A 288,358-nucleotide genomic window follows, 5' to 3' on the forward strand; every position below is an offset into this window, starting at 1 on the left:
GGTGTTGCCAATGCAGAAGACAGGAAGATTTAGATAATCTGGTGGAATAGAAGATAAGAAATAGAATTACATTTAACAGTATTAGGTGCAAAGTCATGCGCTTAGGAACCAACAGCAAGGACTTCAGCTATGAGAAAAGGGTATATTGACTGGAGACACCTGAGGAATAGAGACTTGGGTACACTGGTTAATGAAAAGATGACCATGAGCCACTAGTACAATGCAGCTGTGAAAAAAGCTAAAGCAGTTTTAGAGTGTATGAGAGGGGATATATGCAGCAGAGACAAGGAGAAACTTAGATCTATTGTACAAGACACTCCTTTACATTACTGCGTGCAGTTTGGCTCATCCATGTTCAGAAAAGATTAACTTAAATTGGAATGAGTTCAAAGAAAGGTCATTAAGATGTTTAACAGCATGGAGAGTTTTCTTATGAAAGGAGTTTAAACAAGTTTGGTTTGTTTAACAAAACAGACTTGAGAGGGGAGATGATCACTTCCCAAGTACATACATAGGACAAATAACAGGGAGGGTGGAGATTTTTAGGTTGAAAAACAACACCGGCACAAGTCAAAGGACTACAAATTGACTATCAGTACATTTAGGTAGGAAATCAGAAGAAAATTTCTACCTATCAGAGAAGTGAAGTTTGGAACGGTCTTCCAAGTGAAGTGGAGGGGGGCAAGCAACTTGCATCTCTAAGACTGAACTAGATAAGCTTATTGAAGAGCTAGTGTGATAGAACAAGGAGTTCTGGCACACCAGGTAGTGTGTGTGATGTTTAGTTACATATTTGTAGTCCCAGGTTGAGAATGAAGGTAATGTGGAAGTTGTTTGGAGAGTGGGGGCATTGCCTTCCTGAGTAGCACGGGAGGGACATCAGTATTTTCCTAGAATCTTCTGAGCATATACATAAAGCAACTGCATCCCTGTCATTGCAGTGGCAGGGCTTTGGCACTGACCTCTTTTCTGCTTTTACATATGTCATGTTATAAGGCTTCTTTTGGGCTTTGGATTGCACTTCTTGTAGTTGTTGATGACGGCTTGAAGTGGTGATCTGAGGGATTCCTTGGCTAATGAGTGCCTGCAAATGTGCGGGACTGGATTTGATGGCCCAGGAAGCCTCTCCCTGTCCTACGTTCCTATAAATGGGTCTGTAAAGCTTGATTCAATAAAAGATTTGGGTGCCTGAAAGGTAATTCACTGTGACTATCTTTTAGGCCCCTGGCATTGGGGTGGAGCCCAGAGGTCTGTTTTAGGTGCACGGAGAGAGTAAGGTGCCTTGGAATGAGAACTAAGGTGAACATGGGAAGGACTTGAAGTAACACTGGCTACAGCTAGCCAATTCATTACTGCTGAATGCAGGGATAAATTTTAAATTCCACCCCTGGACGCCTGAATCAGGACTGCAAGACGCCAACTCCATCCACTCAGGATCCATACCCTGCAACGCTCTCCTGAAGGTAGGCCCCTTAATCCTTTTAGGTCATTGAGCAAGACTCATTCTTATCTTTGGTGTTAATTGCTACTGCTATTATTATTATTATTATTATTATTATAATAATAGAATAGCAGTAGTTAGAATTGTTGGGACCCAGGGCAGCCGGCCAGCAGCTCTCCCTGACTCCCACCCGGGCAGTGGTCGGCAGAGGGTCGGTCCGGGGGCCTTAGAAGGCCGTCAGGTGGGTACTTGTGACGCTTGGAGTGAAATTAATTAGGCGGACGCTTATCGGTTGCAAAGCAAGATTATTTACTCATGCTGTCAAGGTGGTGAAAGACAGAGGTCAGAGACACTTGGTTATTTACAGCTTAGAGTTCATGAGGTCGATCTGCAAAGTAGGTCAGTTTGCAAAAGTGGTCGGGCAGAAGGTCGGGCCGGCGGTCGTCAATTACGTCTGAGATAAGGTCAAAGACGGGGGGGCGAACTGGCAAGTGATCAAATTGTCAGTTTAATACCTATGTTAGAGGTCTCCAGGTGTATACGAAGTCACTCTCTCCGACTACGTGGAAATGCAGCGGGGTTTTGTTTGTGTACTAGCCAATTGCTTTTCGCCACGTCATAAATTTAATTAGAATCGCCAATTAACTAGCAGTCTTCGCTAGGGTATTATCACAGGGTTACTCCTTGTTTTCTTTGACCAATTATAATGATTTATGTACAGCACAGAAGGCTAAGTTCTATTTCATGTTGGTGTCGCAGTTATAAATTTCTTTTTGACATGTGCAGCAAAAAAAAAGCTGTTATTATAATTTGTTAACCCTTAGTTAACCTAGTGCAGAAAAAAACTGTTTTGAATGGTTTTACTTGCTTGTGACATGGGCACTATTATAACTGGGTTGTGACATACCCCCTTGCCCATGGCACAGCAAGTCACATCATGTTTACGTACAGACCATTTTGTCCATCATTGTTAGTGTTTGGCAAGCGGGTGTATACAAAAGCAAAAAGCGTGGTTAACTTCGTTTTGAGATATTGTAAAATCTAACAACTAAAACACACAAATACAACAATGGCTATTATGATCAATGATAAACACAAGATAATCAAAGATGCCGACACTTGAATTAACTTAAACGCAGTAAACTGTTATCCTTGATTTTATGCAATCTTTTTAAATTCGATTTTCTAAGGTAACTGAGAGTGAGGTATCAGATTAATGCCCCTTATACGGAGGGTTTCTAAAATTGTGGCTTATTATACTTGAGTTAAATTGTAGCTCTGAAAACACCAATTTTCCGTGCCGTCATTAGCGGCCTTTCTTAATTTTTTCTACTGTCACCTCTCTTCCCAAATCGTTCCTTTTCCTCTTCTTTTAATGTACAGGTTTCTTTAGAACCCTGACTACTTGCCCCCTTCCATCATCATCTCCCTCATCTCTTTCCTCACGTTCCCTTAATCAATGCTTCTGTCTACACCCGACGTTTCTGCGACATCCCCCAAACCTTCAGACTATCAATGCTGTTCCCTCTCAATAATTCAGAGCTTTTTACTTAAAACATTATGACTTGGCTTCACTGCATAAAGTCTCGAACAGGCTTCAAAACAAAACAAAACAAGTATGTACAAGATCATTAACAGGAAAAGAAAAACCATAAAATGAGTTGTTAGTTATGTCTTTGGCCTAAAATGACAGAAGGTTTAGGACCGAGTTGGAGGTTTTGAAGTCAGCTCTGTTCGCCGAGGAACCTGTTAGTAACAGCAGGAACAGAGCGACGACCCTGCTTGCGACATATGAGCAGGCAGCCATTGTGGCGTTGACCCGGGTGTGCTGCAGGTTGGTGCTTTCTCTCTCTCTCTGGGCCAGGTCCCTGGTTGCTGCGCGTCTCAGGTTCTGGGCCTGCTAAAGCAAAGAAAACTAAAAAACAATAAAATTGTCTTTTGTACATCTACAAGCATAATGTCGTAGTGGTTGGAATAGTTCATAGATGCCCCCTTTGAGTAGTTGCTTGTTGGGGCAGGCTGCGGTGTTATCCAGAGTGCGCTGCTAGGCGTGGGTGCCTCCAGGGCCCAGACCAGTTGGTGGTATCGGTCGAGGTTGGTAGCCTAGTATATGTGCCAGTTGTCGTTGTCCCGCATCTCCTAGGATGTGTAGCTGTTGTTTGGTAAGCGTGAAGTGGTTTAGGAGGAACCCAAACATGGCTCTTTCCTCCGGCATCCTCTGGGGTGGCAGTCTTGATTCCTTTTGTGAGTTGAATTGGGAATGTCTTGGCCCTTGGTATTCGACTGGATATGCAGTAAGATAGCTTGATATGCCGGCTGGGTTTGCAGCTACTGACTTCACAAGGGCTTGCAGTCGTGGAAGTTCACTTAAAAGATTTTCTGCTGGCTGAGTAACGAGCAGGTTGAGGAGAAGGCGAAGGGTGATGGTGTTCTCTTCTCCATAAATCTTCGTGCATGCTTCGATGACGTCAAGGGTGGTGGTGGTGGTTGCACCCTCCGGGTTGGTTACTTGCTTGGTTATTGTTACAGGGTGAGCGGCAGCTGTAGTTGTTACTGTGTCTGGTGGGAGGATCGGATTCTCGATCATTGCCCCCTCCCTGTGGTGCAGAGGTGGGGCCGTTGGGAGCGATGTCATCTCGGGGCGGGCTTGCTGGGTGGAGTCCGGCTGTTCTTCTGTGGCTCCGCCCTTCTTTTCCGGGTCCTCCGGGCAGCTCATATTTTTCTCGGTGCCATTTTCTGGTAGCGACGGAGGGTTTTGGCACGCTGCCATCTCCGCAGCAGCTTTGCTGACCGTAGCTAACTGGGTTTTTAAGTTTGCATTTTCACGCAGCAGGAGTGACACTGCGCAGAGTGGCACGTTAATCATCTTCCCTTTGTCCCACTCGGAGGCTCCCCACTCCTTTCCTACTCCCTCCTCTCCTCTCAGCGAGAAGTAGCCGCTGACGCACCCTGTCTCCGCTCCGCTGTCTTGGTGATAAGTGATGTGGGCCCATAATTCATCTACGTTATCTACGCGGTGCCCCCCACTACACCAAGGGCAGTTCTTAATTAATTCCCACTCCATCACATTTCCCCTTGATCCTGTTTGTGACGCCATGTCGGGACCCAGGGCAGCCGGCCAGCAGCTCTCCCTGACTCCCACCCGGGCAGTGGTCGGCAGAGGGTCAGTCTGGGGGCCTTAGAAGCCTGTCAGGCGGGTACTTGTGACGCTTGGAGTGGAATTAATTAGGCGGACGCTTATCAGTTGCAAAGCAAGATTATTTACTCATGCTGTCAAGGTGGTGAAAGACAGAGGTCAGAGACACTTGGTTAGTTACAGCTTAGAGTTCATGAGGTCGGTCTGCAAAGTAGGTCAGTTCGCAAAAGTGGTCGGGCAGAAGGTCGGGCTGACGGTCGTCGATTATGTCTGAGATAAGGTCGAAGACGGGGGTGCGAACTGGCAAGTGATCAAATTGTCAGTTTACTCTAACACCTATGTTAGAGGTCTCCAGGTGTATACGAAGTCACTCTCTCCAACTACACGGAAATGCAGCAGGGTTTTGTTTGTGTACTAGCCAATTGCTTTTCGCCACGTCATAAATTTAATTAGAATCGTCAATTATCTAGTGGTCTTCGCTAGGGAATTATCACAGGGTTACTCTTTGTTTTCTTTGACCAATTATAATGATTTATGTACAGCACAGAAGGCTAAGTTCTATTTCATGTTGGTGTCGCAGTTATAAATTTCTTTTTGATATGCGCAGCAAAAAAAAGCTGTTATCATTTGTTAACCCTTAGTTAACCTAGTGCAGAAAAAAACTGTTTTGAATGGTTTTACTTGCTTGTGACATGGGCACTATTATAATTGGGTTGTGACAAGAATATTCTCCCAGGAAGAGTATGGCCCGGATTAGATTCCTTCCTCGACCTAAGGGAACAAGGTAATGAACAGGCAGCATGACTTCCTGATCTAATAGTTCGGACCTGGAAGCGGGAGGAGTTCAGGTTTCTGGTCTCTGCTCTGTCATTGGATAAAATAAATAAACAATGTAGGTCCCTCCAAGGGTAGGTAGCAGCTAAACTGGAATTTTTTCTAGACACTTAGGACTTTGTTTTGGATCTGGCCTCGCTAGATGTAAGGTAATTCTGGTAGACCAACATCCTTTACTGGTGAGTAACTATTTTAATTAATCCTTACATCATTGAGGACTCATTACATTCTTGAAGTAGCAACACTATATTCTGCTGTAAGACCACAGTATTTTAGATACAGAGCTTGTTTCACGCTTCATGAAATTTCTTGATCCCAGCTATATTTAGAGAGTGATTTTGAGGAATATTTATAAAAGACACATTTGACAGGAAAAGACAAATTACACCATCTAGTGGATTTAAAAGGATCTTTATAGTTTTGTAGAACCAAATCTTAGAAGTATAAACAAGAAACAAAGGTCTTTTGCTTCAGTTTGTGGTGCTCTCACCTGGAGGAAGCTGCTGAGTGATGAACACACCCTCTCTTTGTTCCTCTCCACTGTTATATCTTTAGTCCATTTATTGTGTACCTAGCTGGTGCTCATGCATTAGTGGTCTAGTCTGACGTACCTTGTCCAGCCAAATGGAGGATCTGTTCACATGTGTTTCCTGCACCAGGTGTCTGGCAAGCATGATCATATTGTTGGAAACTTTCCATTCCTAATTGGGACTTCTAGGTACCAGGACAGGTTAATCCCTGCAGCTGTGCTCTTATCTTTTGGCTACATGGGAGATGGAGCTGCTTCTCTTCTCAAGGCTCATTAGACACACTGTACTCCCAAAAGAAAAATATCTCTATCTCTGGAACATGTGAGAACTGCCTTGTTACAGAGCTGCTCCCCGATAAGACCATGAGAGACTGATTTTGCTTTCTAGCACACTAGTTAGCCACACTTGTATTGAATATATTGAATAATAAGCAATGCGCACTAAATAAGCCTTCAAATTCTAAAAGTTTTAAATTTTAGCCACTATAGGTGTTTAAGCAAGTGACTTTCCCACAGGTGGTCACAGAGGCATCTTCCTCCACGCAGGTTCCTTAGTTTTGATTCTTCCCCTAAAGTTAAATGCCTAGGTCTGGTTTTCTTGTGTTTGGAAAAGGATGAAAGGAGAGGGAGAGTCCTAGCACTGAATAGTCAACAGCCTAGTGGCTAGGACATAATCCTGTGATGTGAAAAACTGTGTTCAGGTCTCCAAGCTAACAGTGGAGATTTGAGCACTGACCCAGGTGAATGCCTTTGCTACTGGGCGTAGTGGGGTAGGAAACCTTTCTGATTTTTTATGAGAAGGCTTTATTTACCTAGATGCTTAACTCCCAGGGCTGCCTAGAGGGTTCATGGGGCCTGGGGCAGGTGTGATGTTGGGGGCCACACCACTGCCCCCTACAAGGACCCATGTGTGTATGTACAAAGCTGGGGGACCACGTGCAAGAATTCTTGCACACACACATCACATGTGAGAATTCTCACATGTGGCTCCTCCTTCCCTTGCCCTGGAAAGTGGGAACAAACAGGCTTTCCCTGCTTGTCCCCATGGCAAGGGGGGTTAGACAGAGAATTTACATTGGAGACAGGTTACTCAAGCAAAATAACATTAACAGTTTGCAAGTGAAACATTTATTAAATTTATGCTACAAAGTTAGGGACTTAAGAACAAAATAAGAAGAGGAAAGTTTAAGTGAAGTATTTCTTTCACGTCTTCATGGATGCAAAGTCATCAATTACATCATCATAATTTATTTGCTTTGCAAGTGCGTTCTCCACTGACAGCATGATCAAATGGTTCAGCCTATCCTCCCCAGTCACTGAACGCAGGTAGTTTTAAATAATCTTAAACTTACTAAAAGTGCATTCCCCGGATACAACAGAGACTGGCAAGGCAATAAGCATTCTCAAGGAAATCCATATCTGAGGGAACACAGATTCTACACCTTTGCCATAAATCCAGTTGAGAAGCTCAAGTGCAGTGCCCATGGCTCCTCCAGAGGCGCACAAATTTGAGTCTTTCCTGATTTTGTAAAACAGGCAAAGTTCTTCTCACAACTCATCCTTTTTCACATCTCGTGGGTATGCGGTGGACAGAGACTCCAAACTTCGCAATTTCTTCATCCTCTGCAACAGGTGGGTCAAGTATGGGTGAGAACAAAGCTTGAGAGTTTCCCCATGGTCTCAACTAGGCTTCAGAGATCTGAGAGGAGCATATCCATGGCTGTGATGAACACTTCAACCCTGAATTTATCTTCAGGGGAAGAGATTGTATGTTCTGTATTGGCTGGCTTATCATGGAAATGCTTCATTCTTTGGATTCTTCTTTGTGTTCTCTTGAATTCAATGGTGATACCTAGCCCCTCCGTGATGACCTTAGCTTCCATGAGAAGACTTGGCCAGGAATCATTCAACTGTTGAATTTCTTCCAGGAGGCTCTTGACATGTTGCACCCCTTCTTCCATGGTAAGCTTGGATCCTTGGGCAAGCTTGCTTTGGATATTGATGGACTGCAATATCTTGTACCACACTGTAGTCAGAAGGATGAACTCAAAGGATTGCATTCATTCAATGAGATCTTAAACATCAGCCTAGGTTTTTGCTGTCAAGTCCAATTCTTCCTCAATTTTGAAGAGAGAATCCAGCATCCCTTTAGGATTTTTCATGAGGGGGCAAACTGCATTGATTCTCAATGTATGTGCCTCCAAGGGTAGGTAGCAGCTAACCTAGACATTCAAAAAACGTATTATGCAATAAAAATGACAAATCCACTGCCAAGCTGAAACTGTTGTGATGCATAACTGTTATATAATAAATTGAGGTGTGGCATGTTACTGAGTTGTGGCCCTGCCCTATTTTCTGCCTTTTGGTACAGCAATTCCAGCTGGAAAGAGGGTCCAATGTACATATGTCCTGAAAGCAGTGATGATAACTGGTCAAACTGAATCACTTCTGTATTAGAAATCTGTGGAAACCGGAACTTTTTTACACATTGTATGTTCAATTTTCTGATTTAAAACTGCTTAAAATCATTTGAGATTCCAGAGTCTTGGAATCAGAACACTTGCTCTTTGAGTCCTGCATCACTGCATGAGACTCATGGTATATTGTCATTGAGATGACATTCTCCATTGAGAGATGGTGTACAAGTAAGCAACAAGCCCATGGGAACAAAGGAGTCACAAAAGCTAATCAAGGTAATGAGATAAGAATTCATAGTCCCCATTTAAACCATACTTAACACAGTCCTGTCCGCAGATGGTTTCTTGTTCCACAATTTCCTGTTCAAATAATTTTTAAAAAGTTTTCTGCCTAAACACAGCCACCTTCAGTTTAGTGATGGAGTGTCCACGGAGGTTAAAATGTTCTGCCACCAGCCTGCATTTCTTTCTGAAGCTGATATTGGATTGATATTCATTTGTACTTTCACATAGGGATTACTCCATCTGTCCGATGTAGCCAGCAGAGGGGCACTGCGAGCAGATGATGGCTTATCTGACATTGGTAGAGTTGCAAGTGAATGAACCTCGGATGTCATAAGCTGTATTATTTGGTCTACTGGTGATGTGCTCTGTATTGATGTTGGGGGCTAGAACACAAGGCCTGGCATCTCAGTGAGACTGGGGGTTAGGTATCCTTTTGCTTGAGAGATGCTGTTTGAGGTTGGTGGACTGATTGTAAGCCAGGACAAGTTCATCCCCACCATGACTACCTTACCTTGAGATGGTCATGGTCATCCTTTTGCAGAAGGAGTTTGGAGGTCATTAATGATGTGACTCAGGTGTTCAAGCTGGGGGCTGTAGATGACAACCAGAGGTACTCTGTTGTTCTTGTCCCAGGGTTGATTTTATAGCAGGTCAGAACAACTTTTGAGTCTGGCTTTGATGATTTTAGTGGCTACAGTTTTACAGGTGTGCATCCCAGTTGGTGGGATCAGAGCAGATCCAGTTGTAACATAGAACTTAGCTGTAGACAGTGGATCTAGTGGTATGATTAAAAAGAATCATACCACTGGTGGCATGAAGGTAGCTGTGATGATTGGTTAGTTTCCAATACAATGTGATGGCAATGTGGCCACTACAAACCGTCATTGTAGTACCCAGGAAATGAATTTGCTGGGTAGAGTATTCCAGAGTCAGTTTGTTGGAGGGATGGAAGTTGCTAAAGTCCTGGTGAATTTTTTCTAAAGATTTCTTCCCACAGGTCCTTACAATGAAGGTCATTGATGTACCTTAGGTAGATAAGAAGGATAAAAGGACTGCTGTGGAGGAAATGGCCTTACTTCAAGGTTTGTCATAAATATGTTGGCATATTGGGAGGTCATATATGTGTCCATAGCAGTGTCATTTTTTTGTAGGTATAGGGAGTCCCCACACCTGAAACAGTTGTATGCAAGGACAAAATGGGAAAGTGTAATAGAAAAAGAAGCATTTTTTTTCACCAGGTATAATGTTCTTTACTGCTTGTACTCCATTTTCATAGGGGATGTTGGTGTACAGAGATGCAACATCTGTGGCAGCTTAATATGGTGTTAACTGGAAGCTTGTCAATAGACGTCTGTTTCTTTAAGAACACTGTGGTGTATCTCAAATAGTTGGCAGCTCCAGTGGCATATACGAACAGGATAGAGTCAACTTAGCCAGAAAATCCCTTTGTAATGTTGCCAATGCCATAGACAATGGGGCATCTTTGGTTGCCAGATTTGTGGATCTTTGGTAATAAATAAGAGTTGCCTGGACTGGGCTCCTGAGAGGTGGAAGCAGTAATCCTCTCCTGAGTTTCCTAAGGTAGATCCTGTAAGAGTTTATCCAGTTACTCCTGGATTTGTGCCATGGGGTCCTCTGCCAGGAATCTGTAAAACACTGTGTCAGAAAGTTTTCTCTTGGTTTCCTATATGCACACTATTTTACCCATGACAACACTGTCTGGCACCCCTTCCCCCCCTCTCCTCTCCATCAGCGTGTTGTATGAATTTCTGGGTTGTTTTAAGGCTGAGCCTGGCTCTCTGTTCTTCAGGACTGAGGTTGTAATTTAAATGCTGGGGGGTTTTTTTGCAATCTTAAATTGGGCACAGAGGTGGAAACAGTTTGCATATAGGCCCAGAGTGGGACTATGGCCCTTATGTGGAGTGCAGGAGCTATCCTTCTTGTGCTATGCATATGTCTGGTCTGTGTCAGGTTGATCATTGCATAGCTCCTTTGTCATGGAAATATTCCCTCAGTCTTAGGCAACAGAAAAAAAAGCCTCAGTCTCTACAGAGCCACACCATAATGAGTTGTGTAGGAGAGCAGAAAGAAAGTCCACAGGTTAGTACAGATATCTCAGCTGGGCGGAGAGTGGTTGGATAGACTGATGATAATACTATTGATAGTAGGATTGTTGCTGCAGCGTACAAGTTTGGAAAGTTTTGCTTCCTTCTTCAAGGAGTGAAGCTGCTTGTGATAGATGGCTGGATGTAGATATCTCCTTGTGTATGGCTGTCTGGGTGGCTCTATTCTGTCTGTCAGCCTAGCACGGATCTCTGCCTGTTTGCTAGATAGGACATTGACAAGGGAGTTCCTCAATTTTGGTGAGAGAACAGAGCACATTTTGTCCGAATAAGCTTTGTGGTATGCAGAATGGAGTGGATTAGTCACCTGGAGTCTCTTGGGTTTGATATTCATTTGTTCGCACCTGGTCAGGAAGAAGATACCTGAGCAGGTTTCCTGGGTAGGTTGATTGCAGTCAATTTCATTTAGGTAAGCATAGTGCCAGACAGAAGCAATTAGCTTCCTTTAGTCTGAAGTCATTTTTTTTTCTGTTGTGCAAAAATTTCAAAATAAAAAATGTCTTCTTGCTCTTCATTGGATAAAACCAGGACTTGCTTTGCAAATTCCAGAATAGACCTGCTCCAAAAGAACCAATGGCATGACAGGCAGGGCTCTGATCTGCAATGTAGAGGAGCAGAGACTGGGTGAGCAAAGACCTCACTCTTCTTAGCAACGGGCTGTTAGCGTGTGTACAGGTGTGTGTGTGTTGCTCACTCACTCTTGCTATGACCAGAAATGCAGGCTTCCACCTGAGAAACTTTTCTTTTTCAAAAGTTGGCAATTTTCAGCCAAAAAATCCAATGATATCCCCCTCCTCTGCCCCCCCCTCCCTGAAAAATTCCCATCCAAGTTTATTGAAACACAGTAAAATCTGTCATTAGGTCTGCCCTATGTAAGTATACATTGTACTCAGCATAAATTTTGTTGGACCTTATAACTTTTGTGTCACCTCTGCTTATGGGCCAGATGCTAAGCTGTTTCAAACTGCTATGCCAAATTCACCTAGCTGAGAATCAGGTTTGGGATTTTCAAAAGCCTCCAAGTAATTTAGGAGCTGAGTCCAATTGCCAGTCAATAGGATCTGTGTCCTTAAGGAAAAGATTCTTGTGGATGTACAGCCCTTACACTTTCCTGATTCTGGGCTGCTCCAAAGCAATTTAGCCACACTTGGGAGAAGAGAGAAGGCTTTTTGGGTGATGGCAATGTTTTCTGAGCTACCTTATATGTAGCAGCTCTTTCCAGAATATAGCATTATGTGAAGAGACCCCACTTTAGAGTCTCCTCTAGATGTTCAGGTAAAGGCATAACAGGATCTAATGTGCAATCCACACAATTACACCTCCTGCCATGCCACACATGCATGGCAGGAGGTGTGACTGTGGGATCCAGCATCAGATCCTGTCACACCTTATTGCCAGTGTAGGGGGAGCCCATGATCATGATCCCGGATTCTCCCTGCACTGGCTCCCAGTGCGCAAATGGAAGACTTCTCAGCTGCTTGGCCTCCCATATATGTCTGTGTACTACATGCTGTCACGGATGGGGGTCTTGGCAGCTGACAGGGTTCCCAGCTGTGACAGCCTGTGGGACACTGCCATAGCTGGGATTACGCTCAGCTGTGGGACCCCCGAACTGCTATAGTGCCTAGTATACCTCCATACCTGGGAGCCCTGCTGGCTGACAGGGATCCTAGGTGCAGGGGCATAGCTATGCTACACATGCAAATTAAAGCTGGATAGAAACCAGCCATAAAATTAGTACACGTTTTGCAACTCTAATCTTCTAGCTGGATGGACCTTTTAAAAGTGCTAGTTAATTTGAAGCCAGTCTAAATTAATTATGCAATTAACTCCCAAATTGTGTGATATATGTAATGTGTAGAGGGGGCCTAGGATAATCTTTCCACCCTGTGTCCTGTTCTTATATGACCCCTATGTAAAGGAGTGTGGAGGATAGCATATAGTAATCTACCTCAATTTCCATTTAGAGGGAATCCTCTTTTCTGCTGATCTGGGATTTTAGAGCCCTTTTGTGCCACTCTGGTCCCTTCACACAGTGTAAAGGAAGCAAAGGAGAGGCTTCTCATCCTCAGGGACTTCTGAAAATTTCATCTTTGGCCTATTACTTCATTAAACAATTTCTGAAGTGCCTTCCCTTGCACACTAAAATGCTTCATATCCACAAAAGTTATCCATTTAAAATATTTTTCTATCCGTTGGAACTTTAAAACTTCAAGGAAAAAGATCTTGCCATTATGAGAATGTGTTAGCCCTGTGATCCACTGTGGTCTAGAATGCATTTCACCTAACGTCATCTGAATAAACGATGAGCTGCAAAGAGTTTGTTAACCCGTTCTCACAGAAAAAGAATGTGTTTTTTTTTAACTTTCTGTTTCCAACAGCTTTTGTGGCTCACTAACAAGATACGTTTCAAGTTGCTTGTCTGTTCTTAACAAAGTCTATGCTTTGTTTTAAGAAATTAATTGAAAGCATTAATTCAAAGCTTGATATTTCAGACAGACAGGCACAGGATTGTGCTTGAACAATTGCTTGTGTTCCGTGGAGGAGCTTTCTATAGTATTTTTGGTCTCTTTTTCCCCCCTGCTAAACTAGCAAATTGCTGCCAAGAGGTGTCAAGAAACCATAGCAACTATCTAGTGACAGGCCTAAGTAGTTTTTTGTTCTGTCGAGGACCCATTAATCACTTATATTTTCCCTATGTGTTTCTGGGAACTTTTAGCTTTCAGCTGAAAATTGTTGCTAAATATTTGCATGTGTTGAACACCCTCCTCAATGCAATCCCTGTGGAAAACTGGCAGTATTACTCAGATTATACATTGCAGAATAAAGCTTTTGGAATTCATAGGTTCCAACTGTTAGAACACAGAAGTTTTTGTCTCCTTTTCTCTTAAATCCTGGAAACAGAAGTTGGAGAAGGAGTTTTTTTCTGACTGGGCGGTCACATTTAATGTGCTCTTTAGGGCATGCATTCGGGCAGTGTTCCACCAGGCTGTGAACATAAGCTCTAAGACTCTTTTGCTGCTCTTTCCAAAAACACAAATCCCATAATTTGAGCATCTATTTGTTTGAATGGTCGCTACCAGTCTACTTTTAAATTTAGCTGAACTCTACCATAGCTTTCACCATTTTTTCTAGCTTCGTAAAAGACTTTCCATTTTCATCCAGCTCTCCCACATTTAAGATATTACTTGTTGGTTTTTTCACTGTATCAGTTCCAATAATAATAATGAATACTCTTCCATGTCCATACTACAGGAAGAGTTAAACTTTCCTGGAAAGCATTTAAGCAGTTTTATTGACTTTAAGCATCAGTTGACTTTAGACTACAATAAGACTACACACCCTTGGGGTCTTTGTTCTCAAACATACCCAGTGGCTGAGGAGGAACAGACAGGAAGTTTAAATTCATTTTTAAAAGTACAAAATATAGGGAATGTCTGAAGTAATGGGGAAAGTCTAATGCCTTTTCAATTTTAGCTTTCCTGATACCCTGATTTGCATAATTTACTTCACAGACAATAAATACTTTATATGAAAAAAAAGATATGTTGGTCATATCTTACAACCTGGCTACTAAAGGTGGACCTCTGTACTTAGAGAAGTCCAGCATGAATTCATTGTGGAAATAGGCTGGCCTCCGTTTACTCATAACCAGATATGAGCCCTTGATGGTTATTTTTATTTTATATTTATATTAATACATTTATATTAATTTATATTTGCCACTTTTATCATGATATACAAAACCAATCACTGGTGCTTAAATGAAAACACATTAACATACGTAAGCCTTGTTTCTTCAGGGAAGACAAGTTTGCTTTCAGCCCTGTCAGCTTGCTGAAGGGTCATGTGTGGATTTCTCAAAGAAATCCATTTCCAAGCACTTGGAGGAGAAGATGGTGATTAGGAACAGTCAGCATGGATTCACCAAAGGCAAGTCATGCCTGGTCAACCTGATTGTCTTCTATGATGAGATGATTTGCTCTGTGGTTGCAGGAAGAGCAGTGGACTTGGGTTTAGCAAGACTTTTGATACAGTCTTCCACAACATTTTTGCAAGCAAGCTAAGGAAGTACAGGTTGGATGAATGGACTATAAGGTGGATAGAAAACTAGCTGGATCATCAGGCTCAAAGGGTGTTGATCAATGGCTTGATGTCTAGTTGGCAGCTGATATCAAGTAGAGTGCCCCAGGGGTCAGTCCTGGGTCTGGTTTTGTTCAATATCTTTATCAATGACCTCAAAGATGGGAGGGGGTGCACCCTCAGCAAGTTTTCAGCTTATACTAAATTGTGGGGAGTAGTAAATATGCTGAAGGGTAGGACTAGGATTCAGGGACACTTCAACATTTGAAGGATTGGACCAAAAGAAATCTCATGGGCTAAGTGCAGATTGTCAAAAAGCCTGAGGCTGAATTGATTCAGTCCTTGCAGATTAGTCTAAACTGCAAAGGTTAAATCAATAAAGAAATGAACAGATATTCACTTTTGATTCAGCAAATGCAGCCACATTTCTGTGGCTCAAGTCAGAAGCCAGGGGGCACTAGAACATGGCTCTGGCATGTAGCCAGCATGGTCTGTGTGCTCACTTCCTCTTCCCGCTGCCCAGAGGTCTTTGGGATTTGCAGTCCAGAATTAAATCAGCAGGACTCTGCAGGGTTGCTCATCACTTCTGCCTCCTGCTTCCAAGTGTCTCTGGGATTTGTAGTCCACAGTCAAAGCCAGCACTAAGTAAGCAGGGCAGCTCCATACTTGGGGGAAGAGAAGTTTAACCTTCTCCCTGGCCCCAAACCCCAACCAGGGTATGCCTGTGAGCCAGCCAGTGAGGCCAGTGAGCCAGCCCCACTGCTTCAGCTAGGGACTAGATGGGCAGGACCAACCCTGCTGTCTGGAGCAGACAGCAGAGCCCAGCTCAAGGATGCAAAATGCTGGAATGCTGCAGGGCTCTAATTTAACTTGAACCAGAAGTTTCATAAGCCAGTTTGAACTAAATCAGTTAAGTCTGATACTACATTCAACCAGGTTTATCTTAAAAGGTTTCAGCCATTTTGAAACTGGCTTGTGTGAACTGAACTTATATTCTGTTACAGGTTTAAACCCGTTTCAGAACACTTAAACTGGTTTATGTGTAACTTCTGTTCTTAGCCATGAGGTTCAGTAAGGACAAGTGCAAAGTGTTGCACTTGGGATGGAACAAGTCCATGAGATGCCATATGTGTCCCACTGCTGAAATTCTGGTTAATAAAGTATCTGGTTAGTTAAATGCCGGATAACACAGCTTTTACTATATATATATATATATATATATATATATGTGTGTGTGTGTGTGTGTGTGTGTGTGTGTGTGTATTTTTAAATGTTGTTGTTTCTAAATGCTTCAAGAGGGCTGTTTTCCCACAGAAATCTGCACATCTGCTTTAATGCTGTCTTGATGCCATTACACATGGTAATATATTTCAGCTAGTTTTCTAGTGAGCCCAAACTAAATATTTTGCTCATCACAATGCATGATTTTGGTTGCAAATGCTTCCATCTCCATTTGAAGCCCCTAATGCATTCTATTTCTCTTTATGTTTTGTTCCTCCCCCAAGATGCCTGGCGATAGGAAAGGGAAGGTCTTGTCCTTTTTCTCTGAGCTGGGGGTGAGTTGGATCAGTTTTTTGGGAATTCACGACTTTTGTGCCTCATTTAGTTTACTGTGTTGCTACAAATTAAATATTCAGATATAGTGGTACAATACAGTGTCTCTGAATTCCCTTTGCTTAGGTGACCTCAGCTGAAAAATATTTTTTCAGTGAAAAATACCCACTTCAACATAAAGTGACAGTACAGACCCTGAGGGTATCCAGCTTTAACTCTTGTTTTGTGTTCAGCCTGGAGATTGAGCCCTAGACATTTTTCTACAGTCAGGTAAAAAAAAAAAAAAAAAAAAGAGTTTACATTTGTCTTTTTATGCTACAACATTACTTATGGATAGGGTTTTCTTGGAACTTAGCTGCATATACTGTTATATTTTGTTCACAGATAAACAAAATAAACTCCACCCACATGTACTCTTAAAAACACAACTTTCCAGGAAAACCATTCAAATAGCAAACATATAATCATTACAGAAACCAACTGCATGTCACTTCCTCAACTGATATAAATTGGTGCATTTCCAGGAGAGCAAAGCACTGAGGGTCTGTTCCTGCACATTTGAAATCATGGCTCTACAGATGGAACAGTGTACAGGTTAAATATTGCACAGGGGCCCAGGTATTTCTTATTGAAGCAAGGGAGGATGTCAAACACTAAACAAAATGTCATGTGCCACATGAAATGACAAGACACAGTTATTTTATTATCTTTATTTTCACTGCTGAAATAAACTAGCACCTTGACTGTGTAACTCCTTGTGTTTCTATGTTATGCTATGCTATACTATGATGTGCTCTGCTATGCTCTCCTGTACCTGTAGTTGGGATGGAGGGGTTGAGCTTTGGACAAAACCTCCCCCTTTTCCCCTGTGGGGTCAGGCCAACTCTCAGGATCTCAATATTGCGCTGTTAGACAGTAGGGTGTGACACAATTGCACATATACAAACACACAAATCAATTAGGTGCACACACACACACACACACACACACAACCAACTCAGGCACATACACATCCAAACCAGCCTACGCACATGCATACCTATCACCAATTCAAGCACATACACTATACACCCCAAAAGTTAGACAATAATCAATTGTCCATACCTGCACACTCAGTACACATACACAGATCACTAATTCATATATCATGCACACAATGACATATATATATATATATATACACACACACACACTTACTAGTTCACACACATACAACCCACCTACACATACACCACAGATAAGTTCCTAACTTGGATGGTACAATGTGTATGTGTGTGCTTGGGGTACCTGGGATACTTGGGGAAGGTTCAGGTGAGAGAGAGAGTTAAAGTGTAGGGAGTGAAAGTTGCCAGAACTGGGATTAGAACCAGTGGACTATAGAGAAGCTGGCTGAGGAACTGAGGCTTGGGTTTACTTAAGGTAGATTTGGGCTGGAAACCGAGGCAGACAGCTGAGATATTGGGGGGGGGCAGATAAGTGGTGGCAAGGAGGAGACAGCCAGGGAAGAAACTGAGGCAGAAACCTGGTTGCTCAGGGGAAAAGGAAAAGGCAGTGGGGATAAGACAGTGGCAAAGAAACGGGGGTTGGAGGCAGAGAGGAGCTCAGGACAGGTGTTGGAGGTGGTAGTGAGCCAGAAGCAGGAGAGGGAGAAATGAGACAGAAGTTAGAGGGGCAAGGAGCAGAGATTGGACCAGAGCTGAACCATAGTGAAGCAAAACCCAACTCAGGGGTCCAAATAACAAATAACACGCTACACAGCCTCATGAAGTTATTGGTATACACACACACACACACACACACACACAATGGCAGCAGGAGAAAGGGTTGGAGGTTCAGGTAGGGAAGAGAAGCAGAGTCTGAGTCCTTGGTTGAAGAGGGGGTCAGGGATGATAGCTACCTATCCAGGCTGGAAAGGGGTCTTTGTCCAGTAGGTGTTGTTCAGAGTGGGGTTGCCGGCAGGGCCTCTGGGTGGATAGGTGGCATGGCATGGTGCTGGTCCAGATGGAGAGGGCATCCCAAGGAGTCAGTCTTCACTACCCCTTTTTATGGGGCAGACCACCTCTGATCTTCTATGGGGAGGGCCTGTCAGGCAATGTCAGTCCTCTCCCAGAGGGCTCCAGGTTTTCTTACTGAGCATGTGCAGCCTGGCACAATGGTGGGTTGCCTCATCTTTTGTTTCTTGAATGCTGAGGGTGGTTCCAAGGGCTGGATCCTTGGTCCAGGTACTGGTGTTGATAGTTCGGTCATTCAGAGGGAGCTATTTTTAGACCTACTGCCATTGTCTCTCAAGCACCCTCATTCATCCCCATTCATTCAGGAGCCAAGTTACATAGGAGGGGTAGGTGTGAGTCATGGGTTACACAACTGGGCATGGGGATAGGATGGAGGGTTGACATTACAAGATGGACACTTGAAATGACTTATGCTAACTTATATATATAGGCCTAAAACAGTAATCACACAATATAAACGCAGTAAAAAAATCAATATAAACATAATAATTATCACTTATAAAACAGTAGATATCTATATCAAAATAGCAGGGCAGAGAGGAGAGAAATATTTGCAGGGGGGAGAGAAATAAAACTTACTACCTGAAATAAAATGTTAAAGCTTATCCTACATCTTAGTTTACTTATACTTATCTATAGGGAATAGAGAAGGGGAGTCAGAAATGGCTGGGGAAGGGAGGGAATGCATTTCAAAAGAAAAACAAACAAACAAACTGGAAGTTTTGCTACACCCCCACCCCCAGCTAAACAATGTTTTCATAATGTTTTTGTTTTAGACTATTTTAAAATCCATTATCTAAAGACTATTACATGCACAGACAATTATTATAAGCTAATTTAGCCAACTGATTTAAATAGGGGAATAATACAATACACTTCAACAACTCTAAAGAATGCCAGAACTTTTGAAGTTATATGGAGAACCATGTACACAATCATGAGAACCTCACTTTAAACCTTTGAAAAAAGACAGCTGCCAGATGTATGACACCAGTCCTGACAAATTCTACTGCCCATCTAACTTTTTACTCTTACTCTCTTCCCAGTAAATTCTGCTGGATTTAGGGATTATGAAGAGGGCAGCCCATTCATTTTATCATAAATTGCACAATATTGTATAAATAGATTCTGCCATTGTTGGCAGAAATCAATTCTATGAACAGCCCTTTGTTTGCTAAAAGCATAGTAACAAATGGATTATGTGTAATAGCCATCTACTGTGCTTTTAAAAAAAATCTCCATTCATTCTCTACATGTTTAGCATTGCTTTTAATGAGGCTGCCTGAACTAGAGTAACCCCATGGTACTTTTGTAAGGAAGAGCTCTTAGAGGGATCAGTCCCTTTTTAGGGGTATGTTGTGAGGTAATCAGCTTTCATTATAGGATTTATTTTGTAGGTGGTAGGTCTCAGCAAGAATATGCTGCAGGCATAGGGAGCACTTATTTGCTCCATATCACTAAATTCAGGTTCTGCATAAATGTAACACTGCTTTCCCACAGCCCCCCCTCAGTTTGTTACAAGTCTTGAAATACAACCTGTTTTGTGCATGACCTCTCCTTTGCTCTCTTTACAAACCAGTCACATACTGGAATGATTGATCATCCCTTCTAAAATAGTTCTTCTTTAAAGAACTATTTTTTCTTGCACGTTAGCTCCATGTGAGAGCATAGATCCATACAGACAAAACATGTTTGAAACCAAAAATCTCAAGTCAGAATGAAAAGCATCTTAATGCTGCCCTTTCTAAAGTCTGAACATTTCTCCTCAGGAGCTAGTGATTTCCATTTTTGTGTATATAAAATGCAAAAAGAAGCCAACTTTCTAAAAAGCAAACTGAAAAAAAAACATTTCTCTGTTTTTACTGAACAAAACAGAATGGAACAAAACACAACATAATGTCTGTGTTCTCTCTGAAGGAATATGTGGCTGTATATTTTTTACATTGTTTAAACACTTTATGAGCAGAAAAGAGGCTTCAGGTGCAGTTGTATATGCTGTTTAGATCTTTATTATGTTAATAGAACCACAAGATTTGCATCCTCTCTTGTTGCTTTTGGCCACTGTTTAGCCATTATGGGGAACCAAAAAATGTGCTTTTTCTCTGTGTGAAATTTTGTTGCAACTGCTTTATACCTAAAGAATATACTTAGAAAAAGACACCTGGCAGTCTTACAGGTCCTACTGTGTTCTTTTCAGTAGATATTTACTGCTCATTTCATGCACTCTTTTTCTTTTCTTCAGTCCTTTTAGTTTATTTGGTTCTTAAATGTCATGACTTTTTCACCTGTATCTAAAGGTTCATTAAAATCAATTATTGGAGTGATGGTCTGAAGTTCAGTTTACTGGGGGAAGGCAGAGAAGGCAAATACAATAACCTGCACAAAGTAAAATTTGGGCTGTGGTGATGGTGCAGCAAAGGATGCTTTGTAATGAGCAGTGTCCAAAGCAAGGGCAAAGCTTCAAACTCTACCGAGATGAAGTTTAGCATGGGGAGTGAGTTTTCAGACCTCACTGCTGAAGGGGAGGTTACAAGCTGAATTGTTTTCCCTTCTGCCTTGCAGTCAATGAGGTAAAATCAGGTCAGTCACATCTTTGCCAAGCCTGCATAGGATCCTCAAAAGCAAAGGGCTCCAAGTAGACACTCAAGTTACTTGTAACCTTTGGTTGCCAGCTGCAGTGATCTGAATGTTAGCACATTCAGCCATAAATTTGAAGGTGCCTTGGAAAGAAAAGGGGACAGGTCTGGGATGACAGGCAGTAAAATATAACAAAAAAGGGTCTGTAGATGGGAAGAAAAGTTAATTAGCAAGCTTTTTTTGTTCTCCTTTTCTCTCTTTTTGTGGGAAATGTTTTCCCTTTTCCAACCAGCTCTAACTTCAAGCTTGTTATTGCTGTTGTTGCTACTATCCTTGTTTTGGAAATCTTCCCGGACTGTTTTCCATGTTAATCCATATCAGGGTATTGAGAGATGAGAGAGAGCGTGTGTAGAGGTGTTGGAGATGTATGTCTGTGTTTATGTATGATGTGCTTATATAAAGATGGATGAACCCCAAAGGATGTGTCTGGGCTTTTAGTTTGCTCCAGATAGAAATCTACCAGACATAATGTTTATCCAATGTTTTGAGCATATTGAATCCTTTGACAATGAAGCCTAAAAAGGGCATTTTTTTAAAATAAAGAACCTCCCTTGGACCAAGAGGTAATGTGTGCAATTTTAAGAATACATGGGATCCTTATCCACTAAAATTACAGGACCTTCAAGAAACTTTGAGCACCCTAAATGGATTCTTCTACTGAACTATCTCTCTTTACCCCTTCATGGATATCGTTCCTGCACTCAGAAATAGTGTGACTATAGATCTATTAGCTTAGTAACGTGGTCAAACAGGGTGAGCTGCTAGTCCTATATTAGAGGCCAATGTTTTGCTCTTACATCCGTAGAGCCACTCTCCAAATCCCTGACCCAGATACTAGAGCTGCACGGATCCTGATTTAACCTACTGCTGACAGAAACTGAAGATCATCTAAACTCTGCTAACTCATACAAGAGAGGATTGTGGTGTTATGGATGTTTAGGTTGGAGAGACATAAGGAGGAGGAACAGTGGTGAGGGCAACCATTCAGGAGAGAGTTACTGTTTATAGACAAGAAAGAAGACCTATTATTTACTTGAGTAAATTCTGACCCCAAAAATGTTTTATATGTATGTGAATAGAAAGTCTGTGGTTCTGTCTTGATCATTAAAAAACCCCCAAAACCAGCCTCCAAATGCTAAATTCTGAAAGTAAGATACCTTATGGTAAGTGGCAGGGGATAAAGAGGTTCCTCCTGACACCCACAATGGAAATATTCTTATTTCTTTATATTTTGGAATCCAAATTAGTGCCATTGAAATGTAAGCAATGAGCTTTACCTGAGCAATGGGAGACAGAGAATTTCAGAAATCTAGCTTGGGTCTGACAAAGAACTCTGAGGACTTTTTGGAAAGTTGTTTTTATTAGTATTTGTGGTAGAGGCTATAATTATGATTCTCCGTAGTATGCTCTGCCTTTATTTTACTGGCTATTTATATTTTTATTAACTTTTTAACTGGAATGAAAAAATCCAGGCCAGGTAGCTGGATACTTATTGGCCAGCTACAGACATTACACTTTTACTGGTATAAGTGATTGGAAACCAGTCTATACCTGTAACAGAACAGAAGTTTGGCACATACAGACTGGTTTAAAAATGGCAGAAACTGGTCTGAGATTTGTGCCTCCCCACCACCAAAGGGTTAATGTGCGTTCTGTTCGCTTACTGATTTAAACTATACCACTTCAAGAAAACCACGCAACTTAGATTGATTCCACCTTGGGCTTTTTAAATGCTTGTACCTAGCTATTATTCTGCTCTAATGAGCAATTCATTAATTAATTTCTGTCTTTTAATGTGATTATGTTTAAATACAATAAGATTCAATATGGGCATATTTGTGACTCAGAAACCTAAACGGATTAAACTGCATTTTGCCAAATATCTATTTTTCATGACAAAAATGATGCTTTTCGATAATAAAGTAGTATGCAAATATTAACCATACCTGATAATGTAGAAGCTAAAATTCCAGCATTAAGGAGCAAAGTGTCACAAATAATATTCTGTGCAAGTCCCCTTCTTTGGATTAAGGTCTGATAACCTTTTATGGAAATGGAAATTTGATGGTCTTAGTCTCTTGCCTCTATAGAAATGAACTGTAGAGTTTCAGTTGATATGTCATGTCCAACAGGCCTGTTCAGGAGCTGCAATTATGACTATTTTGATCCGTAAGCATTTAACTTTAGATGCATCACAAATGAAGCCAGTTTTTAAAATTCTGGGAGGCAGAGGTGAAGTATTTAATCAGTACAACTCCTGAGAGAATGGTCAAAACATTTGTACTTACTATCTTTTGCTTTGAGGGGATTTCATTGTTTAATAAGGCCTTTCCCCCTGGAACCTCTATCAAAATTCTATATAGACATAGACAAATGTCTTTCCATGCTCAATTTTTACCTCCATTTATGAAAATGTAAATAATTTTCAAAACTATAACTAAAATCCCATTATGAAAAGTCACCAGCTTAGTGGAGAAATGGTATCAGAAGAAAGAATATTTGTGCTTTGGTATCTTGTAAATCATTATATTTATCTTAAAAACAAAGTTACAGTTCAAAAACGGTCATTAAAAAGGGCTATAAGCCAATTGTTAAAACACAGACTGTATAACAATCATTTAGCTAAGGGTGCGTTTTTTAGTATTGTACTTCTAGCTAGAAACTTCTTTTAGAGTCTTAAAAAGTTAGAAATTATATTTGAAAAATCTTGGAAGTCCTGTCTAGGTGAACATCTAAATTGTTAATTGTGTGGATTTATTTAACAGTTTGGGAGTTAAGTAGAATCCTTGGCAATCAGAGCGTGGGGCTCATTTGTGAGGTGAAATGAGTAAATACTACTTCACTAAATACCACTACTGAAGTCAGTCAAGCTACACTGATTTATGCCAGATGAGATTTGGTTTTCTATGTTACAATAAACACAGTTGTAGCTTAGTTTTTTTCTTACCCATTTAGGCTTTCTTCCCACATCACCCCCAATAAAAAAAGGCTATTTCTTTCAAACGGTAAACTCAGGAATCCTATCCTGAACGTACTGCAGGATCCATACAATCTCCAAGTAGATATTAGTATAAAAGCTGGAAACAATATCTTTGCTGAGAGCAAGATTCCCCTTAGTTTCATGCTTCACTGATGCTTTGTTAGCCGGTGAATGCTTTTCCTTTAGCTGTCTTTGTGAGGACAGCTTGGGTTCAGATGTGATTTAGTTGTAAGCCGATTGCTATTCCATGTGTGGACAGAACATGACCAGTTTGGCTGCAGCCAGTCACTGTGGCCCTTGTCCATTACATCACCATCAGACGATGGCTAAGCCAGACAGCACCAAACAGTCTCCTCGTTGTTTTTCTTCCCTTAATGGAAAAGAAGAAAGCCTGGGAAAAGAGCATAGATCCCAGACCTTCCTTGAGAACAGCTGAATATTGTCTGCATGGTAATGAAGAGAACAAAAAAAAAAGTCTAATTCAGAACTCACAAAAGCAGAGCGTAGAATCCAGAGGAAGAAGTGAAATGAGGCAGGGAAGTAAGGGAAGGAAGTAACCTATAACCTGACAGTACCCCAATACAGTTTTACAAGCAGAACCCGCTGAGATTGTCTGTTGGTATCAAGCAGCCCACATTTTTGTTTGTTTTTGTTGTAGCAACAGTGTAAGACTTCATGTGAGAAAATGTTCTTATGTATTATACTGCAGTGAATATAGTGAATATGGATACTATAAAAGGTTCATTTTTAAATTAGCTTATCAGCTGTTTTAATATACCACTGATATCAGTTTTCTATTTCCCACAGAGATTCAAGCCGAATAAATACCTGCTTCACTTTTATCATTCCAAGCTTCTGATAATACTTGAAAAGGAAGTTACACCTATTTTTTCTGCACAGACTTTTGAAATTCAAAATAACAGGAACTCCTTGCGGTTATAGACTATGTAGCTTTTTTGGGTGTTTTTTTCAGTTGTGTAAAATATATTAAGGTAAACCTAAGGAAAAAAGAAGAGTTTTCATTTATTTTTGAAAGTAGTAAACTCTATAAGTCCCAAAGTGCAAATTTGTTTCTACTGTACTCTATTGGCTGAAAGTTTCACTGTTTTGGTGAAACAGCTGTTATGAGAGACCATGATCAGGAAAGGAGAAACAATTAGTCATCTAGCTATAGCTACTGTTAAGCCACCCCCAGGTAGGTTTTGAATTTCAGGACAGAAATATATATTCCACCTAGGAGTCTCTGTCAACACAACCAATGCAGAGAAAAAAGCATGGGGTGCTGCACTCATAGTGCCCAGTAGGAACACTGCTGCATTGTGGGATGGCTGAACTCTTCTCAGAGTGTGTAGGCATGTGTAGACAAAACAAAATTTCCTGTTTACATTGATGCAACTGCATTTGTGTTTGCACAACCCAGGATTTCCTGCCACTTTAAAGTCCATTTAGCACCTTAAACTAACACTACTCAGAAATGTTTTAAATTGTGTTGCTTTTATGTTACGCCATTCCAAATGTAGATTTTGTTCCTGCAAATAGCCAGAAACTCCAAAGACTTGTAATTAATCCCCTTCACCACAAGGGGCAGCTGCATTCCAGCCTCTAGCTATTAGGTGGTGCTGTGTGTTCTTTTTAACCCTCCCCTCCCTCCTCCACAGTTAGGTTGTTTCAGGACATGTCTGGTTGTTTGTTTGCCTTTTTTATTACTTTAAAATAATGGGGGAAAGAAATATAATTTTCTACCCTCTCTTAATTGTTCCCCCCTATGTATTATCTATGTCCTCTCCCCTGTCCATGTACCCTCCTGTGCTCCAGCCCTGGCCCCCCTGGTACCCTCCACCTACTGCAACCCCTTCACACCCCGTCAGCTGCCAGTGCAGTGGCCATGGCTCCCAATGGCTCTGACAGTATCAGCGGAATGGTAGGTTTTCTGCGTGATTTTTTTCAGACAGAAGTAGAGAAAAAGGAATACTTCCTGGCCCTGGTAGTGATCAGATTTCTCTCTAGTGCCTATGACTTGATTTTAGCACATACAATTAAAAAAATTACAATTAGTTAAAAAATGATCCAGCCCTTTAAAATATCCAGCTACACTTAATGCAGAGCCAATATTCACATATGCTTTTACAAAGAAGAACGTGAGTTATTGTCTCCTGAAATGTAACAGTGCACCTCTCACAGGCAGAAAATGAAAAGAATTGTCTTAGCATTTTAAGAACACAGAGCTTACTCATCATTAATTATGTAAATGGATGCACATTGTTCATTTCTGTCAACAAAACCAGTACCATTTACACATGAAGAGGGATTGTTGCCTTCCAAAAGGAGCCAAGTTCTGGTTCTCTGGGAATTAAGAAAGTATTGTGAATTTGCTAATAACCTGGCAGTAGTCCGTCCCTCCCTCCTCCCTTTGGAAGTGCAATGAGATTTGAAATCTGTTACCTAAATGTTTCAATTCTTTAATAGTTTCAGTTCAGTTCTACAAAAACAAATAAATACATACATAAAGGATTATATTTATACTTTTAAAAACATTCTATTTCCACATTATAAATGACTTCTACTGAATTACCCACTCTAAAAAGTATAGTATAATTTAAGCAGCATGCCTTCAGGCTCCTTCTGTGTCTCTGTATTTCTTTTGGGCCTACTATTAGTTAACTTTTGACAGAGAGATATTTTTCTTTACTTGGTTGATACACAATTAAATCCAAAAGCAAAGCAAGGTTTTACAGGGGGTTTTTCCCCCCAGACATTAGGCAACCAGTTCAAACATCCAAGATAGGTTCTTCCTTGAGGTCTCTTTCTCAGTTTAATATCAGGAGAAAATATAATCAAAATAAATGTATGAGTGATGAATCTGAAATATCAATTTTAGTACCATTTTTACATTCTGGGGAAAACTTCAGATATGACAGATCAATGTATAACTCTTTAGTGCCCTCCCATGTTCTAGGTTGGAAATGCCTTTCCAATGCCTTCCCATGGAGTTAAATTATTCTGTCTTTAAGAATACAAAATTGTGATGTAAGGCCCCAAAATAAAATATTACTGTAGACATTTGCCAACCAAATTTCAATTCATTAGCTCTGGAAATATAGAAAACCTTTAATTAAACTGGAGAGAAAAAACCTACAACACTGTGATATCAAGAGAACAGACCTTTTTATTTTGTGGTGTCTGTATTGGCAAAGTTTTTCAAGCAAACACTTGAGTGATAAAAATGAAAAAAAAAATCAAAATAAAACTCACTAGTCTCCAGGGATTACTGAAAGACTTGATTCCTTTTGATTCATTATTTTATAGCAGTTCTTTGCAGATAAAAAGGTAAACCTATGTCCTGATAAGTTTGCTATCTGACAACTTATAAACAAAGGAAGGAGGTGTTCATTATTATTGTTGTTGTTGGAGATGGCAGGATTGTGGAGGAATGTAGGTAAGAGCTATTGTATCTATTAGAACAGAGATTCCTAAGCATTTTCTTATTGTGTACCCTCTTCCAGATTTACCAGCTGCCCCTGTACACCTACCAGCATATTTTAACCCCTTAAATGCCAATTATTATTATAATGAAAATTAAATCCATCATTACACAATTTCTCTTGCATAAACCCCAGAGATGTCTTGTGTACACCCCAGGGGTATGTGTAACACAGTTTGGGAATCCCTGTATTAGAAGATTCTTGGAAACTACTACTGCTGTTACTATTACCACTGCATGAAGCTGAAATTCAGGGAAAGAGTTGATGTCTGTAGATCAGAGGGCCAGACTAAGATCTCCATACAACATAGCACTTAAATAAAGGCTCTATGTCCCAACCTGCAGTGCAAAGATGACCGGATGTAAACCAATCTAGGAAGACGTAAAGAAGACAATATCTGTAGAATGACTCCAACAGCAGATATATATTTCATACTTGCTGGTTCTGAGTTGAATTCAGTGCTGTCTGTAAGTCAGACATTGTTTTGGTATGCCTAATGGCTGTGGCCACTCCAGGGCGGTACACAAAATTTGTGACCTTTCAATCAGCCATTTGAATCATGAGGGGACTTAAATGGAAGTGAGGTGTGTAAGTGTCGGCTCTTGATTAGTTCCAAATATGTGTAAGTCTGAGTGGAGATGCCAAATTCCAATGTAGAAGTGCATAACTAATTTAAGGATGTAATTAATGATTTTTAGATTGTGGTGCCAGGCCAATTTGAACCAGTCCTTAGGACTTAGGCCTCCAACTCCTTGGTAACTCTCAGTTATTTACCTACTGAGACAATTTGAATCTAGCCCCATGCACATATAATATTTATAGGCAGACAAGGTTCTTTGGGTGAATCTGATATCTTTTATTAGACCAACTTAAATAGTTGGAAAAAAATGTTCTTAGCAAGCTTTCAGGTTTAAAAACCCTTTGTTAGGCTGAGGAAGTCTCTGCAGTTGGTATGTGCTCTTCCTGGATGGAATGAATAGTAAAGAAGCCAGAGGTTAGTCTGCATGCAAGCCAGTCAGTGAAGATGTAAACTGAGGAGTCAGTGGGTAAGAGGCAAGCTGGGTTGGGGGGGAAGCAGGATGAAAGTAGCAGTTAAATAGTGGAGAGATACCTGGGGAGTCAGATGTCAGGCAGGTTATGTGTCATAAATCCAATGTCTATATTTAGTCCATGATTTTTTGTATCCAGGAGGTTGATGAAGTGAAGTTCATAGGCTCATCTGAGAAAAATGTTTTGTAAGTTCCCTTTGAGGATTAGAACTGAGAGATTGGAGACAGAGTGATTTTCTTGTGAGAAACGTGTCCCCACCGGTAATTAGGTATTCTTGTCTTTGATAGATTTCCAGCGTGCGTTCATTCTGGTGCACAGTTGTTGTTTGGTCTCTCCTATGTATTTTCCATCAGGGCATCTCATGCATTGGATGAGATGTATTACATTTTTCGTGGTGCAGCTGTAAGATCCGGGAATGCTGATGGCTTTGTTGTGGGGTGTAGTAATTGTGGGGGTGGTGGAGATGTGTTGGCAGGTTTTGCATTTCTTATCATGGCATGGTCTGTATCCATTCAGTGTGTTCTGGGCCATAGGAATTTTGTTTCTGGTGATGAGGTTAGTGAGGTTTGGTGCTTGTTTAAAGGCTAGGATGGGTGGTTCTGGGAAGTTCTCTTTAAGAATAGGGTCTCCTAGTATGTGTTGCAACTGCTTGACAATTTTCTGTATGGGTTCGAGGGAGGGGTGATATGTTATAACCAGTGGTGTGTGATTCATGGGGGTTTTTTCCTGTACTGCATCAATTCTTCATGTGGTATCTGGGTGGCTCTTTCAGCTCTTAGTTTTCACTCAGTTTTTGATTACAGAAAAATAATAGAGCAGTTCTGTTGCAAAGAATTCAGAAAGACCACACAAAGCATTAGAATGATTTTAACAATAGATTTGTTTGAAATCTCTGGATGTATCTTGTGCATCATGTTAGCATACCTAACAGTGATAACATTGTATGGTACCCCATGGCACTCTTGAAAGGATCTCAAGGCATCACAGTGTGCCATAGCAGCCTGGTTGAGAACCGCTGCAGTAGACTATGAAGTTAAATGGATAGTCTTTGATTTTTGCACTGAGGCTCTAGGGCATCTAAAACAGTCTCCAGGATAATGACTGTGGTTAACAAATTTGCCTCTTCAGCCCAGTGAAACTTTGAACTGTAAAGGGAAAGATTGTTGCTGCAGGAATGAACTCCCACAGGAACTAGGGGCTATCACAAACCTTGACCTATAGCACCATGTGCCCCTCTTAAAACGTTGCATAAACATGTAGCAACACATGCATAAAATCAAAAACAAAAAAAGTACACAAAACATTTTACTAAAAAACCCACTCTTCTGAATATACACTTACCTCTGCTAAAAGAGGATGAGACACCAAATCATGTCTGCCGGATATTAGGCATCTTGTTTAACATGCTACCGGAAGGCATTCAGATTCTTTGGTTATGAATACAGTATGAACTCCTGGAAAGAACAGAGCCCATTGAAAGTAGGATTGCAATGATATACCTAATATATATATAGCTGTAAAACATTTTTGAGGCCAGTTTAAACCTTGTTTTTTATATGCAGTAGGCACAGTTTACTTATAGAGTATATTCAAATAGGTCTTCTATGAAAATAAGCATTTAGAGTTGCAGAATTATAGAAAATCAGGGTTGGAAGGGACTTCAGGAGGTCATCTAGTCCAACCCCCTGCTCAAAGCAGGACCATGTCCAACTAGATCATCCCAGCCAGGGCTTTGTCTGGCCAGGTCTTAAAAACCTCCAAGGGGAGAGACTCCACAACCTCTCTGAGTAGCCTTTTCTAGTGTTTTACTACCCTCCTAGTGTGAGAGTTTTTCATAATATCTAACCTACACTTCCTCTGCTCCAGCTTGAGACCCTTGCTCCTTTGTTCTGTCATCTGCCCCCACTGAGAACAGTCTAGCTCCATCCTCTTTCCTTCAGGTAGTTGAAGGCTGCTATTAAATCACCTCTCAGTCTTCTCCTCTCTAGACTAAATAAACCCAGTCCCTTCAATCTTTCCTCATAAGTCATGTCCCCCAGCCTCATTACCATTATCGTTGCCCTCCGCTGGACTCCCTCCAATTTCTCCACATCCTTTCTGCAATGGGGGGCCCAAAACTGGACACAGTACTCCAGATGTGACCTCACCAGTGCCAAATAGAAGGGAATAATCACCTCCCTTGATCTGCTGGCAATGCTCCTACTAATGCAGCCCAGTATGCTGTTAGCCTTCATGGAAACCAGGACACAATGTTGGCTCATATTCAGTTTACTGTCCCACTGTAATCCCTAAATCCTTTTCTGCAGAGCTGCTGCTTAGACAGTCACTCCCCAGCCTGTACTGGTGCATGGGATTGTTCTGTCCTAAGGGCAGGACTTTGCACTTCTTCTTATTGAACCTCAGGAGATTTATTTTGGTCCAATCCTCCAATGTGTCAAGGTCTCTCCGAATCCTAGCCCTACCCTCCAGCATATCTACTACTCCCCCCAGCTTGGTGTCATCTGCAAACTTGCTAAGGGTGCACTTTAGCCCATCTTCCAGATCATTGATGAAAATATTGAGCAAAATAGGCCCCAGGACCAACCCTTGGGGCACTCCACTTGATGCAAGCTGCCAACTAGTATCACCGAGCCATTGACTACTACCCTCTGAGCCCAGACAGTTTTCTGTCCACTTTACAGTCCATTCATCCAACCTGTACTTCCTTAGCTTGCCTGCGAGAATGTTGTAGGAGACGGTATCAAAAGCCTTGCTAAAGTCAAGGTATATCCCATCCACTGAGCCAGTCATCTAATCATAGAAATCAATCAGGTTCATAGATTCATAGATTCATAGATGTTAGGGTCGGAAGGGACCTCAATAGATCATTGAGTCCGACCCCCTACATAGGCAGGAAAGAGTGCTGGGTCTAGATGACCCCAGCTAGATACTCATCTAACCTCCTCTTGAAGACCCCCAGGGTAGGGGAGAGCACCACCTCCCTTGGGAGCCCGTTCCAGACCTTGGCCACTCGAACTGTGAAGAAGTTCTTCCTAATGTCCAGTCTAAATCTGCTCTCTGCTAGCTTGTGGCCATTGTTTCTTGTAACCCCCGGGGGCGCCTTGGTGAATAAATACTCACCAATTCCCCTCTGTGCCCCCATGATGAACTTATAGGCAGCCACAAGGTCGCCTCTCAACCTTCTCTTGCGGAGGCTGAAAAGGTCCAGTTTCTCTAGTCTCTCCTCGTAGGGCTTGGTCTGCAGGCCCTTGACCATACGAGTGGCCCTTCTCTGGACCCTCTCCAGGTTATCCGCATCCTTCTTGAAGTGTGGCGCCCAGAATTGCACGCAGTACTCCAACTGCGGTCTGACCAGCGCCCTATAGAGGGGAAGTATAACCTCCCTGGACTTATTCGTCATGCATCTGCTGATGCACAATAAAGTGCCATTGGCTTTTCTGATGGCTTCGTCACACTGCCGGCTCATGTTCATCTTGGAGTCCACTAGGACTCCAAGATCCCTTTCCACCTCTGTGCCACCCAGCAGGTCATTCCCTAGGCTGTAGGTGTGCTGGACATTTTTCCTCCCTAGGTGCAGCACTTTGCATTTCTCCTTGTTGAACTGCATCCTGTTGTTTTCTGCCCACTTGTCCAACCTATCCAGGTCTGCCTGCAGCTGTTCCCTGCCCTCCGGCGTGTCCACTTCTCCCCATAGCTTTGTGTCATCTGCAAACTTGGACAGAGTACATTTGACTCCCTCGTCCAAGTCGCTGATGAAGACATTAAAGAGTATCGGTCCAAGGACCGAGCCCTGCGGGACCCCACTGCCCACACCTTTCCAGGTCAAGACCGACCCATCTACCACGACTCTTTGGGTGCGACCCTCTAGCCAATTCGCCACCCACCGGACTGTGCAGTCATCCACATCACAGCCTCTTAACTTGTTCACCAGTATGGGGTGGGATACCATATCGAAGGCCTTCCTGAAGTCTAAGTATACGACATCCACCCCTCCTCCTGTGTCCAGGCATTTCGTAACCTGGTCATAGAAAGAGACTAGGTTGGTCAGGCACGATCTGCCTGCCACAAACCCGTGCTGGTTTCCCCTCAGCATAATTTGTCCTGCCGGGCTCTCACAAATGTGAGCCTTGATAATTTTTTCAAAGACTTTACCAAGGATAGAGGTGAGACTGACTGGCCTATAGTTGCCTGGGTCCTCCTTCCTCCCCTTTTTGAAAATGGGGACCACGTTAGCCCTTTTCCAGTCCTCCGGGACTTGGCCCGTGCGCCACGAGCATTCGAATATTCCTGCCAGTGGCTCTGCAATGATGTCGGCCAGTGCCTTCAGCACCCTCGGATGGAGCCCATCCGGGCCTGCCGATTTAAAGGCATCCAGTTCCTCCAAGTGACTCTGCACCACCTCAGGATCTACGTATGGAAGTCTGGCACCTTGCTGCTGCCTCTCTACAACCCCAGTGAGAGACTTGTCGTGCCCCTCGCTTAGGAACACTGAGGCAAAGAACTCGTTGAGGAGTTCAGCCTTGTCTCCACTATCTGTCACCAATTGTTTCTGCATGACTTGTCAAGCATGAAAGGTTGGTCAAGCATGACTTGTCCTTGGTGAATCCATGCTGATACATTTGTTCTGGATCAGGTCCACAAACTGATTAGACTGTAGAAAAAATATCTGAGCACTGCTAAGAAGAAAAAATCTGATCAATTACTTCATATGCTTTTCCAACTAGGAAGGTGGCTCTCCCAATTTTCAGTGTGGTCTTATTCTCTCAACTATGTTAATCTAGTGAAATATTTCTGTCACTGTAATCCTCCAAAGGTCTTTCCATATTCTGCTTGTTCTATTTGGGATTTCTGTGTCAAGCCTTCTCATTTTTATTCTCTTGTTTTAGAGAGCATGACTCCCTCTAGATCTTACATATTTAGCATTATCCTTAGTTTGATATGAATAGAATCATCATAGCCACGACCCGCCTGAGACTGAGCATTAAACTGATACTGGGTAAAAAAATAAGCAAAAATGCCATTGCATGGACAGTCTCTGTCTTATTTAGATCCTAGATCTGATCTTACTTTATTATTGTAGTCTTTCAATAAGGCTGCTGCTGCTTACTGTTTCTGTCCTCAAATGTATTTAACTTTGTCTTTTACCAGTTGAGTACTGAATAGCCTAGGTATGGAAAGCATCTGCGCTTTGGCCATTCATTCATACCTACAAAGTCTGTTCATGGTTGAATCATTTCAGTTAAGGTCATTAAGAAAAGCCAGTGTTCTTCTACAGGACAATGAAACCACTACTTAAATTAGCACCAAAGCATCCTGAGGATGAAATGGTTAAACAATACTAAACATAGAGTTGCACTGTCATTTTCTGTATGTTTTTTGACATTTAACTTATCTTAGTAATAACCGTTGACATAAGCATTCTTGGTTTTGTCTTTCCCAGTATTTATGTAAAATAGTTTAAGAGATGGAATAGTTGCACATGGCTATAATGGGCCATTTTTATACCACTAGATCACTTTGGAGTTGAAGTCACATGACTGATGGATTCTGTGCCCAGGTAAAATAAGAATGTGTTCTCATTGACGTGTAATGAATCACAACCCTTGGCGGGTTTTGCCAAACCGGAAATAATATGTTATCTGTTGAGGTAAGCCTTGTTGAAACTGTGGGGTGTAACTTTTACTTTTCATTTGGGTTAAATGTAAGAAACATTAAGAAACATGAATATGGGATCATTATAGCTTCTACCCTAACAGGCATAAAGATGTCACCATCCAAAAAAAAGGCACATACAGAGCACAGGTAGGCAAAGGGGCATTGCTGGATATGCTGTTTCAAATGGCATGTAAGTGTGTTCTGTAAATGAAACTGCCTAGCCCTAGCAGGAGCAGGTATGTTTGCACTAGTAAGGTTGAACATAGTATTAAAAGATCAGTTCACGTCTCAGATCCAACTGAATGTTGGCGCCAGAATGTTTTCTAATTGTAGTTTATTTATTTTGGCAGCATTCATTTTGGCAAAATAAATTATTACTTGGCTTTCTGATTGTAGTCTGAACAAAGGAAGTTTTATGTGGTCTCTTAAAAAAATCAAATGAAATGATTATCATAGTGTGACAGAGATTCCTAACCCTGACCTGACAGTAAGGGACCTCAGTGTTTTAAATCCCTTTAAAGGCTGGACCTGTCTACTTTTGACTCCACCCATCTTTACAAATATAGAAGAAATAGGTTAGGGAAAACAAATTATTCAGACTCAAGCCAGAAAGAAGCTAAGGGCTTTTGTGGAACACATGTTGGACAGCTCCCAGCCAAGGATTGGGGAGGCAGAAAGAAGCTAAGGGCTTTTGTGGAACACATGTTGGACAGCTCCCAGCCAAGGATTGGGGAGGCTCTGGAGCAGAAACTGTTGCCTTGAGAAAGCTCCGCAGATAATTCCATGATCAGAGGTGCACTAAAGGGCCAGATGGGAATGGAAAACATTATTAATGGGGCTGAGAAAGGGATTAAGGAAGTTATAAGTTTGGGGAGAGGGGAATATTTGGGGAGATCCTAATTATTAGGAAGTCCTAATAATGCCAGTATACTACCCAGTCCACTAATTTTGCTACTGTCTTATATTTAGTTTGTCTAGTTCTGGTACAATTTGGGGAAGGACTTATATGTTAGTATTACGACGTTGACCTGAAATCTATGTTACATGTTGTATAAACAGAAAGACAAGCAAACCTGCACACTGAGCATTGTAATTATATGTATAATTGGGCTATAAGACTAACATTCCCTTTAGAGTAGCGGGAGCCAACCTTTTTGGCAGGTGTGCCACTAAGTAGCCTCACATTGTCTCAGAGTCCACTCTAATCTCCTTCCCCTTATCTGCTCTGCTTTCTGCTTCCTGCTGAAATAATTCCCCGTTATATATACAAATCACTACCCGAGTAATTTATAAAATATTTTTATAAATGTTTATAAAACTTCACTGTTATAACTTATAAAATAAGATAATTCTGCAGGTAATTTGATAAGAAGGTTAAGGGAATTTCAGTGATTTTAATTCAACCCTAATGCAAAGATAACTTGACATTCCAACAACTCCATGTCAGACTTCAGAAGTATCCTTGAAATACAGATAGCAAATAAAATGATTCACATGACTTTCTAGAGATGTAAAAATACATTTTATTATTCTTTATTTTAGAATATTTGATGTATTTTACATTAGTAATTTCATTTAAAATCTGATTCTGATACAGTATGCTTATTTTATTTGCTTGCATAATCTGTTAATTATATAACATAGGAACGATTTTCACATATTAAATATAAATATAGTATTTCTGAGTCTATAACTTTAAATATTGCTAGAATGAAATTAAAAAATATTATTTGGATTATTTTAAACGTTTTCCCCTCATGTACAATAGATTGGCAACAAAAGTAGACTACCAATGACTTTACCGTGGCAATAATTCACAATGACTTATTCATGAAAGAAAGCACTGTAGAGTGAAGTAAAGTAAATATGGTAGAATAATAAATATAGCCTCCCCACTTCTTTCCTTTTCCCCTGCCAAAAAACAAACAAACAAAAAAACCCTGTTGGACTTAATTTGATTTGTTTATTTGAAAATGTTAAGAGAATTGTATACAAGCATGTTGCATCTGAAAAAAATATATTCCTGAGTTACCTACTGTCAGTCATCACCACTGCTTTAAAAGGACTACATATATATGGCTTATAACAGAGATAAACCTCTTTTTCCCCCCATCTTTCACCTGTGGTTATGAGGTATTTTTCAAATGTTACTGATGAATATATGAAGAAAAATGTTTAACAGTAATATAGTTGCAGTGAAGTCCAAGCCACCTGGAAATCAATAACATTCCCACTGTGTCCTTTGAATCAGGATTTCACTCCTGCTATTTAGCAACATTTTAAAATACCAGTTTACAACCTGATGAACAGCTACCACACTTCCTGTGTCACAGTCCAGTGAAAGGATATCCAGAAGCATCAAGATCAATGCCTACATTTTCTGTAAGATTCATTCTGGTCAACTGGTTTACTAAATATTTAATAAATGTAAGATTTCCTGAGACAAACTAGCATATTTGAGCTTATACTTAAGGCACAACCTTTTAAATAGCTGCCTGATGCAAGATATTGCTCCATAAATCTATTATTCTGATTTTCTAAATTCCCCATAAAAATATATCATTTCAACACCCACAAGCAATACTACAGTAAAAAGTGATGTATTTTAGATTGTCAGGTTCAGGTAACCTGAACCAGAAGATCAATGTAAAACATTCTCTGAATTTCTATGACACTAACATCAGTTAGAAATAAAAAACCCACCATATCTTAGTCTTGAGAAAACAACCAACCAGAACCTGTTTGGGCCAAGTGGGGTGAGCATGTAAGCTATATATATATATATATATATATATTTCAATATGAATGTGCACAGAGGTGATTACCAATACAGGCAACCCCTGCTTAACGCTGTTTCACTTAGCGCTATTTCGCTATAGCGCACATTTGAAATTGATACCTGATTTCACTTAACGCTCAGAGAGTTTCGTTATAATGCTCGGGGCTGCTGTCTTCTGTCATTAAAAATAATTGCAGTCGCCATCTTGGGTCATCAAATACCTTTGGTTTCGCTTAACGTTTGGTTTTTCAGGAACCAATTAAGAGTACTATGCGGGGGTTGCCTGTCTGAAGCCAGGCACAACGTAGGACAGGGTAGCGCCTTAGTGCAGTGGTTCTCTCCAGATGAGTGCAGCCGTGTGGTATGTCGTGTCACAACCCCATACCACATGTTCAGTTGTTCTCTGCACTGCAAGGGAACAGCACAGAGGGTTTCACCCCGGGTCAAAAAAAACCCACGGAGAAAAAAAGCAGAGCAGTGCACAAGGGGGCAGCATGTGCCTCTCAAAAAGTGGAACTGGGCTGGCCAGAGCTGTACTGAGGCTGCCAGCCAGGCTCCGCACAGCAGAATTACTGCTGCTGTAGCCCCAGGTGGCCCCCAGGTAAGGCTTCTGGGGCCAGCCCATTGCTGGCCCCAGCCTCCCCTACCACCCTGGGGTAACTGGCCGCATGTCAGAGTGCACATGGGATGGGTGTCCCCGGGAAACCAAATGCCCGTACCATATGTGAACACAACCTTTGGGTTTTTCTTGTGAATCGTGTAAAGTGGTTGCAAACCTAATATTGTGCGGTATCTTGTGACACCTTTCAAAGAATCTCATGGCACCCCAAAGTACTGCAGCATGCTGGTTGAGAATCACCTTAGCCACTAACTGCTTCAAAGAGGCATGAGCTTTCATAGGCAACAGCTTACTTCATCAGATGGATGTATGCATGTTCATCATTAAAAGTATCGCCTTTTATTTGGTAAGGGTCACATACACCGTTAGTCCATATCTGGAACCCCCTATAGAAATTAAAGTGGTATCCTTTCCTCTTTTATTAAAAGTAGGGAATCTCTGTAAATTGTGCTGAAAGCACCCCCCACAGCAGCTTCTTTAATGTTTTTTTCATTTTGCCAATTGCCCCATCCCCTCCCCATGCTGGATTGGAGGAGGTTTTAAATACGCAGCGGTTTTTGCTTCCCCAGCAATCAGTGGCAAATGGTCTAGCTGGTGGGGCCCTGATGCCAATCAGGAGTGGTAGGGTAGGGCAAGTGATGCTATGTGGGGGCACTTCCAGTGCAATTTATGAAGATCCCCAACTATAAGGGCTATATTTCACAGTAATGAGGCTTATAGTAATGTGGCTTGAATATAAGTAATATTTAAGTGAAAGAACTTATTTGGATTCAAGCACTATTAGTCAAGAAATACCTGCATCCAGTAGCTGTACCGTATCTTTAGTGGGGTAACAGAATGTTTGCACAAATCTATTTATATTTGTTAGGTTTATATTCAGCCATTAAAATGTTTCACTACTAAATTTCTGAATGCAAAAGAAATAAAAATGGAACCATGTGTTTTATGTAGAATTTGTAAGGTATAAGGACCCACAAAGCCTTGGAGCCCTTTCAAAACAGGATCTTGAGCCCTTTCAAAGGAGGAGCAGCTGGTAGGTTCCAGTTATAATTTTTATGTGTGAATGAGTTAAGAATTATTCAAATGCACAAAACCAGCTCTGACTTTAACACTTTCATCCAGGGTTAGTTAAAGGGTTTTTTAGCTTTTGCTGCATTTGAATTCTCAGCAAGTTGCACATAATTGGAAGGCACCAGCTGCTGGCCTTTTGAACATTCATTTGTGTCCACACCCAAAGACACTTGACTAGCCCTAAGAAAACATAGCTGTCCACATAATCTCATTAGGTGTTGCAATGAAATATGATTTGTGCTTTCTAACTGGTTTTTTTCTTTTGCTGGAAATGCAACTTCCTTCAAATTCTCTAGTGTAGTATGGGCACACTATGTTCAATGTAGAGTTCAGAAAATCGAACGATATATATACCTTCCAATAAATGCCATGAAACCTTTAGGGCTATAAACCTAGTAAAAGTGATCAGTATACCTGAGACATATTGTGGTTAAAGGGGAAACCATTTCAGCACAAGAGAATGCAGAGTTTTAGCCAAGTTGCCAAATGAATGAAATGCAAACCATACTTTTGGCACAATAAGGGTTGCGATTTTATCTTTTAAGTCTTACTAGATTCCTTTAAGAACCATCCTTGCCCTGTGGTTCCCAAAGCAGCCTAGCCAAACGAATGGCTATGACTCAGTTCTCGCATTTTTTCTCGCAGGCCGTAAGATGCTCCAGCTCTTTTTCTCGCTTCCTCCAGAGCGGCTTCCTTGTCCCTTGACATTCGACTGCTCTTCTGATCTTTCCTTTTCATTGCTTCTTGCGTATCCCGCAGGTAACTTTTGTCCTCCTCGTCAAGCCTGTACCTCTGGAAACGGTGACCCCTCTCTTTTACGCCGTTCACCTCCTTGCTGCGACGGGCCTTGTGCTCCGCGTTCTGGGCCAGCATGTCTCGCGCTTGCTGGATCTTCATTTCTGCGATCTTCAGCAGCATGCTCTTCCGACGCTTCTTCTCTTCCTCCGTCTCCTTGGTGCTCAGCTGGGCCGCTAGGCCCTGCTCCTCCTCCCCGAGGGACTTCTCCTTCAGTTCTTCGTTCCTCTCCTCCATGAGCTGGTCAAGAATTTCTTGCGACCGCTGCAGGCGCTGCTCGATCGCCAGCCTTCGGTAGAGCTCCTCGGCTTGGACCTGGTGGTTCACCTGCTCCTTGGGGCGCCGGTGCGGGGCCGAGGCGCGCCGGCTCCGCTCCGTGTCCTTCAGCAGCTTCTTCTCCAGGGCCCGGGCCATCCTATCCTGCAGCTGGGGGCCACCGGGCTCGCGGGCCTCCCTCTCGCCCAGGCGCTTCTTGTCCGCCTGGCGCTTCTTGGGCTGGGCTGGGCGCTTGGCCCTGTCCAGCGTGTCTCGTCGCCCGGCCTCCTGCTCCTGGGCCAGCCTCTGGCCCCGCAGCCCGGGCTCCCTGTGCCGCTGGCCCTGCTCGCTCGGCCACTGGGCCAGGCTCTCGGCCAGGCGCTGCTGCTGCTGCTCCAGCCGCTCCCGCCGCCTCTCGGCCGTCGTGGCCCGGGCCCAGGCCCGCAGCCGCCTCTCGCGCAGCTCCCGCTGCTCCTCGGCCAGCGCCTCGTCGCCCTCCCCCGCCTCCTCCTCGTCCTCGTCCTGCTCCTCGTCCTCCACGCCGTGCGGCCGCAGCACGTCGCTCAGGCCAGGGCCGCCCCGCCAGCGCCCGCCTCCCCACGCCCCGCCGCCCGCGGTGCTGCAGGGCGAGGCAGCAGCGCGGCCCCCCGCCCGGCCCCGGCCCCGGCCCTGGCCCTCCCCGCCCGCCGCCGGCAGCGCCATGGCCCAGCGCGGGAAGCTGCCTCGCCCGGCTCCTCGCCCCGCCCCGCCCCGCCCCGCCCCGCCTCAGTGACCGTAGCACGCGTCACAAAGGGCTGCTCCCGCTTCCCGCGCGGCCGCCAGGGGTTGGCTCCGCCCCGGGTCCTGGGCACTGGGGCCGGGGTTTAGCCCCGCCCGCCCGCTCGCGCCTGCCACAGGGGTGACACACGGGGTGCACGCGGGTGGAGCAAATGCACAACACTCTTATGATGTAGTAAATCATTCAAATGACATGTAAAGATAGCCCTTGAAAAATGTGTAGTAACTTGTTGGAAGGTTACTTGGCGTGACATTACACATTACACTTAGACCATACTAAGGGCACTTAAAACATGAGCATCCTCACATTAAAGCTCGTTAACTTGAGCAAAGTGCCTTCTGAGCGTCTCAAAGTTACACTACTTCAGGTGAGGGTTCACTCTGGGCCAGGCTGCTTAGCTCATGTTAGGGTAAACTTCAGGCTGGAAATAAAATGAGCACTTTGCAGTACTCTGGCATCCCAGGATGCACTGCTCTCAGCTCTACCTCCAGAGAAGAGATACAGCCCAGGTATACTGGATCCTAGCTATGCTCCTGCTTGCCAGCCCTTGGCTGGCAAGTCAGAGTTGTGCAGGCAAGAAACAGCATTAACCCTTGATGTGTGACTGCTCACAGCATGTCTTTACTTGAACAGCACTTAGCATTCCAAAGATTGAGTACAGTCTGAGAAATGTGATGTGTAACTTCACTCTTACATGGGCACGTGCCATATGTCTATTCCCTTACTCAACCTCATTCTGGAGCGCATGAACAATGCGTGCCCCTGGTGGCTGCGGGGGCACGGCGGCAGTAAGTGGGAGCTCCCACAGACACTGCCAGCACTGTCAGTGGGGGGGGGCAGGGGTGACGAGTGCTGACCAGGGTTTGGCAACCACCCACAGACGTTGCTGGTAGCACTGGCAGCAGCCAGCGGGGATCGCTGACCGCCCACAGACACCACTGGTGGTGTCGAGGTTTGGGGAGGTGGGGGTGGCAAGTGTCAGAAGAACCTTTTTGTAAGGGGTGCACTGCCATGCTCAGGGTATGCACGTGCACCTGCGTGCACCCCCTACACATTGCCCCTGCCGAAGTGGATGCAAACAGACTAGTCTGTCATGCAGTGTCCAGGTATTATAATAGCAACAACTATGGGCAGCTAGCTTGGGAGATGTGGTTGCACGTGTGCTACTTACTATGAAATAAACTTTTAGATGAGTTATGCTGTAGTAATCTTATCACAGGTCCATACTCTTAAGCATATCTACCTGTGTAAGCACTCTGGGCATTTTTACACATGTAAGCGCCACAGCGCCGGCCACTTTGAAAAGTGCCCAGCACTACATTGCTTGCAGTTGTATAAGCAGCAAAATGCATGTCAATGCGTAGAAAATGGCAGCGGTGCGCTTTTGAACTAAAACACAGAGAAGGTGTTTTAGTTCAAAAGTGCACTACTGCCACTATTTTCTCTGGGCTGATGCACATTTCGTCGCTTTTACAACTGCAAGCAACACAGCTCTGCACATCAGCTATCGTGTGGAGCAGACTCAATTAATCAACTCCAACATGCTGGATCTCCAGTGCATCTGGGCACAAAAATGTATATGTATAAATGCCCTATAACGTAAAAAGGTGAAAACCTATTCTGTGAAACTAATGAGGCTTAGGACTGAAATAGGAGTCAAGTAGCTTGGTGTTATCATAAAATGGGCAGCTATGTGAATTTGTAGCATCAGAATTGTAATTAACCATAGGATTTTGCCACTGGAAATTTATATGCTGAGGGAGTTTAGGCATTTCAGAGTTAAGACAATATTTTTTGAATGCAAGGGGTACCAAAACATTGGATTTATGGATGCAAACAGACAGTGCCTCTGTGTCACCATAAAAATGTTATGGCACAAAGTGAAAGCAAACGTATATCCATGCCCTTTGTCACACCCCAGATACACAATTTTCTGGCCATGACAAAAGGTTGTATTAATTTGTGCTATTATCTTATGGCAGACATCTGTTTTAGGGCAGGAGAGCATGGGCAGTCCAGAGTTGTCCATGTTCTCCAGTAGCCATGGACAGGTGCTCCTGGGGTTCAGGGACTGATCCTGTGTACCCAGTAATTCCCTAGGGAATTCCCAGGGCATGCAGGAATGGGCCCCTGAAGCCCCAGGAGCACCTGCCCAGGTTTCCACATTTGCAGAGCTGCACCCTAGTCAAAACCCCTTGGCATGCCTTTGCTAGTGGGCAGCCCTAGGTTTCCCTACTTGTAGAGGCCTTCCAGGGGAATCCTATTCAGGGCATGTCTCTCCAAGCAGGGAAATGCCAGGGTTCCCTGCTTGCCGAGGCACACACCCAGATTCCCCAGGCATACCTCTGAAGATGGGGAAACCCAAGGTTCCCCCATGTGCAGAGGTGCACCCTGAGTTCTCCCACAGGATTGGGCCCCTGTGAGAAAATGAGTGATGTCTGTTTCACCCAGTGAAGCCATTCATCTGTGTCAGGACATATCCCAGCACAACTGATCCGCTTCATTTAGCAACTTCTGTTTATAGCCTAAGTGCTTAAAGGGGAATGTAGACACCTAAAGCCATATTCTGTTCCACCTATTAGACTCATAAGGGGACTTAGATGCCTAAGTGCAATCCTATTCCACCTTGCTTGAGTCCCTGAAAATCTGTTCATACAAAAGCTGTGTGAGTCCTTCTCCTCCTCACTTTTTTGTGACTCCATTTTAAAGATCAGCTGATATATTACAAAAGTAGTCTCATTAATGGATTTTCAGGGATTTGGACAGGGTGGAAAATTATCTAGGCCCCTAAATCCATAAATGGATAGAATAGGGTGGTTGTAAACATAATCCTTAGTTCTGAAGGCAGTGAAGTTTGTAGTAATTTTCACCTCTTGTAGAAGAGAACTTCATGGTCTTGTAGCAGTTGTTGAGAAAGCTTTGTCTCCTATTCTAGTGAGTTTAACCCTTAAGACAGAGAGTTCCACTGTTCCAGTGGTCCTGTATTTAATCACTGTATGCTGTGGACCTGCCTGGGTAGGCAGCAGGTGTTACAAATCTCTGGAAGTGCAGCCTAATGCTGTGAGGATAATCATAACTGGAATACTTAAAATCAGACTCCATTCAGTGATTTCCTGTTCTGACCCCCATGCCTTACCTAAAATCTGTGTACATGCATACACACATGCACGCATACATCTGACATCTCACAAGCCATTTTGGGATGGGATTGTAGCTCTCAGTGTCTTCATTCAATCCTCAGGCACACTTCTGATTACTAACTCCACAGAAGAACTTCCAGGCCTCACCCTTCTCCAAAAAACAATAGTCTGTTATGCAATATTTCAGAATGCTATAATCAAATGGGGTCACATTGTACATTCCTGGATGATAAAAGCCAATACACAATATGACTGAATGCCAGTTGGAAACTATAGATCATCTTCTAAATTGGCCAGTGGTGTCCCACAGGGGTCAGTGCTTGGTCCAGTACTTTTCAACAACCTAATCAATGATTTGGACATAGGGGTGAAGAGCTCACTTGCCAAGTTTGCGGACAACACCAAGTTATGGGGAAGCGTGGTCACATTTGAAGATAGGCTACAGATACAGGCGGACCTAGACAGGCTAGCAAGTCAGGCCAATTGGAACCAGATGAAGTTCAACATTGAGAAATGAAAAGTGCTTCACCAGGGGATGAACAACCCCCTCCACACCTACAGGCTTGGCAGCGCTAAACTGACCAGCACCACGAATGAAAGGGACCTGGGGGTAATAAAGACAACAGTATGAATATGAGCCAGCAGTGTGATGCTGTAGCCAGCAGGGCTAATAATACTTTGGCATGCATCAATCGATGCATCTCCAGCAAAACCAAGGAGGTGATTCTTTCACTGTACTCAGCATTGGTGCCACCCCAGCTGGAGTACTGCATCCAGTTCTGGGAGCCACACTTTAACAAGGACATGGTAAAGCTTGAGAGAGTCCGGAGAAGGGCCACCTGTATGATCAGAGACTTGCACAGCAAGCCATATGAGGAAAGGCTGACGGACCTGGGACTCTTCAGCTTGGAAAAGAGAAGGCTGAGAGGGGACTTGGTAGCAGCTTACCGCTACACTAGGGGAGTAAGTACATCAAGGGTTTGGTGAACAACTTCACCAGGGCACCCTTGGGGAAAACAAGGAGTAACAGCCACAAACTCCTGGAAGAACGTTTCAGGCTCAACACTAGGAAAAACTTCTTTACAGTCAGGGGGTCCAGACTGGAATAAACTCCCTCCAGAGGCGGTGCAATCACCTACCCTGGAAATCTTCAAGAGGAGACTGGATGGTCACCTTGCTGGGGTCACCTGACCCCAGTTGTCTTTCCCGCCTGGTGCAGGGGGATGGATCTTATGATCTTCCAAGGTCCCTTCCAGCCATGCAATCTATCTATGGATCTAGAAATTGGTGCCTGCTGCATTTCTTTGCCAGTAGCATCTTAGGTTTTCATCATACAATTTCTGGTACTTCTTAACGAATCACTACTCTGGAGTTGGTTATTTGAAAAATTCTGATAATCTCTCTTGCCATATAGAAGAAGAAAAATGTTTTTGTGGAACTGAATTTTCAATAATGGCCTTGGGTTGTTTTTTTTTTAGTAAAAGGTGTTTTTATGCATTTTGACCCAAAGCCAAGAAGGACCCCTTGGCAGTGTAATGCTTTTGCAGCCAGTTTCTGCTCCACCAGTTAGGCACCAAGTAGACTTTAGAGGCAGTGTAATGCTTTTGCAGCCAGATTCTGCTCCACCTGTTAGGCACCAAGTAGACTTTGGTGCCTCAGTGTGATATATTTCATCCTTTTAAGGCTGAAATAGTGGTGTGCTACACAAGTAGATGCATTAATGGATTTTCAGGACTTGAACAGGCTGAAATGGGATTGCACTTAGGCACCCAAGGCCACTTAAATGTCTGTATCAGGCCTCACTTCTATTGCAGCACTAGTGTCCTCTGACGGCTAGTTATATAATGAACTGAAATCAATGCCCTGAGTCCAGGACATCCTTAATGAGAGATCAGGGCAACCAATCTCCTGAGGCTTTAGGAAACAGGCCTCACCTGCTTCAGCCTTTAAAAGCAGGCCCCAGACAGCATAGGGTGTCTGGACAAAAACTTTGTGCTTGTTCCTGATCCTTCTGTGGTTTCTTGACTTTGCTTACCTGAAACTCTGGCATAGACTCCTGGCTTGCCTTGACTTGGTTATGATTTTTGGCTTACCCTGACTTTGGCTTAGGCTCCCAGTTTACCTATAAATCCAGTCTTGACTCCTTGAGTACCACAGCCCTGGCTTTGACTCCTGGCTCCCTGGTTCTAAATTTTACTTGATTAACCCGCTGACCTTCCCTGACTGCTCATGCTCCTAACAGTTGAGATCTGTTTAGCGCTCAGGCATCTTCAGTAAACTTTCATGCTCTTACCTTTGGCCTTAACTATCAATTTGGGAGGCAGCCCTCAGATAGCTGGAGTGACACCTCTGGTGCCTTTCTCCACCCTACTCATCACAGTTTCCTTATTCTGACCCAGTCTGAGTTATGAGCTGTCTTTCCAGGGCTTCACAATGAGTCTAACATGGGTTTACTGCCTCCAATTAACTTGCAGAGATGGGAGCCCCCACCCAGCTCCCTATAGGGCTCAGTAGCCTACAACTTTGCAAATAGCAACTGGCAGTGTACTTGCCCTCTTGTGCCCTTTGTAGCAGCCTCCTATCACCCCTTCCAGCTGCTCCATGCATTTCAGTGTCTTTCCCCCCAAATCAGCAACAAATATAACCAAAACTTAATTTAATCTAGGGTGATCTCTCCCCAAAGCACTCCCCAGGCTCCCTAGTCACTGATTTTGCAGTTCTTCAAGGAGTTTCTCCTTAGTCCCCTCCTACATAGGCCAGACTGCTTGATTCTGCTCTGAAGCCCAGCTTATGGGTTCCTTGGCTCCACCCCTTCTGGCCACAGCATTCTTTGCCTTAAAGAAGCATCTCCTTTTTCCTTTCCCAAACTCCCCTCTCTTAATGAGGGAAGCATCCCCTATTGCATTGATAGACTTGTAGCTTTTGCTGCTTCTGTCTGCAGCTTATGGGCCCTCAAGCCTGCAGCTTATATCCACCCTCTACTCCAGAAAAGGATTAGGGGGTCCCTGTTAACATTCCTAATTGGTGGAATAGAGTCTGGCTCTTCTGTAAAAGTGGCAGAATGCTGTGTTTTTAACCATTTGAAGCTCTCTCTCTCTCTTTTTTAAACTCAGCATGCTCATTCGGCAGTACAGAGAGAAATGGTAGTCCACAGTATTAAAAAGATGTGGATCACTGTGTAAGTAGGTCATTAATCAGCAGTTAAAAGTCCCAGTTTTTTCCAAGGGTAAAATGAAACAAGGTATTTCTAGCAGCCATAGATATTTTTTAATCCGGGGTTGACCAACCTGTGGCATGGGTGCCACAAGTGGCATGGATAGACTGTGTGCCACATGGCAGATTGAGGAGGAGACAGGCAGCACAGTGGCAAATGGGGCAGGGAAGAGAAAGCAGAGCCACAGACCAGGCAGGGAGCGCAGGGCTGGGGCAGAAAGCTGAGAGCAGATTGGTTAAGAGAAACGGATCAGAGTGGCACTCGGGTAGAGTGTGAGGGTAATATGTGGCATGCCTGCCACAAAGGTTGGCCCCCACAATCTATGTCTAACAAAATGAAACATTTCTAAATTTATTTTTAATAATTTTGAGATATGAGGGTTCTTAGTTGTTCTGTACTGACATTTACTTTAAAATGTTTACTGCACAGTCACTGTACTGTGTTTTTAAAATCTTCTAAAATTTCATTGATTTTTATTTCCTCTTTGCCCAGAGAAGGCCAGGTATATTTAGAACCTATGCTGAGTTACAGTTGCTCATTAATTTAAAAAACATTGCTTAGGTCACGTAGATACTGCATAATCACATCAAACTTTTGCCTTTGTTTTCTTTAGATAATGTTCTGTGGTTTAACGTGTGACTTGAAAGCTCTGGCAGTCTGGATTTTTCTGGTATGTCTGTTTTTATATATACAGTTTCTTACTGAGAAGAAAAACTTAGTGAACAATGTTGCATACTTATCATCACTCTGCCTTGTGTGTACATCACTTTTTTGTCTACTAGCAGATAGAATGCTTCATAATAAACGGAGTTCTTGTCACCCTTTAAAATGACAGAGATAATTTGCTCATTGGATTAAGCAGCTGCTAGACATAATATATGTCAGAGCATAAGGCACATTGAAAATAATGTAAATGAAAGCAGACAGCCTTCTCAAATCATTTGTCTCTGAATTCATAAAACAAATTATGAAAATGCAACCTATGGGAATGATTTACTAAAAGAACTAATAGCCTTTTATAGAACATCAGGACAAAATCACTCATATAAACAGGGAAGGAGAAAACTCTTGCCAGAATAAAGGTCTTGTAAAGATTCCCTAACTTTATTCACCTTTATAAACAAATATATTCTACAGTATATAATATTCTTCACTGACAAATATTTCATAGTCTGATTTTCCTATAGTTCTCAAATGACCCTTATCACTATCGCATCTGAACACCTCACAAAAATTCTGTTTGGTAAGGAAGTATTATTATTCTCAGTCTATAGAAAAGTAACTGAGGCACAAAGAGAATGAGTGACTTGCCTGAAGTCAACCAGGAAATTGAGCTTTACACTTCTGAGTCCCAGGCTAGCTTTCTAATCAATAGACTGCCCTTCCTTTCTAATACTCTGTCTGTGATATGTTTTGACATATGAATATACATTATTATGAATCCTGAGCTATGTATAATTTATTTACCTGGAATACGTATGCAAAGATAGGTTCTGCATGGACTTCATACAGGCTTCAGTGCTTTCAGCTGGTGATGAATGATGAAAGGCTGAAATCAACATGAAGTAGGACTTAGGCTTAGGTTCTGTGTTTAGGGTTGTATTTTACTAGGGTGCTGAGAAAGCAGTACCCTGTACTTTGAAGGAAAATATCATCTTCTTGGAACAGTTAGCACTTAATAACTTAGAGCAGGCTTTGGACAGGAAATCAGGCTGCCACATAGGGTATGTCTACACAAGCACAGGACCATGCTAAGGAGTGTTTCATAGCACATTCACACTATGTATGCTATCCCTGGAAATAGATACAATGTACTACACCCTGAAATGGACACACTGGGTGTGCATCAGGACTTGAGACAGTGAGTTTATTGGCATGTTCCTAGCACCATGCTAAGACATCTATATTACATCCAGGTTGAGGCATTGAGCTTTACTGCAGTGCTCTCTATCATGGTCCTTTGAATGTTGTCCTAGATGTGCCCACAGTGGCCATGTAAAGACATTCAATTTCCACTGGGACAGTCGCTGCTCTCCCAGTAGAAACCACAAGTGTACAGATGTTCAGGATTTTTCTTCCAGAGCAAAAGTGGCCACAGAGAAAAATAACCCAAGAACAACAAGGGTTAAGTTGTTCTGCAGAGAGCAAAACACACTCAACACAATCCCCACATTGTGCTATAGAGAGATACAGGTTAACTTTGACCAGTCTGATTCAGACAGTCAGGGCTTGCCTATGCACTGCTACCATGGGCCTCCAGGCAGTCTGAGGGAGCCTGCAGAACATTCTGAGATGTGTGCACAAGGGACCCCTGGCTGCATAGTACCAGCACGGCAAGCTCTCCACTTTTCAAGGGCTCAGCATTTGAATGTCTCTTAAGGTGTCTCTGGGTAAGCTTTTCTACCAGGAAAACAAACCTGAGAGTATTCTCCTAGATCCTTTAAATGTGTGTGCACAGCCAGTGACTTAGGAATCATACTATTGTGGGAGCACAAAACCCACTTTTGCATTCCTCTAACCCTGAGTTATTCTGGATGCTCCACAGGTATTGCTGTATATTTGGACTAGAGTTCACAGATTTTATACTCATCATAAACACACAGCCTAAATGTGTGATACATGCCAGAACTTATTATTTTAAAATGGTATAATAACGCCATTCATAAAACAATGTAGGTGCCACTGTGTAGAATATTTATCTTGTTAATAAACAAATTGAACATTAAATCAGACAAGTGTTCAAAAGATATTTTGAAATGCTTATATTGCCATTCTTGTAATAGTCTTTTTTTGCAGAGATGGTGTCATATATTTGAACTGTACAGTAATCAAAGTTGTCTAGCATGCAGTCATGTGTTTAGGTGCTTAAACATTTAAAATGACACACACAAGGAAGCCAATTATTTTAATTTATCACTTCAGTTAATCCGGATGACTTCTCATCTTCTCTTGTTCTTGAGTTCCATCAGTTTAGTAAAAGGAAAACCAGGCTCAGTACACCACTGAACACTATTAACTAAAGAGTACAATCACTCATGCACCCCAAGACAGTTTGTATATTGTGGCTCACTGTCACTCTTTCTTAACTACTGTAGTTTAGGAGAAGACCTCAGCTTTTCAGCTACATCACTTGTGGGACCATTTCATATATTTTATTTTGCAGGATCTTAAATATAACCATTTCTTTCTTTAACAGATCATAAAATAATAGTTACGGAAGTCAGCCCATAGTAGTTCTGTATCATCCGTGACACTGTTAAATGAAGGCAGTTAAGCTGAAGGTTGTAAAATGTGTTAAGGATAATGGAAAGGATTTTTCCCTCCTCTCTCTGTGACAAGATAAATTAAGCAAATGGACCAATTGCCATCTGGTAAGAATAAAACTAGACGTGAAGGGTTCCCAAGTCACTCAATAAGAGTGGGATTCATGAGGGACTATGTATCTCAGATGCTCTTTAATAATAGAAGAAAATAAATGAATGGCAATACTTATGGGAGAGAAATGAACCAGATCCTCAGCTGGTTTAAAATTATACATATTGATTGAGGATGTGGCCCAGGTAAATTTTATATTGTGCTGTCATTGAATGCTGTAAGGTACACATACTATGTACAGATAGGGCAAAATTCATATCCAAGCTTCCTCAAAATACCCAGTGTTTAGAATCAGTGTTTTGAGATAGAAGTTGTTCTCATGTTCAGATCCAGATTTGAACTGAAAGTTTGAGAAGGTTTGGGTTCTTTTTTATTACAAATGATGCCAGGCTTACATGCTGTCCAGAAAGAGAAGCTGTGTACTTAAGTCAAGGTGAAAGTTCTTTCCCTTGATGATAAGCTGATGTGAACTGTGATACTAGATGCTATAATTGCTGTTGCCAACTTTTAATTAAATAACAGCTGGAAATTCAACATGCCTCAAATGATCAAAAATGCCACAAGAAGAGACTTTAGGGATTATTATAACTGCAATTTATCTTCAACCCACACAAATTTTGCCACTTTATCCACATGTTTTCCATCAAACCTACTCCATGAGAGCAGGCAGCATTCTATAGGGAGTCCAGTAGGGTGCACTAAGAGGCCATTACAAGTAGTTAGTGACAAATTGCACTGAGATCAAACAGAATGGGAATTACATTGTTTCCATCCACCCCACAATAACTATATTAGTTAAGTCCCTACCTGCATTTTAATCTGATCAAATAATTTCATTCAATAAAATGCAAAAAAACCCCTAGCTTTCTAAAAGCACCACTGATTGATTTTCTGATTTTGTAATAAAGGTGTTGTAAATACAAGTTAATTTTGAGAATTGTGTACAATTGTGGTGGAATTAGTTAGAACTTGATTAAGGACAGTGACATCATCTCAGAGTTAATCTTACTAACCACATGGTTTCATATGTTGTTGGTTATGAAGATATTCTGATTGTTACTATGACTGGTATTATATGTTATTACTGGTTTACACAAAGAAATCTCATTGTGTTTATGATGTGTTTAGTCCAGAAGCTACTCTTCTAAATTGGTTTTGGTGGTTTCTAGGGTTAATGATTGACATGCCAATGTGTTAACATGATCCAGCACCAGTTCTCTGGTCTGACACCTCCTCCTCTGAATATTAATGATGACTGACCAAGCTGAATGAATTAAAAGTACACAGATCCCTTGTGGATATGTGCAGATGCTCAGATATAACATCAGGACATGCCCAGGAGAGGACACAATACCATGAAGCCATCTGGTGTTATATAGTGAGCTTAATCTGTTCATTGGCTTGGCCAAATGTTTAGCAAATCGAAAGCTGACAAGAAAGGATTTATATTATTATCTATGCTTAATATGATTGAAGAATCACAATGAAAAGCAAAATCCATGGATGCATCATGTAAGGATTTTGAGATAGCAGGGTGGGATAAAAAAGCTTAACTGTTTTTAATCAAGTAAAAAGAACCATGGAAAAAAGTTAATAATTGTTCATAATACTAGTTCAATAATTCATAATATTGAATACCTGCACCACTCCAAGTGGGGGGGGGGGGAGGATGAGGTGGGGAGGTTCAGCTAGGGGGCTCCTGTGGCGGCTTGTGTGGTTCTGGCTTCAGCTCCCAGCTGTCTTCCACTTGCTTCACCCACCTGGCACAATGAGCAGCCACCAGTGGGTGGGCAGAGTGGGTGGAAGGTGGCTGGGAGCTGGAGCCCCACATGGTGGGGCAGAAAGCGTCCAGCTGAAGCTTCCTCCCTGCCCACCTGCCCAGAGTGGAACAGCAAGGGCAGGAGCAGAAGGAGCCTTTGCTGGAGGTGAGTGGAGTAGAGCAGCACCTAGCTGGCTGCAGCTGCACCAGGAACAGCCTTGCTGGAAGCTTTGCATACTAGACCGTGGTAATTATCCCACTCCATAAACTCCATTGCCACATGTATCAGCATCCCCTATCCTAAAAAATGGTGGTGGGGGCACCCTTCCTCCCCATTCCTGGAGCACATCTATAAACGCCCATACTTTTTTTCCCCATCCTCCACTTGATCTGCTTGTCTGGAATCTTCTTTCATGGTCTTTCCCCATTCCTTCTCCTGGGCTTCTTTCTCTGGTTCCTAATTCTTGGAACTCCATTCTCGACTCCACCTGTACTCTTATTGCTTTCTTTAGTTAAGTCTCATATTAAAATCCATATCTTAAAGGAGCCTTAAACTATTCCTGTAGATGTGCACTATGACAGAATGTAAAAAATGTTTATCGCTTTCTTTATAGTGATTTCATAAATTAATTGTTTACAATTTTTTTCCCAGGTGCAGTTAAAGTTACTTGTTTTAACATACAAAGCTCATTATTGCTTTAGTTCTGTGTCATGCCTCCCTCCTCAATGTTATACCACAACAGTTTCAGATCAGCTTCAAATCCCAGATCTGTATATTTTAGAAATAATGGTAATGCGTTTTTAGAAAGATGTACCATGGAGCTTACTTCCCCGTGTATTTGAATGTATTGATTTTTCAAGATATTGAGTGGAAAGATACATGGTGATCTTAGATATTAAAAGCGAACGAACAAGGCAGGTCTATACTTGATTGGGGTAGGGAATATCTCACAACCAGATGCATCATTGCAATATGGCCCTCAGAGGGATGACTGGTATGACAGCACAAAGAGATAATAGAGCAGGTGTTATGTCTAACACCACTCTAGAAATAGCACAGGGGTGGGAATGAATTTGGCTATTAACATTTAGAAAATGGTTCATAAACCATGTTTTTTTAAAAAAACAACCATATGTGTAAGCACATTACTATTAATGATCTGTGGACATAAACAACATGGAAAGATCAGTTACATTATTTTTTGGGAGAAAATAAGTAATTTAATAAATCATTTTCAGTTGGTAATAATATTTGGGTTTATTTTGTTGTTTTTTCCTCTGTAGCTTAAAAATAGCAAAGTGGCTTTTTTCTGAACATTTCCGAGGAAAATCATTCTTGGGATGGGACTCAGTAGACCAATGTGCCCAGAGTGATATTTTTGTTTGCTGATTTTTTTTCTTTTTTAGGGACAAATAACAAACTAAATCATGGTTGTGCCATAGAAACATTTATCTAAGGTCTATAAAGAATGAGGAGTAGCAGTGCCCAGGATTTATAATGACAAGTCAGTGATCGATTGTACAGAAAAAATAAAAAAAGACTTTTCAGTCATGGTTTGCTAGCTGAAAAGCTGATCTTTTCTGGCATAATTTAAAAATGATAAAACCTCCAAATGTTTGTCAAATTTCATTTTATAAATTTATGGGTTTTTTTCCTAGTACAGAAAATCTGTCCGTTATCCTATTTCACTGTGTTTAGAGATATTTTGAGCACAAAGATACCCTCTTCCCTAGAGAAGTTTTTGGGTTTTTGTTTTCCTTGGCATATTTTGCATTCTATTCATTGTATTGCATTGCCTGAAATGAACCAACCATCTTCATATTGCCTTTGAAAAGTGTTCATATGTCCCTAACTTTATTATAGAGCCACACTAAGTGGCTTCACAACTTTCTAAACTACCTGTAGGCCCACCCTAGCAATTTTGTGGTTGCTGGACCAGAGTAAAGTCACCCTTTGTGACTTAGATGCCTAAATTCAGCCTGAGTTCCAGTTAAGTTGATTAATTGACCAATGTAGTTCTGTACCAAGATGCTTAATTTTAATATGTAAATAGTCTATTAAAGTATTCAAGTCGGATTGCTAGCATGTATGTACTTAAGAGCTTTACTGACTCAAACCCTAAATTTATCTTGATGCTGTTTCTGTGTGGTTAGGTTCCATTAGAGATCTGTTCTTAATTTTGAATATATTTTATCTGGTAATTTATTTCAAATATGTGCTTGGGGTTTAGAATAATGTAATGAGCTCCATTTTCCATGCTGAGTTAGCTCAGCTGAGGAAAGAGAGGCAAAGATGTCACTTCATTTCCTGTATGTCCCTTTAAAATAGGATTTGCATTTTTTACAGGCAGATCAGGGCCAATATAGCCCAAAGCAGGAAAATGGCAGACAGAAAAAAACCCAGAATATTCTAGGGACAGCATACTGTTTTGCAAAGTCATTTTACTAGATGCAAGAGTGTAAAAGAAGGTATGTGTTTGTTCTTTTTTCTTCATTTTTTTTTACTTGAGGCTTTCACTATGTTCTGCTTAATTATTTCATGTTGTTTCTACTGCAACACATTGCTTCACCACTCCCAACGAATATCGTCTTGACAAGAGAAATCTTATTGCAAAATTTTCTCATGCCATCCTGTTCATATAGATTCTGTGTGTGAATGCCAAATATGTATGGATAACCATTATTCTGTCTCAACAGCATTCAGAAAGGAAAAATAAACAAAAAAGTTAGCAGTACAGTTAAGTTCAGCCTGTGAAAGCCTTTATTGGAAGAGAACCACTAGGCCCCTCAGAGAGAGCCATTATTAAATCGGAGACAAATTACTGAATCCAAGACAGGATCAATATTGGATGCTGACTTGAAATTTTTAAAAGCTGAAGATTTCCTTCACTATGGAATGCAGTCAAGTGAGTCTACCTCTCTCAGGTCCCAAACAGAAAAGGTTATGAAGAAGGACTGAATATAGATTCAGTGATTGTTCCTCAGTTTGGCTTGGATGACAGTGGGCACCTGAGGCAGAAGTTTTAACATCATGGAATGCACCAAATGATGCACCTAGGGTAGGGTAATTGCAGCAACTGCTCCAGGTGTCAACTTGGGTATGATGGGGAGAGAGGGGGTTGAAAAAAAATGGACTGATGCTTACAGCTGTAAGCCATCATGATGATGGTGCTACATTGTTACACAGCTGGATGTACCTACACAAATCAAATGTTTGGTGTCCGCTATCAAGGAGAATCCATCATGGGTGGTGAGCAGAAAAAGGTGTCAACCTGAATGGAGGTAATAGCAACTCCAAATGGTCTGAGCTATATTATTAGTAGAAGGAAAACAGATTATTAAAATTAATCATGTGTTTTAAATTGGGCATTAATCATCATGCAGCTGGAAGAAGGAATGAGCATTTAACTATTCAAGCAGAATTGGAATGGTATCAGGACCATTGTTCTTAATATAAAACCACGTCAAACATATAGATTCACAAGGCTGAGAGGGGATTTGATAGCAGTGTTTCAGATACAAAATGGATTCTTATTTGGAGGATGGTGATCACTTGTTCTCTGTATCCAGGGGAGCAGGACAAGAAGAAATAGGCTTTATTTGCAACAAGGGAGATTTAAGTTAAATAATAGGAAGAAGCTACTATGTGTATGGTTAGAACAGATTACCTGTGGAGGTGTAGAATCTCCATCATTAGAAGTTTTTAAGTGCAAGATAGACAAGCATTTGTTTGGGATTATTTAGAAAGAGTGGTTCCTGCCTTGAGCAGGGGGTTAGATTAGATGACCTCCTGACAGTGCCAGCCTCTTCCCAGTTGGAGGGGCTCAGTGGGGGCTGAGCCTCTGTGGGGTGTAGGTGGAAGTGGGGTGGGATTGTCTGTGTGGGTTGGGTGGCAGTGGCCCAAAGGGGAGGCAGGACTGGGGCAGCACTGCAAGTTGGGGTGCGGGGAATAGTTCTGTCCATGGCCAGGCTGGGAGGTAACATCTGTACTCCCCTGTCTCTTGGTGTTTAGCTGCCACTTTGGAGTTGGATATCAGCCCCTTCCAAACTCAGTTATATTTGTTTTTGCTTGGATTTTAAGCTGAATAATATAGCCCTGGGCCCCTGGCATGTTACTAGGGCTTTTAGTTTCTTTTCAATTGGAGAAAAGTATGCATGGTGTTATGTGATGATGCACTGCACCACCTACACTCCACTTTTCAAAAGCCTAGATCTGTGGAGAGGCACAAGGTTTTGCCCAGGTGCAAAATCCATTAGCTATTCTTCTGGTTTATACTTCTATAAGAAGGTTGTGTCAGATGGTTTATACTTGTATCAGAAACAGAGATCTGTGTTTGCACTATCCAAAAAATTGGAGAATGCTATAATATATACTGTAATATAGGTAAAGGCCAAAGTAAAAGGAAAGAAAGGATGAAATACTTCACATGCTAAAGAATACACATGCTAGAGGAAGAAATTATCTTTCTTTTTTCCCTTCACTATACTATCTTCTATTTCTTTATAAATATTATTTAAATTTTGTGGTCTCTGACCCATTCAGATTGTAGCTTACACATTAAAATATTGACAGCTATGAAGAGACTATTTGGAATCATAAATGGAAATAATTTATTTGCTGGAATAGGTAAGATGGACAGGCATTAACATTGCAAATTTTCTCACACTGACCTAGCAATTTACTAATGATTAAATCCCGCTCTAGTGACATTAATGACAGTTTTTCATCGACTTGAGTAGGAGTAAGATCACACTTCATCCCCGTTCTGAAGATATTAAGGTCTTGTTTACTTGAGAAGTAGCACTGGCTTTACCTAAAATTGTGTTTTTTAAATTGATTTCATTCAGTCAGTGAGAAAAGCTATGTAGACATTCTTATACTGTTGGAAAAGCATCATCTTTCAATTTAACTTTAATTGATTCCTAAGTAATCTAAACTGAAATTACTTGTTCAACAAAATAAGTACGTCCATGCTGGGATTTAACTGAATTAATTTATAATCATTCCTACAGGTAAACCGTGGCAATCTTCTTGTGGAAACAAGCCCTAGTGTAAAGGGAGAAATTTCTCCCAGCCTTCAGCTCTCATCCCAGCAAAATTTCTAACAGGAGTTTTACTTTAGTAAGGGCAGACTCTTGGTTTCTCTGCTGAATGTGCTAACAAGCATGCCAGGGTGATTTTTTGTTTGTTTTTGTGGTTCCTAGCTGAATGTATTTTTTAAAGCCAAGTATAAATTACCTGAGAAAAAAATTAGCAAAATAAAGTTATACTGACCTTACATAATCACTTTTAGTCATAGAAAGGATGTGTGTGTTGGGGTGGGTGGGGGTTTGACTGCTTTTCAAGCAGACCGCAAAAGGGAGATTTTTGTTTGTTTGTTGTTATTATATGAGCTATTTTCATATTAATATGGTGATGACAGCCATGTCAATATCCAGATAAAATAATGGTCCCTGGTATAAAATGTGATGCTTATTTTAAGTTACAAGGAGTTTATTGATAAAATGTTTTCTTAGGCATAACAACAGTACTGCTGGCAAAATGTTATAATATAGTCTGGAGGTCTGAAGGAATATAATACTGTGCTTTGGTTTGACCACAGGTCTGGAAACAGGAACTCCAAAGTTTTACTCATTCTAAAATTAAATCTCACTGTGGAACTGGACAAAATATTCAAGCCTAAACTTTATTTCACTCATTAGATGTTTGATGTGTAGCAGTTGGCAAAGTCCTAGCTTATATAACCAGAATCATGTCTGCTTTGCCTGTGTACAGATGTAGTACAAAGCTGGGGCGCCACCAGAAATGATTTCTACATTGCCCTATAGAGCTGCACATTTCTTCCATTCATTTCACTGGGCAGCTCTTAGATGCCTCCAGAGCTTGATTATCAGTTCCCCAGGTAACACATGGCTCTGTTTCTTGGAGTGAAGAATGCTAACCTGTGCTAAGATGCTGCTGTCTGCTCAGAATTTTACTCCCCACTGACCACATAAGGCATGTATGTCTTAAGAGGAATTCTAACCTCAGCTGATACATACTCATATGTATCAATCTCATTTCCTTATATGACCAGGTGACCTATCACCTGGACAAGGGAGATGAGATTGATGTCATATATCTTGACTTCAAAAAAGCCTTCGATCTGGTGTCCCATGATCGTCTCTTGGAGAAACTGGCCAATTGTCGCCTTGGGTCCTCCACGATCCACTGGCTGGAAAATTGGCTCCGGGGTCAGACCTAGAGGGTAGTAATTGATGGAAGTCACTCATCGTGGTGTCCGGTGACCAGTGGGGTCCCCCAGGGCTCTGTCCTTGGACCCATACTGTTCAACATCTTCATTAATGATGTGGACACTGGAGTCAGAAGCGGACTGGCCAAGTTCGCAGATGACACCAAACTTTGGGGCAAAGCATCCACACCAGAAGACGGGCGGATGATCCAGGCTGACCTGGACAGGCTCAGCAAGTGGGTGGACGAGAATCTGATGGTGTTCAACGCCGATAAATGCAAGGTTCTCCACCTTGGGAAAAAAAACCTGCAGCATCCTTATAGGCTTGGCAGTGCTATGTTGGCTAGCACTATGGAAGAAAGAGACTTGGGGGTCATCATTGACCACAAGATGAACATGAGCCTGCAATGCGATGCTGCGGCTAGTAAAGCGACCAAAACGCTGGCTTGCATCCATAGATGCTTCTCAAGCAAATCCCGGGACGTCATTCTCCCCCTGTACTCGGCCTTAGTGAGGCCGCAGCTGGAGTACTGCGTCCAGTTTTGGGCTCCACAATTCAAAAAGGATGTGGAGAAGCTTGAGAGAGTCCAGAGAAGAGCCACGCGCATGATCAGAGGTCAGGGAAGCAGACCCTACGATGACAGGCTGAGAGCCCTGGGGCTCTTTAGCCTGGAAAAGCGCAGGCTCAGGGGTGATCTGATGGCCACGTACAAGTTTATCAGGGGTGACCACCAGTATCTGGGGGAACGTTTGTTCACCAGAGTGCCCCAAGGGAAGACGAGGTCGAATGGTCACAAACTATTACAAGATCGTTTCAGGCTGGACATAAGGAAGAATTTCTTTACTGTCCGAGCCCCCAAGATCTGGAACAGCCTGCCACCGGAGGTGGTTCAAGCGCCTTCATTGAACACCTTCAAGATGAAACTGGATGCTTATCTTGCTGGGATCCTATGACCCCAGCTGTCTTCCTGCCCTTTGGGCGGGGGACTGGACTCGATGATCTTCCGAGGTCCCTTCCAGCCCTAATGTCTATGAAATCTATGAAATATGGAAAACAGCCTCAAACTCCTAATCTTCATCCATAAATAGCTTAGTATATAGAGCACTTTACCCAGGAATGGCAGACCTGGATTATAGGACCCCTTCAGCCTCAGGGGATTTAAACCTTCATCTCAAGTAATAGATGGGTGGGCAAAAGGGCCACCTGCCCTGGATGTCAAGTTAGGAGGGGGTGCCTAAATTGCCACCCACTCCCATGGAGTTCCCGCCCTAGCTGCAAGGGTAGACCCAAATCTTACCCATGCTGGGAACTCCACAATGGTTTCTGGCTGCTGCTGTTCCTGTTGCTTTAAAAGCAACAGCCAGGACAGGCAGAGCCTGTGGTGGCAGTGGTAGCAGCTCAGCTTGGGAATGTTTGGGAGCATCCAGCCTGGGTAAGACTGCTGTGCCCTGACTGCTCTCCTCTCAGAACCACATGCAGTGCTTCCCCTGCACCCCACCATTGCTCTTGGAACTTGATCACCCATTATTTTTCTGTCTATTCCCCCTCTATGTGGAAGCTAGATGTCTGGTGTGACTTGAGGAGAGATTTGACAATGGAAATAGTTGATGGTGCCCTATAAGGTAGAGAGGGCTAGTGATTGAGGGCTGGAGAAGGCTGAAAATGCTTTCTTTTTCTGAAAGGAAAGCCAGAAATCTTGAGGTTTGCTACTACCAATCCACCAACCCTTTTCCTCTCTCCAGACAGAGGTGTACAGTATCATAGTATCATAGTGCTTGGGGTCTAAACAGATCATCAGGCCCGACCCCCTTCCCCGGGTAGGAATGGGTACCAGGGTCATAACACCCCAGCCAAATATCTATCCAGCCTCCTCTTGAAGACCCCCAAGGTAGGAGAGAGCACCACCTCACTTAGGAGCCCATTCCAGAGCCTGGCAGCCCTAACTATAAAGTAATGTCTCCTGATGTCCAGCCTTAACAATTTGTGGCCATTATTCCTAGTTACCCCGTGTGGTGCCCAGCAGAACAGAGCCTCCCTCAATTCTTGCTTGTCTGCCCTGGTGAGTTTGTAAATGGCCACCAGATATTCTCTCAGCCTTCTCTTGTGGAGGCTGAATAGGTTCAGGTCCTTTAGCCTCTCTTTGTAGGGCCTGCCCCGCTGCCCCTTGACCATGTGAGTGGCCCTCCTCTGGACCCTCTCAATGCTAGCCACATCCCTCTTGAAGTGCAGTGCCCAGAACTGGATGCAGTACTCCAACTGTGGCCTGACCAATGCGGCATAGAGGGGAAGGATCACCTTCCTGGACCTGCTTGTGATGCATCTGTGATGCATGACAAGGTGCAGTTAGCCTTACTGACTACTTCCTCGCATTGGTGGCTCATGTTCATCCTGGAGCCAACAATGACTCCAAGATCCCTTTCTGCCACCCTGTTGACAAAAAGGGTGTTCCCCAGCCTATAGGTGTGTTGCTGGTCAAAAACAACCTGTCCACCACCACTCTCTGGGTGTGACCATCTAGCCAATTTGCCACCCATCTGACTGTGTAGGCATCAATGCTGCAGTCGCCTAGTTCTTTTAAAGAGAATGTGGTGAGAAACCATGTCAAATGCCTTCTTAAAGTCCAGGAAGACGACATCCACCCCAACACCCTTGTCAAGGGACTTTGTGACCTGATCATAAAAAGAAGCCAGGTTAGTCAGGCAGAACCTGCCCTCAATGAACCCATGTTTGTTGCCCCCAAGCATTACCTCCCCTGCTGGGCCTTTGCAGATGTGCTCCTTGATAATTTTCTCAAAGGTCTTCCCAAGGACCGAGGTAAGACTGACTGGCCTATAATTGCCGGGGTCCTCCTTTCTACCCTTTTTGTAAATGGGGACCACATTGGCTCTTTTCCAATCCTCTGATACCTGGCCAGTGCCCCCATGAGCATTCATAGAGCCATACCAGGGGCACCACTATGACCCCCGCCACTATGCTCTTCACCCTTGGGTGAAGAGCATCTGGACCTACTGATTTAAGCATGTCCAGCCTCTCCAAAAGTTCCCTAACTAGGTCATCCCTGACCCTAGGTATGGTAGTGCCTCCCCTCGGTCTGTCCGCAATTCTAGTGGGGGAGATTTCCTAGTCCTTATTCAGGAATATGGAGGCAGTATACTTCTTCCTGGTTAGGATTCTAGATCTTTGTTTGCAAGAGGCCTTTTCTTCATGGGAAATGTACTGTAATGAGGACTGCTACTCAAACACTGTCTAAATAGTGCAACCTATTCCAGCCCCATAGGGATGGAGTTTTAAGCAGGTAGAACAGCAAGTGAAGAAGCCTTCTCTCTGTCCCCACTGCTGTTTATGCAGTTTCCTCACTGTGTCTGTAATGAAACATATAAACAAATTGGAAACTAGTTTCTGGCCATGGACAGAACTTGTTTCCCTACTGCCAAGGCTATAGCCATTTTCCTGAGCCACAGAGTCAGGGTCCTTCTACCTTACTCTTTCTATCTCCAGGATGCTTTCTGTCTTTGCTGCCCAGTAGCCTAGCTTCAACAGGAAGGGATTGTCCAGATGAGTGGAAATGTGTGCACCTATTTGCAGTGTGGAGTCAAAATTAGATAGTGGGATATCCTGGTTTCTAAAATAAAATGTGCCAAAAAAAAGTGGGCTGGTGCACTTCACTGCAGTGTGCACTGCCTGAAATGGAAACCTGGCCAGCCAGTCTGTTGGCCAGACTCTGGTGTGCCTATATTGCCAGCACTGTCACCCCAGGAGGCCCCCTGGACCCCAGGTAAACATGTTAGGGCCACCCAGCCTTCTCTATCCCATCTGGGGCAATTTGCTGTGTGCCAGAGTACATGTGCAGTGGTCTTTCCCAGGGACAAGTAGCAGTGGCACAATATGTGCCACTGCTACTTGTCCCTGGGGAAACACGTGTGTGCTCTTAGAGATGTGCCCGAAAGTGCTTCTTGGCCTGGTGATTAGGAGGCTGTTCTCCAATGTAGAAGGTCTCCATCCCCTGGCACATCTGGTTTAAAGCCCTCTTCACTAGGTTAGCAAGCCTGTCTACAAGGACACTCTTCCTCTCTCCGTCAGATGGATCTCATCTCTTCCTAGCAATCCTTCTTGGAAGAACATCCCATGATCGAAGAAGCCAAAGTCCCTGCTGATGACACCACATGCACAGCCAGGTGTGTTTGGTACTATCATTTCTTCAAGTACTATCATTTCTTCCTCTGGTGAAGCTATAACACTAGTAAATTATGTATCCACTAATTTCCTATTGTACACAGAACCTAAGTGATTGAAACTGAGAACACAAGTGACTTCATGCTTTGGATTGCATCCACACATTTTTCCACCCATAAAAACAAGTATCCAGTTGACAATGGGCTAAAAGTAAACCTGAAAAATGCTAAGCATTATAGGTGAAATCCTGTCCTTACTGAAATCAATGACAACATTCTTTTGACTTCTCTGGGGCCAGGATTTGACCTTACATACTTTTAGGAAGGGTTTTTCCTTTGTTTTATGTGAAATGAAGCACAAAGAAAGCTGTCCCTTGCCTTCAGTTTTGATTCCATTGTAACTATTGTATCTTCATTTTTATTTCTTTTGTATGATAATTACAAACACAGTTTTATTGATCTCTTTTTATCTGTATAATCCTGGAACGAGATTTGCTTCTAAATCATTTCGATATTGCAATTGTCATCAAATGTATAATGATTTTTTCTAGTCCTGGTGTCTTGAAATAATACTGAGAGAAGATTTATTTGTCCATTAGTACAGCATTGTTTGCCCAGTGGCAAAGGTGAAGTTTACATAACTCAAGAGCAATAAAATCTGTAGAGAAGTTTGAAGCTGTAATTTTTCACAAGTCAGATTACTATGCAATGAAATTTTATAATGCTCCATTTATTATAATTGTTCCCTTACTTATTGGAACTTGATGACAATTTTGTATTTCATTTATCTCACACATAACGGCAAGAAAGTTTATTCCAATTCTATTTGCTATCATTACAGAGGAAAAATGACCTTGTTTCACTTTTATATGCAACATAGCAGCACTTTAATATCATTGTATTTTTCTGCTGTTCACTTAAATTTTCCCAGAGTGTCTAATTATAATATTAAAGTACAAAGGCCTTTTTGCTATGGAGCCAGCATTTTCCCCTCTGCTGCCTGCTGGGGGAATAGTCCCTGCCAGGTTTTTGCCTCCCACTTGAGTGGAGGGGGCATGGCCACACCCCAGCCCTGGACTCACACACTGAGGCAGGGAGAGAGGGAGTTTATTAAACCCTCTCTCAGTCCTGCATGGGACCCCAGCTAGGGTTTGACAGCCCTGCAAGACATTTGCCCCTCAGCTCGAGCAGAGACTGGAGTGTTGGGCAGACCCCAGCCTAGGGCCAGCACTGTGAGGTGGAGCGGGGTGGTAAACTCCATTCTAGGCCTGCACTGGATCCCAGCCCTCATCTGCCTCAGAGGGCATCCCCTGCCAGGCTTCTGTCCCCGACTCCTTACTTGGGAGGGTGGGGTGCTGTCCCTGCCAGGGTTTTACCACCCTCTGCAGCAGAGAGTGGAGGGCAAACCCCTTGTCAATAAAGAGTTCTGAGACAGCAAAAAATTAGGCATAGGGATACATGTCTATTGGTTAAGTTTGCTTTTCTGTTTGACTAGTTTCAATTTTTCAATTAATGGCAGTGAAGTTGTGATCACAATGATAATCCCTAGTAGCAGTAGTAGTAGTGGTTTGTTTACAGCTTTTGCTAGAACAATACAATAAAATTAACAATGATATATTCTAATATTATAAAAGCCTAAGTTTGTCTGTCTGTTTGTAACACTTTATTCATGGTCTGATTGGCTGACAAACAGCCAAACAGAGTGCAAAGAAGCATTCTGACAAAAGGCAGCCCACTGCCATGATAGAGGAGACACAGGGGATGGAGCGGGGCGGAGGCAAGGCCAGCAGGGCTAGCCTCACCCCCCCTGCCCTGCTCCCTGCAGGTAATGGGGTTGGGGGGAGTGGGCCCAGGCCCAATGCCAGGGGGAGGGGAGCAGGTCTAGGCCCAACGTGGAGGGGGAGCAGGGCTGAGCATGGGAAAAGCCGGCCCACTCTGGGCGGGCGGTGGTGGAACAGTGGGCCTGGCCACAGCGGCTTCCCCACATTGGCCCCGAGCCTGCTCTCCCTGCCCCCCCCCCATCATTCTTGATGGGCAATTGGCTAGTGATATATATATATATATATATATATATATATATAAAATAGTATATAATATGTGATTTATAGGTTTGGTAAAAGCATACAATAAGATTGCACATTCTTTCAGTTTAAGCACAATTAAAATATTACATATAAAATGATGTTACAAAAATATATATAAATGAAGCAGTGGGATAAAATAAAAAGGGAAATTCTATTTGATTTTGACCCTTATTCTTTGTGCAAATAATGCAAATACACTTAGGGAGTATAGGACAGACTGTAAGTTGGTGGAGAGAAGCCACATTTGTTTTTTCTTTATTAGCCCAGTATTTTTTTCACTAATGGAGAAAGTCATTTTCCTTTTTTTTTTCTATGAATGAACAAGGTGATTTTAGTAATTTATCTCATTTCTCCAGCAAGAGCATATTTTATCTGAATATGGGGTTTGAGATCACCTGTCCATGACAACTGCAGATCTCATTAGAGTGAACCACAGTCTAGTAATGTACCACAGCTAGACACATTTCAAGGTCAAAAAAGTGCTTTTTTAACCCCAAAAAGGGAGAATTTTTGAAAATATCACATCTTGTATATCTATCTATTTGTTGACATCTTTAATTCTTTAATGTATTATTTTAAATATAGAGGAAATATTGGGTTAATGACTGTAGCACATTGCCCAGGTCATTTGTCTGGTAGAGAATATAGATGTTATTTGATCACATAAACAAGGATTTTTTTGGAAAAGGAAAGGCTTCTAAAATTCAGTTTTTAGGATATCTGATAGGTGTAAAAACTCATTCAATAATTTAGGGTTCCTAATTGAGCTAAGGAACTTACTTTAAATGGTTGCATTTCAGAGTGCATGATCCCTCCACCCACTCTAGAATTAGGTAGAGATAAGTCACTTGAAAAAATACTAAGAGATTTTTTTTCTATTTTGGATAAATCATGGAGCCAGTACTCTATAGTTCTGCTCCATACAATAAAATGGATTCTACCTTAGGTCTGTAGACTTTTACTGATGCCAGTACCTCCCTTCTACCCATCATACTGTAAAAGGGTAAAATTGCACCAAAGCTTTTTTTTTTTTTGCTTACTTTTTCAATATGCTTATTCTATCTTTTTATTTCAATAGATTCCAAGCTATTTAAATGAATACACCAGCTCTGATTTCTTTTCCTCTAAAAGCCATACTTGTTTCCTCCTTTCATTCCCCAAAACCAGTACCTTGGTGTTAGTAGTGTTGATTTCCAAGCTATGAGGAACAATACTGCTGATAAACTTGTAATAACCCTTGGAGGCCTATTTGGGATTGTGACATTAATAATATATTGTCTGCATAGAGCAAGACAGAGATAGAATTGTTCAATATCATGGGTACGTGGAACTGATTCCCTGTTAGCCCATTTTAAACCATTGAAGAATATATTAAAAATAATGGAGTGAGCAAACATCCTTGTCATGCCTGTCTAAGTTGGAAAACTATTAGACATGGTACTGCCAATCCCATAACACACCCTAGAAGCTGTATTGGAATAGCAAGTAATGATTAATTATAAGAGAGCTTTATCCATTAATGTTATTGCTAGTTTTTTCCATAATTTTAACCAGTCTATGAAGTCAAAAGTGCCCTTTAGATGTATGAAGGCTACATATAATTATTTTATCTTTTTATATATAATGTTATAATGTAACACTTAGCAGTAGTCTATGCAAAAATGGCCTTCTCTGAACATGGCCTGCTTTTTCTCCTAAAACATTATTTTCAGAAATCTATGTCTAAAGGTGAAAAAGTAAATGTCTTCCAAATATTTTGGTTAGAATACACATAAGATTAATAGAATGATATGCTGCAGGATTTGTCATATCACCATTTTTAGAAATTGGGGCTTTTATATTTTCATTCCAGTACTTTGGATAAATACTTTCTAAAATTATTTTGTCAGATTCGGATATCACCGATCAATGAATTTCTTGAAGAGGGAAGAAAATCAAGGCTGAAGGATTTCCATTATGATTTTACTTGATATTCAGACATGGGGTTATGGTGTGCTTGTGTGTATGACTTAACATAAAATGTCCTTCAAAGAGAAGCCATAATTTCTTTCACCAGCAATGAGTAAGTTGTTAAACTTATTTTAAAAAAATGAAACCTGCGTACCTTCAGAAACACATACATCAGAAATTAAGTAATTTTTTTGTCCCTTTGGCTATAATCTGCCCAAAATGTTGATTATAATTATTTTTTCCTGTGGCTACCAGTTCCTCATATAGCCTCATTTGATATTATTTCTTCTTTCTATCTATTCATTTTTATATTTTATTTTAATCTTCTTGATCTGTTGGAAATCAGCACAATGATTCTTGGACTTGCATTCCTCAAAGACTTCTATGAAATCACCTTTAGCTTTACAGCAGTCCTCCTCAAACTCTGATTTATACCATGAACACTTACACAAACACCTTCATTTATGAGACAATTTTCCTATGAGGGAGGGGATTTTGTTTTGGTGGTTTCTGAAATCTTTTTTGGATTTACTAAGAAGTGGAGAAGACTCTATTGTTTTAGCTGGGTAGATGAATAAAGTTTGCAGCCGGATCTTCAAGTTTTTATTTAGATACTTGGTGCTTGATCCATTTAATGGTATTTTGACTACTGATAAGGGTGAACAGAGTTTTGGGTATATGGGTATGTGGAATGGCTGTTGGGGGCTAACACTCTTGGTCATAGTAGCTGACAGAGGGAAGCATTTTTCTCATTAAATGTAAGCTCAAACAATTTATTCTGCGTCCATTGTGTTTTCAAGGATTCATACAAGGATAGAATCACTGGGTCCCATCAGGTCTTCTACTCCTGCCCTTTGCACTAGTGCAGGGCTTGCTATTTTAGCCTGTTTTTGAAAACCTCTAACAACTGAAATTCCACAGCTTTCCTAAGTAGCTTTCTTCATTGTCCTCCTAATCATATCATTAGAACATTTTTTTGCCCCCCTGAAATTTGATCTGATTGTAGTTCAAACCTGTCACTTTGTGTCCTTGATCTCTGTGGCATGGGAGAAGAACTTTCTTTCTCTGCTTTATGCCAGCCTTTTAAATATTTTTGTTACCACTTCTCACATTAATCTCCCTTTCTGCCAAATTAAATATATCTTCTTCCTTCAACCTTTCCTCATATTGTTCGCATTGCAACCACTTTACCATTTTTCTTTCTCACCTCTGTATCCTCTCCAGTTTCTCTATGTCCCAAATGTGCCTAAAATTGGGCACAGTACTCCAAATGAGGCCTGATAAGTGCTAGATGGAATAGTACGATCTGCTGCCTTGCGTGCAGTGCTTCTGTTTTATACAGCATTACTGTGAGCTTGGAGCAGATTGTTTATTTTATACTGTTTAATAAACAGATAATGGTCAATACAATAACTAAAAGTACAGTATTGTTAAAGGAAAAGCCCTTAATTTTGCATATATAACATACATATATATGGATCAGGATCATTACTGCCAAAACTCCATCTATGTATAAAGGGAGAGATGGTGAGAGAGGAAACGGAGCTAGGAATTTTGCATCCGATTTCAGGGAGGGGCTTTCATTCCAATGAAACATCTCATTGAGTTTGTACTTCTGTAGTTTGAATCTCAAGTTGGGATTCCCTGAAAGTTGGTAACCTAATACTAAACACTCAAGAGACTCTGGCTGAAGTGATCATTTTCTCCACAGTGGTGGGACTGCAGATGCTGCGGCTGGTAGTGTTCTGCAACCTTACTCTTCATACTGGCTGTGTCTACATGAGATGCTGACTGTGCAGTAGCTAGTGACTTCTGAGCAGTAGCATTGCGTGGCAGCAGTGGCAAATTAAGTTTTTTTGGGGCCTGGGGCAAACAGAAAATTGGAGCCCCCCAACGCTGCATGATAAACATAAATGTATGGACTTGTGTGGGGGAGGGGGTGGTGATCCTTCCCCTCCTGGTGGTGAGGCGGGCCTCCATGCCCCATGGAAGAGACTGAATGGACCTGGCCTGGTTGTGGGTAGAGTGGCACATGCCCACTTCTCCTCCCTGCTCCCTACCCCTCTGACCCCTGCCATGGCCGGAGTAGAGCTGAGCAGTGCAAGGGCAGAGGTGGACTGCCTGCTTCAGGTTCAGAGCTCTCTGCTCTGCTGCCTTTGCTTCGGCCATGTACCCTCTGCCCACCTGGCAGTGGGAGACACAAGTTGCTGTCCCCACTGCTGCTGGGTGGGCAGGGGGCTCGCTGCTGGTGTGGGGCCCACAGTGGGCAGCCTGTATCCACCCCGCACACAAAACTGGAGGGAGACATGCCCCCCATACCTCCCCCAGGGGCTGTGCACAGCAGTGGGGAGCTGCCCCCTCTCCCCACCCTGCACCCTCTGGATGATCCACCTGTGCCTTTGTCCCACTCACTGCCTCGTCCCTGGATCCCATGCACCATCCTGGATGGGCAGAGTCCTCAACCCCTGCCCCACTCCTGCCCCACTTTCTCCCTCACTATGGGGGGTCTCACTCTGCCCCTCCCCCACACCCCTTCCCTCCCCCATGCCCCTTCTTTACTTACCTGCAGGGAGCTGCTTTCCACTCTGCCAAGCTGCTTTCCTGGCCACATACATGCGAGCGACTGCACGCATGCATGCAGCGCCCCCTACGTCCCACTCCCAGCAACCCCAAGCATGACACCTTGCAGGCATTATGAAACTGGATTAACTGTCAAATTAATTGGCAATTTTTTACCCTTCACAAGTTTTAAATATATATATATATATATTTTTTTTAAATATATATTTAAAAGCTGTAAAGGGTAAAAATTAATGCAGTCAGTTAATGCAGTCTCATATTTTACAGAATACAATTTACATTATTTAAGGGTGCTTCTTAAATTACGGAGGAACAAAAATTGTAATTTTAACCTATTTCCCATAATGTATTATTAGGCCAAGCTTGAAACTAAAAAGTCTTAATTAAGAAGAAAATAGTAGTAGTTAGTACACCTGGGTTTGATCCAGTTAAAAATATCTGTGGCCTTCTTTGTCTGGGAGGTCAAATGAAAGTTCACCCAAGGAATACCTAATACCCATTCAGCAGTAAAGATTATATTGTAGGATATCCTTGCTCAGCACACTATTGACTAAAACACATGAGCAGCAGCTCTGGAGAAACTTTTGGAAGCTAATCTATTCACCCAAGGAATACCTAATACCCAATCAGCAGTAAAGATTATATTGTAGGATGTCCTTGCTCAGCACACTACTGACTAAATAAAACACATGAACAGCAACTCTGAAGAAACTGTTGCAAGCTATCTTTTGCCAATTTCCAATCAGGTGCCTCCAGCTACCTCAGTTCCCTTGGGAAATAGCAGGTTTCCCCTTGCATTCCTTTTTAAATATGTATTTAAAAGTTATAAATGGTAAAAAAACCTCAGCGCCTCTATAGCAACGTTAAGGTACTGCTTTAATTTATAATCATTAAACAGTCAGTAATCTATGGGGCATAAAAATGACTACTGTAAAAAATATCCATAAATGTACTTCAAATGCTGACAATGCAATTCATAAAGGCTCCTGTTCATCAAAACATAAAGTTTATGTGGAATATGCTCCACAGAAATTCTGTTTCAGCATCCGGTAAGTCTAGTTTTGTGTCATTAAACTGGTCTCAAAGAACAAATTTCTGAGTGTGGCTAAAGCTTGGCTTACATTTTCCTTATCCACAAACTATTCCATATATATCATATATATAATAAATACTGTCAGAATGTTGAAAATTAGCATGCTCATAGACGAGAGCAAGGGTATGTTTAAGGAAGCTGCAAAAGATAGTCTTACAGGGAAACAATTAGAAATGTAAGCCACTTATTTCCACTCTGAATCATTATATTAGTGCATTTGGGTACAACCATATTCTCTAGAAGTTTGAACTAAATATTAAGAATCTATAGACCATCCCTTTTGGTATCTATCAACCACTATGTCACAAACAGAAATGAGAGGAAGGGAGAGAGGGAGAGATTTCTTTGCCAACAAACAGCAGAAAATATCTTCATTTCTCCCCTTTGCCAGGTTTACCTACAACATGCTCTTTCAATAATTTTGCTGTTCAGTGCTGTTTTTTTCCAAGAACAGACCTCTTTGCTTCACTGTCTCCCATGGGTATTCCTGTCTGCCACACTCTTTCATTCAGACAAAGGGACAGGCAGTATAAGGGACCTATGGAATTTACACGGGCCCTTGTTACAATAGCTACTATGTGAGCTCTACTTCCAAACTCAAGATTTGCTTTCCTCTCCTGTCAGACAGTCTTGCAAAGACTGATTCAGAAAGATTCAGGAAAGGTTGAAAGATCTAAGTACAAATAGCTTGGCACTACGTGTTAACTAAGACAGATGGGAACATGATAATAGCTTGCAGAATGGCATTGGCTTGGGAAGTCAAAGGCCTCCAAGGCAAGGAGATAAAGATGCCGTAAGTTTGGCCAGTAGTGATTCATTTTAAGTCTTTCAAGTGCAACTCCAAGAACTCTGGGTAGAGAGGAGGCAGGTGGTCATTTTCCATACTGTTTTGAATACAAAGAAGACCTAGCAGCAGTACATTGACAGTTATGTGCTATTATAGAATTATAGGGTTCCTATAGATGTGCAGGGAGCCTGCTCCAACACTCTGGAAATCCAGCGCATTGGAGCAAACTCGATTAATTGAGTCTATTGGAGCGTAGAAATTGATGTGCTTTGGCAGCCTTCCACATCACATGTATGAGTGTCCTACACTGAAAAAATGGTGGTGGGCGGGGGGTGGAGGGGAAGGGCCTTTGGAATAAAACACATTCGATGAGCTTTAGTTCAAAGTGCCCCACCACGATTTTTTCAGAGCAAGGATGGGCAGGGACACTGATATATGTGATGTGTGGGCAATTTTAGTCAGCGCAGCTCACGAATCAAAGCTCCCGGTACCACATCCCAAAGCACGTGTAAAAAGGCCCATAGAATCATAGAATATTAGGGGTGGAAGGGGCCTCAGAAGGTCATTTAGTCTGACCCCCTGCTCAAAGCAGGACCATCCCCAGTGATATCACCCCAGCCAAGGCTTTGTCTAGCTGGGCATGTCTACGCATCCATTAATGCACAGTGGTTACTGCACATTTATTTTAGTACTTGTATAATCAAGTACTAAATAAATGTGCAGTAACCACCATTACTGCACAGTAGTGCCAGCAAACACCTTGTTAGTGATGCTACTGTGTAGTAGCCTAATAATACTGTGCCATAGTGTATTAACACTGTTTGTGCTGTGATGCACTGTGGCTCAGTATTATTAAGCTACTGCACAGTTAGCGTCTCATGTAGATGCACCCACTGGGTCTTAAAAGCCTCCAAGGATGGAGATTCTACAACCTCTCTGGGTAACCTGTTCCCGTGTTTTACTAACCTCCTAGTGAGAAGATTATTCCTGATATCTAACCTAAACTTCCCTTGCTGCAAATTGAGACCACTGCTCCTTGTTCTGTCATCTGCCACCACTAAGAACAGTCTAGCTCCATCCTCTGTTGAACCCCATTTCAGGTAGTTGAAGGTTGCTATTAAATCCCCTGTCAGTCTTCTCTTCTCTAGACTAAATAAGCCCAGTTCCCTCAGCCTCTCCTCATATCGTGTGCCCCAGGCATCTGCTGGACTCTCTCCAATTTGTCCACATCCTTTCTGTAGTGGGGTGACCAAAACTGAACACAGGACTCCAGATGTGATCTCATCACTGCTGAATAGAGGGGAATAATCACTTCTCTTGAACTGCTGGTAACACTTCTACCAGTGCAGCCCAGTATGCTGTTAGATTTCTTGGCAACAAGAGCACACGGCTGGCACATATTCAGCTTATTGTCTACTGTAGCCCCCAGGTCCTTTTCTGCAGAGCTGCTGCCTCCCAGCCAGTCAGCCCCTAGCCTGTACTGGTGCATGGGATTGTTCCCTCCTAAGTGCAGGACTTTGCACTTGTCCTTGTGAACCTCATGAGATTCCCTTTGGCCCAATCCTCCAATTTGTCTAAGTCACTCTGAATCCAAGCCCTACCCTCCAGCATATCTACTACTTCCCCAGCTTCAGTGTCATCTACAAACTTGCTGAGGGTGCACCCTGTGCCATCTTGCAGGTCACTGATGAAGATATTGAAAAAAACAGCCCCAGGACTGACCCCTGGGGCATTGCACTTGATACTGGCTGCCAACTAGATATCAAGCCATTGATTACTACCCTCTAAGCCCAACCAGCCAGCCAGTTTTCTATCCACCTTATAGTCCATTCATCCAACCCATACTTCCTTAGCTTGCCTGTGAGAACACTGTGGGAGACTATATCAAAAGCTTTGCTAAAATAAAGGTACAGGTTTCCCTCGTCAACTGCGGGGGTTAGGTTCCTGAAAGTTCCCATGGTTGGCAAAATAGTGGTTGGTAAGACAAAAGGCTTATGGGAGAAATGGGGTTAGGGACCTGAATATGAATAATAAAGAAACATACAGTGTATATCAGTCATTTTTATTTACCTTTAATACAGGGTTTGTCAACCTGGGATACACCTTCCATTAGGGGTACTCAGGCCATACGGGGTATGTGCATGTGGGTGGGGATGAAGCATGCCTGGGGCGCGGCGATGGGGTCTCCCCCAGCATGTGTGCCTCTTACCCAGGGGAGAGGAAAGGGAAGGGATGCACCAGGCACTGCTGGCACCACGCAACACTCTGTGGCTCTTCCCCGCCCCCACCTGTCTGAATGGCGGGGTGGGGGTGCTTTGTGCCAGCCCCCAGTGGTGCGTGATTGGCTGGTCAGCAGCCTGCAGAGCTATGACCAGCCATAGAAAAGTGGTGCGATGAGCAATAGCTTCCATGTGAGAGTGTCCCCCCACCCAACCAGCACCACCACTACACGCATCCCCGGGACAGCATGGTTGGCAAGCTGATGCGCGGCCATGGAAAACCATGGTTACTCGAAACTGTATACTGTGGTAGCCAAAGTGGTATACAGAATATTAAGCATAGATACTCAAAACCATTGCTGGCAAGGGAAATCTGTATACTACATCTACTAGGGCTGTGCAACACCTTGGTCCCTGATTTGATTCAGTGGAGATTTGGCCCAATTCAGTGATTGAATCTCCCAATCTGAATCGAATTATTAGACCCTTTAATCTCTCCGAATCAACTCAGACCCCTCTGAATCGATTCAGAAAGATTTGATAATTTGGACATAGACACAGCTTTAAATGTTTTTTCTACATACCTCAAGGTACCAGGCAGCTCGTGAATGCTGTGATGCTGGAGCAGATGGAGCATCCCACAGGAGTGCAGGGGAATCCTCAGTGCTCTCAGGAGCAGACCCAGAAGTGGACCAGAAGTGCTTCTGGTCCACTTCTGGGTCCGCCAGGGAGCATGCATGGGGTCCCCCTGCAACCCCCCAGCTCAGCGACTGATGCCTCCTGGGTCTGGGAATATGGCCTGTTTCACACACTCCTAACATCTACTGGTCTCTTCTCAGCCACAGAACAGGTCATCTCATTAAAGAAGGCAGTCAGGCATGACTTTCCCTTGGGATATCCATGCTGACTGTTCCTAATCACCTTCTTCTCCAAGTGCTTAGAAATGAATTCTTTGAGGCTCTGGTCCACGATTTTTCTAGGGATTGAGGTGAGGCTGACTGGTCTGTAGTTCCCCAGATCCTCTTTTTTTCCTTTCCTAAATATGGGCACTATGTTTGTCCCTTTCCAGTCATCTGGGACCTCTCCTGATAGCCATGAGTTTTCAAAGATAATAGCCAGCTGCTCTGCAATCACATCAGCCAACTCTCTCAGCACCCTCGGGCACATCCTATCTGGTCCCATGGACTTGTGTATGTCCAGCTTTTCTAAATAGGCCCTAACCTGTTCTTTCACCACTGTTGGCTGTTGACCTCCTCCCCAAACTGTGCTGCCAGGTGCAGTAGTCTGTGAGCTGACCTTGCCTGTGAAGACTCAGGTGAAAAAGGCATTGAGTACTTCAGCCTTTTTCTTTATTTTCTGTCACTAGGTTGCCTCCCACATTCAGTAAGGGACCCAAACTTTCCCTCACCTTGCTCTTGTTACTGACTTGTAGAAGGAAACCCTTCTTGTTAGCCTTCACGTCTCTTGCTAGCTGCAACTCCAATTGTGCTTTGGCTTTCCTGACTTCACCCCTGGATGCCAGAGCAATGTTCTTATATTCTTCCCTAGTTATTTGTCCAAGTTTCCACTTCTTATAAGCTTCCTTTTTTTTATTTAGTTTACTGAAGAGCTCCCTGCTTAGCCAAGCTGGGCTTCTGCCATACTTGCTAATCTTCCTGCACATCAGGATGGCTTGTTCTTGCACTCTCAATAACGCTTCTGTAAAGCCTTCAATAAAGTACAGCCAGCTCTCCTGAACTCCTGTCCCACTCAGACTGGCTTTTCAGGGGATCCTGCCCATGAGTTGCCTGGGTGAGTTGAAGTCTTCTTTTTTGAAGTCCTGGGTCCTTACTTTTCTACTCTCCATCCTTCCTTTCCTCAGGATCATGAACTCACTCATCTTGTGGTTGCTGTTGCCCAAGTTGCAATCTACTAGTACATTCCCCACCAAGTCTTCCCTGTTTGTGAGCAGCAGGTCAGGAAGAGCACAGCCCCTAGTTGACTGCTCCAGCACTTACCCCAGGAAGTTGTCCCCAATACTGTCCAAAAACTTCCTGGGTTGCCTTTGCACTGCTGTATTGCCCTCCCAAGAGATGTCAGGGTGGCTGAAGTCCCCCATGAGAACCAGGGCCTATGATCAGGAAACTTTCACTAGCTGCTTGAAAAAAGCCTCATCCACCACTTTCTCCTGGTCTGGTGGTTTAAAGCAGACCCCCACTACAACATCGTCCTTTCTACTGTCTCCTCTGACCCTAACCTAGAGACTTTCAACAGGCCTATCTCCAGTTTCATACTGGAGCTCTGAGCAACCATATCCTCCTTTTTCCCTTTCTTAAATATGGGCACTATGTTTATCCTTCTCCAACCATCCAGGACCTCTCCTGACCTCTTTTGCGGTGAGGGGCCCAAAACTGGACACAATACTCCAGATGTGGCCTCACCAGTGCTGAATAGAAGGAAATAATCACTTCCCTTGATCTGCTGGCAACAGTCCTACCAATGTGGGCCTGTATGCCATTAGCCTTCTTGGCAGCAAGGTCACACTGTTGGCTCATATTCAGCTTAATACCAGAAATATAAAAGATCCTTTCTTTTCTCCCCATGAAGCAGGGGAGAAAAAATAATTCTTCTCTTTGCCTTCTACAAAATGTAGGCAAAAAAGCTTTTTTTTCTCCTCTCCTTCCAACTCAGGGCCATGTTTGGTAAGTGGTGAGCTGCTGAGAAAGAATTTATTTCTGACCTTTCTCCAGGAGGCAAGAATGTGAGCTCACTGAAGAAGTGTGTGCTCCCTTCTTCTTTCCTCACATGTCTGGAGGACACAACATCAAAGGTGTATTGATCTCTGGTTTCAATGAAGGCATTCAGGCATTAATGAGAGGAACTAAACAATGAGTTTTATGGTAGAGCAGCAGAAGAGCCTCTTGCCTTACTAACTGTTCTCTAAATGAAGGACCATCTTCCAATTACCAACTTCTTCAGTCTTCATAGTTAGGGAGCATCTCTAAATTATAACTTTTATCACTACATCTCCTCAGTTAACAATAACTACAAAAATGACTAACACAAACATCCTTTAATACCCATCTACAGAACAGAGGTTACTAGCACGTCACTCTGGAATGAGTCTTTATTACTTACTTTCCTATTCCCCTTAATTACCAAAAGTACTTAATTTCCAATTTATTTATGGCAGGAAGCTTTTCCTTCAAGGTTTTATGGACTTGAATTATTATACTGGGATCCAGTTGCCACTTTGGAATGGTACGTTTGAGATTAGAAGTGCCGTTAATCTTAGTGCTACATGGAACATTGTTGCTTTTTTACCTGTCCACTTTCACTTGCAGTTTTGGCAGTTGTGCTCCTAGACCTGGCCCAAAATTCATAAACTACAGACCACTGAGGCTGATTTCCTTCTGGATGATATATTTACATTTGTGTCCATAGGTACATTTTGTTCCAGAGGGACATGGTTGCTTCTTTTATTCTGGAACAATTGGTCCTTTCAATAATATACCTTTCACTGGTATATTTGTTCTTGAATAGCCAGTTATTTTAATGTTTTTTGGACTAATTTTTGGTCTCAATTTTAATTTTCTATATTCATGTAACTGGTAACATATTAACCTGAACTACAGTGTCCAATTTAAAGTAAACCACTGTTCCATGCATTTCCAATGGCAAAATCCAGTCTCTTTAATTGATTTTGTTTGATTCCTTCATACATTGCTGATGCACAGGGGATGCATGCACGTGCACCCCATGACAGAAGAGCCGCTGATGCTGCCGGAGGTGCCTACAGGCGGTCACCACTTGCCCGTCCCTCCCCCCTCACCGCTAACACCACTGGCAGCATCTGTGGGCGGTCGCCAATCGCTGCTGGCCACCTCCAATGCTGCCGGTGGCATCTGTGGGTGGTTGCCAACTGCCAGTTGGCATTCCCCAACCCCCACCACCGCCACAGCCACCTGTGGGAGCTCCCCATTCGCCGCTGCCATGCTACTGCCACTGCCACCACCACTGCTGCCTGCAGGTGATCGCCGTGCCCCCGCCCAACCTCTGGGGGCATGTGTCATTCATGTCTCCATGTCTACAAGAACTTCTCCTCCAGTATATGCTCAACTGTATGCATTTGAGGTTTTTGTTTGGGATCTGCAGCACTTGGCAAAATGGTTGCTTTCTTCTGTTACAGTTATAACAGAGCTTTCAAAATGCAGCAAAACATCTGGGGCTATATTGCTTTCTACATATACTGTACACCTTTTACAGTAAAGCTCTCTTTCCTTTACTATTTTCCTTACCAACAAAAAATTCCTCCCTGTGAAGTGACTTCTTACCAGCTGAAAATTCTAACCTGTGAGGTTGCTATTTCTGGCTGTATTCTTTCATGCCTACTTCATGGACGACCCCTTTTGGTACATTCAGCTTTGAAGCTTGGGTCGTCTTACTTTCTGCTGCCCTGCAAATTTTGATTTTCTTTTCTAGGAACAAATCTCCCTTGTATTGTAGCATTTCTTGTAACGTAGTACCAGTCTGCAGTGCTACAAATAATTCTATCTCTAGTCAGAGATGCTGCCAAGTGCCCAAAAGCACAATTTTTACTTAGTCTCTTTAGTTCAGTAACATACAGACTCTACTCTCTCCTGGTACTTGTTTGCACATAAAAAAATCTGTGTTTTTCAAGAGTCATTCTTTTTTTATATGTAGTACTCCTCAAATTTAGACAGTATTATATTTAACTGCATATTTTGGCCACCTTTGAAGGTAAAGGTGTTATAAACAGCCAGAACTTCAGTATGTCAGAAGACTGATGATTTTGCACTATTACTTTTTCTTCTGCTCCTATATCTGCTAGGTACCACTCAAACCTTTGTCTGAACACTTTCCACTTCTCTCCTATGTTGCTTAACGGAAGAAGGGTAGATGGAGGTTGCAACACTTCCATAACTAACTATCCTTTTACTTAGGCTATTCTTGTGCAGGAGGATTACTTGCAGAAGTCTCTGTCCTTCTACCTGGCTGGGCTGCTCTGCTTGTTCTCAGTTTCACAGATTCATAGGTGCTCAGGTCGGAAGGGACCTCAATGGATCATCAAGTCCAACCCCCTGCCTAGGCAGGAAAGAGTACTGGGGTCAGATGACCCCTGCCAGATGCCTATCCAGATGCCTATCCAAGTTCCCAAATTATTTTTCAGTTTGAAACTCAAATTCTTTCAAGTTCTTTCTCATTCATCACTTCTGACACCTTGTAGTCATTGTGGGGTTCAGTGAAGACAATCAGGCATGAATGAGATGAGCTAACAACAAGTTTTATTGTGGAGCAGTAGGTGAACTTCTGCAGACCCTTTGTCTCTCGTATTAATTAGCTACTTTCTAACTGAGGGACAACTCCCAGTTCCAATTTCCTCAATCTCCTTAGCTAGGGACATTTCTCATTTATAATTTCTATCACTACTTAGGGGTGGAATTCTATCTCACTTTGTGCATCTAAATGACAGATTTCTCACCACATAAGTGACATTTTTGGCACTTAATTTCAGGTAGTGTTTTTGCTTCCCCTGCAGCCTGCACACATGAATATGCTTGCATACAGGAGGAAAAAATTAATAGGAGAACATACACAGTAGAATATATAATCCTGGGCAAGTGCACAGCTATGGATGTTGTCAAAAACCCATCTGCAGGAGACCCCCAGAGGCCTGAATTCCTCTCCAGTCTCCACTTGCCCCATGGAACAAACTGAAGTTGCCCTGGTATATCTCCCTACCTCAGCCTTGCTTTCCTTATACCAGACCTTGCAGACACAGCAAAAGAATATCTGCCAGCTTCTTGTGGTCCTCCCTTTGGGAGTTGAAAAGAAAGTATAGGTTCCCCTCTCCATAGAGAGAGCTAGCCTGGAATATCACTTGCCCACAAACCACTCCTGTGGGCAATCAATAAGGAGACAAATAACAAAAGGATTAATTACATAGTATAAAAATTTAGACAAGCAAAATTAACTATAGATTTGGAGACAGAAAAGCAAAACAGGCAAAGTTTCTTACCCTATCATCTGGCCATAGCTCAGCCCCTCTAAGAGACCTGCCAGTGTTTTAGAGATCAGCCTTCCTGCTGATTCTCCTGGCCCTAGCAACTGGGGTCACTGAACCCCTAAAGCCTGAGATTCAAAGACATTGATTCTATCTTAGCTAGTCTCTAAAAAAAAAAGCCTCTAAGACCAGCCCCCCTCTCCTCCATCAGCATTATTCTAATTAATCAGGAGCCATCAGCACCCTCCAGAAATTTCTGGTCTCCCTGGCTACCTAGCATTCCTCTGGCCTCATGGGCCATTTCTCTACAATGCCTTTGCTATAGAGGAGCAAAGGTATTGATTTTTCCCTTGCAGGCAATCAATGCCTTGAGTGTGTGCTAAATACCTCACTTGATTATCTTCCAGATACATCATGACATTTTGAAGGTACATTCATATCAAATATCATAACACACACAGATAAGAAAATGACAACATAAACCCAGCTTCACCCTAGCTACAAACAGAAACTGAACACCTTAGGAGAGACTTTGGCGGACTATCCATGTATGCCATATGGTGAGCCCAGAAAGTAACTTGGTTTTAGGGTGAATCCATGGCAGATGTGTAAGCATGTGAGTCCTGAACATATAGCTGGCCAGAAACACATGACAAGCAAGTGTTAGATGGAGGGGATGCACCCATATTTTTGCCAAAATGCTGAGTGATTAGGGTACTCAATCAGGAGACCTAAGTTTCAGAAATCCATCTCCCTAAGAGGTTTTAACCTTGCATCTCTGATTTCCCAGCACAGTGCCCCAAACAGCATGCCTCACCACATCACATCACATCTAACCTCTAACTCCACAGGTCAGACATTAGCTGGTAATCTCAGCAGCAGTTACAATAGAAGATTAAACAATTGGCTATGTACACCTCTCCCTGGATCCAACCTGAAATTTATCCATACACTTTGCCAATTCTACAGATAAAAATGGTAACTTTAATTATTAAAAATATGTGCATCTTTCCCTTGTTTTTAGTATATGCTTTTCAGATGATCAAAGTTTAAAAACAAAAGATAAAATCTTGATGTTATGAAAAGAAGTAAGGTATGTTTGATGGTGCCCAAGGACACAGAAGGGTTATTTATAAAGCAAAAAGAAATGTTGCACTTTCTTAGGCACTGCATTTTTCTTTTGTTTCCTGTTTTTCTGCTACAATAATTGCAAAGACTCTGAAAGTCTTTGGGCATTTTGGAGAGAACAAAAAGGGCACAAAACATTATTGCAGTTGTAATTGAAGTTTTTCTTTCTTATGTTTTCTAAATCCAATACATATGTTTTCAAGAAGGTGTGATCCTTTCTTGGAGCTAAATTCTAGCTCTCTTGTAGTCAATAAGGCTAGAGCTGGGATTATCATTGTTCTCATGCCTCTTCCCTTAATACCACTGAAAACAGAGGAAAGTAAGAAGGAAGAGATTTTTCAAAAGGAAATAAAGTGACTGAAGATGAAAGATCAATGATGTCCCTGGTACTTCTGCTCGCATGTTAGTCAGGAACTTCTAAAATTCTCATTTGAAGTATTTAATTAATCAGAAATGTAACTCAAATAGAAAAGATAGTGCAGCAAATATGTTTTCCTTGGCAAATATGGAAATAATGGGAGAGAGATGTACAACGCGTAATAGGAGTTAGATTGTAACCTTCTTAGGGGCATTTGTAAATATAACCTTTAACATAAAAACATTATGGGAAGCTGTCCAGAAATAATAATTATAAATAATGCAAGGAGAGAAAATGTAAAACAGAGTATAGAAATTGTGATTTAAGATTTATTGAACAGTTCAAAAGATCTTGAATTGTTACAGATTTATTTTCAGATGTAATTTTTCTTAGCTGTGAGCCACTACATAGCAGATTTATGTCTAAAATTTCAAATTTCATTCCCTTTTGTATGAATGCTTTTATGCACATGTATTTGTTTGCCAACAGTCAATTGTGCAAGCAAATAATATTTTCTTCTATAGACTCTGTTTGCACACACAGACTGAATACAAATGTCCTTGTGCATAAAATTGCACGTACAAAGTTGCACATGGCCAAATGAGGCTAGAAATGTGAGCTTATTTTTAAATAGATTTGGGGTTTTTCTTGGGTTTTTGGGTTGTTTTTTTTTTAGGATTTAAGGACATTTCAGGTATCTTGTTCTATTGGATTTAGCAACAATATTGTCCTTCAGAATGTACTCAGTGCTCTTCTATAGGTATTTCCTTTTTTCCTGTTCTATTTTCCTATGATCGTATTTTCAAGACCAGGTTGGACAGTCATTTGCTTGGGATGGTTTATTCAGAGACAATTCTGCCTTGAGCAGGGGGCTGGATCAGGTGACCTCATGAGGTTTCTTCCAGCCCTACTTTCCTATGATCATACGAACATTGCTTTCTTTAAATGTATTGCTCGAAATATTAAAAATTATTTTTGGCTGCATTGCACAGTGTAGTGCATTTGATAATTTGAAAACATCCAGAGAATACTTCTTCCTGGAAGGATTTGAGGAATTAGTCTGTGCAATTTATGAATTCTGTGTGAGGTTATGAAATCTCCATCTGCTTATTTACCAAACTGCCATGTCTGGGTGTTCAGCCCTTTCTCTTTACTGTCTTTTTACTTCTGTGGTGAGCTGAAATCTCAAAGAGAGGTAATGTAGACTTACTAATAGGTTTACAAATAGAGATGGTCATTCAAAATGGCACTTTAGAGATGGTACTGTAGTGGTGCTTAGCCTATGGCTCATGGGCTCAATTTGTTCCAAGGAGCCGTGTCATCTTGCCTGTGGAGCTCTGCAAGCCACAGTAATTAATGTTGCCACTGCTCCCCGATGCTAAACTGCCAGACCTGTGGGGAGTCCCATGGGTTGGAGAACATAGTGCTGGATCACGCCAGTGTGTGGGGCTGGTCCCTGGCTGGTCCATGGCTGAATGAGAGGAGGACATAGAGGAGCATGTAGAGTCAGTTGGCTAGCCAGATTGGGTGTATGGTGTTGATCCACTGGCTGGATTGGGTACATATGGGGCTGGATGGGTTGGTCACCACCACTATAGACATGAAGCTTGGTCTCCCATGTCCTGGGCATAAGCCGTAGGATATTTATGGTGGAGGGATGGTTTCCATTACACTAAAGTCAAGATATCTCCTTGCTCAGGTCCTGAATCCTACTAAGATGGCTCTTTCATGCCATTAGATCAAATTGAAGTGTGACAGAATAGAAGTATCTTAGGCTGCGCTCAATTTCCCACCTGAGAGAGGGGAGAACTATGCACTTCCTGGGTGAATTAATATTAGGGTGACCGTATTATTTTAAAGGAAATCCAGGACACTGGTCCCTCCTCCCCAAATCAGTGATGACACTGCAGGTAGAGGCAAGTGAACAGGGGCATGCGGCACATTCCTGCAGGGAGGAAGAGTGGCATGGTACGCCAAACAGGCAGGCAGGCAGGCAGGCACTGCTGCTGCTGTGTGGAAGCAAGGCAGGTGGAATAGAGCAGGCTTCACCCCACCTCACACCATAGCGCCTCCTAAGCAGCAGCTGGAGGCAGGGGACAGGCTGGGGTGGGCACTGCTCCAGTCCACCTGCCTTACTTCTGCACAGCAGCAGCAGTGCCTGCCTACCCATATGCCTGGAGCACCCATCTGCGCAGAGTCACCCTGCCCAACTGTGCCCCATGCCCTTGCAATTCTGGGACTTTCTGGGGCTTCAATTTTCACCAACAGGCCAGGAGTGGTTTATGAAATCTGGGATGGTCCAGACAAACTGGGACATATGGTCATCCTAATTAAGATTCACCTCTGAAGGTATTGAAATGCTGCACTTTGAAAGAATGGGAGAGCCCTGCAATTTGGCAGAGCAAAATAAGAACTGTCTCCCAGAGACACACTAGGTTACTATTAAAGGAGTAGGAGATCTATGAGTTTCCAGAGGCAAATACAATCTCCTCCCCCACCTGTCTGGCTGTGTTAGCTTGGAAAAAGTAGCAGCTAATTCAAGGACATCTTGGTTCTGTACTTGTCTCTTTAAAATCATGTGATGAATGAATGAGAGGATCACTCAGAAGACCCTCGGTCCTAGTCCTGTGCTCTGTCCATTATGTCAGAAGTAAATATTTTATTAGCATCCAAGTGATTCCTGAGCCTTGTTCTGCCATATCGACTGTCCTACTGACTTTCAAGAACTTGAAAATTTCTCCTCCTACCTTTTCTTTCAGAGATGAAGGCTATGGACAGAAGGATAAGCAGCAGGGCTTGTGGTCCCCAAACTATAATGTTCTGCTTCTTCTTTGAAAACCACAGACATGAGTCACAGAGACGTGTATTACATTCCTTGAATGCATACGTGATAACCAACCCATTGCAACTGGTAAAAATGTGCCTTCCTTTAAGAAAGGTAATATTCAATATCATTTCCTCTAGAGATGACTTTGACTGCAGGGGTGCATGATAAGCTGAAAAATGACTAAACAGATTATTACAAAATGTGGGATTGTCATCATGTAATTCCAGACATAGTTGTAAAAGTTGGAATGTTAAATCTCACAGCATGGAGATGCAGAAAGATTGAGGCCATCCCAGGGGAAGAAAAATTGAAAGAATGCAAGTTTGTCCTCTCAGTAGTATGCAAATTATTTTTTTACAATATTGTCTTAACTAAAATGGCTGTGGATGGTGTGAGAGTTATCAGACATAGAATCTGAGTTCCCCCTGGTGCTCCCATGGACAAGAAACAAAATACTTCTGTCTGGCAGAGTGTGATATGAAGCTTTCAGGGAGCAAGGTCTCCTTTTGAATGATATCTGGGGATATCTTGAGATTTCATACTGTAATAAGATTTCAAACTGAGTTTAGTAATTTCACCGGATCATCTAGAATGGTTGATTCCTGTCTGAAACTAATTTTCTGATAACATTTATTTTGTTTTGTTATAGGTTCTGAGCATTAGATGTTAAAGCAATGACATTTCAGTAGCATAACGAGGGATGGGAAAGCAAGGCATTAACCCTGGGCACTGATTTAGATAGGGCGCTAGAATACCATTCCCTGGAGATCCTGCCCCCTTGCTGCCCATGCTACAAAGGCAGCCACTGATAAGGAGGTAAGCGCTCAACACTCACCCCACTGCAGTGCAGTATGCCAAGATTCGTAGTTATGTCTCTGTGACATTTAGTTAATGCCTTTCTGAAAGTTCAATACTCCAAACTTTCACTGAAGGTCTGAACTGAAATAGATAAACACACATTAACTATAATAATATTTTAACTAACAAACTAATGTAAACTGACTGACAAACTAAATTAGCAAAGCACTTCTGTATGTGGCAAAAATGCAGAAGCTGCTCTTCTAGGCTAAGTACAGACATTCAGGGGGTATTGGGGGGCAAAATGGATGCCCAGTATCAGGTAAGTTGTGGGGGGGGCAGGCAGGCTGGAGAGGATCGGGAGTCTGATGGGGAATGGGGGGGAGGCACGATCAATGGGTGGATTAGTGGGGCAGGCACAACCCATTGGTGGGGTATGGTGGGGTATGGGGGAGCAGGCATGACCCACAGGTGCTGTGGGGGAAGGGCAGGCACAACTTGTGGGTGGGGTGGGGTGGGGACTTACTTGCTCAACTCTGGCAGTGGCAAATGCTGATAAAAGCAGCTGTACCTGGAGCAGCTGATGGGATGGGGGTTGAGATGGCTGGCTGGAGGGAAGCAAGGGGCCAGGTTGGGGCAAAAAATAGACTAGTGCTGGGTAAGGAGGGAGTGAAATGAACAGCCCTGGGGCTGGGGCCATTGGCCGGGTTTTCTTAGCCCAGGGGCTACTCAGGGGAAGTGGATAGATGTTCCATGCACCAGTTTGACCTAAATTGAATGAGTCTGATAGTACATAGACCCAGATTTCTCTTAAATTGGGTTCTGCAATTTTTAAACTAGCATGCATGCTTGGAACTTCTGTACAGTTACAGGTTTAAACTGATTGTTGGTCACTGAGACTGGGTCTGTAAGTGTAAGGTTGGCATCCGGATGAACTAAATTTAAATTGGGCAGCCATTTTGAACTGCCCAATTAAACTCCTGAATGTCTGTACTTAACCCTAATAATTATGACTACAAGACCTTAATATCACAATGGTTATTAATGCAGTGCTCCTACAAATATCAAAATGCAGCAGTTCTAAATTAATTATGAATACTGGTTATAAGATTACAAAACACTATTAGTTTTGAATTGATTAGCACCAAAAATCAAAATTCTTGTTCCTTTAGATCAGGGGTATTCTGTGGTCCAGGGGCCAATTGTGGTCTCTGGAGCCTTGAAATCTGGCCTGTGGGCTCCCCACTGGTCAAGGATATGGTGGCTGAGGATCAGTAGCAGCTAATACTGCCACCCAACCCACTGCCAAATTTCCAAGACCCGTGCAGTTGCCTGGAACCGGGCCATGACCCTCCCATGGCATGGCCTTATCAGGGCTGAACCACACCACCTTCCCTCTGTGTAGCTTGTTTTAGGCCAAGCCATGCCCCCTTCCCCTGTGCAGGGAATCAGGGGCAGCCCATGTCCCTTCTCCCTGCCGCCCCATGGGTCTGGGCCATGCCCCCTCCCCCTGTGCAGCTGGTTCAGGGCTGAATCATGCCCCCGCTTCTTTGCTGTGGGGCTCAGTTGGGAGCAGGCCATGCCCCTTGTTTTGCATAGCTGGATTGCAGCTGGGCTGACCCTCTGCCTCCCTATGCATGTTTCATAGTTTCATAGTTAGTAGGGTCAGAAGGGACCTAAGCAGATCATCAAGTCCAACACCCTACCATGGGCAGGAAAGGATGCTGGGGTCAAATGACCCTGGCTAAGTGATTATTTAGCGTCCATTTGAAGACCCCCAGGGTAGGGGCAAGCACCACCTCCCTTGGAAGTTGGTTACAGCTGCTAGCCGCCCTGCCTGTGAAGTAGTGCCTCCTGATGTCCAGCCTGAATCTACTCTCAGTCAGCTTATGGCCATTATTCCTTGTTACTCCCGGTAGTGCTTGGGGGATCAGGGACTCTCCCATTGCCTGCTGGTCCCCCTTGACAAGTTTGTAGGTGGCCACCAAATCCCCTCTCAGTCTTCTTTTGTGGAAGCTGAACAGGTTCAGGTCCTGTAGCCTCTCCTAATAGAGCTTACCCTGTTGCCCCCTGATCATGGGAGTGGCCCTCCTCTGGACCCTCTCGATGCTATCCACATCCCTCCTGAAGTGCGGTGCCCAGAATTGGATGCAGTACTCCAACTGCAGCCTGACCAATGTCGCATAGAAGGGGAGGATCACCTCCTTGGACCTGCTTATGATGCATCTATGGATGCATGACAGGGTGAGGTTAGCCTTTCTGACCGTATCCCCACATTGGCGGCCCATGTTCATCTTGGAATCAGTAGTAACTCCAAGATCCTTTTCTGCCTCTGTGCTGACAAGAAGGGAGTTCCCAGCCTGTAGGTATGCTTCTGGTTCTTCCTCCCCAGGTGCAATACCTTGCACTTGTCAGTATTTAAACCCATCCTATTCTCAACTGCCCACCTCTGTAACCTGTCCAGATCTAGTTGTAGCCTGTCCCTCTCTTCTAGTGTGCTCACTTCTCCCCACATCTTAATATCATATGTGAGCTTGAACAAGGTGCTTTTCACCCCCTCGTTCAAGTTGCCAATGAAAATATTGAACAGTGTGGGCCCGAGGACTGAGCCCTGGGGGACCCCACTGCCCATGTGCCTCCAGGTTGAAAATGACTTGTCCACCACCACTCTCTGGGTGTGGCCCTCCAGCTAATTAGTGACCCATTTGACTGTGTAGGCGTTGGCACCACAGTCGCCTAATTTTTTAATGAGGATGGGATGAGAGACAGCGTCGAAGGCCTTCCTAAAGTCCAGAAAGACTATGTCCACTGCAACACCTGTGCCCAAGCCTTTTGTGACCTGGTTGTAGAAAGCCACCAGGTTGGTCTGACAGGATCTGCCTCTAATGAACCCATGTTGATTGCCCCTAAGCATAATCTCCCCTGCTGGTCCTTTGCAGATGCGCTCCTGGATAATTTTCTCAAAGAGCTTCCTCAGGACCAAGGTAAGACTAACGGGTCTATAGTTTCCTGGGTCCTCTTTCCTCCCTTGTTTGAAAATGGGGACCACATTCACCCTTTTCCAGTCCTCTAGCACCTCACCAGAATACCACAAGTGCTCATAAAGCTGTGCCAGGGGTCCCACAATGACCTCTGCCAGTTCCCTCAGCACTCTGGGGTGGAGATCGTCAGTTTCTAAACCCTGCACTCTTTCCTGCCTATGCAGGGGGTTGGACTCGATGATCTATTGAGGTCCCTCCCAACCCTAACATCTATGAATCTATGAATCTAGGACCTGCTGATTTGAACACATCTAGTCCCTCCAGAAGTTCCCTGACTAGGTGCTCACTAACCCTGGGCCTGGCTGTGCCTCCCTTGGGCTTGTCCAGATTCCCAGTGGGGGGGGATGTCCCTGCCCTTGCTCAGAAAATGGAAGAGAAGAATCTGTTAAAGAGATTAGCTTTGTCATCTGTTGCTACCACCAGATTTCCAAGCATGTCCTGCAGAGGCCCCATGTTACTTGGTACCTTCTTTTTACCCCCTATGTATTTAAAAAAGGACTTCTTGTTATCTTTGATCTGAGTCGCTAGTCCCAGTTCCATCTCTGCCTTAGCCTTCCTAACAGCCCCCCTACAATCTCGAGCAGTAGTGGTATAATCTTTCTTGGTGATGGCCCCTCCCTTCCATTGGGTAGATGCCTCCTTTTTGGCTTTGAGGCACTCCTGGATGCTTTTGGTGAGCCATGAGGACTTTTGAGTGCTCTTGCCCCCTTTGATCCACTTGGGGATTGTCACCTTTTGGGCTTGGAGGATCGTTTTTTTAAGGAACGACCACTTTTCTTGGACTCCCAACTCCCCTCCCCTCTGGGACCTCAGTGCCTCCCTGACTAGTCTTCTTACCTCATTGAAATCCTCCCTCCTGAAATCCAGGGCTGCTGCCTTGCTGCAGGCCTTTGACATCCTGCGCTGGATGGTGAATTCCAGTAGGCGATGATCGCTATCGCCCAGGTGGTCAAGCACCCCATGATCAGATGGGGCCCAGCTGTGTCTGCCCTCGGTGCTGGATTGGGCCTACAGACTGAATCTGGGTTGCAGATTCAACCAGATGGGCACTGCCCATCTGGCCCTCTGGATACAAAAAGTTGAGCACCACTGATTGAAAGGTGGTGGATCTCCCAATGAGAAAATTCTGCCTGTTAAACCAAAATGTTATCTGTTGTGGAAACTACTGTATTGCAGTAGTTGTACTGAAGCTGCCTTTTGCTCAGAATAAAACTTCTAACCTATTCTAGGGTTCCCGTTCAGTGTTATCCATATGTCTTTTCAAGGGAGGACTTAGGATTTTGAAAAGGGGGGTGAAGATGGTGTTGCACATCATCACATATAACACAACTCATTTTTTCTCCAGTTAAAGAGAAACTAGAAACTTTTGAAATATGTTAAAGTGGTTAGCACTATATTATTCATTTGAAGATCAAAGGAAAAACCAATATCACTATTAGAATGTTCACTAATTTGCTAGATTATATATTAAGTTTCAGAAAAACACAACAAACTAGGCAAAAAATAGTAAAAGATATTAGGTCATTAGTAGGGATCTACCTAGGTTTCAGTGAGACAATTTTTTTTCACAGCCTGCTTATGGTGGACAGAGCCAATGTCAAGGGTATTTCATGGTGGTCCCACCCCTAGCCTCTGAATGGAGGAGGGGCCCTTGCAGCCCTGCCTCTCACTGCTGATTGGCAGGGGGAGCCTTCACTCAGCGTACATAACTAGCACTTTCTTTGCCTTGCCACGCGCCACTGATTGGAGAAAGGAGCCTTTACTCAGTCTACGTTGCTACCACTTTTTGGGGGGGATCGACTTAGTGGGAAATCAAGGCCAATCCCATATTTCCTGGTGATTGTAGCAATCATGGACAGTGCTGTTTTTTGCAGTTTCTGTGAAATCCATGAAACTGCGATTTAGGTAGGTCCCTAGTCATTAGTACTGTAATCATTATAGTTAAATGCCTGTGTCTTATTCAAATTTATGAAGCAAAATCTAGCCTTCTTGACCATCTTGAAATTGTCTCCAATAAATCATTGTCAAGTCATTTCTACACCCAAGTTAATATTACTACACCTGAGTTAAAATTTTTATCTAGAGCTAAAAACAATCTTCAGGACTGTGAAATAAAACAAAGACATTACCAGGAATGGCTAACAGACAGAGACATTGCATAAGAAAGGCTAGTTTGAACAGTGGAACATCAGAACCATTAAAAAGGAGGCAGGATCATTAATACCTGTAGAGTGAAGAGAAAATAGCTGAAATCAGGTGGGTTATAATGAGTCAACTGACTCCCTCAGTGCTGCCTGAATAGAAAGGCTGCTGTCCTTCCCAGGCAGGTGGTTTTTAAAATTTTGGGCAGAGCAGGAATCAAAGCGGGGTGCGACTCTACCCCAACCCCCTCTCCCACCTTCCCCCAATTTGCTCCTCTGTCCTTTTCACTTCACTCCTTTGAATATGCACATATTTACCCATATTAACCTATTATAAATTTAGTGACTCCAATGCTTTTCTGCTTCATGACTACTTTTGTCTACTATATGATACACTCCCATTATTTGAGCTGCCATATGCGCTGAGCTTAGTAGATTCAAATATCATGCATTCTCTCAGTGAACAGAAGACACAGAAAAGTTTATTGTTGTGATTTTCTGAGTAAAACCATGCAGAAAAGCAACTTACCCAATTACCACCCCATTAATGGTTTTTCCTACCCCATGTAGGCACTGTTTGGAAGGCACTGATCAATTAATACTGTGCTGTTTTATGAATGGACAATGGCATCTTTCCTGAGCTGCTTTTATTGAGATTTCAGGTGTTCTAAGTACAGAATATGTAACTTCTTAGGGACACCCTGACCACTCCCCCTCTGCCCCCCTCCCATCCCAGCATCAAGTCAGAGAGCATAACTTACCTCTTTGTAAGTTCACCTTTCCTGCAAATGACACACTACCTTCCACACACATCTTCTATAAAAAGTACATGTTTTGTACAATTATCAGGATTGAACTGAACAAATTTGTTGCCTTAACAATGGAGAGACAAGCAGATAACTTCTTCTAATTGTTAACAAGTCAAAGCAATTAGAAATAGGAATATTGACAAAGCCATAGTTTTCCATTTGTTTTCCAGAAACCACAGGTTCAATAGCCTTTTCCTTTGTGCCTTTCTGCTGGATTTTGGAGTGGTCAGAATCACTGAAAAAACACTAAAACTAAATTTAGCATCTCCTAGAGCCTCCATGGGCCTTGAAGACTCAATTCCAGATGAAATACTACTAATTTGTTTTCTTTTTTTAATGGAATACAATGTACAATGGCATTGTTGTACTCTCTCTCTCCATATTTTCCATTCATCATCCACTGGTTACAAGGCAATATTATAGTCCCACTTTCCCCATGGTTGACTTGAAGTACAAAACTAAAAGCCTTCATTAGGAAATGTATGAACCCCTTGGCTTTCACAGTGTGTACTGTCTTCTATAGTAGTGCTTGCTGAGAAAATCCCAGGAAACCTATATAAACTGAAGACAGTATAAATAATAAATCCCTCCCTTGTTCCCTGCAAAATGTTTTGGAGCTTGCACTAACCTGCATAGTTTACCCAGTGGAACTTATGGATACAACCATTGAGAAAAAAGGAGGAAAAAAGTTTCTGGGTCTTATGGGTTGCTAAGAACCAGCATAGATCGTCTGATATATTTTCAAGATAAAAATCTGGCCTATAGACACTTTTTTCTTACACAGTTTATATCTTTTCTTACATTCTAGCTTTGCTCTTTAATTAACTTGCTGGTGAAAATCTCAGTCAGACCTCTAAAAGTATGTATGAGGGATGTAAAGAAACCTACCAACTGAAAACAATACTGACCAAGTTAAAAAATGATCATATCATTTAGTATCAAATGATCACTTTTTATATGGGTATGAAACTAGTGAATCTTTTCTTTCCAATTCTCTGAGATGATCAAGTATTCCTTGCTCATGGTTTTTGCACTAGACTCACATGGCTACCTTTAAATCATATATTAATAAGAAATAACCTCTACCAAAATATGATTGTGCTCCCTTTCACCACAAAATTATGGATATTCCAAAGGAGTTGAATCAAAGAGCTTGCTTGTTCTCTAATTGTGGTCCATGGACATAAATGATTGATACAACACTTTCTGATGGTATGTGGAATGCTGGCTCTCCTTGTTTTCAGATGCTAAGTTTCGTTAAAAATTGCTAAAGTATGTGTGTGTGCGTATATATGTGGATGCTCGGCAAGCACTACTAATTTGTAAATTATAGGTGCACCAATATATCAGTTGCATATCAGATCGGCACCAATAAAAGGTAAATTTACATTATCAGGTATTAGCTTTTTTTGGCCAATGTAGCTGATAATGTTCACTGATAAATAGAATTATTTATGCTTTCTGGCCAGGGCCCCTGGATGCCATGTGCATGTGATCAAGAATGCAGCCAGGCAGTGTGGAGAGCAGCTCCCTGCAGGTGAGTCTGTAGAGGGGAAGGGGCATGGGAGAGGGAAGGGGCATGGGGGGGCAGATTGAGGCCCCCATGGTGAGGGAGGGAGTGGGGCAGGGGCAGGGGAGGGGCAGAGGTAGGGGGTGGAGATGTTGCCCAGCCAGGGCGATGAATGAGACCCAGGGCCAGGGTTGGGGCAGGGCATGAATGACGCATGCCCCTGGCAGCTGGTGGGGCACGTCAGAGCTGGTGGTGGTGGGAGCACGGCGGCAGTAAGTGGGGATCTCCCACAGACACTGCCAGCACTGTTGGCAGTTGGGGGGGAGGGGGTTGGTGAGCACCAACCAGGGGTCAGTGATCACCCACATACGCCACTGGCAGCGTCAGTGATGGCCAGCAGCAATCGCTGACCACCTGCAGACGCTGCCAGCGGTGTTGGCGGCAGGGGGGGCGGGAGGTGAGTGGCAACCACCTGCAGGCACTGCCAACAGTGTCAGAAAAGGCAGGGGCTGACAGTGACAGAAAAGGCACTTGTGTGCACCCCCTATGCATTGGCAATGGGGCAGGGAGTGGGATGGAGCTGTGGGTGGCTCATCCAAGGGCCCTAGCTTTAGTTCAAATGCCCCCACTGCTATATTTAAGTGCCAGGATGCTGATCCCCTGGATGAGCCACTCTGCTACATGCCCTGGCCCCAGGTCCCATTCACTGCCCTGGATGGGCACTGCCCTGTGCCCCAGTCACAGCCTCTGCCCCTTCCCTTGCCCCATTCCCTTCCTCACTGTGGGGGGGAGGGGGGAGCTCCCTGCTGCTTTGTGCACCCCCTGGGGGAGGCATGATGGGCCACATTTCCTCCCCCAGATTTGTTTGAGGGGTGGATGCAGGCTGCTCACTGTGGGTTCATGGCTCTCTGCTCTACTGCCTCTCCCCCAGGAGCCCTGCACTGCCCGTGTGCCCCCTGCCCACCCAGCAGCAGTGAGGGCAGTGAGTTGTGCCTTCCACTGCTGGGTGGGCCAGGGGCATGCAGCCAGCATGGGGCCCCCAGGACAAAGGCAGCGGGGTGGAGAGCCCCAAGACCACAGTCGGAAGCCTGCATTTGCCCTCACCCTGATCAACTCTTCTCTGGTTAAAAGTGTGGTGTTGTTGGCACTTGAACTAAAGTTCATTTGACAAACTTTAGTTCAAGTGACCCCGCTGCTGTTTCTAAGTGCTGAGACACTGATCCCCTGGATGAGTTGCCCATGGCTCCATCCTGCTCCCCACCCTGGCTCCAGATCCAATTCACTGCCCTGGCTGGGCAGTGCCCCCAGCCCCAGCCTCTGCCCCAGTCCGTGCCCCTGCCCCACTCCCTCCCTCACTGTGGGGGCCTTGATTTGTGCCCCTTCCCTTACCCACACCTCTTTACTTCCACAGACTTACCCGAAGGGAGCTGCTGTCCATGCTGTCCAGTTGCATTCCTGTAAATTGGTTATCGGATCAGTATTGGCCAATATGGCTGGTTAATAATCAACTCTTGGTATCAGCCAAGAAAATATGTATTGGTGCACCCCTAATATATATAGATATATATGTTTTCCTAACATCATTTTTTTCATATAACTGATTGTTTTAGCTGACTTGTAGACAGTATGCAATTGTAGATGTATGAGAGTGAGGTGGCACCTCTGATCACAAATAAGTTATGGAGAAGTGGTACAAAATCATTCTATCAAAATATTGCTCACATGATGAAATAGAAATCCCTCTTCTACCCAGTTTTCTGCAAGAGAAAGGTTTGTCCTCCAAATTATATTCTATGTGAAGTCTAATTTTAAATGTCCCATGCAGTGGAGTTTTCCTTCATAATTCCTTCATAATTCTGCCATTTTCCTTCATAATTCTCCATTTTCCTTCCTTCCTTCCTTTTGGAAGCATTTCTTGAGTTTGCATCCCAATTTTAATATGCTTCTCTAATCTGTATCAGTCCTTAAACCAGATTAACAAATCTTCGTTTTTCTTTGGAGTCTATACTCTTCAAATTATTGTACAAGATTTGTGTATCTTTACAGCATATGATATGTACTTTTTAATTTATTAGCAAAAGCTCATTCACCAGAGAAACTGGCTCCCTTCTATACAAACATTTCCACTGATTAATACCCCCCCACCAGATATGTCTTTTGGAAGTGTTTTTTTGAGGGCAAAAGGCAGTTAGGTACCCAACTCAAACAGAAAACATGTTTGTACCTTTGAAAATCTCTCTGTTCTTTCTACCTCCTATTACCTCTGCTATGTTAAAGTACAAGATCAAGTGTCAGCTTGAAACTTTCTGGCAGGAAAAAAGATACATAAATACAAAAGCACAGTTTTATAATTAAACTTAAGACTCCCTTTGTGTGTTTCCCTCAATTCTTTCTTCAGTTTTGCTTTTATTATTCCAATAGTTTTCTGAATAGCCTCAAAATGCCAACCTGAAAGTGACATGGATAGTGGCACATGTGTCTGAAGAACAAATTCTTGTGACACAACTAACAACATTTTGCTGTCTATTGGATCGACTTTCATTTTTCTTTTGTGCATTTTTTTCTCCTGTACCCTCTCCACATACCATGGTGCTTGTCTGACGGTGTTAGACATAAACCTGTGAAGACAAAGAAAGGAAAACCAAAATGACATAATTAAAGGGGTTTGTTTGTTTGTAGTTGCAGTTCTCACATTATTTTAAAGTGCAAAAGCAAACACCAGTTTTAAATCATGGGAAAGTGGTGGGTTGGCTCCTTAATTGTTGAATTGCTTTGGCAAACATAAACCTGATTCCAAATGCCTCACCACTAAGCTAGACAAATATGTATAGTTGGAGTCTAATCCAACATCTAGTGAAGTCTTTAAATTAACTTTACAGGGCATTGCATCTGGCCTGAAGTCAGCACTGGGGTGCTTGTCCTTGCTGTTGATATGAGGGTTCTATATAAAAGATACAATTTATTTCAGTATACCTGTGTATTTCTGGATGGTTAACAAATATATTCCATTTTGTGGCATATAAAAATGTATGATCTCGTTCATATGTATGTAAATTCAATTAAGTTGTTGGTGGGTTACAATGAAAAAAGGGTTTGGGAAAGCAGCACATTAATAGTTATTACTACCATTTCTACTGTTATTGTACCAATGATATTTTTCAAGTAGCTTCTCTGAAGATCCTGTTACTTGGTACCACTCCCTCTGATCATTTAACTGCGTTGCCACGTAAGGTCACATAATCATGTTCAATTGAAAAGCATGAATATACTGTGAAAACATGGGTCCTAGTACAAAGGTAAATAATTTTAGTCACAAAGCAAATTCATTATTTAACAATGCTTAACCATTGTACCTGAGGCTGTGGTTTTGTCTCAGATACTGAATTCTCATCTCCAAAACCCAAAAAATGACTTGTTGCTTTACTACGTACTTGGCACAGCAGCCCTAAAATAGATCTTGTTTCACCATCTCTATTGAAGTTTTGAACTATATGCTGCCATGTATGAGTGAGAGATGGTTTCAGCCAGGTGCACAGATAACTTATAGAGGCTGCCACATAAAAGCAATCATCTCCAGGTAGTTTCTGAGAGACAGGACAGTTTCCCTTATGCTCATATAGGAAATAGCTGAAATAAAAGTAACTACCAATTAACTGGTAACTGTTAGTAATAATTACTGTTAATAATAGTAGTAATTCAATAAATATTGATTTTTTTAATAGCAATCACTGTATTGAGTTAATTAATGATACTTCCTGTTGGTACCAAGGTATCAATGCATAGGGCTTACCAATGTAAGAAGTTAAGATATGAAGTGCTGTAGCAACTAATGGAGTAGGTTGTTGCCTAGAAATATCCATGACTCTCTGAATCAGTTAGTCTCTAAGGTGCTACCTTGCCCTACCTTATAGCAATATTGTTGTTCCATAGGTATTAAGGATTTGGGAGGTTAAGGCTATTTTGCAAAATGGTACCAGTATGCACTTAGAGCATGCTTTCTTGGACAAATTAGACAGTTAGCTATCTAAATATACAATTAATATTTCCAAGTTTGCTTGCTTGCTTACTTCTTTCTACCGGCCAACCAGCACGTGTATCACTTCAGCCTCCTTGATGATATACCTCCATGCTCATGTTGCAAGAGTTCTCTCTTCCAAATCTTATCTTGCATTAAATAGCTTCAGAACTCTTCTAATGCTGTCCATCAACCATTGGCAAGGCCTATTTCAAGGATGTCATCCTATCAGTTGATGCATATAGATAATTTTGATGTTTCTCAATGTGAGATGGGTTGTCAGTCCTCATTCTGTCTCCCCTTGAACTCGCCTGCCACAACTTAGATGGATAGCAAAAGAGAGGGGTTCAGTGATGTTGTCTGAGCAAGGAACTACTAGTGCCACTCAGGTGGTAAACTCTTACAGCATAGCCTTTATTTACTTTGCAGAAGCCTGTATTGTTACAATATCCTTACTAATTACCTCATTAGTCTGGGCATTCCCAGCTACTGATAAGGACTCTTGGCTCTGGATTCCTGAGTGATACTTTGTAATTGTTAGAGTCTCTAGGGTAAAGAGTCTTATGAGCAGGGTATGTCCTCTGTGTCTTCTGTGGCTCATGCTGAGAACTGCCCACAGCTCCCTTGCTGTTTGAATTGCTGATTAGGCATTTCGGCCGTCTCCATAAGCTGGCAGCTCTCCTGCCATGCGAGCCCTGTCTTGGAGCCTTTCTCTCTCTCTCTCTGGCTCTCAGGGTTCCTGGCAGTGCAGCTTCCCAGAGCCCTGCAGTCTTTCCTCACACTTAGCAGAGCTATTGAGGTTCCCAGGAGAGCATTACAACTTGTAGCCACCTTGTCATCGTCTGCAGTCACAAGTTTCCAACTTCTCCCTGGATCATAGGTAAGGCTTCTCCTCCTCTTTCTTTCAGGGTCCTGAGGATCACTCATCCATTCTCCAGTGCCCAAAGGCAAAAGGTGTTTGTCCCGCTGCTGAATTTATGCTGGCCGTGGTGGGCTAATCATCCTGCCCTTCTCCTGATGTGAACTCCCTTCACCTGTCGGGGTGCAATCTCAGGTCAACCTAGCCTGAAACCCTCATAGTAACAGGGCTCCTACCTGAGTCTCTGTTACACTCAATTCCTCCACTGTCACTGTGTGGCTGATTCGCATGTACTTCTAAAGATGCAGGTACGAATTGAAGGACACTTGGAAAAATGTAGTCCCAAATATATTAAGAGAGTGAAGATGTTCTGATAGTCTGGAGCAACTGGTTGGTGTAGCCAAAGCATTCTTATAGAGGAGCCTTATAACAACTCTGAAGTAAAGCAATTTCAATCAGGCAGACATTAACTGTGGAATTGATTCATTGTATTCATTCACATGATTTGACTTCCAAAGAAGAAACACCAGATGTGGAAAAGCTGAATGCAGTGACATGTAAGGCTTTTGCATCATTTTTCAAGAAGTAACTGGCAAATGACTGATAAGAGCTCTGTTCAAATGGAGAATCAGAAACTCTGGGAAAGGTTCTAGTTGTGAAAGAGAGTTGTGCATTAGTGTGGTCAATGTAAGCCAACCAGGGTCATGCAGAATAGGTTTAGACATTGATTTTCAAAAGCAACTGGTGGTTTTAGTGTTTGTTTAAAAAATGTAGGCTTACCAATTTAAATGTATTTAAAATATTTAAATATACTTAAAATTACTACAGGTATTTAGATCACAGTTTAAGCTTGAATATAGGCATTATTTAAGTCAGAGCTCAAATGACTCATAGGACTGGTAATATGATATTTATCCTTTTATCATTAGGCTAGTGATTTAAGTGAATTTAAAGTTCCAATATTCAAAAAAATATTGTTGCATTATAGACTTTTATGGTTTTATTAAGAGTTTGTGATGTCTTAGTCCAGTTCATGGTGACAGGTGACATTATCAAAATCATTATCATATTAATTGCCATAGACTTGTAATCTTAATGGCAGTCTTATCAAAGAAGCCAGATTTACATGAACCTGGAAAATGTAATCAGTAAATGTTTTTGGACAATAATGTCTTGAACTGAAAACTTACTTTCCCTGAATTCATAAGGCATTAAAAATGTCAATTTTAACACAATTAGAAAAAGATTTTCCCCATTTTTTCCCATTTCCCCTTTTCTCAGTTTTTGATTTTTCTTCTTCCCTATTTTTCTTTCTTCTCCCACTTCCCTTTTGACATGATAAAATTGGGGGGTGGGGTGAAAGGGAAGGGCAGGAAAAGACAGGGAATAAGAAAATATATGAGAGAAAAAAGAAAGAGAAAGAACATGGGAAATAAAAAAGAGAAATCAAAAGATTTCAAAAGCAAAATATTTTAATGGCAAAAAACCTTGAAATGTTAAAATAAGTATGGAATTATTTCATTTTGAAACCTAAAAAATGAAAACGAGGTCAAAACTTTGATCCCCCCTCCCTCCTTCCCCCCCCAGTTCCCAAACCCCAGGTTTAGACCAGCTTGGTTTGGAAATAATTCCTATAATTAGGGACCTACTGAATTCACAGAAGAAGTAGAGTGTGCAGCAGCTCCTTTAATCTTGCAAGTTCCCCTGTGTGCACCTCATCCCTTGCCCCCAGCTCCCCCTTGCTGCTAATTAGCAGAGGATCCCACTGCTCCTTCCTGATCAGTAGGGAAGCTAAAACCACAGGTTTAAACATGGTCCCATTTTTGCCTCCCAGGCAGTCAGTACCAGACAGCTGGGCCATCTGGAGCTCCTCAGCCAATCAGTGGTGGGAGGCAAAAACGGTGCCATATTTAAAACCACAGTTTTCACCTCCCCGCTGATCAGAAGGGAGCTGCAAGTAGGGCCCATCCACCAATCAGCAGGGGGGTGGGGCAGGGAAGGGAGGGAAAGGGTGGAATCTGCAAGATTTAAGGAGCCATAGCACACCCCACTTCCACCATGAATTTGGTAATTTGGTAGGTCCCTACCTATAATTCCTGTAAGATTGTTGGTGATTTGGAGCTTATTACAAAACACTGTCCCCCCAGACAGTAGGTAGGGTAGAATCTCTGCTTATCCAAGTGGCAGGTTTTTAGTTGTATAAGTGGCATTTTGACACTTATCTACAGGTAGTGATTCTGTTTCCTGGAGACATAACCCTGTGTATGTGCTTACCTGAATTCAAGTCCTGGAAACAAAATGATGGAGGACTCTTTCATGTTTTAGCCTCAGTAGCTGAGAGATTAAGTTGCTTGCTTAGGAAGCCACAGACTCATGTTCTAGGCCCCCTTTTCCCAGAGAGGGTTTGAACCTGTTCTTGTTGGCTACAAATGTCCAACTCAGGATCCTTAAAATTCTAGTTTATTAGGCAGATTGAAACACTGTAATCATAAACCTTGGAGCTGGTCCCCACACACGCACACATGCACACACATACACACACACAGTAGCAGGCTACAGAGTCAGGTATACCTATCCTACAAGTGCTGGAGTCTGTCATTGAGGCTTCTTTCAGCGTGGTGTTATCTTCCAGAAGGGGGTCGCCATCTGGTCCTTCTGGCTGGACAGGTTTGGTCGAGTTGGAGATCAAGAGGGTGCCACTGAGGGTCACTTTTCACTGCCTTTTATCTGTCCTTGACAGACTCTGGTGATTCCCCAGTTTTCAGGTTTGCCCAATCCAGGGGTCATTGACCCTCGTGGGACTTCCCCCCCTCGGTGGCTACTGGACGGCATCTGTCAGTCCCAGGGGTCGTCTGCATGAATGTGCAGGTTTGGGAGTCCGTTGATTAATTTTGAATAGGGCTCTGGGAGCGGCCGATCTGGAGATATTCAGCCCAAAAGTTGGTCCCCAGCGTTGATTAACTCAGGCCAGGGCTTCTAGCCCTTGATCAGTGACGTTTAGAGATTTCCCGGTTGTTACATTGTCTTCTATTGAGTTCTTCCGTTGGTTGATCTGCAGCTTCCCAGGTGTTAATTGCTGCCTGCTTCCATGTTACACATTCAATCACTGATTCATGCTCTTTCAGAGGCCAGCCTGATACAGGGAAGGGCAGTTTGATTCCTGCCCTTGTTAACATTGTTACAATGTATAATTTACTTATGAAACTAAACACATTCAGTTGAAAGTTGAAAGGTGAGGACTATAAAATATAAGCTACAAATGCCATGGCACACAAATAGATAAAAATACCAAACTACAAGGAGAGATACAAAATGCACACACACAAATTTTAAAACACAATTCCTTATCTTAAAGTGAAAGAGAGAGGAAGGAAGAAAAGGTAGAAAAAGAGAAATATATCCAAAGAGGGGAGAGCAAATGCAGGCAAGAGGAAAAGGGGGCTTTCTGCTACATTCTAACTTCCCAAACCACAGGCTAGCTTAAAAAGCACCCAGATAATGGCTGACCTTGAGTGTCATTGGCTCAAGGTCATTAGAGTGCTTTGCTGGGCAATCAGTGAGATGTAGGTTCATATCCCCTGTGGGCACAGGTGAGGGGCTTAGAACCCAGGTCTTCAGGTTCCTGGGTAAGTGTCCTAACCACTTAACTCTTGGGGTTAAAATATAGGAGGCCCTCCTCCTCTGGAAAGAAATGTCTAGTTGTAGGTTTGGGGCTGTGGAGTCCAGTATTTAACAAAAAAAGAGCATGAGTAGCTGCATATGTACCCAGCCAGTGCACAGCTGACTGAGCATGCATGTTCACATTGCCAGGAAACAGAATTGCTACCTACACATAAGTGTAAAAAATGTCAATTAGTCCACTAAGTAACTACTAATTGGGTGGGCAAAGAGAAATAGAACTCTTTTAGGGGATAAAAATAATTACCAGTACTGTCCATAATTTCTATCTCAGATCTTCAGTCAAAATGATTAGGATGTTTCATGCCTATTCAACTGTTTTTTGTTTATGACAGTTATTAATAGTCTTCCTTGTCATGTCTCCAGTCCAACCTTTCTATATGGTCTGTTCCCAATATTATGCACAGGCCGCTGCTTCTGGTGTTGGTGTTGTCAGATCTTGTGGGGTGCATTGTGGTGCTACAAGGCATCTCAAGAGATGATCCATGGTTTGCTTTTCCTGATAAACACGTTAGTCAGTTGCATAGAGGCCCCATGATTTCACAAAAAAGTTGCATCTTCTGAGACCTAGTCTCAGTTATTAATAGTAAACATGTCACTATATTTTTCTTCATCACCATTAATACACAAATATGTTGGGTTTTTCCTGCATGTAGTTTAAAACAGATCTACTAAAATAGGAGAGACCTGCAGCTAGATTTATTTGCTCAAGAAAGATACTATGAAGGAGATGGTGGACCTGGTTCTTAATGGAAATACACTCTGTGTAAACTACACTAGAATCAGATCCTGTGTTGATCCCTGAATGTTGGCAGTTTTCTTTGTGATTACTTTTGCTAGGCATTGGTATTGGCTGCAGTCAAGAACAGTTATTAATCTTTAACTAATATCTACTCTTCAAAGGCAAGCATCCTTTTAGGTCACTTTAAACAAAATACTATGAGGGCACATTTACACATTCATTAATGAGCCATAATTATGGTGCATTAAGTTTAGTACCTGTAATAATAATATTTCCTTGTCTGGTTTCTGAGTGAGTTCCCTGAAGTCAGCCCAGGCTTGACTTCTAGAGCAATGAGGGTGTACAACTCAAAGTCCCAGGCAGCTCAGTAGACAGTCTCTTCAGTAAAAGCATTTACTGGGGAAAAGCCCTCCCAGGAAGAGGTTCTGTGCTCCCTCCAAAGAGGTTAAGCAGTCCCCAAACCAGCTGGCACAGCTCTAAGCACCTCCAAAGATATTTTCAATGTTTCCACTCCCGAAAGCTCCTTTACTTGTCTCATTTCTCAAACTCTTCTGGTTGGGAGTTGCTAGGTGGCTTTTTTTCAGATTGCTTTCCCATTGTCATGTTTATCTTCTCTGGATACCTCCTGGGTGATGGACATCTCATCTTTGCTGATATGTCAACAAAGTCATTGTAAGACTTGCTGCTCACAATAGGGAGGGATTGGTTGAGAATGTAAAGATGGAAGATAACTTGGGTGACAGTGCGTGCAGCTACACAAGATGTTTAACTGCACATTAGACTAATATAATGCACAATAAAGCATCACTGTCTACACGTGTATGGCAGTTACTGTGCATTACATTAATCTAATGTGCTATTTGCTAGTACTAATATATATACATAGGTACTAGAAAAACAGCACTTTAAATAATGTGCAGTAGTGCACATGTAGATACTAACTGAGTAAATTGCTCCTGGTCAGCCCAGGCAGCAGGGGCCACAATGGCTGCCTGGCTAAGCCCTGCGCCCTGGGGGTGGGGAGAACTGTCCCCCCCCAGGAGAGCCACAGGGAGATCAGGGCTAGACCCAAGCCCTGGGAGACAGGGAGAGTTGTCCCAGCTCCAGGTGCAGCTTCCAGCTGCACGGAGCTCAGGAGCACAGCCCAGCTTGGTGGTGCTTGCTTGGGGCAATGCTCCATGCCTAAGCAGCAGCAGTGCCCTGATGTCTCCCCTAACTTTGCTTGCAGGCAGTGGAGGAGCCTGAAATGAACTTGCTGGATCAGTCCATCATCAAGAAAGGTAGAGCCATCTGCTTGCCTGGCAGCCTTGGGCCCTGCTCTGGTCTCTAGGGCCAGCACTACTGAGCCTGCCTGCAAATCTGAGGTTTGGACAGGTGGGAGTTGCTCCTGGAGATGAGACAGCTTCTCCTGCCCCCAGGGCTTGGAGCCAGCCCCAATCTCCTTGCGGCTGGGAGGGAGCTGCCCCTGGATCCAGGACAGCTTCCTGTAACCTCTAGGGCTTGGGGCCAGCCTCCATTTCACCGCAGCTGAGAGAGAGCTGTTCTTGGAGCCAGGACAGCTCCTCCTACCCTCCCTGGGGCTTGGGGCAAGCCCTGTACCCTCTGGCAGCCTGGGCCTGGCACCTGGGGGAGCCTGGAGATCTCCTTGGCTGCTACAGGGGAACAAAGCAGGGCAGGAGCAGCCCTGGACTGGGCTGCTACTGTCAGGTGCAATTTGCTCCCGAAGTGGGCTCACATGTAGACATGTACCTAGGAGAGATTTAATGAGCTTGAATTTTATGTGAGAAATATTCAGGTGCATTCATTGCATGGGTAGATGCACGCAGCGTCCAGGAAATGATAAGATTCTAAGGGGAAGAAGGAAGGACAGCAGTAGAATAAAGCCAATGGACATTAGAAAAACAGGCTAGCAAACTCAGGGAACTGGTGGGCAGGATCCCTTGAGAAGCAAGTCAGGAGAAAAAGAGTCCAGGGTAGCTAGCTGTACTTTAAGGAGGCTGCATTAAGGATGCAGGAATATGCTATCCTAATGCAATAGAAGATGGAGAAGTAAAACAGGAGTGGCCTAAATAGGCAGCAATTCACTGAAACTCAAAAAGGAATATTGAAAAAGTAGGAAAGAGAATTGGAATATTGAATGGGTATACAGGGAGATTATTAGGAAGGCCAAAGCACAATTTGAGATATAACTGGCAGGGGACATAGAAGGCAATAAAAATAAAAATACAGAGCCTCCCCAGGCTCTGTAGATGGGGAGAGAAGTGAATGTGATATACCTCGACTTTAGCAAGGTTTCAACACTGTCTCCCATTATACCTGGATGTCAAAGGAAGAGGAAGACCAAAGAAATCATAGATCCCTTCTGGAATGCACAAGGCAATCTAGTTAAAGATGATGCAGGGAAGGCTGAAGTATTTAATACTCCTCTTACATAGCTATCATATGACAAGTGCAACTGACAAGAAAGATATGGAGACAACTTGTAGTAATGATAGATTAGGTTAGGGATTACTTAAAAAAATTAGATCTTTTCAAGTCAGCTGGACCATAGGGGATACACCCTAAGGTTCACTTGGGTACATTGCACCTGAAGGAATTGGCTGAAGTAATTTCAGAGCCATTAGCTATCCTCTTGAGAACTTGTGAAGGCTGGAGTAGGTCTGGGATGACTGGGAAAAGACACCCATAGTGCCCATCTGTAAGAAAGGGAAGAAGGAGGATATGGAGTATTACAGACCAGTCAGCTTGAGCTTAATACATGATAAGATCATGGGGCAGGGCCTCAATGACTCTATTGTGAAGAACCTAGAGGAGCACAAGATGATCAAGAACAGTCAGCATGGATTCACAAAGAGCAAGTCATGCCTAACCAATCTGATTTTCTTCTGTGATAAGGTGCCAGGCTCTGTAGATGGGGAGAGAAGTGAATGTGATATACCTCAACTTTAGCAAGGTTTCGACACTGTCTCCCATTATATTATCATTAGCAAGCTAAGGAAATATAGGGTGCCTGTATACAAGTGCAGAGGCTGCTCTGACATGCTGTAATTACAGCATGTTGGAGCAGACTCAATTTCATAGATTTCATAGCTTTCATAGACATTAGGGCTGGAAGGGACCTTGGAAGATCATTGAGTCCAGCCCCCTGCCTGAAGGGCAGGAAGTCAGCTGGAGTCATAGGATCCCAGCAAGATAAGCATCCAATTAGTGAAGTCTGCTGGAGCATGGTAATCACTGCACTTCAGCAGCCTCCTGTGTCTCGTGTATCAGCATCCCCATGCTTAAAAATGGGAACCTGCTCTGAGAGCTGCTCTAATTAACATGCCACAGCATCTCCTTATCAGTGTCCCCCTGCTTAAAAATGGCAGTGGGGGCATTGGAATTAAAGTTCATTGAACAAGCTTTAGTTCAAGTGCCCCCACCACCATTTTTAAGCAGGGGGACACTGATACAGGAGATGTTGTGGCATGTTAATTAGAGCAGCTCTCAGAGCTGCTCTAATTAAAGTGCTGTTCCCCCCTCTCCCTCCCCGGAGCATTTGTAAAAGTGCCCACAGATCAGACAAAAGTACTGTAAAGTGGATATATAACTGGCTGGATTATATTGCTCAATGGGTAGTCATCTATAGCTCAATGTCTAGTTGTGAGGAAGTATCAAGTAGGATTCTCCAGGGGTCTGGCCTGGTCTTGTACTGTTCAACATCTTTTGGATGATAGGGTTGAGTGCACCTTAGCAAAACTGTGGATGACACCAATTTGGGTGAAATTGCAGACACTGGAGGGCAGGACTAGAATCCAGAATGACCTGGATAGAATGAAAAATGGTCTGCAATCAACAAGATGGAATTCAACAAGGACAAGTGCAAAGTCCTGAACTTGTGATGAAATAATAGCATGAACAAATACAGATTTGGGAATGACTGGCTGGGCTACAGTGCTGCAGAGAAAGACACGGGGGTTACAGTGAACCATAGGCTGAATATCAGCCAACTGTGTGCTCTTGTTGCAAAAAACCCAACAGCATAGTGGGTTGTATCAAAAGAAGTGCCGCTTGCAAATCAAGGGAAGTGATTCTTTTGCTCTATTCAGAACTGCTGAGGCCTCACCTGGAGTACTGTGCCTAGTCTTGGGCCCCATATTTCAAGAAGGATGTGGATGAATCCAATGCAGAGTGACAAAAATGGCTAGGAACCCGGGAGGAAAGGGTTATTTAGTCTGGAGAAGAGAAAACTGAGGGGACAATAGTCTTCAAAAAGCTGAAGGGAAATTATAGAGAGTATGGAGTTGGACTTTTCTTTGTGGCCACAGGGGAAAGGACTAGGAGCAATGGTCTCAAGCTCCAGCACAAGGAACTTGGGTTGGAAATTAGAAGCAGTGGAGCAGGATACTTGGAGGTGTTGTGGAATTTCTATCCTTGGAAATTTTCAAGAGTGGGTTAGACACTTATTCACCTGGGATGGTTTAATTAGGGATGTTTCTGCCTTCAGTAGAGGGCTGAATTAAACAACATTGTGAAGTCCCTTCAGCCATCGTTGCCTGTGATCCTAAGATTCTGTTGATGCATTGCATCTCAACCTGCATGTAGCCAGCCCTGGCACTTGACTTCTATTCTGTATGGAGTGACTGAGATAAACTGAGTCAGAAATATGATGACAATGTGAACACAGTTAACAGAAATAGCACAAGAAAATCCATGGTCCATTACAGACACACTGTAGTTTTTCTAGTTCCACTTTTGTTTCAGTCAGCACATATTAAGAGGATGGTTGCACATGCAACAATACTGAATTAAGGGACATCTGCCATGAAATACTTTTTTGTTTTTATCCTGAAAGGTAACTGTCCTAGATATCTGCTTTTCTGGACCCATTTTGCAAAAAATCCCTTGGAGCTGTCCTGCAGCCTTATACCACTGAGCTCCAGCATGTATTCATTCACTATGGAGTGGGTAAGCTTTCTGCTGTTTGGAAGTAAACACCTCTGATTGATACTCAGTGGGTGCATCTACACGTACCCCTATGGTGCCATTGTAACTGCTCCATCATTTAGTACTTCCAAGAGACTCATGGTTATTTTTAGCCCCTACATTGCTGTAGCGATGCGCTATAATGAGGGAGCGTGTTGCTACAGCGACTTAACCGCAGCATCATGGTTTGTGCCTGCCAACGTTACATCACCATAGCACATTGCCATGATAATGTAGCATCACATATAGATGCACCCAGTGTGGCAATAAACTCTAGAAGAAGGCATACTAGGTATAGTTCCTCTGATCTTGAAGGAGGTGGAAATAAGTGAAAAGTAAAAATGAGGTATCTCTGAGTATTCTCTTGAACAAGACCTCTCCAGAACTATGTAGTCCTCATGTCACTCAAATAATCCACAACTGATCTTCACATAATAAACAGAAAACTCAAAATTCAGCTTCTGCAGCTGTTTCCAGTGCTGGGTACAGAATCTCACTGGTCTTTCAACGGTCCTTATAAATCATAATAAACACTCATAAGATTTACAGTCTCCACAACAAGATTTTCTGTGGTAGAGTAAGTAGCCCCCTGAGAGTATACTTCAATATTTCCTAATGTCAGTGACTGCCTCTGATGTTCAGGTATACATTTTCAAATTTATGGAGAGAGATTTTACCAAAAAGTAGCATTAATGTTTATGACAGTTGAGAGGCTAAAACTTTTCTTGGTGTACTTGAGATTTAACCTTTTTCCTTAGACTGTCAGACCCTCATATGTCAATTCAGCCACATAATTAAAACCAGAGCAAGTACTAATTGCAAACATATGCTTTGAACATTCCCTTCTTAATGTAGTCCTAAGACAGACTCAGATCTCAAAGATTTGGTTAACTTTGTTACTGTGATAGGGCATTAAAATGGCACTTGTCAAACAGGAAAGGAATGCTTTCTTTTACAGGAGCTCTCCGTTCCTTAATGGAATTCATCATGAAAGTCAGGAAATCCCTAGAGGACGGGTGGCATTTTAAAACTCCAGAACCCTTTATTCCCTCTGGCTTATTCCTTATTTATGGACAAACAGAGTTGTTATTTCACTATCACCTTCTTTTATGGATTCTTGATAAAATATTCAGAGCCTGAGGCACAAATTTATTCCATCTGATGACTCAGATTCTGTCTGAGTCTTAATTTCCCTATTTTTCTGGCTGCATTTTTCTTAGCACTATAGCCTATCATTCATTTTATTTCACCATTAAAAGTGAGGTGGCCATGTGGCTTACCATCTTTTTACTAATACTCTGATTTATAGGTTTTATGACCAGGAGGGAACACTATGCTAATTTAACTCGATAACCAAAGGACACCACATTTTTCTCCATGACAGGAGGATTTTCCTGCATATTTAAATTAATCTTGGGTAAAATTCTGCCTCCACTGGAGTCCATAGCAAAACCCTCCAAGACTTCTTTGGGTGAGAATTTTCTCCCTGGCATTTTCCTCTTGAATTAAAATAAGTTCATCTAGGTTTGGTTCAGTCAGTTCAATGAGAAAATTCACTGCACTCTGTAAAAAGCTGAAAGTGTTATACATGTTTACAAGACAATGTTTGTGCTCAAAGCAGTCTAAAAGAGGTACAAAGGGGTTTGTAAAGTGCTTGTTGTTCATGGTGTGTTTTTTTTAATTCTTCCAGCACATGAGATGGGCAGCAGCCTAACACCTGATCTAACAAATTTTAAATGTAGGCTTACATTTATTTAATTAGCAAATGCAAATCTGCAAAGCCAAGCAATAGCCTCCTCGTTAACTGAGTTCAAAGTTATGAATCCACCTCTTGGTTTGTAGAGGGGGCACTCCTTGGTGATGTGCGGCATTGCTTGTATCTCTCCACAAGTGCACTGTGGGTTATCACTGAGGCCCCAGCAGCAAAGGTTGACTGCGCAGGGACCATGGCCAGCCCTGAACCTGTTTAGCAGGGACCATTCTTGCCATGACAGTTCAAAGCCAACAGGATGATGAGTGGGCCTTGTCACAAGGCTCACGTGTGTTGGGCCAAATTTTGCTCCTTATTAGAAGATGTGAGATCAGGATTCACCCCCACCTCCCAGCTTGAAATTGTCCCATTTTGAATTCAGGGTGCAAACAAATAGGGTAGCTGGGTATTTCCAGACTGTGGGGGATGTCACCAGCAAATATAAGGTCTTCAGAGCCAGCTTGTATACTCTTATTTGTTCTTAGTTATTCCTCAGAGATTGCTGAGAAAGAAAAGGGGAAAAGCCCACTAAATTCCCATGATCCCTGGCATACTGGTTGTTCTTAATATGGTCCCTTGATGTTCTCAGCAGGTTTTTTCCCCTAGGGCAAAGCTATCAACTTCTGAGTGGCTGTGGGTCACAGCACCCCCAGCCACATGCTGCTCTGCAGGGACCTTTGACAGATTGTGAGACTTCTCCCACCCCATTTCCACCAACAAGCCTCTCATCCCCTACACGCGCTGCACAGATTCACCTCCATGTGCTGCGCGGTCCCCTCCCCACCACGTAACGGCAGGTGATTCTAGCTGCACCACCATGCCTCTGCACTCCTTGGGATTCCCAGATTCCCCCAAGTGCCCTGGGCATGGCTGTCCTCAGCTGCGAGGGCCACTCCACGCTGTGCCCAGGGGTAGGGTCAGGCAGTGGAAACTGAAGGAGGTAGGGGGAGTCCAGGGACTCTGGTTGAAGCAGTAGGAGAGCAAAGGTGGACTGTCCCCCTGGTGAGATAAGGGGAGAGTGGAGAGACAATGTGTTAACCCCTCAGGGGCTTCATGTGGCCCATGGGCTACTAGTTGAACAGCTCTGCCCTGGGGTTTCCCCTGGCTCTTGGTCCCCAGGTTTTCAGGCTGCAGGTCTCTCTTGCAACAGGCACTGGTTCCTTTTCTCCCCTGGCTAGGAAACAGCTTATCAAACAGGGGCTCATCATCTTCTGGACAATACTATATGCCTTGGTGGAACTCATCTGTCTGTACTATGCAGATTGTTCAGCTGTCTGCTTTCCTCACTACTTTTCTTTTTCTCTCTACACAAATATTTTTGATTCCTTTTCTCTAAGGGGACCTAAGATAGGCTCAGCCATCTGCCACTCCCCCAGACTGTCTCTTTTCTTCTTGCTTCCCTTCCATCTATGTTTCATGCATACTTTTCACATTGGGAGTGGGGAGCTCAGCCATCATGGAGCCCATGATTCATTGGTTGTATTTCTTTAGCCTCTTGCCTGATTTGTCTCATACTTGAATGTCAGATGACTTCTAGCTGCCATCTTACTCTTCCTTTTTTTGGTCTCTGACTGAGACAGAAACACAGGAATCTGCAAAATGAAAGCATAAACATAATTCAGTAGCCTTCTACCATTTTTACTGAATGAGTTGTGACTAAGTATATTACAAAACCAAAGTGCATCTTCGCAGTGTGGGGAAATGAAGTCACTTAAAACATGGCTGGTTAAGAAGGATGAAACTACATTTCCAACAGCACATGAGTCAACATATGTAGTACTGAGCGGCCTCCGTCACTACTTGCAACAACAACCAAATGTTAATTGCCTGATAGCATCAGAATTTCGAAGACATTTCAGCAATGACAAGTTAAAGCTTTACCTGTGCATAACTTTGGAAAACAAGGCTGTTCTTTTTGCTCATTTGGTGATTTTCAATGACTCTGTTGTTCTGAAGCAAGTAACAACATATGTTTCTGTTGCTGCACAATATTTGAGTGCAATACCCAGCCAAAAGTAGAAATACTTTATTCTTGGTATTGAAATAAAGCTTTTATACAGTCCAGATTCTTCAGTAGAAAAAAGGTTAAAGATACCTTTTTATGGGCAACAATAAATATTCTTCATGTCCCTATGATTTTCTTCAATGGGCAACAAAGTATGCTGGAGACAAGTTCTCAGTAACCTCAGAAGAAAAAAGAAAACCTTAAGGAAAGATAGCAAGCAGTATATACTTTCTTGCCAAAAAGAACTTGTGCTGTGAAACCATTTATACTGAACAAGATGAGATTGTACTTTTGAGTTAGGATGGTAATTGCAACTTCATTTACATCTGACAGACTGGGCAATCCATACATGAAGCAACGAGTGGACCCCGATCTGACACCATGTCCAAAAACACACAAAAACCCGTGACACAACCTTCCTAGGCATTCTGTCACTGACCTCAGGATAGTTGTTCTTAGATAGCAAAACTTTAAAAACCAACTTGAACAGGAAACTGAAGAACAAGAAATCACCCACAGACTGGATTGTTTTAAGTCTGATCTAAACCGAAACTATGGATTCTTAACCCACTACGTGGATTAGCTTTTGTCATCCTTTTATCCTTATGGATTTATTACTTCTTTCCATCTCTCAGCACTGCCCTGCCCACCTCCCTCTCCCTCAGTTCTCTTCCTTCCTAGTCTTTTGTATTCAAATCTCTCTCTATTTGATAGCCTGCTGTATGCATGCCCGTTCATAGCATTTCATGAAATTAGCTCATGCTCACACAAGCTTATGCATCTCTGATTCAGTTAGATTATAAATTTCATTTCTATCTTGACTCCTGCCTGACTTCAGATTAACATGGCTAGGTACCTTTTGCTACTTTGCTTAATCAAGATTTAAACAGAACATCTATAATATTATTCAAATGCAAATTTAAGATGTATGTCAGGTGTATGGTTTTGATTTCAGTGATGAACAACTGATTACACAGGTACATGCAAGCTATCATTTTATTAAAATATAATTGAAGTCACTTCAGAAATATCTCCATTCTCTCAGTCAAACCAAATGTTAGCTGTTTTCCAAAGCAGTGAGGTGACCCATTGCGTACAACATAAATTATTTGCGCTTCATCATATTAAAACATTTTTGCTCCATACTTGGGCAATACCAGCTCAACAGGTATATTATCTGAAATATACTCTGTGGCATCTGTTCTTTTGCAGGTTGGCTGATCTCTTCCAAAGAGCTTTAAATTAGGTTCAACGGGGGACGGGGAACCGGTGGTCAGTGAGAACCCTGGGTTGGAAAGCCAAACAAAGCACCGGACCTAACCAGGTAAGCACTAAGGGGAACACAAACCATCAAGGCAAAGGGGCACCAAGAGCACCCATTGGGGGGCTAAAATGTCTTTACACAAATACCAGGAGTATGGGGAATAAGCAGGAGGAGCTCACACTGTTACTTGCTAGCACACAGTATGACCTAGTCAGCTTAACTGAAACATGGTGGGATTCTACGCACAACTGGGCATTAGGTATTGAGGGGTACAGGTTGTATAGGCACGACAGAGTGGGAAAAAAGGCAGGGGTGTAGCTCTCTATGTTAAGGAGCAGTACACATCTTCCATCATCAAGGCAGGGGTAGAGGAGGGGAATATGGAGGCATTGTGGGTCAGGATCCAGGGAGGGCCAGGGGAAAAGGACTTGGTAGTGGGTGTCTACCACAGACCTCCTCAACAGGATGACGAGCTAGGCGAGGTATTCTCCAGGCAGCTCTCAGATGCCATACAGGCAAGGGAGGCAGTGGTCATGGGGGATCTAAATTACACAGACATCTGCTGGGAGGAACAGATGGCCAAAACAAGCCACTCATGGAGGTTCTTACACTGTGTGTAGGACCTCCACCTAACCCAGGTGGTGTCCAGTCCCACCAGGGGTAGCGCCTTGCTAGACCTGGTCTTAGTAACAGGGGTTGATCGCATGGGGAACCTGCGAGTACACAGTAACCTGGTAGATAGTGACCATCACTCGGTAGAGTTCACTATCCAGTGAAGGGTGGGAAAAATATCCAGTGAGGCTGAAGTGTTAGACTTCAGAAGCGCCAACTTTAGTAAACTTAGAAGGCTAGTTAGTGAGGTGACAGAACTCAAGAGCATCGAGCAAATGGGGGTCCAGGAGGGTTGGAGGTTTCTCAAGGGAGTGATCCTTGGGGCACAAAAGGAGTCTATCCTCTTACACAGGAAAGAGGGTAAGGGGATAAAAAAGCCCCCTTGGCTGAACAGGGAACTCCAGGAAAGACTGGGGGCAAAGAAAGAGATTTATAGGCAGTGGAAGCAGGGGGCAGCCACCAAGGAGGCATACACCTCCCTGGCACGCTATTGCAGGGAATCAGTTAGGCAGGCCAAGGCAGGACTGGAGCTTAGGCTGGGTACAACAATTAAAGACAATAAAAAGTCCTTCTACAGATACATAGCAAGCAAAAGGAAAGCGCAGAGTAACATAGGGCCCCTGCAGGACAAATCAGGACAGTTAGTGGTTGATGCAGGGAAAAAGGCGAAGCTCTTCAATGAGTTCTTTGCTTCAATATTCCTAAGTATTCACCAAGACAATTCCCCTACCTTGAGCATAGACAGATGTCCAAAAGGTACCAGACCGCCAAAGGTTAGTGCTGACTTAGTTAAGGAGCACTTGGAGGGGCTGGATGGATACAAGTCAGCTGGCCTGGATGACCTCCATCCACAGGTGCTGAAGGAATTGACCAGTGTCATAGCTGAGCTGCTGGCATGGCTGTTTGAGCACGCATGGTGCTCTGACCAGATCCCTGAGGTCTGGAAAAAGGCCAATGTGGTGCCCATTTTTAAGAAGGGGAGAAGGATGAGCCAGGTAACTTTAGGCCAGTCAGTTTTATCTCTATCCCTGGGAAAATACTGGAAAAAATCATCAAAGAGTGCATTTGTGAAGGCCCAGCAGGGGAAACGATGCTGAAAGGAAACCAGCACGGGTTCGTCACAGGTAGATTCTGCCTGACAAACCTTATAGCCTTTTATGACCAGGTCACACACTGCCTTGACACTAGAGCTGAGGATGTCATCTACCTGGATTTTAAGAAGGCCTTCGACACACTTTCACATTCTGTTCTCACAGGGAAGCTAACAGGCTGTGGAGTGGATGCCTACACAGACAGGTGGGTGGCTAACTGGCTTAGGAACCGCACCCAGAGGGTGGTGGTGGACGGGCCATTCTCGGCCTGGAAGGAGGTAGGCAGTGGTGTCCTGTAGGGTTCGGTCCTTGGACGGGTGTTATCTAATATCTTCATCAGCGATTTGGACGAGAGTGTGGAGAGCACCCTCTCCAAGTTTGCAGATGACACCAAGTTATGGGGCAAAGTCAACACACCGGAGGGCAGGGAGCAGATAAAGGCTAACCTGGACAGATTGGATCAATGTGTGGAATGAAATAGGATGCAATTCAACAAAGATAAATATAAGGTACTCCACCTAGGAAGAAGGAATCCCAAGCACACCTTATAGGTTGGGGGATGACCTCCTCAGCAGTTTAGAGGCTGAGAGAGATCTTGGAGTCATAGTTGACTCCAAGATGAACATGAGCCGGCAATGTAATGAGGCCATCAATAAGGCCAATCGCACCTTGTCGTGTATTAGCAGATGCATGACCAACAGATCAAGGGAGGTGATGCTCCCCCTCTATGCAGCATTGTTCAGGCCGCAGTTGGAGTACTGTGTCCAGTTTTGGATGCTGCACTTCAAGAGGGACATGGAGAATCTGGAGAGGGTTCAGAGGAGGGCCACTTGCATGATTAGTGGCCTCCATGGAAGACCCTATGAGGGGAGGTTGAGGGATCTGGATCTCTTCAGCCTTCACAAGAGACATTTGAGGGGAGACCTTGTAGCTGCCTATAAGTTTATCAAGGGAGGACAACAAGGAATTGGAGATGCGCTGTTTACCAGAGTGCCCCAGGGAGTAACTAGGAATAATGGGTGCAAACTTGTGGAGGGTAGATTTAGTTTGGACATTAGGAAGACATTTTTTACAGTAAGGGTGGCCAGAATCTGGAATGGACTTCCAAGAGAGGTAGTACTATCACCTAGCTTGGAGGTCTTCAAGAGGAGGCTTGATAGTCACCTGGCTGGGGTCATCTGACCTTGGTCCTCTTTCCTGCCAGGGGCAGGGGGTCGGACACGATGATCCATTGTAGTCCCTTCCGACTCTACAATCTATGAATATATATCAGAAAATTCATTTAATTCATTTTCTGTGGTGTGTGTGTGTGTGTGTGTGTGTGTGTGTGTATGTGTGTGTGTGTGTACACATATATTGCAGAAAATTCATTTCATGAAACTCAGTGCAAAGATATTTATTTGGAGCTTTTTCAGAGTTGTCAGTCTTTCTTTTCACTCATGTTTTAAAAAGAACACATTAATGAGTAGTTCTGTACCATGACTAAATTGGCCCACTTTTAATAGTGACATGAGTCAGTATCTATAATTCAGTATTTTCTTTACTTATTAAGGAAATAAATATTGGTGGAGGATAGTGTCCTAACTTCCCCACTGTCAGTGCACATGTGAAGTTCAAGTTTATTGACTCCCCTGTGAGTTCATGGTCTTTCATTTCTTCAAGCATTTATTTTCTTAAAGTGCTGTAGTATCAAAGCAAAAGTGATTATACTAAAAAAGACAACAAAAAACAACAGAAGTTGCTTCCACCTACATACAGGATTAATGTCATGTTGAATTGAATTATGTTTTAAAAATATCCTGTTTGCATACATTGCAAGAAAATTTGAACTTGCTTGATAAAGACTCTTGTAGGTTTTTGACCTATTTTTCAGAGTCAATGTTCTTGTAAACCTTTTGTAATGATTCTAAGGCTGGGTTAACTGATGCTTCTGTTTATTCTGGTTTATCTGAATTTGTGAGAAGTTGATATTTTTATGTAACAAATTAATTATTCAAACTTAGAACTTCACCTGTGGGAGATTTTCTGTTAGGAACGTTCCTGACATTCTGAAATATTTGTCTTGGCAGTAAAGCCAGGGCATTGCTGTCTCTCGTTTGTTCGAAGGCTCTCTACCCTTCTTTAGCTATAGGAAAAGAATGACGCATAATTCTCATAGAGTTATTTTCTGTAGTCTGCCTCCATATACTAATGGCAAATTTTTGTGTCTTGAACACCTACAACTGAGGGAAGATTTTCTAAAGAGCTCAGCTCCCATGTAGGCATTTAAACAGGACCAGATTTTCAGAAGTATTGAACAGCAAACAGATCCTTGTATGCCACTTATTGCTGGAATTTCAAAAAAATCTAGACCCAGTGTGCCAAGGGCTTCTGAAAATCTCCCCAACTTTGGATAATATTTTCAAAGGGGCTTTTGTGACTTTGAGGCCCGGTTTTAAAGTGATTCATGGTTAAGAGCCTAACTCCCATTGGCTTTCATTGAAATGTAGGCTTCTAAATGGCTAAATAATTTTTGAGAACGGAACTCGTTGTTTAGTAATTAGCGGGTGCATCTACATGTGTGCTTTAATGTGCATTAGTCTATTTTAATGCTCATTAAAGTATCACTTAAAGACCATGGTCTTTAGTTAATGCATATTAAGACAGCCATTACTTCCCAATGGAGGTACTGGATTTAATGCACATTAACTAAAGCACATTAATGCATGTGTAGACACATCCACTCTGGCACTTCTGCGAATGTTACCCTTCGTTAGGGAACTACCAAATTCATGGTGGAAGTGGGCTGGCAGCTTCTTTAATCTTGTGGGTTACCCCATGTGCCCATCCGTGCCCCCCCCCCCCCCATCAATTGGCGGAGGGGTCCCATCACTCTCTCCTGATCAGCAGAGAGGTGAAAACTGTGGTTTTAAATATGGAGCTGTTTTTGCCTCCTGGCTGGTCAGTAGCAGGATGTAGCAGGGCCACAGGGGCCCCTCAGTCAATCAGCAACCTGGGGGTGGGGACATGGGGGAACCTGCAAGATCAAAGGAGCTGCCGTGCAGCCCACTTCTGTCACGAATTTGGTAAGTTCCTATCCATAGTCCCTAATCAAAATAGTTATGTCCTGAGCTATGACTGGATTCTTTTGACTTGGATAGCTCAAGAAACAAGCTGTCCAGAGCGCTTTGATCCTTTTCTACAGAGTGGAAATGCATCAAGGAATCTCCTGATGCAATTACTCCCCTGTTAGCCATTGATTATGTGTTTTATTTAGCTGTATAGTATAGCATTACATTGCCAGCTTCTCTGCTTGACTATATGTTAAACAATTTCATTATGAATGAAAATTAGCAGCTCTGAAGATACCTTTACTTAATTGTCATATTTATTTTTGTTTCAATTCTGATACCTGATTATAGCACTTGTAGGATTGTTGGGCTCTTGATTTTTAATTGTATAAAGTTCAGGATGAAGTGACTATAAAAGCATCAAGGAAAAATAATAGTTTATAAGTGCAATTGAAAATATGCTTAGATTTACATAATGGATTTACCCAGACACCCCTACTGTTTTGTAGAGGGAAAGCGTGTTTGCGCAATAAATAAATTACACCATGCCATCAATATGTTATATTTAACTGCATTAGTGGCTCTATTTCTTTCTTACTGTTTAGGTAGGGTGTCATGTTGGAAAACACATGTTTCTTCAATATACTATTTAACTAGGTTGGTAAATCTGCTTTTAGATTACAGCAGAATCCTTTAAGGCTGTAACCAACTCTTTTATATTTAAAAAATACCTTTTGTGCTTTGATAGGCTGAAACTTAGAATAATGCACAAATATTATTGGCACAGCAAGTTTCTTCTGTGATTCACCTGGCTCACAGAAATATGACCATGGGTTCATTTCTTAGGTATCCTCAGATTTCAGGCTGCCCAGCTAAGTGCATCCATCTGAATGAATTTATTTTAGGTACATCCAGTACAGGGAGAACCTGTATAAGTGATTTGTTTCCATCATTTTGAGGATGTCTTAGTTTCTGCTTGTGCAGTTTGGTACCGAGTTTTACCAAGATGTTTATAAAACAGGAAGCTTGTAAATTTCATTTTACTCTGGTTATCGATCTGGTTGAAAAATTCTGAATGGAAACTTCTTTATCACAGGAAAAGAACATTTTCTTGAATGTAAATACTTCTCAAAATATTAAAAAAAATTCTGAGGTTTTTGACAAAAATAAAAATAATTCCTTTTTTTTAAATTTCTGGTAATTTTTCTTTTCCTCCCCTTTCTCTTCCTCCCCCCCTTACTTCTCTTTTCCCTCTGTCACCTTTCTCTGTGATTAAATAGAAACAAGAAGAGAATAGATGAAAAAAAAAGAACATTTTAAAGGAAAATATTGAATGCAAATTTGATTTTTTTTTCTAAGTAGGTCCTTAAATCAGACTTTAAGAACTAAAACCTTTTTTTTTTTTAATTCTCAAAGCATTACACTTTAAAGCATTACAAATGCAGCATTTTTTAAATCAGCTTTAGACTGGCTTCTAATTGTCCTCTGTGTAGACCAATCTATGGGGATAAATGAGGAACATCAATATATGGGTATGTTTGGAATTGAAAAAAATATTAAAAAAAAATGTTCTGGTTTGTTACTGGAGATCAGAACCAGCGAGCATAATAGTCCTGATCCTGCAAATTGCCCAGTGTTCTCAGCATATTTTGACCTAGAAGGGAGTTTGATATATGCATCAGAATAACTTAGTCCTTTTGTAGCATATAGAGGCCCTGGTACACATTATACTTAAGGCACAATTAACTAGTTAATCACACCTTAAATTGTGACTCAGTTACATGTTCAACCAATTAATGCCATGATAAAATAAGCTATAAAATACAAAATTAATCCACAAAACATGTGAAATAACTTTGGAGCTTGTTCTGATCACTCCATTAATTGAACATGCAGCCAGGTCTTCCTCTGGGCCTGGGAGCACCATCAACTGAGGCGCTTCTAGCCATAGGGGTGCAACACCCACTGCCAGACCTGCAGGTAGTAAGATTCATAGTGGTGGCAGTCCTCTGGCCACTGCTCCTGCTGTGAGTCTAGTCAGCTGTGGGGCTTGCAGTGGGGAGAACGTTGCCCCCCTTGTGAACCTTGTAAGGTGTAGGGCTCTCAGCATGGGGAAGTGCTGGGAATGCTGCTGCTGCTGTGAGTCTAGGCTCTTCCTGCTACCCCTGCTGCAAGCCCCACAGCGGGCAGGGGTCTCAGTGGTAGCTGCATTCCCAGTGCTTCCCCTGCTGTGAGCATCACAGATAATGTTGGCTGTGGGGCTCACAGAAAGGGCAGCATGGGGAACATTGCCTCTGCTGCCACCCCATCAGCTGCAGGGTTTGCAGCCATGGGAACTGGTGCAAGGAGAGCCCAATATCATGCTCCCATGCTCTGCCTGCACCTGCAATAAGCTGGTATGTAATGTTGTGTGATCCCACAATAATGCCTCCTTCCATGCACATGTGGCATGGCAGGAGGTGCAATTGTGTGGATCATGCATCAGATACCACCACATTTTTACCTGTACGTGTAGAGGGGACCAGAGTGTCATTGCAGTTAGGGCTGAAGGTGTAGAAGCAGAAAACTCTGTGGCACTGGGAATGGCAATAATAGAGGCCTAGTTGTTGGTTCTTCATGCTCAATAGCAAGAGTTATTCTTAAAAGGTCTTTCTGGGAAAACAGAAAAGGCAAGGATGTTAGGTCACAAAGCCACAAGAAGGGTTACAAAGCCACAAGTGACAGGAAAAAGGGAAAATGAGTTATTTCACAATAGTTAATTCATCCAGCTAGTATCAAGTTTGAATACAGTTTATTCTTTATTAGGGTGTGGTCTAACAAGCACTTAGAGTGACTAGCAAATAAATTCATGTAAGACTTCTAGTCCTTCAAGTTTTGCATTTATGCAGGCTGCATGCTGCTGTCCACCCCTTTGGCCACATGTTGTCTGGATATTTTCATGCTGTCTAGGGTTCTAATATAGTTAATCATATAGAAATTAAACATTTCCTTCCACAGAAAAGACTAAAGATATTGCCACTTGAATATATTCAATGAATATTCTTTCATCTTATCTGCTTCTCTACCCAGAATGACTTCATTCATGTATATCTGAGGGCTGCCTCTTCATTGTAGAGAGGCTGCCTTTAATTTAGTAGTCTGGGAAAATGTTTGATTTAATTTAATTTAGAGAATGTTTTTCGGTAACTTATGCCATATTTTTTCACTAGTTCATCATTTGTGCTAGCAGCTCTCTCTTTATATATACTATCTTTTCTGTTCTTTTCTCTTTTCTGCTTTTCCAGCAGTTTGAGTTTGGGGGATTTTGTTGAGTGCTCTTGGAAAGAAAACACAATATACTTGACTCAGCTGGGATGTGGTTGCAGAGCGTGTAAGACATCTTGCTATGGTTCTAAAGATGTGCTCTAGCGACTTATGCTAAAGGCTACGCCTATTCAACTCAGCTCTAAATGGGAACCTGACCTTCAGGTTGGGAAATCAAAGGTGGCTGGATATAATGTTAGCTGCTTCTCTCCTTGTATTCTGCTGGCTGTAGAGATTGGTGTACCTTGACCACTAGCTGTTTGGCTCAGGCAGAGACAAAACTTGAACTTGCCTTGGGTACCAGAACTGTACACACAGTGCAGTCTTTCAGGCAAGGTAGTGATCTATTCAAACCAACTTTGTTTGCCTACCAGGGACCTCGTTTTGAAATCCTTCTCAAGGAAAATGTTAATTTTCCTTGAGGAAGGAATACAAGATCAGAATAAAAACACGGGAAAGGCATTAAGGCAGCAAGCCATTTTGCTTCTAAGTCCTGTTTTAAAAATCAGGGTATTAGCTCTCTACTTCATAAAATATATTCATAGAAGAATGCCCTCCTTTATGAAGAAAATTACATTGTATTGCTAGGTTTTAATTTTTATCCTGTCCAGAAACTGAACTAGAGCATATGTAAGTATATATCCACGCTGAATCCTACGCACAGAATAAGTAATCCGAATGGATTCATTGAGAGTGCCCATGCATTTGGAGTTAAGCATATGCATGTTCACAGGATCAGGGCATAACATGCTATTTTTGCTTTGCTAGGCTCGGGAAACCACGTGGCATCTGTCAGAAGAAACAACTTTTGAGCTGTCAGCCTGTAGATCATCCAAGGAGGTCTTTGCTGCAGAAAACGCCGGTGCTTCAGATAAGTTATTTGACCCAACAGTCTTTCCTGCCCAGAGCAGGATGGTCTCACGCGGTCCCTTCCAGCCCTAAACTTCTGGGAATCTGTGGAAGTGGAAAGCAGCCCATCAGAATTGGGCTGTGCTGGGCAGAGGTCTGCAGGTTCGTTCTCAGGCGAAGGCCTCGTATGGCAAAAGACTCGGGGCCTGAAGCAGAGGGTGTGTAAGAGCTGGGGCTGCATTCACCACAGGTGACCCACACCCCCTCCAGGAGACCTCTTGCAAACTCTCCACCCTAGCCGGCAGCTCTGCGGGGTCCAGCCCAGCAGGTGCTGCCTACAGCATCAACAATAGCTGCAGCGTGGGTCCTGGCACACAAAAGCGGGGCAGCGAAAGGGAGCAAGGGGGCGTTTCTCAGCTGTCTCCAGACCACTATTCAAATGCAAGGGGCCTGCTGGTGGTCCAAGGGGGGGATGGGGAAGCAGGTGCAGACAAGGGGGTGTGTGTGTGTTGGGGGGGGGGGGGGATAGGGGATCTCTGCTGTACCTTCTTCCCCCTCCAAGCAGGAGGGGTGCGTGTGTGCGAGGGGCTGAGCTGGAGTCGCTTGCAGCAGCAGCAGCAGCAGCCGCCCAGGGAGCCTTGATTGACGTAAAGCTGCCAGCAGCAGCGCATCGAGAGCCAGGCAGAGCAGCAGCGAGGAGTCAAGCTGCCGCACACAAAGGCAGCCGCTGCCGCCAGCTCCAGCCCTGCGCCTGCCCCCTCCTCTCCTCTCCCCTCCCCGCGGGCGCCGGGCAGGGCTCTCCTCCGCCTCCGGCCCCTGCACCTGCCTCGGCTCGGGGCCGCGGGACCCCGGGCACGTCCCCGCCGCCGCCGCCCGCCCCGGACGACTTGCTGCCGCTGGAGCCAGGGGCTGCCGCATTGCTTAGCTGCTTTCTCTCTCGCTCTCTTTTGCTGCTGGTAGGAGCCTGGCTGGGTGTCTGTCTTCCAGCCCCTGCTGCTTGGGCACGGCTTGCTCGGATTGAGCCCGGGGGAAGGGCAGGGCAGGGCAGGGCGGTGGTAGGGGTAGGTGGTGGGGGAAGGTGGTAGGTGGGGGTCGGGGCGGGGAGAGCCACCCAGCCCCAAATCCTGCTGAGATCACCCCGTCCCTAGGAGGGGGAGAAGGCAAGCAGCAGCCCCAGCCAGAGGCAGGCTTGTTTTCTGGAGCCCTCCTCTTGAAATCAAGGCGCGGAGACAACAACAAGCTAGGTTATTTTCTTTTTGCTGCTCCCCCCCCTCCCCTTCCCCCTCCTTTTTTTCTTTTTCAATGCCCCTGAGCCGAGGCAGACCCCAGGAAAGAGAAGCCCCTCCTGGAAACTCTCCGATTGAGGAGCCACTTTATTATCATCCTTCGCTGGGGCTCCTCTTCCCACAGGGATCCCAGCGGGGGTGAGATCACTCCTAGCACCCAGGGGCAGGGGCGGGGTAGAAAGCTCCTGCCAGCCCCCACACCCCAGCCCAGCCCAGTGTTAGTCCTGCTGCCCACACTCGCTCCTTTGGATCATGTGCCAGTTGCACACCCACTACAAAGCCAGCTTTTTATTACACAGATAAAATGCCTACTTAACTGTGGGGCGGTGGGTGGGTGGGGGGGGGGCAAGCAGTGTCCTCTGGGGGAGAGGGAAAGCTTCCCTACAGACTGGCTGCCGAGGAGCTACTTGATTCCATATTATTGCTGCTGATTCCTAGCCTGTCTCCCGCCCTGCACTACCCCAGGGATTTGTGGCGGAGGGGCTATTTGGGACAGCATGGAGGTGGCAGCGCTGTGAGCATCCTCCCGGACTTCTCTGCCATAGGGGGCTGCAGCAGCTGGCTGTGGGTGGAGGACAGGTGAAGCCCCTCCCTAAGGAAATTGGTGGGGATAGGGGGTGCTGTAGCAGGGGGCAGCCTGTGAGGGGCAGGAGGCTGTGCGGTTCAGGGTGAGGGCAGGAGGTTGCTGGACGGTGGGATCTCCTGGAAGGGGCTCCATCCCCTGAACAGGAGGTTTCCTGGAGCAGCCTCAAAGGCACGGGAGAACAGGCAGCAGCCGGCTGCAGCAGCAGCGGAGGAGGAGGAGGAGGAGGAGGAGGAGGGAGCAGCACCATGACTCATTTGCAGGCAGGTCTGTCCCCGGAGACGCTGGAGAAAGCCCGGCTGGAGCTGAACGAGAACCCAGACACGCTGCACCAGGACATCCAGGAGGTGCGGGACATGGTGATCACGCGGCCAGACATTGGCTTCCTCCGCACAGACGATGCTTTCATCCTGCGGTTCCTACGGGCCAGGAAGTTCCAGCACTTTGAGGCGTTCCGCCTGCTGGCCCAGTACTTTGAGTACCGCCAGCAGAACCTGGACATGTTCAAGAGCTTCAAGGCCACCGACCCAGGCATCAAGCAGGCACTCAAGGATGGCTTCCCTGGTGGGCTTGCGAATCTCGACCACTATGGCAGGAAGATCCTGGTCCTCTTCGCTGCCAACTGGGACCAGAGCAGGTACGTGCTCCTCACACCTGCTCCATTTCATGGGGCTGAGACCCACTGCTGAAATGCATTGGGCTATGCTGATGCCCAGGCTCTGGAGGTGTGGGTTGGCAAAGGGGCACACACCTTGGGTTCCATGCAGCGGGGCTGGGCTGTGCCATGGGTGGGGGAGAAGGAATTAGAAGCATATTTTGGCTGAGACCCACCTCCATCCGGAGGGGAAGAAGGCCCATTCAGGCTTCCTGATGGCTTGGGAAGAGAGCATGCTCCTTGGCCTCTTCTGCTTTTTCCACAGTTGAAAAGGTGATGTAGATGAAGGAGGCAATATTTTGCTTAGTTCCTCCTTCAACTGTTTATTGTATTGTGTCTTGCTTCCTTAGTGTTTAAGAACGGTGAGAGTAAAGGCCCAAGCAGTGAGAGCTTGACTAGAAGGAATATCCCGAATGTGCTTTCTATTCGCCGCTCTCTCAGCCCTAGAGAGAGAGAGAGAAGTTTGGGTACGGGGGCCTCTGAGGACTTTTCCTCAGCTACAGAAGGAGAGCTTTGTTTCTGAGCCTTCTAATGATGCAAGTGTGGGCATGATATTAATCACCTCCTTTCTTCGCTCCTCCTACCACAGACCACAGTGTCCTGGGTAAAATTAGCAGCATGATGGGAGGGGGTGGCTTGTGCAACAAGGTTTGAAAAATGGATTGAGGCTACCCAGTCCCTAAAGCTGTTTCTGGCACTTTCTTGGTGCTGTTTTGGCCAGAAGATGACTTATCTGCAGAGATCCTGGTTTTCCTTGATTAAAAATTGCAAATTCTCTTATAAGAAACCCGAAATCTGTGATTAAAGGCCCCCCACAGCCGACCCTCAAGTCCTGCTGGTGTCCCTCACTCTCTCTACAGCCCCCCCACCCTGCTCTTGCCCCTCACTCCCCACACAACAGCCCTCCAATACAACTGGTGCCCCCCACTCTCCCCTACAGACCCCCAGCCCTGCCAGAGGGGGGCCCAGCTGCCAGGGCTACGGGGCCAGGGATCCAAGTCCTCAGCTCCCTGCACCCAACAGAAGGCAGCAGCTGCTACAGCAGAAGGAAGATGGAGTTGGCTCCTCCCCCCACTGTCTCTTTGGGGCAGGGCTGGCTCCCAGCCTCGGTGTGCGCTCCCAGGGGGCAGGGGGGACCTGCAGAGGGTGGGGGCAGAAAAGCTGCTTGCCCTGGCCACGTGTCCCCTGCAGGTGGGGGCAGCAGTGAGAGGTACAACCCTGCGCTGCTGCCCGCGCTGCCCCTGGGCACACGGGATGTGTGGCTAGTGCAGCGTGGAGCTTGCAGGGGCAAGCATCCTTCGTGCACGTCCCCGCTATGCCCTGCCATGCTGGGTCGTGTAGACTGCACTGTGGAAGCCCTGAGGGATGGCAGCAGGGCTGGGAGCATGAGCCTGCAGCATGCACCTGCCCTGCCCTTGCCCCCCACACAGATCTGGGGGGCGCGGGTCCCCCTGGCTCTCCAGGAGTGTGTGCTGCAGCAGGAAGCTGGCTCCACCCTCTGCCCCTGGATCAGCCTGGCCTGCAGTGTGTGGACTGGGAGCTGCACAACATTGGCTGAAGGGGCTTCACACCTCCTTGTGCAGCTGCCTGCACTCCTGCGGGAAGCCGCACATGGAGGCGGCAAGCCCCCCTGGCCCGGCCCGGCCCACCCTGGCCAGCCCCACGGTGCATGGATTGGGAGCTGCACACTATTGGCCTGAGTGGGCTCTGTGCTTCCCTGTGTAGCTTCTCTGAAGGGCCAACAGCGCATCGTTCCCAGTCCACGCACTGCTGGCAGGTACTCCATGTGAGGCTTCCCCCACTCCCTCAGCTTCCACCCACACACCTATGCCTGGTGCACCCCAGGCATGACCTGCAACCCCCCAGCCCTGCCAGAGGGGTCTCCCAGTGCCCTGCAAGCCCCACTTGCCTCACAGGCTCCAGGAACGAACATTGAACCTGAGGGTAAGGAGGCACAGGAAGAGTCATAACTTCATTATAGATCTTCATCCAGCAAAGTCATATTCTAAAAGAAAGAGCAAAATAAGAGGGGTAATGCAAGGACACAGAAACTTAGACATCTTATTAAAATTGTACATTTGCTATGAAGAAATTCCCCCATGAATCTAGACTGGCCTATCTCAAGTATGATGCATTTCCTTCTTGGCAATAAACTTATGTTCCAGTGGAGTAATGCAGAAATAACCAGACTCTTAGTTCTTAGTAAGGAAAGCAGCAGCTTTGAATTCAGACAGAAAATGGCAATTAAAAAAAAATAATTATGTGAAGAGAGTAGATTTATTTACCTCTTAGTTATGAGACATGCTTAAATTACATGATGTCAGCTCCCATAGTATTACAAGACAAATCATAATTATTATTTTGTTGAAGTTCTATTGAATGAATGATTTATTATTTATGTTACAGCTGTAATATGACTAATGGACCTCCTGGTAACTAACCACCTCAGCTACATTTGGGTTTCCATTGTATTCAACTAGCTACAGGATGAGGGTCTGGACATGCAGCACATTAACAACAATCTAATTTATATAGCTTTTGTAAGCGAGTGGCTACATACAGGTGTTACATTTCTACCAGGAGAAACACGGCTCTCCTGGAGCTGTAGCTCACTCTCAGTTTCTCCCAGAATAAAAATGGCAGTTCTGGGAGAAAAATAAATCATCAGTGACCTGGCAAAAGTTGCTCCTAGGAGAGTTTCTTTCAGGAGAGCAAACATCTGCACATTTCTCTGTTGCTTGGCTCCTCCCTGAGAGCAGGATTTGTTGATTGGTAGGGAAATACTCTCTGTGCCTTCCTGAGACTAGGGTAACCCAGGTCTGGGAAGAGCATGAGTAGCAGGTGCTGCTTGTCTCCTTTGGTTCCAGGAGGAGTTGAGCAGTGGGGAAAGGTTACTGTGCCTTTCCCAGACTGGGGTCATCCCAATCCAGAGAAGGCGAGGGTGACAGCTGCTCGCATTCCTCCTGTTGACTGGAAGGGGAGGAGGAGCCACTGCTTGTTTCCTGCCCACTCCCCAGCGCCTCATGTCAGGGACCCTGGAACGAGAAGTGGGGGAGGACATTGCCATGCTACTCTAATCCACCTGGGCAATAGTATTGTATCCTTCATCCACATGCAATAGTTCATACTCATTCAAGGGAGAACTGGAGCGGCTGCTGCTCCTCATGCTTTCCCCAGGCCAGGGTCACTCACCCCTGGTCTACGGAACGTGCGAGGAGCAGGGGAAAAGTGGCAGTTGCAGGCCTATTACTCCCTGTTCTGGAAACATTTCTACCATTGGAAATGAAACACTGGCCGCAACAGGTTAAGTTATCTCAGTGTCCAGAGAGGATAGATGACTACAGCGTGTACTATGACAGTATCTCAATATTAGATAGCAAGGGTGCTGGCAGCAACCTTTTTGCAGTGAGCAGTTGTCTATTACTGGATAGACGTGGACACATACTACAAGGGCAAATGTAAACCAGTTTTTACATGGCAATGCTGTCATTAATCATTTCTTTAACGTCACACAACAGGGTACTGGGAGATTTGGAAAAATAACATCAGCCTCCTGACTTCCACTCTACTGCCCTGTCAAAGAGACCTTGTTGCCTCCCCACTGATGAAACTGAACTGAGTCAAGAAGTGGCTGATCCTGATGTGTGCAATGTACTTATGCACCTCACACCGAAGTTAGAGATTCACCACTTCCTAGGATTATTCCCTCACAGATTTAACAGTACATAAAGTAGCGTGCTTCTCGTTTATAGCAAACCTGGGAAATCTTACTTTTTAAAAGTTCATGTTCTATCAGTGAACTCCTTGCATAGTTTCTTGACTAGATTAAGAGCGTACCTGCAAAGTTCAAAATGTAATTTGTGACATGTATACAATTTACGATAGCCCATGTGCTAAGGATTCCAAGGAGAAGGTGGCAATTTATTTTTTAAACAACTACTAATTATGGTATGGATGATTTATAGAGCATCAAGAGTTTATCATTTCTATTGCTCTAGTTAAGCAACAAAAATCATTATCATCATTGGCAGTCCCTCGCAGTCGAGGATGATTGTTTTCTACAGTTGCCTTATCTGTTGGTCCGAAGATGGCTGACAAGGCCAATTGGGGATTGCCAGGGTCTATTGTAACTCTGGCACGTGTTTCCATGAGGGCTGGGTGGCTCCGGATTCTTGATTTGTTCCACAGCATGCTGTTCCTGCTGCTCCCACTTTTCTGTCTCCTGTCATTCTCGTGAGGTTTTAAAGTACTGAGATCCTTTTAGCAACAAGAATAAAGCAATTAAGAATAGGGAAAGTGTAAAACAAACAAAATCCCTGTGATGGAGGAAGGCCACACCACAAACAAGCCTTTGCATTTGATAAATTAAAACAAGGCCAAAAAACTGTATTGGAGGCCTTTACTTTTGAAGGTCTAAAGAAGAAGCCTATAGAGAAGGGGAAGACTAGGGCATTTGAATTCCTTCTCTCAGCTACTGGGAGGGGAAAGGCTGATGGGATTCCTACCAGGATGCTGTGCCTGGAACTTCCATGTAGGCTCAAGTGGACACGGGCACATTTACTGCACAGTAATTTAGGTTACTGCAGAGTAACCAAAAATTACTGAGCAGTATGGGTGCACGTCTACATGTATACACCCATACTACACAGTAACTATGGTGACTTACACTGACTTGGGCGTAAATTTTACACCCAATTAGTTAGTCCCAAGTCAGTCCACACACAGCGTTACTGCACTTTAACAGCTGCACGTGTAGACGCTGGCCTAAAAACCGCTGCTGTGCAGTAACTTACTATGCAGTACATGCACATGTAGACACACCCAGTGTTCATATTATCTCTACATTTGTAGGGGTTTTCTGGATTACTTTTGCATAGGCGTATAATTTCACTTGAGAATTTCCTCCTCCCATTGCTGAAAGGTAGATAGTTTCCCCCATGCATTTACCACTGCAAATGTTGGGGTTTTGTATAATAATTTCCCACCTACATTTTTATTTGTTTGCTTGTTCATGAGGGATATTTTCTTAAAACTATCATTGGTGTTTGCCTCAGCTGTTACTCTCAGCTTTCCCAAGCAGTGGCAGAGTGAAAGTGACATGGCTGCTAGCTGGGTTCTGAAGATCAGCTGTGAAACTGACCACACTTCATTTTTTATTTTACTTTCCTGTTGTATCATCAAAACTATGAACAGGGCCACAGGGCGAGGATCCTGCATCTGCCTATCTGCAGATTTAGAAACATGATATACACTTATTCTCTGTCAAAGGCCTGTTTTTACAAGGGGAAGAGCCTTTTAAATAGAAAAAAATAAGCAACTTAATTCAGAGAGCTGATTCCTCACTTCAGTTTATTGGGGAATTTTCCTTTTCATCACAGGTGAGTGGCAAGTGTATTTTTCAAGTGCTGACTTAACAAAATATCAAAATAATGATACAAATAAATATTAAAATTAGTAAAAACAAAGTCCTTGAATATTGTGGTCCATACATTTATGAAAGTAATATTCTTTCAGATAATAATTATAATTAGTGAAAACATTAGAATTCAAAATTGTTCCTGTATCTCTCATGCTGACTCACATTATCTCATTGTTCCCTTGCACTCGTCCATCTGTCTCTATCCATCTGTTGTCTCTTGTCCGACACTTAGAGTGTGAACAATTTGAGCAGGGGACGTTTTCCCTATCTGTTTGAGTGCAGTGCCAAGCACAGTCGGGTCCTGATCTGTGAATAGTGTGCTGAGGCCCCATGATGATAAAAATAAACAATAATAATGGAGAGTAAGGATGAATCCAAAAGATAAAGCTGTAAGATGTTTGGGATAAGAATTATATTTTCCTACGCAGTTGTGCCATGCCTAGCAGAATAGAACTGTGGTCCTTACTGAGGTCTCTAGGTACTATTGCAACAGAAACAAAATAAACATAAAATGAAAGGTTTTGACTTCAGCTATTTTTGATGATCCTTTGTTTTTTATTAGGATCCAGGTCTGTGCCTAGGCACAGACATGAGTCAAGGAGTTCCAAGATGTCTGAAACATCTTATCGAGGTATTCTGGGGCTTGTCTTGCTCTAACCTTCTAAATATTTTAATGAGGTGATAGATTAGATATTGGATGATAGCTGGCCAGATGGTCGGCATCGGGTTTTTTTTTTTTTTTTTTTTTTTTGAGCAGTGGCTGTATAATGTCATCTTTAACAGAAGTCTTCATCAGCCAGTGTGGGCCTAGTTCTAAAGAGGTTGTGTTGTGGTATATTCCAATTAATATTTAGTACCTCAGGAAACTCCAATGGCTTAAATTCAATCAAGGGAGACTTGATATTTGTACCTTTCAGATGTAACTTTTGCATCCATACAGCAGATTGAATCCACTCAGTTTTAATTCCCAAAACAAACAGAAATTTCTTTATAATAGGAGTTGTGGAATTAATGGAGCCATGGACTTAATTAAAAAGAAATCTGACATGAACTGGACTGTTCTCTATTCAAAACAAATGGGAATTGGCTTGCAAACAAATCCTATGTTGGATGTAAAGAAACCCTACTTTGCTTTCTTCATATTCATGGTATAAGGTAATAAAAGCACCCCATATTTTTGGCTAGATTTGCCTGTGATTAGCTGTCATCTTGTCAGTTCCTGTTGTTTTAAGTCAGCCGTGAACTATGGTGACCTGTTAAGATGAAGCTGGAAAAGAGGATGCCCAGGGCCATTTCAATGATAGTTGCGGAGGAAAGATGATTGTGAAGTTCTACCAAATAACAGAAAGCCTTGTCTATAAGCAAGATATCAGTAACCTCAAAAATATCCAGAAATATTCTTGTTCCATCAATGGCCTATGAGAGACTCTCAGCAACATTTCCAACAGGACAGGTTCAGTCCACCCTCAAATTTATAGGCGGGAGGTATGCATAGGTAATATTTCCAGTTGCTTTATTTCCAACTCCAGGCCAAACACCAGATCGAGATTCTAGCCGAATATGAATGGAACTTGTGATCACCTGGAATAGTCTTATAGGTGTCATAGTCAAAATGGTAACAGTCATCAACTTGGCTGTTAATTCAACAAGTCCCTACAGGCTTATTGCCTCAGGTTCAACCTCAGTATGTAACTGTAAGAGCTAGTGGCATCGTCCATATAATTGTTCCTATCTCATTTTAACACTATACTAGAACTTACATGGAAGTAGGACACACAAGATTAATTCCATACACAATGACTTTTTCCAGCTTTGTTATTCATATAATTTTCTAATAAATAATATAAAAAGTATATAATAATACAGCTGTTTCTATATTAAATGTGGGTATATAACAGAAATTCACACATTTAAATTAATTTTGAGTTCTAGATTATCTACAGGAATTGGTTATACAACACTAGGCATAGCATGCTCCACAAGAGGCAAGTTAAAAAAAAAAGTAAGTGAAATCAGTCATAAATAAAATGGGATTTATTTCTCCAGTCAGTCTAGTGCAGGCCAGCTCCAGGTTACTTTAAGATGCACGCTAGCAAATCAGATCTCATGTGCACTGTTTACCTGGAGTATCAGTTGTTTAAAACATGGGGTCAAAAGAAAGTAATATAATCTTTGTCCCCTAATAAACAACTTCAAAGCTCAAAAGGCATCAGGGTCAAAATGACTTAAACATCCACTGAAGTCTTTGGATTTTGCTTTGTAGAATGGGTACACGTTACTTAGCACATACAGTATGAGCTGGTCAGTGACTGTTACTTAATACAGATCGATTTGAATAAAATGATAGTTTTTCTTTTTCAGGCTGCAAGTGAATCTCTTTTAGAAATAAAGGCTAATTACTCATTATTTAAAAACAAGCAAAAAACTGCCAACAAAACAACAATTAAGCCCAACTCAGCCAGCACCATGTCATCAGTGTTTGTAATTGATGCTGGCTTTTTTTGTTTGTTTGTCTTGTGGCATTTTTGTAGTTGTGTGAAAGGTTATTTTGAACACCAGCAATGCAAACCAGAAAGTAGGATGGCTCTGTTGAGATGGTTATAAAGAGGCTTTGGTATATAGAGGCTTTTAAAAAATAGATAAAATGCATATTTTAAATAATTTTTAAAACTGAGCAGCTGAAAGACATTAAAAGACAAAGCATAAGATTCTCTTGGATTCCTTTCTCTTTATATAGATACAAAAGCACCTTTGATGCTTTGGTATATAGCACCTTTTATGTCACATGATTGCCTAAGTAACAGTGTAATAAATTTGGCCCCCAGCAGCATGATGTTAGAGAGATCTTTTCCTTGTGTCACTGGTTACATAAACTGGGGTGCTTTAACCATATTAGTTCAATGGGCTGTTAGATTCAGATGGACTTTTCATTTGTGACATGGTCCCAGAACTGCCACAGAAAATTTCAGGCTGGTCAGACTGTAGAGAGGATTCGGAATTCTGCTTTAAACAGAAATAATAGTGCAACCTGACCTACAGAGTTAGTAGTGCTCACTACAGGATTCATCTTTTAGAGCTGACCAGGTAAATGGACCACTCACAGCAAGGCTTAGCTTACTCATTATATACACGTGTACTACATGTTAGTGATGATGAGCACACCTGAACTCACTGGTGCATACCAACTGCTGCCATAAGATGGCTACATTACATCCATTTTGTGGTGTAATGTGTAGAAAATGGACGTGTCATGTAGTGCTCCCTAACACAGTCCAGAAAAAGGGTGGACATGCCCATAGTGTGGAATGAACTATGCTTCTGGGGCTAGATTCTCATATCCTTACTCATTTTCTTTAGTACCTTACTCCACAAGAGATTCCATTTAGATGTTACTCAATATAAGTGTGGATATTGGAATTTATTCCATCAGAATAATTGAGAAATTATAGGTTAAGGATTTCTCTTCCCAATGAAAAAAATAATCAAATGGACTATGATTGAAACTACCTGAAAAGGTGTTTGTGTCAAGTCAGGAGAAGACATCCAAATTATCTTTTAGATTTAAAAAAACAAACAAATTAGGAATATATCATGGCCTATCCATGTAAAAAGTAGAGCTGAAAATGGGATAATAAATAATTCTATCTTGGCATTTTGATTGCCTACACTGGGCTTTGTGTCTTGACTTTGGTCCATTACTTAAGCAAGCCATATTGCTGAAAGCCGCAACAGATAAATCCATTATTGGACTTTTAAGCAGCTTTTACACTGAGCAAATATTGAGGCAAGTCAGAAATGTAAACTTGATGTGATAAATGAAATCTTTCATCTTAAGATGAAAATTGAAAGCTGTATATTAAAAATATCAGCAGTAAAGCTCTATTAACTGAAATATGATTAAAGAAACTATATTAAAGCCTTTACATAGCACAGAATTATTGGCATAATTTCAACTAAAACTTACTCCAGTCTTGTTTTGACCAGCATTTCATTTCACCATAGCTGCTATTCCTTCTGGCACCACACTGTAGTAGACCTGTGTAAAATGAAGTCCCTTCAGAGCCTGTGACAGACTGCATTACCTAGTCCTGCTATATGACAAACCATAACACATGTTCCATTCCCAAAATGACTTTTGGGACTTGCAATCTATGATGAGTGGAAAATTACTTGCTAATGTGACAAAAACCATTTTAAAAACTGCATAGAAGGCTAACCTATTATTATGCAGTCGCATACCCAGCAGCAAATTAACCCAAGTCTGATAGACATTTTTTTGTATATATCCCCTAATAAATTAGTACAACTGTGAGAATATTTACTAGGAATTTAAGCAATAAAGAGAGCTGGATCAATACACTGTTACGGTCAGAAGTGAAACTGTTTGATAGATAACTTTTTCCCCATTTTCAAAAATCTCTGATCTACATGCTTCTCTCTGTATGAATTATTCATTTTATAAGGGCAATATTTGTTGAATGACTGCATATTTTATGGATAAAATTCACTTCAGTTGAAATGTTTTATTTTTCTATGCAATCAATAAACAAATTTAAATGTTCGCGGCTTTTAAGTATGCCATGTAGAAATAGTGGGGAAGACTCCTTTTTTATCATTTTTAAAACATGGGTGTGTGAAAAAAGTGATAATAAAAGAAAGTGGGGATAGAAAGTTTTAAAATACAGGCAAGTAGATTTATAAAACTATATGTAATTTTCTCTTTTTTTAAATCTGGCACCATATTTACTCAAATACAAGATGAGGTTTTTCCCCTTAATCAGCATGATGAAAAAAAACTCCTCATCTTACTTTCACACAGAAGGAAACCACGTTAAATTCATTGTCTATCATTAAACTACTGCCAAAAGCAGCATGTGCTAAGTAACGGAAACCAACTACAAAATTGATTAAATGCAACCAATAGTGAGTATGACTATAAAATACATGACCCATATTAGGCAAATATACTAATGGGAATGTACCACAAGGATAGGTTAGTGCATCCCATATGAATAAAATATATGGCAGTGCCCATTGCGTGTACTTCCCCTCAGTGCTGACTTTGTTTCTAGTCATGATAAGCCACTACATTTAGTACATTTTAGCTTCCTCTTCACCCCCATAACTGTGCTGCATATTTCTAAATGATGCGTTTAGGGAGCCCTTGTGCTAAAACCTGCAGCAGTTTCAAAAAAGGTAAAATGCATCATTTTTTGATGAACTAAGTCTATGAATACATATAGTAATTTGCCTGTATGCAACTTACTACAGGTATGCTGCTTCCAAGGTCACTGTTTTCAGTGTTGCCCATCACTTCCATATGCTCATGGAGAGCAGAATCTGACACTAAGGAGTGGGTAAGGGGCTCCAAGGGGGAAGAAGCTGGGGTGGGGGGACAGAGGGTAAGGGGGCTACCTGATTCATTTTCCCTTCTGTAGCAATGGGAGGGGGACAGATTCAAGGTAAACCCCCAATAATTAGATCTCATACCTGGAAAATTGTAATTAATTTATGAATTTTCCATATATACAATCTAATTGTTGTCTTATATTTAGGAGCATCTTATATTTGAGGAAATATGGTAAGTAATATTGAAGGTTCATTCATTCATCTAGTACAGTGCTTCTCAATCTTTTTAGACTCAAGATACCTCTCGATTGACTCAAGGCAATTTCAGAAAATGATCTTAGCTTTTACTCATTTTTTGACTATGGAGCTCAGAAAGATCACAACAGGTCAGCATGTTTTTGATATTATGGATTCTTCTTTAAAATTTCTGGGTTTATCTTGTGAAATCATATGTGGGTACTTGCACACCTAACAGTGCTAAAAACTTGTGGCACCGTGCTGAATTCTTAAAGAGATTTTGCAACACTGTGGATTAAAATCACTGATCTAATATAAAACGGAAGAATCTTCTTAGGATCAGGAAGAGCCTCTTATGTTGTCTAGTCAGGGAAGTCAATAAACCTTGTGTGGGCAAGGTATTAAATAGGATTTTTTTTCTTTGATGAGGCCTCTTATTGCCAAGAATATGGCAAGAGCAGACATTACCAGACCTTTCCTTCACATAATCTGAATGAAAACAGGGAAAACCTGTGAGCCTCAGATTATATGTAAAGTTATTGTGGTTATTTTTCCTTTAAAATTATAGATAAATATATTTATAGGTGCATATAAATAGGTATATATATCCCAGTTCAGTTGTTAAAGGGAGGTACATTTTAAATATAGTTTAATGTAACTGATACTGATTTCTGTATGGACACACATGCTTTTTGTAATATATGTCATACAGCTGAGATTTTTCAAATTGTCTTATGGTTTTGAGTGCCTCATTTTTTTTGGTCCTTGTTTTGGGAGACCACTAGAAGGCCTTATTTTGAAAATTTATGAGCACTGATTATTTAAAAATTATGGTTGTTTATTGACTTTTGCCTACTCACATACTCCACCTATTCTCATTAGCAAGCAAAGGAAATATAGACTAGAGGAGGAAGGTATTGTGCAATGGCTATGTAACTGGTTGGATCATCATGCTCAGTAAGTAGTCATCAATGGCTCAGTATCTAGTTGGGAGGAGATAGCAAATGGAATTCCCTAGGGATCTGTCCTGGTCTGATACTGTTTAATATCTTCATTAATGATTTGGAGGTTTGGATTGAGTGCACACTTGTAACAAATTTGCAAACAACGTCAAATTGGGTGGCGTTGCAGACACTGTGGAAGGTAGGGCTAGAATTCAGAATTACTTTGATAAACTAGAGGAATCATTCAAAATCAGTTGGATGAAATTCAGCAATGACTCTTGGGATGAAACAATTGCATGCGAAGGCTGAAAGTGTTAGGTTTGTTTAGTTTATAGAAGAGAAGACTGAGGGGGGATTTGATAACAGGCTTCAAATACCTGAAGGGTATTTACAGGATGGAGATAAACTATCTTCTGTGACTGCAGGAGACAGGACTAGGAGAAATAGCCTTAAATTGTAGGAAGGGAAATTTAGGTGGAATATATATATATTTAATTTTATGTATCCCAAGCCAAATTAGCCAAAACAAATTCCAAATCTAAAAGTCCAGAACCATAAGTGGCCCAACTACTGACGAACATCCTCCACCCCCATCTGAGGCTTCAGATGCTCCCAAAACCTTTGGCAGGAATCCTACTTGCAGGCCCAAGCCCGGAGGCTTGGGGTTCGGATGCCCCCAAGTTTTGCTTACCCTCAGCCATAAAGACCCAGGGGCAAGCCAGGGAGAAGTCTCCCATTTCCATATGTGGGCTTAAAGGCAAGATCTTCCCACTCCAGTAGCTAAGTGGGAGGCTTACTATACACCTCCTTAGCAGGTACTTTCCCTGTGCCAGGAGAGCAGCTTTCCCTGGTGTGGCTAGGAAGACTGCATCCATGGTCACAGTGTTTCTCTTGCCAGGCAGCCATAGACTACATTTGATCTGAGCCTTCAAGAGGCTGAGAAGATTTTTCTCATTAGGAATTCGGTTAAGCATTGGAACATGCTACCTAGATGGATTGTGGGATATCCATCTTTGTACATTTTCAAGAGCAGGTTAGACAGATATTTGACTAGGATGGCAGGGGGCTGTATGGCAGATTGCAAGGGGCTGGACAACTTCCTGAGGTCCCTTCCAACCCAACTGTTCTATAATTCTGTTGGGTGTCTAAGTAGATTTAAGATCTTAAATGCTATTGTATTCCATCCTGTTTACATCCCTGATAATCCATTAATGCATCTACTTTTGTAGCACAACATCATCTTACTCCAAGACTGAGTCAAAAAAAGTAATGAGAAAGAGGAGAACCCAACCCATGTTTTTCAGGGTTGTGAATAGGGAAGATTAGAATTAAATTTAGGTGTCTAAATCCACTTGTATTCCTGATAGATGGAATAAAATATGGCCCCTATTTATTTCATGTTTGCCATACTGGTTTATCTTAGTTCAGATACATTAGCCACAATTACAAATTTTAAATGTTTTAATTTACATTAATTTGATTGTTAGTGTTTGGTATATAAAAGTGTGATATTTAAGACAAGAAAACTAATACTCAGGCTAATTACAACTACTACATTTATTGTTTACCTAGAGACTGAAAATAACCTAGTAATATTAAGAACAAATGTGCAACTTTAATTTTGCAGGCTTTTGCTGGACTAAGGAAGTCACTGCAATATTCTCTTTTATGTATCAGCTGTGTAATTTGTTGTTTTAGCCTTTTAAAGGAAAGGAAATGATACTTAACAGGGAGAACAAATGTAGGAAGTTCAATGTGGAATTATCTCTTCAATGACTTGAGTACTTCTCTGGGAATTTGTAATTTAGACATATATGAAATACATTATTGCATACTACTACTTTATGTACAGTGCATGCACCTATTGTACAATCCCCCTAAACTAACATTCAATATAGAAAGTTGCTGGACAAAATAAACATCAGATTCTGAACTGAGTATTCAAACTTGCCATCTTAGGGGTAAAAAGTATTCAGAGGGCATTTAATTGAATTTTAATAGACTGACACTGCCGTTAACCAGAGATGTTCCAAAGCCACATTGTATTTCTTTCTTTTTGTGCTTGTTTTGTATTTCTTTTCTTTTTTTTTTTCTTTTATGAAGAGGCCCTTTTGTCTCTGTGAAAATTTTGTAGCGTACTTTGTGGATTTGAGAGTAAAGTGCCAAATTTCACGGAGAGAATGAGATTTGCAAATCCCAGATTGACTTCAGATGAAGTTGGGGACAGTTGTGACTTCACCATTCTCTTATGTTTAGCCTAATACAGTCTCCCTTCTCCTGTTGACAGGTACACGTTAGTGGATATTTTGCGTGCCATCCTTCTTTCTTTGGAAGCCATGATTGAAGACCCCGAGCTTCAAGTGAATGGATTTGTTTTGATTATAGACTGGAGTAACTTCACTTTCAAGCAGGCCTCCAAACTTACACCAAGCATGCTGAGATTAGCTATAGAGGGTCTTCAGGTAAAGCTCTCCTTTCACCCCTTCTTATCCCATTTTCTCCATTTCTGTAGGTACATGCTGAAAATTGAAAATTCCATACAGTGAACATACATTTCTTTACAACAGGGATGCTGTTAGAAATAATTAGATCCTCTCATCATTAGTCCAGGCTAATAAATGAGGGGCCTGGTCCTACTAACAGAAAAGGCATTTTTCATTAACTTGAAAGGGAGTAAAATCATACCATAGCACTCATTCGTGACAGGACACACTGGGTGCATCTACACGTGCATTAATGTGCTTTAGTTAATGTGCATCAAAGCTAGTACCTCAGGGAATTTATACATGTGCTCTGGAAGTGTGGGGGGAGTTTTAATTAGAGTGGCTTTAAGAGCCACTCTAATTAAAGTGTCAGTAGTGTCTCATATATCAGTGTTCCCACACTTCAAAATGGCAGTCAAATAAGCTTTAGATAAAGTACCTCCACTGCCATTTTGAAGTGCAGGATGCTGATACAGGAGATGTGGGAGGCTGCTAAAGTGTTGGTAATTGCCACTGTCCAGCAGGCTCAATTAATCAAGTCTGCACTGATGCACTGTAATTACACAGTGCATCAGAGCAGCCTCCCTGCTTATGTATAGGCACTGTACATTGTGAAGCACTAGGAAAATGCACATTAGCGTATCTTAATGCTCATTAACTAAAGAGCACGTTTTTTTTTAGTAACACTTTCATGTGCATTAAAATAAGTGAACCCGCACTAAAGTGCATGTGTAGACATGCCTTCTGAATATAGTTCTAGTTTGAAATGGAGCTGTGCACTTGCTCTAAATTAAATACATACTCCTCTGCTTGAAAGTATCAGGACCAATGTGCTTAGTGGCTTGCAGGATTTAATATACTTAACTCTAATATACAGCCACTATTGTGACTGATTATTTTAGAACATTAATGGTGCAGTGCAGTGCTGCAACATTGATATTAAGGTTGTCACATAAATATGGATTACTTCCTATGATGTTATTACTAATGAAAATTAAAAAAGTATAATCTTTAAAGTAGATGTTTACCTGAATACTAACTGGGATCTTTATGTTAAAATATCTTGTGGCAGTATGCTTTGCTGTTTCATTGATATCTTTTATCATTTATGCATTTTTATTGTGTTACATGCAAAGCAAAGTAAGAGCCTTATCTTTAAATTTTCTTCACTTTGATATTGCTGGGTTTGTAGAAACCTGTATGGTGCTACTGTGGCTTTTTAATCTAAATCTTGAAGTGCCTTACCCAGTGCTCTGGCTGCTGCCATGTAGAAGTGCTGGCACAATGAACAGACTGTGATCCTTATTTGCCCCTCACTTCAGTCTTTTTTGATATTGGTGTAATTCTGTGGGCTCAAATGAAGTTATTTGGACTTAAACCTATAGAAGTGAGAGGACAGTTGGGCCCTGTGCGCCTTTCTTACGTGGGCTGGGAGAACAAAAAGAATTGTACAGTAAAGCATTTTTGCAGTGTTTATTTGTGTGTTGGACTCAGTAATGCATTTGTTTGGTTTTACATATGAGTTTATTTTTACTTGTTTTTGAAGAGTTTGGGTTTGAACCACGCTTTTATTTTAAAATATAAATCATCACTTCCAATAGTCTTTGTTTTTTAAATGGTGGTACTGCTTCTTGTTCTGAGGAAAGCTGAGAAAACCTCTGCAACTGAGAGTCTGATAAATGATATCCAAGCTACTGAGTTTTTTTATTAAAATACCTTATTATCATATGACCAGGCTGTTTGGTAGCAAGGCTGCATGAAGTTTGATTGACGCATAACTTACTGATTCTCTAGCAACATTTTTTTTGGCAGTAAATTAAGCAAGAAGCTTCAGAGTGATAAAGGTATTGTGCTAGAGCTCCTAAGGGGTGAATTTCAGCTTTGTTTTAACTCATGCCAATAGTTACCCCTGTTGGCTTAGCTGTAAATGGATACTGGGTCATTCAGGCTGGGAATCAGACAGCCCAAGGTGATGTTTGTATACCAGTTGTCACTAGGGGTGCACCAATACAGATTTTGGGGGCCAATACTGATAGCCAATTTTTAAGGAGGTATATCAGCTGTTACCAATCTGATTTTCCAATACAGCTGCGTCCAGCTAGTAAGTTTGTTGTGGTGGACAGGGAGGGAGGAGGGAAGGGGCATGAGTGGGCAGATCAATGCCCCCTGAAGTGAGGGAGGGATTGGGGTTGGGGCAGGTGCTGCCCAGGTGGGGCAGAGCAGGGTGTGGGATGGAACCATGGTTTGTCTGGAAGACATGGGGGGGAGTAGCTCCCACCGCTGCATGCACCCCAGGAGGGCACGGGGGAGCTGTGTGCCCCCAGATCTGTGTGGGGGGGCAGGGTGGGCTGCAGCTGAGGGCTGGGGGCTGCTCCAGGCTCTTCCCAGGGGGCAGGGGGGTAGCTGGGCTGAGCTGTGCTTGGGATGGGCAGGGGCAGCGCTGGGAGGAAGGGCTATGGGGGGGGCTACAGCAAAATTTGGGGGGGCTGCAGCAGCCCTCTATAGCCCCCCCTCCTAGCACCACTGCCACCTGCCCTGAGTGCAGCGTCCCAGCCCTGCCCCCCCGCCAGGAAGAGCCTGGAGCAGACCTTGGCCCTAGCTTGCAGCTGTAGCCTGTGTTGCCCTGACCTGCCCCATGCAGATCCGGGGGCACATGCACCCCCCCGCCCTCCCAGGCTGCGCGCATTGGTGGGAGCTGCTCCCCCCCCCCAGTACCCTCTAGACAACCTGTGGCTCTGTTGCGTGCCCTGCCCCACCCCTCCCCAGCTGGGCAGCACCTACCCCAGCCCCACTCCCCCCGTTACCGCGGAGGCCATTGATCTGCCCTCCTCATGGCCCTCCCTCCCCTCCCCTCCCCTCCCCCCCCCCCCAGTCTGCCACAACAGATTTACCAGCTGTATGCAGCTCTCCAAGCTGTCGGGCTGTGCTGCTTGCTGCCCGCATGCTGCACTGTGGATATGTGTATGCACGGGCCATTTATTGACCTAATTATCAGCCACATCAGGCCGATTTACGATTATAGTTAGTTTTCTTTATATTGGTGCTGATCCGATATCGGACCAATGTATCGGTGCACCTCTAGTTGACATACCTTAGTCATATTAGTGGTGTAGGCTTTGTAGGCTCAGGTGGATTGTCATATCAATCAGGGGTTAGTCTGTGTTAAACTACTTTCTGTTTTTCTTTAATATACATGATTTGGGCTCTATCTGAATTGGAACTGTTTACCGAAAATGGGGACAAAAATATTCTGCTTCAAAGGAGATATAGTCAGGATGGCAAAACACATAATTAAAAAACAGGAAAGGTAGTGAGAATTTGAGGAATGCAAAAGGCTCGTTTACAGACTCACGCACAAATGAAGCCTTTTTTCCTCGTCTCAAATATTACAAGAAACATTTGAGGAGGCACTAAAGGGGAAAAGTGTCACATGGACATGGTAGTTGTTTATTATCTTTGTAAACATTCTTTGTTTAATCTGATAAATTAAATTTGCTTTGGATTTTGCAGATGTCTCAAGATAGCAGCTCACTGAAATTTACTGTTTGGGAAATTCAAATGTTTGTCTTATTTTGGAGGAAGATGAGGAAGTTTTGAGCACTGGGTTTGATGGTAAACAAATACTTCTGTCCCATGAGTCTGATAAATTTTACATCTAAAGTCCACATTAAAGCCATATTTTATTTAGTTTGGTTTCCAAGAGCAGAGAAACAAGTAATGCTGCATACACTAAAAAATGGACATAATTGATATTCTGCCACTCTGAGTTATGTTAATTAACCTCAAGCTATTTTCCAAATTAAAAAAAACAAACTCCAATTTAAATTTAAAGCCAGCCTTCCAAAATGAAGTTTTGTCTGCTTAAATATGTTGGTTAGTAGTGTGAAAAAATCATTTTTGTGACCAGTGTTGGCATGATGATTAAAACCTGCCAGATATGCAAATTTTGTTGGCAAAGAAATCCTTTTCTTGGGATAGCAGCAGTTAAAAAATACCAGAAAAAGGTTTCCTTTTCCCTAAGGGACATGAGGTGGAGAGTGGCCAAGTGGTTAAGTTATATTGTTATGACTCTAGAAATATGAATTTAAACCCTACTCTGGCCTTGTACCAAAATGACCTCCAATCATCCAGTTGTAAATAAGTAGCTTGTCATTTGGGTTGGAGGGTCAAAGGCAGCTGGATGTGATGCTAGTGCCCTTGGCTACCAAAATTGGCCTGTATTTACCATGGCTCAAAGGAACTATACTTCTCTTAAGTCTCTAGGCTTGATTGGACCCTTGACCCCTAGCTAGCTGGGATCTTTGGAAGATGGCTTAAAGTACACCCTCAGCAAGTTTGCAGATGACACCAAGCTGTGGGGGGTAGTAGGTATTCGGGAGGGTAGGGTTAGGATTCAGTGCAACTTAGACAAAATTGGAGGTTTGGGCCAAAGGAAATCTCATGAGGTTCAACAAGGAGAAGTGCAAAGTCCTCCACTTAGGATGGAACAATCCCATGCACCAGTACAGGCTGGGGGCTGACTGGCTAGGCAGCAGCTCTACAGAAAAGGACCTGGGGGTTACAGATAATAGGATGAATATGAGCCAGCAATGTGCCCTTGTTGTCAAGATGGCTAATAGCATCCAGCGCTACATTGATAGGAGTGTTGCCAGTAGGTCAAGGGAAATGATTATTCTCCTCTATTCAGCACTGGTGAGGCCACATTTCTAGTATTGTATCCAGTTTTGGGGCCAGCACTACAGAAAAGATTTGGCCAAATTGGAGAGAATCCAGCAGAGGGCAACAAAAATGATGAGGGAGCTGGGGGATATGACTTACGAGGAAAGACTGAGGGAAGTGGGCTTATTTAGTCTAGAGAAGAGAAGACTAAGGCGGGATTTAATAGAAGCCTTCAAGTACCTGAAGAGGGGTTCGAAAGAGGACAGAGCTAGACTGTTCTCAGTGGTGGCAGATGACAGAACAAGGAGCACTGGTCTCAAGTTGCAGCAAGGGGAGTTTTGGTTAGATATTAGGAAGAATTTTCTCACTAGGAGGGTAGTAAAATACTGGAACAGGTTACCCAGAGAGGTAGTGGAAGCTCCATCCTTGGCAGTTTTTAAGACTCAGCTAGACAAAGCTTTGGCTGGGATGATCTACTTGGGGCTGGTCCTACTCTGAGCAGGGGGTTGGACTAGATGACCTCCTGAGGTCCCTTTCAGCCCTAATTTTCTGTGATCTATGATTCTATGATTTGCTGGCATAGTTATATCATTAAAGCCTCAGTTCTTAGGTAAAATATTTAAATATTAATTAGACCAGAAAAAGATTCTGGTAAAAGCTGGTAGTTACATTATTTGCTTGTTCTCTACACCAATGCTCCTTTAAATATTTATATACAAGTAGAACAGCTTCATTAGGAGAGATATGGGAATCACCATATCTGACATCCTGGAACTGAGTGGGTATTTCTATGGGAGTAGGACAGCTGGTTCAAATCCTTTCTCTGAATTAGGCACTGAAGGGATTTGAATCTGTTTGTCCAATATGACTGCTTTAATCGTGCATCTGTTGGGTGTAACGACCATCCTCCTCTTCAGTTTTTACATGAAAGGGCTGACCTGGCTTGGGTGCCAAACTTCAGGAGAAAGTTCCTAGCTCTGAATCTAGTGGGGAAGGAAGCATCTCCTTCTAGTCCGGGTCTAGATGTCTAGACTCAAATTTATAACAGTCATGGCAGAATTGTGCATTGTCTTATTTAAAGCAGTCCGTAAGTGGAATATAAAAAAACCAGAACAAAACAAAAAAGCAACATGTTTGTTCTGCATATCTGGAAGCACATTTTGGTAGGGTTTTGCAGTATCCAACATACTATGCACAGGGATATACAGCCTGAGCAGAAGGCAGTGTGGAAGAAGGGCATGTGTTTGGAATCCTACCCCTTTTCCTGGAGTTGAGCTGCATTTATGTTATTTCTCGCAGCCCTGAGTTAGGCATTTCTATTTATGTGGGATTTACAATCTGGAACATTATCAATAAGGCTATAATGAATTGTAACTAGGAAGTAAAAGGACACTTTTGTTTTTTCAGAGTATGCCTGTTGGATCAGGCCTCTCAGGGGAGCTAGGCACAGGGATGGCTATTGGCTAGTTTGTGGAATCCTAAAAGACTTTAGGTAAGAGTCAGAGGCTTAAACACACATCTCATTCAGAATGGTGGACATACTGAGCATGCACAGCAGATATGCTTTAAATTGCCAGGAGATCTGTCCTGAAATACTTAAGACTTCATATGTGCACAAACTTGTGTGTCAGATTTGCTAAACTGCATACTAAAAAAAAGCATGTCTATTCAAACTGGAAAGAAAATGACTAGTATGCACAAATCACGCTTTGAATATGGGCCCTAATACTAGGTATATTTCTTACTCAGCCTGCCTCTCACAGGCATCTCAGATTCAGTGCCCTTTTTGCCCTGTCCTGGAAACTTAGAGCACAAAGAAGATGAAGTCAAAAAAGAAATCTCTTCTTCAGTCTTTTTTGCCTTTATGCAGCTTCTAACTCTACCTGTTCTTTATCAGCTTCAGGGCTAGGTACAGACATTCAAAAAGGTCAAGGTAAAATTGATCCAAGTTATGCAGTTTTCTGTAAGGGGCATAGTTAAATTGGTAATGAACAGAACACAAATTCATGTTTGTGGTGGGAGGGACAGTGGGGGGTCGTGCAAATCTTAGACTGGGTTCTGTAATTTTTAAATCAGTCTGTGCATGCTTATAGTCTGGTCTTTTATGGGTATAGATTGGTTTCCAATCACTTATATCAGTAAAAGTGTAATGTCTGTACCTGGCCCAGGTGTCCAGGAAGGCCCTGCTTTCAGCTGAGAACAGGCGGTATCACTAAAGTAAAAACTCCATTTAAAAATCATATCACAAGTTGAACTTTTATTAGCTAAAATAAAGGGATCTGGGATTAATTGTAAAAAGGTTTTTCAAACTTCAGAGCTGGAGGGGTGGTGAGGACATTTTCAGACAACAATTTACTGCTTTATAGAATTTTCTGAAGTGATTTAAATCCCTCTTAAGTATTCTCTTTTTATTCGGCACAGAAATGGTATCTGTATATATGACAGATTTGTATTGCAAATTGTCATTCAAGCAGGCTTTATCTTTAGAGAGAAAAATCATAATAAAGGTTAAATAATGACACCTTTCTCCCTTTGCTACAATACAAGAAGCATAGACATGAGAAAATACATTTTCAGTAGAAAATCGAACAGAGGTAGAGAGCTAATGAATCTGCAGATTTTTGTAAAGGGGAGAGAAGGGCAATTGGTGTAAAGTGGGGAGCTGAAATTTCAGTCTTCAGTTCTTGGAACTTGCACAAACTTGCACAAACTTTAATTCATGGTGTTTGCATAAATTATAGTCCTTCTATTAATACAGACTCCTCTAAGCAGGTCCAAATGGGGATATCTGCACCACTCACCACCACCTATTTAGATGTACTAACACAGAAATCATGGGAAAATGGGTATATTTAGCCAGGTAACATAGAGGTAACTGAAGTTGGTCTTGAAGGGTCCTTTTTCATGTTGTATGCTGACAGTCTACACAGTGATTGTTGCCCCTGGCTAGGGATGACCTGCATTCTTGAACTAGCCCTGGCCTTAAGAGAGCCTGGAGCCTTGAACTTGTTCAGGATTGTTCCAGGGTTGGAGCTGATAAGCAGCTGAGTGTTGGTTCCAGCCCTAGGATAGCTGTGGGTTATACTGGGTTGCAGACACCCTGCTTTAAACTTGACAGTGTAGGGGGAACCTGGAATAATGATCCTGGGTGCCCCCTACACTAGCAAGTAGGAAGGGTATAATTGATATCTGGTCCCTGATCCCCAAATGGTGCCTTTTGCCATGTATGTAGTGGCATGACAGGAGGTGCTTTAGCTGAATGTGTGCCAGGAGTCTGACAGGCCAAAGGGAATAGGAAGAGAGATCCAAGGCTGATAACCCTCATTGAAAATACCTAGTATCCAGCTCTTGGAGGACCTCCCTTTTATTTTTAAACTAGCAGCTGTTACAGCTATTGCCTCAGCTCATCTTGATTGCTGTAGTTTCAAAAAAGAAAAGAAACTTTGTAGGTTAAAACAAACACCTTAAATTACATTTTGAGGCAAATTAGAAGTCATGTTGATGAGAACAGAGAAGCAATGTACTTTCCTATAGGAGAACCATTCAACAAACAAGCAGCTGCATCTGCTACAGGCTGAAATTTTCAGGTGGTTTTAATTACATAGACCAGTGGTTTTCATCTTGTATTCTGCAATAGGTCTCTAGGGGTTCCGCAAAGAGACTAGGGGTAATGGAGGAGTGTGCAGGGAGGCAGTGAGTTGCCATTGTTGGGTTGGGTCTTTACATCAGTTTTTAGGATATGGGTAAGTGTTCCATGGCAGAAAAAACAACATGAAAGTTCCATGACACTAGGAAGTTTGAAAACCACTGACATAGACCCATGCAGAAAAAGTTACAAGAACCCAGTGGGTGTGTCTACACGTGTGCATTTACTGCGCAGGAACCAAAATTACTGCAAGGTATGGGCACATGTCTGTATGTGTATGCCCATGTTGTGCAGTAAATATGGTGACTTATGCTGACTTGAGTGTAAATTTAATACCTGTATTATGTAGGTATCAAATTTACACTGGATTAGTTATTGCGCAGTAACACACATGTAGTTGCCACACATGTAGTGCAGGGTATCATTGTGTGTGGACTGACTTGGGACTATCTTTAGTCCCAAGTCAGTCCACACACAGCATTAATGCACTTTAATACCTGCATGTGTGGATGTAGGCCTATTTTTCTGCTTACTGCACAGTAATTTACTGCTCAGTAAATTTAAGCCGGTGTAAATGCACAGGTAGATATGCCAAGCATGTTGGCAATAAAAACATGGTGCGTTGTGGAGCCTAGATACTAGAAGATAACAACTTTTCTCTACATTTCTTCATTGCTGTTATTCTATTCAACTACAGCTATAATCCTCTCTGACTTGTTTTTCTTCATATCTATACCTGAAGGCAAAGGATAACACTTAATTTATAACTGTAAAATCCTTGGAAATAAATTATTTTTTAAAAATACCCCTGTGAGATAAGGGAATGATAATATCCCCATTCTACAGCTGGGGAATGAAGGCACAAAGATATTTAAGGTCCAAAAAGTATCTGTTAAATATGGGTGTACAACTTGATGAACCTAGAACTGATTTTCTGGACAACTTACCATCACATAACTCTTTGTGTAGGCAAACTTAATTTTGGCATTCCACCTTCTCCCATCTTCCTTTTCTGAGTGGTTAATAAGGTCTTTGCAGGGCAAATTGTGTATGCTTTCTGACATTTAAAAAAAAAAAAGGAAAAAAACCCTAGAAATTGTATCATGTGGCATTATATTGATAACCATTTGGATCACTAGTGGGGTAGGAACCTCTGGATCCATTACGCAGGCATTTGCCACTTGAGCAATGGAGCAACTCATACCAGTACTAGAAACTGAATGCACTTTACCAGTGAGGTTCACAGCTATTTGCTAACAGTAGAAGAACAGTGAGACTCAGGGATCTTGGGGGGGTGTGATTCAGTGGGCATAGAACCTTCTGTCCAGTCCTTTGGACTCATTTCTTACCTGTTCCTGTCCCGTGTCTTCCCTGCTTCTTGTTCTAGGTCAGTGTGGGGACAGCCTATTTGACAGGCATGCTACAAATTAGCCCTACGTCCTCCCTGGGCACGTCTACACGTGGCCGTATGGCGCTGTTGTTACTGCGCTGACCTTTACTACTTCCTTTCAGAAGTACTAAATGACGACGCAGTAACAGCCTGTACTGCGCTGAGCCAGCTGCACATGGTTATTTTTAGCTGCTACATTGCTGTAGCAGTGTACTGTAATGAGGGAGCGTGTTGCTATGATGATGTAGCTGTGGCAGCATTGTTTTGCCCGTTGATGCTATGGCACCATAGCACATTGCTACAGCGACATAGTGTCATGTGTACTGCACTCCCCAAGTGTCACTCCAGTCCTCTTCAGCCTGATCTGCTGCTATACTCTCTGCTTTCTTCCCCGTGCTTCCTGCCCAATTTTCTGATATGCTGCCTGTTCCCTCCCTGATCTGCCCTGTGCTACACACAGAGGTTGCCAGGGACACTTTTGGTATGTGTGCTTTAGGTGGCTTCCCCCCTCCTTTCCATCCCCCATTCTAGTTCTTCTTAGACCTACCCACTTGTCCTGCTCCTTTGGCTTCTTATCCTAGTCCTAGTTTCCATGTCCAGGATGTCCTCATCTTTCCCCTCTAGTTTCCCCATCCCAATTACGATCTCCTCCTATACCCATTCTCCTTATCTGGCGACTTTCTCCATTTCACTTTCCCCACAATCTGCTGATTCCCAGTTACTCTATTTTCTACCATGGTTTCCCATTTCAGACATCTGTCTTTGAGCCCCAGTCTGTATACTCAATTCTCACTCCCAGCCTACTTCCCTAGCTCAGTCAGTCCCAGTCTCTCTACTCAGCACAACTCTCCCTCCCAGTTTCCTATTAATCTCCAAATTTCTCCAGTTTCTTCACTTTATCATTATGGCCTTACACACTGTAGTTCAGACTTATATGCTAGCTCATAAAGTTGCCATCTGTCTTTGTTCCATCGCTGAGATCAGCCTTTATTTTTCACCACCCAACTTCTCCCTTAAATACTATTATACTTTATACCATGCTACGCCTTATATAGCTAAAAAGTCTAATTGGATCTAATCCTGTGAACTAAAAGAGAAACAGTTTTGCATATATAAGACCACATGCTGCTGACTTCTAGCAAATGTATATCATAATGGTAATTGTCTTTGATGCTCTGCTTCTTTGCATGGCTCTTGAGTCTTATCAGTATTGTGCACAGTGATCACATCAATTCTTGTCACAGAGTTAAACTAATTTTATACAGGCTGAAGGAAAGCACAGAATTAGTGATCTAATGTTAGGTGCTTGTATTTTAGCTGTCCTATTTATTCAATTAGCTTAGAACAAGTTTCAATTCAATATGTTTAGCCAGTCAGAAAAGCCTTTAAATAATACACGTGCAACTTTCCTTTTTTGCAATATGTTGACTGAGTTCTTGGCATTTTTTTTCTTCATTGGTGTTTCTGTGTCATGCATTTTTTGAGGGGAAAAAAGGTAGAGCTTGGCAGGAATGGTTTTCAAGCTTTCAAGACTTCTCCTGCTCCCCCTTGGGATAATATTGAAAAGTTTCAAAGTTTTTTTTTGGGAAAATAGGGAGTATAGTCCTTAAATAGTCAAGGTACTGATACTGGAGTGGTTTACACTGGTTCAAGTTTTTGCTTTGCTTGATTTAGGTCAAGAATATGAATTTGTCGCCCACATTTTAGATGAGTGTTTTAACAATGGAATTGTAGTTTTTCATGCGATAAGTTTCTCTCAGTGTTTCAGATCAGAGCTGTTCCACTGTGTGTGTGTGTGTGTGTGTGTGTGTGTGTGTGTGTGTGTGTGTGTGTGTGTGTTTTCTGGCTATATATAAAAAAATATATATAGAAAATACAATTTGCATTAGACTAGAAAAAAAAGACTGGCTCTGTAGTTCCTGGGGTTTGGTAAAATGGCTGAGAAGGGAATGAACCTAATTTTACCTGGAGCTTTCTTTTACAGTTGAAAGGTAGGCTTGCTCCTGTTCCTCTCTCTCTCTCCTTTGGTACTAAATATTCTGAAAGCCTCCTCAGGCTCTTTAAATTTGGGTGGATGTGGTATCAGACTTAACTGATTTAGGTTAAATAGGTTTATTGAATTTCTGCCCCAGATCCCCTCCAGATTCAAGTTAACTCACAGACCCCCAGCATCTCAGGATGCTTTGCACCTCCCCTGCAAACTCCTCCATGCAGGGTGGGTGGGCTAGCTTTGGCCCAAGCTGTCTGCTCCAGCCAAGCTATCTGCTCTAGTGCCCCCTGGCTTCTGGCTGGGGTCACTGCAGGCATGTGGCCGCATATCTGGAATCAAAAGTGGATGTGTGTTCATTTGCTTATCAGTTCGATCTATGCAGTTTAGACTAACCTGCCAAGATTGAATTGATTGAGCCTTGGGCTTTTTGACTGTCTGTATTTAGCCTTATGGGGTGCTTAGCAGTTATGCTGTGTGGGCATGGAATGGATGTTCTTGTGAACTGTTTTGGACAAGTATTTATTGTATGGTAGCCCTTGATTGCAGGAGATTGGACTCAGTGATCAGAAGGCTCCTTCCAATCCTTTATTTCTGTTCTCAGAGAACAGCCTCAAGTTTTCAAACAGTAGAAAATTAGAAAAATAATTCTTTTTATCCTTGAAAATATTCCTTTTTCCTGAGTTGGCTTTAAAATCTAACCAGATTAAATGATCCAACCTGTTTAATGTTAGCATTTAAGTGGCACTCTTTACGGTATAATATCTACCCTAAGTTGACATATGGGTAACGTTATTTTTAAAAGAATGGCCTTGTTGTTCAGGCCCAGTGCTGGAAACAAGAGTAATGGACTAACTGTTGCTCTGCTACTGACTTTGTCATCTCTGACAAGTCACGTAAGCCCCAGTTCAGCAAGTGCTTTAGCACATTCTTATAACCATCCCTATTCAGCAAAACAGTTAGTCAAGCAGTGGGTCTTCTTTGGAAGACTATCCCATGACTTTTTTTTTTTTTTTACCATTTCAAGTTTACTCCTGACATTCACCCCAAGTTTTCTGTTTAATAACTATATTAATACCTTTTCTTACTCCATCACAAGTTATTTGGTTCAATTCAGAAACTGCTGGGTGAATTTACATGACTTCTATTACTAGAGTTCAATAAGTTTATGAAAAGGATTATGTAACTTGGTGCCTTAGGTCTCAGGGGTGTGGATACAGTGGTGAAGATGGTCCTTTTCAATCCTCTGTTTCTATGTAGGAGATCAGGCTAGCTCATAAGAGTTCCTTTTGATATTATTAAAATCAGTAAGAACCACCCCAAAGCATTCTTCTCCATATCTGGGATTTACCAGTTTTCACATATTTGAAGCCTTTTATAAAGACCCTATTATCAACATATTGTACTTAATTGACATTACATGTTACCTTGTAAGGCTATCTGCCTGATCATTTGGTCTTTTTTCTGAAAGCAGTCTAGTTTGTTAATTTTCAGTGATGCTCGGGAATCCATTTGTGATTGCATCGGAGCCACATGGTGGCTGTTACTGCTGTCCTTTGTGACATGATGCCTTTGCATATCTGCATTAGGTATTCCATCTCTCTTCTCCCCACCTTTCCCACCCAAATCAATACACTGCCATTGATCATTCCTCTTTGTTTACAGTCTTTTAGCAAGTATTCAGCTCATATGATAGTGATCCTGTCCAAACCAATTTGGATTTGGCTGTGAGTTACTGCCAAAAAGTAAATACTACACTGTCATTTAACTAATGTTTGCAAAGTGCATTTGAGATCCTCTGATGGGAAGCACTATCCAAGTGCAATATTTGGCTGTATGACTAAGGACAGCTTTCTTTCAGCTCATGCTGTCATGTCTGCATCATAGGAAAAATATAGAGGTTTTAGATGTTATAAATTTGTGGAGCCTTATTGAAGTCACTGGAGCTGTGTTCATTTGCAGCAGTGAGGAACTGGACTATAAACTTTAAAAGAGGACTGTAAGGCTAGAATTTGTAAATTAAGTATTTCAGCCCCCGAGTAGGATGCTTTTGGAAAGCTAGGAGCTTGTGTAAATAAGCTTTTCTAATGCAGAAAATTGTTTTACAGTGGCCACATCTACACAAGACGCTGACTGCGCAGTGATTTCTTGTGCAGTCATTTAGTAGTTGTATAAGCATGTACTAAATGACTGCACAGTAACTAGAATTACTGCAGAGTAGCATCACCGAACAACTTCTTTGTGATGCTGACTGTGCAGTAGCTCATTACTATTGCACAGTAGCATCACATCACGCTTCCTGCCACGCGATGCTACTGTGCAGTAGTAATGGGCTGCTACGCAGTTTGCATCTCATATAGATGCACTCAGTGCTAACTATAGTGCCTGCCACCTAGGTGAGTGCAGTTGTGTGTTTTTGTACAGAAGGTGAGTCACTTAGACCTTAAACAAGGTACATAAGAAGCTACTCAAACTCCAATTATGACGGAAGCCAAAAGGTCACTGCTAGCAAGAGTCTGAAGATAAAGTGGAATTTAAAATGCCAAAATATATCTAGGGAAGTCAATGGGAGCTGAGCATGTAAATAGAAAGGTAGGATTTGTAGTATACTTTAGGGTCTAACACTGAATACATCTCCATTGTTTGGTATTGAAAACAATGCCACATACTAGCATCTCAACAGTTCTGGTACTGCAAATGAGGAGGTGAAAGACACTTCATTTTAGTTTAGGTCACAGCTAGATTTCCTGCTGTAGTGACTCTACATATAAGCTTGAGTTCTGTTTTTAAAACGGGTGATTTAGGGTGGGAATTCAAACTCTTTGTTTTGTCGGCATAAATCAGTATCTCTGCCTTACATTTATATCACATTAATCTGAGACTAAAGATTACATTTTCTGAGAAATATCGAGTAAGCTTGTTAATTACTTTGTCTTAATTCAGTGTCTACTTTTAAAGATTTTTAATTTGGGGTTCTTCTAGCTAACAAGAATTTGGTTCTAACCTTTAAAACATTTCACATTGTTAATTCGTTGAAAAAGGGACAATTATCAATGTTGAAAGGCAGCTTTCTGATGGTATGTCTCCACCACGAAATTAATCTGAGATTTTACCTGGATTTTAATCTTAACTCTTACACTATCCATAAAAAAATCCACTAATCCCAGTTTGGAACTACTTTACCCCTGAGCTGGATTACTCAGTTAGGAGTGTGGGTTGAAGCTTTGGTTGCATTTTAGCTAGGCTGGAACTGTTTACTTTGAGGGAAAGATGCAACCTAAATTACTTGCATGCAAATAGTCCTCCACTGCCTTTCCCAGTTTGCCTTAATTCATACTTAGCTTCTCCTACAAATCAACACAGTTGACTGCAAAAGAATCCTGGACAATCTCAGGACCATGAAAAGAACCATGAGATATACTTCCACACGTCCATGAGTGAAATAGTGAGGGCACAATCATTTAGGTTAGGTACTGCAATGGGGATTTTCACACCAGAACTAGGCTAGCCTGAGTTGTCAGACTTGCTGGCCAAATACTTGGGTTAACTGTTGAATAAAGAAATAATTTGCAGAGACATAGGGGAGAGAGCTAAAGATGGGCATGGAATGGAGAGGAAGAAGGGAATGCAGGGAGCCAGGGATAGAATCGAGGAGCATGAAGGCTAAGTACAGACAGTCAAAAGGCCAAGGCTGAATGGATTCAATTTTCGCAGGTTAGTCTAAGCTGCATAGACTGAACAAATAACAAGTGAACAGACATTCACTTTTGATTCCAGAAATGCAGCCACATGCATAGATTCATAGATTCATAGATGTTAGGGTCGGAAGGGACCTCAATAGATCATCAAGTCCGACCCCCTGCATAAGCAGGAAAGAGTGCTGGGTCTAGATGACCCCAGCTAGATACTCATCTAACCTCCTCTTGAAGACCCCCAGGGTAGGGGAGAGCACCACCTCCCTTGGGAGCCCGTTCCAGACCTTGGCCACTCTAACTGTGAAGAAGTTCTTCCTAATGTCCAATCTAAATCTGCTCTCTGCTAGCTTGTGGCCATTGTTTCTTGTCTGCAGTGCTCAGGCCAGAAGCTGGGGGGCACTAGAGCAGACCTCCCTGCTCTTTTGGAGCAGACAGTTTGGGCCAAGGCTAGCCCACCTATCCTGCAAGGAGGAGTTTGCAGGGGAAGTGCAAAGCATCTTTGGCTGCTGGGGGACTGAGAATGAACTTGATTCTGGAGGGGATCTAGGGCACAAGTTCCATAAACCGATTTAACCTAAATCAGTTTAGCCTGATATGGCATCCACCCAGGTTTATCTTAAACTGGCTTCAGCCATTTTTAAAGTGCTTTATGTGCACTGAACTTCTGTTGTGTCACAGATTTTAAATGGTTTCTGGTGACTTATACTGGTTTATGTGTAATTTCTGTCCTTAGCCAAAAAAGGGAAAGGACAATTGTGGGACCATGCAGGTGGAGGACAGTGGATACTAGAAAGGTGTTTAAGAGTGTCTTTTTTCAGGTTAACTTTAGATCCTTGAAATTACAAATGTCTCTTTCCTAATCTCTTCATATACAATCTCATGTATAACAACTTGATTCACCTTAAAATGAAAGGAAATCTGAATGTCAATGCACAACATAAAAATCCAAAGTCTCAAGGTCGTAACCGTGCCAGATGACTTAGTCAACACATTTCATACTGCTGTGCAGATCAGCCATTCTAGGTTTATTCAGAGAAATATTTTTTCTGCTACACTGACACATCTCACTGTGAATTATACTGTTTTGACAGAACTCATGTTCCCAAGGCCAGTTTCCCTTTCAGAACCCTTACTGAATGTTTCAGGGGTAATATATGAAGCCAGTTGTATGTGGCCAATGGTATATTTTCATTACAAAACAAAGAGACAATGTTAAGAGATAGTGACTGATGTGAGTTTGTATGGCAGTGAGGAATTGACTGGCTCAATAACTTAAGTATTCATTTCCAGATTTTTTAACATTTGGGATTTTTAAGAGGCATAGAATTTTTGCAAACAGAGTTTAACATTCCTTTTGGGCATTAGCTTGACTCTGCACAGATGTGTCTTCAACCCTTGACTCTTTCTTAACAAAACTCTCTGGAAATATTAAGGTATTGATTTTCCCTGGAAAACCTTGGGGCATCTCAATGCTATTGCTAGTGATATAATTTAATTCTTTTGTTCACAGAAATTCAGCAAGGGCTCAATTTAATGAAAAGAAAAGAAAGACCAATCTATGGATAGTATATTACTTGATCAGGATAGCCATGGAAAGAGGAAACTTAATAGAAAATCAAAGTAGGATCAAATGAAGATGATGTTCAAATCTTTAAGACACCAGCCTAGCAATCCAATTAAAAACAGAATCCCTTTGATGACACATGGGAATAGCTAAAACCTTGTGTGCTCTTACTGACCAAGTCTGCATGAGACGATGACTGCGCAGTTGATACTGCACAGTCATTTAGTACTTGCATAACAAGTACTAAATGATGATGCAGTAATGTTGCTGCACAGTAGCATCCCTGAATGGCTTCCTGGAGACACTGACTGCACAGTAGCTCATTACTACTGTGCAGTAGTCTCACATCGTGCCACGTGCCATGGGGTGCTATTGTGCACTAGTAATGAACTACTGCATGGTAGTAATGCGCTATTGCGCAGTAAGTATCTCATGTAGACACAGCCACTGACAGCAAGTTGTAGAAATGAAATCAATATGATTGGGATCCTAGATGGATTTTCTTTTAACCACTAACAGGTAGGTTATGATGGTTTCCCTTCCTAAGTGTCCCTGGTCACAGGTTTGCAGATTTTTGCTTTTGTGTAGTAGACTGATATCCTACTCAGAAGGTGATAGGAACAGCTGTATACAGTGGTATCATGCAGTCTGTTATTTAAGACAATGTGGAGTTGCAGCGGTGTGCAAAGAATGCTGCCAGTGGTTGGGTTCCTGGCTATGGTGCTCAGTACTGCCCTTTAGGCAAATGGAGAATGTATTTATGTCCTCACTTCTGTTCCCTTCATCCACATAATTCATGCAGTGGTATGTCTTTTCTATTAATACTTGCAACAAATGTCTGTTATGATTAAGTTATAAGAAAATGGAGCAAATGACTATCTAATATAAGATCAAGGATGGTAACATAGGTGGATATAGGATTTTGAAAAGGTTCTGCAGGTGGTATGGTACATAATCACATGTAAAACCACACAATTTCTTCTCCAGTTAAAGAGAAACTAGAAGCTTTACTAATATGGTAGAGGCCTACTGCTATGTTATTAAGTTCAAAGCAAGAGTCAATATTAACTACTGGAATGATGTACTACTTTTCTAGATTATATTTTAAAAGACACAACAAGCTAGGCAAAAATTAGTCAAAATAATCAAAAGATATTGTGTCCTTAGTCCTGTGATCATTATAGTTAAATGTGCATGATTCATTCAGATTTATAAAACAAAAATCAAAGTTTCTTAAATGTCTTGACAGTACCTCCAATACTTTGCTGTCAGTTATTTCTACACCTGAGTTAATATTACTACGCTCAAACTAAGGCTTCTAGCTAGAGCTAAAAACAGTCTGCAGGGATGTGAAATAGAAGACAGACATATCCAGGAATGGCTAACAGATAGCAACATTGCATAAGAAAGGAAAGTTTGAATAGTGGAACCTTGAGATCATTAAAAAGAAGAGAGGATTGTTAACATCTGGGGAGTGGAGGGAGATTAGCAGGAATTAGGGAGATGACAATTAGCCATGAAGCCAATTGACTCCATCAGTGCTGCCTGAAATGCTGTTGCCCCTTCCAGGTGTGTTGGTTTTAAAGTTTGGATGGAGCAGTAATGAAAGGGGGTGCAACTGCACCACTGCACCCCTCCTATATCCTCCTCTGGGCAGTAACTAGTTTCAGAAAGAGCACAAAAAACCACATGCATAGACAACCTAAGGAAGTGTGTTTGTTTTTCTGGTTGTACTCAACTGGAACCTTATTTATTCTAAAAAAGATAACAAGCCCAGTAAGTGGAAAAAAATCACATTTGCCCTACCTGTGCATAGCTTTCCGATGCTTAAACAGCTTGCAGTAAACTGGGAGAAGATTCAAAATTATTTCAATTTGCTGCATCTTGAGAGAGACAATACCTAGGTTAGTCTACTCAGACCGACTTGACAGATGCTTGTCTTTTCAAACTGACATAGTAATATCAGATAGATGTATAAACAATTTTCTTCTGTTTTTTTGTACTGCTGAAGGGGAAGGAAGATAATCAACACTATTTTCCATGAATGGCTCAGTCCCGTAGGCTAAATTTATATAATACCATTAAGGAACTGCATTCATAACATTACATAGTCTTTTCATTCTTAGTTAATTAACAGCTTTGAGCACAGGTAATACCAATGAGTTAATTATCTTGATGAATAATGTTGGAAATATTGCCAGTTATCAATATTTTTTCCATCTCTCTGTAATCCCACCTGATTTTCAGTATTGTTGGAAGGTGATGGGATTAGTTTTACTCAGCTTGTTTTTAATTGTTTGGTGAATCACAAATAGGAAAGCAATTCTAGGACTTAGACTATTTTAATGAAAAATCCAATATTTACAGCAAGAAAGCCTTAGCTGTAGATTAGGATAGCTGTCTGATTTTATAAGGTTTTCTGAGTCCTAGTGTGCTGTTGTGCAAACTGACTTTCATCCACCTCATTTCATGTCAAAATGAGCAGACAAGTGGGGTGGCGGTGACTGACCCATTCCAGAAAACTGGCTTGGGTCTTTTTCCCATCCTTCTTCCTTACTCCTTTGATTGTTGTTGTTGTTTTTTATTTACATTATTGTAGCATCTAGGTACCTTTTTATTGGTTTAGGACCTCATGATGCTAGGTGCTTTAGAAATACAGGATAGAAATATATAGTCCCTGTCCCTAAATAATTTACCATTTGAATATAAGGCAAGAGACAAGATGTGGATACAGTGAAGTGGGGGAGCATAAGAACAGTAGCATAACTAAGGGAGAGGTGACTGAAACATCAGCCATTGGTGCTCAGTTGGGGAGGGGGCATGCAAAAATAGCAGACAATGCTATTGCCCTCCTGGATGCTGTGCTACTGCTGGCTGCTGGGCTGTGGCCACTGCCTCTTGTGCCACCACTGCCCAACGTACAGAACCACTGCCCAGTTACACCTGTACATAAGACAACAGTGAGACAGTGGGCGTGTCTACATGTGTGCCTGACTGTGCAGTAACTGCTGGTACTGCGCAGTCCTGGCGCCACATGGGTCGTTTCTGACCCTACTGCACAGTAGCAACGAGCTACTGTTCGGTTGTGCCGGCATCATGGTTTGGGCCCGCTGATGCTACATTGCTGTAGCAACCAGTTACATTGCCATAGCCCATCACTACAGTGACATAGTGTCTCATGTATACTCACTCAGTGTTGACCAGTGTGACAGGCAGTGGTCTTAGCACACTTAGACACTGTCAAGTTTTTGTAAGCATCACAGCAAAAAAGATTTTGAAGGAGAATGAATTAACCACAGATATTTATGCTGAGCTCCTCCCAAGCATGAGTGGCACTATGAGATGAAGCCTGAAGGGCTTTTTTGATTTTGGTTGGGTTTCTTAATTTTCTTTTTTTAATGTAAGAAGTTGGTAATAGAAGCCAGAATAGATGGAAGTAAATGAAATAACACATATGTGCAGGGCAAGACTGTATTTGTCAAGATAAGAGAAAAAGATGCCGTTGCAATTGAGATGCAAGATAATGAGAGCCTGGATGAGTGTTTAAGCTGTGGTGATGGATAGGAAAAGCTGTACTTTAGAGATGTTATGCAGAAATATCTTCAATATTTAGATACAGCCTAGATGATGTGAAGACCTAGAGGAAGGTTCAGGTCAAGAATGAAAGCAGGGTTACAGGCATGAAGGATAGAGAGCATGTTGATGTTATTTACAATCCTCAAGAAAAGAGGTGTAGATATTTGGCTGGCAGGAAGGATTAAAAGCTGTGTTTTCACCATGTTGAGCTCTAGCTGATGGCTGCTCACCCATGATAAAATGTCAAAGAGGTGAATTGATGTTTTAGTTTGGACAGAGTGAGGCAGGTCTGACATAGAAAGGTAGATCTGTGAGTTGTCAGTGTAAAGATGATAGTTTAATTCAGGTTTTAGGTGAGTTTATTCAGAGATAAGTGGTAGAAGAAGAAAGGAAAGTGACTGAGGACATGATGGTGTGGAACCTTTCCAGAACATATGAAGTGGGGAAGAGAAAAATCTTCCAAAATACCACCCTGAAAGAAAGATCAGAGAAGTGGGAGGTGAACCAGGCAAGGAATTGTAGAAGCCAATGGAGAGCAGGACTGAGGAGGGAAAGAATCAGAGGGCATATCTACACGTTCATTAATGCACAGTGGTTACTGAGCATTTAACTTAGTACTTGTATAATCAGGTACTAAATTAAATGCACAGCAATCAGAATTATTGCACAGTAGCACTGACAAACACCTTTTTTAGTGATGCTACTGTGCAGTAGCCTAATCGTACTGCTCAGTAGCATATTAGCACTGTCCATGCTGTGATGCGCTACTGTGCAGTATTATTAGACTACTGCGCAGTTAGCGTCTTGTGTAGATGCGTCCACAGAAGAGCAAGGGGTTAAGGATAAAAATATGGGTGAGAGTACTTTCTCAGCACTCTAGACAACCCCATTCAGCCATAGAATAGTAGAAAATGTTCAAAGATTTTATTACAGTAGCGTAATTTTGGAGGGGGTGAGTGGAGCATCAGCCCTGGGTGCCAGTTCACAGAGGGCACCAGAATCACAGCACCCAGGCAGCCTGTGCTGCTGCAGCCCATCTTAGGGGAGTTTGTGCTGAGGCAGCAGCATCATATGGCACCAGGGTAGCCTGTGCAAGGAGGTAAGCACTTCCCTCCATACCCACACTGCCCCGGGCACCTACATTTAAAGTTATTCCTTTGTTTTATTAGCTGTAATGTGCAGATTTGGTTTGACCAACCTTTTGTAGAGTTCATCCATTTATTTTGATAGAAAACCTTTCCAAATGAAATGTTGGAGTCACAACTTTTAGTTACCGGGATGTATTTAGTAGCCGTGTTGGTCTGAGACAAAAAGAAATGCAAAACTCTAGAACTTACAACATTTTAAAAACATTTCATTTTTCATTTTGAAATTTAACTAAATGTAACTAAATGTTTTAAAAGTTTTTTTTCTTTAAACCCCCCCCATAAACTAAAGAGAACATTTTATTCAATCCAGAGCACTTTTTTTATTCATTTTGTGTTGATACTAAATTAATTATATTTATTTATTTATTGGTTCAGCTATCCAACCAAATAACATTATTTTCATTACTCTACTTAGAGGTTACTGCTGTTTGGCCTCACTCAGCCACAAGTCCCACCTCTCCATGTAGCACCTTGTCCCTACCATCTGGCCCCTGTAATTCTCTGGACTTTGTTAGCTCAAAAATACTAGTTGCTTCTCTGGATTGACTCTGGATCAGGAATCTCCAGCAAGATCTTCCCTCTGGAACTTGTGCACACTGAAGGGAGCTTTGTAAGTCTCCTCTTGCAGTCCTTGGACTTTCTTCTCCCCGACCACTGGTTTATGGGTTTTTGAATAATCTGGAGAAGGAGCAAGTGGTGGATCCAAGATCTGTCCTATGCAGGAGAGTATCCTCAAAATAGTTAGCCTCTGCATCTTATAAAAAAAGAAAAAAGAACCAGCTTCTAGGTGATGAGACCACGGGACCATAATGTATGAAAAGAAGAAAGAAGTGTAATTGACATGTCATATTGACTGTCCACAAGCAGAAAAGGTTGTCACAGTCAAAAGCTTCAGAGATTTTGTGAGCAGTTTGTGAACAGAATCACAACTTAAATTTTAAGATTGTATGTTTTAGTTTAAAGGCTGGGTTCACTTTGCAAATGTATTGATTTTAAAAATGAGAAAGCAGAATCTCAAGAAAATGTGTGGTAGCTATAAAAGTTTGGATTGATTTCCTTTAAAGTTATAAAGGGCAACAACCTCAGTAAGGTTGCACATTTTCCCTTAGGCTTTCCTTCCTGAAAAGGTTCCTGACAATTGTAACTTAACCTAAAGTAATAAACCAACCTGCATTTTCTTTTTTCCTCCAAACTTTATTCACCAAGGAATCACCTTCTGGTACCCTGGGGCACGCTCATGCAGGACAGTTTGAAATACCTTTGGCCAGCCTGGCATTCTTGGGTGGATCCACACATGCAGCCATGTGCACTTGCAGTAGCTCAAACAGCAACGGCACAAATTTGTGCCAGAGATTTGTGCCTCAGCACATGTGCCTGAACACACACTTTGGTGTGGGGCAAATTCTGCCACTTGGGGCAAACTGACCCTGCCCAGCTCCTCCTGGATCTTCAGCCAGGGGGAGCTAGAGGCTGGGGCCAGCACCTGTGCTGGCCCCAGCAGTATAAAAAGCTGCAGGGGGCAGGGTTATGGGTGGGTCTTGTGGAGGTTTATAGGTGGGTGTAGGGGTGGGTGTATAGGTTTTGTGGGGGCGGTGTGGGACCTTTGCGGGGTTTTGGGGTGTTGTGGGGTTTGTGGGTGGGTATGAGGAATTTATGGGGTGATTTGGGGGTGTGGGGTTTGTGGGTGGATTGTGGAGGAGTTTGTGGGGGTGGGGGAACTATGTGGGGGTGGGAGACACTGCAGGGGTGGGGAGGACTGCTCAGGAGGGGTGAGTCCCGCACCCACCTCCCCTGCATGGCCCACAGCCCCCTCCCCCCCGCAGCAATGGCAGCGGCCATCTGGTCACTGATGGCTGTTCCTGGCGGAGACCCCTGGTGGCGTGGGGCCGCCTCAAACCAACAGCTGCACATGGCATTGCCCAACACAGCCCGGCTCATGCACCCTCGGTCAGAACCGGGCCAGCTCCTGCTGTCACCCAGGGCTTACGTTACCAGAGACAGAAACCATACACTCTTGGGCTGGGTGTACACTCCTGCCTGCATATGCCCCACTGGTGCTGCGGAGTGAGGGGGACTGTGGACCATTGCAGGGGGGCTCTGGACCATGTGGGGAAGGTTGTACGCTGTGCAGGGAGGTTGTGGGCCATGCAGGGGGTGGTCTGTGGGCCATGTGGGGGAGGGGGTTGTGTGCTGTGCAGGGTGGCTGTGGGCCATGCAGGGGGGCAGGCAGGGACCCACACCTCCCGAGCAGTTCCTCCCACCCCCACAGTCCCCTCCGCCCCTACTTACTTGATCCACTGCTGCAGCTTTGCCTCGCTCCTATTTGCCCTAGTATGCTGAGGCAGCATGCTGGAGCAGTGGGGCATGGGACAGCCATAGAGCATCTCTCTGGAGGACTCAGCCTCCGGTTGCTTCAGGGCATGCTCCATTAGCATGCCTTGTGTCCAGTGTGGGTTTTTTTTATACTGGGATTTCCCTGTATTGAATTTAGAGCCCACGCTGCATTTTTTTGTTTTTGGCATGCCTCTTGCGGCATCTCAAACTGCTTTGAGGCACTGCAACAGGCTCATGCACGCTTATCTGGACGTGCCCCTTGTGGATAATAGAAAATGTAGTCTTTGGGGTAATCAGTCCCACTGGCACTTGTCATTACCAGCATAGTATTCATGCCGAAACATTTTAAAAAAATTGTAGGGATCATAAATTCTTATAGGGTTGGAACTTAAGTTGACCCATTACTGAAGCAACCAGTTCTGCTCTGAAGTAGATGGGTGTTTTGGGATTCCCTTAACACCATTTGCCTGCTAATCAGGGCAGGTCCTTGTGGGACAGTTAACTGGGGCACAATTTGACCCTGGCTGCACATAGTTTGAGTCAGTGGGAGCTTTAGGTGAGTGATTGGATTGTAGTTGCTGTTGGTTTACTCTATGCTTAGTAGCAAACTGTATGCATAGAAAGTTTTAATGATAAGATCATGATGCCAATGATAGGAAGGCAGGGTTGGAAGGGACCTCAGAGTGTCATCTAGTCCAGGCCCTGCTCAAGGTAGGATCATCCCAGGCTGCTTCTGAAAATTTCCAAGGATGGTGATTCCACAGTTTCTTAAGTAGCCTAAGAGTCAGAAAGTTCTGTCTAATCTCCAACCTACATGTCCCCTTCTGCAGCTTGAGGCTCTTGCTCCTAATCTTGTCCCCTATGGCCATGGATAAAAGCCCATCTCTCCATCTTCTCTATAATTGCCCTTCAGGTATCTAAAGACTATTATCAAATCATCTCTTACTCAGACTAAATAACCCTAGTTCTTTCAGCCTTTCCAAATAAGTCTTGTTTACTTACTCATTTTTATTGCTCTGTTTTGGACTCTTTCCAATTCATCCACATCCTTTTTAAAATGTGGGGACCTAAATTGGACAAAGTGCTCTAAGTGGGGGTCTCTCTAGTGTTGAATAGAGCAGAAGAATCACTTCCCTTGATTTGCAAGTGGTACAACCCAGTAGCCTTATTTTTCAACAAGATCACAGTTGGCTCATATTCAGTGTATGGTCCACTGTAACCCTCAGTTCCTTCTCTGTAGTACTACATCATAGCCAATCATTCCTCAGTCTATATTTATGCGTGCAATTATTTTGTCCCAAGTACAGGACTTTGCATGTGTCCTTGTTAAGTCTTAACTGATTGACTGTGGACCATTATTCCAGTCTATCCAAGTCATTCTGAACCCTAGCCCTGCTCTCCAGAGTATCTACAACTCTGCCCAACTTGGCATCATCTTCAAATTTGCTAAAGGTGCACTCAATCCGATCATCCAAATAATGAAGATGTTGAACAGTACTGGACAAGGACAGACACCTGGAAACTTCACTCGAAACCTCCATCCAACTAGACATTGAGCCATTGACAACAGCTCATTGAAACACTTATTTATCTACATTATGGTACTTTCTAGTCTGTATTTTTTTAGCTTGTTAATGAGAATATTGTAGGAAACGGTGTCAAAAAGCCTTGCTAAAGTCAAAATATATCACATCCATTGCTCTCCCCCATCCTAAGACTGGACCACCTTATTATAGAAGGGAATCAGATTGGTCAGGGATGACTTGCTCTTGGTGAATCACTTTGTTCTCTTCTAGGGTGCTTCACAATAGATTCCTTGAGGACCTGCTCCATAATCTTTCCAGGTATTGAGGTCAGGCTGATCCACATCCTCCTTCTTCCATTTTTTAAAGATGGATGCTATATTTGCCCCTTTTTGATCTTTGAGGATCTTACCCAGGCTCCAGAAATTCTCAAGAGGATAGCTAAGGACTCTGGAAGTATCCCAGCCAATTCCTCTGCAACTGATTCCTCTAAGCAATCCCTAACCTGATCTGCCGTTACTCTAAGCCACAGTGGGGAGGGGGCATGGCCCAACCCCAGCCCAGCCCTATGGGGAAAGGAGGCTTGACCTAGCCCTATGTGGGGAGGGGGGGCAGGCCCTAACCCAACCCCATGGGGAAAAGGGGACATGATCCATCTCCATTTAGCCTGGGGGGAGGGGTGTAACCCAGCCTCAGTCAGCTGTTGGGGTGGAAGGAGGAGGCATGACCTGGCCCTAACCTCCTGTGTGGGGCTTGGGGTTTGGAAATTTGACAGGTGGGGAGGGTGGCTGTATTTATTGTCACCAGTCCCCGGCTACCAATTTTTCTGATACATGGGGAGCCCCACAATCTGGATAGCTGTGGCTCCATGGCTCCATAAGCCGCATTTAGCCTGCGGGCCAGAGGTTGAGCACCCCTGCTCTAAGCTGTTTGTCTCCTCCTTTCTCTTTGTTTTTAATAGCACTCATCATCTGGTAGCTGTTTTGAAGACTAAAATAAAAAAGGCATTAAATACTTTTGCTTTCTCTGCACCACCTGTAACTGGATTGCCTTCTGCAGTCTGTAAGATTCTATGGGTTCTTTGATCTTCCTCTTACTTTAGACATACTTTTAGAATCCCTTTTTATTGCCTTTTATGTCCCTTGCCAGTTGCATTTCAAATTGTACCTTGGCCTTCCTAATTTTCTCCCTGTCTGACCATGCCAATAATCTTATGCTGTGTGGCTTGTTTTCTGTCTCTGCTTTTATTTATGGAGACAATCCTCACCTGTATTCTCCAGTTCATAACCTGTGCATTGATTCCAAATCTGCTTTCTGTAGCTTCTGGTTCCCAGCCACCCTTCTTGACCAATCAAAGTCAAAATTATCAAAAAAGGTGAAATATTTTTTCAAGCAATGGTAAATGCCAATAGAGTGATTCAGGCACATTTACACATGCAGGCAAAGGTTCAATGGGATCTAATGTTCAATTCACACAGTGGTACCTCCTGCCATGCCAGATGTGCATGGCTGGAGGTGCAGTTGTGGGATTGCATATTAGATCCTATCATGCCTTCTTGCTAGTGCAGTGGAGCGAATCCCAAGCTACCCCTGCACCAGCAAGAAGCAGGCTCCCAGACCTGGGACCCTGTGCAACCCAGTAGAGGGCCTCCCAGCTGTGGGGGGGCCCATGCACACCAACAGCTGGACGATCGCTGCTGCAGCAATATCCCAATTCCAAGGGTGTTTGAAACCCCCAGGACAGGGAGTATTGCCACAGGTCCCCTCCCCTAGTCATCTCAAGAGCTCCCAGCTGCAGGGGTGTATCATGCCCAGTGTAAAACCCCTGAGCCCTAGGGATCACAACAGCTGTGATCCCCAGGTTTTGGCATTTTCACACACCCCAGGGGTTGGGGAGATCACTTCAGCAGTGATCCTCCAACCCTGGGGTATTTCATACACTCATGGGCCCTGGGGATCACCATAATCCCTGGGGTTTGGGAGTTCATGAAACCCCCAGATCCTGGAGATTGCAGCTGCTGTGATCCCTAGGGCTCAGCGGTTTTATGCTGGGCAAGGTGTACCCCTGTGGCTGGGAGCCCTTTCAGCTAGCAGGGCTCCCAGCCACAGGGGAGATCCTGCTAAACATGCAAATTAAAGCTGGATTGCAACCAGCTATAAAGTTTGTACACATTTTCAAGGTGTAACTTCGTAGCTGCTTAGAGCTTTTTATAGTGTGATAGCTACTTTGCACATGTAGTTGGTCTCCAGTAACTGCACAATTAAACAGTTAATTGTGCAATACCTGTAATGTGTAGAGGGGCCTCAGAGAGAGAAGGGTCAGGCACTGAACAGTATTATGTGAAGGAAGAAGTGGTAAAGTTTAGTTCAGTCCTGACTATGTGTGCAAAAGGTGAAAGAAGAAAGAGCAGAGTCTGAATGTCAGGATGTGTTTGTGGTACTGCCAAGAACATTATAAAAAAAGTGGAAATGCTGACAGTTATTTTGTCCCAAGTGCAGGACTTTGCATATGTCCTTGTTAAGTCCTATCCAGCATTGTCAGTGAGATACCAGCCAGACAGTATGAAATACAAGAATCAATTTTGGAACATAGGGTAAGTGAAAAGAGGTAAACTTCTGCATAGTAATGATGGCTGACTGTGTGCAAGTAGATTCGGTTGTTTAGGGGCAGTGCTTTTTGGGGCTCCAACAAGGAGGGGAACTGGAGGGGAGCAGGAAAATAATTTAAGGAGATACTGTAAGACCAGTCTGAGGCATGGGAGAGTAACCAGAAGCAGGAGGTGTCATGAAAGCCAAAGGAGAGCAGGTTGTAAAGGAGGGAGTGGTTCCTAATGCCCCCCTGTAAGTTGGCTGGGGAAATATTGGTGAGAACAGTTTTGATAGAGTGGAATATATGGAAAAACAATGTGAATGGATTTAGGTTTGAGGGGATTAATTCAGGCAGCGGTTGTGTATGTTCCATTTCATCAGCTGATAGGTAAAATAGTGAAAAAAATGTGTAAGGGGAGGATTTTTAGAGTCTTTTTACTTTGAATATTGGGGGTATTGCAGCCTGTTTGTATACAGAGGGTGAAATAGAATGAGGGAGAGAGATGCAGGAGGAACAAGTTGGTCAGGGTGTTGGAGGTGTTATAACTCAAGGTTTAGACCTTGACTTGAAAGGTAATAGGGTTAAAGGAAATAGGAACATTGAGGTCCCAGCAGCAGAAGAAGTATACCCAGCTATTATGACACGAGTTTTAGTTTTTGCACTGGCTTTCAGGCTCTTGAAATAGGTCTCAAATGGCCCATACATTTACATTTCAAGAGCACAAGGTCAATGTTGGGGATTTCAACAGCTTATTTAAGTTAGTTTTCAAGTGATCATTAATTAACTTTGCTGTTAACACGTTCAAGGTAATGAAGAGGACTCTGTAAAATACTAGCAAAAAGCAGACTGATTTATTCATAGCTTAACCAAACTTTTTGATGTCTGTTTTCCTTTTCTTTGTAGATGTACCATATTCAGTTTAATAGATTCAATCTTTTCCAATGCTCATGTGAATTTTTTCTTCCCATTTCCTCTTTCCTAACTCCATACACAAGCTTCTTATGCTAATAGTCTATATGGCACTGGTGTGGTCAATATATTTAGAGCTCACAAGGTTTTATGCTTCTAAAGCATTGGAGTGTAAGAGCTGGAACTGGCAGCTTATGTACATAGGTTACAAAATCTACCGTGATTTGGAGTTAAGACTTCAGCAAGTATAGACCAGTGAGACGGGATTAGGAGTAGATCTAGAGTGGGTAGTGACATGTGAGCTTTTGGCACAGGTTTTGCCCGGAGCATTTGCTTTCACAATGCTCCAGCACCCAGCGGGTGGGCACCACCAATGCCACCATTCTGTTTGTCCTCTCCTCTTCCCTGCTGCTGAATTCAGTAGGGAAGGGGATGGAGGTGAAGGGTAAACAGCAGCAGCACTCACTTCTTGGGCACAAGAGCCATGCAAAAGCAGGGACTGCAGCCAGACTCTACCCAACTTAGTCTGATTAGCTGATGAGCTCAGAGCTCAGAGCTCACTCGTTGCACAGCACTATGGGCAGAAGACCATGCTGACCGTGGAGTGAGCTCAGAGTTTACTGGACATGTGGTACAACGAAAGTGTGCGTGTGGGAGCTATACCATGCTTGCTTCATTCCTGGATCCACTACTGTATTGGTTGGAAAGTTGCCAACATGAATAGAAAAATACTCGGCTTCTAGTTTAATTCAAGCTTGGGACAGAGTTCCAGGGTCCAGGTCTTAGTTCTTCCAAACTCATCTTCCACTAGAAACCTTGTTCTTATGCACAAAATAAAATATTCTATGGGAATACATTTCACTCTGCTGAAATGATGAGCTCTTCTTTTGCTTCTGCTCATGCTGTAGTGATAAAATGCATCAGTAATTTTTATTGTGCTGTATAATACGGAGGGGGATAAAAATTTTATACAAGTATTAGAGAAGAATTATTTTTATGTGGACTATATTACAATATATGTGGTGTGGTAATCATGCCCTGATGCTTTTTGTTCCATAAACTTCATGTTTTAGTGGCAGGCATATTATAAGCTTTTTTGCATTAATCTTGAGTTATATTAGTTTGTCGCCTCTTATTTAACATCAACACTTTAAAAGGAGAATTTACATTTTGTGTACACCTCTATAAATGTATTTATTTGTGTGTCAAAATCCATGGCAAGGGAGAGTTTTCTTTGACAAATAAAAAGCTTGTAAATTGAATTTTCTTCCTTTTTATTTTTTTTTTTGAAAGCATGAGAAGGTCTTGATCACAGTGTTTGTTATCATGCATTCAGGTTCTTAATGTCAGTTAGCCTGCTTGATGACTCCCTTGACATTGTTGTTCGCTCTACTGATGGGGGGGGGGGGGCACATTATTTTCCTAATTGTACTTATAAAGCACATAAGCTCATAGAAAAATATCTTTCAGCTCATACCCAGTAGTGGTTAAGCATTTTCTGGCATCAGACAAAGGAACAAACAAAGGAACCCCCACAAGCAAGGAGAGCTTCTTTGCTAGATTAATAGCTATCTATCGGTGCTAATGGGTTTTCCAAACCTAGGTCCACCATGTGCCTCAGTAACATAGGCGCTTACGTAGTTTTTGGTACTGACATAAAGCTTACATTTTATGAAGCTATGTTTGCATTGTGTTTCCCTGACTCAGAAGGCTGTACTATGGACGCATTGATAGTCAAGCAGAATAGAATGGCTCAGGCATTACCTTGGGTTGTTCTAGGGTAAAGATGGGCAAAATATGGGCTGCGGGCCATATTAGGCCTTTGGAGGGACTTTTTCCGGCCCACAGCAGGTCCCTTGGTCCTGCCTGGCCCAGATGCCATCTGGCCTGTGGTGCATCCTGTCACCCTCTGGGCACGCAACAGGGCTGGGGGGCTCTGCAGCTTGACCGCCTTTCTAGGCAGTCTAAGTGGTAGTGGCTCCTTCTGGCTGCTGCTGCTGCTGGCCTCAGCACTGTGGTACTGGCAGGGACCTGTGCACACAGCCCTGACCTGGCCCACCCTGCACCTGCTCCAGATTTGCCTGCCCACTTAGAAAAGCTGGACATGTACAAGTCCATGAGGCTGGATGGGATGCATCCAAGGGTGCTGTGGGAGTTGTCTGATGTGATTGCAGAGTCATTGGCCATCATCTTTGAAAACTCATGGTGATCAGGAGAGGTCCTAAGTAATTGGAAAAGGGCAAACATAATTCCCATATTTAAGAAAGGGAAAAAGGAGGATCCAGGGAACTACAGACCGGTTAGCCTCACCTCAGTCCCTGAAAAAATCATGGAACAGATCCATTAAGGAATCCATTTCTAAGCACTTGGAGGAGAAAAAGGTGATTAGGAGAATTCACCAGGGGCAGGTCATGCCTGACTGCCTTCTGTGATGAGATGACTGACTTTGTGTATGCGGGGAGAACGGTGGATGTGGTGTACCTTGATTTTAGCAAGTCTTTTGATATGGTCTCCCACAACGTTCTCACAGGCAAGCTAATGAATGGGCTGGATGAATGGACTGTAAGGTGGACAGAAAACTAGTTGCAGCACCAGGCTCAGAGAGTGTTAATCAATGGCTTAGTGTCTAGTTGGCAGCTGGTATCAAGTGAAGTGCCCTAGGGGTTGGTCTGGGGGCCAGTTTTGTTCAATATCTTCATCAATGATCTGAATCATGGCACAGAGTGCAGCCTCAGCAAGTTTGTAGATGACACCAAGCTTGGGAGAGTAGTAGATATGCTGAAGGGTAGGGCTAGGATTCAGAGTGACTTAGACAAATTGGAGGATTAGGCCAAAAGGAATCTCATGGGATTCAATAAGAAGAAGTGCAAAGTCCTGCACTTAGGACCGAACAGTCCTATGCACCAGGACAGGCTGGGGGCTGAGTGGCTGGGCAGCAGCTCTCCAGAAAAGGACCTGGCGGTTACAGTGGACAGTAAGTTGAATATGAGCCAGCAGTGTGTACTTGTTGCTGAGGAGGCTAACGGCAACCTGGGCTGCATTGGTAGGTGTGTTGCCAGTAGATAAAGGAAAGTGATTATTCCCCTGAGAGGGGACTAAATAGCAGCTTTCAACTACCTGAAATGGGGTTCAAAATTGCATGAAGCTAGACTATTCTCAGTGGTGACAGATGACAGAACAAGGAGCAATGGTTTCAAGTTGCAGCACGGGAAGTTTAGGTTAGATATTAGGAAGAACTTTCTCACTAGGAGGGTAGTAAGACACTGGAACAAGTTACCCAAAGAGGTGGTGGATGCTCCATCCTTGGAAGGTTTTTTGAGTAGGGGATTGGACTAGATCGCACATGCACACATACACGTACGTGCACACGTACATACATATAGGTCTGGTATATGAAAATAGTTAAAATATGGATGCAACATATAGCAGAAGTGCAAAGTAACACTTGGGCAACTTTGCTGCCAATATGTAGTGCTAGCCTAATTGGACCCAAACCCTTTTTTGGGACATCCAGATGCTAAAGCAATACAAATATTGAGTAATAAATAGCCCACTCCCTCTAGAACTCTGGGGCATATTAGAATGGAGAGGGTAAATATAAATGGGTAAGAGATTAATTATTGTAAACTGGATATTCTGCATACAGAATAACATATCTTCTTATCATTTTCCTTCTGTATGCCAATCCATAACAATTGTTTATATACAGTTTTCCACTGTAATGGCTTTTAAGGAGTAGAGTACTCTGTGATGCACACTTTTAAAGAGTTATTCAATAGAGTTTCATATGATATAGGGAAACAACTCCAAAACTCTATAAATATGCATTTAGACCATACAATATAATAACCCCATAATAGCCATTAAGGTCTAAAATGCAAAAGTTCTTAACCACAATTCTCAAATGTTGTTTTGTAACTAAACATGGTATGAGTATATAAAGAAGGATTTGAGAACGTATTGTATTTCAGAAGAGGTGGTGATGGACATTAGCTTGTGGACAATGAGGACTCAAAAGCAGAACCTAACTAGGGGGAAATATGGTTGGAACAAGATGCTTTAAAAATTCATAAATATGTCCTTATGTGAAAGTTTCAAAGTCAGTACATTCTTAATTCTATAAGCCCTGATTGTTTAATTTAATTTTTTTAAGTATATTGTGTGCGGTTTTGCTATGACAAAAAACCCAACAAGCAGCTATGACACCCAGATGCCGATAGGGAACTTCTGTGATGCATTTCTGTATCTTAAAGTGTTATTTATTTTATCTGAATATTCCTTCTTAATATATACCTATGAGGCAAGTCCTGCCTCCACATGTGAGTGTTTGGAATACACCTGATTCAAGTGAACTAGTGCAATGTTGGTCATGTTCTGCATTATTTGGGAAGATAGACTGTTGTGGAACATAACTTTGGAGAGTCAGTGTACAGAACCATGCAGAGATGGTGTGAAGGAGAAGCAGAGACATGGCTGAGGTTAAGACAGTGAAATCACCCAGTCATTCATCTCCATGAAGCAAGAAAAGCAGGCAGTTAGTGACCTATGGTCATGAAACTCACTAGAACTGGGATATTGGCAAGCCAGGTTCAGGCCCCTGTGCTCCTTGATTCATAGCAGGTGCTTGAACATCAGCCTTTCTTGTGCTTATAGCAATAACAAACCTAAATCTATGTAAATAGCGGGATCCCATCTGTGTTCAGAAAAATACCTCTGTCTGTAGGGTGGAATGCAGTATCTGCATGATAAATCTTCATGGTGGTTATGGACTACAGTCAAAGTTGAAACTGTGCAAAGAATAGTCATGCATAATGTGATTGCTTAAATTGAAATTTGGCCAAGTCACTGAGGTTAATCCTTCTACTTCTGCAAAGACTGTTGTGAGATCTTTCACAACCACAAGTGTGCAAGATCTCTGTTGCATATTTTAACTGAAAGCTGAGAACCTTACCACGCATGAGATACCTGTAAGATTGTGCTGGAGATCTAGTTTGGAACTGAGCCAGGAAAAGAAGAGCCATCTATTAAACTGCTAATGCTCAGTCTTCAGTATTAAGAACCCACCTCGAATATTAACCTCTTTTGACCTTGGCCAGTTCCTGAGTTCTGACATAACTGCAGTACAAGGAAGGTCATAGGTTACAAAACAGGTTAGGAAAACAAAGCAGTTTGTTCAACATTTGAGGGTTTTGAACAGTGCAGTCATTCTGAGACGCATATATTATCATTCCTGTGAATGGTTTATTTCATCATGTAGATAATCATGGTATCAAGGTAGATAATCATGATATACATTTTCTGCTTCATGTACACTCATAAATTATGTGATAGCAGCCCCTAGCACAAAAGAGCCTTGCTCAGGGGGATTATAGGTACTACGATAATATAAATTATAACTAGATTTCTTTGTTGTGTTCCAGTTTAACTTTTAAACTGGAACCTTGTGGCTTACGGATAAGGTGGGATCTTCAGTTTTAAAGAAGACAGCTTAAAATATCTATCAAAAATTGTTTTCAATTAAATGAAATTTTCCATGGAAAAATGTTACCTTTCTATTTAACAGTCTTATTTCTCATTTAAAAACAAGAATCAAATGACTGAAAAATAAACTATTTTAATTGGTTCCTCATGAGACTTATAATATGGTTGTGTCATGTCCCTGTTCACCTTTGTGGCTGAAGACTCCCTATGGACCGAGGAAGTATAGACCAACCAGAATCTGGCCTATTGAGGAGAAAGGAGTTTGAGGCACACAAACTATAACATTTGTGTATCAGCATTTGCCAAGCGAAATCTTCCAGCTAAAATTTGTTTGTATTCAGATTTCCACTGCAAATCAAAATTTTTCGTAGGTGGGGAAAAAAGAGCATCTCTAAACCAACTCTCATTCTGTGGCCTTTGTATTTAGCATATTTGCAGCTTCGGTACCTGTGTTATTTTTTTTTAAAGTACTTTATATTTAAGCTGATCCTTCTTTCAATGCACAAATATGAAAACTGATACAGTTTGGTGACTTGGACTGGAAAAATGGAAGACTTCTTAATAATGCAGTTTGGTGTCATGATTTAAAAGGGAAGTTGTATGGATCTTTAAAAAAAATGTCTAACAAATACAAATCCAGGGTACTTATGGGTAACTTTATAGTTAGCATCTCCTGTCTGTGTAGTGGCCTGGTACAATACTCATTGGGAATGAGCACAGTGTATTAGTGGGCATGATCTGGGGACAGCAGGGCAGACCCTACAATGAGAGGCTACGGGACCTGAACCTGTTCAGCCTTCACAAGAGAAGGCTGAGGGGGGACCTGGTGACCGTCTATAAACTCACTAGGAGGGACCAGAAGGGTTTGGGGGAGACCTTGTTTCCCCTAGCGCCCCCTGGGATAACAAGGAATAACGGCCACAAGTTGTTGGAGAGTAGGTTTAGATTAGACATCTGTAAGAACTACTTCACAGTTAGGGCGGCTAGGATCTGGAACCAGCTTCCAAGGGAAGTGGGCATGCTCCTACCCTGGGGGTCTTTAAGAAGAGGCTTGATGTCTACCTGGCTGGGGTCATTTGAGCCCATTTTTCTTCCTGCCCAGGCAGGGGGTCGGACTTGAAGATCTACAAGGTCCCTTCCAACCCTACTTCTATGATTCTATGATTAGATCCATTAATGGAGAGATCGAGGATTTTGGAAAGTGGGGGTGCGGGAGCAGCAACCTGTGCTGCAGCAGTGGCTGTATCACGGCTCCCTGCCTTCCTGCCACATTAGGGTGGGGAGACTGTGCCACAGGAGTAGCACCAAGGGGATTTTTTAAAGTCCCTGAAGCAGGTAAAAATCTTCCCTACCTCCTCTCTTCTCCTCCATGCTTGGAAGCACTTTCCCTCTCCCTCCTCCTCCCTTTCCAACCCCCCTAGTCCCTTGTCTGCCAATCTCTCTGCCACTGCCACAGCTGCCATTCCCAGCTGACCCAGGGGCATGGGTGAGTGGGGCTGCAGAACTGCTCTAGCCCCTCTCTAGCCAAGCCCTGCAGTAGTGGGCAAATGCCTGCTCCCATGTTGGCAGGGAACACCCAGGGGGAAAAGGCATGGAGGAGGAATGTACCTGCCTATTTCTACTATTATCTCTGGCTGAGCCTGGCTCTGCACGGTCAGACTGGACGAGGCAGGAGTGGCTCTGGAGCTCCCATTCCTATCCCAGGCAGCAGAAGACATCATCAGTGGTGAGCAAAGGATGGGTTAGGAAAACAGAGGGAAGCGGGTGTGCCATTGAGCATGTAGGGAAAGCAAAGGGGGAAGTATTACTTGCTTTAGGGACTAATAAATAAAGCTAAGTCCCCAGCTGCTGCTCCCCATGGGGTAGTCAACAGAAGGGGGTTGTCTGTGATGCTCCACCTCCCCTTGATCTGCCCCTGGATCCATTATTCCAAAATGCACTGCATGTCTATCAGCTGGTGCCACTTACATAAATAACTACTAAGAATGGGTAATGGCTGAATTTTAAAATGAGTTGATGTACATTTCAAGTGGAGTTGCTCCTCAGCCTCTTGTAGGCTAAGATCAAGTGAATATCTGAGCCTTGAAATAAATTAAACGTTTTTAATTTCTCCATATGAAGGTGTAGCAGCCTCTGTTTCCAAGCTTGGCATTTTGCTGATTAACTGCCCTTTTGCATTTTATTTTTTAACCTAGTCTATTTGTTTCCTTTTTTACTATGGTAACATCAAATAGACTTGGTATAATGCATTCTGATGTTTCTTCATTTTTTAAGGTGAGTTATTGTTAGTGCACATCATAAGTTTTAAACCCCTTACATTTAGTGCATATTCCAAAGTGTTTGCCTTTATTTGTCTCTTTCTGTGACCTCCCACTTGTTAATGCCCGACTTTGACTTTGACTTTGACTTGCTTGATTTTTTTTTCTGGAAATGTGAGTGATACTGTAATATTGTCTCCAGCTTGTCTTGCCACCTGCAGCCCTCTGACAATGGACAAGATGGGCCATGTAGTTGGTGAGAATATATTCCTTTTCTTAGTTGCCCACAGAAGACTCTTGACTGTTTAGTTACCAGATGGTAAAACTTGGTTCAAAATTTAATATTTCATATAATTCTTGCAGTAAAGTGATCTTTCTGTGAATCTTTTCATTATTTAATGTACATATGCCCATTCATATAACAGCTATCTGAATGCATAAAATATTTGCTATCTGAATGCAAATAACAAGTTCTGTTGGCTGCAACTTGTCAATCAGCAATACTAATGTGAAACGAAATCAAGAAAGCAGAAATGTTGAAACATAAAGTTCATGGTAGCCTGCCTACCAGTTTAACTTATATGCGCTGTTTGTCCACAAAATTATTCATATCTATTCTGTGCCATGTTACATGTACTCCATGTTGTATAATGAATGTAGATGAAAAAATAGATTCTTGCAGTTGTTAGCTAGGCCATTAGAAGACTAGAAAAGTGTTGAATTAGGGCCACATTCTTCTAGAAATGCCATCTGAGATGGTGTGTGGAAATCATATGGAAAATAGAGGACTTAATCTTTACTTGCCCCTCTGATTACAAACAAGTTTGCTTAAATTAGGAATCAAATTTAGTCTCTACAGAAACCATGACATGTTTAAATTTGATTTTTCAAATAAATGAACCTTTCACAAAATAGCACCTTTTGAAAAATCTGCTTGAAAGGGCACATCACATTTACTGAAATATGTTTTGTATTTTCCTGCATGTAGATAGGGGCAAATTTTCTGCATTCTTTCCAAAATTAATTTCTTGTTAGTCATTTCAATGTTCTTCCCTATTCCCCAATTATTTTATTTCTCTCATAACTTTTTCTGTCCTCATTTCATTTTACCCTCAGCTTGTCATTATCTTAAGCTCTTTGTTTCCTTTTTCCTTACTGTGAACTAGAAATAAGGCATTTTGGGGTATTGGTAATTGGTAAGGGGATACAGAGCCTCAAGGTAAGCTCTAGGGAAACTATTTATATTTAGCTCAGCAAAGATCTGTCATGATTGCAGAACAAAGTAGTTGCTCCCTGATGGGTATTTGGTGGCCTCCTTAACATGCCACACAGCAGGAAAGGGTTTTCACTTATTGAGTACATCACAGTCGGCCTTTTGTTGACAGTCTTAGAAGAGTCTCAAGTCCTCATATTCATGGTGATCAAATATTTTCTTTACCTTGGAGCTAACCATTTTTTGTTTAGGCCGGTGGTTCTCAATGTTTTTAGACTCAGGGTGCCCTGTTTGGAATTTGTGGCCGTGTCCACATGAGTTAGGGCATGAATTTGCAGTGCCACAAATTTGTTCCACTACTTTGCACTACAGTGCACGCCCCTGCTGGTGCAGTTTGCAATGAGACACATTGTCCTGCTGCTTCATGTGCTGCAGAGGGGGTTGGCTGGGGCACAGGGTGCCTTAGTGCAGGGCTAGCCAGCAAGCAGCCCCAACGCTGAGGCACCCTATGCCCCAGCAGCCAGGGAGAGGCATGTGGTCCATGCACTGTGGACCACCGTGCTGAGGCACCCTTCACCCCAGCCTGCCACTCCCCTGGGCTGGCAGCTCCCCTGTCTCCGCATGCCTCAGTGTGGGGGTTTCACTGTGGATCCACTGCACTGGATCATGTAGAGCCACTGTCGCAAGGCACACTTCACCCCAGCCAGCCATGGAGCCTCAAGATGGGGGAGCAGGCATCATCAGTGGGAACAAGCTGGCTGGGGTGCAGGCTGCCTCAGTGTAGGGGCTCTACATGCCTCAGTGTGGGGTTGCACAGTGGAGCCCCTGCACTGAGGCACATGGAGACAAAGGAGCAGAGGCACGCTGCACCCTAGCCAGCCAAGGAGTTGAAAATCTTGGACATCTTTACACATGCTCCGGGGGTGGGGAGAGCGTGTTTTAATTAGATCAGCTCTGAGAGCTGCTCCATTTAAAGCGCCCACAGCCTCTCATGTATCAGCGTCCCTGCACTTCAAAAAGGCAGCAGAAGCGCTTTAACTAAAGCTCATTTGATGAGATGCAGAGGGTGCTGGAGCATGCTCACTAGCACACTCCAGCAGACTCTATTAATTAAGTCTGCCCCGAAGCGCTGTAACTGCAGTGCATTGGAGCAGCATCCCCACATGTCCACCAGCACCCCTTGCTACTAAACTCATGGGCAGCACAATAAAAGATGTTCTCATTCACTTGCAATCGTCAGCTAATGAAATCCACAATGAGAATTGGCTGCAAGATTTCTAGTGGGGATATTTACTGGAAAAAAACACTCATTTGAAAAATTCCCTTTGTAAATGTTTTTCTGGAAGGAAAATTTAATTGTGGAAAAACCTCCCTTCCCCATCTCTCATCTTTCTTATTGTTTCCAGTTGTTGCCAGCTGGAAAACAGGAGCAAAGTGTGAAATGTGTTTTTCTTCACTTTCTTTTATTTCCAGTTGTCATAATGTTACTTAGAGAGGAAGATAAAAAATTAGACTAACTTTTACTTTAAAAGTGAACAATATTTTGCTGAGAAAATTACATGTTCAACTTCTTTTATTTAAAATTTTCACCACTTTTCTGAGTAAAAAGTAAAAATAGAGCTAAGGCACTCACAATTTCTAATTAAAGATCCTATAAATAAAACAAATTTTCATTTTTGACAAAGAAATATTTTTCTATATAAATGAGATGCTTTTGCAAAAGATACTTTGATGAAACCCATATGTTTATAGACAGTTCTTTGTTGAAACTATTTAACCGTATCTACTGAGAAGTGTGGGTCACTGTGAAATTTATTGTTAGTTCTTTGCTTGAGTAAAAGAATGTATGGAGGTTTGGGGATTTTTGTGTTTATATAATATTTTACCCTAATCATATTTTCATATGTGTTTTTCCTAATCATGGAAAATAAAGAGTCAAATGACTGTTAATAGTCTATTGTGGCAGGGCACAAGTGGTGCCTGCCAATTTAAAAGGAGCTGGCAGGCTGCAGAAAGAAAAGTATATGGCAGTAATGCTGCTGGGAACCTGGGGGCCAAGGCCCACTGAGCGAGGCCTGAGGCCCAAGGGGTATAAGGCCCAGAGAAAGGGCCCAGAACAGGGGCCAGAGTGTGACCCAGTATGGGGCAGAGTGAGCCTTAAGGGCCACACAGAATAGGGCCTGGGTGAGACCTGAAGGATTGAATGGAGTAGGAGGAAGGGGCCTGGTTGGGACCCAAAGGGCTGTGTAGGGTAGGGCCTGACTGGAGAGAGAATGACTCAGTGAGTGGCAGAGACTGACTCAGCTAGGGGCAGAATAGTGTGGCCCAGAGAAGGGGCCAGGAGGCCAAGGCCCACAGAGTGGAGCCTGAGGCCAAGTTTGGGCCACAGGCCGAGTGCGGTCTAGCAAAGGGGCCGAGGCAGCTGTTGGTGATTTTGGATACCATCTGTGAGGCATCAGACATGGTTTTAGGGTAGGTCCGGAGCTGTTTTTTGGCCTTAGGCATCAGGGCAGCAAATGGGCAGCCTCCCGCATGTAAATATCATTTTGTGGTAACATCAAAGGTGTGGCAGGTTAGTGAGGGTGGACTGCCCTGGACAGGGAGTGGGCCAGTGATGTACTCAGCCCTGGGGTGGCCCCGTTATATGTATATGTTCAGTTAATCTCTTGACCAAATTTATAATTTTTATAAGCCGCTTATTGAGATGAAATCTTTTTTTTAAGTTAAAATGGATAAAGCAGTAAAAAGAGCAATATTCTCACAAGACTGAACATGAACAGAAATGATTTCTATTTTCATCTTACTTGATTTGAAATATCTCTCTGTATGTATGATAAAGAATGGCTGCCAGAAATCAAACTGCTTCATCAGAATCTCTTCAGTGAAAGGACTACATACAGTTCCAGATAATTAAAACTTATATTGTAACAATGCCATTAATGTTGTTAATTTTCCTTTAGGTGAAGCAAATCTATTTAGTTGACTGTGGCCTCATCTACATGTGTGGTGGATTGCACAGTTGTTACTGCTTATGCAAGAACTAAATGACTGCACAGTAGCCGGCATTACTGCATAGTACTGTCTCTGCATGATTTTTTTCTGATGCTACTGCACAGTAGCAACGAGCTACTATAGAGTAACTTATTATTGCTGTACAGTAGTGTTGCCGCAGCATTAGGGCCTGGCAATGCTACTGTATGGTACCAAAAAGCTATGGTGCAGTAGCACATTGCTACTGTGCTGTAACATCTCACGTACACATGCCCACTGATAGCAAAATTGTATTTTGGCCCTTTTTTATTTAGATAATAGTTCAAAATTCATTCATAAAATTAAATTCGCAAATAGGAAAGGAAAATAAAAAGCTTCAGGTGAAAATATATGCTCTACTTTTAAAACTGGTAGCAACTAAACCACCCAATAGTGAGCTATTATTATTTCCAGATAAATTTGAATAAGGAAATGTCATATTTAATATATTGTTTAATATTCTGTAATTATTGATCTACCTCTGCATTTGAAAGGGGCTGTTTTTATAACTTTTGTTTTTACCTCTGGTTTCAATAAGTGTAGAGGTGTGTTTGTAGGCTCAGTACTTTAGGGTATTTATACACATGCTCCGGGAGTTGGGGGTGCTTTGATTAGAGCATGGGCAAAGTTCCATGGTTCACCATCCCACCTCCCTTCTTCCAATGGCATGGACTAGCCTGACCTGGCCCCCACAAGAATGGAGTCCTACCCTCCCCACCAGCAACACCCAACCTGCCACAGGAACAGATTCCCCCGCCCATGGCAGCACCCAACCCACCAGCACCTGATCCCGACTGGACTCATCTGACTTGCACTGGAACTGGGTCCATTGGCTGGTGACAGAGGTAAGGATCCACTGCTGGCTGCTGGAGGGGAAGTTGCTAGCCTTTCTTACCTGAAAGCCTGACAGTTGAGAGGGAGGAATGGGTGCTGTGAGTAGGTGGACTGTGTCCTCTGGAACAGCCGGAAAAGCAAACCTGAACTCTTCCGTCAGGTGCTGTTAAGGCCAGTTGATAGTTATATCCCCTGACCCCACCCCCTCTTCCCTGCAGTCTTTACCACCTGACCTATTTCTAGAGAGTAATTCTCTCACTTCTTGTTTTGGTAAGCCAAGTGGACCAAGCTCTTTTGGTCTACTCTAACAAGATAGATTGTCCATTCCCCTGATGATCCCAGCAGCCCTTTTCTGCATGTTTAAATTAATCTTTCTTGAAAATAGGTGACCAGAATCAAACACAGAAATTGTTCTATAATGCATAATATTGAGACATTACAAATGTCCAAGAACACACAAGTATGTGGGAGATGTTGAAATTTGCAGTGCCTTGTTCTTGGACATACTCAATAAATAGGCCTGTTTCACTGTCCCCAATGTGGACAGCATTGGTTCTCAGTTCCTAATTAGTTTACATGTTTTATTTATGATAAGAAATTCCATATCAGGGTATTAAGATATTGGATCAAATAGAGTTGGACTTGTTCAACTGTTCCTCAGTTTTCTCTGATTTTCTTTTCAATATCCTCTTTAAATCCATGGATTCTGTGTCTTGCATCAGACAGAAAAGTTCTTATGTCTTTATCAGGGACTTTCATTATAAAGATTTAACATAATGTATAGCTATCATAAGATTAATGTATTTTAGTGCATTGCTGGAAACACTGGTGATTACTGTATTGATTTTTTTCCCTTAAATACTCGACTCCTTTGAATAGCTGCAGGAGATCTGAATTTATGATCCTTAGAAATAATTTTCAAATGAAGCACTGCCATTTAAGCTGATACTAATTTAATAAGCTCACTTTGGGCTTGTTACTTTTTTTTGTAAAAATTCAGTTTTCAAGGTTCTAACTTTTTAATTTGTCCAGGACATCACCAGGACCCTGTAGATATTAAGACCTGAATTTCTTGTAGCACTTAAATGCCTGCTTAACTTAAAACATATAATAGACCCACTGATTCCAGAGATGAGTTGGAGCCAAGGCATTGATGTATAATGTTTCATTTCTCACAATTTCTTGGCCCTATTCACAAGGAATTGACCACACAGTGAAAAACCCTGGTCCTAATGTGAAAATACCATATTCTCATGCATACCACAGCTAAGACGCTCATCTTGTTTTAGGAAGGCAGAATGAAAGAAAAAAAAGATATTTTAGGATTTTACTTGCCCCAGCACTGATTCAACATGGCTAAACCTGGCTGCATTTAGGAGGGACAGAGTCCATTGCTCAGCATCACTCACCCTCTTACTGCATATCCACAGCTAAAACTGGAGATCCACAGCTAAAGGTTTAACTTTTTCACAGTTGTGGCCAAATTGGCATCCGTGAATTGGTAGCTCCACCACTCCTGCATACTGCTCAGAATGAAGCAAGGCAGCTCAGAATGAAGCCAGTCCCCAGCAGACATTCCAGCATTCTCTGGTCTCTATTCTGGAAATTCAGTTTCCTTGATTAAGAGACACATCCCAGTTTTGGAGGGCTAATTTTGGGGGAAAGGTATGTGTGCTATGAAAGTAAATATGGTACGTGTTGATGAAAATAAAGGTGAGCTACCCTTTTCTTTTAAAGGATTGTCAAAGACATTATTTTATTTCTAGTTGCCATTTAGTGAGAGCTGGGCACCTTATTCTTCTAGATGATTTTAAACATAGCATAGATAGTTGTTACTGTTAAATGCATTGCAATGGTGCCTGTATATCCCAGTTGGCACTGGAGATTCTTTGTGCTAGGCTCTGTACAATTACATATAATTGGAGCAGAATATAGCATAACAGAGTAAAGGCAGAGCCTGTGTGGCCAGAGAGTAGAAACTTGGCTTCTCTAGCAAGTGCTATGGACTGGAAGTTAAAGGTAACAGCTGGTTGCTGGGAAAAGAAGCATGTAAAGGCAGACATTATGAATTATGTGAAGCAGAGAAACAGAACTGCTCTGCCGTGAGTGAATTAGAGTTCCTTGTGTTTGGTATTGAAATCATTCTTTTGGGATAATTCCCCATAACTGTTGCAATGACATTAGAGAAGAGGTCAGTTAATAACACCACAATATTCGGTCAACCTTACAGACTAAAATAGAGAGCTCTGACATTTACCTGACAGCACACTATCACCTGGCATTTGTAAGCCTTGGATCATTAAGCTGTGAACAATAGCAGCAATTATTCATACATCTATAAAACGACCATGTCCCAAATTATGATAAAAAGTCTTGCTGATTAGCGCTAAACAAGTACTATTCCTTATTTTCTTGTGTGCTTCTTTTATGTATTATATCTGAGGAGTAGATTAAATGCACACTTCTTACTGATTTGGTTTTATGCCCCATCAGAGGCTCATCTATATCTCCAGTTGAGTGCATGGCTTACTTCATGGCTTGTTCCTAGATACCCTTCTAATCATTTTATAACATGAGATTTTTTTCATTTAATCCATGAAGTGAATGATTCATGGGTTACAGGCTTCTCTGCAGCAGTACAATGTGTCCCTGGAGGCAGATGTGATTGTCACCAAGCCTGTGACTTAATCTACATAAAAACACAGGAATCGTTGATTTGGAAGAAATTCTTACCTGCTGTTTGTGTAGGATGGCCATCTGTCTGACAGATCCCGAGTGTGAAAGCTAGCTATATATGACTAATGCCAGAATGCCAGGCAAACATTCATCTTGCAATTTTGCACTCCTTAATATACCTGTTCTCACTGGGCATGTCTACACAAGACACTTAACTGCACAGTAGCCTAGTTTACTGCACAGTAAGTATGCGTGCTACGTGTGTGCATGCTTACTATGCAGTAAACCTCACTAATTGTGAGTAAATATGCTACCTGCACATGCAAGTAGTAAATTTACTCTTGATTACTAACAGTGCAGTAGTGCTTGTGTAGATGTCTGACTGGGAGCAAATTTGCTCCCAGTCAGTTGTCCACCAGGGGGCGGCAAATTGCTCCCTGCCCTGGGGAGCTGCCTGCAGCCAAGGGGTGCTCCACCACTGGAGCCTAGGCAGGGACCTTGAAGACCCACACTTGGAGATCACGATGAGGGAGTGGGTCTTGGAGATCCTTATCTTCCACCAGCAGCTCCAGAACCACAAGGCCAGTGCTGGGAGATTCTTAAGAATCTCCCAGTGCTGGCCTCATGACTATGGTGCTGGTGCAGGGAGATAAGGATCTCTCAGTGCCAGCCCCATGGTTGTAGAACTAGTGCTGGGAACTCCCTGATGGCAGGGGTTCCCCAGCTTGTTCACCACCCATCTCCATGCTGTGGAGCTAAGTGGAGAACAAGCTCCCTAGCCTGTAACCCACCCAGCTCTGTGCTCACAGAGCTGGGCAGGGACAGGCTCCCCATCCCCTACTAGCAGGGAGCTCCCAGCACCAGCTCCACATCAGGAACCCAGAGCTGGGAGATCCTTATCTCTCAGTACCAGCTCTGCACCATGGAGCCAGCACTGGAAGATAAGGGTCTCTCAGGCCCCTGCTCCCTGATTGCAATGGCGGGGTGGGAACTGGGAGCTAAAGATCTCCTAGCCCCCGCTCCCCAATTGCAATCTTGGAGCAGGGAGCCCCTGGGGACAGGGTATAATGTCCCAGCCCTGGCCAGGAGATAGCTTTCTCCTGGCCCACTGCTCCCTGCCAGGTCCTGGGCTAGCAGCCACGGGGAGCCTAGAGCTTCCCCTGGTGGCAACAGGCATCCATTGCAGGGCCCCAGGAAGCGGGAACAGATTTCTTGCCATTGCCAGCAAATCTGCTTTTGCTTCCCTGCATGTGTAGTACCTGCCTGGCACCTTTTACTTATGAGTAAATTCCTCACGAGTAAACTGGTGCCACAGGTGTAGACGTGCCCACTGTTTACTTGCTACAAATTACTCTGCCATGTTATCAGGAAATGAGTTCTGTTGGTCTGAGCATGGGAACTGTATTTGCAACCTTATGAGCTCTGCTGCTGTCTGCTCTATAATTGTGATTATATCCGTTAGTGCATACTCCAAATTTGCACACTTTAAGCTTCAGCATGCCTCAGAATTGGGCATTGTGCCCCAAGAGGATAGTTAAATAAGTAGGGTTAGGCACATGAAACAAAATCTTAAGTGCCTAAGTCACGTAAGTACTATTTCTGGCACTTATACAGCTACTAGATTTTATTTGCAACTATGTAGCTGTGGTTCCTGCTTGTGAGTCTTAAGTAAGCTCAGCATTTTGCTAGCAAGCTGGAGGTACAAATTCAATTCACCTCTGGGTGTTAGGGCCTAGAATTTGAGTCTTCTTTTATGCTAGCCTTTTGGTGTAAAGCAGTGATTCTCAACCAGGGTGCTGTGGCACCCTGAGCTTACTTGAGATTTTTTCAGGGTTGTTGTGAAGTGCCACACAAAGTTAGCACTGTTAAAAGTTCAAACATGATTCATAAACAGGGCTTATTTAGTCTGGACAAGAGAAGACTGAGGGGGGATTTAATAGCAGCCTTCAACTACCTGAAGTGGTTACAAAGACGATGGAGCTAGACTATTCCTAGTGGTGACAGATGATGGAACAAGGAGCAATGGTCTCAAGTTGCAGCAAGGGAAGTTTAGGTTAGATACAAGGAAAAACTCTCAGTAGGAAGGTAGTAAAACACTGGAACAGGTTACCCAGAGAGGTTGTGGAACCTCCATCCTTGGTGGTTTTTAAGACTGGGCTGAGATGTTATAGTTATAAAGCCTTGGCTGGGCTGTTATAGTTGGGGATGGTCCTGTTTGAGCAGGGGGTTGGACTAGATGACCTCCTGAAGTCCCTTCCAACCCTCATTTTCTGTGATTCTATGATTTTGACTCAGTGTTTAGGAATCCATAATGTTAAAAACAGTCTGATCTGTAGTGTGCTTCCTGAGCTCTTTGTAGTCTAAAATGGAGTAAAAACTTAAGAGCTGACATTTTATGAGGGGTACTATGAGTCTATTGAAGGGTGCCTGAAATTTAAAACATTTGAAAATCACTGACCTAAATAGTTGGAGGTTCCTCCCTCCATTTTCCTTCCAACAATTATAAGTATACCAGGGAGACTGTATTCTACTTTACATGAAAATGGAATCTAAAATGAGCTGAAATGCCACTTAGGCCAGTAAAGGCTGAAATAGGATTTAACCCAGAGTCAAAGGAGAGAGGGGTACTTGTGAATGAGTGGAGGGTGCCCCCTCCTTCCTCCAGGGTTGATTCAGAAAGTATTGGCACTGAGTGGGGACCTGCCTACAGCTTAGCCAATAGGAAAAGAAACACAGAAGGTTGTTTCTGAACTCTTGCCACTCCTTCCACTTTAGGCATGTGACTTAGGGCTGCACACTACACGTGCACCAGTGTGAACAGGGGGTTTAAAATTTGAGTATCTTTTGGGAGCTGCTCTAGTTAAAATGCCTGCAGCATCTTGTGCATTCAGCATCCCAAGTTTCAAAATGGCAGCAAGGGTGCTTTAACTAAAACTCATTTGATGAGCTTTAAAGTGCCCCCCACAACCATTTTGAAATGTGGGGATGCTGCATACATGAGATAATGCAGCATGTTGGAGCATTTTGATTAGAGTCTGTACCAATGTGTTCTAACCAGAACACATCGGAGCATGTGTAAAAGTGCCCCAGATGTGTGGTGGGGTGAACTATATTCTCATCCCTGTTTTCATCACTATTTATGTATTTTACACTAGACAGTCACTTTTGCTAGGGACAAAAATTACACACAAACTGGTATAAGTGATCGGAAACCAGTTCAAATATGTAATACAGCAGAACTTCAGTTCACATAAACAACTTTCAAAATAGCTGAAACTGGTTTAAGATAAACCTGGATGAATATAGTATCAGACTTAACTGATTTAGGTTAAATTGGTATATGGAACTTGTGTCCCAGATCCCCTCCAAATTCAAGTTCACTCACAGTCCCCCAGCATCCCAGGATGCTTTTAACCTTTCCAGCAACCTCCCCCTCCCCTCGTAAAGGGTGGGCAGGCTATCATTGGCCCAAGCTGTCTTCTCCATCCAAACAGGGAGGCGTGCTCTAGTGCCTCGCAGCTTCTGGCCTGGTCTACTGCAGGCAGTGGCTGCATTTCCAGAATCAAAAGTGAATGTCTGTTACTTGCTATATTGCACAGCTTAGACTAACGTGCAAAGATTGAACTGACTCAGCCTCTGGCTTTTTGACTGTCTGTACTTAGCCTTTAGGGTGGGGGTGTGCATGGAAAAGAAATACTCCTGAAACAGAACCCAGAGTCCAGGACCCCCTCCTCCCCCCTGTACCAACATAGGCAAGTGCCTTTGCCCTTAAGATACAAATTTAGGCTCTCTCTGGCCTGCAGTATTGAGAACACAGTGTTTCTGCTTCAACAGAAAGGATGATGGGCATCTTCACCCTGCTTATTCTATAGGCTGAAGAGGGCCTAGAATCCGGGTCTTCTCTGTTATGTTACAGCTGGACAGCACACCACTGCCATTGTTTTTTCTCATCAGAGACTGTTGCTTCTGCCTTCCACGTTGAATTCAATGTTGCTGGTGTGTATTTGGTGTTCTCTGAGTAGGTTTTACCAACTGGACACCACCCCCCCCCAGGACACAGCAAGAGTTTAAGTACTATTCTGCCTTGTATATGAATTGTAATAGAGCTTAGGAAGGAGCTAGCTTCCAAATATTTATTTTACCTGGAAGAACATAGTGGCTTTACAGTTACAATGACACATCCATTTTGAGCAAATGTTGAATTATAAACTCTTTTGGCTATTCACAGTGAATCGTGCGTGGGTACCTCTCCTTTGTTCCTAACTGGGATCATTTCCCAAAGAATAAACAAAATATATTTCACAAACTTAATGCTTTGTGAAACTGTTTTGGGTATTCGTTCATTATTATGTACTTTTAAGAGCTAGTTTTGGCAAGAGTATTTGTAAACGGGAAAGAACTTAACCAGTAGAAAGCATTGGTCATAATTAAAGCTCCTAGACAGCAGATTAGAAGTCTTTCATATCCCCTTTACTGTTCTGGAAACAGCATTGTGATCTTATGCAGCATTTCCTATTTCCTGTCCAAGCAGCTGTTTGTATTGCCTTCCTCAACATGCATGTACCTGGTTTGTTTGAAAAAATCTTCAGCAGCTGTAGGGTATGTTCGCTTTCACAGCAGGACCCAGCATGCTACACTGTGCTTCTGTGCTGGAGTGGCACAATGAATGTAACAAGTGAGCCCTGTGGTTATACACAATTCCCCCTAACAAAAGGTTAAAATGTCATTAAACAATTTTTCCTCCTAAAATATTTCTTCTGTTCACTACATGTCCATAGTTTATTGTCTTTTATATAGTACAACCTCATAAATACAGCATGCTTGGGACCGAGCACTTGCCAGAAATTTGAAAATGCCGGATTTTTGAAACCGGCACGGCGGCCAGTTGTGGAGCAGGGGTTGCACGAGGAGCAGAGGCACGGGATGGTGAATAGCAGCAGCAGCCGCTGCATGCAAGATTCCCCCTCCACGTCTGGGAGGGCAGGGGGTGGGGACCAGCGGCTGGTCCCAGAGCGGCAGGGGGAAGTGCCAGATTTTTTATAATTCCAGATTTTTGGGATCTGGATTTATGAGGTTATACTGGATATCACAGAGTATATTTTCTGCAGGGAGTAAAAGGATTTATCTTATTCACAAGGTGAAATTTCTACATTAAGATTTACCTTGTCCAGATTCTCAACTGTTGTTGTTTTTTTTTTTTCCTGGGAATTTGCTTTGTACTGGCAGGATGCATTTAGATATTTGGCAAAATATGTAATGAACCTTGTGTCACACAGCCTTTCTGTATATTCATATTAGAAAGGCATGTGTTATTCAGACCTTCCTGAATAACATGTGAGGCCACATCTGGAGTACTGTGACCAGTTTTGGACCCCCATTACAGAAAAGATGTGGACAAATTGAAGAGAGTCCAGCAGAGGGCAATGAAATGGTTAGGAGGCTGAGGCACATAACTAATGAGGAGAGGCTGAGGAAATTGTGCTTATTTATTCTGAAGAAGAGAAGACTGAGGAGGGATTTAATAGCAATCTTCAACTACCATAAAGGTGGTTACAAAGAAGATGGAGCTAGGCTGTTCTCAGTGATGGCCGATGAAAGAACAAGGAGCAATGACCTCAAGTTTTAGCAAGGGAAATTTAGGTTAGATATAAGGAAAAACTTTCTCACTAGGAGGGTAGTAAAGTACTGGAAGAGATTGTGGAATCTCCAGCCTTGGAGGTTTTTAAGATGCAGGTAGACAAAGCCTTGACTGGGATGATCTAGTTGGGGATGGTCCTGCAGAGGGTTGGACTAGCTGACCACCTGAGGTCCCTTTCATCCCTCATTTTTTATGATTCTAAGAGCTGCAGTGGGTAGAATAGACTGTTTAGTACATTGACTATTGTGTTCTGGATGGCCAGATGTTAAGGTTTCTGCTTTAGCTGCTTGCCCCCCCTGCAGAGAGTTGATTAAATACTGCCTTCCTTGAAGGAAAGCATTTAATCTAGTAATAAAGCCAGATGTTGCTCTATGGAGACAGCTGATGTTGACCAAGTAAAAGATTTACTAGTCACTTGAGCTAAGATATTTAAAGGTGACTAAAGGATTTGTGTTTGGAGTATGGGTGCACATGCACATGTGTGCATGTATGTGCATATCCTTCTTTTGATGCCACAGTTTGCAAGGGGATAGCACATTTTACTTTTATCTATATAAGACCAGCTTTTGAACAGTGCTTCTGAGAGAAATAATTTATCTTTCCTGCTATATTATTTTTATATGATCTAAAATATTTTAGCACCAAATAAGTTTCTTTTAACACAAGTTTTCTCAGACCATATAGTTTAAGATGTTGTTTTTCCCTGTGAATCTGAGGGGATCAAAAAACTAAGCTACCATGCTTATCTTTCATGACTAAGGGATAAAAGTGTTATAAGAGATAAGAGAAGACAGACAACAGCCTTTTTTTAGTCAACAAGGTAATAATGAGGAAGAGGTACACAATGAATTGGGTTACAATATTCCAGGACAGGAATCCTCCTGACAGGTATGGAAAGGTGTCCATTGATACCACAGTTCTACATCAATAAAAAAGCATATTTAATCATGTAAAACCCTTGCAGTTTTTCTCAGCAGAATCAAATTGCTGCATGTCAGTGGTCCTACCACTTCATTTCCTATCTCTTTCTCAATTCCTTATTAGAGTATCTGGAGAAACAGACAAAACCAGTTTAAAAATGCATGGTCATCTCAGTATAAACATGTATAAAAGGATAATACATTTTGACTCAGAGAAACTGCTGAATAAGCAGCAAAATCAAGACTAATCAATATTGTATCATTTATTAGATATCTATGCTGCCTTTCCCAAGACATGTTCAGGATTGCTTATTATAAGAAATAAATAACTTAGACATATAGATAAAATTTTAAAGAAGATATATATCATATAACAAACGCTCCCCAACAATACCCTAACTTAACCTTGCTTGCTAAACATCTGCCCAGATAAAATATCTTACAGTACTTCTAGAAGATGTTCAGGCTTGTATAATAACTATGTTTAATGCATTTTTAGTTTTGCAAAATGTAAATAATATTGCATGTACGCTGACTTGCATCTCAGGTTTCCTTCTGATTTTTAAGACTGAAGCAAGGGGAACATTTTTAATTCCTTTATTGGACTAAAGGAACACTAACACTTATTGTTAATTAAGATTAAAAATAAGTGAAACCAAATAGGAATGGGAGATGGAAAAAAAAAATATTGTGCAGACAGATTATGGGAAAGTCATATAAGTACGAAGTGTATCAAAGGTCCCAAAATGCCATCTCTCTATTAGAATAGCATAGTTGTTATACAGCTCTGTCAGGAAATAGTGTGTCTAAAGACTGCAAATGTGAATGGATATTGAAAACCTACTGAGTGGACACTACTTTGAAAATGTCTTCTTTTGTAAGGTTAAGTAAGTAAATGAAGGTGTTTCAGCATAAGAAATCAAACTGACATGCATCTTATGTCCTTTATGAAGAGTCTACTTACAAAGTTATGTGTTTGTTTTATGACCTATAGGACAGCTTTCCAGCTCGGTTTGGAGGAATTCATTTCGTCAATCAACCATGGTATATCCACGCCCTCTACACAGTTATACGACCCTTTCTAAAGGAGAAAACACGAAAAAGGGTACTCTTCTCTTTGTTTTTATATTGATAGACCATTATGGTCACCAGATGTACAAAGGATATAGAAAACAAAAATAAATTATATAGTTGGAATTTATTTAATGTCTTTAAATATGTCTATTTTGAAAGATTTTTTTTGTGTCAAGGATCTCCACTTGGCTTGGAAATATATATGGCTTTATCCTTTGAGGATCTGATCTAAAGTAGCTAAGTGTTTAATTTTAAGCACAGGGTGTGTCCAGGTGGGCACGCATGTGCAGGGACATGCATTTGCCATGGCAAAAATAGTAGTGGCACAAATTTGTGCTGCTGATTTTTGCTGCTGCGCATGCCCCTGCCTGTGGGGTTTGGTAAGGGACAAAACGCCCCACTTTGGGGAAATGGCCATTTCCCTGTTTCTTCTGGCTCCTGGCATGCTGGAGAAGCTGGGGGACAACTAAAGGAGGGGCTCCAGCACCCAAAGCATCTCTCTCGAGGACCCAGCCTTTGTGCTGGAATATTTAATAGAGCTTTTTCATCCAGAAATACAGACATAATATTTTTAAATTAGCTCTTTTTATTTTAAAAGAATACCTATAGTGTCATTTTTATTTCATTTTTATTTCACTGCATTTGTCATTATTGACTAAAGTTATGATGCAAATGTACAAAATATTTAATTTGGGTACATATTTATATTCACTGTAAATGCATACAGAAAGGAGTGTGTGTGTACACCATTAATTTCTGAGATGTAGTCTAACTTGCATCAATAACATTGCTACAGTGGCAATGGTGAAGGTGTCCTTTGATGCATCCAGACCTACGCGTGCAAGGCTTGCTCTGGACTCATGCCGAAGGCATGATCACGCTTCTTTGATCCAGCTGTACCTGGGAACTGGACATTTGGGCTGGGGAGTCCAGGGCTGGACATGATGTTAGCTACACCAGTCCCAGGAGCTGCTGGCTACAGAAACTGGACAACATAATTATGGTAGCCAGATGAATCCTTTAGGCTTCAACAGATTTTTGACTTTGACATCATTGTAACTGAAGTAGAGTTTGGTGGAGGTAAACATATAATGGTAATATTTCTTTAAATTGAAATTTGTCTTCCAATAAGACTCATTCAGCATCATACATAAAACTTCTGTAGCATGTTTTAGTCTAGCAATCTAATATATCAGATTCTCTAGGGAACTCTATTTTTCTCTACCCAAACGCAGTACAGAATGCCTCAGTCTTTTTTAAGTGTTTAATAGATTTTTTACTAGACAAATTATGCCTGAGAAGCTTCTGGTACTCATGAAATTATAACTATGGATCACCAAGCTTTTTATATAATACATGCTATAAATATGCAAATGAAGAACGCATTTTACCAGATTCATTTTTTTTCTACTGATTTCAGCTTCAGTCAGAAGCATTTTAGTGTCAGAGGCATTTGAAATGTGTTTAAGTCAAGTGCTGTATGCACATAAAGAAGGACTGTGGTGCAGTTCATGAATATTACAAAATGCTACTATGTTTTTTAAGAGTGAGTAATCAAATATGGTTCCTAAGTTTAGGTTTTAAATCCATAACTTTATGGATGTTGAATTCTTCTAGTTCACTTGAAGGTTTTGTTTGTGTGTAACACCTCTAAAATAAGCACCTATAAAAATAATTTTAGGCATTCAAATTTGAAATTTCAGCCAAAATATATAATTTAAAATCAACTTTGGAACGCAGTAAGAAGCCAGTCTCGAAATACAGGGTAGTATCTTCCTAAAACTACAACATCCCTCTGGGTTTTTGTTAGAATTTTGCTAGGCTTGTCATTGATATTTTTGTTTATAAAGTTACAATGAATACCCATAGCAGATGCACAGGTTATAAAGTTCAGTTGAAAAACTATGTTCAGATGAACATAAGTATAAAACCATACCTTAAAATGGAATAGCTTCGGAGAGGCAATATAAAACAAATTACTTCTGCCATAAACATTTGCACTATTTTTTCATGCAAGGATAAGTTCTTTATTTTTAAGATTGGAAAACATGTGCTGGTTTTGTATCTTTATATTAAACTGCTTCATCTTTGCAGCTGCTTGCTGGGTGAACTGAAACAAATGGAAAAATGAATGTATATGTTCTTTTGTCTCTGACTTTTTTTACTTGCTGCTTTTTAATATAACTTTTAAAATTGCTCATCTAGCCATTTCCCCTTTTCCTATTTTCAGTTAGAGAGGGCTGCTTGAATCCATATAGCCTTAGTTTTTGGTGCTATAAAACTGTTTCTTTATGGGCTACACAAAGCACATATTCTAAAAATAAATCACAGACTGCCAAAACAATGATATTCACAGCAATATCTAGTCAACCAATCATTCTCACCTATCATTCTGTTTGCATAGATAAGACATGTTTGATTTAAGGGTGCTGATTGTCTTGTACATTGCCATATATATGTAATATAATTATCCAGCAAAATGCTAGGTCAAAAACTTTTCAGTGGAGTCTGCATAAATCATTGTTTAATAGCTAATTGGAGGAAGTCGGCTCCCCTTATTTATTTAATAATGGAATGACAAAGCTATTAATAAATACAAATAATATTAAAAGAAATGTAACAAATGTCTCTGTTTACACAGCATATAACTGTCTTCCATCTTAGGGCCTTGATTCTGTGCATGCTTTAAGTATGACTATTCACACACGTAAAAGTAAATTTCTTCATATTTGTAGGAACAGAGACATAAATGGGAAGCCAGTTTTCAAACAAAGACCTTGTCTGTCTTTTTGGTGGTAAATTACTTAGCAGAGCAGGGCTGTGATATAAATATTTATTACCAGTTATATAATAATGATACACTTTTGAGCTGTGGGAATAGCTGTGATTTTTTTTTCATATATATGCAGATATTTCTTCATGGAAATAACCTCAACAGTCTACATCAACTGATTCATCCTGAGATCCTACCTTCTGAGTTTGGAGGAATGTTGCCACCATATGACATGGGGACATGGGCCAGAACACTGCTAGACCATGAATATGATGATGACAGTGAATTCAGTGCAGATTCCTACAACACTTCCTCGAAAGACACAGAAAAGGACCTCTCTCCCAAATCCATGAAGAGGTATGTGAAATAGGATTCTGTGGCATGCTAGCACAGTTGGGATGTCAATATGTCTTGTATTTCTCATTATGATTGTTCTGAAGCCTTTCATAATTCCCCCAAACAATTTGTAATCTAAGAAGCTAGTTTTTAGAAGGCCACTATACAGATGCTGATAGTCATAATTCATGTGGAATAATTAATTATAAATAATTACTTCTGACGTGCTATCTAGTTAGGTGCTTTATGGGCAACAAGCTAAGGTTCCCTCTCCCCACTCCCTCCACCTCTCCAAGTTGTTTTACACTGTATGTCAGAAAGCGTATAGAGAAAATAATGGAGAGAAAGAGACAGGATTCATGTGAATTGAGTTTGATAACCAGCTCAACATTCTAGGATTTATCCAAGAAGATAGATGCTAAATTTTAGTTATATTTTACAGTTACAGGGTAGGCAAGAGAACAGAAAAGGCTAGTTATTGGTGGAAGGCAGGCTGGAAGAAGGCAGTTTTTTAAAAACCAAAGGAGAGCAAGGTGTCTTGATACCCTGAAAAAGTGGCTGTTTCAACTTTTGCTATAGTATAAGAAAAGGGTACAAGGTTGCAAGTGGAATGGATCTTTTGCAGCCAGAAGGTTTTTGTAATGCAAGGCATCGGTAAGTAGGCATATCATGTAAGCAGGGGAGAAATTTAGGCTAGAAAGCATTATAGAGGTCTCTAAAAAGAGGCTCATCTACTCTCAGTGACAGTAGTATAATTTGGGAGTAATTTTAACGTGAAGATCCAATCCAAGGGGACTGAGTTTTATGCAGAAAGAGGCAGGGAGCCTGGGAAGAGATTCTAACAAAGAGATCTATATTCAGAATTGCAGAAAAGGACAATGATTTTGAGCACAGAATATGGATGGAGAGCGGAGGGACAAGAGCTCATAGTTGCAAAGAAGTCAACAAGGGGCAGATGTTAGAAGTTTTGTATTGAGAAAGATGGTAAGAACTGACAAATGAGAAGTTATTAAACAGTCTGAATGGAGAGAAAGATGAAGAAGGAGAAGTTAGAAGTTCTCTAGAAAGTGAGCGACAGGAACAGTGATGGGAACCATCAAGAGAAATTATAAGAAAAAGACGGGAAGGTAAAGGGTTTGGGTGGGGGAACATGATGGATTTTGATTTTTAGTGTTCAGTATAGTGTTTAATTTGCACATCTTTTATGAGGAATTATGGGACACAGAAACATTGCTATCTTGGACAGAGGGAAAGCAGGAATAGAGATGCAGATTTACACATCTCATCACTGAAAAGATGGTAACTAAAGCTATGAGAGCAAATGATCTCACCCAAAGAAGGTGAATGTAACAGGAAAAAACTGAGCGGGCTGATGGCAGGCCCCCCTTGAGGCAAACCTCGAGTCTGGATTGGAGAACTGTGTCAGTGAATTGACTGAGCTCTTCTGTTTTTCAAAATGGAGAATAGTTATCTATTTTCTCTGCATTTTACTCATGACTTGGAAAACCCTTGAGGCAGAATTACACTTCAGTTTAGCTTTCAAATTGATCTTCACATGCACTGCACAGTTTTTTTTCCACTTGAGTAAATATTGTAGATGTGTACCAGCACAGGAGAGGACGTTCCAAGTATGTTATTTCTCTGTGTGCATATAATTTATTCTGAAACAATGTTCAACTGAAATACCTTCACCCTTATATGCTTAGATTATCATATTTATTCCTATAGCACAACTGCAGTGTATGCTGGAATCCCCCTTCCCAACTGTTCTATATAAAAGGAACCAACTGGAGCTTCTGCAATTGTAGTGCACAGGAGAGAGAGGTAGTTAGGACACTGAATAGGAAAACCAAGTTTTAGAGCAGAATTCTGTCCCTTTTGTGTGCATACCTCAGTGTTTTTGGTGTTTACATTTGCACTATAAGCATGTAAGTGTGCGTGTGTGTACAGAGTATGTATATGAATATGTACAGATGTACATGAGCATATATCCTGGAAAAGCTTAACTAACACCTATAGCCATTTGGCTAGGGACAGAAGGTACACTTAAACTGGTATAAGTGAAGGGAACCAGTTAAGATCTGTAACACAACAGGGCTAGGGACAGACATTCAGAAAGTCTGAACCTGAATTGATTAAATTTTTGCAGGTTAGTTTAACCTGGCTAGGCTGAACTGGTTTGTAACTGTACAGACATCCCAGAAATGCAGGCACATGCCTGCAGTGGCTCAGGTTAGAAGCTGGGGGGGTGCTAGAGCAGCCCTCCCATTCCTTCCACAACACTGAGCTGAGGGGGAACATTGCCAGACCCTGGCAGGACACTCTGATTAGCCCAGTAGGGAATTGACAACAGTGTTTATAACCCCTAACTTAGTGTTTATCGCCCTATTAAGAAAACAACAGAGGGACATTACCAGCTACCTGTTGATTCTGCCTGTTGATTCAGCAGGGACCATAGCCAGCATGTGGTCTGCTAGCTAATACACAAACAAGTCCTCAGCAAGGCTGAGGGAAGGGGGGAATTCCTGCTTAGCAGTGAGAAGGAGGGGGTGGAGCAGCCTGCAGTCTGTGCTGGAGCTGCAGCCAGAGAGCAGAGGGGAGGGGTCAGCCCTGCTTTGGAGAAGAGAGCCTTGCCCAACCCAGAGAGCATGCCAGGATGCTGGGGGTGTTTGGCTTATCTTAAACAAGCAGGGGGTCTGGGATAGACATTGCATAAAACGGTTTGACCCAAATCAGTTAAGTCTGATAAACCATGTTTATCTCAAACCGGTTTCAGCCATTTTCAAACTGGTTTATGTGCACTGAACATTTGTTCTGTTACAGGTTTTAACCAGTTTCTGATCACTTAAACCAGTTTGTGTGTAATGTCTGTCCCTACAGAAGTTCACTGCACGTAGACTGCTTTCAAAATGGCTAAAACCAGTTTAAGATAAACCTGGATGGATGTAGTATCAGACTTGACTGATTTAGGTTAAATCAGTTTATTGAACTTCTGTCCCAGATCCCCTCCAGATTTAAGTTAACTCACCAGCATCCCAGGATATTTTTCACCTCCTCCACAAACTCCACTTTGCAGGGTAGATGGACTAGGTTTGGCTCAAGCTGTCTGCTCCAGTAAAGCAGGGAGTCATGCTCTAGCTCCCCCCGACTTCTGGCCTGAGCCACTGTGGGCATGTGGCTGCATTTCCAGAATCAAAACGAATGTCTTTTGTTCACTGGCTTATCAACTCAATCTGTGCAGTTTAGACTAACCTGTGAAGACTGAAACAATTCAGCCTCTGACTTTTTGACTGTCTGTACTTAGCCTTAATGGGCATTGGATATAACGCATGGAGAACAGTACAGTGCAGAAGTTTTTTGCTTCACTGGGAGAAAAGGTCCAGTCTAGGACCCCGAGTCCCTTTCTATCCAGAGAAGCAGCCATCTCACTGAGGCACACACCCCATAATTTGCTCTTTTCTTTCTGGTCACACGTATTTCCCTCTCTTAGCTGCCCAGGGGTACAGCTTCCAAAGGAGCAAGGGCAAGAAGAGGACTGGAAAATGCCTAAGCCATGGGGTGGCAGTTTGAGAATTGTGTTGAGAAGTCATAGAGAGGCAGGGCAAGGGGGAACTAAGCCAGATCTTTGGCTTCCTGGGCAAATGTCCCAACCACATAGATATTGAGAGTAAAACATAGGTTAGTGTTAGTTTTGGGTTTCTGGCTGACTACATTTTTGTGCTGTATGGATTCAGAATGCATCTGTGTATATGGCTGTGTGTATGCCTATCCAGTACATAGGCTGCTGTGCATACTCAGTCAAGGTGTGCACTTATATATTCTCACTGCAGGTTAATAGAACCTCAGCCTGCACGCAAGTGCCAAAAATAATGCTTACACAGCTGAAACTGACATTTAGGTGGACAAAGGGAAACAAATATACAAACAATATTAAAATAACATTGAGGCTGGGATAGCAAATAGTTAAGGTAAGCAAAATTCAAGTGAAGGCTGATTTTCTTTTTTTTTTACTACCTTGTTTGCACAGATATTGTACCACATTCACAATGGTGTGCAACTGCACGCCTGATTTTTTACATCTGTAATACACAGCAGTAAGAGAAAGAATGAATAATGGAGCAACAACCTTAACTGACTCTCCTGGACTTTGTACATATTTTAAAGCTAGCAAATCCCCCAATAATTTTCTTGCTTAAATTCCCTCTGCCATTTCAGAGCACATTTGCTTGCACAAGATAATACCCTTCCTTAAACCAAAATCCTGCTAAGAATGTCATTACTCAGTCAGCCTGCTTGCTTCCTTACAGCCATAACATGTACTTTGAGATGGTTCAGACCTCAGTAAAATTCTCTGAGATTGATTGAACCTCATTTGAAAGGCAGAATGAACTTATGGTTCAGGCACAGTGCCAGGCCTCACAGGATCTGGTTTCTACTCCCAACTAAACTTTGTGAGTCTGGTTCTCATTTGCACTAACTTTGCAAATTAACTTTGAGTTCTGTTTCTGATCTCTGATGGGGGAAGGGAAGATAATAATACTAGTCCTTCTCACAGACCTGTAGAGAGGTTTTATTAAAAATATTTTTAGAGTGCATTGAGACTTGTAGATGGAAAAAACTATAAAATTGTATTGTTATGTTAATGTGTCCTGGAGGTACTATACTCTGGAGCGAAATGGTGGAGACCAAATCATTTTTTGTTCCAAAATGGATTGAAAAATAAAATGTTGACATTTCCTGCAGAATGGGAATGCTCAAATTGTATTTTGAACAAGTGATCCATTTTGAAAATGCTTGCCTTTGGCCTTTTGAAACTATTCTGTAGCTCACAAGGCACTGCAAAACAGTTGGTTGACTATTTGCCTAATTATACTTAAATGCATATAAAAATACTTCCTTTTAGCTCTTGTTCTTTCTTTGTGTACAAGTGCGTGCACACACACTCCCATATGCATATAAACAGGGATCCAGGTTTTCTGTTTCCCATGGAAAAATAGAAAAAAAGGATTTCTTCTTTTACCCAAGAAAAACGTGGATTTTTAATTTTAATGGCGAAACATGTAGATTTTGCAGTTTTGCAAAGAGCTCTCTGCAGGTGGGCCAAGTTCCAGCCTGCAAAAAGCTGGGGGGAGTGGGAGGAGGGCAGTCAAGCAAGGGGTGCCATGTGCATGTATATGCACCTTGCCACCGGGCAGCCTGGAGAACAGTTCCCAAAGGTAAGTGTGAGGGGTGCGGGAGGGAATTGAGGCCCCCACAGGGAGGGAGGGGAGGAGGGAGTTGGGCAGGGCAAGGCCTTGTCTGGGGCTGCTGCCCAGCTGGGTGACGCATGCGGCTTGGGGGCCGGGGTCGCAATGCGTGGGTGCAGAGCCCCGATAGGGACCAGGATGGAGCTGTGGATTGCTCATCTGGGGTGGTGGTGCTGGCTCTCCCAAGATCTGTGCACAGGGTGGGGGCAGGCTGGGGAAGCTTATTGCAGCCACTGCGGGCCCCGTGCTACCCTGGCAATATGCCCCCTGCCCTTTCCAGAGCAGCAGGAGCAGCAGCATAGGATTGTGCCCCTTGCTTCTCTGGGGCAGGCAGGGGGTGCATTGGCAGGGCACCACAGGGCTCACAGCAGCTGCAATGAGCTTCCCCACCCAGCCCAACTCTGCTGTGCCCTTCCGGGTCCCATCCACTGGTCTGCAGAGGGCCCAGGGGAGGGCAGCAGAGCAGGGAGCCTGAGCCCACAGCAGCCAGCCCATCCATGTTCCACACAAATATCTGGGGGGCATGTGCCCCCCCACCCCCCATTGCTCCAGGAGAGTAGTGGGGAGCCAGCCTCCCCCACCCGAACCCACAGCAGGCAGCCTGCACCTGCACCCCTCCATTGGCTCTGCTCCGGCTGTGCCACCTATGGGGGAGGGGGAGCCAGGCTCCCCACTCTTAGACCACAGCAGCCACCACTGCCCACAGGAGGCAGCTGGGGCTCCGGTGGTGCTGCGGGGATCAGGGGGCTGTGGACCTGGGTCTCTGGCCCCAGAGCCCTGGCAGCTGGGGACCTGCTCCAGCAGGGTTGGGAGGGCAGGGGGTGGGGGGGAGTAAGGGGCACCAGCGGGCCTGGGGGGCTGTGGGTTGGGAGTGAGGAGCCTGGACCTGCATTCTGTGAGCTAGGGGGGCAGAGGGAGCTCTGATTTTCCATGCTAAAAAAGCAAAAATCAAATACCATAATTTACAGGTATTTAGAATTGATTTTATTATAGTGATTGAGGCACTGGTAAGCTTCCAAATTACTTTAAAATTGTAAATATATCAATAAAACATGGTGTTCAATTGATAGCTATATATATAACAGCATTTCATTTTAATTGCAGATTTTGGAGTTTTTATCAGAGAATTTGTGATTTTTCTCAGAGAAAACCAGGATCCCTGCATATATGACTATCTGGTGGCTACAGAAATATTTTCTTCTCTCAACCTAGAACAAGGAATTTCATCTTTAGAACTACACAGGCAATATTCAGTGCCATGCCATGATAGGTTTAAGGGCAGGCAATAGAACTCAGATTCTTATTCCATTGAAATAGACAGAATCTTAGCTTTCTACTAGAAGGAATTAGTATTATTTATTTGCATGGTAATAATGACCAAAGGCTGGCCTGAGATCAGGACCATATTGTGCTAAGTGCTCTAGAAAGATAGACACAATTCCTGTCCAGAAGAGTTCACCTTCTTTTCTTCATGTTTTATTAGAAGGATGGGCCAAATTATCTTCTGCTGTAAATTGACCCAGTTCCATTGATTTCAATGGATCTGTTCCAATTTACACCAGTAAAGAATTTGGCCCAATATATTTTCTTATGTGCTTGAGTTCTGCAAATGGTGTGATGTGTAAGTGTGCTCTTGTCCCTTTAACTGGTTTTTAAAATGGTTTTGGAATTAACATGTAAAAATGAGGATCATACCTTCTCTGGACTCGATGTTGTACAAATTAAAAGCTAAGCTGGGTGGTGTGGAGGCAGAACGATATGCAAGCCTTCCAGGAAAAACCCCAGCAACTGCAGCAAGTAGCATTGACAAATTTGTGTCACTTTCCCACTCAAATAAGACTATGCCAGGGATTTATAATACCAACTTTGCACTTCTATTGTCTTTTATCGAAAATCTCTGAGTGTTTTACAGTCAGCTATGAATGTAGGTATAAAATCCTGCCCTAGTCAACTCAGTTAAACTGATAAGGGTGGTTAAAGTCTGTCCACTGGTCCAGAACTCCTGCTGGCCATGGGAGGAGTCCATGATGCTGGGTTTAGAGAGTGCACTCCAGGGTGCACTTAAGTGCTGCTCAGAAGAGGAGTAACTTGTGCCTCTAGCTAATATGGGCTGCTAATTTTGCCATTCCAGTAGTAAGCTGGGTTGTTGGAGAGACCCCTTTTTGGTAGATGGAATGGGTGTCAGTGCATGGGTTGGTATAGAAGATGGCTTACAGTCTGTTGTGTGCTAGGGAGAAATCGTGTCTTGGTGCTCATATGAACAAAACAGGATGCTTCTGCTTTTTCACCCCGTGTTTCCATTCTGCTTCAGCATGCCAGCACAGTGGCCATTCATTTGGTTTGGGAGGGTATTTTCTGATCATTTGCTGTGATAAGATATTTGTGCTACCTGGATTATTATTTTTGAACTCTGAGGAAAAAAAACCCCAAAACCAAAGTGCTGATACTTACCCTCATTTGTCTTGATTGAGAAAAAATGGAAAAAACAACACCATGTTATCCTTTTGTAGGTCTCAGTCAGTCGTGGATCCTGGGGTTCTAAAACGTATGGATAAAAATGAGGAAGAAAACATGCAGCCTTTGCTTTCACTTGACTAACAGCTCCTGAGCATCAATTGTGAACTGAGGTGGAAGGTACTGCCTTTCAGCAACAAGTAGAATTTTGGGATGGAACGTACCAGCTAGAAATCTATTTATTCACGTTAATGTAGCATAATGTTATCAGGCAGCAGGTTTTGCTGGTCTGCCTGAAACATGGGTGCCCTGGAACGAAAAGGAAAACAAAAATCAATAATTTATTCTGTAAGTGCCAACTTGTTTGTAAATACAATGTAATCTTCTGCTTTGAATTTGTAAATCATCGTAAGCAAGCAGAATGGAAAAGTGACTATTAAAATGTCTCAGTGAATGCACTATAAAAAGGTGAAAATTGCATACACAGAAAGAGTAAGCAGAAACATCAAGCCTACTAAGTTTTGTCCTTTTTCAAGGAAGCCATATTGCAGCTGCCCTACGACTGCTTTTTTTCCCCCTCAATGACGGTTGTATAGTGTTCAAAGGTAAAGCGGGAACATAAGAACTTGGAAGGATTGGTGTAAGCAGTAGTTTCCTAACAGTAGGAATTGATTTCACAAATAACTTTGTGGCTTGGACCGTGACTTGGCATAAGTAATGGAGCATTGAGAAAAGAGGTGACAGACAAGCGGGAAACCACATTTTTCTACTGTTTGGCTGGAAGATTTTGGAGGTTGCTTTACCTTTACTTTTTCAAGCAAGGTTTGGGTTTGAAAGCTGCTTGACTCATTATCCTAAGCTGGGGTTTACAGTGCGTGCCATAGCAAAATCACTTCTATTGCATATGGGGTGTACTTCAAGAATTTTTCCTAACTCTCTGCTCCCTTGAAATGAGAACATATTTATCCAAAAACAGTGTAATAACCAGTATTTTGAATATAAAGAGAAGCATCAGCAGGTTAAGGGTTAATTTCTCAATCCTGTGCACTGGGCGACTGAATACATATATATATTTTTACCAATCTCTTACAAACATATGAAGTGACATTATTAGATGAGTATATTTAATCAAGGGTTTATAAAAACAAAAGCATACCTATTCAATGTACTTAGATATATTATAGATTGTATATTGAGGCAATGTCATCATTAATGTAGTAAAACTTTCTGTATAGCGTCCCACTTCAGACGAGGATTAATATGAATAAGTTGTGGTCAGACATCGCCACCTATGTGTTTAAGCCACCTTTGTTTTGGTTGTGGTGTAACTGTATATATAGAACACGTGCCATAATGGAGAAATATGTTTTACCTCAAAAAAATAACAGGTCTCGATACAGACTGGACAAAATCATCTGGAATTTGGGGGCTATATTTTCACCTATGATGTATACTTGTGTATGTTCAGTTCATCGTGCGTAAAGGCAGGAATTTGCCTGTGAAATTGCCAGACATCTTCTATCAGTATTTGACACTGCTATCAAACCAGAATAGGAAGACATGGGATATTCAAGACAATAGTAATGAAGAGTAGAGATCTAGTAGGAACATACCAGAGTCAGTCAGGAAACAAGTAAGTGTACTCTAAGAGCTGCCTGGAACCTGGGATAAATCATGTAAAACCCATAGAAATCCAATAATTGGGAGTCTATGGGGGCATCTACATGAGACACTTACTGTAGAGTTGCCTAATTAGCTTCAAATGTAAAGCATCTCCATCTATATGTGTAGAACTATTAGGCCAGAGTAAATTAATTAACTCCGCCCTAGGTTAGTACTGCCCAATACAAGTACTATCCTATGGTGCAGTTATTTACTCTGCCACAACGCATGGGTAAACTGCGACTGGGGTTGGCCAGGCCATGAGGGTGCTACAGTGTGGGGCTGCCTGCTGGCTAGCCCCACACTGTAGCACCCTTGTGCCCCAGCCAATCCCTCTGCAGCATGTTGAGCCTCCTGGGGATCCCTGCCAGCCAGAGCTGTGCTGCATGCTGCAGTCCTGGGCACACGTGTAAATAAACTTCAGCATGAATTGCACCAGAGCTTATTCAGCTGTGCTAATTTCATGTGTAGATGCACCTTGTGAGAATCAAAGAAGTTGTTTCACTGCAGCAATTACTTTTCTAATGTTAAACTCAAAGACACCATTCACAGCTTAGCAGCCATCTCCAGTGATGACTCTAATGTTGAGAAGTAATATCAAATTTTGGAAGAGAAATCCTGTGGGAGACTCTCATAGACTTTAGCTGTACATAATATTACAGCAATTTTAGTAGTGTCAACAGTCAGAAGGCCCTGTTGCCTCTTCTAGGAAACCACATTTAGCCACCTGACCAGCACACAGAAAGCCAGAAATACAGCTTTAATACTTACTTATTGATTAATTGGTCAGGCTGCTGAATGCTGTATGCCAGCACTTAGTGCCTCCATATGTGGTCATATTCTTGGAATGGTTTTGAACAAATCATTGTATTTCTGCACTCTTAAATATTCTCTTACCATGAAAATATAGTTATGAAATGAATAATATGCAGGGGTCTCTGTCTGAAAAGTGTTGCTCAAAGACAGCTCCAACAGAAGTAGATGAGAAATGGGGATACATCCACCTTTGAAATTTGGGCCACAGCTTTTATATGAGCTTCTTTCCAGTGAAAGAAACCATTGAAATAGCAATTGTTATCCTTTAAGAGACTTTGAAGCAGAGTTATGAATGGTCTTCTATTATTTTATGAAGCTCTTTGATGATCAGTGTAACATTATGATATACATATATATGGATGCAAATTGTATAATTATATAATGTACTTTTATATATATACAAGTTGCATCCTTAGAGTTCATATCTATGCCCAGATCTGGAGGTATGCCATACATACCTAGCACTCATATGGTCAGCAGTATGGCTTTTTTTTTAATCTATTCAGATTTTGAGATCCTTACTCTTACAGATAAATCTCTTTAAAAAGTTTCAAGATTTTATTCAGAGTTAATATACTCCATATTTTAAGCGTAAGTAAACATATTGAGGATTGAATATTGATGGATGCTTTTTGGGAGAGACAGGGCCTGGTCATGGTGTAACTCAGCATATCAGCATTGATTTCAGTTCATACCAGCCAAATATCAAGCCCATCATGTCTTGGGAGATCCAGAAATGAGACTGGTTGACCCAAATCTCAATGAAGCTTCATGATAGAAAATTACATATGTATTTTTTTAAACTTCTGTGCACCAACTGGCTAATTTGTTTTGTTCTGGAATTCCTTACAGTATCAGTGTAATTGCAACTTTATATAGTATGTTTTGATTGAGACTTTACACTAATGAGCATTAATATAATCTATTTCAGATAGTGAAAGTAGACTATATTAGAATGTGTTTATAACCAAGACCTTATCCTTTATGAAGAAGCAAGCTACCAGCATTTTTTCCGGGAGAGTCTCATTACTGAGGAACTGGGATTTGGTACATTTTGGTTGAAGCTGATGCCTACCTGGAGCTGTTTCACGCAGCAGGAGCAAACATTTCTCTGATTGAAAAAGAACCTGAAGATAGAGAAGAGAAATAAACGACTTTATTTAATTTTGTCTGTATTTTTTTGCAAACCATTCTGTTACCTAGTTAGGATGTATGAAAAAGTATCTGTCAGCTTCTTTTTTTTAATCAAAGTCATGCTTTAGCAAGCAGAAATCAGTCAGATCTTGTTTATAGATAGGCTTATTATGTAAGACCTGAATTTTGGACTCATAATGGTTCTTTATCTTCATTATTATAGAATACAGAGGTTTAGGTTTTGGTATATATCTGGGGTATTAAAGGCAGAGTGCATCTTTAAACATGGGTAGGAAAATCCTGTGTTCCTAGCTATTTGTTTTTAGGACCCTTTAGGTTTTAGGTCCCATATTACACTGAAATCTGGTTAATTGGTCACTGGGTAACTTGTTATTATTGTCTTATTAAATAGCACACAATTCCCTGCCAGAGTTTCATTGATTTATGCAGAAAATACTTTGGCTAAATCATCATCTGTGAACGCATAATTAGTCATTTCCAAATGTACATCACAATGTACATCAAATCACAATGAAAATCTGCTCCTGATAATTAAGCAGCTTAAAAGGTACTGACCTATGCCTTCCATAGCATATGTCAAGCCTAGTGATGCTTACAAAGCATTGGATACTCTTCAACATTTCTTGGTTTGACAACCTGTAGACAATCAACAGTTCCATTTTACCAAACTGTCTTCTACTTTGGTAATGAGTGCATGTAAGCGTGCAAAGCAAAAACCTTCATGTGATTATTTTACTTCCTCATAATCATGTAATAATTATATAAATGACATTCTGAATTGCAGTAAGAAACAGTACATTAAGCATTTATCTATATAATAATGCAGTTCTTGTATAGTAAGCCATAGTGTATATAATTTGCACTTGGAATGTTTGTAATATAGTTTCCCTTCATTACAAATGTCTAAACCATTCTTAAATGGGTCTTAATGTGGCATGAAAAATACATCTAAAAATTTGAAAATGGCTACTATTAAGGATTAGTCATTCATGAATAGTTAGTCATTGTTACCAATCCCCTAGGAGTGATGAATTAACCAGATTTTGCTGGGGGAGGGGAGGGTTATCAAAACTATCTTTTGATCTGAGGTATTGGACAAAAGTAATAAATGCAGCCAAACAGACAATTAAGTAGAAAGCAAAAATGTTTTTTAAAGAGTTATACTTTTAGGTCTTGGGAAAGTCTTAAAATGTCCCTTGAAGTTATATTTCTCTGAATAAAACAGATACTTTTTTTGAAGTACTGAGAATCATAAAATCTTTATGCTCTGATGGCCTGATCCAGAATCCAGTGGAGACCCAGAGTGGATAAAAATCAGTGATTAAAAAAAATGGATTTTAAAAATTTAAATCAGATTTTTAAATTTAATCATATTTTTAATATTTTGTTAAGATGCTTTTAAAAATAAACTTATATAAAGATAGTTTTAAGTTAAGGTACATTAAAGCTCAAATTATATCATCATGGAATAGGGATTATAACTTCTAATTATATACTATTTGAGACAATATATTCATGTAACCTTTTTAAAAGTTTTATAAATAGGTCACAACAGGCCATGGACTAGTGTTGTTATTGGGTTCCCAAAGGCTCCTTTATAGATTAGCAAAGATTAAAGAAAACTACTCTACCCAATGGGACTCAGTGCTCAGTCTAGAAGATCACATTAAGCATCTCTGTGATGCTTAGTTTCAGTTCTCAAATTGTGGATTTGTGTCTCCAGAGATCGTAGGCAGACAAGATTCTTTGGGTAGATGTGATATCTTTTATTAGACCAACTAAATAGTTGGAAAAATTGTTCTTTGCCAGCTTTCAGGCACAAATGCCCTTCAAGCCTAGGGAGAGTTTGTTGTCTCCAGAAATAACATCCTTGTTAACAGCAGTATATGGAAATGAGAGATAACAGACCTGATTACCTACCCATCAGCCCTATTGTCTCTCTGCAAGTTTGTGTACACACAATCAAGCACTTACCTTCCTCTAAAAGTGCAAAGTTTCAAGAAGCTAAATGAATAAAACGGGTCAGTGTGCCCAAAACACCCACAGCTTCAACTTGTAAGATGTTAGTGTGCCAGGCATAAATGATGGGGGAGCCATGAGGGGCTCAGTCCTTGCTGTTGCCGTGTAGCCCCGGCCCCTTCCCCACCATCCACCCAGAGGCACATGTGCCAAGCAAAATGCCTTTGAGTGCCATACTCTGGCACCCGTGCCACGGGTTGCCTACCCCTGGAATAAAATATATCAAACAGCTGCCTTTTTGCCCTAGGCAGAGGAAGGCTGCAGCTAACAGGATTTAGCACCCCCCAACTTTTTGCGGCAGCTGGTGACAGCAGCAGCACCATGTAGCCACTGTGCCGCAGCTTGGTGTGCAACTGCTCCTCCTGGCACCGCTTGGCATGCAGCTTCTCCTCCACTGCCACATACAGCACCAGCACACACCGGCCCCGCAACCGCCCTTTGGGAGGGAGGGGCAGGGGTCAGGTGGGGCTTAGCCCCCTCAAATAATATTTCCCTCCACCACTTATGCTTTTTGTAGAATACAATAATTAAATCAAGGCTTCCTGACCAATAATTTAAATCATGATTTAAAACATGATTTAAATCAACAAATCCACCCTCTGGAGACCATAATCTGTTGGCCTCATTGGGCATTGGATTGGGTCCCAGTGACCTTCAATGGAAACCAAAATTTATGTGAACTCACAAGAGAGGATGACATAGTTTTAACCTCAGTTTTATCCCAGAGGGAGAAACTTCCTTGTGCAGCCTATAAATTGTTTTAGACTCCAATGAACATATTGTGCCTGTTCACAAAAGAAACTATTTCAAAAGTAAGTAAACTAAACATGCTGAGGGGCATATTAACTTTAATAGTATGCCTCTAAAAGAATTAACTCCTCATTGTGCATGAAGAGATGCCCCTCTATATTATTTACTTATAATCTCAAAAAACCTGTACAGTCCTTTTTATTTCTGTGTCTTCTTTCTATATTCTGTGTTCTATATTAGGAATTTAAAAGTTTCCAAATCTGAGAACAAACAAGCAAAATACTGGGGACACAAAAATCAAAGTGATCTATCTGCTACGTTATCTTCTGCTCTTTTGGTACCAACATTTTTACAAGATATTGGGAAAGGCCATGTTTGAGGAAGTAGGAGAGAAAAAAAACCTTAAATCAATCTTTTAAGCTTAGGTATGTTGGAAAGAAACTGAAGAGAAGGCATTCATATATAGTAAAGTCATAGAATCATAGAAAGCTAGGGTTGGAAGGGACCTCAGGGGGTAAACTAGTCCAAGTCCTACTTGCTGAAAGCAGGACCATCCCCTGTCATCCCAGCCAAGACTTTATCTACCCAGGTATTAAAAGCCTCTAAGGATAGAGATGCCACAACCTCTCTATATAGCCTGTTCCAGAGCTTTACTACCCTCCTATTGAGAACGTTTTTCCTAATATCTAACCTAAACTTTCTTTGCGGTAACTTGAGGACATTTTTTTTTGTTCTGTCATCTGCCACGCTGAGCCTAGCTCCATCCTCTTTGTGACCATTTTTCAGGTAGTTGAAGAATGCTATTAAATCCTGACTCAGGCTTTTCTTCTCCAAACTAAATAAGGCCAGATCCCTCAGCCTGTTCTCAGAAATCATGTGCCCCAGCCCTCTGAACATTTTTGTTGCCTTCCACTGGGCTCTCTCCAATTTGTCCACATCCTTTCTGTAGTGAGGTGCTCAAAATTGGACACAGAGCTCCAGATGTGGCCTCAGCAGTGCCAAACAGAGGGGAATAATCATTTCCCTAGATCAACTAGCAACGCTTCTACTAATACAGCCTAGTATGCTGTTAGCCTTCTTTACAACAGGGACACACCGTTTGCTCATATTCAGCTTACTGTAACCTCCAGGTCCTTTTCTGCAGAGCTGCTGTTTAGCCAGTCAGTACCCAGCCTGTACTGGTGAATGGGATTATTCTGTCCGAAGTGCAGGACTTTGCATTTCTCCTTACTAAACTTAATGAGATTTCTTGTGTTCCAATCCTACAATTTGTCTAGGTCTCTCTGAATCCTAGTCCTACCCTCAGGCATATCTACTACTCCACCCAACTTGGTGTCATCCGCAAACTTTCTGTATATGAGGGTATATTTCATCCCATCTTCCAGATCGTTGAAAAAGTTATTCAACAAACCAGCCCCAGGACCAACCCCTGGGGCTCTCCGCTTGATACTGGCTGCCAACAAGACATTGAGTCATTGATTGCTATCCTTTGAGCCTGATGATCCAGAGAGTTTTCTATCGACCTTACAGTCCGTTAATCCAACCTGTACTTCTTCAGTTTGCTTGTGAGAATGGTGTAGGAGACCGTATCTAAATCCTTGCTAAAATCAAAGTGTATCACGTCCACTGCTTTTCCCACAACCACAGAGCCAGTCATCTTACCATAGGAGGCAATCAGGTTGGTCAGGCATGACTTACCCTTGCTGAATCCATACTGACTCATAATTTCCTATATAGTAGGGATGATGTTTTGATCCATCTAGATCCTTGCATCAGTGCCTGAGAATATTTTATAGCTGCCCATATTTTTGTTGTTTGAACAAACTCTAGTGGTTGACTCATAAAGATGTCTAAGATTTTTGTAGAACTGTCTAAACATTCTAGCTTGACACTTTTCCAAATCAGAGATGACCTGCATATCAAAATTCCTTGAGCTAGGCATACACATGCACACATGCTGCTGTAGAAATGGAAAAAAAAACCCATATCCAAAAATAATTTTACTGATTTACCCCTGACCTTTGCTTTGACAAGCCCTTGCCTGGGATCAATAGCTAACATATTAGCTTTGAGCTACCTTCAAGACAGGATTTCAAGATCTTAATTGCCCAAGGAAATGTTCATATCAGTTGCTAGCATCCTGATCAATTTTCTTCATGGGGGTTTACAATCACCTGGGAGTTAATAATCACAAAATTTTACTGGTCCTTGTTGCTGCTGGATTTTTATCACATTGCTCATTATAGAAATATGTTATTTTTGAAAGTATATTTTATAATAAGAGGTGTTGAGGCACATTTGACTCTCAGGTCACAGTCTTTCATTACATTTGGCCTTTCATGATCCAGTGCTATTTATTTCTTGGGAATAAACTGGTTTAATTTGTATAAGGATGATTTTTTGGAGGATAAGAATGAAACAGAAGTTGCTATTATAGTGAGGTTCTGAATCATTTTATACTGTTGGGAATGTTTACTGTTTTGCATGGAGTTGTCACTTAAACTGATGCTCAGTCTAAAATGGGATGGAACAATTATGTACAAGAAAGAGAAATACATGCAGTGAGGGAGCTCAGAGGGAAAGATGTGACTTGTAATTATACTCTGCAGTTAGCAGTTAAACTGTGTTAAAATAAAACCAAGGTATTTTACCTATCAAAGTCCTTTTGTTAGCAATGCTTGATCCAGTGACTAGTAAGACCTATAATTGCTCTATTGTGTTAGTGCCAAAATGGATTAAAGGAACATGAATTAGAAAGTTTCAGAATCATTCAGTCACAATAAGACTTCTCTAGAAACTTATAACAGAGCTTATATTTACTGTTAGCAGAGGATTTACTTTAAAACAAGACAGACCAGAGAACAGATGACTGCATTTCATTGCATTCACATTTGATATGGAAATGCTGCTACATTTCCAAAAAGAAATTGTTATATCATCAGCAATTCTCTGTACTGCCCAAAGGCTAGGATATGAAATCAGGTCCCTTGGTTAATAAAAAAGAGATGAGAATAGATCATGCATAAGTTAAATTAAAATAAAAAGTAGCAGCAGACCCACAATTTCTGCAAGATGGATTTAAAAATGCTGTATAGAAACATTCAGGGGTTTGAGGAATTAACACCTCCAATAAATAGCTTGTAGCAGAACTGGATGTTTTGCAGAGTTAGGTTTCTAATCCTTTTGTGAGTTCCTCATGGATTTGTGAAGTACCAGCCAGCAGTGTGGGACTGCTGAGGTGTCCCAGCTTTTTGCTGAGGCTTTATGTCAAAGGGTACCACTTTGTGCTCTAGTTGAGTGAAAAAGCAGTGCCCTTTGGAGTCAGAGCGCAGCAATCTGCTGTATGACTTGTCCTTCACTTGGCAACCTGCTGTGAATTAAGTGGGTTGTGACCATCCTGATGTTAAAACTTTAGGTTCTACTCTTAACTTTTCTTCTGCCTCTTGCCCTCAGTCCTGAACAGTGGAGTTAGCATGTTGCACCCTTTCTGCTTGGTGCAGGACTGATGGAATGCCCCAAACCTGGAGAAAATGATTTTGTTCCATACAAAATATGTATCATTCTGCGGTGGTAATGGGCTTCTCACCTGCCAAGGGTATTCCTATTCCTTTTTTCCAGGGGTAAATTTGCATTTTATCAAGTGAGCACCAGGGTGCAGAAACACCATGGTGGAGGAGGTGTGTGGAGAAAGGCACAGGGAAACACTGGCTCTGTTGCGGGGCTCAGGCATGGGGAAGCAGGTGGCAGGGAGGGCTAGGGCTGCTCCTTGCCATTGCTTTCCCCACGGTGCAGGAGGGGTGGTGGTGGCAGATTTAAGAGGCAACTCAAACAATTAGATTCCATACATGGGAAATTATAACAAATATATACAGTTTCCATGTATGGAATCTAATTAGTGGGGGGTTATCTTAAATCCAAAGTCATCTTGGATTTGAGTAATTACATCCTTGCTTGTTTGGCAGCTGCATTTCAGAGCTTATTCAGGGAAGGGAAGCAAGGACTCACATGCCATCACAGACAAAAGCCAGTTCTAGGGAAAGAAGAACCAATCATATTAGTGTGGTGAAGAGGCCTTTCTTTCCCTGCAGGGGAAGGATATTTCTTCCTGCAAGCCCTGCTGCACCCCTGTGGCAAGTCTACTGCAAACTACCTTTCCCTCTGTGAAACACAATGCTCTATTTTATATATTTTTATTTGATCCTTATCTATCTATTGAATAAATGTATCCTTCTCTTCTCTCTCTGTTGGGATGTTATCAAAACATTTATGTAGTCTTTGGAGCAGAGCGAACAACTGGTCCTGAGATTCAGATGTAAAGCTGAAGAACTTGTTACCAGCTTGCCTAGTTTGCCTTGAAATCAGTACCTGGAACTACTCCTTTTGGAAGACAGAAAATATGTATGATGTGAAAATGGTCCCTGAACATGTAGAAAAGTGTCTTGTAGTAATTTCTGCATCATTTAAGTAACACCCGACAATCTGTCTCCTGTGTCTTTAGGCAGCTCTGTAGGTGACATTAATAGTAGCCATTAGTCACTCAGATTCCAGATGATTTAAAGGAACACTTAACTGTCTGAAAATGTATTATCTATGGTTGTCACAGGGAAAGCCCAAGATTACTATAACTTAAATTGGTAACAAGGGAAAGTACGTTCTTTATGGAGTGTGGGTGTGTGATCTCTACCTTTTCGTATAATCATTTTCACTTTTGTTTGCATATATGATTTTCCCTGAGGTTAATGTGGATCTTTCAACACAACCACTAGGAAAGAAAAATAATTTAAATAGTAGGAAAATGGAATTGCAAATATTACAATTGGCAAGGAGCTAATCATAATACCGAAAACTATTTTAAAGTATTTTTTCAACTGACTAGATTTCAAATTAATGGTGTCTGTTCTAATTCAGTTGGCTTTCCTGCTCTGTCATTCTGGGGATTTAATTATAAAGGAGATCCTGAAACCTCTTGTGAAGTCTGTGTCTTTTCTTTTTTCTGCCCCATGAATTCCCACACCTTATCTTCTCAACTGTATTTCCTTCAGTGGGTAACTGCAGAAAGACTGTATAGACCACTGATTATCTGCAGATGATAGCTTGTGAATCCCTATTTTAAATGTTTTCCTTAGGTAAACCTATGGTAACAGGGTCAATTGGTAAGTTAGAACAACAGCTGACCTCATCTGGAGAGGAATGCAAGAAAAAGATTCTGACTAAGTTTCACTAAGGCTCTAGTGTTCTGTACTACTTGAGTGGCAGTAACCATTAAATACATTTTTGTCATGCAGCAATCTCCTGTGGAGCCTTACAAAAAATACTACACCACCATATAAATATTAAATTACTAGAGAAATTTATAAATAGTGCTTGTATCCTCAGGATAACTTTTGTTTGTTTCATAATCTAGAATTACCGGGACTCAGGGGGCCTGAGATTTGTAAACCAGGACAAGACTATTGATCATGTTCTCTCTATATCATTTTAAGTAGCTATTCTCTTCTCACAAAATGTTGTCCAATTTGAATGTCATTCCTGGACCTTAGTAAAATTCAATCTGTTGTTACATTCCTCAAATTTGAAGATTTAACAACTTTGTGAAACATATCACTGTTTATATTGTATATTTAAATGTCATCAGTTCTCTGTAATCAATGGGCTATTTTGGAAAGAGTACCACTACTTCAAAGTATTGCCAGTTACTGAGGAAGAATGATCTTCTGTCAAATAAAATATGACCAAATGCAAATTAAAATACATATTTTTTTTTGTACATTAGAGTGTTTGTTAGCTTGTTTGTGCCAAAGCATGTGTGTGTGTGTGCGTGCGTGCGCATGTGCATGTGTACGTGTGTGTGCGTGTTGGGGAAGAGGGATAGTTTGTTTGAATGAACCATATGATATTGTGATAAGGAGAAGATTGAGCAGAATATCAACATTTATATTTACTTTGGTGACACCTGATGACACTTTAATAACATGAGAATAAGTGTCAGAGAGTTGGAACATTTCACATTTGTAATACTGTTATGTACTGGCACTTATTGGAAATGTGTCAAATGTGAAGATCATGAATGGCTGCACAGATAAAGAGAATAAGGAAATATATCACAGGAAAAGGTCACTTTTCCCAAGAGGCCTATTTCTTGCATCTTAGCCTGCTCCTCTATACTTTATCACTGCAATGTATCCCATATTTCTCTCATATTTATTGGCTTTTCCCCTAGATCACAGAGCTGGGGAACTAGATACTGATCTCTGTTACATGTGGAGTAAAGAAATCAGTTTCTCCAAAGCCATGGCTGAGTTCTTAAGAAAACGCAGCCCTAACAGAACATAACAGTATATGGGAAGTCAAAGCAGTTCCTTCAGAATAATTATGGGTGCTGACAAATGTGCAACTCCCCACTATAACTCATGGTGCTTCACAGAAAGCACTATGACTGACTGACTGACTGTGCCTGCCATCCCAACAGATGTTTGCTGTTTGGTTCTGGGGAGTGGAAATCAAGCTTCACTTAGGAGCCAATCCAGGGGACAGAGGCTGTGTGTCTGCAGTCTCTATCCCATATCCTTGCCATCACCCTCCTAGTTCCAGTGCTATCTGTAGGATGTGAAGGGAGTGGAGAAGGGGAGGGAACCTCCAGTTTGGGGTCTGCCCAGCCTCCACTTGGGGGGAGGGTGGATTGGAGCCCCCCCAACTCTGGGGGTGGGCCTGGCCTGCATCTACCCAGACCTGCTCACATGCAGGGGCAAACAGAAGTTAATGAAGGTACTCCACTATGGACTGCCTTCATCTGAACCCTCACTAAATGTAGGTTAATTTGTCACGTGCTTGGGCACTTTTAAAGCACTCTGCAGCTGCGCACTTCTCTCAGGGCATGACTATAGAGCACTTTGAAGGGGTCTATCATGCAAGAGATATTACTTCTGTCAGCACCCAGTATTAATTAGTGACTCGTAAGTCATCTTGGATTTCAAGGTTTTGTAAGTTGCAGTCATATGTTTGGCTGATGGCTTCAAGCAAGGTTCCAGCATCATCCCTGCAGTGTTCTTCCCTTCAGGCATATGGACAGTTCATCAATTTATTTTTTGGTTTTTGTTATGAAATGGCAGTTTCATATTTCAAATGTATTCTTAGCAATATCCTGAATTAGTAGGTTCAGAAACACTCCTTGTTTTAGTGTTTGTAAGAGATAGTTGGTTAGGAAATTTACTGGTTTGCAGGCTATAGACAACCCCCCATCACTTGAACAGAAGATGCAGGTTCCTGCAGCTGAAGTTCCTACATGATGGAGTGAGGAGAAGAATTAAATATAATGCACAAGTGCACATCTTTAGTACACCTATATAACTGGCACTCTCAATAGCTAAGTCTTGACTGACATAATGCCACTTTCCCTCTGCACAGATTACCAGAGCATCAAGCTGATTGTTTTTGTCTATCCATTGTCTTTGAAAAACAGCTGGATCAAATGTTTTTTAACAGCCGGAGTATCTATGTGACAAAAATATACCATGAAAAAAGTATTTTTCAATGAATCCCCTTCTTATACACTTGTCATTATATGTTCTGCCATATTCATTCACATACCACACATCCCACTTTTTCTAAAAGTTAGCCACAGAAAATTGGGGTGTGTGTTTTAAATGAGGAAACTGATTTCTGCAGGGGCTGGAGTTTCAGTCCATATAAAGTAGTGGTACAGAACCATCCTCAGCTTCATGCCTTCTCCTCCTGCTCTGAGGCCAACAATTATTGTTTATATATTTATATATAAAAAGAAATGAGTAAAAGCAAATCTGCTTTGCCTGCATTTGCACCTGCTGTGTGTCTGTTATCTTCAGACATTCTGTACAACTGAACTGTGCTTGTATGATAGTTCACAGTATTTTGCAAAGCTCAGTGATTGATATCACAGTTGTTTGTTGTTAGGTTAGGACGGTACACTGGTTATAATAATTGCTCAAGGTCTGTCCCTCTGCACCTCTGGTGCAGAGATAAACCACACCCTAACTATAACCATTTTGGTGGAGAAGGTGGTTTGTAGGCAACAGAATCTTTTTTCCCATCTTATATTTCCACTTCTAGGGACACAGGGTGGCATCTATCACACTTGGTCAGAGTACTGTCTGCTGTAGGCCTTAAAAAATAAAATTAAAAAAAAAAAACAACAAAACTCTAAAACGTTCTCCAAGTAGGAAATCATCTCCTCCTCTCCCATCTTCTGCAGAAGTGGCACAGGAAGCTGTTTGACCTTACTAAGCAGCACTGAACAGTTAGCTATAAAGCACATTAATCTGGTATGGTTAATTTAGTTGGAATGTTCATCTTGTTAATAAAAGATAAAACAATGCTCTTTTCAATTTGTTGTTCTTACACGAGACCTGAAGCACCAGATAAAAATGCCAGTGGTACTAGGATATTATATTTCATTAAGTCTATTTATTTTGTATGTCCCACTTTTACAGCTGTTGCCATTTTAGCAAAAATTGAAGAAGGGTAGCATGAAATCTTTAAGTGAATTAGATAAATTATTAACTGCAACTGAGCACTTTTCTGTGAAGCAGCCCATCAGCTGGAAATTTTCTAGCCGTAAGGGCTTTACATTATTATTAGATTCACTTAATGCTCATATTACAAAGCCCTCAAGAAGAAAAAGAGCAAGCAGCTTGTTTTCACAAGCCAAGGAACCAGGGAAAAAAAAAGGAAGAACATATGCTTTGTTTTGCTCTTTCTTGCTCAACCCCTCTATTTCTTGAATACCACTTTCTTTTCCTATTCTTAAAAAAGAAAAGAAAAGAATAGCCTTGGGCCCTGCGCTGTTCAGTAGCATGAAGATGATGTTACATTTACCTATACAAATTCCAGCTGCATAGGCACTCTTACGCATAATAGCAGCTTATGTTACTAAAAGTGTCTTTTCTTCTAAAGTTCTCCATAGAGACAGGCGTACAGGAGGAAGTGTTTGAAAAGGCAGTGCAAGGACAGTCCTGTGGGGTTTTCCATACATTCTCCTGTGAACAAATAGGTTTGTAGCCTCACTCAGGAGTCACAGTCTTCCTTTTCTGTTCTCCTGGCTTCTGGGAACTAGAGAGGTGTAGTCAGATCTGGTATGCGCGTATTTAAGTCAGCTAGCTGAGTTTGGAGGAGGGCATAGTGTAAAAATGGAAGTGCCAGTTTTATGGGTGTAAAAATGCTATTGCAGCTCTTTTTCAAGTCTGTAAGGAAACTGTAGCTTTTTAGTTAGCTACAAAAATAATTAGATGCACACTTGAGTATGCACTACAGCCCAGACCTATGCAATTAGTTCATAACCCAGCAGCACCTCTAACCACTCCTGAAAGTCTTCTTAAAGTCCAGGCATGATTCTGCATCTGTCCTGCATTACTTCCAGCCCCTCTCTCCCATTAGGTTATCAGAGAGGGGCAGAAATTACACGTAAACTGGTATAAGTGATCGGAAACTGGTTCCAACCTGTAACAACAGAAGTTCAGTGTGCATAAACTGCTTTCAAAATGGCTGAAACTGGTTTAAGATAAACCTGAATGGGTATAGTATCAGACTTAACTGATTTAGGTTAAATTGGTTTATTGAACTTCTGTCCCAGATCCCCTCCAGATTCAAGTTAACTCACATCTCAGGATGCATCCCACATCCCAGGATGCTTTGCACCTCCTTCACAAATCCCCTCCCCACCACAGGGTGGGCAGGCTAGCCTTGGCCCAAAGGTGTGCTCTAGTGCCCCCTGGCTTCTGGCCTGGGTCACTGCAGGCACTTCCTGGCTGTATTTCCAGGTTCAAAAGTAAATGTCTATTCACTTGCTTATCTGTTCAATCTATGGACTTTAGTTAACCTGCAAAGATTGAAATCGATTCAGCCCTAGGCTTTTTCACTGTCTGTACTTAGCCATAACACAACCTTAGCACATACATCCCACTCTGGACATGCTCATAAGAAGTCCACCGGCAGCAATCTCATATTTTGTTTTCCAGCTTTTACATACCACCCTTCCTCTCCCCCTACCACCCAGAACCTAGGTTGCTTTTTCTTTTTTTCTTCTTAAACACCATGGCATTTATCCCTTTATTCTCCTCATTAATCTTCTTTGCAGCTTACCCAGTGTTTCCCTAACAGAGGTTCTTCCTAATCGGAAGCTCAGACATGAATCAGTTGTAACTACAGTAAAAGCTCTGTTATCTGGCATCCCCCAGGAATGGGGGATGCTGGATAACAAAATATGCTGGTTAATTGAGCGGCCTGAACAGGTGTCCTTGCCTGTTTGGGCCGCTGCTTCTCCCGCCACATCCAGGGCATTGCCGCCCTTCTCGTGGCATCACTGCCCACCCCTGTGAGCCCCACAGGACAAGGAGACAGGCCCCGCGCAGCCTGCTATGTCCTGGGCCATGGGGGCTTGGCAGCACAGGCTGCTTTGCCCCAGGCTGTTGGGGCTCAGAGAAACCGAAGTGCTACAGTGGGTGCTTCTGGTTTCACTTTACCTTACAAACTGGCATGCCGGTTAATAGAGCATGCCATCTTGTAAGGTGCCGGTTAATGGAGCTTTTACTGTAGTTGTTACATTATGTAGAGGCTCATGCCACACAATACTGAGCCATTAGCACTCAGGTGGTGAATGAAGTAGACTTCTGTCACACTCTTTAGTTCTCAGGTCATAGTCAAGTAGCATTGGCAATCCCTCAATTCAAAGCTAATATTTACCATGGCTCACTGATGGTGATTGAGATGATTTAAGAGTCTAGTCCTTGAGCCACAGATCCAGCCACAGAAGTTGTAGGTCTTTCTACGTGGGAGAGTAGGCCATAGGCTGGGGTTTCTTCCCATTTCCTTCCTCCATTCTCTCTTCTCTGCTTCAAGGGCAAGACGTTTTACCTTGAAGTGGGCAGCCACCTTGTTGAAGTTGCAGCACCCTTGGAGTTTATTAGCAGCTAGCTCCTCCCAGCTCTCAATGTCAGCATCAGTTTTCTTGAGGTATGCTTTCACTGTGTCCTTGTAGCATTTTCTCTAGCTGCTGTAAGATCTCAGGCCCCAATTGGGAGTAGAGCACTTGTTCGGGGAGTTGAGAGTCACACACAGTGTCTGGTACAGTGAAGTTGGTGCTTGAGAATCATAGACTATGCTGATAACATTGTTTTCAACAAGGATGCTGGCATTTGTGCAGTGAGTAATCTGAGTAACACAGGTACCAGGAATAAAATGAACTAACAAAACATTCTTAGTGAAAGAATGGAGCAGTTAAAAGCGCCAGAGTTGAAACTCTGGAAATATGGACAGTGGAGAAAGCTTATATAGACCACACCATTCATCTGTGAAGCATGGGCATTTTGGAAGCCAATAGAACATTGCTAGTTAGTGTAGTTAAAAAGTAAATTAAAAGTATTTGTTTTTTTTAAATAACTATTTGTCTGTTTATTATTGATGTATGGTTCTTTTGGTAGGTAAGTTATTATTTGCTATAAATAGCAGTGGAGGGAAGATATTGGGAACTATATCTTCAAAAGGCTCCAATATGAGCCTCAGTTGGAATTACTTGTATAATGCAGAGGCGTTTGTTATGCAGTCTTGAGTAATCAGTTCTATCAAGGATTTCATCCTTGAAATGGTGAAAAGGATTGTGCCATACCAACAATCTCAAGATCAATGCCATCTAGAGTTTTGTACTCCTGATAGGGTCACCCATCATAGAAAGGTTGAAAGCAAGTTTTCCAGACTCATAGTGATTCAAAAATAAAAATTAATCCTCAGCAATGGAGCAGGCTGTGAAATATTCTTTCTTCATCTATGTCTGCAGAGGCAGATGAAAGCTGCAGCAGAATAGAAACCTCCAGCTATCTAGGCCTTCCTGGTCATGAGCTTATTGTTTCACTCCTGCAAAGTATCATATGGTTCCTGATGTGCGATGGCATCCCTGTGATAAAAGTCAACATGAGCTGGTGTTCTCCTTCAATAGCAAGTTTTTTCAATCCACTGGGTCCCTGATGCTTGCAGAGCCGTTCTATCTCTGATTTCAGCACACTGGGTCCCTGACCCTTGCAGGGCTCAAATACTGGTTTCAGCCCCTCAGTCCCCGACCTTTGCAGAGCTCAAATCACTGAGTGTCTCCTAGGTAACCCTGTGGCCTCCACCTTCCTGTAGCCACTCCCAAGTTTCTGGTTAATAAAAAAGAAAAGCCCAAAAAGCTGATCTCTAAATGAAAGCCTTAAAGTCCAGCTTAGGTCTCTACACGACTACAAAATCCTACCCCCAATCAGCTGGCTCTCCACTAGCCCTAAGGTCTAGGTCTGTGGCTTCCCGCCCTAGCAGTTTATGCTGACAGGGACTCCTCTCCTTCAATGGCCAGGGTCAGACTGAGTTCTGCAGCTCAAGAGCTTGGCTCATCTTTCCTTGATCTCTAACCTTCCTGGTCACCTGTCCCTGGACTTGAGACAGGCCCAGAGGGCTCCAATCAGACTAATAAACTTTATCCCCTCAGTTGCCACCTAACTTGCTGCTTTACAGGCTTCACTTAACTACTTTGCTGAGATTCTACCTGTTGCCTATAGCAGGGAAGCTGTCTCCCCTTATGGTTCCTGTCTCTGTGCTCCTGCAGCTATTTGCTTTCTGGCAGCTGGAACTGATGCAGCTGTCCTGCTCTCTTAAAGTAACAGGGCCTAGAAATCTCCTATTACAAAAGAGAATTCTTCTGAGCACATCTGGAACATGATCTCATCATCATGAACTCCTTATTCCACCAAAGCAACAAATGGAACACATCATGGATATGATCCCACTCAAAACCGTGGCACCTGATTGACTCTGTCATAGTGCATTCCCAGGATGATTGTGACATCTATATCACCAGAGCTATGGCTAACATAGAAGACTACTGGACAGATCATACTTATATACCATCATGTCCACTCATCATTCCAAAACCAAGAAGCAACCAAGGAAAAGGTTCAATATCAAGAGTTTATAAAGATCCTGCTAAAAGCAATCAACTCCAGCAGTATCTCAGTGAAAAACTCTCCAACGTCATGAATGATCTTGACATTACTGATCACTGGGAGAGCCTCAAGAAAGGTATCTATTTGTGATGTATGCAGAGTATCTCTAGACTTCTCCACAGAGAAACATGAGATTGATGCCCATCAAAATCTCTTACCGTTATTATGCTTCTTCACAACATGACAGCAAACATCCTAAGCAATGGCTCTAAAATGGACTTCTTCACTATTAGAACTGGAGTTGAGCAGGGTTATGTGACTGAACTGGTCGTGTTCCAAATCCAAGAAAATCAACACATTACTGATCTTCAATATGCTGATGATCATGTTGTGTATGCCCACTTGATTGAAGAGCACCAGGTCACTCTTGATTGCTAAAGCACATGACGCCTTATGAAGAATTCTATTATGATCACCTAATAATAGAATTCTTCATAAGGCATCGAGTGGGTAAGGTAACTAGTAAGGTGAAAGTGCTAGACTTTAGGAAAGCTGATTTCAATGAACTCAGGCGATTAGTCAAGGACGCACTGCAGAGTAGGAGTTTTGAAGTGATGGGAGCCCAAGAAGTGTGGCTGTGCCTTAAGGAAACGATCCTTCGGGCACAAAGGGAGACAATCCCGATGCAAGGAAAAAGAAGGAAAGGGGCCAGGAGACTTCCTTGGCTGACCAGAGAAATCCAGGGCAGCCTGCAGGCCAAAAGGGGAGCACATAAAAAGTGGAAACAGGGAGAGATCACCAAAGAGGAGTATACCTCCTCTGCTCACGCTTGTAGGGAGGCAGTTAGACGGACCAAAGCTACCATGGAGCTGAGGATGGCATCCCAAGTAAAGGACAACAAGAAATTGTTTTTTAGATATATGGGGAGTAAAAGGAAGGCCCAGGGAGGAATAGGACCCCTACTAAATGGGCAGAAGCAATTGGTGACGGACAGGGGGGACAAGGCTGAACTCCTCAACGAGTTCTTTGCCTCAGTGTTCCTAAGTGAGGGGCAAGACAAGTCTCTCAGTGGGGTTGTAGAGAGGCAGCAGCAAGGTGCCAGACTACCATGCGTAGACCCTGAGATGGTGCAGAGTCACTTGGAAGAACTGTGTGCCTTTAATTCGGCAGACCCTGATGAGCTCCATCCGAGGGTACTGAAGGCACTGGCCGACATCATTGCAGAGCCACTGGTGGGAATATTTGAATGCTCATGGCGCACAGGCCAAGTCCCGGAGGACTGGAAAAGGGCCAATGTGGTCCCCATTTTCAAGAAGGGGAGGAAGGAGCACCCGGGCAACTACAGGCGAGTCAGTCTCACCTTCACCCTTGGCAAAGTCTTTGAAAAAATTATCAAGGCTCACATTTGCGAGAGCCCGGCAGGACAAATTATGCTGAGGGGAAACCAGCACGGGTTAGTAGCAGGCAGATTATGCCTGACTAATCTAGTCTCTTTTTTTGACCAGGTTACGAAACGCCTGGACACAGGAGTAGGGGTGGATGTCATATACATAGACTTCAGGAAGGCCTTCGATATGGTATCCCACCCCATACTGGTGAACAAGTTAAGAGGCTGTGACATGGATGACTACACAGTCCGGTGGGTGGCTAATTGGCTAGAGGGTCGCACCCAGAGAGTCGTGGTGGATGGGTCGGTTTTGACCTGGAAGGGTGTGGGCAGTGGGGTCCCGCAGGGCTCGGTCCTTGGACCGGTACTCTTTAATGTCTTCATCAGCAACTTGGACGAGGGAGTGAAGTGTACTCTGTCCAAGTTTGCAGATGACACAAAACTGTGGGGAGAAGTGGACACGCCGGAGGGCAGGGAACAGCTGCAAGCAGACCTGGACAGGTTGGACAAGTGGGCAGAAAACAACAGAATGCAGTTCAACAAGGAGAAATGCAAAGTGCTGCACCTAGGGAGGAAAAATGTCCAGCACACCTACAGCCTAGGGAATGACCTTCTGGGTGGCACAGAGGTGGAAAGGGATCTTGGAGTCCTAGTGGACTCCAAGATGAACATGAGTCGGCAGTGTGACGAAGCCATCAGAAAAGCTAATGGCACTTTATAGTGCATCAGTAGATGCATGACGAATAGATCCAAAGAGGTGATACTTCTCCTCTATCGGGCGCTGGTCAGACCGCAGTTGGAATACTGCGTGCAATTCTGGGCGCCGCAGTTCAAGAGGGATGCGGATAACCTGGAGAGGGTCCAGAGAAGGGCCACTCGTATGGTTAAGGGCTTGCAGACCAAGCCCTATGAGGAGAGACTGGGGCACCTGGACCTCTTCAGCCTCCGCAAAAGAAGGTTGAGAGGTGACCTTGTGGCTGCCTATAAGTTCATCACGGGGGCACAGAAGGGAATTGGTGAGTATTTATTCACCAAGGCGCCCCCGGGGGTTACAAGAAATAATGGCCACAAGCTAGTAGAGAGCAGATTTAGACTGGACATTAGGAAGAACTTCTTCACAGTTAGAGTGGCCAAGGTCTGGAACAGGCTCCCAAGGGAGGTGGTGCTCTCCCCTACCCTGGGGGTCTTCAAGAGGAGGTTGGATATGCATCTGGCTGGGGTCATCTAGACCCAGCACTCTTTCCTGCCTATGTAGGGAGTCGGACTTGATGATCTAGTGAGGTCCCTTCCGACCCTAAAGTCTATGAATCTATGAAATGCTTGGACTAACCATCAACTTGATGAAAACCAAGATATTTTACCAACCTATGCAAAACCAACTAGCTGCTACTCTACATATTACAAGTAGACAGAAATCCCTGGAGAATGTAGAGCATTTCCCCTACCTGGGTACTCACTTTTCCCAGAAAGTTAACATATATGATATTTAACACCAGATAAAATCTGCAGTGCTGCCTTTGGACATCTGTGAAATCATGCCTTCTATGCTCGTGACATTAGGACCTGAAGCAAACTTCTTGTCTATCAGGCTGTTGTCATCCCTATCTTGTTGTATAGGGGTGAATTTAGGATGGTGTATCAGAAACACCCAAAACCTTTCGGAAGTTACCACCAGTGATGTCACTGGAAAGATCATGATTGGAAGAACAGAAGAACAAATGCCACTGTTCTGGTTCAAGCAAACACCACCAGCATTGAAGCCAGGTTTATATGGCACCAGCTCCATTGGATAGGATATAATCATAAAGATACCTTATATCTGTCTCCCAAAAGAGGTCCCATACTCCCAACTCACCGATGGTCACCCGTCTAGAGATGGGCAAAATAAGACACCTTGAAGACTATTCTAAAGAAATGCAATATTAACATCAATACCTGGGAAACTAGAGCCCTGAATCATTCCTAGTGGTGTTGTGACATACAACAAAACATATATTTTGAGCAAACTCACCTCACTATGGAGGCAGATAAATGCAAGTGTCAGGGAAAGAACTGTGACCCAACATCACCAGGATCTACTCCTTCCTCCTAGATCTATTGGCCATGTCTGCACTTAATTACGCTGATCTTGGATTGGCCTCCTTAGTCATTTCCAGACTCACCAATGACTTCCCTATTTACTGGAAGACTGTCATCCTCTTATGGAGGGACTGCCAACACCAAATCAGCACTAAGTGAAGCAGACTTCTGTCAAACTCCTTAATTCTGATTAGTTACTGTTCTTGTAGAAGGTCTCCTGTAGGGTTTTAGGAAAAGGGGGAACAAACCTTAGACATAAATTTCTTTTGTTCATTTCATGTTTTTTCTACCTTTAATTCATCACCTTTAGTGCCCTTTGTGCTGCACTCCAGACAGCAACAACTGGCACTGAATATATGGGGGAATTGTTTCATTCTCTACTGAAGTTCAGCTTCTTCTCTATAATGATTGTGTGTGTGTGTGTGTGTGTGTGTGTGTGTGTTTGTTTTGTTTTTTAAGCTGAAGGTGAATGCCATTTTTCACTCCCGGGGAACTCAAATGCATTTTCATAACACAGTAATCTCTCAAATTCATTTTGGCTGTATTTTCCCCCAATTTATTATTCAAAGATCAGCTGTTTGAAATAATTAAATGTGAGCATTTCAGAAATTGCCTTAACCAGGAAGCAACTTACCAGTATAATGTAAAGCCCAGCTGACAGCAATTTACACCTCTGCAAAGAGAATAAAATGCAAAAAGACAGGTTTTGTTTGAGTATTTCCCTCCAGAAATAATCATACCTTCTCATCATTTTTCCTTCTGATAAGAATATACATTAATATGATTTCATCTCTTTTCAGACAAAATACTATACCTACCAGAAGTTACCAAGAGATGGTGTTGTTTATTCAAATGGAGGGGGTATTTGCCTGTTGCATTTTGCCATCACACTGTTCACATCAGTGCAGATGACTGCAAAGGTTCTTTTATAAAAGGTGATCAGAGAGGTCACAAAAACAGCATAACCCTTGATTTGGGTTTCTGTGTTACAAAACCCTTCTTAAATCAGTGCCCTGAATGATGTGCATTAGTTGCTTTTTTATCCTTATGGTTCCCAGTACTGGTGGGGAATTTTTTTCAAATAGCCTCACCAGGTACAAATACCTCCAATTACCTTTGGGAATGTGATGTTGGTGTAATCCTAGAAAATGTATCTGACAGAGAGAGGGCACAAGGAATGTTTCTATAGCTGATGACATTTCCCAGAAGGACTTTTTTTGTGAGAAAAATAGGTTCAAATCAAAATTTTCTGGAGAAGAACATATCTGTTTTAATGAAATTACATTTTGATATTTTAAAATGCAATTTCAATGAAGTTGAAACATTGCATTTTGATTTTCCATGTCAGAATGCCTTTTCATTTAGACATGTATTATTATGTTTTCTAATATAATATAAAAGATTTAAATTGGTTTCAAATATTTGGCCCAAATTGATTTTTAAAATTCTTTTCATAGGAAATTTCACATTTTGTTTGGTTTTGTTCTGGTTTTAAGTGAAAACAATTTTGAAATGTCAGAATTCCCCCTTCAGTGGAAATTCTGAATTCCCACAAGCTGTGTTGTGACTTAATGGGACTAAGACAAGAAGGCAGAAAATATACACTGGTTCTACTCAGCAATCTAGTAACAGAATATTTATGAAAAGAGGACCCTGTATAGTCTCTATGACCTTTGGGGAAAAAAATAAATTGGTTAAATTGATTCCAGTTTAAATAGAGAATTAACTCTCATTATATTATTATATCTTCTTTTCTATAAGATTTACTTCTCCTCAGCCTGATTTACCTTCATATCTACTGGGAATAAACTCCATATTTCAGCCAAGGCTAGCCTTATGGAGGGCACACAGGATGGTCACCTTGGTATCCTCATTGTACAGGAAAGAATGAGCTTGAGGTGTCTTTCATTCCCAGGCTTTAGTTGTCTAGTGCTATCTAATAGAGATGTTTGAAAAAATTCCATTGGAGTTTTCCATCAGAAATTGCTGATTCTATGCAATTGAAATTGTTCCTATCAACATGTCAACTTCATCTACATTTTCTGTGGGAAATTAGCCAGACATGTTGTTGCAATCAGTTTGAATAGCTCTACTTTGGCTTTATTAATTTGTCCGTGTATTTTTAACATAAAAGACAACAGACAAAATAAGATCAAAATTGGTATTTGAAGTTTATCAAAATAAAGTACTGGATATGCTGTTTTTGCAGAAGAGTTCTGACACTTTGACTTTTCATCTCATTTTAGAACACGACCAGATTTTGAAATCTCAGCATTTCCATACGATGAAAACTCATTCTTTCGACTGGCTCTACTAGTTTGTGATAGGTGAAACTCAAAACAGTTGAGAAATCTGGTTAAGATGACTCAAAGCATTCAGAAGCTTATTCAAATCTCCAGCCGTTACAGTTTCCTTTTCATCTAAAAAACATTTCTCTTTCATGATTAGATTCTGTGCTCTTCTAAATTTTCAGATGCCTCTGTCTCACTAACTCCCAGTAGCCTCTTTACCCTCGAGGAGCACTTACAGCAGGCAGAATGTGGTCTCACATCTGACTCAGCTGCTTTAAAATAAAAAAATCTTTAAAATGTTGGAGTATTCCTACATCACATATACTGTAGGATGTATCACACACATACATCCCTGCTTCCAGGATAGTCAAGGAGCTCACAAGGTTATGAAGACAGGAGAGCTTATTAGATCTAAAAGCAAGTGTCATGTGTATAAGGCCCCTGCACATTTAAAAATGGTTAGGTACAGCTACCTCCATTCCAGCCTCTCAATATTACAACCATATCTACTCTGATCCTACTGACCTGGATGTACACTTCAAGGGTTTAGAAGTGTTCATCCAGGTTTCTTCTATAGAAGGTTTCTTCTATTTTGAATACAATCCCAAAAATGTAGCCATTCAGATTAGCAGGTAGACTTAGACCTACTATAATAACAGACCCATGACAGAAACAACAGAATCCCTGTCATACAGCCTCCAGCTCTAAGACATATCTGACCCCCTTTTGAGAGTGACCATTTCATGGTAGCTTTCAGGAACACATCTTTTCCTGCTTACAGACAATCACCCAACCTTCAAATGACATCTTTCCAGCAACAGACTACCTAACCTAACTCTGCCTCTCACCAAGCCACCAGGTCTTTCTACAGACCCAGATACCATCTGTTCCTCCTCATCAACACAGAACACATCATCACTGAACCAAAAATATCTGGGGTGCATTGATCTGCTCTCCTTCTGTCGTCATAAAACAGCATTTGCTTACAGTGTCCCTTCACTGTAAATTGGCCAGATGGGGCAATCCCTACATAAAAGAAGACTGGACACCAATTCAATCAATGCTAGAAAGATAAAAAGCCTGTGACACTTTAACCTCCCAGGACACTCCATTGTTAACACGAGAGTAGCTGTTCTTAAACAAGAAACTTTAAAAACCAACTTGAACAAAAAAATCGCAAAATGTGAAATCGTCCGCAGATTGCATTGAAATAGCCATGGTATCAGAAGAAACTCTGGATTCTTATTCCATTACTTAGACTACCTGTTAATTTTGGTGTCCTCCAACACGTTGCCTTGTCCATCTCTATGGATCTAACCAATCCACTTCTTACCTCTCTTACCAACATTCCTTTCACACATCCCCTTCCCTTCTATATAAAATATTTTCTTTTTGTTGGCCTATTTGTAGCAACTGATGCAGTAGTTTGTCGTCTACAAAAGCTCATGTGTATCTGAACCAGTTAGTCACTTACAGAATCCCAAAAGCAGAAGATAAGGCAAGATGGCAACTAATTGGGCCTTTATTAATATAGAAAACCTTGAAAACATTCCACCTTCCCTGCTGAGGGTAGGGGAAGCTGCAGGACTGAAAAACAACATGGGGTGATTACCATTAGGTGGTTCATTTTAAAAAAATACTTGCAAAAATTGGCTTCAAAAAGACCTTAAATGAATTTTTTAAAATAAAAATTGGAAAAAAAATTAAATTAATGTAAACAAGACCTTACCCTGCACATATGCCTACCCTTCTACAAAGCTTGATAGATTTTCATGGAATTCAGCCTGGCAGCAAGCATGTGTACCAGTGTAATGGTTAGATGGAGAGGGTCAGGAAGAATTATTCATCTTATAAAACCATTAAGACTCTTCCTGGTGTATTTTATTTGCCTGGTATATACTTGGTTGGTGAGAGTCTTGAGGGCTGCAAGCTCATGCTTCACAAAGCAGCTATGTATATGTTAACGGAGTGACTTAAGCATGACTGCTTTTGAGCTATCATTCTATGCACACATTTATATTAATTAATAACTTGGACATCTTTACACCGCAATTTAAAATTTCCTTTTACACAAATGAACAAAACAATAACAGCTCTCTTCTGTACAATATCCAGAGTCCTATCATCTGGAAAACTCCTTTTTGGTAGGAGTTACCCATGTATCAAAGGATTGGATATCTCTCTTGAAAATAGAAACAAGGGCTGTGTCCAGAACAGGGGCATGTGTTTACAAAGGCACAAATAGTAGCAGCACAAATTTGTGCTGCTGCTTTTGCCGTAGTGCACACACCTGCACTTTGTTTCACATGTGCTCTGTGGCTGGCTGCAGCGCAGTGTGCCTCAAGATGTGGGGAGCAGAAAGCCCTGACTTCCCCCATCTTTGCGTTTGTCCCGGTGCACGCTATTTTGGTGTGCTGTGCGAAGCTTTTATTCCAGGGGTTTTTTTTGCTACTGGTAAATCTTGGTAGCAAATTTTGCCCTTGCACTGGAAATTGGCGGCACCATGAACAGTTTAATATGCATCACATACTGCTTGTGGCACCACGGAGAGGTTTGTGGTGCTACAAACTGCATGTGCCTGCATATGTGGAAATGGCCAAGGGGTTTAGAACTTGCTCTAGGATGGTATGCTTTCAGGTCTCTTTTGCTACATAATTCAACATAGCTTTAGCTATTCTATCTGTGAACTCAGAATGGTGCATTCAGTTAGTTGTTAAGCATATTTGAAGGGTGCAAGAGGTAGGACCAGAGTTTATAGGTACTTAGGGTTGGCATCCTCTCTTTGGCCATACCCAGACAAGTGGGAACATGAGTTTCCCTGGGAACAAGTAGCAGCGGTACACTTTGTGTTGCTGCTACTAATCCCTGAGGAATGCCTGTGTCATGCACGCTCTGGCGCATAGCAGGTTACCCTGAGTGGGGTAGGGAAGGATGCGGCCAGCAACTGTGGGGGCCTCAGGGAGCTGCAGCTATGCTGTTCCTGCAGTAGGGTTCCTGGCCAGCCCCTGGAGTGCGACTCTGGCTGGCCAGGTTCTGGTTTTGGGCGGCACACAGTACCGCCACGTGTGCCACCCCACTTTCTTCTTTGGTGTGGAAATTTTTGACCCCCCACCCCGCTGCAAGGTAACAGTGCAGGGAATGCCTGCATGTATAGTGCGTGACACTGCAGACAGGCCTGCAGCACCACATACCACACATCCGCGTTCATCTGGATGCGGCCTTTGAGTAGTCAGTTTGGCTTGGTTGCATAGGTCCTGTCCAGGAGGACAATACTATTCAGCAGCCAAAGGGCACACAAGAGTGAAGTTGGATGCTAAGGGTTGACTTTGAAACAGTGCAAGGGTGGTTGATTCCACACAATTTTCAGAAGGGACGGGGACAATATAGGAGAACTCTGGAACCTGAAAGCCAGGTAGGATCAGACCATTGCTACTTCATTCATTAGGTGCAGGACCAGATCAGTCCAGAATTTACTTGAAAATGATTCAATGCCCACTGACTCAATGCTTTACCTACATCTTTTAAAATGCTTCTCTACGTCTTTCCAGGGACCTCTTGTTCTCAGAACACATCACACAATTCCTTGATTGCTCTAGCTTCATATTTATCTTTATTCCTTGTCGGGATTCTCCTGTTGGCTGCAGCAGTACAATTTTCCTGTGAGCACATACTGTGTGTACTGCCTATCATATTCTTCTGGAAGGGTGGTCTTTAACAATAATTACAGTACAGGGTAGAACAATGTTTTCTTGGCTTGTTATGAAATTTCTGTGATGTGGCCATCCAAGGTTAATGAACAAGAAATAAATGGTGCTAGTAGCGGTTAACAGGCAATTTAAGGAACAGCATGGATACATAGCAGAAAAAGAAAATGCAGTCCATGAACTAGCCCATAAAATGCAGACACTTCTCTTAACCAGCAGCAGATGATAGCTCTTCTATTCCCCGTCTAAAGTTTTACTGAAAATCAGTAATTCTTTCCCTTTGGAAGAGTGATAATATTATAATCTGCTGTATGTCATTGATTGTTTTTTTTGTACAGCAGATACTCTAACAGTCTCATATTTATTAATGATTTAGGATAGTTGTCATTTCTATAATGCTTTAATTAGCTGAGCTCTAGCTGACTCTGAAATCGCACATCAAGGAACTGTATACTCATAATAGATTTCTTCTGGAAATACAAAGAACAGATTTGGGATGTCTACCAGCAAGCATAACTTTTATTCACCAGGACTTAGCAGAAAAAATGGTTATAAATCAGAGGGTGACTTTGTAAGAAGGAAGGGAAACAGTGTTGCTTCGGATTATATGTGTAGCAGGAATATAACAATAAACCAGCTGTTACTATGCAAACATATTGGATGTAGTAAGAATAGAAACCTACTGGGCTAGATTTACAAGAGTGACTTAAGGACCAGATCCAATAAGGAACTTGGGCCCTCAGGTACCTAAGCCAAGATTCAAATTGACTCATTAGACGCCTAGGGCATTTTTATATATATAAGCGCTGCAGTGCTGGGTGCTTTGAAAAGTGCCCAGCACTGCAATGCTTGCAGTTGTATAAGCAGTGAAGTGCATGTCAGTGCTGAGAAAGTGGCAGCATTGCGCTTTTGAACTAAAACGCATAGATGGTGCTTTAGTTCAAAAGTGCGCTGCCACCATTTTCTGTGCACCGATGCACATTTCACCACACTGTTAATGGTTTTTCACCATTTCTATTATGAGTATACACCTGCACGCGGTGCAGCGTAGTTCTCATCAGCTTGTGTGTACCGGAGCAGACTGGATTAATTGAGTCCTGGGTTTCAGGGGCCAGCCCAGTCACTGTCCTCAGCCTCCCCTACCCTACCTGGGGTAACCTGCTGGATGCCAGAGCATGCACAGCATGGGTGTCCCCCAGGGATAAGTAGCAGTGGCACAAGGTGTCTCCAGGGAAATAAACATCTGCACTCATCTGGATGTGCCCTATGTGTTTGTCCAATGACTGTAAATGACAACATTAAACCAAATCAAAAAAGTACGGGACACTACCTAAAAAGAACCTAGGAAAATATTATTATCTGTGTACAAAAAGGTTATCTAAAGTAACTTGATAAAATTACTTCTGTAGCTGTAGAACTGTCTTATGTCTTATTACTGTACTACTGTCCATATGCCATAATTACTATGGGCATTACTTTAAATATTGAAAAAACTGAGGTTATCTGTCCTCCTGTACTTATTTATTAGCAGATTATTCAAAATGCATAGCTCTCTACAATACTCCTATTGATTTCAGTGTAAGGCTAGGAATAGCAGAACCTGTGTTCATTATGGTAGAAGTTTAAAAGGGCTATCACTATGGAAGGAATAAAAGAATTGTAGAGTCACCTAATCTGAAAACTGATCCCGTCAACACAACCAGTTCATGCTTTTACTACCATTGGTCCCCAAGTCAACACTGCCAAGATACATTTCTTCTGGAGCACCATAGAATTACTCACTAAATTCCAAAGGCCAGGCTAAGCAGTGATATCTATGCAGTACACACTAAAGGCAAAGGAACAGATTTATGGAGGCCCACAGAAACTTTATTATTGGTAAAAATAAGTAGGAAAGCATCTGGACCAGAAGGGACCATTAAGACAACTGGTCTGATCTTGTGTATATCCTTAAATTTCATTGACTTACCCACTGTACTGAGCCCCGTAACTTGCATGGTGTTTTAAAGCATGGCTTTCAGAGGTCATCCAGCATCTTGAAGATGTTGAGATTGAGAAACTACCACTTCTTGGTAGTTTGTTATAATAAAATATATTACCTTCACTGTTAAAAATAAGTACCTAATTTCCAAAGAAAAATGTAGTTAGCTTCAGCTTTCTGTTGTTGGTTCTTGTTTCTCTCTCTATTAGAGGAGAAATCTCACTTGGAACACTTTAAGTTCCTTCAGTTTCTCCTCCAATGGGACTTATATGCCATAATCAGGTTGCTTTTTAATCTTTTTTATTGTCTAAAAACATTGAGCTCTTTTGTCTCTCACTAATTTTTTTTCCTCCAGCCTTTGAATATTTTTGTGGGTCTTTTCTTCACCCTTTGCAGTTTTTCAATATACTTCAAAATGTGCACACCAGAATTGCATGCAGAATTCCAGTATCTGTCTTACCAATGCCACATACAGAGCAAAATCACCTCCCTGTCCATTAGTCCTCTATTTATACCTCCAAGAATCACATTAGCTTTTTAGATTTCTTTATCTCATCTTTCCACATGGACTTTCTGCCCATTTTCTTTTACTGTATAACCCCTAAATCCTTCTTAGAATCACTGCTGTCCAGATTCTGTGCTCCATTCTGCAGAAATGGCTTGCATTCATTATGCCTGGGTGCATATAATGTATTTGAATGAGGCTATGATCCCAATGTTGTTTTTATAGCATACTTTTGTGGGTGTATTGTGTTTGAGGGGTTGAACTGGAGAATTTTTATGTCTCTTTTGATAATGGTTGCCTAAAAATTCAGGGGACTCTACTTGACAGCCCAGGAGCCCACTTCCAGTACTATGTTCTTGTGATCTAGATTTTTTTGTGTCACTGCTCCATCCCTGTCATTATTGACTATTTTGCCAATTTCTGTCATCTACAAATGTTAACAATGATTTTATGTTTCCTTCCAAGGCACTGATGAACATATTGAACAGTATTAGGCTTAATACTGACCCTTGTAGAACACTGCTATTTGATGATGAATCTGCACTGATATCTTTGAGACCATTAGGTAGGCAGTTATCAATCCATTGAAAATGTGCTGTGTTGACATTGCAATCTCTCACCATTTTGATAATGTAAGTCAAACATCTTAAAAAAGGCAGTGTATGCAGTTACCTTTTAAACTACATTTGCAATCTCAAAGAGGGAAATGAGGCTTACTAGATAAGACTTATTTTTTATAAAAACTATTATATCCCAAGACTTTATTTTGTATCAGTTAAACCCTGTATCATTTCCCCCTTCTCTTGCCTGGGAGATTTGTCTACAGTATCATATTTCTTGTTTTTAAGAAAAACATTTTTTTAAAATTCATTGCATCTGGCTATCAGAGTTGAAATAAATAACACTACTGAAGAGCTAAACGGTTTCTGGGGAAAAATATTTTACTGTGGTTTCAGTTGGGTGATAGAGCATGAAATATGGAAATCAATCATCCCATGATTTTGAGTTCAAGTATTCTGAGAAAAAAACATCTTTTAAAGAGCCTAACCATTTAGCATTCATGTAGGGCTTGATTCGCAAAGGGAGTCAGGCAGTACCAAGGTGAAAAACTGCCACATTTGGTGCTTAAGGCTAAAATGTAGATTCTCAAATCCCTGCTCAGCTGCTTAGGCTTCTGAAAGCTGAATATAGGAATCCAGTCACCTGTAATTGCAGACAGCCATACCACAAAAATTCACCTTTCCCCCCACCCCCATATGACATCCACAAAACCACCAGGAGTTCTACTAATGCTTTAGGTCCGTGAAAAAGCAGAAAACTTATGTACAATGTAGGTTATAGCTCAAGGCTACCAAGAAAGGCAAAAATGACTGAATATTTCTTGTCAGTCTGACTTTGGAAAATTTATTTCCAACTCAAATCTGGAAGTTGGTTTCAGTCTAAGCCTCTGAACAAGACACCTCTACACCATCCAGGCATCTATGTTTCTCAGTACCACTTGGAGGAACAGCCCAACCAAAGACTGTGGCACTGGTGTCATCGGGAAGTCTTTGGCTTCCATGACCACAGTCCACTCTTTGGTGAGAGAGCCAGCGAGCTGCTGGGAAGGGACAGCCTCCACCTCTCTCAAGGGAGCGATCCTCAAGGATGGAGGACAGGATCCACCTCCAAGGAAGAATATTCAGTACTGGTCCGGACCTTCAGGGAGCGAACCAGGAAAGCCAAGGCTGGGACGGAACTCCAACTGGCTACTAGTATCAAGGATAATAAAAAGTCCTTTTTTTAGATATGTGGGGAGCCGGAGGAAAAGCAAGGGCAACATTGGACCCCTGCTGAACCAGATGGGGCAACTGACAACTGATGCCCAGGAAAAAGCCAACCTACTAAATGGGTATTTTGCGTTGGTCTTTCACCAGTCTCATGGGACTCCTCTGACCATCACGGGACAGGGATGCCTAAGTGAGGGTGGTTCCTTGCCCTCCATCAATGCTGACTTTGTGAAGGAACACCTTGAGAGGCTGGACACCTTCAAGTCAGCCAGCCCTGACAATCTACACCCCAGGGTGTACATGCTATGCATCATAGCTCAGCCCCTGGCACAGATCTTTGAGAACTCCTGGTGCTCTGGTGTAGTGCCCAAAGATAGCAAGAAGGCCAATGTGGTGCCTATCTTCAAGAAAGGGAGGAAAGTGGATCTGGCAAACTACAGGCTCATCAGCCTGATCTCTATCCTGGGCAAGGTCTTAGAAAAGATTATTAAAGAGACCATTCTTAACAGACTGACCACCGGCAACATCCTGAGGGATAGCCAACATGGGTTTGTTGTGGGTAGGTCTTGCTTGACCAATCTTATTTCCTTTTATGACCAGGTGCTCTATCACCTGGACAAGGGAGAGGAGATTAATGTCGTATATCTTGACTTTAAAATAGCCTTTGATCTGGTATCCCATGATCACCTCTTGGCAAAACTGGCCAACTGTGGCTTCAGGGCCACCACGATCTGCTGGCTTGGGAATTGGCTTTGTGGTTGGACCCAGAGGGTGGTGGTTGATGGAAATCAATCGTCATGGTGCCCTGTGACCAGTGGGGTCCCTCAAGGCTCTGTCCTTGGACCTATTTTGTTCAATATCTTCATTAATGATGTGTACGTTGGAGTCAGAAGTGGACTGGCCAAGTTCGCCAATGATACCAAACGTTGAGGTAAAGCATCCACACCTGAAGACAGGAGGGCGATCCAGGCTGACCTGGACAGGCTCAGGAAATGGTGGACGAGAACCTGATGATGTTTAAAACTGAAAAAGGCAAGGTTCTCCACCTTGGGAGGAAAAACCTGCAGCATCCTTATAGACTCGGCAGTGCTATGCTGGCTAGCACTATGGATGAAAGGGACTTGGGGATCATGATTGACCACAGGATGAACATGAGCCTTCAGTGTGATGCTGCAGCTAGTAAAGCAAAAAAAATGCTGGCTTGCAGCCATAGATGCTTTCAAGCAAATCCCAGGACATCATTCTCCCATTGTAGTTGGCCTTGGTGAGGTCGCAGCTGGAGTACTGTGTCCAGTTTTGGGCTCCACAATTCAAAAAGGATGTGGAGAAGCTTGAGAGAGTCCAGAGAAGAGCCACACACATGATCAGAGGTCAGGAAAATAGACCTTACGACAACAGGCTGAGAGCCATGGGACTCTTTAGCCTGGAAAAAATCACGGAAGGCGGGGGGGGGTCATGGGCCCCCAGGGCTTCCACTAGGCTGCACCCAGCAGTGGGAGCCCCCCCGACATGCCCCTGGATGACCAGATCTTCCCAGACCTGGTTGGTCCGGGGCTGCCCCCGCGTGAATCTTTGCTGCTGAGCTGAGCCATGCCTACATGTGGCCGGCTGCAGTGGGACTCAAGGCACAGCAGCAGTAGCCTCTGCCACCTCCACCAGCACAGAGATGGGGAGGGAGCCCTCTGTGCTCCTGGAGGAGACCCCTGGGCTCCAACCCTCCCACCACCCAGCCAGGCTGGGGCCCCACTTACCTTCCCCTGCTCCTGGCTGGGCTGCATGGTCAGCTGCTCACTGTGGGGGCCTTGATTTTGTCCCTGCCCTATCCCTCCTGTACAGATTGACCTTCTGGGACTGAGGGTGGCGGGTGTTCACATGCATGCACACCCAGCTGTCCCCCCAGCCCAGAATCTACCAAAAGAGGCTCCAGGATCTACCTGTAGATCAGGATCTCTACTGTTCTAAATGGAGCAAGGTACCTCCCTCCAATCCAGAGTAGGATGCTTTACCTCTGGGGCAAAGCAGAAATTGCCACCTGTCAGCTGTTGTTTGATTAGTCAGTGCTCTGCTCAGGCTGGCTTGTGTGGAACCTATTTTAATTGCCCGAAGGCATTTGTATAGGAAACCTGGGCACCCATTTCAGGGCTTACTGATTCCAGTTAGAGGCTAGGTGCCAAGCTATGTACTGCTGTGCTGCACATTGCTTTGCTTAGATGGATCTAGCCCTTCCTAATAAGGGAGAAATCTACCTTTATATGCTCAGGTTTATGGTGAAAGCCTGATAAGAGAGGATTTGGAATGCCATTCCATCAAACAGGTGGTCCCCTATTCTATTTAAATTTGTTCTTCTTCAACAGGTCCCTATAAACTGAAAGCTGCAGCTCCCCCAATCTCATAAATGTCAACAGTTCAAAATAACTTTGAGGATATTCCATATTAATTGCTATATTATGCAAAATAATGGCATGCGAGGAAAATCATGCAGACTTTTGGGGACTATAATAACCTGTATTATGAAACTATCCAGATATCTATATCACAGTTTTAAAGTACCATAATTCTTTTCTCTGCCATGTCTATCATTTTTATGAGCTTTATTTTTAGCTCTGCAGGTGCTAGAGGATTTTGAGTGACTGCCACCAGCTATTCTTTCAGGTGAACGTTATTTCCTTCCCTCTCCTTTAAGGAAACAGATTTAAACTTAAGAGGGGAAAAGATAAAAGTTAATTTGGCCCCTTATTCAATCCAACATTGATTAAACAAAATTAAGTAATTAATATTTGGGACTTGCAAAACATGGATGCATTTAGTGCAGATTGTGTCCTATGACGGAGCTTGAATTAGTGCAAGAAAGAGGAAGGAATGAAGATTAGTGATATTAGAAATATTTTGGTAAAGTGGATATTAGGGATAACTGGTTAATAGGGATGTAGACTTCAGCTTCCTTACTCTCTACATCAACCCTGTCTTCAAAACTAGTGTAAGCTGCTGTGGGGAGCAATAAATTCCACACGTGGTTGAGGGACTATAACTGTTATTTTTGTTATCATTATTGTTATTATACTAGGAGTCCCAGTCTTAGAGATGGAACCCACTGTGCTGGTGCTATACAAACACAGAACAACAACATCTATGTCTAACACAATGCTTTACAACTTCTTTGAAAGGATTTTGTTGAAGCTATCATCACTGACAACTTACCAAAGTAGAAGGACCACAGGCATGGCAATTCCTATGATGTTATGTTCCAGAGGTTACATGTTCACCCCAGTGAACTCAATGACTGTTTTTATCTCAAATATTAGCCCATACTTAAACCCACATACTCAACTTTTAAATTGATGTCAGGTATTTGCATGTGGGCATAGGCAGTCAGAAGATAACTGGCTATTTATGTGTACAAATATCTGAGGTATGATCCTCCTTCTGGTATTTATGCACATAAATAAGGGATCCACAAACAGTTTGGGTTTTCTTGACAAAAAATCTGACCCTCTGTGAATTAAATCCAGCCCTAGTTAAAAATATTGCTTCATGCTGCACAGGGTCACAAGAGGCAGTGTGTGTGCGTGTGTGTGAGTGTGTATGTGCAGAACAATCAACAGGTTCCAGTACTGAAAAAAACTCCAGCATAAAATTCATGTGTGGCTGATGTTAGAACTGTATTTCTGCCAGAAAGCTAGTATATTGATTAGATTGCTGTAGACTCATCTGAGTAATGTCATAACCAACATTAAGCCCAGCAGGATTTTGTGAAGTTGTCTGACAAGCCAGTATTGAAAAAGCTTAAAGCTCATGTTACTATAACCTTTAAAGGAAAAGTATAGCTTCCCTGTGTCAGATTTTGTAAAGATAGGAATATGATGGGAGATCAGTCAAGGATGTTTAAAACTAGACAGGGAAGCAAGGGATTATTTTTCAGAGTGAATCAGAGGCAAATTCTATTTTCCTTTGTGCACCTAAATGGCAGTTTTCTTGCTAGATAACTAGCATTTTTGCACTTATGTGAAGATTATGATTCTGTAATGTGGGCATGTAACTGTGTGGCTAGTGTGGCAGCCCAGTAGGGGGTGCTCCTGCATTGAGCCACCCACCTCACTGCATCCAACCACCTTACAGGCTCTGAGTGCCTCCCTGGGGGTGCCTCACATCTGGCTGACCCCTTTCCTGGAGCACACCCACAAGCCTGGGGGTAACACCGCCACCACTCAGAGTCTGGACTGATCTGGGACCTGCGCCCTCTGGGAAACACAGGCCTAGTAGTCCTTGAGGGTACTTGACCCACTGCAAGAACTTGGGGTGCTTCCCTCAGCTTGAAGCACAAATAGTGGTCTCCTTTAGTCAGCCAAACTAAGGGGACCCCAAGGCATAATCTAGACCCTCTCCCAATAAACCTCCCACGGTAGGTACAAAGGAAAACTTTATTGGTTACAAGGGGTAGGTTTGAAATAGGGTACAGGGTAGAGCAATATCGGAGAAATGCCTTAGAGCAAACAGTGGCATTGTAGCCTTTGATCAAGCATCTGAGTTACTGCAAGCTATATATCTAGTTAGATCTCAGGTAGCGTACTCACAAATATCATCCAGAGTCAGGTGGAGATTCCTTCTGGAGGCAGGCAGTTCATTGAACATGAGTTTCAAGAGGGAGAGAGAGTTTCAGATGGTCCAGCTTCTCTCTGAGTTCTCATCATGGCTACTGCCCTTCCTTTTGGGCAGTCCTTCACTTATATAGCCCTTAGGACCTCATTTACCTGATCCAATGAGGCCAGCAGCTGTTGGCTGCCAGCCAACCAATTTGAAATGCATCGCTGGTTGCCGGGTAGACTGGCAGGGCCTTTAGCCCCCTCCCAGTCATGTTGGCATTGCTTAGAGCAATAGGGAGTTTAAGCCCCCCACCCAGGTATTTGAGGCCAGTCATGTAGGCAGAAGGAGCAGGTTTCCCCCTCCCTCAGAAATGTATTCAGCAGAGGTTACAACTCAGGGTTACCTGAAGCAGATGGGACCAGAGGAGTCTGCCCTCTGCAGTGGCCATAGTAACCAAATTGTCAGCAGAGTTTGGGGAGAGACAGAGATGGTATTCTGCCACAGCTAGATTGAGCGTGCACAGAAGAATATGCGTTGACTAGGAGTGTACATAGCAATGTAGGCATGCCCATTCTGGATGCACCAGTTTGTGTAAGTTACAAAAACATAGACAGCGAGAAATCCATAAGTAGTGGGTGAAAGGAGGAGGAAGAGACCACGCCCCCCCCCCCCTCAGGTTTGGCTCTATTAGCTGAGAAAACCTGGTTTTTATGTCCTTTGCTTAGGGGTGAACCTAACCCAAGTTCAGTAGTAGCCACCTCTCCCCAGATTAGGCATGGTCCAAGTTCTTCTCCAGTGATCCTTTTGATGCTGTCTCCCTGGGCAGCCAAGAGAAGGAGATATGTTGGGCCAGGAGGATGAGAGCAAGCTACAGGTGCAGTGAGGTAGCTGGTGCCCTCAACTGGAGAGTGCCATGGGTTATAGGGTCAGAAACTTGCTAAATGCAAAGAGCAGAAGCTTAGTTTCAAATAGAGTGCTTCAGGGGGAACTGGATCTAACCCATGGCATAGTGGCTAGGAGCCCTGCACTGGGAAGTTCAAATTTCCTCTGAATGAGAGAGGCCCTAACCACTCAGTATTTGGGGCTAAAACAGGTGAAGGTTTCTATCTCCCTCTCTGACCTATTTACACAAATGCATGTGCCCTATTCCATTTGCTTAGTTTGCACATGCAGGCTTATGGGTCCTCAGTGCAGGGGCAAGAGTCTAAAACACCCAGCTGCATGGCTAGGAAATTGTACAGAGTGAAATAGAATTCTGACCAAAATGACATCATTATTACATACCGCACTTGCATGTTGAATTTATCATAATTGCTTGGTAGGTGCATTCAAATGGCCTGTTCAACAAGTATCTATGTACATGTTAACTGGGACTGCAGTGCACTCCAATAAAGCAGCTATTTTACTTTCCTTAGAAGAGGAATACCATTTTGCTCAGCTACAGTTCAGCGAGAACATGCGATTTTAGCTGAGGGTGTGCATATACAACACATTTACAATGGTGTACTTTGCCCTGAATTTTACTTCTTGATGCATTTGGTCTGGAGTAAGGTTGGAGCACTCATAGCCATTTTCTCAAGCTGGTTGACCAAAATATGTGTCATTACATTGCCAGATGGCTGTGTTAGGGAATCTGGATTGCATTTAAGCAAATCACTACCTCAAGATGAATTGGACAATGAGTAGTGAACACATGATTTCTGCACCAGAGTAACTTTCTTCATTGTAAATTAATTTCTGACTTTTTCAGAAGTAACTTTAAACTGGAAAACAGCATGTTCTCTAGAGTAAATGTTGTCCATCTATAGCAGAAAGCCCCCTTTTCCTCTTGCCTGCATTTGCTCTCCCCATTTTGAATATGTTTTTCCTCTTCTACCTTTTCTTCCTTTCTCTTTCTTTCACTTTAAGATAAGGAATTGTGTTTTAAAATTTGTGTGTGTGCATTTTGTATCTCCCCATGTATTTTGGTATTTTTATCTATTTGTGTGCCATGGCATTTGTAGCTTATATTTTATACTCCTCACCTTTCAACTTTCAACTGTAAATGTGTTCAGTAACAATGTTAACAAGGGCAGGAGTCAAACTGCCGCTTCCCTGTATCAGGCTGGCCCCTGAAAGAGCGAGTGAATCAGTGATCCAAAGTGTAACACTGTAGCAGCAGACAGCAATTAACACCTAAGGAAACCGCAGATCAACCAATGGAAGAACTCAATAGAAGACAATGTAACAACTGGGAAATCTCTAAACGTCACTGATCGAGGGCTAGAAGCCCTGGCCTGAGTTAATCAACGCCGGGGACCAACTTTTGGGCTGAATATCTCCAAATCAACCACTCCCAGAGCCCTATTCAAAATTCATCAACGGAGTCCCAAACCTGCAAGTACATGTGGACGACCCCTGGGGCTGACAGATGCCATCCAGTAGCCACCGAAGGGGGGAAGTCCCACGAGGGTCAACGACCCCTGGATTGGGCAAACCTGAAAACTGGGGAGTTACCAAAGTCTGCCAAGGACAGATAAAAAGCAGTGAAAAGTGACCCTCAGCGGCGCCCTCTTGATCTCCAACTTCACCAGACCTGTCCAGCCAGAAGGACCAGCCGGCGACCCCCTTCTGGAGGATAACACCATGCTGAAAGAAGTCCCGACTGGCCATCGATGGCAGACTCCAGCGCTTGTAGGATAGGTATACCTGACTCCTGTAGCGTGCTACTGTGTGTGTGTGTGTGTGTGTGTGTGTGTGGGGACCAGCCCCAAGGTTTATGATTTAACTTCATTACAGTGTTTCAATCTGCCTAATAAACCAGAATTTTAAGGATCCTGAGTTGGACATTTGTAGCCAACACATCATGTGTCTACTCCAGAAGAAAGTGAGAATACACAAAAATGCCATGTGTACATACCTTGAGTTCATGTATGTTTGTTAATAGTGTCGCTTTCTGTTGGTCTTGTAGCATACACATAATTGGTTTTTCTAATTGATTTAGAAAAAAACAACAAACCAGTTTGCAATTATATAAGAAGCAAGTTGTTTTAGTTGGAACTGACCATATAGTTGAGAGAAATGTTAAACAAATGTTTGGGCACAACATGCCCTTCCTTGCTTCTTGCATAACCTTGGACCATCCCAGCTGCAACAATATTCCACCACCACAATTACACAGTCATTTACAACTCCCTATTCCTTTGAATTAGGGGTTATTCTGAGTAACTTTGTACCTTTCTAGAGTATTTAGAAATAGGGACCTGGAGTTATTCAGGATAATAGGACTGTTATTTATATAATTGGATTTAGGATAGAAAGGGATTCACTTTCATACATTTTATACTATTGTAACTGTATCGGCTTTAGTAGTTATTTCAGGAGGCAGTGAAGAATAAAACCTACAGGTTTTAATCCTTAGAACTCTGTCTAATTTAGGGGTTGATACTAAACATTTCCCCAGTTTTTTTGGGGAAGCCTTTTCAAATCCCTGTATTGCAGGAAAAAGTGCACCTGGCTCTCTTCTCTAGAATGAAGAAAAATGATGGTTACCAAATTTCCCTTCAATTCTCTATTTTTGTTCAGTGCCCCTTTCTATAGTTTCATGGTGTGTTTCATGCATTTTATGCCTATTGCTTGCACAGTTTTGTATATTACTTGTACATAAACACAAGCATCATAAAGCTTATGCTCCACACATCTGGTATATTTTCATATCTTAGTTGAGAACCTTGTAAGGAAACTTCCACTTTTACATCCTAGTGCCTTCCACGCTCCTTCTGGTATTTCATCCTGTTTTACAGCGTTCTGATTTTATCTTATCAAGGGCATCTATTACTTCTTTTTCTTCTATTGATTTGACCAAAGCTAGTTTCACCACAACTTTTCTGAACCGGTGCTATGGGATCTCTTCATTAATGAGTCTTTCAAATTAATTCCTTCATCTGTCCTTGATCTTCCTTGGTTGTGTCACTGCCTTGCCTGTTTTCTGTACTTCATTTCCTAAATCTCTCTGGTTTGCCTCATTTCAGCCTTTGCCAGTTGATATATGCACTTTTTATCTTCCATTGTTTTGAGTCTAATGTATCTCAGTATCTTTAGAGGTGGGACTGGAATGCAGCATTTGAAAAAAGCCAGACCCAGCCTCACATTTCATACATACGGTGGGAACATCTGTTGAGCACATTTGCCTGTCCTCCAATGTAATCCACCTTCTCCTGCCAACATTTTTTGACATCACCATTAGGATGAGAGCTATACCTTTACAAGATGCTGATATAAGCCATTGGGAACTCAGATCCTGAGGGAAGCAGACCTCTGTTAGGCCCCTTAGCTCTAAGTGATTACTGAATATTGCAAGAGCCCGCTGGGCTGTATGAGGAGCTAAGGCTGGAGGAGTGATGGTAGTGGTAAGGTACAGATTGTGTGATGGACCACAAGAGGAGGAACAAGTTTATCAGTGATATTAGAGATTCTTCAGGACAAATACATTTTTCATTCAGGTATGCAAAGATCACCATTCCTGATCTTTATCATTTCAGTCTCCAACTCTTAGCTGAATCATATAAACTATTCCTCATATCTCTTAAAATCTCTGCATCTTTAATAATCTACTTTAATCATAAATGCATTTGCACATTTATACAAGACCACTCTTCAAACTCTGAAACTAAATGGCCTGATGCTGGAAACTCAGTCACATCGTTTCTATGAGCAAGAATCTTTTCTTATCCTTTGGTTGAACACTTCTTCAGAGACTATTATAGCAACCAGTATTTTTCCTTATAAGAACATATCTCCCTTGCAAATAGACAATTAAATTGTAATGAGGATTTTGCTTTAGAAGGGTGCTGTGGCAGCATTTTTGCTCCCTCTGAAATTTGAGTTTAGGCTGCTGCAGCTAAGGGACAAGAAATAGCATGGGATCCCTGGGGAACACTTTTTGTACCCCATTTGCTTTTCCTTCTCCCCCGGGCAAAGCCTTCCCACTGCGCCCCTCTCCTGGGCAGGGGCTGTAATACTACCCCTTTCCCCTTCAAATACACTACTTGGCATGGGCTGCACCTGCCCAGCTCCTGTGGCTGGACAGCACAGGGCTATGCCTGCCACTGCGACAAAGACTCCTGAGGGGAGGGGGCCATATTGGCACCCTGCAAAGCCAGCACCCAGGGCTGGTACCCTGCTCACTCCTCCTCTCCCTCTGTTATGCTATTGCTTCCAAGTCCTTTAGCACTTTTGTCAACCACCTCTGGACCCTCCCCAGCTTCTCCACATCCTTTTTAAGAATGTGAAGTCCCAGACTGCATGCAATACTCTAGATGAGGCTTAACTAGTGCTGAGCAAAGAAGCACAACCACCTCCCATGCCTCATATGTATTAATGATGTAGGCCCAAATCAAAATATGTAGGTTGCTGAACCCAGGGGACAAACATAGGGTTGGGCCAATATGGTTAGGAAGCAGCACTGCCAGTAAAGATCACAGCCCCTTCTGGGCTACAGGCTCCTGGCACCTTTCCCCAGGCTTATCGCTTCTAAAGCCTTCTTCCACCTATTCTCATTCCAATACACTGGAAGTTGGAATGGGCTTTTGCACCCCCTGGTCCCATTCTCAGAGGGCCTGGGATTATATCCAGTCTAAGCCCAGCCATCCTTCTGGGTCAGATGACTCCTCAATCAGCTCCTGTAGCCTGCCTCAGCCCCAGGGGCTCCAAGCCGCCTGCTACATACCTGCCCTTAGATCTCTCTGTAAAAAGGTAACCCCCCAACTTTCAGCAGTTCAGGCAGGAGCCCTACCACTTGTGACTCCTGGGCTTAGACTGCTTGACTGGGACATAGGTTTATAACCCGGCCTTCTCTTGGTCAGGTGATGCTCTCATTAGCTCTCTTCTCCACTTGCACTGCTCCTCTTCTTAAAGGACAGGTGCACCCAGTACTCTGTCAGAATAGGCCAGGGACAAAGTTGATAAAGGGGCTGCATACAAGCTTCAGAAAGCAAAGTTACAATAATTGGATATTTTTTCTCTTGAGAAGAGGAGAGTAAAGAAGGAAAGACAGCAGTTTTCAAAAATTTGTCAGGCTGCATTAAAGAAGAGGCAGAACAACTATTCTTGCTTGCTGTGGAGAGCAAGAGAGGAAGCAATGAGTCTATATGGTAGAAAAGCAAATTTAGATTAAATCTCAGGGTTTTTTCCCTAACTAACTAACTAACTAACTAACTAACTAACTAACTAACTAACTAACTAACACAATATAAGGTAGTGGAAGGAGATGCATAGGAAGATACTCTGGATGTTTTAGGAATAGTGGATCCTGTATCTCTTTGGGAATTGGATTAGAAGACCCTTGAGTTTTCTTCCAACACTATGATTCTTTGATACAACAGAAGAACTGGAGCATGCCCCCAACCAACCTTATAGCTTTAAAATGTCAATTTCTGAGCTAATCACATGGTTTTGGGAGCCCAACCTATGATTTTTATGTGGGTAACATTTGAGCACTGAACAAAATGCACTTACTAGTCAGTAATTCTAGTAATCTGGGACCTTAGCAGCACCCTTATTTGCTAATCTAGCAATCAACCATTTCCTGCTGGCAGAGCTATTGACTGCACAGAGCTAGGACTATCAGCAACCCAGGAGTTATGACCAAATGTTTTTTCATTGTCAGGAATCCAGAAAACCCCACTTAGTGGTAAGTCATTTAAAAGACAACTCTCCAAAGCTGATAAAAGATCCCGTGGGCTAACTTTAAAAATGTAAACACTAGACAGCTGCATGATTCAGAACACTGATATCAGCAAATGTGCAGTAGCACATTGGGAACTAATTAAAAAGTAATTGTAAAATGGTAACTTTTAAGATGAAGTAGGGTGATACAGTATTTAAGACAATTACTTCTTTAAGGGATTGTTCAGGGAAATATTTCCTGCCTGCTCCATCTGAATTATTCGAGTGTTTTTGGAAGTCCCACATGATCTGATGTGGCAGTAGTTACAAAAACAAACTACCCAACAGACTGTGTGGCAGTGCCATAGAGCATTGTTTCTGAACCAGCATGCTGCAGCACCAATTCTTTTAAATTGGCCCCAAATGTGAAAAAAAATGTATTTGATCAGCCTTGTATTTTACTGTGAGAACATTACATACAATTCTCTAAAATGATGTTAGCATGCCATGCCAATGCAATTTAACAAACAAGAATTTCCACAGCAAGGCAAACTAGTACATCTATTTGAAAAATAATGTGTATGCAACCATCCGTGGAAAGAAAATTGCATAGACTCATAGGGTGGGAGGGACCACAAGGGTGATCTAGGCCAACCTCCTGCACAAATGCAGGATCTGCTGTTCCTAAACCATCCTATAGAGATGCGTGTTCACCCTATTCTTGGAAATCTCCAATGGAGGAGATTCCACAACTTCTCTGGGCAGCTTTTCTCTCTGTCTACTATTCTTACAGTGGGGGGGGTGGGGGTGGTTCCTGAGATTTAATCTAAATGTGCTTTTCTTTCCTATAAATCCACTGCTTCTTACTTTCTGTGGCCAGCAAGAAAAAATGTTGCTCCTCTTCTTTAATGCCGCCTTACAGTTTTCAGTATTTGAAAACTGATATCATGCCCTCCTTTAACATTCTTCTGAGATAAATCAAGCTTAGGAATTCTCCTACCACTGTAAGTAGCTGCAAAATTTGGGTTAGGAGTAGTCTTAAAGGGCATTTATAGATGTGCTCTGGGAGGCGGTGGGGGGCAGGGGAGGGGGGAGGCAGCAGCACTTTAATTAGCGCAACTCTGAGAGCTGCAGTAATTAGAAGAGCCTGGAGCGTCACGTGTATCAGCATACCCACATTGAAAAATGGCGGTAGGGTGCTTTGAACTAAAGCTCATTGAACAAGCTTTAGGTTAAAGTGCCCCACCACTGTTTTTCAGCATGGGGATACTGATACACATGACGCTGGATTCTGCTGGAGCACAGTAATTACCACACTCCAGCAGACTCAATTAAACATGTCTGCTCCAATGCACTGTAATTACAGTTCATCAGAGCAGGCTGCCTGTACGTGTATAGGAGTCTAAACCCCGCTGCTGCCTTAGACCACCCATCCTAAAAATTGTTCAGACTGATATGGTTAGAATATGTAGGAGTAAAGACTAGTCCACATCCCTAATTCACATACACCTGATTTCTCAAAGTTACTCTTTATCATGACATCTGATGTCATTACCACAGAAATGACTATGCCGTCCTGAACATACGTTCATTCTCCACAGCCAGTTAAGTCTTCCTCGTGTTTTTGCATCTCCCATTCAACGCTTCTGCTATTCCAGGAATAAGTTAATGTGGATGCTGCCACCATTCATTTAAATGCACTCCTCCATCGCCTACTGGAATCCTGCCCTTTGCAAATGGATGAGATTAAGGGTCGTGGCACGTGGGGAGTTATCAGAAGGAACTATCTTATGAAGGATGTCAACTTGAGGGTTTCCATCTAAATTCATTGTTCAAGCTGTCTCTGTGAGGGACAGCCTTTACCTCTTTAATGGCACAGTTAGGTGATGACCTCTTGGTCAAAACCTGCAGTTTTCAGATCCCTAGGGGGGAAATCATGAAAAAAAGAACAATTTGGACCAAGATTTGTAAACTGACAATTCTCTTTAACCCAGATAGGATGTCCACAGCAGGTAAACCACTTAAAAAAATACTGAATTATTTCTATGGCATTGAAATAATTCATTTGTCAGGAGGAATGTCAGTCAAATGGAGTAACTCCTACAGGGTTTCTCCCTTTGGGCTGCAGCTCATGGAAGCCCCTCAATGGAGCTTTAAGACATGGAAGTAGGTGGTCCGGAGTGGGCTTTTCCAGAGGACTGAGGAAAAAGTAGATTCTATTGCAGGGGCAGGCAAAGTCCGGCCCATGGGCAGGCTCTGGCTGGCAATGGAATCCATTTTCCAGCAGCCCCCTCCCGCATGGCTTGGAGACTCCAGAAGCAACTGCATGTGATAGCATGGAGATCGGCTCCAGCAGCACTTGCAGGCATCAGCAGAATCAGCCTCTTCCCGGTGGAGGGAGGCTGTACTGTGGGTGGGAGCAAGGTGGGCTCAACTGCTGCCACCTGTGCAGGATAGGCAGTGGTGGTGGTGGCAATGCTGCGGAGGGGTGGCTATGCGGGGCTATGGAGTGGTGGTGGTTATAGCCTCCCAAGGCCTCCCACTGCCACCCCTGCTGGCAGGGTGTGTGGCAGAGTACAGAGCTACTCCACAACTGGGCTGGGATCTTGTGGTGGTGACAGCGTGGTTTGGAGCTGGGGCAGAGCTACAATCTGCAGCCTGCATGCTCCAGGCAGGGGCATACAAGCAGTGGATTGGGTCTCTGCCCTGGCTCTGGACCATGCTGTTACTGCTGCAAGGAGCTGGGGCAGAGCCATGATCCATTGCCTGCACATCCCTGCTCGTATGTAGATCATGGCTGTGCCCCAGCTCCGGACCATGCTGTCACAGCCACAGTATCTCAACCTGGCTGCAGAGAGGCTCTGCACTCTGCTGTACATGCAGCTAGTGCTGCTGGGCTGGTCTCCAGGGAAGCCCCAACTCCATGCTATCACAGTGTGGCTGCTGCTGGGGTCTCCATGGAACCCTGCCCCAGACACGCAGGCAGGAGCTGCTGGGAAATGGAGCCCAGCTGCCAGCTGGATCCACCATTTTGCCCACTCCTGTTTTAGAGCAATAATTCTGCACTGAACTTCCCACTATTTCTCCATTTGCATGTGCTGGAGGGGTGGAGAAGGAAACACGTATGCATGTGTTAGAGCTTATAGACAATGCTTGTTTAGACTCCTAATCCTTATAGGTGCTCTAATCCTTATAGGTACATGTATAGGAGTCTAAACGAGAAGGAATCCACAGCATACATACAGGCTGGGGAGTTCCCCTCTTGAAAGCACAGAGGCAGAACGGGATCAAGGAGTCATTATTGACTCCAAGATGAACATGAGCCACCAATGCCAGACCGCAGCCAGCAAAGCCAACCGCACCTTGTCATGCATCCAAAGATGCATCTCAAGCCGGTCCAGAGAGGTGATACTCCCCCTCTATGCAACATTGGTCAAGCCACAATTGGAGTACTGCGTCCAGTTCTGGGCACCGCACTTTAAGAAGGATGTGGACTGCCTTGAGAGGGTTCAGAGGAGGGCCACCCACTTGGCTGGAGGACAACAGGGCAGGCCCTATGAGGATAGGCTGAGGGACCTGAACCCATTCAGCCTCAGCAAGTGGAGGCTGAGGGGGGATTTGGTGCCTGCCTACAAACTCGTTAGGGGAGATCAGCAGCAAATAGGAAGGGCCCTATTCCCCCCAGCAGCACCTGGGGTGACGAGGAACAATGGCCAGAAGCTGCTGGAGAACAGGTTCAGGTTAGAGATTAGGAGGCACTATTTCACTGTTAGGGTGGCTAGGATCTGGAACCAACTTCCTAGGGAAGTGGTCTTTGCTCCTACCTTCGGTAAATTCAAAAAGAAGTTGGATGAACACCTGTCTGGGGTCGTGTGATCCCAGCGTGTGCTCCTGCCAGTGGTGGGGGGGTCAGACTAGATTATCTGTTCAGGTCCCTTCTGACCCCAAACTACTATGGAACTATGAAGACAGATGACAAAGTGTAGCATGTGGAGCTAGCTGACCCGTAGAGGACAGGTCTGAGTTGGTAAGCTTCTGTGAGAGGTGACAGATCTTTTTGTCTCAAAATTTTGGGCTTGGCATCACTTCTTCATTCTGCTATGCAGCATCTCTCTCCTTTTCCTTAGGATTCACAACATTTTACTCATACCCTATTGCAAGAAAAAACTGTATGCATTTTTCTTCCGGGGCAAAACTGCACCTGTGCTACTAACAATGTCATATGGATAGGGCATACCTGGAAGTATTTTTAACACAGTAACGTCTGGTCCTGCTGTTGATAACAGAATATGTTAGCATATACTTACACTGATGATTTTCTCCCATGCAGTATGACATACAAATTTTGGAAGGAAGCTGTTCTGTTTCCTTCTGAAAACACTGCAAATTCTAACATGTTATTCAGCCTCCTTCTAACATAAGAAAAGGTACATGCTTTAAAATAGGATTTGGAGATGTAAAACACAGCATGAATTTTGAAGCATTTGTATATTCAGCAATTTGTATGTGAACTGGCATAAGGAAGTTACCTCAGGCAGTTTTATACTGGTCATAGCTAATATGAATGGAAAGATTATAAGTGAGCAAGATTGCTCACTTCTTTCATGTTATGTCCCTCAGTAGTTACACTCTGTCTGTAACTATAAAATAGCAATGTGTCCCTTAACTGTTTCTTAAATGAAAATATGAAATATCATATTTGGGCACTACCCATCCCTTTTGAATGATCATAACTAAGAGAGATCAGACATCATACTGCATGTACAGACAAAGAGAATCCTAACTAGAAAACAGATTATTATTATTATTATTATTATTATTAGCCAAATGCCTGCCACGAATGATGGTGGGGGGGGGGTGGGGGCAGATGGGGATGGAGTACTGTCACCAACCACCCCACGCCACTGATGGAAAGTGGGGGAAAACTTGCAGGTGGCAGCTGCCACCACACACCAATCCTGCAGTGCTGCTGCTCTGCATCTGGCCATGTGCAACCTACGCCCCCCACTCTGCACCCAGACCTGCATGCCCTGCATACCCTCCACCACTCCACGTCCGGCCCCACACTCAGAGGCAGATTACTGTGTACTGGGACCCTGGGCAAACAAAAAACGGGATCTGGGCTGCAGGGAGGGCGGGGGGCAGGGACCCTTCCTCCCCTGGTGCTGGCAGGGGAGACTGAGGGGGACCGTGCTGGCCTGGTGAAGCGGGGGGACATGCCGCATCTTCTCCCTGTTCCCTGCTCCCCCTGTCCTGCTATGGCCAAATACACACACAGATGGGAGCACAATACTCTCACCTACTCTCTGCACATGGACACACAGACACAGACATACTATCCCTGCCAGGAACACAGACACATGCATGCACACACACAGATGGGCACACACTGTACTCACTGCAAATGGACACACAGATACAAACACACTCTCCCTCCTGCCATGAACACAGACACACACACACATGCATGCATGCATGCATGCACATGCAGAGGGAGAGAAAGAATTTTTTGGAGGGGCTGAGCATGCATGCATGCGCCCCCCCCCCAGCAGGGAAGTCTGTGGGGGGAGAATAAAGCAGGGGGGAGTGGGGCTAGGAACAGGAAGAGACTGGGCGGGGAGCACAGCAGAGCCAGGATTGGGGCCAGGGCTGGCTGCGCTCATGCGGCTGCCTCTCCCCCTGCACCCAGGGTCATTGCTTGGTGCCAGCGGCCCCCATGAAACCACCACCCCCTAGCCCTTGCACCGGGCCCTGGCCCTGCCCCAGCAGCCTGGTGGTTCCTCCAGAAGTGGTGCTGGGGAGCTGAGGGAGGCACGCGGCCCCTGATCTGTGCATGGGGTAGGGTGGGTGCATCTGGGGCCGGGCTCCGCTGGCTCCCAGCCTGTGCACCTTGCTCCTGCCTTTGACAGTGGTACGGTGCCATGTAGGTTGGGCCAGGCAGGAGGCACATGGCACTGCACCACACCACTGGCACAGGTGGGAGCAGGCAGAGCCCAGCCTCAGCTGCACCTGCCCTGCCCCATGCACAGATAGGGGGCCTCATACCCCCATCGGCTCCCTGGCACCACCTCTGGACAAGCTGCTGGGCTGCACAGGGCTCTTTGTGAGGACAACATGTGGTGGGCACAGGGGTCTCTGTCCCCTCCGGCCTGGTGGTGCAGCTGAGGCTCGCTCCGCACCACCCCCAGCTCCAGGCCACCCCAAGCAGTGGAGAGGAAGCCTGGGCCAATGCAGGGCTGGGGAGCATCAGTTGACACTGCACTGGGCAATGACCCCAGGCACAGGGGAAGGGGTGGCCACATGGGCACAACTGGCCTCACTCTACTCTCCTCCCTGCAGCTCTGTCTCTGCCTGGCCCTTGTTCATTCACCTTCCCTCCCCTCCCCTCTTTTCCCCTCTCTTCCCTTCCCTGGCAGCTGTTGTAGGGGCATCTGGGCCGGGCAGGAGGGCACTGCCACCATGATCCATCCCCTCACCCTGAGGCAGAAAGACGGGGGCAGCCCCACTGCTCGGGTGGCCAGTGGTGGGTGGGGGGCATTTGTTCCCCACCACCAAACTTCCCCGGCAGCTGTGCAAACTTGGGCCCCACAGCCCGGGCAGAGAGCCAATCACCGCTACCCTCTCCCATTTTTCCTGAGCTGGCCCGGCCGCTAATCAAGTGAAAAGACCAATTCACTGATTTTCCAGGGATGGGAAAAGTGGCTGAGGGAGCTGCCATGAGGAGGCTGGAGGAGGCAGCAGTGCCCATGGAGGGGCCTCTAATTTTCCTCAGCTGGCTCAACTGCTGTAAAATTGTGATTCCTGATTGATTTATTTCTGATGTGTGGAGGTGGGGCAGGGGGAGCCCCCACACTGGAGCCTGCAAGTGGAGGCGGTACCAGCCCAAGGGCTCCCATTTGAATTCAGCTGGCCCTGTCTCCACCCGTCTGGTCAGCACAGCCAGTCGGCGCATGCCCAGTTGAGCAAAAGTGTTATGGACAGACAGACTAAGGCTTTTATTATATTAGAATTAACAATAACAACAACAACAATAATTTGGACTGGCCAACACCAACATCCTGAGGGATAGCCAGCATGGGTTTGATGCGGGTAGGTCTTGCTTGACCAATCTCATTTCCTTTTATGACCAGGTGACCTATCACCTGGACAAGGGAGAAGAGATTGATGTCATATATCTTGATTTCAAAAAAGTCTTTGATCTGGTATTCCACCATCACCTCTTGGTGAAACTGACCAATTGTGGCCTTGGGTCCACCACAATCCACTGGCTGGGAAATTTGCTCCGTGGTCGGACCCAGAGGGTGGTAATTGACAAAAGTCAATCGTCATGGTGCCCTGTGACCAGTGGGGTCCCTGAAGGCTCTGTCCTTGGACCTATTTTGTTCAACATCTTCATTAATGATGTAGACGCTGGAGTCAGAAGTGGACTGGCCAAGTTCACAAATGATACCAAACGTTGGGGTAAAGCATCCACACCTGAAGACAGGAGGGCGATCCAGACTGACCTGGACAGGCTCAGGAAATGGGTGGATGAGACCCTGGTGGTGTTTAACACTGAAAAAGGCAAGGTTCTCCGGAGGAAAAACCCGCAGCATCCTTATAGGCTTGGCAGTGCTATGCTGGCTAGCACTACGGAAGAAAGAGACTTGGGGGTTGTTATTGACCACAAGATGAACATTAGCCTGCAATGCGATGCTGCAGCTAGTAAAGTGACCAAAACGCTGGCTTGCATCCATAGATGCTTCTCAAGCAAATCCTGGGACGACATTCTTCCCTTGTACTCGGCCTTGGTGAGGTAGCAGCTGGAGTACTGCGTCCAGTTTTGGGCTCCACAATTCAAAAAGGATGTGGAAAAGCTTGAGACAGTCCAGAGAAGAGCCACACGCATGATCAGAGGTCAGGAAAACAGACCTTACGACGATAGGCTGAGAGCCATGGGACCCTTTAGCCTGGAAAAGCGCAGGCTCAGGGGTGATCTGGTGGCCACCTACACGTTTATCAGGGGTGTTCACCAGGATCTGGGGGAACGATTGTTCACCAGAGCACCCCAAGTGATGATGAGGTCGAATGGTTATAAGCTACTGCAAGACCACTTCATGCTGGACATAAGGAAGAATTTCTTTACCGTCCCAGCTCCCAAGGTCTGGAATAGCCTGCCATTGGAGGTGGTTCAAGCACCTACATTGAACACCTTCAAGAAAAATTTTGATGCTTATCTTGCTGGGATCCTATGACCCCAGCTGACTTCCTGCCTTCTGGCAGGGGACTGGACTTGATGATCTTCCGAGGTCCCTTCCAGCCCTAATGTTTGTCTATGAATTTAATTTATTTCAAAAGCAACTTATCATTTTTGTCTGTGGCTCTTTGGTTCAGACACTTTTGTCTACATCTAAGGTATTTCTGTTTTCTGTACATCATAAAATAACAAAAAACTGCTTAAGGTGATATGTTTCTATTAGTGTTACACTATCAGCCTTTGGACAGACTGTAAACATAGAGAGAAAAGTTAAGGAAGGAAAATAACTTGAGCATAACACAAAATGTTATTCTATGAAGCTTGTAAGGTACCAAATGATGTAAGTTTTTAATTGCATTTGAGTGCATTCCAAGTGTTTATGTTTGTAGCTGAAAGGAATCATTTCAGCATGATTGTTCCTGTGAAAGAGCCAGGTTTGCCTTACAGTCAATGAAGGGCAAAAGTTTATTCTACTGGTCACAGTACTAACTGGAGAACTGAGGTCAGTTCCTTGATCAGCTACAGACTTCTTACGTTGTTCTGGGCAAGTCACTTAGGCTAAACCTGTGAAGGCACTTACATTTTACCTGACATGTAGAACCCTACCACCCAGAGGAGACTGATTCCACTGTTTCATGCACAAAGCACTCACTTGGTAGCCATGAGAATCAGATTCAAGGTTCCTGTTCCAATAACTATTTAGCTACACCATGTATGGCAACTCTAACAGCTGAAAAACTCCCCGTTTTTAATCAAGCAGAGGAGGGACTTGAAAACAGACCTTCCACCTCTCAAATGAATGTCTTAATTACTGGCCTCTTAAGCAAGTGGACATGTTCCATCCCCAGGTATCTTTTATTAAGGAGCTGATCTAGTAAGTGTGCTCAGAACAAATGTATTGTATGCCATAAAGACATGAGCAGAAGAATGGCTCGCTTAGAGATCCCACTGATGATAATGCATGTGCTAATATATTGAGCAGCTAGGTGGTTTCATGATACAAGTGGTTGCAAACATGTAAAACTGGTAGAAATGTAGGTGCTCACAGGGATTGAAAGTAGCTAAACAGAAGTTTTGAGCATCTCAGCGATAACTAACTGTTCATATTTTCCCCATTGAGAAGACAGAATTACAACATGGAGGAAGGAGTCCTCTGAAGATATACTAATGTAACAATAGGCAAAGTTATGACTGACAGGTGTGGTCACATTGCAATAATGTTGTAGCCATGACAGTCCAGGAATTATGAGAGAGGCAAGGAAGTTTTTTTGAATGATATCATTGGACTAACTGCAGGCAACCTGAAGAATAACTTCCATTCAAAAGCTTGTCCTACATGAACTCAGTCATGCAGCTGATCCAATAAAAGCTATTACCCCACAAAAATCCTTCACTGAGAGGTATCACATTCTTCCAGGAGCAGGAATTACGCTCGTAGTTTACAACACTACCTCGTTGTTATGGAGCTGTCCATTCTTTGGAGGTGATACTGAAGTTCTAGGTAGGTGTTTCTATAGTTATACCAGCTGGCAGAAGGTTTGTGAAAATTCAAACATCTCGTTATCATCATCCTTACGAATAATTACAACTAATGTGGACGAAACTAGCCATGTAGGACAATTTTCTATAGACTACGTTAAAAATATATCTTCTAGGACCTGAAGTTTATATACCCCAAATTGTCCTAACAGTAGTTCTGCTTGAAACTTTGGAATTTGGATTTTTTTATTGGAAAAATTAAACTAAGTTTTCAGGGAAAAAAAGAAAAAAATGTAAAAAATTATTTCAGATTTTCAAGAAAGTCTGCTGGTGGTAAACAATCTGAAAAGGGAAATTAAAAGTAGATTTTTTTTTCCATAGAATTATTTATAAGGAACTTCTCTTTTCTTTTCTATTTCTAGCCAGCAGTGAAATTTAGTAAAATAATTAAATTGCAAAATATCTCAATTAACTGAAACCCTAGTTATCATGCTTTATCTACTATTCTGGTCCATGCTATTCTGGGTTGTATTAAAAGTAAATGTCTCCACTCCAGATAATTATTTTACATTGGAAACCAGGGGAAAATCTTGTATAATGTACCACAATAAAATTGTACCTCAGGATAAGTGTGCAGCCATTAGAAAAACCCTATTGGTACAAATATCTCTACTGCATCCCCCAGGAACACAAACTTATAATTGGTGTAGGTAATAAGCGTGTCTGTTCTGTTCTAGGGAAACAGTTGAAAGCTCAGCTAAAAAAATAATTAAAATCAGCTTGTACAAAGTAGCATAATAGGGAACCATTTTGCAGAAAGCACTTTTGTATTTTATGTAAAGAAGAATAATACAGTATAAATGTTTTTATATAACAGGAGAGTTGAGATTAAACTATTTGACTAATGAATTGGCATTAGGGATATGCATACATATTAATATCTTTGAGTTTGCTGCTGGTCTGCTTGTATTATATGACATTCCTATGCCAATTACTGAGACAATTCTTTACAGACTACAAGAATATCACAGAAAGCCAACCAGCCCCATTAAAATAAGTACCCTATTTACTTGAATCCAAAACAAGGTTTTTTTTCTTTATACAACACCAAAGAAAAAGCCATTGTCTTGAATTTGAGTTAAAGAGAACAAACTAGACATCTAGATTCTTTATATGATATCTGGGGAACATTTGATATCCAGAACTGGCTTCAAAGCAGTCAGCACATTGTTAGGTCAGCTGCCTAGAAGTAACCAATAGGAAACACTGAGGACAGGTGTGTGCGGCTGAAATCATGCTCCTTTCTGGGACATATAGGCCTGAATAAGGGCATGGGACGAACTTGTTAGAAAGTTAGCACTTCCATCTCTTCTTTTAAAGAACTGACCAGAGTTCACTTTTGTCTTTTAAAATGCAGGTGGAGAAAGGGTGTGTCTATGCATACAATTAATAGTAAATGGGTTTACTGCACAGTAATTTACTGCACAGTAAATCTGCCCTGGGCAAGAGTAGAAATATGCAGCTTTTTGGGAGCAGATTTGCTCCTCATGACACTAGACTGTTTTGGGCCTCCTTCACCCTCCTACAGCAACCAGGAGGAGCTGGGGGCTCCAGCCACAGTTGCCTAGGGCCAGGGGCACTTTTTAAAAGGCAGCCCCATGTGGTGCTCCCTGGCCACCTGTGTTTCTGGCCTGGAACAGTCTGCAGCATGCTGGCACAGACCTCTCTGACTCTGCTGCCATAGCATGTGCCTGCTGTGTGATGGCTGCTCCACTCCCAGGCCCCAGGAGTGATGACCCATGCTCCAGGCTCCTGCTTGCCACCCTGCTCACCACGCTTTGCTGCTGCAGTGACACCACCTGGATCAGGTCAATCTTGGCCTTGTCTGGCCCCCGCTGTGCTGCACAGCTGTGTGGCCAGGCTCACTATGGTGTCGGAGGCCCACTGACCCTGGGCTGACACTGGTCAGCCCCTGGGCTACTGCCAGACCCTGGCAGGGATGCCAATGATGTGCACATGGACATCACTTCTGGTGTTGTCCTTATGCTCCTGGGGCTTCAGCCTAGCTGCCTGTAGGTATGCCCAGCCAGTCAGGACTGGTGGCTGCCCATTGTCCAGTACACCCGGGATGATAAGCCGTAGCTGAACTTATTCCAGATGACCCGGGCCACCTTCCAGGAGCTCCTTGACCAGCTGTGCCTCCACCTGGAGTGACAGGCTACCACCATATGGCCACCCCTCCTTGCGGAGACCCAACTGGCCATTGCCATGCTCAAGTTGGCCATGCCTGCCAGCCTGTGCTATACTGGCCACCTCTTCAGTGTGGGCAAGGTGAATGCTAAGGATACTGTCTTGGAGGTCTGAAGTGCCCTCCAGAATGAGTTGTGGCAACTGTGTTCTGGGTCTATGACCCCCTAGACGTGAAGGCAGGGTCAGCACCCTGGGCTTCCCCCAGTGTATTGGGCCCTGGATGGGACCCAGAGCCCCATCACCTGCCCACTCCATAGTGACCACCCCACTACAGGCAATGGAGCTTTCATTTGGTCATGCTGCAGGCTGTCATCAAACACCAGGGCATTTTCACCAACATGAGTGTTGGATGGGCAGACAGCACCCACGATGCCCACATTTTCTGGAACTCTACCCTGTCAACCTTGGTGGAGAGCAGGTGCTTTGCACCAGGGGTGGCAGACCTCCAGCTGGGTGAAGTGCCAGCCCATCCTTTCTCATCAGAGACCTCACCTACCTGCTCCTCCCCTGGTTCATGTGACCCTACATCAACTAGCTGGACCTCTGCCAGGCACATTTCAACTGGTGCATGGGCTGGGCCTGTGTCCTGGTGAAGTGCTCCTTCAGCTACCTGAAGGGATGCTGGAGCATCCTCACTGCCTGCCTTGAGGCCAACATCAACTGGGTAATCATTGCAGCTTGTGTGATGAATAACATATGGGAGGCCTGGAGGGAGTTCTTCTGCCAGGCTTGGCTGGAGGTGCAGTGGGCACAGCATACCTGGCACTGAGAGCACCAGCTGCAGCAGCAGCAACAGCAATGGGTTCCCCCCATTGAGGCTGCAGGAGAGAATCATAGAATCATAGAAAATTAGGGTTAGAAGGGACCTCAGGAGGTCATCTAGTCAACTTCCTGCTCAAAGGAGGTCAACTTCCTGCTCAAAGCAGGACCATCCCCAAGTAGATCATCCAAGCCAAAACCTTGTCTGGCCTAGTTTTGAAAACCTCCAAGGATGGGGCTTCTACCACCTCTCTGGGTAACCTGTTCTAGTGTTTTACTATCCTCACAGTGACAAAATTCTTCCTAATGCCTAACCTAAGCTTCCCTTGCTGCAACTTGAGACCATTACTCCTTCTATTGTCTGCCACCACTGAGAACAGTCTAGTTCCATCCTCTTTCAAATTTCCCTTCAGGTAGTTAAAGACTGCTATTAAATCCCCCCTCAGTGTTCTCTTCTCTAGACTAAATAAGCCCAGTTCCCTCAGTGTTTCCTCATAATTCATGTGCCCCAGCCCCCTCACCATTTTTGTTGCCCTCTGCTGGACTCTCTCCAATTTGTCCACACCCTTTCTGTAGTGGGGGCCCCCAAAACTGAACACAATGCCCCAGATGTGGCTTCACAAGTGCTGAATAGAGGTGAATAATCACTTCCCTTAACCTACTGGCAACACACTTACCAGTGCAGCCCAGTATGCTGTTAGCTTTCTTGGCAACAAGAGCAAGAGCACATTGCTGGCTCATAGTCAGCTGATTGTTCACTGTAACCCACAGGTCCTTTTCTGTAGAGATGCTGCCCAACCAGTCAGCCCCCAGCCTGTACTGGTACATGGGATTGTTCCGTTCTAAGTGCAGGATTTTGCACTTGTCCTTGTTGAACCCCATGAGATTTCTTTTGGCACAATCCTCCATTTTGTCTAGGTCACTCTGAGTCCTATCTCTGTCTTCCAGCGTATCGGCTATGAGAGGAAATGACAACCCCCCCAGCACAAAGCAAGGAGGTAAGCTGGGACTGCAGCAGGGAGGTAGGGCAAGAGTGGGAGGCAGCTGTGTGGAGCTGTGGAGGGTCATGCCCTCCCCCATCCTTGGCCCCTACTTAGCCCAGCTCCCCAGGGAGCTGTGTGACCAGAGCTGTGTGAACGGAGCACGCAAACAGGAGCACTCTGGGCCCTGGAGAGTGTGTTAATATGGGAGTTGGCACAGGAGGGTGAGAAGGAGGGGCATGAGGCTCTAGGCAGCAAGCCTGAAGAGAAGCGTTGGCACAGCAGTAGTCCAGAGTACTACCTGTGAAATGGTGGGGACTTGTTGCACCCCAAAAATCCCCCCCTGCAGCTGCAGCCTCCCCCTCTGGTACTACTGAGGCCTCCACATAGATGGAGCCCATGTTTCTGGCTTCTACTTAGATGGAGCCCCTGGTTCCTGGCTGTGGGGCCTGCTTGGCTCGTATGCACCACCTGGGAACAGGAGCAATGACACCTCCCATTGTGGGGTGTGCTCCACAATAGAGTCTCTGAGGTGCCAGATAAGGGAGCTCCAGGATGTGGTGCAGAGGCTGTGTACCATCAGGTATGGTTAAGAGATAGATGCGTACTGCCAGGTTCTTTGCCAGAAGAATGAAGAGGGAAGAGCAGGGTGAGGGTGGACAAGAGGAGCTACTGAAAAGTCCAATCAGGGACCACTTGGACGAAAGTCATCTCTGGCACCAAGACACACTGCTCCAGGATCACCACCCCCCTGGAACTTCACAACAGATACAAACTCCTCACAGCATCAGAAAAGACAGTAGATTCAGCAGAGCCACCGGCTCCAGCACTTGAAGAAGGAAGGCAACCAGTAACCAGCAACCACTCCTAAGAAGAGGCACAGAGTGGTCACTGTGGGAGACTCCCTCTTAATGGGGACAGAGGGAGTGATTTGCTGCCCTGAACCCTTAGCCCATGAAGTCTTCTGCCTCCCAGGGGCCTGTATCTGGGATATATCTGAGAGGATCCCTAAACTTATTTGGCCCTCCGACCACTACCCCATGCTCCTCATCCATGTGGGCACAAATGACACGGCTAGGAGCAAACCAAGTCAGGACATGAGTGAGTCCAGGGCTCTGGGGGCTGGGCTCAGAGGGTTTGGGCGCAGGTAGTTTTCTCCTAAATCCTCCTGGTTATGGGTCATAGGCGCAGGATGGAGAGATGTATTGAAGAAGTTAACAGAAGACTGCGGCATTAGTGCCATTGTGAAGGTTTCTGCTTCTTCAATCACAGTCTACACTTCAGAGAGAGAGGCAGTGGTTTGTAGGGAAGGGACAGCCTCCACCTCACTCTGATGGGAAAGAAGCTTCTCTCAGCCAGAATGGCTGACCTGCTCGATGGGGCTTTAAACTAAGATTGACAGATCATCACAAGTGCAAGCCCAGGAAGTGACAGCCACAGAATCAGCAGATTTGGTGGCACAAGGGAACTAACTTTGACCCCAGCCCAAGGATGGGACTCTTCTAAGACCACAGGGAAGCCCAGAGCTTCTGATGGCAGGCTTAGTTGCCTGTACACAAATGCCAGGAGCATGGGGAACAAACAGGAGGAACTGGCCCTTTTGCTAAGGAAAAATGAGTATGATCTCATAGGGATAATGGACACCTCATGGGACTCCACCTATGACTGGACCACAGGTATAGATGGCTATACCTTGTACAGGAGGGATCATATTGTGAGAAAAGGCAGGGGTGTAGCTCTCTATGTATAGGAGCAGTACACTTCACTACAAGCAGAGTTCGGCACCCGAGGAGAGTGACCCAAGACCCTCTGGGTTAAAATACAAGGAGAACATGGTGAAGGGAATATAACTATAGGAGTCTATTACAGATGACCTAACCAGGAGAAAGAGCTTGACCAGAGAGGAACTGGCAGAGGCTGCATGATCTCGGTGCATGGTTGTCATGGGTGACTTCCAACACCCTAACATCTCATGGGAAGAGTATTCTGCCAAATCTTATCTGTCATGTAGCTTCCTCACTTGCACTGACAAGCTATATTTGACTCAAGAAGTCTACAGGCTGACAAGAGGTAAGGCACTTCTGGATCTGGTTCTGGCCAAAGAGGATGATCTAGTGAGCGACCTGAGGGTCAAAGGGAAGCTAGGTGACAGTGATCATGAGTTGATCACTTTCTCTATACTTCGCAAAGCTGGCAAATCAGTCAGCAATGCAGAAATCCTCAACTTTAGGAGAGCTGACTTTCACAATCTCAGGAGGTTGGTTGTCAAGGCCCTGAGAGATCATGATCTGACAGGGTGGGGGGTCCATGAATAGTGGTCACTCCTTAAGAATATGATCCTAAAAGCACAAGGGAAGTCCATTCTGACCCATAGGAAAAGTGGCGAAAGGGCTGGGAGATGCCCTTGGCTCAAAAGGGAACTCATGGACCTCCTGAATTTGAAAAGAGAAGCTCATAAGGGATGGAAGTTGGGTAATACCACCAAGGAGGACTATGCAGCACTGGCCCTCACCTGTAGGGATTGGACCAGAAAAGCCAAGGCTGAAACTGAACACAAACTGGCTACAAGAATCAAGGAAAATAAAAAGTCCTTCTTCAGATACATGGGTAGTCAGAAAAAAACCCAAGGGCAACATTGGACCTCTGCTGAACCAAATGGGGCAGCTGACAACTGACACCTAGGAAAAAGCTAATCTCCTCAATGATTACTTTGCATCAGTTTTTCACCAGCCCAAGGATGCAGGATTACCAGGGTAAGGGTGATCACAGACCTATAATTGGCAAAGACTTTTGAGGGAACACCTTGAGAGGCTGGACATCCAGAAATCAGCTGGCCCGAATAGAATGTACCCATCCTGTAATCATGTGCATGGCTCTCCTCTGGACCTCCCAAGAGTGCTAAAAGAGTTGGCTGGCATCATAACACAACCAATGGTGAGGATATTTAAGAACTCATGGTGCTCAGGAGAGGTTCCTGGAGATTGGAAGAGGGCCAGTGTGGTGCCTATCTTCAAGAAGGAAAGGAAGAAAGATCCAGGGAACTACAGGGCAATCAGTTTGACTTCAGTCCCTGGAAAGATCTTGGAAAAAATTATCAAAGAAGTCACCAACAACAGGCTAATGGAAGGCAACATTCTGAGAGTTAGCCAACTTGGCTTCATTGTGGGTAGGTCTTGCCTGACCAATCTCATTTCCTTTTATGACCAGCTGATGCATAACCTGGACAAGGGAGAAGAGGTTGATGCCATATATTTAGATTTCAAAAAAGCCTTTGACTTGGTTTCCCATAATGTCCTCATGGTAAAATTGGGGAACTGTGGCCTCCACAACCTTACAGTCTGATGGTTGGGGAACTGGCTCCATGGTCAGATCCAGAAAGTGATAGTCGATGGAACTGAGCCAACATGGCACATGGTGACCAGTGGTGTCCCCCAAAGTTTTGTACTCGGCCCGGTACTCTTTAATATATTTATAAATGATCTGGATTGGAGTGTCATAAGCAGACTGGCTGAGTTTGCAGATGACACCAAATTGTGGGGAAGTGCAGTCACACTGGAGGATAGGCTGGTGATTTAGGCCAACCTGGACAGGCTCATAAGGGGGGCAGATCAAAACCTGATGACCTTCAACACAGAGAAATGCAAGGTGTTCCACTTTGGGAGAAAGAACCTACATCATACTGACAGGCTCAGAAGTGCTACTCTCACTAGTACCACAACCAAAAGAGACTTGGGGGTCATGATTGATCACAAGAGGAACTTGAGCCACCAATGCAATGCCACAGCTGGCAAAGCAAATAAAACTCTGGCTTGCATCTACCAATGCATTTCAACCAAGACCCAATAAGTCATTCTCCTGCTTTATTCAGCCTTGGTGAGACTGCAGCTGGATTACTGCATCCAGTTCTAGAAAAGACATGGAGAAGCTTGAAAGAGTCCAGAGGAGAACGATGCACATGATTAGAGGTCAAGAGAGCAAGCCTTATGAGGAGAGGCTGAGAGTCTTGGGACTCTTGAGCCTGGAGAAGACAGGCTCAGGTAGGATTTGGTGGCAGCATTATAATTATGTAAGGGGTGTGCATTAGGAACTGGGAGAAGGATTGTTCACCAGGGCATCCCAAGGGAAGACAAGGTTTAATGGTCACAAACTGCTGGAAAACCGTTTTAGACTGTAAATTAGGAAAAACTGCTTTACCGTCCGAGGCTCCAGAGTCTGGAACAGACTCCCTCCAGAAGTGATGCAAGCACCTACCATGGACACCTTCAAGAAACATTTGGATGCTTATCTTGCTGAGGTGATCTGTCCCCAGCTGACTTTCTGCCCTTTGGGCAGAGGGTTGGACCTGAGGATCTTGCAAGGTCCCTTCCAGCTCTAATATCTATGAAATCTACTGAATCTATGACAGACCACCTGCACCCGCTGCTGTAGGCCATCTAACTGGCCAGCCATGGACCCCAGCCTCATCATGCACCCCCAGCATGATACTCACTGCAGACAGTTTTCTGCAAAGCACTTTATTTTCCTCCACAAACATATATACCATCCCTTGCTCCTTCCTGAACAACAGAGGCTTACCACCAACCACCCCACCCACCACCAGTAAAGCACCCTCTTCCCCATGCAGAGTATGTACAGTGTGCCCTGTGTGTCCTCCTGGCATGGGGGACAGTGGGGTGGAGGTGCCTATGGGACAGAGCCTAGGGTCACATGCCCAGGACTCTGGCCTCTGACCGTATCATTGTGGGTGCACAAGCTGAAGTGAGGCTGGCAGGTGGTGGCCTCAATGAGGGGTGAGGGCAGCCATTGCTCTGCCTGCATGGCCAGCTCCCTCTCCTGCAGTCTATGGCTAGGGCCAGCAGGGCCCACATGAGGGTACTGGCCCTCTCCTCCAAGGCAGTACCCCTCCAAGGCCAGTACCTCATCCTGAATGCCCAGTTCTCTCAAGCCCTTTCTTGTTCTTTCTCCATGGTAGAGGGTATGACCCTCTATCACTCATGCACAGGTTTTTCTCTGCACCAGGCATCTGAGTCTGCCAGCTGTTCCTCTGCCACGGTGACCAGCAAGGCTGGCAGCAAGGTCCAGTGCTGGATCTTTCACTGCCAGAGCTTGTGCATATGGATGGCCCCAGCCAAGGCCGGTGGTGACCCTGAAGGTGCATCCCCATGTGCAGCTGCTGGACCTTCAGAGCCAGGAGAAAGAAGCTGTTTGTGAAAGTTTGCAACATTTTTTAGATAACATGCACTATACCAGGCGGCTGTGTGCTACCTGGTCTCAGACAGGGGATTGTGCATGTACAGTTGCCCAGGGACCATGGTAAATCAGCCAGGTAGGCCCTGGCACAGGTGGCTGTTGGCTGAGCCCCCCATCCCTGCTTGCTCTGCAGGGGCAGGTGGGCCACTGGGTACTTGCCACAGGCAGCCTACCTTCCCTGTCCCCTTCCCAGCCTAGGTCAGGCCTGATGCCTGGTAGCACCTACTGTGGGTGCTCCACACCTACGTCCTCCTTCCCTTCCTGCAGGCCAGGCAGTGTTCTCCCTTGCCACCAGGCCCCTGGTGCCTGGGCTCAGGGCTGACTGGGATGTGCCGCTGGTGCCACCCCCACCCACCTCCCAGGGGGCTTCTCTGAAGACATGCTCCAGGACAGCCCATGCGTACCTTGCACCCTAAGCATGCCCCTGGTGACAGTGTCCTGGGTGCCTGGTGATGAGCTATTTTCAGGAACTAAGGAGTGTGTGACCCACTATGCCCTGCTGCTGCTGATTGCCATGGTGCCCCAGGTGCACCTGAGAACCTGGTGCAAGACCCTGAGCTTTGATGATGCAGGGGGAAGGCCTGCACTTCCTTGCAATGTTTGCTACCATCTGCAGGGTTATCTGTGCCTGAGCTATGTGTAAGAAAGAGTTATGAAGTAAACAACAAAGAAAAAAAACCCTCCAAAGATAATGATGGGAGCAGACACATGACAGTACAAGAATCCAATGAGATAGGATTGGTCAGGATGGTGTCAGCACAATGGTTGCCTAAGCTGTTTTTTGTAGTGATCATGACAAGGAAGGGTTTTGAGGTAGATTTTGAAGGAGGATGATGAGACTATTCTGAATGGGTAGATAAGCAAGACTGCATTTGTACAGGTCAGAGAACAGGAAGTTGCAGTAATCAAAGATGAGATAATAGCTTTAGTACTGCTGATAGATAGGAAAAGTCATAGCTTACAGATGTTATCCTGACAGAATCAGCAAAACCTATTGATAGCTTTGATATATGGAGTTGGAGGGAGAAGACAAAGTCAAATCTCCGGAGAGTGTCCCAGGTTATATAGTATTCTTGGGCGGATGCTGTCTTATATTAGGATGCTGTCTCTCCTATTAAATCTGTTACACTTGCACAGAGTTATTAAATATTCATTGTGTGACAGCGTGAGGATGATGCTCCTTGATTAGGAAATGTATGGGAGGAACACCTGGATTTTAGTTCCTGCTCCAATAAATATTTAATTGTTTTATACAAAGCAGCACAGAAAAGATGGAGAGAAACTCACTCCAGAATTCTTTGTAGCCCTGTAATTAGGAAATGCTCCAGGGACATAGGTTCCAGTTCTTCCAGGCAGAGGACAGATTTGAGCCCAGATCTGTTAGATCCTAGATGAAAGCTCTAATCACTAGATCCATTAGGCAAAAGAGAAGTGGGGACATCACTACTTCTTCCTCCTTCCAGTAGTTGCTATTATGGATTAGCCTTGTTCTGAAAACACCTAAGAATTAGGGCCTGGTGGGTAGGACAGAGAGAGAACTATTCTGTTAATTCTGACAAAGCACACACATGAGACAAGTGCCAAGCTATTCAGTGCTTTTATGGCTTAGGTGGTCTTACACTTGACCAGTAGCAGTCATAGAGGTCCTGGGGACTTAACTGGTAAAAACTTTAACAAGCAGTGAATTTAGGTGCCTGTAGTTGTCACCTTAAATCTAAGTGTTTAAAGTTCGGACTTAGCCTCCTAATGTGACAGTTAGATGCCTCAGGTGCATCTGTACTATGCAAGGTAGCAGAGGTGCAAGACCCCCTGTATTAGCTAGCTGTGGAACTGGAAATAGTAGGTCTGAGTTGTGCCCTACACTACAATGCTTCACTGACTCAGCCATTTTCCTTCCCAGTTGGGACCTGATATGCACAAAGCTAAGGCAAGGGAGCTCACTACGGCACTGCCTAAGGCCCTTTATGAATCTAGCTATCAGAGCCTCAGCTAGCTCCCCTTGAAAACAATGGAAAGTCTTTTGGATATCTACATTGTAGAAAAATTTTGAAAATTCCTATAGAGGAAACAATCTAAATGCCTGCACTGTGTTAGTATTACTGTAACAAACTGATTAAAAGGTAATATGATTTTCCTGGCATACCAAATGGAGAGAGATGAGATCTAATATACATTTTAACTATATCTAAATATATCTCAGTTTATTGCTTTTTCTCCTTATAATAACTAAATTATAACAAGTAAGCAGCAAGTCTATTAGAACCAATTCTTTTGTGTTGTTCTGAAGACAAAAGTTACTGGAGACCTGCTTGGACAGTTTGTTACCCTGATGTTTCGTAGTACTATATCCTTGAACGAACTGATGCTGATTTACTACAATAGATTCTGAATTTGCATTGCTGAAGTTAACAGAAGTATTAGCACTAACTTGAAAAAAGTTAGACTCAGATTGGACCTATATAGAGTTTGTTTGTTTTGCATTTCCCCTCTTTATTAATATATTGATTGACATTTTGACTTACCTAGATTAATGCAGTCGTTGAAATTTGTGCTTACCGAGGTGAAAAAAGAAAAAAACCCTCATAGAAACTTAGTCCACTTGTCTTTTATTTAATTACCAAGATCTAAGTTTCTCCTCCAAGGCACATAAGTTGCACTTCCATGGCTTTTATGTCTTTCAAGTCACTAAATACGATCTTATTTCACCCCCTGTAGCAGATGGTCTTTACATAGCTCACTCCACCTAAACTCTAACACTGTCTGATTCCATTCTGGGAAAGATATAAACCCTCTGCCTAAGTCACCAGATTCTGAGACAATGGTGGTGGTGCCATGTTTGTCCATTATCTGGTACCTTTTAAAGTTATTTGTAAACTAGTGGTTAAAGCACTTTCCCAGGATTCCAGGGCTCCTTGCCTCAAGAGGATTATAACTCATATCTCCCACTTCCCCAGAAAGTTTCCCGATCAGGCCATTGGCTAGGCAGGACTGGGAACACCATATGTCCTTCCTGTTTCAGCTGTGTGGAAAGTACTTCAAGAATACTGGACTACATGGAAAGCATACAAGAGAGAGCCTGATTCTGCAACCAAGTGTGGAAGATATTCTTCTTGGTGGGGAGAAGCTTGAGTTATAGTCCCTTATACCAGGAGTTTTTATGGATTTTACATTAAACGTCCGTTTGTTAAATAGAGAAATATTACAAGCAGCAAACACTGGACCAATGCTAGGAAATTCCTTTCAAAGGTGGAAGATGTGGTTTTTAATCCCTTTGAACCAAAGAGAGCCTAGAACTTAAGTCTTTTTCTTCCTTAGCATGTCTTCTAATTACTAGGCTATTGGGTGAAAGGTGGGCATTACCATCTCCCTAGCCTCCTAAACCAATTAGGAATATGGCTTTCTATAGAACTGCTAGTTTTATTATACGAGGGCCCAATATAGCCCTATACTTCTACAAACTAAGTCTTAGTACGTATGTATGTATGTATGTATGTATTTCTTTTTTTTTTAATTGAATACATTCACTTTGAAAAAGTAATGCCAAGCATCTGTGTTGAACTCAAGCTCATAACAATGAGCCAAACTAAGGGCAATCAATAGTTAAGCATTTTGGCACATCCGAAATACAGTGGAACATAATTTCACTAGCTGTATGTAGTTCCTAATGCTTAAATGTTCCCGTCATATCGTTTACTATTTGCTAGCTAGCTATACTTCCTTCCTCATAGGTCAGGTTATCATTTTGTGCATCCTACTGGTTCTGCATTAAACTCCCAGTGGGCTGACCTTAGTAGGAGTTAGCACATTAGATTTCACTGAAGCAAGAATTGTGAAAACACATGCATGCAATTCATTAAAATTTGTCCTCATTAGAGTGGTACTAGATATATTTATTTGGTCCCTCCTGCTATTTGTACTGCATACTGTGTTGATTCTTTTACAGCAAAGTGTCAAGGTTATTGATCAAAGCACCTTAAAACTTGTATAATTCTGCCCCCCCACCACATATTACCAATTTAATTTAATAAAATGTAAAGTCTGTTAAAATAAGCCAAACAATGGGATGTTCATTCTGAATGAAAACTAAACATTCTCAGTGTAGTCAACACCTCATGTATAGGTCATTGAGCATGGCATGATCAGATACTCATAATGGAAAAAGGCTTATGTGTAGGAAATAAAATGGAATATATCTTTTTTTCTTTAAAGGGAAGGAGCTCTAAATAAATACAATGGGGGGTGGGAAGGGGGGGCAGGAACCAGAACATGTAAAACTGCAGCTGCCCGAAGGAAACTGCGGAAGAAGACAGACATTAAATAATTGAATTAATTTCTGTTCAGCCTGTTTCAGTGATTGAGATTCATTGTGATAGCTTGCTGTTTGTTTTCTTCCAGGTTCACACACAATATAGGAGCCCTTGCAAAGGCCATGAAAGAAGCATGCATCTCTAAAAATCCTTTGACTTGGTAATTAAAATATATCTCTCTGAGCTCTTATATCAGCAAGAATCAGGAGTAGGTCTGCTCAAATATTCATAGTCAGGATCATATCTTAATAGGACCAGAGGAGTGGAAAGGACCTCCAAGGTCAGCAAATCCAGGCCTCTATGATTATAAGCAAACAGCATAAACATTTGTCCCAAAGGGAACACAAGAGCATGTATTTCAGCTTTTCCTGCACGCCATGGCACGAAAATAAAGGATCCTTATAGAAAACAAACACATTACCTATCATGTACCACTAGATGAGAGTAGGAGAGACTGGCATCACCAATGCCTTGGACCCCTGAAATGTGGCCAATCTCTAGTGTTTCTGAGGAAGAAGTGTGAGGGCATGGGGTATCAACAAAGCCATGTAATGTATCTAAGGAGTATTCATGCAGCTTGTCTGTCCCTATCCCAGTCATGCAGGTGGTCCAATATGACATGACACACAAGAATTCTTGCCTCTAGCATATTTCCTGGACCATCACAGCTACATCACTCCAACACTAGCTAATCTGGATGAAAGTTTTCACTGAAATCATTAAAACGTTTCAATGTTGACTATTGTAAAAATGTTTAATATTTTTTTTTGCTATCATTAGCTTGTCGCCGAGACATTTTATGTATGCTTAACCTCACGTTTTTATTTAAACAATGTTGAAATAGTCTGTTTTGACAATTTTGAAACATTTAAAAAACTTTTTTCAGCAAAAAAAAAAAAAAGAAAATCTTTCCTTTTCCTCAGAAAGTTTCAGTTTCAGTGTTTGATATTTTCCAGTTTTACTTTAAAATGTTTTGTTATAAAATTCCTGAGCATCTCCAAGAATCAATGTAGGGTGTGAACTCAGCCACTCTGCCTCCACTGGACTGGTCTCTGACATTTCAGGCAAAGGAGAAACTCACTTAGCTGAACACAGTTGCCCTCTGTACAGACCAGCTGTTAGAGAGGAGACACAACACACAAGGCTCCTTCTCTCTTTTCTGCTCAGTGTTGTATTTGGAGCTCTTGGGATATTTCATGAGGCAAGAAGGTTCATGGAAGCAGTGAGTGGGCAGAGTAGGATTCACTGGGGCATGAAGGAATGGTGGTTGATGGGTTTGGGGTATGATGGGATAGGGTTGAGCATGGGAATGTGTGGGATAATGGGGGACAGAGGACTTTGGGGACATTGAGGTAGCAGGGGCAATGCATAAAGGGCAGTGAAGGACACTTTGGGGCCATGGTGGAGTGTTGCGGGTACTGTTTCTGACAAAGTTGGGGGATGACAGCTGAACCCCTCTGGCACCAGGTGCCTTCCCCACACTGGAACTGGCAGTCAGCCCCCCACAGGCTTAGTTATATTCATTTTTTGCTTGGACCATGAATTGAATAATACAGTCCTAGGCCTCTAGCATATTAGTAAAGCTTCTAGTTTCTTTTAAACTGGAGAAAAATGTGCATTGTATTACAGGATAATGCACCACACCACTTGTGTCCTCCTTTTCAAAACCCTAGATCTATCCATACTGAGCTGTATATATTCATAGCACCAGATCCACCCATAGCAGTTGATTTTGTAACATTTAGATGAATCTGGGACCTGGCTGAAAGCTAGCTGGCAAAGAGCCCATTTACAAAAGACTGAAGTGATACTGGTTGAGCAAATGAACAGGAACAGCAGCTGAAGATAACATTGGCTTCTTTAGTTAAGGAGGCTATCTTCTATTTATGGAGCAACCTTGAACTCTGGTTGGTCTCACAGTGGGTGTTAGAAAATTAAGGCAGGGAATGTTTTGGTTCTTATTTTTCCCTATCTATGTACAGCCAGGAACTTAGGCCCCCTTTTTAAAGATAGAAATCTTGCAATTGACTTGCAATGAAGACCACATGGATCTACATCTTAAATCCACCTGGAAACTGAAATTCAGTGGCACTTCATTTATTGAAAGGCACATCTCTTCATAGCTGGTTCTGGGATTGCCCTGGCTGCTTCGAAACAGAGAAATTTATTTTGATCTATGAGGTGAAAGACCTCTTCTTTTCATCTGCCATCTTGATTCTGCTCACATAAAGAAGAAGGAGAAGCTATCAAAGCACATTTTTTGTAACTCACTCTGGGGCTGAGTATGAAATACTCCTAGTTTGTCAAACTCTAGGACACAAATCAAGGCATTTTAAACAAAAGAGACTGGGGTCTGCTCTGATGGGACAGCAAAAATTAAAATCTTCAGAAATAAATTAGAATACCGTAATAAAAAGAGTAACACTGAATGAGTAGGTCATGGATCCATCCAGATTTGATATTAATTTTACAATACTAATCACAATTTAATCATCAGTATTGATAATTGCTCAGTAGGTAATTGTGTACAGTAGGTATCAAACAGAAAGGCACATGTACATGAGACACTTTACTCAAAATTAGAGCTAATTCCTGTGCAGTAAGTGTCACTGTCTATGCATTCAGATGTTTACTGGGAGCATCCATATGAGATGCTTTACTGAGCAGTAGCATAGTTTACTCTGCAGTAAGCATGTGCAACTACATGTGCACATGCTTACTGTGCAGTAAACCTCACTAATCATTAATAAATTTGCTACATGTTAAAGAACATGATAAGGATCTCCCAGTGCTGGCTCCATGACCATGGAGCCTTGCAGTTGTGGAGCTGAAGTTGGGGAGCCTGTTCCCTATGCAGATCTATGAGCGCAGAGCTGGGTGGGGAACAGAGCCTCCATCCTCTTCCCCCCTGAACTCTGTGCTCATGGAGCTGAGGAGGGGACAGGCTCCCCAGCCTGTTCCCTACCCAGCTCTGTGCTCACAGAGCCGAGTGGGGAATAGACTCCCCAGCCTCCATCCCTCAATGGTGGAGTGGGGGCTGAGAACCGTCCTGGTCAGGGGCAGTTCCCAGCCCTGTGGCCTAATTGGGTGATTGAGGCATGGGGCTTGGAGCAAGCTGTAGGGGTGGGCTAGCTGCTAGCTGCCCCACCAGTAGATCAGGACAGGGGGCTGGGACATGCTCCTCCCCTGCAGCTCTTTCCAAGTCCCCTGTCCCTTGTCAGGGAAACAGGGCCAGGAACTCTGTGTTGCCAGGGTAGAGGGACACTGTCCCTGTCCTGGCAGCAGGCAGCCCCTGGTGGCAGGGAGTAATATCCCAGTTCTGGCCAGGAGACAGCTGTATCCTGGCCTGGTGCTCCCTGCCAGCCTGTGTCTCTTGGCCAGTTGTCTCCCGGCCTAGAGCTTCCCCTGGTGGTGGCAGTGGCCCATAGCAAGTAAACTTATCCCAGATCAAATGCATGTGTAGACGCTCATGTGCAGTAATTTGCTCTGATCACAAGTAAATTGCAAATGCAAGTAGCAAATTTACTCTTGCTTACTTACTGCACAGTAACGCACATATAGATACCTGACTGGGAGCAAATGTACTCCTGCGAATGCAAATGTCAGCGAGGCAGCAGGGGGCAGGAGATTGCTTCCTGTTCCTGGTAGCTCCCTGCTGCTATGGAGACCCCAGCCCCAGCAGCAGGGAGCTCCCAGCCCCCAGTTTGAAATTGGGGAGTAGAAGCTGAGACAGCCTTATCTCCCAGCCTGAGGTCTGTGATCACGGGGCCTGGGCTGGGAGATCCTTATCCTGTGACTGTGGAACTGGCACTGGGAGAGAAGAATCTCCCAGAAATGGCCCCGTGACCATAGGGCTTGGGCTGGGAGATAAGTATCTCCCAGCCCAAGCCCCATGACCATGGAGTGGGGACTGGGTGCTCCAGGGGGACACCTGGGCTCCAGTGGCAGAACCTGCCTCAGCAGCAGGCAGCTCTTGGGGTTAAGGAACAATGTCCCAGACCCCACCAGGAGACAGTTGTCTCCTGGCCCCATGCTCTTTGCCTAAAGCTGTCCCTGGATGCTGTAAGGGCCCGATGCAGGCCACAGGGAGTGGGATCAATCTGCTCCTGTATCCCTGTACATGTATACACATCTGGGAGAATTTACTTTAGAGTACTTTACTATAGATAAACTGCTCCTGGATTATTTGCACATGTAGATGTGCCCACTGTATTGTAAATGTATGCCTTATAGACTAAGTCATATATATATAGAGAGAAAGAGACAGAGAGAGAGCAAAAATTTTGAACTTGAGCTTGAGCTCACTTCATCAGATGTTGTGAAATGACAAGCATAGAGCAGTAGATATTACCACACTCTTGTAGGCTATTGTTGTACAAAGAGTTTGGAAGTCTTCTTCCTTGGGACAAGGAAAACCCAGTTTGTTTGATGTTGTCTTCCAAATGAGCTACCCAGTGGGGGATGGTGATCAGAAAGTTCTTTTTTGCTCAGAAATGGAGAGGAGGCAAAAGGTCCTACAAAGGCACTGAGCCTATGGAGAGAAGAATTCAGTCTTACCCATGTGCCTAGTTTCCTATTGCTTCACTTCAAGTACTTCCCCTCTAAGCACCTCATTGCTCTAAATTGCTCTTTGAAGTACCTTTCTCTTTCCATTTCCTATGTAGCGAGCCTAAGTAACCCTGTCAATCTGGGCCAAGATATTTATTTTTAAGGCATTGCAATACCTAATTGGAGGCAGATATGAAGTTGACTTGCAATATTCCTTTATTGAATGAGTAATGTTAGACCTTGTCCTTTTCTCAGAACAAAAATTGGTTGTCACTGTTGAACAAACTTGATTAGCTGGTTTAAAACTAACTGGTCTGTTTTGTTTAAATAAAGACTACTGTCTGAATTGCCTTATACTGGGCAAATCTACATGAGATGCTTAACTTTGCATTAGCAAAGTTGCAAATGAAAGTAGCCAATTTACTCAGGATTAGTAACAGTGCTGTAGTGCTCGTGTAGACATAAAATCTGCTTCTGGTCAGCCATCCACCAGGGGTTGGGAGATAGTTCCCAGTTCCCAGGAGCTGTCTGCTACTGGGGCGGGCCCCCACACAGGAGCCCAGGCTTGGACTATGTCCCTCTGCCCTGGCAGCAGGGATCTCCAAGCCCCCTGCTCCTAGCTTGTAATCTGAGAGGGGGGTCTGACAGATCCTTATCTCCCAGCCCCCACTGCACCATCACAAATGGGGAGCAGGGGGCTGGGAGACCCTTATCTCTGAGCCTGAGCTTTGAAGTTGCAGAGCTCAGGCTGGGAGACCCTTATCTCCCAGCCTGAGCCCCATGACTGAGGAGCTCAGGTTGGGAGGTAAGCATCTCCCAGAAGTGGCCCCACTGTTGGGGAGCTGGCACTGGGAGCTCCCTGCTGGTGGGGGCTGGGGAGTTTGATTGTGTCCCATGACTGTGGAGCTGGGGGGGGGGAAGGGGGTTGGGGAGCTTGTTCCCCCCAGCTCCTTCAGCATGGAATGGGGGAGGGGGGGAGGAACAAGCTCCCCAGCCTGTTCCCCATCCCAGATCCACACTCACAGAGCTGGGCAGGGAATAAGCTCCCCAGCCCCTGCCCTACATGCATGGGTGGGAACAATGTCCCTCTGCCCCAGCAACAGGGAGCTTCCAGCCCCTGCTCCCTGATCATGATTGTGTAGATGGGTCTTGGAACTTGTCCCCAGGCCCCGCTCTTCAATCATGCAGCTGGGGCTGGGAACAAGCTCCCCAGCCCACACTCCTTGATTGCAACTGGAATCACAGAGCAGGGGCTGGGAGCTCCCTGCATGAGGACAGTTCCCCACCCAGCCTAGAGTTGGCTGACACCTACCCCCGACCAGGACAGTTGCTAGCCAGCCCCAAGATGCATGGTGAAACACATGCAGCCTAGAGGTGGCTGGGGACTGTCCTGTTTCAGGCAGTCCCTAGCCACCTCCAGGCTGCACATGCAGACTTCTCTGTGCAGCCTGGGGCTGGCTGAGCACTGTCCCAGTCAGGAGCAGGTCCCATCCCCATGGCTGGATCAGGTGATAGAGGCATGGGGCTTGGAAAGAGCTTTGGGATGGGGTAGGTTCCAGCCCCTTCCCCAATCCATCATGGGGCAGTTAGCAACAAGCTAGTTGCCCCACCAGTGGATTGGGACAGGGAGCTGGAACCTGCTCCTCCCCTGCAGCTCTTTCCAAACCCCATGCCCCTGGTCAGGCAGTCTGGCCAGGAACTCCCTGCTGTTGGGCAGGGTGACATTGTCCCTGACTCAGCAGCAGGTAGCCCCCGGGAGTCAGGAGACAGCTGTTTGTAGGCCAGGTGCTCCCTGCCATCTCTTCAGCTAAAACCTGGAGCTCCCCTTAGTGGTGGTAGGGGACCATTACAGGGCTACAGGGAAGGGGGTGCAAATCTGCTTCCTAATCCCAGCATGTGTAGGTGCTTGCCCAAATCCCTTACTCCAGAGTAATTTATACCAGAGTAAATTTGGGCTAAAGTAAATGCATGTGTATATGCGCCCACTGTGTTGTACATCAAAAGTTATAACTTTGAAGCCAAAGGGCATAACAATAGTAACACGCTCAATTATACTTGTGCAATCCTTCTAACTTCATGAAGCTGGACATGTACAACCTAGGGCAGAATTTAGAAGTGCCTAATAACACTTTATTAATACTTCTGTCCTCCTCAGCTTTTCTGAAAATGCTAAATTACTAGGGAAGTGCTAGACTCTTCGGTTTTATGTAACACATTCAGCTCTGGAATAACTGAAACCTCTTTCATTAGCACACTTGACCTTACATGACTCAAATTACAAAACCACTTCCAAGTGTACAGTTTAAGGTGAGCCACTTTTCTCCCCATTTCTTGTGAGAGACTTTCTATTCTCATAAGAAATGAGGGAATAACAACATTATGATTTAAATATTATAAAACATATCACATACCACTGTTTCAAATAAATCATTTTTCCAATGCTAAAACTCACTGATTAATTGGAAGATGATCCCTATAAGTCTGTATAACCCTTTGTTAAATTTAAAAGTCTTAAAAGGTATGGACATACATGCATTTAGAGCCTTTCAAAAAGGGAACATTTCAAAAGGGCAGCAACTGTTACAATCTAATTGTTAGGAGTGGACATGTGAGGAACAATATAGTGTCGCAGGTTAAATTTGACGCAGTTTTGTTAATTTTCATTGTTCCTAGTTTTTCCACATAATACTTCATAATATTACGATCATGATCATGGGTGGATCTAGAATTTCGAAAAGGGAGGTTCAGATGGTAAGGTTCATCATAATGTATAATGCAACACCCATTTTTTTCCAGTTAAAAATAAATTAGAAGTTTTACTAATATGCTAGGTGCCTAGGACCGTCTTATTCAGTTTAAAATTCAACCAAAAATATAACTTAATTGGAATGAGTTAAAAACAATCTGTAAGGCTGTGGAATAGGAGCTTCATTACCAAAAGCAGTTAACAAACAGCAGAATTGCAGAACAAAGGCTAGCTTGATCGGTGGAACATCAAGACCATTAAAAAGAAGAGAGGTTAACACCTATGGAATGAAGACTTTAGAAGGACCAGGTACATAATAAGGAGCCATGAAGTCAATTGCGTCCCTCAGCACTGCATAATTAGAAATGTTGCTACCACTGCCAGGCAGTTGCTTTTAAATTTTGGGTAGACCAAAAATCAAAAAGGGGAACAAGTGCACCAGTGCACCTCTCTTCCCATCCTGCCCACCCTCCTCTCCCTGCCCCCAGATCTACCCCTGTTCATGGGTCACTAGGACTGGTGATATCTGGGGAAGAACCAGACAAAAAGTATCCTTTATTAATATTTTCCAGGCCAGGAATGAAATGGCACACAGGTGCCATAGAACAGATGCTCCCCGTCTTATCACAGCAGCAGAGTCATAGAGCCAGGACATTCTGCATGCCTCAAGGACCATCCTGAAGGCTTTGGGATCAGGAAACTGCTAGTAAAATGAGTTGGAGTTCTGTGTCCATGCAGTGTTCACAATCATCTGAGTGTCCAGTCCAGAGTTTAAAGACTGAGTATTAAATAAAATAACCCCTGGTTATTTTCCCTGTTACCAAGCTTGACAGCAGAGGTCAACATACAACCTACATGTCAGCACAGCTGCTGTGAATTAGAGGTGCCTAAAGGAGACTCATTGAAGTGTTGTGAAAAGGAGAAAGAAGAAGAGGAAGAATAGATGGATGTGGGGTTGATGGAAGGACTGTTGAACTGTTTCAGTCAGGAAAATATTATGGGATCAAAAGAATTTTGAGTAAAGTATATGAAACTAAAGGTTTTTGGGGAGGAAAAGGGAAAGAACATTTTGTCCTGGGAATATCACATGCATACTACCTACTTCTGGGGAAAAAAAATGCAAGGAATTCTCTTGTTAAAATTTAAGCAGAGCCTCCCTGGATAAAATTATTTTTCCCCTCTCAGCAAAAAACAGGAAAAGACACTGTGCCTCAGCAAATCTGCCTTCTTCTCTGCAGTTTGAATTGGTCCTCATTATATATTCAGGTTCAGATAAGTGTTGAACAAGGCTTAAAGAAATAGTGACCTCAATTTTCATCTGTGCAAGGCAAAACAAAAACCCAACCATTTTTGTGGAAACTGCTGAAAAGCATAGGTGGGGCTCCATGAATATGTTTAATTATTTATATTAGCCAACCAGCTTGCTTTCTGAACAAATTCAGCATTTTTTACTGGTTCATTTAAATTAATGTAATATGGCATGTGGTTAGTAGGTGTCTTTTTCTTTACATTCTTTATTTGTATTTCCAGTAAGAAATTATGTTTCCTCACTTTGCAAAATATTTCCTCTAACTTCAGGAAATAGAAAGGGACAATTTTATATTTAAGAGAGTTTGTATTGTGTTTGGATTGCATCATAGCTAATAATCAAGTAATAGATGTTAGGAGAGATGTTCTGCAAATCCACTCTGAGGAAATCAACTTGAGAGATGTGACCTAGGTGAAATACACATTTTTCTAGCCGTTTATCTCAATGATAAAATTGTTCTGCTTCAGGAGCTGAAATCATAATCACAGATATATATTTGGGTCATTTTCTAGCAAATATGAGATAGGGGAGTGTTTTAAGGGACATGTAGGACAAATTTTAGCTGCTATCCTCATTGTAGATACAATACACAAAAGTGTTGTAGTTAGACCTTTAAATATTTTGGGCAAGCCTAAATATAAAGGCAGAAGAATCTCCCAGTCCGGCCCCATGACTGCAGAGCTGATGCTGGGAGATAAGGATCTCCCAGCCTGGGCTTGAGACCATGGAGCTCAGGTTAGGAGATAAGGTTCCCCCAGCCCAGGCCCTGTGATTGTGGAGTGGGAGCTGAGAGCTCCCTGCTGCTGGGGCAGGTGAACTTTGTCCCCACCCTGGCAGCAGGCAGCTCCTAGGGGCAGGGAGCAATGTCTCAACTCCCACTAGGAGACAGCTGTCTCCTGGCCTTCTGCTCTCTGCCAGCCCCCGGGAGAGCCTATAGCTCCTGCTGGCTGCTGCAGGGGGCTGGTGTGGGGGCAGGAGCAGATTGCTGCCATGAGCAGCAATTCTGCTCTTAAGTAGATTTAGACATGTCCCCGGGTCAGTTCAGAGTTATTTACTCCTGAGTAAACTGATCCTGCATTATTTGCATGTATAGATGCACCCAATAGGCTGTAATCACCCTCTCTTCCTTTAGAATTGAATGGTAGGGATGTTGTGAAACACTTTACATTTTTTACAGCATACAGTCATATTATAGAAATATTTGAGAACCACTGTTGTAGGATTTAACAACCTAATTAGAAAACAACAGATACAAACACACACAGATTGACCAAATGTTAGCATCTACCCATTTAATTTGTCGATAATAGTTTCCATCCATTCAAATTGAATCTGTTCATTGACTTCCTCATTGCATCAGAATCAAGCTCCTTATAATATTCATCACAGTTTTTCCTCCACCTGTATCTATGCTCCTATTTCTTTTTTTCCCTTCCTTTGTTTCCTGCTTTATCTTACTGATCCCTTGGTTAGGGTAACAGAGAGCTTTCCAGCTTCTGAGTGATGAGGGGCTGTAGATGGTTCAGTCAAACAACCCATTGGCCATGTACCCCCTGTCTGTATGCCAGATGGGCTGCACACTGCACTGCATGAACACCCTCACCCCTGGCACACCACATGGGTCCCTCATGGGCCCCCACTGAACTGTGTGAGCCCCCACCGAGTCACCGCATGGGCTCCTCTGTGTGGACTTTCCGTGCCATGGAACCATCCGGTGTACACAGACATGCCATGTTGCACAGCTCCCCTACAACACCACCCTCAGCTCCCATCAGACAGTTGGCAACTTTTGTTGCACTGCACTAGCACAGATACCATGTGGGTCCCCAGATCTCTCCCCAAGCCCTCCAGCCACTGGCTGCCTCAGCCCCACAGACTACATCACTCCTCCCCACTCCAAGCACTAGGGACAGGCAGCAGAAGCTAGAGGAAGGAGAGGATATCTGGAGACTCCAGCAGCAGCAATACAAAGCAAAATGGGGAGTGGCGCCTGGACCAAGAGCCCAGGGGCCACCAGGCCTCCAATTGAACAGCTCTGGTGTAACATTTCTATCATGCTCTTCTCTTATGCCTGCAGTCATTTACCCTACTCCTTTTTTTCCTGCCTGAACTCCCCTTTTAAAGCAATTCTTTCAGGCAAATATTCTCTAATTATTCTCTGCAGCTTCCCTTGCTTGACCTGTCTGTCTATGTACTGTCTTGATGTAATTGAATATATGCCCTTTCAAGCAGGGAATGCATCTTACTGTATGTGAAATGCTGTGTGGTCACCAAAGCAATAACTAGCATTTGCAAAATTAGAATATGCTTTTACAGCTGTCCCGTTTTTTGTTCATGTATGTTTCAAAAGCATTTTCAGATGAGGCAAGATACACAAATGTATGGATTGGGAGCAGCTTTTTATTAAAAATAAAAACAGTTACAAAAGTAATGATTAATTAGGGCAAATCCTACAGACTTACTAAGAATATTAGGGCAGGAAAGAAGAAATTTGGCAAAAATTAATTTTATCAACCATTCATTTTCATAATGGATTGTAGCTCTTTCTAAATTCCTCCTCAAAATTAAGAATCCTGAAGGACAATTAGCAATTACTAGGTGTATTATTTCAGTGTCTCATTCACAGGAAATTGACTGCACAGAAGGTTCACTGTGGGAGGAGACAGAAGCCCTGAGGTAAGTGGGGAAGTGGGAGACCTGGAGAAAGAGCAAGCAGGAAGGGACAATAGGTGAGGTGCTCTCATACTTCCTGAGAAATCAGGGCAATCAACTAGTGACCTCAGGTGCCTGTACACAAATACATGGAGCCTAGGAAACAAGCAGGAAGAATAGGAAATTCTTGTACAGTCACAGAGCTATGACATGATTGGAATAACAGAGACTTGGTGGGATAGCTTGCATGAGTGGAGCACTATCATGGTTGGGTATAAACTGTTCAGGAAGAACAGGCAGAGCAGAAGAGGAGGAGGAGTTGCACTTTATGTAAAAGAGCCATACGATTGCTCAGAGCTCCAGTATGAAACTGGAGATATGCCTGTTGAGAATCTCTTGGTTAGGGTCAGAGGGGAGAGCAACAAGGGTGATGTCATGGTGGAGGTCTGCTCTAGACCACCAGACCAGGAGGAAATGATGGATGAGGCTTTCTTCAAACAGCTAGTGGAAGTTGCCCGATCACAGGCCCAGGTTCTCATGGGGAACTTCAATCACCCTGACATCTGGTGGGAGGGCACAGGCAATCCAGGAAGTTTTTGGAGAGTAGTGGGGACAACTTCCTGGTGCAAGTGCTGGAGCAACCAGCTAGGGCCCAAGTTATTCATGACCTGCTGCTCAGAAACAGGGAAGAATTGGTGGTGAATGTAGTAGTAGATTGAAGATTGAAGAACAGATTGACTTTTATTAGTAGATGTTTAGGATTGTAAATCCAAGAAAAAAGATGACAAAGCCGATAGGGAAATACAGACTGCCCAGGTGAGGGACTAACAATAGAAGGATGGGGGTGAGGTGGGGAACGCAACTAGGTTACAGGCGATACAAAGTTAGCCAACTAAGCCCGGGGGTAGGGGGAATGTAGTAGTAGATGGCAACTTGGGCAGCAGTGACCATGACATGATTGAGTTCAGGATCCTGAAGAAAAGAAGGATGGAGAGCATCAGAATAAGGATCCTGGACTTCAGAAAAGCAGACTTTGACTGATTCAGGGTACTCATGTGTAGGATCCCCTGGCATGCTAGACTGAGGGGGAAAGGAGTCCAGGAGAACTGGCTGTACTTAAAAGAAGCTTTTCTGAGAGTGCAGGAATAAACCATCCCAATGTGCAGGAAGACTAGCAAGTATGGCAGAAGACCAGCTTGGCTTACCGGGGAACTCTGTAGTAAACTAAATAATAAAAAGTAAGCTTATAAGAAGTGGAAACTTGGACAAATAACTAGGGAAGAATATAAGAGTATTGCTCCAGCATCCAGAGATGAGGTCAGGATGGCCAAAGTGCAATTGAAGTTGCAGCTAGCAAGGGATGTGAAGGGTAACAAGAAGGGTTTCTACAGGTATGCTGGTAGCAAGAGGAGGATCAGGGAAAGTGTGGGTCCCTTATTCAATGGGGGAGGCAACCTTATGACAAAGGATGCAGAAAAGACTGATGTGCTCAATGCCTTTTTTGCCTCAGTCTTCAGAGGCAAGATCAGCTCCCAGATTACTGCATCAGGCAGCACAGTTTGGGGAGAAGGTGAGCAGCCCTTGATGGTGAAGAACAGGTTAGGGACTACTTAGAAAATCTGAATATGTGCAAATCCATGGGGCCAGATGGGGTGCACCCGAGGGTGCTGAGGGAGTTGGCTGATGTGATTACAGAGCAATTTGCCATCATGTTTGAAAACTCATGGCAATCAGAAGAGATCCCAGATGACTGTAAAGTGGCAAACACAGTACCCATATTTAAGAAAAGGAAGAAGGAGGACCCAGGGAACTATAGACTGGTCAGCCTCACCTCAATCCCTGGGAAAATCATGGAGCAGATCCTCAAGGAATCCATTTCTAAGCACTTGGAGAAGAAGAAGGTGATTAGGAATAGCCAGCATGGACTTGCTAAGGGCAAGTCACGACTGACCAACCTGATTGCCTTCTGTGACAGGGTGACTGGCTCTGTAGATGCATGGAGACTGGTGGATGTGATGTACCTTGATTTTATCAAGGTTTTTGGTATGGTCTTTCACAGGCAAGTTAAGGTAGTATAGGCTAGATGAATGGACTGGCTGAAGCATCAGGCTCAGAGGGTAGTAATCAATGACTTAATGTCTAGTTGGCGGCTAGTATCAAGTGCAGTGCCCCAGGAGTCAGTCCCGGGGCTCGTTTTGTTCAATGTCTTCATCAATGACTTGGAAGATGGCATAGAGTGCACCCTCAGCAAGTTTGCAGATGACACCAAGCTGGGGGGAGTAGTAGATATGGTGGAGGGTAGGGCTAGGATTCAGAGGTTTCCTACACTTAGCACAGAATAATCCCATGCACTGGTACAGGCTGGGGGCTGACTGGCTGGACAGCAGCTCTGCAGAAAAGGACCTGGGGGTTATAGTGGACAATAAGCTGAATATAAGCCAGCAGTGTGCCCTTGTTGACAAGAAGGCTAACAGCATACTGGGCTGCCTTGTTAGGTATGTTGCCAGCAGGTCAAGGGAAGTGATTATTTCCCTCTATTCAGCACTGGTGAGGCCACATCTGTAGTACTGTGCTCAGTTTTGGGCCTCCCACTATAGAAAGGATGTGGCCAAATTGGAGAGAGTCCAGCGGAGGGTGACAAAAATAGTAAGGGGCTGGGGCACATGACTTTCATAGTTTCATAGTTTCGTAGTTGGTAGGGTCAGAAGGGACCTGAGGAGATCATCTAGTCTGACCCCCTGCTGTGGCAGGAAAGAGTACTGGGGTCAAACAACCCCGGCCAGATGTTCGTCCAGCCTTTTTTTAAAGACCACCAGGGTAGGAGCCAGGGTAGGACTTATGAGGAAACACTCAGGGAACTGGGTTTATTTAGTCTGGAGAAGAGGATACTGAAAGGGGACTTAATAGCAGCCTTCAATGACCTGAAGTGAGATTTGAAAGAGGATGGAGATAGACTGTTCTCAGTGGTGGCAGTTGACAGAACAAGGAGCAATGATTTCAAGTTGTAGGAAGAGAAATTTAGTTTAGATTTTAGGAAGAATTTTCTCACCAGGAGGGTAGTTTCATAGTTTCATAGTAGCTAGGGTCAGGAGGGACCTGATAAGATCATCTAGCCTGACCCCCTGCCACAGGCAGGAATGGATGCTGGGTTCACAAAACCCCAGACAGGTGATCATCTAACCTCTTTTTGAATTTGCCCAAGGTAGGGGTGAGGACTACTTCCCTAGGAAGTTGGTTCCAGATTCTGGCCACCCTAATTGTAAAATATTGCCTTCTGATCTCTAACCTAAACCTATTCTCCATCAGCTTATTACCATTGTTCCTTGTCACACCAGGTGGTGTTGGGGAGAATAGGGCTCTTCCTATTTGCTGATGATCTCCCCTGATGAGTTTGTAGGCAGTCACCAGGACCCCCTCAGCTTCCTCTTGCCGAGGCTGAGTAGGTTCAGGTCCCTCAGTCTCTCCTCATAGGGCCTGTCCTGCTGCCCTTTCACTAAATGGGTGGCCCTCCTCTAAACTCTCTCCAGGCTGGCCACATCCTTTTTAAAGTGTGGCGCCCAGTACTGGATGCAGTACTCCAATTGTGGCCTGACCAATGTCGCATAGAGGGGGAGTATCACCTATCTGGACCAGCTTAAGATGCATTTTTGGATGCATGACAAGGTATGGCTGGGCTTGCTGGCTGCGGTCTGGCATTGGCGGCTCATGTTCATCATGGAGTCTATAATGACTCCAAGATCCCTTTCCCCCTCTGTGCTTTCAAGAGGTGAACTTCCCAGCCTGTATGTATGCTGTGGATTCCTTCTCCCAAGGTGCAGCACCCTGCATTTGTCTACGTTGAACCCCATCCTATTCTCATCTGCCCACTTTTGTAGTTTGTCTAAATCTAGTTGCAGCCTCTCTCTTCCTTCAAGTGTGTCCACCTCGCCCCACATCTTAGTGTCATCAGCAAACTTGGACAACACACTGTCAACCCCTCATGAAAGTCACTGATGAAGATGTTAAACAGTGCAGGCCTGAGGACTAAGCCCTGGGGTACCCCACTGCTCACATCTCACCAGGTTGAGTATGACCCGTCCACCACTACTCTCTGGGTGCACCCCAACAGCCAATTTTTTTCCCCATCCAACTGTGTAGGCATCAATGCCGCAGTCGCCTAATTTATTGATGAGAATAGGGTGAGAGACAGTGTCGAAGGCCTTCCTAAAGTCTAGAAAGACTATGTCCATCATCATCCAAGGATTTGGTTACTTGATCATAAAAGGCAATCAGGTTGGTCAGGCAGGACCTGCCTTTGATGAACCAATGCTGATTGCCCCTGACCATGATCTCCCCTGCTGGCCCCCCACAGATGTGCTCCTTGATGATTCTCTCCAAGATCTTCCCGAGCACCAAGTTGAGGCTTACAGGGCTATAGTTACTTGGGTCCTCCTTCCTCCCTTTCTTAAAAATTGAGACCACATTAGTTTCCAATCCTTCAGCACCTGGCCAGATGACCACGAATGCTCATACAGCTGGGCCAAGGGCTCTGCGATGATCCCTGCCACCTCCCTCAATACCCTTGGGTGGAGGGCAACTTGACCTGCAGATTTAAAGATGTCCATCCCTTCCAGAAGATCCTTCACTACATCTGTGCTGACCGAAGGCCTGACAGAGCTATCCCCAAGATTGTTCCTACCTCTGGTAGAAGGGATGCCCCGGTCCCTGTTCAAGAAACCAGAGGCAAAGAAATTATTAAAGTGTAGTAAAACACTGGAACAGGTTACCTAAAGAGGCTGTGGAAGATCCATCCTTGGAGGTTTTCAAAACCCGGCTAGGGAAAGCTTTGGCTGGGATGGTCTAGTTGGGGATGGTCCTGCTTTGAGCTGGGGGTTGGACTAGACAAATTCCCAAGGTCCCTTCAAATCCTAACTTTCTATGAATCTATGTTTCTATGAATTTCTAATACAGGGATAGGAGCCATATTTATATCAAGATTTCATTTTTATAATACAATAGAGAAACCATTACAGATGACAATACAGTGGCATAGTTCATCTCAGATAAAAGCTGCACAAAGAAAGAAATATGATGCTAAAATTATGAATGACTTAAATTTCAAATGCAGGAACAGATTCAAGGGTTATTTTCTACTGGAAAAAAAAGGTGCTATAGGGATACAGAACTGGAAGGGAGATCCTTGGCCAGATCTTGCCCTGTCAGGTAACCACATCATATTCTTTCATAAACTGATTGATATTTATTTTAAAACTAGTTAGTTTTTTGCCCCCACTACTACATTAGAAGGTTAGACTTTAACCTGTTTGCTCTAATAGTTAGGAATTTTCTTTTAATTTCCTGAACCTTCTTTTAATAGTTTATAGAGTTGGGGTGATGTTGTAACCATGATGGGCCAGGAAAAATGCAAGTGATAAATGTTGTATAGTTGGGATGGATATAGATAATTTTTTTTCTCCTGCTTCATCCCTCTTCCTCTCTACTGCTATTTTTGATTCCTCTTTCTGACCTTTGCAACTCTCCCTGACCCTTAAGTCAAGATCATCCATTCAAGCCCCTCCTGTCTAGTTCTCTATATATTTCTATTTGTCACAGAGTTTTCTGCAATAGCAAATGAAGAAGAGAAACCTTCAGGATCAGGAAGTGGGGTAGGAAGAAAATAAGAGCAATGAGTCCTACAAGAAGAGAGGAAAAGAAGATGGAGATAGAGATGTAGATAACCAGAAGGTGGAGCCCAAGGCATGAGGATAATGATGAAAGAAGAGTGATCCTGAGATGCAAACCAACATCAGAAATTGGCAGGTCAATGTCACTGGGGTATTTCTTGTTGAGAAGAATTAATGGGCCCATTACCTTCTTAGACTAGAAGTATGTAGTGTCTGCAAGGAAGAAAGATGTAAGAGGTAGGCTGAGAGCTTCATGGAAGCCGTAAGAATCCACCAATTTGTCCTTCTCATTGAGCAAATGACACTGCCAGAATCCCACAGAAACCTATAACAAGCCAGGCTAGGGAGATGCTCAAAGACGCTCAAGTGATCTTCAGTGGAATTCTTACAGTCTCTAGAGATGGAGGGTGAAGGCTGATAAGAAAAAATCAATAGATGGTTCAAGGATTGCTACAATGAGGAAGAATGCCATCAGGATGCATTCATAGAAAGAAGAATTTTCTTGTTGGATGAATTTTACCTAAGCATCTGAACCAATAAACTTCTGGCATCAAGGCTGGAATGACTGATCAGAAGACTTTCAAACTAAGAAATGAGAGGAAAAGTTTGAGAGGGACTCAGGCAATCTCCATGCCTTGCTTGAATACACCAGAAGAGAAAAATTGGGTAAGACAGAACACAACAGTAGACAAAGCAATACTGGAAGGCTGGGGTATGGAAAAAGGAGAATGCAGAAAGAAAGTATGAATGTTGATTAAAGCAGAAGTTAGGTAGGTGATGCAGTTAGTGAAAGGATACTATCTAATCTGGTGAGGGAACTGGAAGTAGTCAGTGGGAGCATCTACATATGCAATTAATGCACTGAATTTACTGTGCAGTAAATTCAGGCTCATTAAACTGCTCCTGGGCATACATCTATATGTGCGCCCAGGTCAGAAGCAAATTGAGCCTGATAGGAGTAGCCTAGTTGAGGACTGCTCTTGCACTGCTATATCCCCCAACAACAGTCAGGGGGAGCTCCAGGCTTCCCTAGGTGCCAGTCCCAGGATGGCAGGGGGAACTGGGGGCAGCTCCAGGATGGCAGGCGGAATGGGAAGTCAGGCCTGAGCTCTGAGGGGTGGGGGGAGCTGCTTCTGGCTTTGGGGGTACTCCCAGTTGTGTGATGTTTGGGGTCAGCTGTGGCTGATGCTCTCAGGAGGAGCATATGGAGGTTTGAGCTACTACCTGGGGAGGCAGGGCCTGTGGTGCTTGTACTGTACGCATCCTTCTTTCCCCTGGGATCTGTGATTTCCCCCAGGAGCTGTGATCACAGTGGCAGTGGGTACAACAGCTTCTCCACAGTGTGTATCCTGCAGCCAAGGGGAAAGTGCTGGGGTTCAGGGCAGCAGGGACTGTGCAGCAGCTCCAGGACTGGGAACTGCCCTTGTGTCACTGAGCAGCCAATCCCACTGTGTTCACAGTTCTTGGAGGAAGCAAGGAAGGAGGGGGTATGTTATGGACACCATGGGCCTTGCCTCCCCAGCTGGTGGCTTGGATGCACATGCACTTCTCCCAGGCACATGTCTCCCAGGAGCACTGGCCACAGCCAACCCTGATCTCTGCATAGCTAGGAGCTGCCTCCAGAGCCAGGTATAGCACTCCTCACCTCAGACGTTGTGTGCCCATGCTGCCTGGGAGCATTTTGCTCCCAATCAGTGTCTATACATGCAGTATGGCACATTATTTTGATGCACCATTTTCTAGTACCTGTATCTATCAGTAGTAGCAAACAGTGCATTAGACTAACCTAATGTGCACCTTAGGTTAATGTGCAATTTAATTGCTGTGCACATGTAGACAGTGACACTTTACTGCACATTAAATTAGTAAAGTGCCTCTTGTAGACATGCCCAGTGAGAACAAAGTGTGCTGCTTGTAAATTAGTGTTAGACCCCTGAGCCTTGAATCTAGTCAATGGAGAAACATGGGCACCTCTTAAGAGTGCTCCATGAGTACATGCCTGACTCTTTATAAAGGGGATGAAGAGGATTGGGCCCTGCCAAAGGAAACCAGAAGGCTTGCAGATGCCTACAGGGATAAAACCTGCCCCGCCAAAAATATTAGCTGTTCAGAGGATGGATAAGAACCTAAGGCATATTAAGGGGATGTATTAGGGGGATATATTTGCAGGGGTGAAGGAGGCAGGTGAGGTAAAGGCAGTAATGAGTTGGCAAGGCTTATGGTCTGAAAAGAAGATGTGCCTGGAAATGATGGGATAAAGAGACTCAGCCTGGCTTGGATAGAGGAGCTGGATTAGATGGGATCCATAGCAATGGAAAAACTATAGGTAATATTATATCAATGCATGTTGTATATGTGTAGGTGCTGTTTGTTTTCATCTTATCCAATAGTAAACATTTGCTCATGACAAACCAGCTATTATCTGACTATCCATTGGTAGCAGAAAAGTTACCTATAAAAAGGTTTCATTAACACTAGAGAGATCAGACATGAAATCAAATATATATCTCTTCTGAATGAACAAATTGCCTAGTGAATCAAATATGTTTCCTGCTGAAACAATTACATGACTATGGAAATTGAGGTCAACATGCAATAACTCAAACCCAGAACTTAAAGTTAAAATTTATAACATGATTTATTCTAAAACATTTCATAAACAGAGAGACATTGCATAAACTGGTTTGACCTAATTGGGGTCCTGTGCGCACCCAGAGACAAGAGAGTTTAATCCCCATCCCTTGCCCTCCTTTGCCTGAGGCACTGCCCTGGCCAGTGTCTAGCCCCGGGGAAAAGCCTGGCAAGGGCTGCTTCCCTCCCACCCCTCCAGGCACAGCGTGGCTGGGGTCTCTACAGGCCAGGATGGGGGTTTAAACCCCTCACAATCATACTTAGCTGTTGCAGGGGTCTGGCCATGCCCCCCAGCTCAGCTTCCCTCCAGTCTTGCAGCTGCTACAAAGGGAAGGGAAGACTGCTTTAGTGCCCTCTGGCTTCTAGCCTGAGCCACTGCAGACATGTGCCTGCTTTTCCGGAATTAAACGTGAATGTCTGTGCACTTGCAAATCAGTTCAATCTTTGCAGGTTAGATTAAAGATTGAATCAATTTAGGCTCTGATTTCTTTCATGTCTGTCCATAGCCTTGTTGTGTTACAGATTTTAACAAATTTCCTATCACTTATAGTGAATTACGTGTAATTTCTGTATCTAGCCCTTATGATTTAAGTAGACAAATAAAAAAATTAAATTGCATAAAGGATTGGTTAAAGGAAGAATTAGAAAATACTTAAGTGATAGAAAATAGGGAGAATCCAACAGAATTCCTGTAAAGGAAAATTAGACTTCCCTATGTACTAGAATTCATTGAGCTCTTGGTATACTATAACATAGTACATTGCCTCTATATGAGGCATGATATTAAAAAAAATTGGGATGTGTGGCAGGGCACCTTTGGTGCCAGTTTAAAGGCAGTCACAGGCAGGCAGGCAGTCCCCAGGTGTCTGATGAGGGTGGCCATTTTCAAACAAAGGCCAGAGAGGCAGCAGTCGGTGTTGAGCAGCCAAGGAGGCAACATCAGGCTGAGCTGCTCCTGCAATACGTTGGAGGTAGGGGTGAGGCTATGGGGATGGAGGAGGCCTCAGTGGTTCTGGGAATGACCTGAAACTGCACCCTGCCGGGATGGGAGGCCTGATGGGGCTGTTTGTGGTGGGACAGCCCCCAAGAAATGCCAGGCCAGTTACTGCCATGGTGAAAGGTGGAAAAGGGCACCGTATTGCCCGAGCCCCCACAATCTAGTGGGTTAGTAGGTAACCGGGCAAGCAGGTTGGCAGGACCAAGGGGATCCAGAGTGGGACAAGGATCCCAGAGTTTGGGAAAGGGCATGGAGACTAGTAAGGGGCATGAAGCCTAGTGAGAGGCAAGGAGCCCAGAGGCTAGGAGCCCCAACTGTGTGCAGGGGGGCAAGGAGCCCAGTAAGAGTGAGGGGCATGGAGCCCAATTAGTGAGGCCAAAATTAGGGGCTGGGAGAATGATAATATTTTGGATGCCATCTGCAAAGCATGGGCCATGG

At 43.1% G+C, this 288,358-nt stretch overlaps 1 protein-coding gene and 1 long non-coding RNA gene across 5 annotated transcripts; both read left to right on the top strand.

Annotated features, from left to right (window-relative positions):
* Positions 1-47,481: 47,481 nt before the first annotated feature.
* LOC109281138 (uncharacterized) lies at positions 47,482-120,366 on the top strand. Of its 3 annotated transcripts, none has more exons than XR_009461571.1 (5): positions 47,482-47,539; positions 83,372-83,550; positions 84,089-84,255; positions 110,965-111,076; positions 119,841-120,366. It is a non-coding gene; the product is annotated as an uncharacterized LOC109281138 (long non-coding RNA). The 3 variants fall into 3 exon arrangements; XR_009461569.1 differs by lacking the exon at positions 47,482-47,539 and adding an exon at positions 54,349-54,472; XR_009461572.1 differs by lacking the exons at positions 47,482-47,539; positions 84,089-84,255 and adding an exon at positions 54,349-54,472.
* A 647-nt stretch (positions 120,367-121,013) lies between these two features.
* On the top strand, positions 121,014-212,000 carry CLVS2 (clavesin 2). 2 transcript variants are annotated; one of them, XM_059733439.1, is made up of 6 exons: positions 121,014-121,165; positions 121,646-122,427; positions 136,682-136,856; positions 188,943-189,053; positions 191,932-192,152; positions 199,888-212,000. In XM_059733439.1, exons 2-6 carry the CDS (start codon positions 122,039-122,041, stop codon positions 199,973-199,975), a joined length of 984 nt encoding a protein of 327 aa, XP_059589422.1. In that variant the 5' UTR covers positions 121,014-121,165; positions 121,646-122,038; the 3' UTR covers positions 199,976-212,000. The 2 variants fall into 2 exon arrangements, 1 of the variants encoding a protein (XP_059589422.1); XR_002087750.2 differs by lacking the exon at positions 121,014-121,165 and having other exon boundaries at positions 121,562-122,427; positions 199,888-201,464; positions 203,241-212,000.
* Positions 212,001-288,358: the final 76,358 nt, after the last annotated feature.

The sequence above is a fragment of the Alligator mississippiensis genome, chromosome 1, assembly GCF_030867095.1.
Source record: "Alligator mississippiensis isolate rAllMis1 chromosome 1, rAllMis1, whole genome shotgun sequence".
In the NCBI taxonomy this organism is placed as follows: domain Eukaryota; kingdom Metazoa; phylum Chordata; order Crocodylia; family Alligatoridae; genus Alligator; species Alligator mississippiensis.

Bases quoted from the DNA above. Each gene is read 5' to 3' on its own strand.
- CLVS2 (XM_059733439.1), top strand. From the start codon at position 122,039: ATGACTCATTTGCAGGCAGGTCTGTCCCCGGAGACGCTGGAGAAAGCC. The intron at 122,428-136,681 runs GTACGTGCTCCT...TCCTGTTGACAG, and splicing joins GCCAACTGGGACCAGAGCAG to GTACACGTTAGTGGATATTT. The intron at 189,054-191,931 runs GTACTCTTCTCT...ATATATATGCAG, and splicing joins AGGAGAAAACACGAAAAAGG to ATATTTCTTCATGGAAATAA.